Raw genomic sequence first — 288,358 nt, 5'->3', positions numbered from 1 at the left:
GCACCAGCGACATTCCAGCGTGTTATGGATACAGTTCTCGCCGGGTTGAAGTGGCAAACCTGCCTGATGTACCTCGACGATGTTGTCGCCTTCGCAAGAACATTCGAAGAACATGTTGAACGGCTAAAGCAAGTCCTCGAGGCTATCAGAACTGCAGGGCTGACGTTGAAGCCTCAGAACTGTCGATTTGGCTATCTCGTGAGCAGCGACGGCGTACGCCCCGACCCCGAGAAGACGGCGGCCATCGCAAATTACCCTGTTCCTTCTAACTTGAAAGACGTTCGAAGATTTCTTGGCCTTTGCGCCTACTACCGACGGTTCATTCCGAACTTTTCAAGAATTGCGTCACCCCTGAATGCCCTCACGAAGGACGGATCCACGTTTATCTGGAGTGAAGCCCAGCAACAGGCGTTTGATGAATTGAAGACGCGTCTACAAACCACACCCGTGCTTGCCCATTTCGATCCAAACGCCGAAACAGAAATACACACCGACGCAAGCAACGATGGTCTAGGAGCCGTGCTCGTTCAACTTCACGACGGCGTCGAACGTGTCATCGCTTACGCAAGCAGAACGCTAACCAAGGCAGAGAAGAACTATTCGACGACCGAAAAAGAGTGCCTTGCACTCATATGGGCCATCACAAAGTTGCGTCCCTACCTGTACGGACGGCCGTTCAAGGTGGTAACAGACCACCATTCTCTGTGCTGGCTGGCTGGTTTAAGAGACCCCTCAGGACGCCTAGCGAAATGGAGCCTCCGATTACAGGAGTACGACGTAACCGTCACTAACAAGTTAGGAAGAACACACAACGACGCCGACTGCCTGTCCCGAGCACCACTCCAGCGACAGGACAACAGCCTCGAGGACGACGACGCCTTCCTCGTTCTAATGAGCGCGACTACCACGTCTACCAAGCAGTACAACGACCCCGAATTGAAGACACTCGTCGACTATCTGCAGGGCCGCGCCGACAATGTTCCTCATATCTTCAGAAGATCACTCCCAAGTTTTTCCCTACGTAATGGTGTCCTCTACAAAGAAAACCACGCACATCAAGGTGCTACGTGGCTTCTCGTTGTGCCTGGGGACATGCGCATCGAGGTTCTTGAATCCTGCCTCGACGAACCGTCATCAGGTCATTTGGGATACAGCCGGAGACTGGCCCGTATGAGGGAAAAGTACTACTAGCCAAAACTGGCCAAGACCGTACACCACTACGTAAGGACGTGCCGGGAATGCCAACGACGAAAAACGCCGCCGGTAGGACCTTCTGGGTACCTTCAGCCAATCGCACCGCCGTCGGCACCGTTCGAGCAGATTGGGATGGATCTACTCGGGCCCTTCCCACGTTCGTTTTCCGGAAATCGCTGGATAATCGTCGCCACTGACTACCTGACACGCTGTGCTGAGACTAACACACTTCCACAGGGCACAGCAACAGAAGTGGCGAAGTTCTTCATCGAGAACATCGTACTACGGCACGGAGCTCCGACCGCCTTAATCACCGATAGGGGAACGGCATTTACAAACAGGCTAACACAAGAAATCCTTCGACTCAGCCACACCGGTCACCGGAGGATAACGGCGTACCATCCGCAGACGAACGGGTTCACCGAACGCCTAAACAAAACCCTTGCCGACATGATTAGGATGTACGTTGACGTCGAGCACGAGACATGGGACGAAATACTGCCTTACGTCACGTTCGCCTATAACACGGCTGTCCAGAAAACAACGGGATCTACACCGTTCCGCCTTGCACACGGCCATGACGCATCGACTATGCTGGACGCGATGCTGCCCCACGAACCCAGTGATGTGGAAAACGACGCTCCTGACTTCACACAGCGAGCAGAAGAAGCCCGCGGGCTGGCCAGACTACCCATTGGTCAACAACAACGCGTCGATGAAAGAAGATACAATTTGCGCCGACGAGACGTACGCTTCAGTCCAGGCGACTTGGTATGGGTTTCGACGCCGATTCGACGACGAGGCCTGAGCGAGAAGCTACTGAAGCGGTACTTCGGTCCCTACAAAGTACTTCGACGCATTGGAGACCTGGATTACGAAGAGGTACCTGAGGGCAGCGTTCCCTCTCGACGACCCCCGAGGACTGAAATAGTGCACGTCGTTCGACTCAAGCCGTACTACAGCAGGTAGCGCTGCAGACTGGCTGGAAGGAGACAACATGACAAAAAAAAAAGAAGGAGAAGAAACGGTATCGAGACGATGCCTACGGAGGGGGCAATGCCACGAATCATCATCGCGAAACTTCCAGGGCAGGCACGAAACGGTACATCTCATCCCGGCGCATGCTGAAGAAGAAGCAAGAAGCTTCCAGACACATCGCCAGCTCTCTGGCAAACGCACGTGCTGTTTCTAGACTTTTCGGGGCGACGCTTAAATGCTTGTGCGCTCCAAGCTGGAGCATTCATTCTTTGGACTCAGTTATGTTCAGAGAGCTATCACTCTTGTGTTTTGCTACCAAGTAATCTAATAAACCGTTCGCTGTTTATTCGACGACTCGACGACCCATTTCGCTTCGTGACAATATGTACCGTAATTCCCCCAAAATAATTCCCGTGTACACGGGACCCCTTTTCCAACGAGGGGGCGGTGTGTTGAGCAACATATCGAAGTTTACCATTCCCATGTGGCAGCAAATAAAACCGATCGCCAAGAGAACGTTGAAGCGCTTGGCGCGGAATTTGGCCGATGGCGAAGGAATATCGCGCGCAGTAAAAAAGACGGCCATAGCAACGGGGAGAGACGTGCTGGATTCCGTGGAGGGCTCTGGAAACAACAACAACAACAATGGAAAAAAACGTCGCAAAAGGCAGCAAAAGGCGCCGACACACGACGCACCTACAGATGGGTAGTTTCATTTTAAATCGAACAACGTGTGAAAGTCGTATTTTTAATTCGCCCAGAAAAAAATATATGTTAGAGGACAGCTCAACCGACGCATATCGCGCCACGTGCGACGCTCGTGCGTGGAGTAGTTTCCGCGTAGGAGAGGAGGAAAGTCTGAGGCTGCTCGAGCGCGCTTTCTTCTAGCCCGACTTTGACGGGATCTAGCACCGCTGCTTTTATGTCTAGGAACTGGAGGGTTTTTGTGATTATAGGCTGCACCATAGGCACTGTCGACAGCAACCCACAGAACTCAGAGAGTCAAATTTTCTGCTAAAAAATGCCAAACTTGGCGTAAACGTTCAAAAAGGTCAAATTTTGTTACCAATTTGCTTCATGACGGAATCTCTGAGAACATTGAGCTTAGTGCCATTCGATAGGACATTGAAAGAGCTTTGGTGCTGTATAGAGCTCATTTTTCTCAGCCCAGTGGTTTCTGTGTTATTAGCTTGAGAATCACACATGGTACGAGGAAATTGCCAATGTTGCATCTCAATTTTTTTCAAAAATGCCATCTTCGATTTCCTTGCTTATTTTTGAAAAGGTGGCGTCATGTCTCTACTTTAGACGCCAAGTGAGACAATATTTTATTTTTGCCTGAGAGACGCGCAGCGATTTTTTTTTGTGAGGCAGGGTGCACGAGGCTGCGGCCTTGCGCGCCCCACCCGCATGAGCACACGACCTTCAACCTCTTCTTTGCTACAGGTGTCCCGCTGACGGAGAAATCAATGACCACACTGCGTGAGCTTGTTGTAGTGTCCCCAGAGCATCACCTTACGTTTACCCAATGGTCTCCCAGTTCCGTCAGGCTCATTCAAACCGTGGGAGAGTACATGAGTTGCCTGTGCGCTCTTGACGAGAAGCCCCGGTTCGACGAACATACCGACAAAGCAGTGAGAAGAAACGAAGCGCTTCGTAAAGGTCTTTATCCACTGGTAACATCTTAGCTTTTGTTTCAGGTTGCCGCCAGTCCCCCAGGAAGTGTGAAAGTCACATCCTTTTCATTGGTAAAAGAACGAAAAACGGAAGTTTCGAAAAACGAAAATGTGCCCATTGCGAGACCCCTGCGGGTGATGGCTGCCACCATTGGATTAGCATCATGCGATAGCTTTAGACATGTCCTGTCACGTGATATAAAGTGAGTGGGTTCAAGCGGATATATGCCAAAAGGACTACTGAAACCCACACCGAGGGTTTAAGGTACCTACGGCTACCGGAAACGAGGGATTTTAGTTGTGTGTTGTTCTGTCGGAAATTTTGATTCCCACGCGACACTGACACATCTCGTGGAGGGCGAACGTGTCGTACTTGAGAGCAGCAACATACTGTCATCACAGCGGCCTTACGGGGTTTGTACCACTCGTCGTGGTTCCGAAGTAATGCTACGGAGCATAAAACTAATTAAAAAGAGCATGCACACCTTCGGAACTATCACTTATTGCGCCCAAGCTAAGAGGTGGCTGCAACCACGCGGCCACAAATTTATATTCTCAGGTGTTGGAACTTTCTGACCCCTGTGGCCGTAGTTCTGCCTTCTTAATATTAACTCACACGACAGCCTCATAGCGTGCGTATGTGCATTGCCTCAAGCACATGTGCGGGAGAATAGTGAATATGCGCACGTGCGTGCGACTTCCATGAAAGTGCGTAATAGCAGGTTCAAGTCGCCCAAGTCAAGTATTGCCCTGCGTCTCTAAAGAAAAAAATAAACATACGTACCATGAGTGCAAAATAAGTACATAATGCAACATCTCGGCATTAAATTACAAAGCAAAGACTACGAAGCAAAACGCGCTCGTAAACATACAAAGAGCGCCTTTGTGTGGAAACATCGCTAAACGGAAAGGTAGCCCTACGTCTCAATCAAAAAGAGAAAAGGTACTTTACCAGCAGCGCAAAGTACCGGCATAATTCTGCCCCTGTGAAATAAATCGTGAAAAATATCCCGGCTTTTTAGAAATAAGATTAAGATCGAACATGCAAAATTTTCGCGTGCCACTCGTCGTTTTGCGATACTAGGCGGAGTGTGTTACCATTGGATAAAGATCTCTACGAAGCGCTTCGTTTCTTCTCACTGCTTTGTCGGTATGTTCGTCGAACTGGGGCTTCTCGTCAAGGGCGCACAGGCAACTCATGTACTCTCCTACGGTTTGAATGAGCCTGACGGAACTGGGAGACCACTGGGTAAACGTGAAGTGATGCTCTGGGGACACTACAACAAGGTCACGCAGTGTGGTCATTGATTTTTCCGTGAGCGGGACACCTGTAGCAAAGAAGAGGTTGAAGGTCGCGTGCTCGTGGGTGGGGCGCGCAAGGCCGGAGCCTCATGCACCCTGCCTGACAAAAAAAATCGCTGCGCGTCTCTCAGGCAAAAATAAAAGATTGTCTCACTTGGCGTCTAAAGTAGAGACATGACGCCACCTTTTCAAAAATAATCAAGGAAATCGAAGATGGCATTTTTGAGAAAATTGAGATGCAACATTGGCAATTTTCGCCTACCATATGTGATTCTCAAGCTAATAGCACAGAAACAACTGGGCTGAGAAAATTCACTCTATACAGCACGAAACATCTTTCAACGTCCTATCGAATGGCACTAAGCTCGATGTTCACAGACGTTCCGTCATGAAGAAAACTGGTAACAAAGTTTAGCCTTTCTGAACGTTTACGCCAAGTTTGGCATTTTTTAACAGAAAATCTGTCGCTCTCAGTTCTGTGGGTGGCTGTCGACAGTATCTATGGTGCAGCCTATAATCACAAAAAACCTCCAGTTCCTAGACATAAAACCACCGGTGCTAGATCCCGTCAAAGTCGGTCCAGAAGAAAGCGCACCCGGGCAGCCTCAGACTTTCCTCCTCTCCTACGCGGAAACTACTCCATGCACGAGCGTCGCACGTGGCGCGATTTGCGTCGTTTGAGCTGTCCTCTAACATATATTTTTTCTGGGTGAATTAAAGAATACGACTTTCACACGTTGTTCGATTTAAAATGAAACTACCCAGGTTTCTTTAGTACGCCGCTGCGCGCTCCGTCCATCATGACGTCAACGAAAGGAAAAATAAGGACGCAACGGACACCGCATTGTCTTACGAGTGACGTGATAATATTCGAACCCCCTTCCATTCAATACGGCGTGGAAGATACCCCGTACCAACTCTTTTATCCGGTCAACGGGGTAAATAATTCCGTGATCGAATTTTCTATTGAAAATTTGCAAAGGGCACACCTGAATCTCTACGGCAGTTTCGTGTCTTTGACCGCGCGCATTGTTCGCGACGACGGGGAAGAAATGGACGAGAAGGATGTCGTTTTCCCAATAAACCATCTGTTGAGCGGCATGTTTAAGACGGTCACCGTTTATGCGAACAACAAGCTCGTCAGTTCCAACGAGTTGTACGCCTACAGGAGTATTTTGGACGTCGGCTTCATTCCAAGCCCCTGGCTCAAGAAACTGTGCACGCGGGTGGACTCTTTGTCGAGGACGACGAACATTTAAAGACGACTACGACGTCTCGTCTCGCGGTCCGAAACAACATTACGAAGCGATGAAGGGTGGAAAATACTTTAACCTGGTCGGACAGATCAATACCGACCTGTTTCAACAGCCGCGCCTTATGGTACCTGCCGTCGAAATTCGAGGCGTTTCCCTGTTAAGCAACGACGAATTTAAACTCATATCGGTCCCCAACGACAAGAAAGCGTACAATTACGACGTGGACATTCAAGAAATGACGTTACACTTGAAAAGGCGACGCTAGCACCTTCCCTGTTTTGGAACACGAGCGGCGGCTTCAGACCACGCCGGCCATATACGTGTTACGCGGATTGGAAACCAAAGTGCGGAGTTTGAGTGCCGGGAGCTTGGACGCTCACTTTGAAAACGTTTACCCCGAAAGGGTACCTTCCAAATTATGCGTCGCCCTGCTCGCCACGTCCGACTTTCTCGGCGACATCCAGTTGAGCCCCTACAAATTCCGCCATTACGACCTGTCTCATTCGATGCTCTCCGTGGACGGCGAGCAAGTGCGAGCCGAGTTACACTTTAAGAACGACCTCATCAAAATTCCCTACTTTAACTTCTTGCAGGAACTGGGTGAAAAACATTTCAAGTACAGCTACGATCGATTTAAAACGAACGGGTTCCTTCTCTACTTCAACTTGGACGTGGACAAGTGTTCTTCTCCTTCGCATTTGAACGAGTAGCGAAAAGGAAACGTTCGCCTGCAATTACGCTTCTCTAAAGCCCTTCCACACGCAGTCACTGTCCTCTTGATTTCCGAGTGTCCCAAGCTCATGTGCGTTGACAAGGACTGTACGGTCACCTTCCCATAGAAAAAATGTACGAGAGCGACATCTTGTAACTCGTGTCCCTGAACCCACTCGCTTCCTCCATGCTGAGAGGCATTTGCGCTTTGGACGAAGCCTACGTATTACGCAAGCCCGGCTATTTAATCATCAATACGGAAAGCGCGGCCAGCACTGGGTGCTCTACCTGAAAAACTACAACGGGTCTACTGTGTTTTTCGACAGCTACGGACTTCCCCCCCATCAGAGCAAACCTTCGAAGGACTTTACCTGCAGTGGACGAGTATAACGACCAGTGTATTCAATCGCCTTTTTCGCCTTACTGCGGGCTTTTTTGTATCTACGTAGCCACGCGCATGTCGAAACGCTACAACTTGAAAAATTGTGTATCCATGATTTCCTGTAACCTCGAACAGAATGACGAAACAGTAAAACGTCTCCTCGTGAAAGAACTCGTTTCGTAAAGTAGTCTATCTTCCAAGTAGTCTTCCAACGTGCTGACCCGACACTCGTCGTCGCCGGTCACCGTGACGTCGAGGGATGTGTGGATAACCAGTAGCGACGAACGATAGGTCGGTTGAAATCCGGGTTGATGAGACACGGGTCGACTGTCTCTCCTCGTCAATAATTTTCCAACAGCTCGAGCTTGTAATCTATGAAACGCTTCATTTTCTTTGCAATCTTCCCACTGACGGTCAACAGACGTAAGGGTATCGTCTTGACAATCGAGCGAGAGTCTACCTCGCAGCTATCGCCATGAATATAATCGCGTAATCGCAGCAAGTCCCGATACATTCGCGTTTGCACAAAGGTTGCAAACCGCTGCTCGGGCGTCATGACTGAGACGGAATGAGAGTATATATACACAACCTTTTTTATTGATCGTGAGAGGTTACACATGAATCAGGCTCCAGCTTTGGTTTCGTAGCCAGGAAGACAGCCCAAATACGGACGAAGGCTCGAGTCTAACCAATGGCTGCGGTTTCTCGACCAGAGTTCACCGCAACGACAGATGGTCAGCTGATCGCCGATCCGCAAAAAGAAGGTCTTCGGAGGAGGCTTGAAGGTTAGGACCAGGGGTAGATCTCCCGTCACTAGCCATTCGTAATCTGCACGAAAGGAGCGTGAGAAACACGTGTTTTTTTTACCTTAAACAGACGTACAATCTTCTTCAGTCACAGAGTGACACTGATGGTCCACCTTCTCCATCTTCCTTCAATATTCGAAGCCCTTCGCAACGTACGTCTAACGGTACCGTCCGACAGCCAAGAAACGGGCGTATCAATCCAATGCTTTTGCTCTGAAAAAAATGTGACCGGCTATAGAACGTATTAAAAATAACGAGGAAGCGTACCTTTGGACCACAATCCACCGCAGTTGGTGCAGAAGAAGCGGGCGCTACCAATCTCCCAAAATATGTGAGGCGGGAAAAAACAGACTTCACGCGCAGCAAAAGTGCTGTATACTGGAAACGATACTCTTTACTTAGGAGGATCTACCAAGCTGAGCATGATGGCACGAGAATGACGATCAAACGTTCGCTTCAATATTTATAGTAAAGCTTTTCCTCTCACTCTCTATGACGTCATTGAACGTGTTTGGACATGTTAAGATGTGTTTAAACATGTTTGGACGTGTTCAGACACGGGCGGCGAACCGCCGAAGTCGCCCCTGGACACACTAGTTCCTCTCTCTCCCTCTCTATGACGTCATTGAACGTGTTTGAACATGTTTGGACGTGTTTGGACGCGTGTAGACACGAGCCCTGCGATAAGAAAAACGTCACGCAGCACGAATTAGACTAGTGATTTGTGTATCGCGTCCAGATTTTCCATCGCGTACAACGTCGACGATTTGCGACTCTATCTACCGAGCATAGCTCCAGTAATCATGCGCGTCCTCGAAGCTTATTCCATGCTGTTCAAATTTTGTCTGAGCTCGAAAGCGCTCATGGTTAAGGACGGAGCCGACGGGTTATGAGAGTCGTTCATAACCGCCTAGAAATCGAAGGCGCGATAAATGCTGGTCAAAAACTATGCGAGATAAGGGTCTGGTTTCACCTCGAACGACGTCCAATGTGTCGACTTAAAACTAACGCGCTTAAAACCGAAGCGGATTGGGTGCACGATCGAGCTTCCCGAGCTGCTAAAAAGAAAAACAAAGACTCTCACAAACTTCCACCGAATCACGAAAACGAGTGTTTCAAGTATAGTGTGCTGGCACTCTTGCATCCGTTGAGGAGCAAACCAAACCTTTGTGGAAGTCTGAGGAAACGGGGCCACACTAGACTCCGACAGAAAGGGAAAAAACAGTCTTTACTACGTGGTGCCACTTCGACACTGCCCGAAAAGAAGTGCCAGCTCGAGAGGGAAGAAGCAATCCTCGAGGACCGTGACCATCGTCAGATGGCGGTGGCGCTACACCTTCATGTCAGCAATGTCACATGCTGTCAGGTCAGGTCAGTCAACTCCTTGCTCCTAGTCACATACGTACGCATACCCCACCTCCGAATCCGTGGGGTGACGCATAAAATCGACGGAGCTAAAATCCTCGACCCATTCCAAATCACTGACAGGGAGTTGCTTTATCATACTAAATCCGTAAAGATTGGTGCAATCTATGTATGATATGTACACCTCCTCTTTATCAGGATCATAGCCACTACACAGGGTTATTGGCACGTAAATGACGCCTGCTCGCCTGACGGAGCCCGCCTCTAACGGCCGATTCCATGCTTCTGTACATTTCCTCATCGGTAATCAATTCCAATTTTGCATTCGTGTAATTTAATGCGCATTGTCACGAATAGGATGCCAGAGAAACGCAATGAAGCAATTCCAATCCGCGTGCGCTGTAGCACAGGCGTCGGAAGTGCTGCATTATGTCTGCATGTAATAGGGCATCCGTTTCCAGGTACAATGTGTTATAATCCCGTAAACTCGAGCACCCAAAATGTTCAAATACATGCACAGCGTACTGGTAGTCCTCATCGCTTACATCTTCCCCAGTTAGATCATTTCGAAAAGCGGATTTTTCTGGGAGACTCAACTCGTCGTACACTGCAAAAGAACTAAGGTAACTGTAAGGGAACATACCTTTACGAAGCAAAATTTTGTAGTCGTCTCCAAATACCTGCTTCAAGCATTGGAACGCCTCTGCACCCCCCATGGAATTCACGGTTTCCACAAGCTCCCCAAGTGATGAATTTAGGTACTGCATGGTATCTCTGAAGAGGAAGGTACCAATTTCGAACGAACGAATTTTTTCCATGGAGCTGGCCACAATGAAGGGAGGTCGCTTCCACCCGAGAACGTGAAATTCCCGTAACAGTCCAGCCAAATCATAAGACAAATTGTGGACCATGATCGGCAATTTTTCTCTGGTAGTGCACGCGACGTTACAGGGGTTGCACAGTGTCGCGATATAATTTGTCTCACCCGCAGTACAATGCTTCGAATGATCATGATGCCGGACACGAGGTAGGTCTTTCGCGAATTCCCGTTTACAGTATGCACAGTGGGTGGCAGCTCTGTGCTCGGCTTGTTGTTCATCGCTCAGCACCATTGCAGCGGGGCAGGCATTCAAGGCAATCATTTCATCACGCATTTCCATGAGCGCCTTCATACACTGCTTCGCCGCATCTTCCCCATTGTGTGTTCTAATGCGCATCACCTTTGAGTCATGGGTACGCACGAGCACAGGACAGAAGCTAGAGGTAATGTGACGTTGCATGCCAACACCACTGGGTGCGAGTACGCTCCCAGCGTCCAACGCAACGACGTAGTTGTACTGCTGCATGTACTGTATTTTAGTAAACTCTACAAATTTTTTTCCTGGCTCGCAAAATTCCAACAGGATTTCGTTCACGTCCGTGCAAAGGCGTCGATGTTTCGCCATGCTCTCTTCCTTCACGAAAGAGCGTGTGCAGCGTTCGCATATGAAATGTTGTCAACAAGCGTTCGAGGGACTTAATTAAAAAAAAATGCTTATCTACTTCCAACAAGTGAATTTTCTTTTCCCATTCTAGTTTCGGGGGTCGCGACACATGTACTCCCTGATCGACGTACGCGTACACGTACACGGAAATCTTGTTTTGGTTTTCGAATTCTTCAAGATCAGAGAAGGATACACGGAAGTGACTAGGCCACCAGTACTCCGTTGCATACTTTTCATATTTTTTCCATCGGTTCCTTTCCTGCGGGTGCAAGAGGGCGAGCGTATTGTATTTAAAGCACTCGCCCTCCTTGCGCTCTGGTAAAGGGACATTCGTCAACACGTTTCTGCGTTTAGCCAAATATGTGGGAAGTACCCCATTGCACCCGAATTTTTTAGTTTTCACAGCTGAAATACACATTTCAACTTTTTGGACGTCAGTGGATACAAACCCACTACCCACGCGCTGGTAATTTTCAATGCGCCCGGTGGACTCCTGAATCGCATCCATCAAAGTATTTGCGATTGCTCCATCGCTGTGGACTTCGCGAGCAAGCGCCATAAAATGAGCTATGTGTGCGGTTAGATCCCTCGATTTTCTTTCATCATTAGAACGTCAGAACAAATGCAAAACCTAAAGGGTATTCTTTGTGCTCGCAAAATAGCAATTATATTGTGGAGGTGGTTCATCAAATATTGTCGCAAGTCCTCTACTCCCTGATCGTGAACAGATGCCAATAGCACAAACGCTTTGACGATACCTCGAAATGCGCTATCAGTTTGAAAGAAAGGCAGGAAGGAAATGTCCACATAGGGATGTGATCACTCGACGTGAGCATGCAGTGTGCCAGGTGAAATGTCTGGAGAAGATGGTGAATTCTCTTCCAATGGCTCATCATCCCTGATATCATGAGGATCAAAAAAGCAGAACACGCATCTAGGCACTGAAAAAAAGAAACACTAAGAAAACGTGCACCACAGAGCGTTGATGAAAAATACTTACTTTTGAAGCAAGCTCCGCACACTCCCGAAGCGATGCGAAGACTGCTGCCTCTTCACACATCCTCCCCACTTATATAGCGGCGACCTCGCTGCATGTCCAACATGCACGGGTGCGAGGAGTCGTCATAGCCTAAAAATAACTTGCTCTGCATGTTCAAGGTCGCAGCTTGCCCTTGGCTTCACGTAATGCTCGGTCTGCCTACACCATTGCCGCACCTGAGCGCAAAGTTTGCGCTCTCATCACATGTCATTCCCATACGCAAGTTGCTTCCATGAGCATGCACACAACCATCCCTTTTTGTTCACAGTGGCTGTGGAATTTCAATAATATTACTTAAATGAAACAAATTGCAGTGAAATGCAGATTCATCTCAGACAGGAATTTCTACCCTCAGCGTTAAACGCTCAGATACCAGCATTTCTGCTCGAATAGCAAAATAGCTATGACTTCAAAAATTAAACACATGGTAACAAACTACCATCAACTAACAAAACACCCATTTCTGCTATCAGATCATTCGTGCATAATGCTACATGCACAGCCGCATCGTCCCTGTGTGAAGAGACCACAGGACAAGGGTACACAAATTCACTTAAGCGATGAGGGAAAGGGCTTAAGACCTCAGGAATAATCACAGAGTCACCACACATCGCTACGGGGCTAACACAAGAAAACAACAAGATACTAGCGGCGGGTAAAATTGTAACACTCCTAAACAAGCCCCAACATGCCATGATGACGTCACAAATCAGGAAAAAAGCACACGCGCGCGCACGCAGCAGCTCCGGAATGCACAAGGGGAGGTGCTTTATTGGAATCTCTACTCCTGGCTCAGACACCAGCATTTGTGCTCAAATATCCGTAACTGCAAGATTAAGCACTGCTTACTTCATCAATATATCGAGCACCCAACAAAATCTAACAAACGAACAAAAACAAAACAAACCCACTTTCCGTGATAGAACACGATTCAGCTTTACAAAGTGATTTTCTTCTGCTTTAGCAGTGAAAGAAGAAAAGAGCCATGAAAAATTACACGTACTTTTGCTTGAATAGCTATAACTGCAAAAAAAAAAGAAAGCAAAAAACGAAGCACGTGCTAACAAACGGAGAAAAAGGCACTCATTTCTGCTATCAGAAAATTATTACCATAATGCTACATACACAGTCGCGTTGTCCCTGTGAAAAGAAAGCACAGGACAAGGGTACACAAATCGAATTGGGAAAATCACTTCTACTGGCGCAGCATAATACGATATACACTGATTTTTTTACGGGTGAAAATTGCAATAAGAAGCCACTGCTACGCAAGTGCAACAACCCTTATTTTTAGACCAACATTTCATGCAATACCACATAAATTTATCACTCGAGTCACACGAAAAGGGATACGCAATGTACTTACTGGTTAAGTGGGGTCACAGTTGCACACACACACACAACACAGACACAACGCGCGACAGTGAAAAATAAGAAATTACACGTACTTCTGCTCGAATAGCACAGTGTCAAGCATGACAAAACACATTTTCTACCACCAGAAAATTATTAAACAGAATAATACAATATTCGCAAAAATTAAGCTTGTGTGGCAAACACACAACCTGAGGAACACACCCATTCACATCTGCTTTCTCAATTTATTATACAGGCGTGAGCGATTCGATAAGAATAAAGCACGCTGCTTGGAGAAAGCATATATCATGTGTAGTTCAGTCTACTCTATTGAAAATGCGATAAACCCTATGTTTCAAACAAAAAAAATCACAGTCGGCATAATATACGGCAATATCACTGAAGTCAAACACATTGAACTTACTTGTCAAGTGGGGTCCCAGCTGCACAAACGCGCACGCACACTCGCACATTTTTAGTGCCTCACAACGAGCAAAAACCCAAAGTCTATTTACAGCCACATAAATTCATATTATTCCTCACGTCAATAATTATCCAACCATCGTCAAAACGGGGAACACGCATTTGCGAATGCGAAACAATAGGCCTTCCCGCGGATGTAATACGATATCGCCAGTCGACCGTGCCAAAGCAAAAACGAAACACAGCATCTCAGGAATGCATGTTGCCTATACATCCACGAACAGCGTGCAGCAATTATAATACAGAATGGGATTCATTTCTTTGTACTTTTGTTTGCTTGCATATAAATATTTCACAAGAAATATTACAGAGTAAAAGGAGAACAGCATTTGCTACACATTGTAGCTCTTATCGTTTTTAAACAATCCAGTTTTCATAACCACACTATCATTCACTAAATAGGGGAGTCACTAATAATTCAAATAAGATAAAATATCATTCAATCATCATTGATTGCAAACTTCACGCAAGGATAAGAAACTGCTGCGCGTCGTATTTTTCTTATAAGAAACACCAAATCTCGCCGTGTTAAACACCAACAGCAACGAAGACTAGGCACTTTTGTGTTTATTTTTGTCGTTTCCAGCAGCTCATTACTTTGTGCGAGTCATCAAAAATTAAAAATGTCTGATCTGCTGCTGTTAAAGTGATAAAACATTGTGCCCGCACGGGGAAACGATAACGGAGCGCGCGTCATTGCGTCAGCGTGTCCTAACTGCGTGAACGGGCCCGATGCGGATCACGTGGGGCGCGTTTCGAGGGCTCTGTTTTATCACTTTAACAGCAGCAGATCAGAAATTTTCAATTTTTGACGACTCGCACAAAGTAATAGCTGCTGTAAACGACAAAAATAAATACAAAATTGCCTCGTCTGCGTTGCTGTTGGTGTTTAACACGGCGAGATTTGGTGTTTCTTATAAGAAAAATACGACGCGCAGCAGTTGCTTATCCTTGCGTGAAGTTTGCAATCAATGATGATGGAATGATATTTTATCTCATTTGAATCATTAGTGACTCCCCTATTTAGTGAATGATAGTGTGGTTACGAAAACTGGTTTGTTTAAAAACGATAAGAGCTACAAGGTGTAGCGAATGTTGTTCTCCTTTTGCACTCTGTAATATTTCTTGGGAAATATTTATATGCAAGCAAACAAAAGTACAAAGAAATGAATCCCATTCTGTATTATAATTGCTGCACGCTGTTCTTGGATGTATAGGCAACATGCATTCCTGAGATGCTGTGTTTCTTTTTTGCTTTGGCACGGTCGACTGGCGATACCGTATTACATCCGGCGGGAAGGCCTATTGTTTCGCATTCGCAAATGCGTGTTTCCCGTTTTGACGATGGTTGGATAATTATTGACGTGAGGAATAATATGAATTTATGTGGCTGTGAATAGACTTTGGGTTTTTGCTCGTTGTGAGGCACTAAAAATGTCACTATGGCACTATGGGTGTGCGTGCGCGTTTGTGCAGCGAGGACCCCACTTGACAAGTAAGTTCATTGTGTTTGACTTCAGTGATATTGCCGATATTGCGGTATATTATGCAGACTGATTTTTTTAAGATAAGGTTTATCGCATTTTCAATAGAGTAGACTGAGCTACACATGATATATGCTTTCTCCAAGCAGCGTGCTGTATTCTTATCGAATCGCTTACGCCTGTATAACAAATTCAGAAAGCAGATATGAATGGGTGTGTTCCTCAGGTTGTGTGATCGCCACACAAGGTTAATTTTTGCGAATATTGTATTATTCTGTTTAATAACTTTCTGGTGGTAGAAAATGTGTTTTGTCATGGTTGACACTTTGCTATGCGAGCAGAAGTACTTGTAATTTCTTATTTTTCACTGTCGCTCGTTGTGTCTGTGTGTGTGTGCAACTGTGACCCCACTTAACCAGTAAGTACATTGTGTATGCCTTTTCATGTGACTCGAGTGATAAATTTATGTGGTACTGCATGAAATGTTGGTTTAAAAATAAGGGTTGTTGCACTTGCATAGCAGTGGCTTCTTATTGCAATTTTCACCCGTAAAAAAAGTCAGCGTATATCGTATTATGCTGCGCGAGTAGAAGTGATTTTCCCAATTCCATTTGTGTACCATTGTCCTGTGCTTTCTTTTCACAGGGACAACGCGACTGTGTATGTAGCATTATGCAATATTTATCTGATAGCAGAAATGAGTGCCTTTTTCTCCGTTTATTAGCATGAGCTTTGTTTTTTTTTCTTTTTTTTTCAGTTATAGCTATTCAAGCAAAAGTACGTGTAGTTTTGCATGGCTCTTTTCTTCTTTCACTGCTCAAGCAGAAGAAAATCACTTGGTAAAGCTGAATAGTGTTCCATCATGGAAAGTGGGTTTGTTTTGTTTTTGTTTGTTTGTTTGTTAGATTTTGCTGGGTGCTCGATATATTGATGAAGTAAGCAGTGCTTAATCTTGCAGTTATGGATATTTGAGCACAAATGTTGCTGTCTGAGCCAGGAGTAGGGATTCCAATAAAGCACCTCTCCTTGTGCATTCCAGAGCTGCTGTGCACGCGCGCGTGCGCTCTTTTCCTGGTTTGTGACATCATCATGGCATGTTGGGGCTTGTTTAGGAGTGTTACAATTTTACCAGCCGCTAGTATCTTGTTGTGATCTTGTGTTAGCCGCGTAGCGATGTGTGGTGACTCTGCGATTATTCCTGAGGTCTTAAGCCTTGTCCCTCATCGCTTAAGTGAATTTGTGTACCCTTGTCCTGTGGTTTCTTTACGCAGGGACGATGCGGCTGTGCATGTAGCATTGTGCAATAATTATCTGATAGCAGAAATGGGTGTTTTCTTAGTTGGTGGTAGTTTGTTAGCATGTGTTTAATTTTTGAAGTCATAGCTATTTTGCTATTCGAGCAGAAATGCTGGTATCTGAGGGTTTAACGCTGAGGGTAGAAATTCCTGTCTGAGATGAATCTGCATTTCACTGCAATTTGTTTCATTTAAGTAATAATATTGAAATTCCACAGCCACTTTGAACAAAAAGGGATGGTTGTGTGCATGCTCATGGAAGCAACTTGCATATCGGAATGACATGTGATGAGAGGGCGAACTTTGCGCTCAGGTGCGGCAATGGTGTAGGCGGTAAATTGGTACCTTCCTCTTCACAGATACCATGCAGTACCTAAATCCGTCACTTGGGGAGCTTGTGGAAACCGTGAAATCCATGGGGGGTGCAGAGGCGTTCCAATGCTTGTAGCAGGTATTTGGAGACGACTACAAAATTTTGCTTCTTAAAGGTGTGTTCCCTTACAGTTACCTTAGTTCTTCTGCAGTGTACAACGAGTTGAGTCTCCCAGAAAAATCCGCTTTTCGAAATGATCTAACTGGGGAAGATGAAAGCGATGAGGACTACCAGTACGTTGTGCATGTATTTGAACATTTTGGGTGCTCGAGTTTACGGGATTATAACACATTGCACATGAAAACGGATGCCCTATTACATGCAGACATAATACAGCACTTCCGACGCCTGTGTTACAGCGCACGCGGATTAGAAATTGCTTAATTGCGTTTCTCTGGCATCCTATTCGTGGCAATGCGCATTAAATTTTACGAATGCAAAATTGGAATTGATTACCGATGAGGAAATGTACAGAAGTTAGAGGCGGGTTCTGTCAGGCGAGCAGGCGTTATTTACGTGCCAATAACCCTCTGTGTAGTGGCTATGATCCTGATAAAGAGGAGGTGTACCATATCATACATAGATTGCAACAATCTTTACGGATTTAGTATGATAAAGCACCTCCCTGTCGGTGATTTCCAATGGGTCGAGGATTTTAGCTCTGTGGATTTTATGAGTCACCCCACGGATTCGGAGGAGGGGTATGTGTACGTATATGACTTGTGGTATCCAAAATCTATCCACGCTCTAAGAAGGTACTTCCCCCTGGCTCCCGAGAAGGCAGTTGTCCCAAAGGAATGGCTCTCGCCATTCCAGCGAGGGCTTCTCGAAGAATTAATATATCAGCCTGCTAACAGCAAAAAGCTGTTGCTCACGTGCAAGGACAAGGTCGAGTACGTCGTTCATTACGCGTGGCTCGCACTCTATTGTAGATTGGGCATGAGGGTGACGAAAATTCACCGAGTTCTAAAATTTCGTCAAGCACCATTCCTGCATCCCTACATCAAGGACAATGTTGCGAGACGCGTTGCCTCGTGTACGACTTGAGAAAAACTTCTACAAACTCTCAAATAATGCAGTCGTTGGGAGAACACTTTTAAATAAATTTAACAGTGTGATATTCGAGTAGCCTTCGATAAGGAGATGTGGATGGAAATTTTGTCCCCGGATTGTGTCATGTACGAAATGCGCAAAAGAAAAGTGCGATGCGATTTCCCGCTCCAGATTGGGTTTACGATTTTAGAACTCAGTAAATTAATCATGTACTCATTCTACTATGAAACCTTGCTGAGCAAGCTCACTTGTCCGGTGATTACCTGCTACTTTGACATGGATTCCTTGATCCTCGGCCTATTCTGCAAGGACTACGAAGATCAGTTACGAGCGATCGCCGACAACTGCTTAGATCAGTCTTCCTTTGATCGGGATCATCCACTGTACGGTGAAAAGAATCGTGGAAGACTTGGGGCATTCAAAAGCGAAACTGGTAGTGTACCTATTGAGGAAGTCGTATGTTTGAAAGCTAAAATGCATTTCATCAAATTAGCTGGAGGAAAGCAAATTGCAAGAGCTAAAGGGGTCAAAAAGAATATTGTATGCAAGCACCTCCTCCATGAGACATACTACGATACCTTGTTCAATCACACGAGCGTATCGAACGAACAAGTATCAATCGTTGGAAAGAAGCAGTGTATGTACACCATCAGAAATGTCAAAAGAAGTCTGACGGCATACGACGACAAGAGATACCTGTGCAATGGCGTCGACTCCTATCCTTATGGAAGCTACGAATATGGTAAGTTTAAGTGGGTGATATAAATAGTGAAGCTCATAATGTTCTTTCATCTCTTTAGAAGATGTGGATGAAGAGAATTCATGCTTCTGTCACATGCTGTTCTCTCCTGCGGTTTGCCTCTGGATCATGGACAGAGAAGGACGAGTACCTGGATGATCCACATGGTTCTTATGCAAAAAACGCCAAGGATGCGAGCGGATATGTACAGTGTGCATGGATGTGTCCCCAGGGAGAACTACATTATCTCCGAGACTGCCATGATGTACTCAATAAACATTGAAAACTATTTACCATGATTTTGTGTCCCAACCATTGCCGAGAGTCGCTCAGGCTAAAAAAGAAGGCCTCCCGGATCAATAAGCAATTTTGGGGAACGGTGAGCTGGCCTAGAAATGAATGGGATTGATCAATGAGTGGTTGTCTATTATGCAGCTGGAATTATGAAGCAATATGCAGTTGAAAGCGTGTGACCGAGTAACCTGTGAGTAGGAATGACCAATGAGTCTATCAAACATGTATGAGAGGCAGCCAATAGGATCCTGAGCCAATCACTAGTTTTTAGAAATGAATGGGAGTGACCACCCCCGGACCAATAGACAGGTGAGCAATTTGGAAACTTATGAGCAGACTTAGAATTGAATAGAACAGATCATTTTGGTGTCTATGAGCGAGCGAGCAGATGTGGCAATGAAGGGTAGCCAATCACATAGATATTGGATGGATCACCATGAAGGGGTGGAGCTGTGACCAACCAACTAGAGGACTTAGAAGTGGCTTGACCTGGATTAGCAATGGGTGGTGGATTAGAAATTCCTAGAACTGGATTAGAAAAAGAGCTATTTGGAAGCCTATGAGTCGACTTATAATTGAATATAATATATAATTTTGGTGTCTATGAGCGAGAGAGCAGATGTGGCAATGAAGGGTAGCCAATCACATAGATATTGGATGGATCACCATGAAGGGGTGGAGCCTGAATTAGACCTGGCTTGATCTGGGTTAAAAATGGGTGGTCGATTAGAAATTCCTAGAACAGGATTAGAAAAACGTGGCTGTTGTGCGTAACGGCGCTATACTACTAATAAATTACTGAACATTTGCATGATGAAAGAGAAAATAAAGAAAAGAAAAGAAAAAGAGGACGTAATACAAAGAAGTTAGTACACCAATGAACAACCAGAACATACTTAATACAATTTGCAAGTAATCTAAAAGAGAAAAGCAAAAACAAACAAAAAATCAGTTTAGCGGACGTATAATGTTCAAAAATGACTCGTGGTCGTGGGTGGTGACTATATGTCCTGGTAGATCATTCCAAATGACTATGGTGGAACAAAAGAATGACTTAGGGAATGCGTTTGTGTTACAGTGAAGACGCATGATTTTATTAGTATTGCCTAGACGGGGGAATATGATATCGGCACGAACGATTGGGGATTGATCTGTGGGAATGATATGGAAGAATCGATGAAAGAGCGACAACTTTGAAATGGTACGACGATGTGCTAAGGTCGAGAGGTTAAGCTCAGCTTTCAGTGCAGATCCTGATGTTGTGGTGCAGTAATTGTTGAATATGAATCATGTTGCCCTGTTTTGGATGCGTTCAAGATTATCAATGAGGGATGTTTGGGCGGGATCCCATATTGCGGAGGCGTATTCCAGTTTTGGGCGAGTGAGAGTGAGACATGCTAAATGTTTTAAGTGAAGAGGTGCCTGCTTCAATGTTCGACAGATAAAGCCAAGTGAACGATTAGTGTTCGAGATTATGTAGTCAATGTGTGTATTCCATGTCATATGTGTGTATTCCATATTGCTGAAAGATACAAAAACGCCAAGATATTTGTAAGAATCTGCTCGTGGCAGAATGAAGTTATCGATTGTATATGAAAATGGGGGAAGGTTGCAGAGTCGTTGACGTGTGAAGGAGACAATATTACATTTGTTGATGTTCAAGGACATTTGCCATACTGTGCACCATTCTTGTATTAGCGTTAAGTCTTTTTGTAATGTTGAGTGGTCCAGAGGAGAAGCGATTTTACGATAAATGACGCAATCGTCTGCAAAGAGTCGGACGGTTGATGTTAGGCCACTAGGTAAATCATTTATATAGATGAGGAACAGCAGAGGCCCGAGAACAGAGCCCTGTGGTATGCCGGATGTTACTGGCATTTCGGGAGAGTGGAAATTGTTACACGAAACAAATCGTTTTGTAAGAAATGATTCTATCCACCGGAGAACATGATAATCCAGATTTAGAATGGAGAGCTTATAGAGAAGTTTGTTATGGGGGACCATGTCGAATGCTCTTCGGAAATCTAAGAATGCAGCGTCCGTTCCAGAGTTAGTGTCTGCATGAGAAAGAATATCATCAACAAAACAAGCTAGCTGCGTTTCACAAGAGAAGTTTTTCCTGAATCCATGTTTGAAAGGGTAAAAGAAATTTTTTTTTTCATGAAATTTAATGATGTTAGAGTATATAATGTGCTCAAAAATTTTACATGATATGCAGGTAATGGAAATAGGACGGTAGTTTTGTGCAAGCTGGCTGTTTTCTAGTCGTTCGGCAGGGTGGAGAGATGAAGAGATTGCCTGAATATGCAACACAGAATTTCACTTGATATTAGTCTAGTGTTGTATAATATCTTGGAGTTTGGTCCATCTGGTCCAGCAGATGATGACAGTTTTATGTTTTCTATTATTTTACCCGGAAGAATCGGTGGTGACAGAATGTTCCAAAATTTCTTTTGAGTTGTTTTGCAACAATTTGGGAAGGTCATGGCTGTAGAATTTTTGTTTGGCACTTTTGACAGAACGGCTATATTCACGGGTACAATCACGAAACGCAGTCCATGCGTTATCGTCATTAGTTAATTTTGCTCGTCTATAGAGGCGTTTTCCTATTGAGAAGCGTCTTAAGATGCTTTGAGAACCATGGGTTGCAGTGAAATGATTTTATTTTTATTTTTGAGATGTGGGTACCAACTAGTTGCATGATACAATCATGGAACAGACGCCAATTATCATCAACTGTACATAATGCGTAGTTTAGGAAGTAGTTTTCATATAAAGACATCAGGCCCTCATTAATTGCCTGGAAGTTAGCTCGATTGTATGCATAAATGGTCTTGATGGTACAAGCACGTGAGAGAGGTCGAGTTGTGGTTATATCAAAGGTGATGTTTTTATGATCGCTAAGACCATCAGTAATGTGTACAGATGAAAAATGATCCGGGTGTGACGTCAGAACAAGATCGAGGATGGATTTCGTCGTTGATGTTCTTCGTGTTGGTTGTGAAATTACTTCTGTCAGGTTGAACATTAATGACAAATCAATAAATTGCGCTTCCTGTGAGAACTGTGAAGCAGTGCAGCTAGTGGTATTCCAGTTAATAGACGGGTAATTAAAACCGCCCATCAAGAAGATACGATTTGTGCGGTATTGCGAGTTAAGCTCAACCAAATCCTGGTGTAAACTGTCGTGGAAACTAGTGTCATTTAGGTCAGGGGGTCGGTAACAAATTCCAAATATGGTAGACAGGAAGACACGAGATAGCGTTATCCACACTATTTCAAAAGTGTTTTGAGTGTTAGCAAGAACCGGGCACAAGTAATCCCTCGCCGCAATGAGGACACCTCCTCCTTTTCTGTGGGGTCTGTCTTTGCGGAAAATAGTGTAGCCGAGGAAATGTGTCGAAAGGTCTCCGTTCAATGTGGCATCAGTTAACCATGTCTCGGTTACAGCGAAAATATCAGATGAACTGGCGTGAACAAAAGCACTCAAGTCATCAATTTTTGATAGAATACTTCGGATGTTAGTATACATGACTGATACATGTGAGGATGCCGTAGACTTTGGTGAATTTACAAGTGGACAGTTTGGTTCTAGCTATCGCGCACATTCTTTCACACAGTCGGTACTGGCATCAAAATAATACGACTTGGGCCCAATGAACAGCTTGCCGAGTGCTAGCTTAAAGCTCATGTTTTGCCCCTTTGCAAAGTCAATGAGTCGCCGACATGCTGTACGCGTGGCCGACGAGAACTCATTGGCGACACTAAGGCCAGATCCTTTTAGTTTTTGTCCCGTCGATGTAACGCTTTCCTTTAGTTTGAAGGAGCGAAACTTTGTTATAATTGGTCGTTGTCTATCAACAGTAAATTTTCCAATGCAGTGGACTCGATCAAAAACATCCGAGGTACACTGAATGCCTAACTTGCTCACACATATGTCAACTATTTTAGATTCGCTTTCTGTCCAAGATTCAGTAGCAGAGTCTGTTATACCATAGAACACAGCGTTATCTCTGCGGGATCTGTCCTCGAGGTCGTTTAGCCGACTACTTACGGACGATACATGTGCAGTGGTTTGAGAGTTATGTGCACGGAGCTCTTCCACGTCGGACTGAAGTCTTTCAAGAAGACCAAATTGCGTGTCCTTAATCGGAAATATTTCGTCTTCGACAAGGCTTAATTTGTGTGAAAGAACAGATATAGCGTTGTCTGTAGATTGTTGATTTTCCTGTAGTGCTTTTACTTCTGACATCAATGTTGTTACATTCCCATCTAATTTGGTTAGGATATCAAGAGCACGGCTAAGTTGTTCCTCCTGTGATTTTGTCATGGGGCCTGGGTTTTGCTCTACATCGCCGGATAACAGAAGCAGTAGAAATAGGTTGTGGATATTGCGTACAGAACTCAGAAAATCTACAATGTGTGGGAAGGGCAGCAGCAGAAGACACACATCATCAGAACGGTAACAAGAAGTGCCTTTGGCACCCACCTGTAAGATAGCAACAAAGCGATGAAGCAACATTCTTCGGCTGCCTGTCCTGAGGTGGCTGTTTTGTAGTTGTCACTGTTGACGTTGTCAACACGTGGCTTGGAAGGTGTTGACGAGTAGTTGAAGGAATGCCGGGACGACTTTGCAAGAAACCAGCATTGCCTCCAGGGGAGACAGGACACTCGCGGGGAAATCCAAGGCAAATAGGCGCGGAACTGGTCGTGGCAGATGTTTCGTAGACGGTACTGCTTGAAGATAACAGCAGCTGTAAGATAGCAACAAAGCGGTAAGGCAACATTCTTCGGCTGCTGCCGCCGTTCCCACTGGCGAAGAAGTCCTGAGGTGGCTGTTTTGTAGTTGTCACTGTTGACGTTGTCAACACGTGGCTTGGAAGGTGTTGACGAATTAGCAGAGTAGTTGAAGGAATGCCTGGACGTCTTTGCGAGAAACCAGCATTGTCTCCAGGGGAGACAGGGCACTCGCGGGGAAATCCAAGGCAAATAGGCGCGGAACTGGTCGTGGCAGATGTTTCGTAGACGGTACTGCTTGAAGATAATAGCAGCTGTAAGATAGCAACAAAGCGGTAAGGCAACGTTCTTCGGCTGCTGCCGCCGTTCCCACTCCGTTCTGTTGTTGTAGCGTTGTCTCTGAAATGTTCGAATGTAAGGACCTAGGAGATTACACGCATTTCTACGTCACGCTCGGCATATGTCAGCTGTGCGACATCGTGCTGTATTTCAGAGCAAGATTGCACTAGAGACGGATGTGATAGATATCTTACGCACCGTGTCCCTCGCCAGTTACGCGTGGAGTAGCGCTCTGAAGCTCACAAATGTCAAACTCGAGCTCATAAGCGACCAAACGATGTACGAGACGATCGAGAAGGGAATCAGGGGAGGCATTTGTAACAGCTTCAACAGGTACTGTCGGGCTAATCACGAGGGGTGCGACGATTACGACCCCAAGCAAGAAAAGACTTTTATCCAGTATCTCGACGTCAACAGTTTGTACCCGTACGCGATGACTTTCAATCTCCCGACAGGTGCTTTTGAATGGGTCGATCCTTCGAGGTTGAGCGAGATCGATTTTCTCAACATTCCTCACGATTCGGAAGTGGGTTACGTCTACGTAGTAAACTTGTCATATCCCGAAGAACTGCACGCGCTCACCGGGGATTCGCCCCTGGAACCCGAACACAGGTGCGTGGACGAGAACGAACTGTCCTCCTACCAGCAGCACTTCAAAGATGCGTTGGCGCTGAACACCCCTCCCACAAGAAGCTCTTGCTGACGTGTTGACAAAGAACGCTACGTCGTTCATTATGCATTGCTCACACTGTACGTGAGGTTGGGCATGAAAATAAAACGTGTTCACAGCATCATCTCGTTCCGCCAAGACAACTTTTTGCGAACCTTCGTGCAGAGGAACGTCGCGTTGACAAATGCCGCGTCCATGAAATTCGAGCGACTTCTGATCAAAACCATGTCGAACAGTACGTTCGGTAAGACGATACAAAATGTGAGACGCATGAAAAAGTATGCCCTAGCCTACGACAAAGAAACCTTGCTCCAAAAAGCTAGCCCCATCGGCTGCCAGCATTTTCTCATTCTGAGTGACAAGTGCATCTTATATGAGATGAAACAGCGTCGCATCAAACGCACGCACCTCCTTTACGCACCTCCTGCACGCACCTCCTTTACGTGGGCTTTGCCATTCTAGAAATATCCAAAGTCCGAATATACAGCTTCATGTACGAGTCTCTCTTTTCTCGCTTGACGTGTCCAGTGCAATTGATCTATAGCGATACGGACAGCATAATTTTTTCTCTCACGCGTGAAAGCCTTGAAGAGCAGATGATGAAAATTGAGACTGAGCTAGATCTGTCCTCCTATCCACTGGACCACCCGCTTTCCAACGACGAGCATGCGAACCAGATGGGATACTTCAAAGACTAGACGGGAGGTGGTGTTATTCAAGAAGTCGTAGCCATCCGAACGAAAATGTACAGCATTCTCTTGGCTGGGTCACACAAACAGATTGCGAGAGCGAAAGGAGTTAAGAAAGACGTGGTGAGGAAACATTTATTGCACAAAGTGTACCGAGATTCTCTGTTCAATGAAAAGACAGTCTCTCAGAAGCAGTGCACCATCACCCGGAGATCACCCGGCCTCACAGCCGTGATGTCAGCTCCTGAGTCTAACCTGGCCGTGACGGCCTTACTTCCAATCGTAAGCTCGATTGCCTTCGACTCCACCCGACAATGCTCAGCAGCCCCATGCCACTCCTTCATGTCCAAGCACGATACTCTAGCAACCAATGTCGGGGTTTTCTCTTTCGTTTCCGCGCCCGTTTCGTAGGGCTTGCTCCGCTTCGGCTGTGGGCAATCCCTCACCATATGGTTCAATGCACCACAGTTATAACACCTAGGAGGTTTCCTGACTGACGATTTATCTGACACATTTTGTGAACTTGTTTCGCGCTCTCTAGTACCCTTTGCCGCTACCGTGCTTTCTCGCTTCAGTACTCTACGACTTTAGTAGCTCTCCTCGTACTTTTCAGCGAGTTCCGCGATCTGTTTAGGCCGTAGCCATTCTCCGGTCTCATTTTGAATTACGTAACTCCGCATATCTTCGGTCATTACCAATTTGATTCTTTCCGCAACAATCAGCGCCTTCAAATCCCCCATCGTCTCTATTTGCTGACTGTTCACGTAGTACTCAACTAGGGTCTCCAGTGTCGTCGAGAAATGATTCCATGATTCTGCCTCCGTTTTTCTAGCTGTGTTAAATCGCCTTTTGTACTCGTTCGCTGTGAGTTTCAGCTCTTTCAAGGTGATTTTCTTGAGCTCATCGTAAGGCAGTATCTCCCCATCAAACTAGGTGGCTACGAAGGTCCTGACCTTCTCATTCAGAAATGGTAAAATAACTGTGCCTTGAGCTGCCGCTGGAATTTTGAGTGAGGCAAATAGCGCATCAACGTTTCTAAACCATGCGGGCACCATGGCATGCAACTCTGGCATAGGCGCTAACGCTGCTCGGAGTTCCTTAGCATATTCCCCATCTTACTCCGCGCCCCGCCAGCCAGCACGTCACCTACGCTACCCGCCTGCGCTCGCTCAAGTTTTAACTTTTCTAATTCAATCTGTAGTTGTAACGCTTGTAGTTCCATTTCTTTTTCCCTCAATCTAATTTTTACTTCTTCCTGCCCAGTTTGGGTCCCATTTCCATCTATCACGACTTCTACAGGATCTGCGTCAGAAGGGCTCTTTTTCTCCATTGACCTAGTTGTTACCGACATGGTGAACCTCGAAGAAAACAGGACAAAGTCCTGCCTGTCTTCGCAGTCTTCTATGATGCGTCTGTGTTTCGTTGCTATCGCTTCTCTGCGGGTCTTTCCGTTGTTCTGACCGTAGTCCTCGGAGCCTCCCGCTTAGGTGCCGCTCCAACTTAGCCGAAGCTCCCGAAGCCTCCCACGTAGGTGCCGCTTCGCTCTGCTGGCCGTAGCCCTCGTAAGACCTCCCTCGTAGGTACCGCCTTACAGAAACATTTTTGTCGAAGCCTCCCAGTGCCGCTTCGATGACACTCCGTACTGCTCAGCCGTAGCCACCACAACTTCTCACGTAGATCTAGCTTTGCTCATCTTCTCCCACTGTTGTACTGTCGATCTCAGTCGCTCAAGTGTGTGTTGCTGACGATGGTGGGTGCTGCAATCCTGTTGACTGCGCCAGTAAAGTTTCCCCAATAGTTCAGGAAAATAGATTACAGCAGTCGATGTTTAATAAGCACACACTTTATGCAAAGAAGTCTACATGTACAACTTAGAGAAGCCACGTGAGCGTTCGGCCAACTCTCCTTGATGGCACCTGAGCTCCTTCTGCCCCGTTCTTTCCTTCCTCTTGCTTACATCATCATTTTCTAGGTGTTGCTTACATCCCGTCGGCTCCTTTGAGAACGCACCGCTCCTAACAGTCGGTACCTGACACCACGAGCGGCTTCATCCATTCTCACTATCATATAAACACAACGTCCACATTCCAATCCGCATCCGTTTCCAATTCTAACACGTTCCAATTCTAACAACCTCTATCTGTGCATTTGTCATGAAAGAAAGTACGGATGTGCATTCTTCTGCGTAGGATCTGTAAATCGTTGAGTACTTCGAAACCGTTTATGGTAGACTACGTGGGAGCGAAATTGAGGGCGCTGAACAGAATATTCAACTTCGACTGGGTCAATTCCGCGTCACAAAGATTGAAGACGACGTTTGTGCCGCTGGATCGTGGTGGGTTGACTGGCACGAGCGGCTTCAAGAAGTATTTGGGATCAGTGAGTGTCAATATTTGCAGTAACTTTTTGAATGTAAAGGATTCTATTTCTGAAAAATCAAGGGGAGTAAGTAGAGATGAGATCTGGCGAGGTTGGTTGTCAAGGTCCTTTGTTAGATAAGAATATTCATACTGCGCAATGCTAGTTAGTTAATGTCACGTGCGGTATGTGGGAGAAACGTCTAATTTCATGCGGGAACGGTTTTACGGACACAGAGGCGACATTGTTCATCAGCGATCGACCCCAGTTTCCTTGCCTTTTAGTCTTCCTGAGTAGGACTTCAATACACACTCAAAGATCGTCATCTTAGAATCGGGCTTACCTGACAACAACAAACGCAAAAACCGAGAGTCATTTTTAATTGCTAAATTCCAGTTCTTGACTCCCTATGGTCTGAATGTTTTTTCTGGCCCACTTTATCACCTTGTTTCCCCGAAGGTCCCAAAACATTGCCCGTCTGCTAAACTAAAAACCTCTTGACATGTTTTTCACCCACTGCGGGAGACCCCGTGTGTATCGGTGACTTGACCACTTGACGTGATCTCCTTTAGCATTGTATGATGTATCCCCATTTTTTCTTCGAACCCCAGGGCCCTCTATTTTTAAACTCTGTTACATATGCCTTGTGTTTTCAAGAGACATGTTGCAATTCCTTCAGTTCTAATTTTCTTTGCTTACTATTTCTTTATTGATATTTTTGCCCATTTTAAGGATGTGCCACGTTTACCAAGCTCATAATAACCGACGGCCTCTTTTGAGCTTCATTACGGTAGGATGCAGGCTAAACACGAGTGGTGCCATTGTTTATATTTTCTCAAACCCCAGCAGTGTAATATTAATGCGTTAGCATTAGGAGTGTCAAAATGGAAAAAGCTGTATGTATGTGTATGTGTGTGAGATGGTGAAGCCTCACCGAGGCAGTGGACATGTAAAGTGGACATGTAAAGGGGATATAAGAGCTGTGGGGTTTGTAAACATTGACTTATCTCGCGGCGGGTGCAGCCGGTTATCGTCCGTTGATATCGTACATGTGTAGTAGTAGGGGGCGCTGAAGACTGTCATCGATACCCTTAAAAAGACGGGCGTGTTTGTATTGTGGCACTTCCCGGGGGATCCTCAAGCTGGTCACGGATTGTTGGCATCGCAGGGTATGCAAGTATGGTAATAAATTGTTGTTTCTCTGCTATTTGAATGGTTGTTTCGTACTACCTCCGGCGAGGCGAACGAATGCGGAAGGCCCCGGGAGTGGGAGCCCTGTGGCCAGTTGGGCAGGGGCGGTAGTTTTCCCACAATGGCGCCTAACGTGGGGCACGAGTCCGTTCGGTGGAGGGTTCCCGTATGTAATGTGCCACGTATGTTGGCAGTTTGGGCCGGCAAGTTGTTTTCGGCGTTGCTAATCGTTGTATGTTTGTTCTCCGTGACCAGCTCCTCGCTCCCGGTCAGTTGTAGGCTGCTACGTGGCTGCGACTCTGGAGCAAGACTGAGGCACTCGCAGTTCCCCGGCCCTGCTCTAGTAGGTCGCCTGACTTGGTCGCAGTAGTACCCGCAGGGCTCGCGCGGCAGTCCGACGTATCGATGGCGTCTCATTCACGACTCCGCACAGGTTAGCGTCCGCAGTGCACGCGCTACCGCTACCTGACGCCGCGTCAGCTGCGCTGGCTGCACGCTCGGAGAGGCCGTTCGCGGGCATCGGCTGCAGCCGAGTTACACGTCATTCCATGACTCCCAGCACAGTTCAAGAACGAATTTCTCCTGCCGGATTACGAACGCCGTTTCCGAAAGGAGCTGCATAAGCGTACTCAGCTTTGCGACGAGAGCCATGTAGAATTCGTTCGGGCTTCACTTCGGCCGTTCAGTAGGGTTGTTTCCTCTGCGACTGAAGCGCGGAAGGTCGCATCGACTATCCGTCAGTGCTACTCACGCGTTCGCCCAATTTTCGAGCCCGTCACTTCACCAGCCGGGAAGGATGGCGTAGGAGGTTCGTGCTATACAAGGCGACCTCTTAGCTGAACTCGAATACCACCCCCGCCTACGCCGGATCAGGCGTTACAACCGCGTTGCACGTGTTCGACTGGGATTAATTTCGGTTGAGCGGCAACGTGCAGACGGACTCGCGACCGATACAGTGCTGCCTACAGTATGCGACCTTACAGGCCGTGTAGGTGACCGCCGAAACGTCGGTCACTAGGACCTAGCGCTCCTGACTCGTCCTGGCACCAAGTTCGCTGTCATTCACACGACCGCGGCTTCATAGTGATTAGAGGGTCCAACAACCCCTCTTCACCGGGAGATTCCTTCTGGTCACTTTCCTGTATTAGCTTTCCTTTTCCATTTTAGGCGTCCCAGCAACCTCGGAATCCAGCAAGTTCTCGTCGCAGGAGGCCCCTACCCCCACGTGCCGACACCATCCGTAGGAGCCCTCCGGAGGCGAGCTCCGCCCAGTCTTCCGCAGGTTCTCTCGGACCGCGTCAGCGTCATTCAAGAGCAACGTGGACGATCATTCACAATGGTCACCCAGTCTCCTGGGCCTCCCGGTCTAGGTGGGCATCCCAGCCACGGCCCCTTAGGGGCGTGGATTCCTCCTCAGTCCCGCTCCCCTTTCGCGGCGCGACGCTCGACGACAGACACTCGGTAGACCCGGTAGTGCCGTATTCAGAAGAGGAGCGTCGAGTCGAGGTTGCGGAGTACCTGAGATCCATCGGTCAGCGCACCTACGCGGGGGCCTCCACCGCGCCAGGACAGAGGCCGCCCGGGCTTCGAGGGTTCGAGATGCCGATGTGGTAGCAGCCCTTGCGATCATCTAAAGACACAGACCGGAAATGTTACGGGACATGGAGCAGCAACCTGCAGAGCCGCCAAGAGGAAATGACGTCCTAATCGACATTCCCGACGACGACATGGACGACCTTCTCTGAAAATATGAGAACTGAACTGGTTCGTGTGTGATCGCGCCTTGGGATCTCTTGTTTTTCAGTGCCGTGACGGCACGTCGAGTTTTTTGGTCGGGGGAGTGTGGGGTTTGTAAACATTGACCCCAGCAGTGTAATATTAATGCGTTAGCACTAGGAGTGTCAAAATGGAAAAAGCTGTATGTATGTGTATGTGTGTGAGATGGTGAAGCCTCACCGAGGCAGGGGTATAAGTGGACATGTAAAAGGGATATAAGAGGTGTGGGATTTGTAAACATTGACTTATCTCGCGGCGGGTGCAGCCCGTTATCGTCCGTTGATATCGTACACGTGTAGTAGTAGGGGGCGCTGAAGACTGTCATCGATACCCTTAAAAAGACGGGCGTGTTTGTATTGTGGCACTTCCCGGGGGATCCTCGAGCTGGTCACGGATCGTTCGCATCGCAGGGTATGCAAGTATGGTAATAAATTGTTGTTTGTCTGCTATTTGAATGGTTGTTTCGTACTACCTCCGGCGAGGCGAACGGATGCGGAAGGCCCTGGGAGTGGGAGCCCTGTGCCCAGTTGGGCAGGGGCGGTAGTTTTCCCAATAAGGTTAAATGTAAATGGAGATAAATGATTTGAAATTGAAGTAGTCGTATGTAATTAACAGTAAGAGGTAAGAGTAATTGACGGTAATTAAAGGCAATTAAAGCAAGAAAGTTGGGTTTAAAGGTAACGAATGTCAGATATTCGTAATTAAGAAAAAGGTTACATGAAATGAAAGACTACCGAAGGTGACGGCAGGTTACCTGAGGTAATTAAAGCAAATACACGTAATTAAAGGGAACAAAATGAAATTCATGACTACCTCATACGAGCTGCTGTTGCCTTCGGTAAGTACAGGGCAATTGAAAGTAATTCTGGATAATTATATGTTCATTAAATGCCATTACATATGGTGATTGTAAGTGTCGACCGCAAGCCGAGTATAGAGCGCAGGTGGACAACCGGAAGTCAGACTAGACAAGAAGTGGTGAACCGGAAGTTAAGTATAGACAGGAAGTGGACAACCGCAAGTTGGGTTTATACAGGAAGTGGATACCCGGAAGTGAAATATGGTCCGGAAAAGGCGCTCTACAGGAAAATGCTAAGGCAGCATTTCTCTGGCATTTACCGCTAAATCGCCACAATTTTTGGTTCTTTCAGCGGTCTTCCTTGCCGTGTTCGTCCACCGTGATCTCTCAACGCTTTTTGTCTCCAGTAACACTCCTGCTGCACATCGCCTTCGTTTGGATTTTTCTTCGCTGCCTCAGTTCTCTCTAATAAGAATTTGTATTTGCTTCTCACCACCTCTTGGTCTCCTTTATCTGATTTGCTGAAGGACGGACTCTGTACAAAAGTTTGTTTTCTAGTGACATAAATTATTTATATGTTTCAATCTCTTATTGTATTCACATGCGAGTGCTAGACTTTTTCCACTGTAGCTATAAGCGTGGGAAGATAGTGAGGAGACAGCCTCAACGGGGTGAGGTTACACGCGTCATAGGCTGGGAAACTCTAGCGACATCTGTCTTGAAACTCTGTCCAAAACCTCAGGGAAAACATCGGACAGAACAGCTGATGAGAGAACTCGCACACATCGCCTCCCAGTTATTCAGCGCGACCAAAGAGCGGATGCTTTATCTAGTCGAAGACATAGTTGGTCAAGTTTGCCCTTGCTAGATCTCGTGCCGCCTTACGTTGAACTTCGCGATGTGTGAAACTTCGAAGGCCAGTAACATCGTGCAGTTACTGAATTTTTGAACAACGAAGGAGTAGTACAAGCTGTACTCCTGAACGACGAAAAACTTAACGAGGAACGTATGCGATTGTTGTCTACGTACAGTGCATAATATATGTGAAGCTATTTTTCAGGTTGCTGAATAACTGGCTATAAGCGAGTCTGCAGAACTCTTCCTGCACAAACTCTTTCTCTATAGTTGTTATCCCAGTGTTAAGCTTATTGAACGCCTATTTATACAAAGCGGGTACTCACGCCCTCTGTGTTCTTCGTCCGTACCTGCAATGCAGTTTCGAGTTAAAACAAAATTGGTCGCACGTCGAGTTAAAACAAATCGGGAGAGTACCTCTCAAATCGTAACTGGGCCATTCGATGCCAGATCCAAAGCCATCACCGATTTTTGGAATCGGTGCAGGTATAAGACCCACGTGCAACAATAGTAGACTGGAGGTCGCGACTCAAAGGAGACCTACAATACATTACGTTTAATTTTTTAGGGGTCTAAGTAAGTACGGTAAAGACAGGAAGGTATACCTCACGTTTTTCACGTTTCTTCACCCGTGCGTGATGTGGCTAAATAACCCAACTCATTTTATGTAGTAGAATAGTGTACTATCGCAGTCTGTGTCAGCTATGCAAAGCGCGTTTTACCCTCGCCCTCTAATGGTGCGTTTCTCGTCCGTTTGTGAGATTTTAACTGCTTTCGGTGACAACTCAGGAGCGATGTATACACTGCCGCTTATTGAACGCGGTTGCAGCTCCGCGTTAGCGGAGCTCAAAAATGTAAAATTTTCCCAATTTTCGACCGGCATTTTCGGGATGTGGCGGTCCATGTCCAAACAACTGCAAAGTGCTTTTCGATAAAGAAGACGTTCCACTACACAATAGAAAAAAAAGATGGAAGTACTTTTTGAAACGCGCGAAATTTGTTTTTTGTTTTTTTTTCTGGACCACTCTTGGCACTCTGCAGATACTGTTGAAATCCGCTTTCAAACCACGTTCTGCAGTGCCAGACAAGAACAACAACATTAAATGATGAGAAGTGATGATGACATGGAATGAAGTGGTGGCATTGGATTGAGGAGACCGCTCTCCTCAATCCTACTACAGGTACGAATCCCAGGCCACCGTTCATCCAGTTGTTACGTATTCGCGTTTTGCGCGACCTGTAGGTAGCGCATCTTAACTCCAACATGGTGGACGTATCCAGGTTGCCACTTAGTTTCGATTTTGAGATTTCTGAACTGCAATATTGATTCTCGATGCGTTGGAGGCGAACGATTATTAAACGCTGCTCATATACTTCTGGCAGGCGTAACCGAGTTAATGGCTACAAACCAAGGCGTAACCGAGTAATGGCTACTCAAGTTTGAAAAATATTGTTATATTTTGCCTAGACCAGCTTTTGCTTCTCTTCCTGACGTGAGTTCCACAGAAGTGTGCTTCAGAAAAAAAAAGAAAAGAAAAAGAACGTTCGTCAGATATGTAGGCAGTGCCGCTGCAAGAGCTCTGCCATACACACATAAGCATTGCTGATGTAACAGGTTTGCTGATTTTCCGTCGCTCAATCCATCTCTTCCGAGGATGCGTCAAAGTAGGCGGTATTCCATGTGTGGAAAGAAGAAAACGTGGAAAGACAAACTGCTGTCCCCTCGGCGCGCATAGTCGCATTGTGGCACAGAACAAAAGTCGTTTTGTTTTGTTTGCTGGTCGTTGTCTGCACTGCTTCCTTCATCCATGATTTCAACAACAAAATACAGGTTCAGCTCAGCGACCCATGCGAAAAGCAGCAAGTTCTCCGCAAGTGAACGCGAGGTCGGCCGTGTGTACCTGGATCGGCCAGTCCCGAGTTTCACCGCTGTGCGGCGTCGATTTGGCGAAAAACGCGAATAGGCGACCTGCACACCTACGTCATCGATTGAGTCTCGCCGCCGCGGAAGCATGCTGGCGGCCAGTGCCAGCTTTATCGGCATATCAGACGTGCGTTTTTCCCGCTTCTTGTCCATCACAGCAAAATATAACCTCGAACCGGCCTTCTCATGACGTCACATGTTTGTAAACAGGGTCGTCTATGTCCCCTACTTCACGAACACAACCCCGGCCCAGGGGCGAAAACAGGATTTTTCTGAGGAGCGGGTCCAGCCATGGACGGCATCCAAAATTGGCGACCAGGGTCAATTAACCACTATGTGATGACAGAAGTTAGGAGGGGTCACGACGTCCGCACCCCCCTCTAGACCCGGTACTGCCCCAGCCTAGGGGTCAGATCGTATGTGGTGACCTCTGGCTCTATGCAGCATACCAATACGGCGGTACCCGCTTTCCAAAGAGCATTCTTGGGAGACTTTTTCTTTAAGTATCCACACTGATCAAAGGTGCTCTACTTCACTGACTACTATGCTGCTCAATACAAGTACAAGAAGAGTTTTTGTGTGCTGTGCCACCACAAGCAAGATTTGGGCGTCAACTCCAGCTGAAGCTTCCACGCAACATCACATGTGAAAGGATCATGCGACTGTGTAGGCGGGACGGTTAAATAGGTTGCTTGAAAAGCAAGCCTGCAGAGAATTGTTGGCGGCCAAATTCTGACACCAAAAGATCTCTACAAGTGGGCCAGAGACAATCTCAAAGTTGAAGCACTATGGGTGTCAAAAAAGGATGTGGCGCAAGAAAAGAACCTTCTTGCTGATACATACCAGTGCTATATTGCCGTGCCATTCTGAAGAAGACTACACCATTTTCAACCCATATCTACCAAAGCAATAAAAGTGAAGCGAACATCAATAGAAGAGACAAGGCGCTGACAAGCTGGTGCATGATCAAGGAAGGGAACCCGAGACAGGGATGAAGAGACGACACAACAAATTCTCAAACACAGCAAAAAACAAGCGAACATCATTCTCTTAGGTGACGCATGTGTTCGGCGTACATAAGATTATTTAAGCCGAATGTGCTGTAAAGCTAGAGTTTGTGTTAGTATTGTTGTCGTGTGTGCTGTCGGAAAGGGATAAGTGTACGATAATTTATATTACTTGAAATGAAAACACACACACACACAAAACACCGGTAAATGAACAAACGACAAGGAAGCGAGAGAAAGATATCAAAGGAAAAAAAAAACAAGTAGGTGTTGGAAGACAGACACCAATTGCTGCTTTGTGACTGCTGGACGTGGTTAGAAAGCGAACTCCAACGTTTCTGCAGAATGCCAAGAGTGGTCCAGAAAAAAATAAAAAGTAAAAAACATTCTCGCGCGCTTTAAAAAGTACTTTTTCCTTTCTTTCTTTTTTTTTTTGCTATTGTCTAATGGAATGTATTCTTTATCGAAGAGCACCTTGCAAGCGCCTTCCAGTTGCTTGGACATGGACAGCCCTATCCCGAAAGTTGCTGTCGAATATTGGGAAAGTTGCAAATTTTACAGTTTCGAGCTCCGCCTACGCGCGGTGTACTATGCTCACGCACATGCAACTTTTTGAGGACATACCTGGAGCCCCACTCAATAAGAGGCAGTAAATACATCGCCCCTGAGTTGCCACCGAAAGCACTTGAAAACTCACAAACAGAAGGCAAATGGCGCCGTTTAGGCGCGCCATTAGAGGGCGAGTGAGAAAGCTGCATTGGATACCGTACACAGTATGTGATAGTGCACCTTTCCACTACATAAAAATCAAATGCGGTATCTTGCCATATCACGCGCGGGTGAACAAATGTGAAAAAGGTGAGGCATACTTTTCAGTCTTTAGCGTACTTATTTAGGCCTCTAGAAAACTAAAGGCAATCTATGTTGAGTTGCGTCCTCCAGAACTACTGTTCTACGTCACACACAACCATCAACGCCCCAAGGACATCCCAGTTTGGTCTTAATCTCCACATCCATGATGGATGTCCACTGGACGAACCCTGGCTGTCCTAAAATATTCATAAATATCCTACATTCATCCAGTGCTGACGTTGCGAGCTGGACGTCCCCTGGATGTCCTATAGATGTATATTATTGGACATGTCGTGAAACAGCCAATGAGGCTAACAGCTTGAATAACAACGAAGGTGTGGTGCACTGGTCGCAAGTAATATTAACCACATGCGTAAAATTACGTAACGCAACATTTTGATGCGGTATCTTAGCAGCTGTATTTGTATTGGCATCCTGCGAGTAATATTACACCAGTTCCAGTTGCTCAATAGCTCCATAAAATAACCTGCATACAACTGCGACAGTACCAGCCGTAATGTGCGCTAGACTCCCTGGGATCAAAAAGCAAGAAACGTTGCCCGCCGTTCACTGCTGAGCGTCGACTGGTACAGTAAAAAAGAAAGAAAGCGCCATGAAAGCGCCAGAAAGCGCCACGAGCATCGACAATAGCGCACGTCATCATCATCATCCGCTCGCCACTGTGACTAGCTGCGACCGTTCCGACCGTTCACATTCTGTTGTGCAGTTTTAAGTTTCAAGCTGAGCCTGTGAAATGTGCATGAAGTTGCAGTGACGCCGAGAGTTAAGGGTAAAAGATGTATACATGAAGGATCATCGGGCTGCAGGAAAAACTCTATGCGATTTCGGCTAACTCCCTGAGTACGCAACGCAATCAGCACGAGTGTTGTGCGTCTCGATCCCAGGATAAAGATGATATATCTTAATAAACATGTTGATTGAAAGTGATGAGAACTGTGAGTCTTCAGCAGTTCCTCCAATCACCCTTCGCAGAGGAGGTTGAGTAAACTTCAACGTCAGGGAGCGCTGAGCAGTTTGAAACAAGAAGTACTCAACGTGATTTCCAAGACAGAAGAGAACCGGGCCCGGTTGTACATGGTTTGTTCACGAGCGATGTAAATGAAGTACCACAGATTTTCACTCCTCTGAGAGCGTAATGCGTATAAAGCATACTGCTATTAGTGCCCTCATCTCAAATGACATCGTTCACGCCCGTGAGATGTTAAACAAGGGAGGAGTACGCCTTTTTAGTACCACTTATAAATTTCATAATTGCTACAAAAAAGGCAGCGCTTTTTCAACAAATCAGGCGCGAGAACCCTGCCATTCGGGACTGTGGTTGACTAGGAGCGGGCTATAACGTAAAGTTCGTTTTCAATAAAAAAATTAATCGTCAAAAGCTCCACAAGTTTCCCTAGAAAGAAATAAGACTACCTAGAGGTACCAAACACAAAATGAAACTTAACAGTTTCAACTCTGTGTTCCTTTCTACAGTGTTTTTTGTGAAATTTTTTATTTGGTGCATTGTTACATATGTGACATGTTCTGAACTTGTGAACTTCTGTGACTTTTACAGGGTGTGGTTCTTTTAGTTTAACTTACGCCTGCTGTTGGCTGTGTTCGACAGTTTCCGACTAAAGTTAACGGAACACGCGAGCTGGATACTTTTTCTCTTGTGCGCCACCCAAGTGGTCTTCGGAAGCGGTAGAGTTCTTTCATGACAGAGGCGTGGATGAGTGTTGCTCAGAACTCGCTACGGTAGTTTCGGTATTGCTTCTGTTGAACGTGCCCACGAAGTCCGTTGGATTTCACTGCATTGCTGTCCAATACCACGTGACTGAAATACTGTGTATGTAAGCTGTCATCTGATCACACCTGATATTCAATATAATTACAGCTATGTCCGTAATGATTAATTTGTTTAGAAGATATGTAATGCTTCTTCGCTTTTTAATACGCGCAACACAGTATCGTGTTTCCACAATCATTTATTCTTGTGTCCCCAATGATAGCGGAGAGCCACCAGTCTTCACAATCTTTCAATGACGTGGTGTTGCAGAACACTGCAGCGGTTTCGAACTCATTTCGCAGGCACTATCGTGAGAAGCAATGCGAAACTACCGCAGTATGTAGCTTGCAGCACGCTCATCTACCCCTCTGAAACAATGACCTCGCTCAAACTCACCCGCTTCCACCTGCCGCTCGGGTGTCTTAGCGAAGAAAAAATGCGTAGCTCGCTTATTCCATACACTTCTGTCGGGAACTGTACCATTTTAGGAAAATTTTAATGATGTTGGTTAGTGCATACTTGGTTGCTCGCATTCGATCAGCAACGGCCAAGACAGGTATGCAAGGTGTGCATCGGACACTCTTTCACATGAGCTGTCGGCAGTATGTAACTGTGATTACCTTATTTCTTTGAGTCTGGGGCATACAACTCCCTCCCCAGTCACAAGAAAGTAACTGAAAGTATTGTTTTGCTAAAACCAGAAAGAATGACTGAGAAATTGTGTCGATATGAATAGTTACTATACGGTATGTGTACAGAGGATGTTGCACGAGAGAATGACAATCAGTTACTGTAAAAAATCTATGTGAGATAAAAATTGGAAACATTCTGCACGACACTAGTGAATGTTTTTGCTCCCCAAACAGTGGTTTTCTATGAGTGCCTCGTTAATTAATTTAATTAGCACAACTGAACTCAAAAATTTGCTTAGGAAAGGTAATATTTTGTGTTAATTAGAAGGCCCATGGCTACAACACAACATTGCTATCACAAATACAGGATATTTCACAATGTTTCCACAAAAATTTGGGACCCAAAAACCGCTAGAAAAACCTTTCCGTTGCAAATATTGAGTTCAATTAAGATAATTAGCCCAATTAATGAGGTACACTCATGCAAACCGCCTGTTTGGGTGGCAAAAAGCTTCATAAGTGTCGTTGTAGGAGGTTTCCCGTTTTCATCTCAAGTAGATTTTTTAAAAATAATTAAGGATGACTCCCTCGTGCAACACCCTATATACAGGGTGTTCAAAATTAAGCTTTCACGAGCGCTACACACACACAGCGATGACAGGAAACCGGATGATAACTTGTGTGATACGCTACTTGTGTAAGAAACAGGTGCTGCTAATTATGTAGCACGTGTTTCTTACTCAAGGAACAGAAAAACAGCAGCCAGTTTTCTTTTGTTTGCCTATTTATAAAGTGCTAGTGAAAGCTTAATTTTCAACACCCTGTATATTAAACTAACGAAGCTTCAGTGTTGCTTTTTGTATTGAACGAACGAACGAAAACTGAAATCAAGATTTTTCGGACTTACAAAGGCCGTCTTGACCCTCAACACAGAACATCGGTAAATACACTTGTTGCTTGGAAGAACTGGTTGAGGTGTACGTACCGACGATGTTGATCTGCGACCCACCAGTGCCTTCCATACCGGACTGGGCTACCGCAGATTGGTCGTACGTTGACATCTCAGAGACTGATGGATCTGGGAGGTTTCAAAGATTCTCAACATGATTCTGAACAAAGGCTCGCAAGACATCCAGTAACGTCGAAAGAAAAGCGCACCGAAATGGCCATACAGAAAGTCGGGTCGCTCCGAACTGATTCGACGGATTGTGCCACTTTCCGGTGATCCCGTGTTCGTTACGTTGCCTGTTCTACCTCCTATACTTTCACGATACTACTACAGGGCTACCTGATACGACCCAGAAATTGCTCTAATAGTACACAACCACATGGGCATTGATGTGGCACTAGAGTTCGCATACCGGGATGTCAACATAATTCCATAACCCGAAATCCTGGGCTTTCGCAAGGCAAAATCGCGGGATTTCGGGATAGTAAATTTCGGCTTTTTCGACAACAAATATCTGGTGGCAGGAGTGAAATGGGAAGAACAGTATCCTAGCGACCTTTGTTCCGAGCGACCGTTCGCCGAAAAATATAAATTGCAGTCCGAAACCGAACCAACCTTGTCGCTTCCACAACCCATGACAAGACGTCAGCTGCTGAGTCATGGGAACCACGCAAGACATAGCGGAGAACAGCCCTAAAGTGCATTCAAACTCCCGCGAACTTCCAATCAAGGAGGCTACACAAAACATTGCAGAATCCCCTCTCCCGCACGAATGCGTGTATTTGAATGCAAAAAAGAGGAAATGGAGACAGCTTTTTCAGAAAGCCATAGACTCGCTGGTTCCAGGCCACAGCAGAACACCCAAGCAGCGCGCCATTATTGATCCAATATGGGCTGCCAATATAGGGAGTGCCACCAGGTTCGCTATTGGACCAATATGGGCTGCCCATATTGGCAAGCCGATTTTGCCCATATTGCGCCAATATTTTTGTGATAATGCGAATGGGGAGTTCGTACAATAACAAAGCCAATTGTAGGATGGGACAAACGATAGCTTGCCCATATCACAATTCAAAAATAGTACTACTCTCGCCCTAGAAAGGAAGACCAGGATCAACTAGTGCTTATCAGGCAGTCCCACGGAACTGTCAATGCCAAACATTCCTCAGGAGCCTTCATTGGGATTGCACTGATGCACCACAAATTTCCAACCGCTCCGAGAGTACAAAGGAGCGAAACACTGCTGTGACGGTGACGAACATACACCTCAGCAACTCACACTGCCTGCAGTAAATTTAAAGCGCCTGACTTTACAGAGGAGCCATCCCTTCATATCAAATATTGTGTTTTTTACTTGACCTGCCGCAATTCCGTTATCATTAGAGGAAGCAGCGACATTTTAGCCCGTATGAAACGTCCGATCTGACTGTCGCGCATGCGCATTAGTTGTAGGACGTGTGATTTCGCTCAAACGACCACGCTCGCTATCAGTCGGTTCGACCGGTTGGCATTGGCATCGCGAAACATGGCGGCTGCTTCTAGAAAGTGGAAAGTTGAGTTGTCGAGTTCTAGTGAATGTTACAATGGGATTGTCACGTATGTTGCCTGTTTCAAATAATGTGTATCTACTGCGGGAAGTTGTTGGATGTAACGACGTATTGAATTGGGCATTTCACACGCTTCACCTTGCCGTCCAATCCTACCGTGCTGCTTGGGCATTTATGCAACACGGGTGCGTACTATTTTCTGTCAATATGGGGTGTACACGGGCAATATGGGGCCCATATTGCCAGGATTTTCCCCAAATTGGCAAAACGGGTCCCCATACTGGACAGGTATCGCCAATGACTAGCCAATATGCACTCTTAAGAAAAGGGTGTACTTTAACTCCTTTTTTGCCACATATATAACACCCTTTTGGAGAGTACAATTACGCTCAAAAGGGTGTCTCCTCACTCCCTCAAGGGAGTAGCATAACACGTTTCTCCCTACTGGAGAGTAATATTACTCCCCGGCAGGAAGAAGGTGTTATGCTACTCCCTTGAGGGAGTGAGGAGACACCCTTTTGAGCGTAATTGTACTCTCCAAAAGGGTGTTATATATGTGGCAAGGAAAGGAGTTAAAGTACACCCTTTTTTTAAGAGTGTGGGCCAAATATTGTATGCTACTTGGGCAGTCACTGTGCATGAATGAAAGCGGAGAAGAGCAAAACGCACCTTTTCCTGTCTTCACACGAGTGACATTCCCCAGAATACGCTAGCAGATGATGCGGAAAGCGTCATGGATTTTAGCGACCGCATGCGTACAATTTCTGAACGTCAGGCGTCTAACGTCTCATGCGCTACTAGTGAGTTTAGTACATCGTACGCTATCACCTTGGCGTGCGTAATGGATAGCGTTAATGGTTCTGCGCATGGCCATAAGAGAAAGAGAGCTTCGCGCAGTGCGCAGAACAACCAACGCTATCTGTTACGTACGCTATCGCCTTTGGGTACGATGTACTAAAACTCTCCATTAACTGCAGGAAAGATCGTGGGGCGCAGCCACACGATATTCCGTAGCAGACGACATGAAGAAGCGCATTTCATTGCAAACTCGACATTCCGGCGGGGTGTGAATGTTCAATATAATGCGCAGGTTTTGCCCCATGTGCAGTCTCTTCTCAGTTGCCTTTTCTTTTCTTTTCTCTCCATAATGTTCCGTGGGGATAACAGAAGACGCCACTATATCGCCATTTGTGATAGCATAGTTTTGCAAGTGGATACAGTCCTATACGGCATCCCGGTGATAGTTGAGAAAGAATCACGATCTCGTCCCGGGATCCACAATTTGAAATCTCGAAATCCCGGGATTGCAAAAACGACTCCAGGTTCCGAAACCTATATGGGACCCCTTATAATTTAGCGAAGTAAAACAGCGATGCACTGCAGCCAAACCAATAACTGTAATTGAAAAAATGGCTAGGAAGCAAGCGAGCTGGTGAAGATGATGCATAATGTAAAACCCCCGAGACTAGGGAACAAGAAGGGACAGACGCAACTCGAAGTCTCAAAAGTGTTGAGTCTTCGTGTTGTGTCTGGCCCTTCGTGTTCCCTAGTCGCGGGGTTTTACATTATGCAATAATTGTACTTTGAGTTGCTCCGAAAAGCTATCGTCACCAAGGTTAGGAAAATCGTGGACTGGCCTACATGAAGCAACGTTCGTTCATTAAACGTTAGCGGACACCTTGTACAGTGCATAAATGTTCTGCTCACCGTACGCCATTGCTTGTTGGGTTCAACAGAAGGCTGACAGAACCTCGAATATGGCACTCAGAGCAGCGTGTGGTGCGCGCGCTATTGAGCGTCTTTTATCTTGCATTGGATTGCATCTTCAGAAGGAGGAAGAAATTGAACTCGTGACTCTCTAGCTTCGTTGTGATCACGGGTATCAGAAAAAGCTTTACAGTGGGCAGGCCGGGAATAATTCGGATGAATCTAGTAGCGTAGATCTATCTTGTACGGGCCCAAACTATGTTGCAATCCGCACGCTCCAAATGCGTACAATACTAAAGCGATGCCGAGGGCTACGCCTTGGCAGCAACATATCAGCATGACTTACAGGACACGGAATCGACCGGATATTTTCCGTATATCCTGTAACCAGCATTTGCTTTCACGAGCACTGAACGCTATTTGAACGTCACGATGTCCAACGACTGTTGTTCACACTTGCGTTCGAAAGGATTCCTCATATCACTGAATGGTATATTTGGGGCGAAACAATGCCAAACGTTACCGTATCGGTCTCATACACACCTTTCCGTGCGAGACAGTCCTGTATCACCTGGTGTCGCCGCGTATCACCGTTTGGTGGTGACAGAATTCGGTAAAGTGATGTTATCACCAGGCTCAATGCCAATGCAAACACTTTTTGCAATGGTAGTTCTGAAGCCCAGCTTGTCAGTGCTTACCCTTCAGTATGAAGTGTTGAAGTGCAATGGATGGCATAATTTCCCTTTACTTCTGCAGAGCCGACCAGCTGTGGAGTGGAAAGTATATTTATTTTTTCGATCTACTAGCCGATGTATCTCTCGCTAACCTATGTCAAGGACAATTCTATGTTATTGCTAAAAACACTGCTTACGGATACGAAACTTAGTGGATATTTATTGTTCCGCTTTTGTCTGTGCATGTCCAGTCGGGTACTTGAGTACTTCATGAGAAAGTACATAAAGTACTTCAAGTACAGTACACGTAGTCAGAAGTGTACTTAAAGTAGTGTTTCAGTGCTTAGTACATCAACACAGTAAACTTTTCACTTTTTTGTGTTGCATTTATACTCGAATAAAGAGTATTTTCTAAAACACTGTTCAATTAGGTGTACTCATAAAGCACTCTTGCAATGGGCGTTTGAAAACAGATACACACTTAAAAGTGGAGTTTTCTATTGGAAACACCTTTTAGGACGGAGTTGTTTTCTTGTAAATGCTTTCTCTCCAAATGGCTAATGTAATAAAAGCTACCGCGGCAGCATGCCGAGACATGCAGTTCGACGTACTTGCATCTCTGGCAAACACCCGCCTGAAGACGGCAGACTTCCAGCCGTAGTTCCATCGTACAGCCTAAACCGGAGCGCAATGCGTCACACGCACGCCTTGTTAGCTTGGTAACAGCGTGAGTGCCGAAGTAGCCTATATTCGGATCATGTACCGAGATACAATTTGTTGGGGCACGTTCGTTAAATGTAGTGGGGCGGAAATCGTTTATACCGGTGACGGGAATGCGTTTTTGCAATTAACACATACACCTCCAACAGGTCAAAGATACCACATATGTTTTTAGCATCATTGCATGTCAAGTACTGTGCTTTTACCTCAGGTTATTGCCTCTAATGTGATTACTTGGGAGCTGTGAAACCAGCATAATTTTTCTTCCACGGATTAACACTTCATTTTTAACACCATATTCCCAGTTCAGATGGGGTGTAAAAAGGAGTATTGCACGTAAACATCTTTTTCGACACCTCATTTTGTAGCGTTGATGATAGACATTGGATAAAATGTGGTGTATGTGGATATTTCGTAATGCTTCTCTTCCATATTTTGCTTCAGTCAGCGGGATAGAAAGTGGCGTTTCTTATAAGAATATACTTGTTTCGAACGAATAAAGGTGTAAAATGATTTACTGTGAAGTACGCCCCATCACTACCTCCAGGATACAAGGACGACCTGTTCATCCTTCAAAGCACACCTTGTTGCCTCTCACTTGCAATATTATCACCTTGCTGTCCGATTCCTCCGCAGCCTAGTGTTAAGATAAACATCTTTCTTTTCCAACGCTCGGAGGTGACCCGGATTCCAATATTGACATCGGATGTGCTGTCTGGTTGCTGTTCCTGCGTATTCCACAGGCGGTGTCGGGCAAATGTCGGCACAGTTCTCTGTGAAGCCTGCCCAGGACGCACAATTCAACCAGCAACATCTTGCCGTACCGGTAGGCATAATAACACGACATAATAACTAATAATTACATAATAACAACTTCGAAAAGATGATATGCGCTGATCAACCCTCGTTTTTCAGACCTCTGATGTCATATTGCCAACACGGGAAGCCAGATATGGTTACGTGCGTTCGTTACATAGGGCAAATGATGGCATTACGTTCACGAGTGGATTCCAAATATTTCGATTTGTCGAAGGCGTTCGATTCAGTCAGTCACCCACTGCTGCTACTTAAACCATCGTATTCTAGTGTTTATTATTCACTGTGTTCATGGTTCTCTTCTTACCTTCGTCGTGAACTAAATTTTGTACGTATTATAGGTTATTATTCTAGTTGTGGCTTCAAAAGTACTTCAAGGATCAAATCTAGGTTCTCTACTTTCCAATTCTTTTGTGATTGACTTGCCCGATTCTGCTAAATATTAACATGTTCAACATTATGCAGATAATTTGAAACTGTTCAGAGGTATTTCGTGCATAAGTGGGTGTGACCTGCTTCAAGATGACATTTTGTCGATTACGAACTGGTGTTCTAACAACGCACTGACTCTAAATACTAGTAAAACGCTCACCATATATTCTAAATGCTTTTACGAATAATTTTAATTGGATCATACGTATGCTCTTCATGCGTCAGCAATTCAGCGTGTAGACTCTTACGTGATCTTGGCGTTCACCTTTTCCCTTGTCTTTTATCCATCATATACACAAAATAACACACAAAACCACGAGAATGCTTGGTCTCGTTGCTCGTATTACTAAAACATTCTCGAACGCTTTATGCTTTCTCCGCCTTTATCGCTCTCCCGTTACCCTCATTTAGTTTGTCTGTACTGTACGGAGCACCGTAGAAATTACAAGACAGCCGATTAAGAAGGTACAGCAACATTACATGAAGTCGTTTTATTATAGACATAATTACATTGCCTCATATTATCACGTCGTATTTTCCCCGACCTTGTGTTGTTGTACGATCGAGTTCACAGTCGTATGGGCTGTCCTGATTTGCTATCACCCCTTCCTTTCAACGTCCCGTCAAACGTACTACGGTATTCTTCTACTTTGTACATTTCCAAGTTCCGTAATTGCAGTTCATTAACCCCACTTTGATTCATTTTAATCTCGTCAATCGCCAGCATTATATCGGCATATTTGTTAGCTACAGCTCATTTCCTCGTGCTGTCAATTCGATTGCATGCGATTGGATATTTCTAGTATAAAGTTTATCATTCTGTATCTATTTTGGTGTGCACCAGAATAAGAGGCGAGCGGCCGCAAATTGAGCTTCGATACCGCTGTTCTAGAACTAGAATCGTCTCACAAGTTCAAGGCTACTTCCCCATATTTGACCTTCCTCCCACAAGAAATTTGGTTCGTGGCGTATGAAATTCGAATCACCCTTTTATCTTTTAGATGCTCACAAACAGACTAATGGTCTTCCTTACGTGTTCATAAGGTCAAAATTTATTGAAAAGTCAATTTTAGCGAGACAGAAATAAACAGGATTCTATAGGGTTTACTGCCTCCTTGCACTGTCTATTATCTAAAAAGCGAGTTTCATACCAAGGAAACGTAAATGTGATTCGTACACAGAATAAGGTTGTTCATAATTCGGGTTACACATATTAACGAGAAATGTTTTGTTCAGATAATCAAGGGGCTAATAAGGGGCAGCTAATCAGCAAGGGGCAGCTATTAGCTAAGGGCATTGAGCTCACCTTGACGTACTTGACGTACATCCTAAAGATGTTCTGGTGGACAATACATGAATTATCGCACAACAATCATGCACGCTTCTCTATCCTAGAGTCACTAAACGAGCTTGGCTTCGGAATATCGACACAGAGGGACGACACATGACAGATGACAGCACCGTTATCATGTGAACTACGCCAGCCATAGCAGAGAAGAGCCCACAAGTAACATTAGAGCTCCCACAAAATCAGAAGTCTTTCACTTCAGAAGGCGACACAAAATATTGTAGAATCTCTCTAACGTACCAAAATCTCTCTTTTTGCTGTTTTGGATCCTCACGAATAATTATATTTGAAAGTGAAAAGAGAAGATGGAGACAGCCTTTTCAGAAAAGTAGACTCGGTTGCTCCAGAAAGAACACACCAGTTATTCTGGATGAATATGAGTAGTGTAAATGAAATAATGAGACTGCTAATGCACTGTTCCCAGCGTTTCTTCCACTGCTGGTACGCTTCGTGGAACGCACTTTCTGATGTCTTGCGTAGATACCTCATCGTATTCCCTTGAATTTCTTGTATCGTCTGAAAGTGATATCCTTTCAATGTTGTCTTGAGTTTGGGGAAGAGGAAAAAGTATGCTGGTATAAAACTGATATCAAAGGTGCCCTAAGCTGATTTTGTGATATGGATATGTGAAATTATAATCCTCTTTCCCTTGTTGCACCCTGAGAAGTCGCGTTTGACAAAACTGTTTCTAATACGACTCACTCGCCAACGTGTGAGATCCGTAAAAGGTTCTCCTGATGTAACTTTGGTCAGAAAGAAAAAGAAGCAGGGAACTCCTGATGAATGAATCCAATAAATCAAAAGTGTTCTAATGAACGTACACAGTAAAATATGATCATTTTCCTTTGTATTTGATAAGATCTTTTTTCTTGCAGGGGACAGTTTCTGCTTGCTAAAGTTGCAGCCAAGGGCAACCGACATGTACAATGTCAGGTTACAAATCGTTTTCAGTCCCTAAATATAGGTATCGCGTGTGTAACCTCTAAGATATTTCGAAATCTACGTTATATAGAGAGGTTACACGTAGCTAAAAGTCACAATGGGATCACTCTGGTTTACACTTCGCAAAAAAAACTTCGAGAATAAACTCCTCAAAATAAATCACGAAAAAATCCACGGTGTAAAGATAAAGCCGTAAAAATCAACTTTTGCGATACAAACACTTCAGATTCAAACTTTCAAAATAAATCGTCTCTGATTGGTCGACAGGCACGGCAGCCTCAGAGCAGCGAAGGCTTTTGGCTCCCGCGTCTCAAAATAGTTCCCCGCAGGGTGAGGCTTTTTGCGGTGGGCTGGGAACGAGAGTACCGAGTCTGGACGAATCGTTTACTGTATTCTCCGCCGGCTATCAGGATTCTGTTGACACTGCAGTTAATGATTTGCTCCGCTGCTCGCCTGTCAAATTTGAGTATGTCGAACTCTGAATTCGTGTGGTGTCACCGAATGAGTTCCCGGTGTTGGTCCCAGCCGTCCTAGCTATGGTGGACACCTGCTATATTATGAACATTGTCGCGAACATCGCCATTCTCCTGCAGCTGCCTTGGTTGTGAAGTCGTAGAGTTGAAAAGTGACGATCGACGAAAAAGCCTTATTCCGATACCGTGTGGATGTGTTGTGTTTTGTTGCCTTTTGTTGCATTTGTTTGCCTTCCTTTCTCTCCTATGATCTTCGCATTCAGAAATCCCCAAGTACGTTTATTAGCAGTCACTCTTTATGCCAAGCACCCACGCCAAGAAGAGGTCTAAAATTTACGGTACCAGCTACTTCACTGTATGGTACCCTTGCACCCATTTTTACAGCTTATAAATATTGTGCTGAAATATGAAATCGCTGTAAAACTTGCATCCTGTACGACATTACATTAAATGTGCTGCTTGCAGTTCTGCAGCGTTGTTTCTTCCTCACGTTCAAGTGAAAAGGCAAAAAGAACGCTCCGGGACTTACTCTCACACAGCCATTATTTCGGGGCCATGTCCTCGCACTAAATGGTCACGAGCATACTTTGGAAAACTATAGCGGCACATAGGGAAACCGACATTGCATTTGCACCGACCTTCTATTTCTAATAATTAAACGAGACCTAATTAGTACATCGCTTCGGATGTAGACATGTTGTCATCCTTATAACTGCAAAAATATTATTTCTCTAAGAATAAAATATCAGTCCATGGACATGCTATATGCACTGCACCTACTAGAAATTAACCAGTGCTTGCTGAAAATATACTGGTATTTGTGTCTTATGTGATGTATGGCCCACATTTTCTTTTTGACCAGCTATGCCAGTGCTCAGCTATGCCAGCTCCTACACCAGACTACCTAATTCCTCCTCTTTGTCCACTATGTGGTCACATATATGTTACGCTACAAGGAAGCTACCTGATACCACAGTACCAAAGAGGTGAATTTACATGAAGACAATCACATAGCAGAGTGAATAACAACCACCATTCTTGACTTAGTTTGCTTGGTAGATGACAACTGAAGGTGGCAAATTTCTTTCCTCAGATTTTTTTTTATTGGTTTGTTCCAGCTAAAAACAGAAGCCATACACTGAGCAGCAGGGCATAATAAAACCCTCCATCAGCATCAATTTGCCTCTTTGGCTTTGGCAAGCGTGACTTTGCCTCCACAAGCATAACTTTGACATAATTGCTTTGTGCCGTGATATAGGGTACTATGACTGTGTTCGCAGTACGATTTAAGACGTTGGCACCTATAGGGCTAGATTGTAGCCCCTTATTGCGTGCAAATATTAGTACTGTTATGAAGCAGCGACTGCAATTAATCTGTAGAACTGGGCAGAACGGTTGAATGCAGAATTTGTTCAAAGTGTGCTATAGCGTCATACAGATGGGATATGAATGAGCTGACGAAATATTTTTCTTGCGTAAGAGCAAATACACCTGTAGGTTCTCAAATTATTATTTTTTTTTGCTTCCTAGATGGCCTCAACTCACGAACAAGCTGCAGCACATTATGGTGACAATTTTTTTAAATTTTTCTTAAAGAAAAATAAACCTCTAGATTTTCAATATGTTGCAGGAGAGGACTAGTTATACAAATAAGGGAAGATTTCTTTTAGACGACCTATATGTGAATATACTATCTGAAAAAAAGTAATTTTTTGCAAGTGCTTGTTATTCTCAAACACATGGTTAAACAATGAATATAGATCAGCTTGATATTTTTATGTGAAGCTAATCACAAGCAATCAGTTACAAGCATAAATAATCTGGGGCTCCTTCAAGAATGCTAATGTGTCAGAAATGTATTGTAAACTTGACTCCAAATGTGTTCCTTTCTCGAGTTCTCACCACGTCACCAGATTTATTCTCGTTCTACATACCCTTTGGGATGGCAGAGCCGTGGTTCCCCTCTAACACCAGGCAAGGAAAGCGCACAAATGATGCATATGTAGATGTCAGAAGGAAGCTCGTAAGGGACAACTTCATATTTCGGCACAGTTTAATGTGCCCCCATTGTTCAAGAAAACAAAATGATGAGTTACATTCGATATATGCATCATCTAAAAAATGCACACATTTTTTTTCAGTGATATTTAACAGAGTCAAGCTACATCTCTGGCTGGTTTTGGCTGGAATAGCCCAGGTTGACAGTTACACAAGCTGATGTATGTCAGCACTGAAAATATAAAGGAAAAAAGGCAATTTAAAATGCCTCACTCAATTTACTACTTTTCATAGCTTACACCTTGACAGGTGTTTTTTATCCTAAAATGGTTTCATTGCCAAAATCAACGAGAATGACCGTCATCACATTAACAAGTTTCAACTGTATACCAAGTAATAACAAACATGTGCTTACTTTTTCTGCAATCAAGATGTAAATTACATCGTTGAGTTGCAGGCTTCAGTGAAAAATCACTGCTTGTGATGTCACTGCTGAGTGAGTACGGCACTGCTAGTGACGCAACATGTGATTCCAGTGTCTTTCACCCCACCCCACGTTATTTCATGAGCAGTTGGCATCAGAATCAATCAGCTTGCATGATGCACTTATGAAGGGTAATTTCATGTGTGCCAATAAACATACTGCAGTGCTAATTTACAATGTAGTTTGTGGCTGTGGAGCACACTCATATTCAGTATGCCATGTGAACTAGGGGAGCATTTTCTGGCATAAACATTAGATGAGTGAAGACCCCAAAAAAATGTAACCACTGTTTACGTGCATTTGACGACCCGCATTTTTATTGCTGAGAGGCTCTCTTCGTAGCAAGAGGGAAAGGGTGCTGGCAATGTGACGCATGTTCATAAGATGTAGAACCAGAGACACAGAAAAAAATTGACAGCATATCATGATCTCAATCATGTCATTGGGTCCGTGTTTCTGTCTCCTGTTCTGCATTTGTTAATCTTTTTGTGTAGTTGCTGGATTTTAGCCCAACAGCAGGGGTCAGCAAATAGAGCACATCCAGAACATGCAAGGCATACATTTCCTCATTCTCCGCATTCCTCATTCAAGTAATGTTGAAGAAGTAACCATGCGAAGAAACAATACAACAGTGAAGCTGGCTTCAGTACACTACAACATGTAACAATATACAGTATGCCTCAGTGTTTCCCAAACCGTGTGTCAGGACCCCCATTGAGGCCACGATAGCCCAAACGGGGCCCAAGAGAAAGCAGATGAAGTGTGGGCAATATGCCACAAAACCAAGGAAACTATCTCTCTACGACTGCATTATATTGAAGTTGGAAGGAGTTGCCTCAGGACAGAAGCCGCCGATATTTCGAACAGAGACTGTTCTTCTTCTGGGCACCGTCCTCATCATTGGCATGGTATTTAAAGGGTTAGGTGTGACGTGTTTAAAGGTTCATGCGAATTGTGGGTCAACAGCCCGGAGGGAAGAAAGGTTCCATACGGGGTTTTACTGCCGGAGTGAATGGCTGCTTTGTTAGAGTGTGGAGGGGATTATGTGAACGTAGTGATCTAGGCTACAGACCGGTTACAGAAAAATGGAAGGTTATATTGAAGTTGTTTTACAAAAATGCAAGTTCAGTTCAGCACACAATCAGTCGGGAAACAAGCTAACTCGCAGCAATGCTTTGAATCAAGTGTCCCGCAGTATTCCTCACTGTATCATGACGAGACCGTGGACCTACATCAGACGCTACTTGCACGCACTAGTATAACATTCATATTTCTTTATTTATTTCGAGAACCCCAAGGGTCCGGAGGACATTACATGGGGGTGGGAACTGGAGCGTAAGATACATTTACAGCAACTTGATAGAAACAAACAAGCAAGCAGAAAACACAATTAGCAGTAAGTAAACAGGAAAATAAAGAAACGACGACAGTACAATCTCATATGAAAACAAGTATTAAAGCGTGAAACAGGGAGTTCGTTTACATAAGTACAGATAATTAACAAATATGATAAGGGGGAGGTGAAAAATTTCATAGCAACTGACATACAAGCGTGGTGGTCTTGTGGGTGGAGAGAACGGGAGAGGGTGTTACAAAATAGTGTATGGTAGATAATAGTTGCGAGAGGTGATGGGAGGTTGTTCCATTCGATGGCAGTTGAACAAAAGAATGATCTGGATAATGCATTGGTATTACAATGAAAGCATGTGACCTTATTAGTGTGGTGGATGCGACGAAAAATGACACTCAGGCAGGTGATGGGCGATTGGTGCGGTGGCAAGATGAAAAAGAACCAATGGAAGAGGGCTAACTTGGCAAGACGGCGACGATGTTCGAGTGAGTCGAGATTAAGGTTTGATTTTAACGCGGTTACAAGGGATCGAATTTTTAGTCGTTGGAAATGAAACGGGCAGCCCGATTCTGGATGGCTTCTAGGGCGTCGCAGAGATACTTTTGGGGAGGGTCCCAAATAGGTGATGCATATTCCAGCTTGCTTCGTACAAGAGCCGTGAAGGTTAGGAGCTTAAGATGGAGCCCGCTAACCTGAGGGTGCGTCTAACAAAGCCTAGGGAGCGGTTTAAAATAGGTTGGAGGAAAGGTGGATTCCAAGATATTTGTAAGAATCTGCTCGGGTTAATGTGATATCACTTAGAGTGTAGGGGAAGGGAGGAAGGCAGGAGACCCGTCTTCGAGAAAACGACAAAATGCGGCACTGTGCAATGTTCAGAGGCATTTGCCACTCATTGCACCAACGCCGGATTAGTTAAAGGTCGCTTTGTAAGGTTAGTTGGTCAGAAGGAGAGAGGATTTGCCTGTACACTACACAGTCGTCAGCAAAGAGACAAATCGTGGAAGATATGCCTGAAGAAGGTCATTTATATAGATAAGGAAAAGGAGAGGGCCGAGGACTGAACCCTGAGGGACACCAGAAAGCACAGGTACATCTGGGGATCAGTGTTGCGGATTTGAATCCACGGATTTAATTTAAATCCGGATTTAAATCCACAGGAGGGCTGGCGGATTTGATTTGCGCAAAAAATATGGGCAGGATTTGGATTTGGATTCAATCGCATTTTCCACGAATGATTTGGATTTGGATTCAATCTCATATTCCAGGCATGATTGGGATTTGGATTCAATCGCATTTTCCGCGAATGATTTGGATTTGGATTCAATCGCCCCTTTTTCAGCGGATTTGCGCGTGGATTTCGCCAACCTCCCTCACAAGATGCATGGATTTGAAATTGAGCGAAGCGCCGTTTCACATTCTACGCGAATTAATGTGACCCTGTCTGAAATCTGCACACGCACTAGCGGCGTTCTCTACCCAGAGCGACGGGAGTAGCCGTTTTGTTTCAATCACTTCCCCTCACCGCACCGAGGGAACACCAGGTGCAGTTCTTTGAACGCAGTTAACGTTATTCTGTCGATTGGACGGCACCTTTCTCGTGGACCTCTAGCTGAGTACGACCGGCTTCAAGCTTGCCAAATCATGTCGCGAAATTCTTGGTCTTCGCCACCATATTGAACGCATATAGGTACACGCATTCACGTGAAAACAAAGTAAAAACGAACAATAAATATATCACATCCTATCATTTCGTGATTTCGGGAAGGCAAGCCTTTCCTACTCCCACGGACAATCATGGCAAAATGTGCCACTCTTCCTCGCATGCCTTTTTTTCCCCATGATTACAACAGTCTGTACTGCGCGAGGAAAAGTTTTACAAAGCCCCGAAACGTCAGCATTAAAATAGACCCATGGGCTACATGTTTAGTATAAGTATTCGTAACATGTCCCGCGATTTATTAACGATCCATTTAATTGTGACCCCCAGGGTACAGTAACCAACTACCTGTGGTCTTTTGAGTACTGATGGTAGAAATCGACGCAGGCGTGTGTTTTTGGGCGTAGCTGAGCCTAGGCCCGCGACAGGAATTCCTTCACTCAGGCGTGTTCGCCCAGTGCTAAATGACGAGGAGGTTCCTGACCCAAAATCCGCTTTTGGGAAGGTGTACCATACCTATTAACTCCACACTGTTCATGCCCCGTGAAGCCCGAGTCAACACCAACACGATACGTGATGATGGAGATGGGGATTGTGCACCGCCCCTCCCAGAGTGAGCCAGTCATCTACGATTCAATACACTTTTATCAGTATCACTTTTTCTATTTTGGTGTAACGCTAAAATTTAAGGACACTTAACGAATTACGTGTTGGCAATGCAACAGAAAGTGCGGCTGATTTTCGATAAAGTTTTACTATTTTCTTTCTGGATGCCTTCAAGTCAACTCCCATCATTCATTCATTACATATATTTTCGTTCAGCTTCCCTTTGCGCCCCTCTTCCACTGGCATTGCGCAATTCCGCGCGGAGGAGTGGCCAGCTGTCGGCTACGCGCCGGCGAGGAGAGCCGTCTGAGCTAACGGGGAATTAAATGACGGAGGACGAGTTTTTTTCGTGAGGAGGAATCTAATGCTCTCACACTGGAGGCCGACGAGCTCTGGGCTCGGGCAATGCTCGGGACTGCCTAGCTCTGGGGGAAGTACTCATGCCCTCCAAAACGCGGCCGGTGTTAGCTTCCAGTTAATCGTACGGCGGCTGGTCGCGCGTGAAATACAACATCCACATTCAACGATCCCAGCGATCCGAAATGGCTGCGCGTCATTAACCCTAAGAGGGAGCACGCTCGGCATGCCCGTTGCCCGCACGGGGCCTGCGAACGCTAGAGGTGACACAGTGGGGTCGCCTCTGTCCACTCTTGGGTAGTTCCATTTTAAATCGACAAGGGTGGGACATTGACAATTTTTAATTTCCATGAAAAAAATATATGTTAGATAGCATCTCGATTAATGACAAATGCAACAATTTCGAGCTCCATCAGATGAACCGTTTCCGATATGGAGAGGCGGAAGGTTGCGTCGGCGAATGTTGGTTCGAATTTTCTCCAAACTTTGACCTCATAGCAACGCGCTTCTTGTTTTACCACATCCTTCAAATTTGGCTGATAAAAACTATGGGTTCAAGACAGCACGTGGAAAAAGTTCCGTGACTCCTACTTTAAAGGGGCGCTACGAAAAAAATCCCACTTCCGGCAAAACAGCACTTCCGGCAACAAATGTACGATTTCCAACTTTTATTGTTCATGAGCGGGTACACGCATTGCCTTGAAGTAGATTCATTAGAACCGGTAACTCATTCTCTATCGAATGGTATAGATATCATTTATATTGCTCCTGTGGTAGAGCGAGCAGACGGCTGTAAGTAGAAGCAACACGCCAAATTGCTCCCCCCCAATCGCCCTCCCCAAAACGTCAGTTTATACATTAAATGTCCCTCTCCCCCCTCCCCCACTACGCGCTCCGACAAATAAACTGCCCCCTCCCCAAACTGAGCGTCTGGATCCGCCCCTGACACAGGCTGATACGTGGTGACCTGGTGGTGACGTGGTCTGGAGCACGCCGAGCAGGCGTAACCGAAAATGTCTTTCCAAACTCAAAAATTTGTCCTAAAATACGAATAAAATTTCGGCCAGAGGATTGATAGGTTGGCCCTTTATATCCTCGTCAATTAGACAAAATTTATTGCTCTTTGTGCCACGCCACGTTGTTATTTAAGTGCTGTTAGTGAATGCGTGCAGTATTAGTAATTTGTAGACACGGTTATAGGTCTAGTAACGCTACTGCACGAATTTTGGCTCCCGGATTTGTCAAAAGATTCGATAAATCCGGATTTAAAAGCGGATTTGATTTAGGTCCGGAAAAACAAATCCGGATTTGAAAGGATTTGATTTAACGTGTCAAAATTAAATCCGGACTTGATTTGGATTTGATTTACTACCTTCAGAAAAAATGCGGATTTGATTTCAATCCGATTTGAGCGGCAAAATCCGCAACACTGCTGGGGATAGGTGGTTGTTGCAAGTAACAAATAACGTACGATTAGTCAGAAATTGAGCTATCCAATGGACGACATACGGGTCGAGGTTAAGCAGATAGAGTTTGTATAGAAGCTTAGAGTGCGGCACCATATCGAAGGCCTTGCGAAAGTCTAAGAAAGCGGCGTCAGTCTGATGATTATTGTCCGCGTGGAGAAAGATGTCGTGAACAAAACTGACTACTTGAGTTTCACATGAAAAGAGGTTTCGAAACCCGTGCTGCAAGTGATAGAAGAAGCATTTTTCTTCAAGGTACTTAACTACGTTGGAGTATGCGTTCGAGAATTTTACATACTATAGATGTGAGTGAAATGGGGCGGTAGTTATTAACGATGTGGCAGCTGCCTGATTTGTGAATAGGGACAATCTTCGCCATCTTCCAGTCCTGCGGTATGGCAGAATCTTGGAGTGACTGAGTAAATATGCAACATAGAATCTTGCTGGAAATAGATCTCGTGTTGTATTGAACCTTCGGGTTAATAGAGTCCGGACCAGCACTCGACGACAGCTTAAGTGACTCAATGATTTTACAAATACCATGAGTGCTGATATGAATGGGGACCATAGGTGACAAGGCGATTACTGATAATGGAGTTTGGGTGTACCCGTTAGCGCTGTTGAAAACGGATGAAAACAAGGAAGCGAAAGCGTTGGCGCAGTCGCGGTCGGCGGGTGTCAGTTAGACTGATATGGTGGGATTTTGGTGGAGATAAGATTTTCCAATATTGTTTTGGTTTATTCGTCAAGAGAGACGGGAGGTCGATGGTAAAGAACTTATGTTTCACTTCCTTGATCGAGCACCTGTATTCCCGTTCACAGTAGCGAAATTTAGCCCATAATACGTTGTCACCAAGACGCTTTGCTTTCCTGAATAAGCGCTTTTTCTTGGTTAGCAAGATTTTAAGACTTTTCGTGAACCAAGGATTGTGATCATAAGATTTCACTCTTATCTTTGGAACATTGTACTCGGTAAGGTAGTTTATGTTGTCACGAAAGAGGGACCAGTTATCCTCAATGGAGTGAGGCAAGGTGCCATGAAATGAATTTTCATACAGAGCTTCAAGACCCTCTGTCCTGGCTTTGTCGCAGCGATGTCTTTCCCAGAGCCCCAAGCCTCCACGTCATATCACGTTCCTTTTCCGAACATACCTCATACCTTTATTCACGATGACAATGTGTCTTACATTAAAACGTTTTTCCAAAGAAGAAGAAAAACCCCGTTCTTGTGCTGCCCTCTGAGAGTTCTGCAACATACTCCCCCCCGAAAAAGCACAATGAGACCCTTACACCATTTCGAGAGGATACAGAAGCTGCACCGGTCGTCGCAGTACTGTTTTGTCTGGCAGCTTCACTGCGCAGGCCCGCACCACCTTGTCCCGCCCCCAAACACAGTAGCAACTCTTCCCATCTTCCACATGTGTCGAGGAACCTTTTCTTCGCTGATCAACACCACATCGCCCTCCTTCACTGGCAAAGACTTATGTACACTCCAACTATGAGCTGAACGAAGTTGTAGCAAGTACTCTTTCAGCCACCTCTTCCAGAAGCTGTCAATAGCTCTTTCGTGCTTTATCCAGTTAGCTTTAACTTGTGCACTCGTTGATCGCGGCGTTGGTATAGGAGCCATTGGCAAACACGTGAGTCTCTTTCCCGTCAGGAAATGTGCGGGAGTTAGAGGGGAAAGGTCTTCTGGGCAGTCACCAAGATAGGTAAGTGGCCTTGAATTTACAACTGCTTCAACTTGCTGTAAGATTGTAGTCAGTTCTTCAAACCCATATCTGTTACGGCCCAGTGTCTTCCGGAGGGTCCCTTTCACTGTTTTTACCAAACGTTCCCAGAACCCTCCCCACCATGGAGCATATGTCATGATAAACTTCCATGTTATCATTTTCTCCGTACAATAGTCGTGAAAACGCTGTCTTTGCAAAGTGTCGCAGAAAATACTTATGTCTTTCGACGCCTTCTTGAAGGTTAGTGCATTGTCAGTGTATATCACTTTAGGTATGCCTCGCCGAGCAATGAACCTGGAGAAGGCTAGCAGGAAGCATTCTGTGGACATTTTAGATACGAGCTCTAAATGAATGGCTCGAGTTGTCGCACATGTGATGAGCAAAATGTAGGACTTTTCGTCGCGTACTGCTCCTTTGAAGAAAACAGGACCGGCAAAATCAATCCCGACGACTTCAAATGGCGTACCGGCTTCTACTCGATCCTGTGGTAATGGAGCCATTCTTGCTGTCGCTGCTTTGGCGCGGTACCTGGTACAACCCCTGCAGTGAAAGATTACTTTTTTCACAATCTGTCGTCCTTTTGGAATCCAAAATCGCTCCCGAAGTTCAGTTAGGGTATCTTGCACTCCTCCGTGCAGAACCCTCAGGTGCACTGATTCCACAGTCAGTACCGTAAATCGATGGTCGGGTGGAAGCAGAATCGGGTGCTTTACTGTTCCTGAAATTTCCAAGAAATGAAGACGTCCGGAGATCCGCATGATTCCTTCGTTGTCAAGAAAAGGTGCTAGCTTCACTACTCTAACGCCTTTCCCAGACTCAGGGTTTGCTTCTCGAGTCCATACCTTTCCTCTTGAGCTCGTTTCATCCAATAGTTCTCTGCCCAACTAATGTCTTCTGTTGAGAGTGCCCCAAAGACCCGTGGGTTACCTGGTCGGCTATTGTCGACGAACCGTTTGATCCACGCTGTCACTCTGAGAGCTCTACGCAAACTGCTGAATCGGTCGAGGTCCAGTACAGCGGGAACTCCTATATTGACAGAACTTTGCAACGTAGTGGCGTCATTGTGCACATCCTCTTGATCAGTAAGGTCCTTTATTTCCGGAAGCACCGTTTGAGCAGGCCATTCGTCTTCGTCCCGTTCGAGCCACTTTGGTCCGTTCCACCATGTGTCACACTTCTCAAGCGTTTCAAGTGACTCCCCCCTGGTCAATAGGTCAGCTGGGTTTTCTTTCCCAGGACAAAATCGCCAAGCTGATACGTCGCTTTTTTCCTGGATCTCAATAACTCTATTTCTTACAAATTGTTTCCAACGTAACGGAGAACCTCGTACCCAACAAAGGGTGATTGACGAATCTGTCCAGTATACGCAGGTCACTTCTTTCAGTCGCGTCAAAGCTTCAGTTATTTTCTTTGATAGCCTCACTCCCAACAGGGCGCCCATAAGCTCTAGTCGTGGTAAAGTTAGGGCCTTCAAAGGCGCCACCCGAGCCTTTGCAAACACAAACCCGACCTTCGCTGTTCTTCCATTTGCAATGGCTCTTAAATACAAACAGGCTCCGTATGCATAAGGACTAGCGTCGCTGAAGATGTGAAGCTCATACTTGAAGTTGTAATTTCCGTCTGGAACGAGACACCTATTTAGTGCGATGTTGTCCAACTTTGGCAGCTCCGACCACCAGGTATGCCACAGCTCTTGTATATTTCCGGTCAAAGGCGTGTCCCAATCAAGCTTCTCCTCCCACAAACGTTGAAACAGCATTTTGATTCGAATGCTGAACGGAGAGAGCATGCCCAGAGGGTCAAACAGCTTCGCTGCTGCGCTCAGAATTCCGCGTTTACTGTTAATGAGCGCTACGCCATCCTCTAGCATGCGTTTGCCTGATACCTTGAGAGTATCACCGTACGTGTCCCACAGTATACCGAGAACTTTCCGATCCTCCCTGCAACTCAGGGTCCTCTCTTGTCTACTGTTGGTGTCTTGCTCACCAAACTGTTTTCGTACCTCTTCTGCGTTTGAAATCCATTTTCGTAAATTCATGCCAGCTTCCTGAAGGATAGATGAAGCGTCGTTGTATATCGTTATTGCTCCATCCACCGTTGATGAACCCGTCAATAGGTCGTCCACGTAGAAACTATTGACAATGTGCCGTGCCGTCCGTTGGAAATGCCCTTTGACGTTGTCTAGGTGATGTCTCAGTGTGGCCGCCAAAAGAAAGGGGCTCGCTGTCGTTCCGAAGGGTACACGTTTCATTCTCCATACTTCCACCGGATTCTGAGAAATATCTTCCGTAGGACCATCTTGACACCACAGAAATCTCAAAGCGTCCCTGTCCCTTTCTTGGACCTCAACCTGAAGAAAGGCTTTCTCAATGTCTGCTGCCAGACCGATACGGTACATTCGGAAACGTATCAAGACCGGCAGAAGATCCGTATTCAGACTGGGTCCTTTTTCCAGGCAATCATTCAGTGAAGCTACGGTAGGTGCATGCGAGGATCCATCGAAGACAACACGAAGCTTTGTGGTTTCTGATTCCTGTTTGACCACAGCTTGATGCGGCATGTAATAGACTTGCTGAGGTTGTTTGCCGTTCTCTGACTCGACGAGTACCTTCTCCGCATGTCCGTCACTTGCGTACTTCCTCATCGCAGCGTCGTACTCTGCCATCAAACCATTTTTCTTTAGCTTTTTTAGGAGTCCGTTGAGCCGACTCTCGGCTACTTCCAAATTATCGTTAAGGACGAAATCGTTCTTCCAAGGTAGAGTGACGGCATATCTTCCGCCAACCTTCTGTACGGTTTCCTTAAATTGACAAAGAACTTTGTCGTCGCCTTCATCATTACTATTTCCGTCCGTAATACCCAGATGCTCAATTTCCCAGAACATCTGTAATGACGCCTCGTGAGTGGCATCAGTGCGAAGCACACAAACTAGAGTGCTGTCTTTGTTCTCGAGTGAAGATCTAACTGATACCGGTCCTTGAAAAGTCCAACCCAGAGCAGTGTTGATGGCAACAAGATTATTCTGGGCATTGCTTTGCCGCACCTGCCTCGTCATGATCTTCCACATTTGATCAGAGCCTAAAAGCACGCCAATTCCATCTTCTGTCCGTACCCCTGAGAAGCGACACTCATCGGCTAGTTTCTCTTCACTTAGAAGAAAAGTACGCACGTCCTCGTTATCCAATGGGCATGTCACAAGATCTTCACAAATGAATGGTACCTCGATTGCTTCAAAGACATGTACTTCCCCTCCGTATTGACTGCGTAAGCACAGTTTGACCAAACGCCGACGCTGCTTCTCCCTTCTGGAAGTCCTGTTCCCGAAAGTATTTATCGTGACGTCTATTTCTCCGGCAGAAGGAAGATTCAGTTCTCTGGCAATATCTTGGCGCACGAAGGTTCGTTGACTACGTTGACCTGAGATATAGACTGCGACCTTCAGCTACGGCCCATGCCCTGAACGTTTGAAGTAAGACGACAGTACCTGTCTTCGCCACATCTTCGCCAGTCCCACTCGTGTGCATGCTAGTACTGACGACTTCTTTCACTTTTGTCTGTTCACTTGGTTTCCACAAAGGATCGCACATCGTCCTTACGTGCCTTCCTCCGCATGCAGAGCAGGTTATTTTCTTCCTACATATTCTTGCATGATGTCCATGTTTCGTACAACGGAAGCATCGCTTTTGAGCTGCAAGAGTAGTTTTCTTCTCTGCCAGCGGGATGTCTGCGTCGCACAGCTCCGTTATGTGTCGCGAGGTGTTGCAAAATATGCAATCGTTGGTCATTTCCCGAGCAGTGGTGTGGAGAACTGACGCTGCCGGTCGTGTCTTGAATCCACCATTGTTTGAATTCTGTCCCAGGCAGAAATCTGGAATGGGACCATTTCAAAATGGTTTAACGAACTGGTCCCACTCTGGTAATGGTCCCACTCTGGTCCCACCCTAGTAATGGTCCCACTCTGGTCCCACTTGCCAAGTGGTCCCATGGGGGACCAGTTCGTTAAACCACTTCAGAATGGGACCACTCTGGAGTGGGACCACTTCAAAGTGGTTTATTGGACAGGTCCCACTTTGAGTGTGTCCCACTTAGTGACTGGGACCAGTTGAAACTGGAACCAGCTTCACGATGGTCCCACTTGAACTGGAACCAGTGGAATTGATCCTGTGGTCCGGGATCCGGCCACTTAGCAGCTGGGGCCACTGAATGCATGACTGAAAATAATGCGTAGAAATGCAGATATTGCTCAAGTAAATACCGTTTATTCTGCTAAAAGCATACACTGAGAAGAAAGAAATAATCAATGCATCTCTACATGTTCATACTACGTAGTATAAGTCTGATCACTCACTGTGTCTTGACAAAGCATATGCCTGACTGTGCGGTGCACTCACGGAATACAGGGAGCTTTCGTTCGTTGGCCACCTCACATCTTGTATTTTCTTAGAGAAGATGACACATGACACTCCTGTTTTCCATGCAGGTCGCGACACCCCCTTCCTCTTCACCGTACGTTCGGAATCTTCTTATCCTGTTTCTCTTCAAGTTCCTCCTAAGTTTCTAAAGTGAAACATCTATTTAATAGTAATCAAAACATCACGGTAATCACTCATACCTGCAAACATTCGCGACGTGCAGTCCGATTGGCGTTTCACAGTGCGTTTTGCCCCTACGCCGTTTACGTCTTCTTGGCGTCAAAACTCTTCCGGGAAATCGACAATGTGTTGCATAGGAACATCGCATTGTCTTACAAAGCCCACTAAAACACACGTAAATACTGCACAGGAGATACACCATCCTTGCGACGGCAACTGAAGACCAAACCAACTTGTTGCGACGCGTTCAAGCACCAACTGCCATGCCGCCGCCATGCCACCTGCCACTCTCGCCTCTCTCGCCCTCTCCTCTCCCTCTCGGCTCTCGCCGTTTGAAGTTTGAATTTGTAGCCGCCGTAGCGTCTTCACATTGCATCAGCCTCTGCAGTTACCTTTTCTTTTTTTCGTTGTCTTTCTTCTAGTTATTCAGCTTAATTTTTGTTGTTGTTGAGATGTATTTTTTACCTTGCTCCGGTACTTTATATGTTATGATATGCACCTTCAGATGAGAATATGTGCTCGAATTGGAGTTACAAGGATACAGCATATATTTGATCGCAGACGCACGCACCTGGATAAACAGCAATAAAAAGAGATCATTCATGTGATAAAATAGATCAGAGTAATAGATCTAACAAAACCAGAAGGATATATGGCAAGTGTGGACAAGATGAAATCTCAAAGGGGAAAGCTGGGAAGCTGCCCAACTTGGAGTCTCAAGTGACCATTCTGGGAACAAAATGGTACCTGTGAGGCTCCAGCTGGAAGTGCTGGAACCATCTGAGCCCAAAATGGAACCCGCTTAAAGCCAGAGTGGGAACCACACACCACTTTGCACCCTTCTGGGCCCAGAATGGAACCCACTTAAAGCCAGAGTGGGAACCACACACCACTTTGGCACCCATCTGGGCCCAGAATGGAACCCGCTTAAAGCCAGAGTGGGAACACTGCACCACTTTGGGACCCATCTGGGCCCAGAATGGAACCCGGTTAAAGCCAGAATGGGACCACTAACGCCACTTGGGGACCCATCTGGGACCAGAATGGAACCCGCTTAAAGCCAGAGTGGGACCATTAATACCACTTGGGGACCCATCTGGGACCATTCAACTGCAAATGGAACCACTTGGGGACCATTCGGGAACCAGTCCTGATTTCTGCCTGGGGTCGATCACCTTGCCTCTGATGTCCTCTCATCTCGTTGTCGTCATAGGCACATCCATTGAACTTGAGGTGCTCAAAGCTTTCGATTTCAATTAGGAGAAACTTTAGAATTCGATCTAACTCCGTAGTTCCAACACTCTCTCTTCCAGCGGTACTCACTCCGGCATTGGTCTCGTCTCCATTGCCTTCCAAATTTGCTGTGCCAAGCTGCTGGCCTCTCTTCTCAGTACGATAATATTCCATGGCCATTTCAGTAGGCAACGCTGAAAGGATAGTATCTGTCAGCATTGTTGCAAATGAGCTGCTTTCCACACCCAGTGCTTTGAGACCTCGCACGTTTGCTTGAACTTGATCATATAGCTTCCTAAGCCCTCGAAAATCTTTGTGAGTTTTAATTGGAGGCAATGTCCTCAGTTTGGTCAGGTACTGCCTTTCAATGCGACGCTTGTCTCCAAATCTTTCCATCAAGATTTCAATGGCATCGTTGTAGCACACCTCCGAAGCTTGTAGACCTGATATGGCGGCTGCAGCTGCTCCATCCAACAGTGACCTTAAGTAGAAGAACTTCTCTGGTTGTGAAAGGTTATTATTGTTATGTACGGTTCCTTTGAATTGTTCCCAAAAGGGAAGCCACTCCGATAGGTCACCTCGGAAACGCATCAGTTGAAGTTTTGGCAGACGGGTCCCAGCGTGATTGCCATGAAGCGACGGCGTGTGAGCGGCAGACTGAGTCCCAAGTAGTGCCACATTCGTTGGAGCGGCCACCTGAGTGGCAGGCGTCGACACTGAGGTGAGCTCTTGCAAGGCGACACGTAGGTTAGACATTTCCTTTATAGAGTTTTCTTCGTATTCCAGAGCCATTTCATATTCCACCTCTAATTCATCGTCCTTGAGATGACCTTCAAACTCGGAATTGATCTCTTTCAGCTCTTCAAGATTCACGCGTAGACGTTCCAACAAGCTTTCGACGGTCTTCCGATCATTAGGAGTGCTGCTCAGTGCAGTCTTGGCTTCTCCCACAAGCCTCGTAGCTTGTCTCCTTCGCGACGTCCTCTTCACCTTGAGACGTTCCATAGTCGATCGTAGGGCTCTGTTTATCCAACAACCAGTAGATCACTACAGACAAAGACTCCGTTCGTGAAGCGTTCCCGGGTTTCGGCACCAATTTTTTATGTCCTGGCTTTGTCGCAGCGATGTCTTTCCCAGAGCCCCAAGCCTCCACGTCATATCACGTTCCTTTTCCGAACATACCTCATACCTTTATTCACGATGACAATGTGTCTTACATTAAAACGTTTTTCCAAAGAAGAAGAAAAACCCCGTTCTTGTGCTGCCCTCTGAGAGTTCTGCAACACCCTCGTTGATGGCTTGGAAGTTAGCTCGAGCATAGTCGTATATGGTTTTATCGTTGAATTTATGAACATTTGGACTACTTGAAGAGATATCTTAGAAAATGGTCACTGAGACCATCAGTGACATGCAAAGAAGTGATGTGCTCAGGATGGGAGGTTAAAACCAAGTCAAGGGTTGACTGCGTGGCATGAGTTATTCGGGTAGGATGTGGAACGGCATGCGATAGATTAAATGTAAGGCATAGATCCACAAACAGTGTATCTTGTGAACTCCGGGAAAGATTGCCGTGGAGCAAGACCCAATTTATTGACCGTATATGTATCAGCGTATATTGAAGGTGTATATTACTGTATATGTATCAGGGCAGATTTCAAGCTTCCTGAGCGCGCACAGACGGTGATCTCAGTTGTCTCGCGACGTAACAGACGGAGAAAGACACCGGCTGACACACACAGACATCCCGAAGGCTATGCCCATCTTTGTTGATGCACCCACGAACACACGGAGAGACTGCCGAAGTTCTCCCACTCGTATTAAGTACCTGTAGCTTGAACTACAAACAGTTTAGTGCACACTCCACGAAACGAGAACAGCTGATTGCTGCTTTCATGGGCGCGGCCATGCGAGCCGAGAAGGACCGTTCAACAGAGGAGCAATTTTAGGTAAGTTCGAACGTGGCGCCAGTCGTCGGTACAACAATTTCCAGAGTGAACCGAGTTCCATCAGCTCAGATAACGCTTTTTTCATTCTTTTTCTTTCTAGTAATATTTATCATTTTGATTCATTTCCAATTCTAATTCCAATTCCAGCTCAACCGCTCAGCGCGCTGACACTAGTGCAACGTAGAGTAAATAAATCTTTCGCTTCCTCGCTTCCCTAAGGAGAAGAGTACTTGAAGTATATTCCTGTTGTGTGATTCCTTTTTTCCCTCTCTACGTTCCAGAAACATTTCTGGTTTCTGAGCCAAGACAATATAGTTGCGAGCTCAGTTGACTTACAGAAGTATCCCATACAGATCCCGTACCGTGAAGACCACCACCAAACGTGGTTGCCACGGTTTCGGTTTTTACCATTTGCATGTCAAAATTCAGGGATTGATATTTTAATACACGTACGCGTTTCAAAATTTTTAAACGTGGATTTTAACTAGGACAGTCTCTCATATCTGTATCTGGCTTTTGTTCAAGACGTCCTTATTAGAGTTAATTAATGAATTTAATTGATTAGTCATCCTTATTAGTCATTACAGTTTCTCTTGGAAAAGATACGCGCCCGTAGAACTCAACTGTGAAAATGACGTGCTCTCGTGACTTTTTTTATAAAAGTTTGTCCCCCCCAAGCTGAAACACACACACACACACACAAAATAAACGGGGTGCCACAAACGCATACTTTGTGGTCGTAGCCATATTTTAATGGAGATTTTTTTAAAATAAAACAACTAGGACTATGTGTACATTAGTTTCGCACGTACGCGTACGCGAGTGGAGGAAAACCTTATCTGCAAGGTATTTTGGGATTCTAATTTGCATAATTCACTAAGATGTATTTGTGTGTGTATGTGTGTGTGTGTGTGTGTGTGTGTGTGTGTGAGGCTCTTTTTCTTTCTTCGAGAAACAGAAAGAGCAGAATTGCTGGCAATCGGTTTAGATATGAGATGAATCCTTCATCTATATGCTTCAAATTATTATCCCCAGAGGTGACATTTGTTTTTAGTGCACCGTTTCAGATTTTCCATTATCGAGATACTTCGCTCGCACTAACTCGGAAGTCGGCAAGGGGGAGCGAGCCCTAACCTAAACAAACCCAACCTAGCCTAACCTGAAGGTATGGTATTCATCTAGCCACCATACTGAAGGAGAGCACTGCTGGACATGGAGTTAAAGATTGAGAAGTACGGCATTTTCAAAGAGGTCCTCGAAGGGAAAATTCGAGGGTGGGGGGTGGGGGGCAGAGCCAGCACTGTGAAAACTCGAGGAGCGGTGGACTGTTCCCCCTGCCCCCACATTCCGATTTATACCGAAACTAAACAGGAGCAGCTTTCCAAGCTAGGGCTCCGGAACGAACCGACAGCAGTAAAAAATAATAAAAGAAAAAGAAAAACAAGAAAGAAAAAAAGAGGAAAGAAGCACAAAAAAGATATATTCGCTTGAACCGCAACGGGTAAAAAAACATTGCAAACTCGTTTTTCTTGTGCCAGTCATCGGCATTTTTAGCAGCTTTTCTGAACCGTGATGTGGATTACAGGCCCAAATAATCACAAATGAGCAGGCACGCATCCTCGCTGCTTAATTTTTAGTCACTTTATATCGTTTGAAGTGCAAATTGTTGCGCGTACCACTAGCGCCACATTCGCGTTCAAATTGCTCCTCTGTTGAACTGTCCTTGTCGGCTCGCATGGCCGCGCCCATGAAATCGGCAATCAGCTGTTCTCGTTTTCTGGAGTGTACACCAAACTGTTCACAGTTCAAGGTATAGATACTTAATCCGAGTGGGAAAGCCTCGGCGGTCTTCCTGTGGATTCGTGGGTGCATCAACGAAGATGGGCATAGTTTTCGGGATGGCTGTGTGTTCGACAGCTGATATCTGTGCGCTGAACTAACTTCTATTTTTTAAAAACAACTTCAATATATTGCAGTTGTAGCTTGATAGTTTCCTTGGTTTTCTCGCATATTGCGTTCATTTCATCTGCTTTTTCTTTTCGCCAACTGGTGTAACCCCTGCTTTGACTATTGCGGCCTCCCTATGGTTTATGTGTCAGTTTTGGAAACACTGATATTGTTACATGTGACACATTGTAGTGTACTGCAGCCAGCTTCACTGTTTGACTCATAATTTGCACGGTTACTTCTTTAATATTATTTGGATTACTTTCATCTGATACTGTACCATTAAATAGGATAGAAATTCATTATGGTTCAGAATTATTTTTCCTTTGCAATGTTCCCACACTGATCTTGATGACAAGTTGTCTCTCATTAAATTCCTTTTGGGTTGTATTTCACACTGCTTACAGCATAATGTGAGAATGAGAAAATGTATGCTTCACATGTTCTCAGCATCCTCTACAGCAACTGCTCCTGGGCTTAAAATCCAGAAACTACACACGAAAAAAAAAACAAAAAAAAACGTAGAACAGACGACACATCAAAAAGGACACGACAAAATGATTGGGACTGTGTTATGCTATACTTTTTTTTTGTGTGTGTGTCTCTGGATCTGCATTTTTGTGAACATGTGCCATGTTGCCGGCACCCTTGCCCTCTTGTCACAAAAACACCCTTAGACATAAAAATGCAGACAAAAAAGTAGAGAACTCCAACTTAACATAACAAGAGAGAACAAAGATGGGGACACAGGAAGCTTCTAGAGTCTCGGAACATTCGCAGTGACCCCTCGGTTTTTAAGAAAAACCGTGGCCCTTCCCCGAACAATACTCCCATCTCCTTAAATAATGACCGGTTGTGCAATCGCTCATTCACTTTGGCACTGATGATGTCTGTCGCATGACTGATGAAACGTCTGAGTAAACCTTGTTATTTTGTTATGTTAAGTTAGAGTTCTCTACTTTTTTGTCTAGTTATGTCGTCTCCCGGCTTTTGCAGTACTTTTGCATAAAGATGCAGATTGTGAGAGGCCCATAAACACTGCTTACATTGCTAACCTGTCTATCACAAGACATGTGAAAGGATTGCCAAATTAAAATTCAGTAATACAAAAATGATTCTGAAATACATAATTCCAATAGAAGGGAGAGTAAACATTGGAATAACAGGTAAAGGTAAAGCACTGAAGTGTTGGCATTCTTCTGATGTGTATGATATACTGCTCTATTTAACCCATGACATATATGTTGTCAAACATTAACTTCTTGCATTCAACATCAAGATGCTGTACCTATTCCATCTAAGCGACTCGTCTTTACACGGACACGTGGCACACCATTTTGGCACAAAGATTTGATATCTCTGCTTGTTGGACATATCAAGCAAATACTGTGCCAAAATTGTGTTACCTACATGACATACTGCTTTGCTGAGATATGTTACGGAAGAAATACTCCTGAAGCGATTAAAGGAAGTGCATACGAGTACATATGCTTTGCAAAGTTGTTCCAAAGTTCCAAGTGTTGAATTGGCAAAGCGTTAGTCATCTCATAACAAAGTGATGAAAGAAACTAGTGAGAAATGCGGAGCCGCAAGCACTGTTGCATGGCCATGTTCACAATGGGCAATGACGCTTTTCACTTTGTGTACCGCGGACTGACTATGCTCAATTAGTGGTTTGCAGTATCTATGATTGATGTAGGCCATGGCAACTACCGATGCACTTTGCAGAGTGTGCAATGATGTCTTTTGTGAACGAGACAAACCTCAATATATTTCCACGTAATTTTGATCCTACAATTAATTGAGTTGAGGGTTTCAGGTAATTAAGTGTGCACCTCTCTTCTGATATTTAGTGGGAATCACACATTAGTTACACATCCTCTAAGCCTCTTAAAAAAAAAATGTCTTCTTGAAGTGGACACGGGAACTACCTTTCGCAGACAGTACACTGCTGGCATACAAAACCCTTGTACAAAGTGCCTTAGAAACGGTACAAATGACATCACACTGTCCATCATAAAAACAAATGACATCATACTGTTCAACAGAGCCACCAATTTGGTACAGTTGAGCTACGCTCAAAGCTAGGGGGGACGAGTTCGCATCAAAAAGGCACGGTCTTGAGGGGATTATGGTGGTCTTTGACAGAGCACGCAACTTTCGGTCCTACTTTTCTTTCAAGAGGAGGCAGTGAACAAGTGTCCATTCGTGGAACCCAGCCCTCCCCTTCCGATTTGTTTCGGTATCAGTCTGTCTACCAATGTCATGATGACATTTCTAGTCTGTTGAGTTTCTTACATGCTGTCCAGGACATATATGTGGGTAGGTAGGTATGCCAAGAATTTTTTTATTACTACCCTTTTTTTATAGTTTGAATCCCTCGAAAAACCATTGCACAGCACCAGAACACAAAGGCTACATAATGACCCAGTTTCACCAACCTTTTCAGCATCTGAACTAGGATGAACGGTCATTAAACTATCTGCTTCACCACATCACCGATGGAAAAAAGAAGTGTCTGTTAAGTGTCTGTTCGAGGATTGGCAACCCTTGATATTGGTTCAGTTAACCAGAGTTGGTGAAACCGGGCCAATGGAAGTCACCGAAACATTCATCACATCACAAACCAAAGTTTGTAAAAAGAATTGAGTGCTAGCATGAAGTTTTGGCAATTCTGAGTAGCATTTTAACTGCTGCCTATGTAGCTGATGCATAATTACAAGTAATTCAGAAAAAGTAGTACAAAATTTGAGGGTACTCTACTCTATCTTCCTCTGCATGGTATTGAAAACTGTGATGATTCCAAGTGCTCATCGTCTTGGCCCAGATTCTGTAGCAGATTTATCAGCCATTTGTGTTCCTATTTGTGGTACTGTGGCAAACTAGTCACTCCACCCACATACCAGCATTCCTAGGTTACACATACCATGTGGTTGATATACGAAGAGTGGAGTCAAGTCCTGTAGATCGCATAAACAAAATACAGAAACCGATACTGAAGATTTTTGTTTAAGTTTAATTTGTACAAGGTTTCGCATGGAGGTCCACGCTTCCTTAGGTTCTACCTGAGGAAGTGTCGGTTTCTGTATTTTATCTGTATCATGTAGTTATAAGAGTGGTTTAAACCACCTCACAGAAGTTGCAGATGCTGTTCATCAACTTTATTTTGAGATGGACAGAGAGTTTCATTGCCTGGGGCGGTACTCTATCCCATAGCTGCTTGTGGTGTGAGGAAGGAAATAATGTCCCATGGAGTCCCAAATTGCCAAAAGAGCTTCGAGAGCAGGCATTCGTGGGCTCGATTTAGCTATAGGCCAAGAAATTTTAGAGAGAGGGGCAGGAGTTCAGATTATTGAGATCTCAAAATGGCAGTTTGGAAAGCTCAGTAGTGTGGGCAATGACAAAGAATATACTCTGGATCTTCTACAGCACCTGAGAGAGCCAACTTGCCTCATGTGGTAATGACACTGAGCTGTAAATGCCCCATGGAGTCACAGTGCACCACATTGGCGAGAAGTGTTTTGTGGCATCCAGAAACCAAGCTCTGGGCCAACATTCCTCAGTATAGACGGGACGAAAACGTCAGTTGTCCATTGACAGGAACACTATTTAAACAATCCATTGATATGTTGGTGAACGAGATCTGCTTTCTACATGACCAGTAACATCCCTTTGCTATCTTTCACTGTGATTTAATTAAACACATCCCTCATGTGACGGCGTTCCCGGCACATTTTTACCTTGCTAAACCACTTTTCGCGGCGCTTATCAAACATAACATTAGCGGTTCTTCGTAGGCCGAGGCCGAGGAAAGCAAGAGACGTTTCCATGATGTTTACCGTGATGTACGTGATTACCGTCGTGACAAATGGTCGACACAGCAGTTTTGCGGTACGTTTTATATGTTGCCTATCGTGGACATTTTTCGCTACCAGATTGCCTGTCCAAAACAGCTACGACTGCATCAATGTCACTTCACCAATCAATTCCTCCATAAGTTACACGCGCGTGTTAGCACACCAAGTCGTTACACGTCTGAAAAATACCTGACGAAATCGGCAGAAGAAACATATGCTTTATTAGAGCTTGCAGTGATTATCCTTTTCATGCAGCAAATCACGCAACACCATACAGCTCCGTCGTTACTCCATTTTCTCTAATAGCCTCGTCCCCAATAGTAGCCGAACGGCCGAACCTCTGAAGCGTTGTTTTCCTAGTATTCATACGCGTAGTTATTTACGCCTCTAACTTAATTAAATTAATGAATAATTGAGGGATACATGCTGAATACCACACAGAATTGCATAAAGACTCGTTATTCTGGAGTGTGACCTTCTTAAACACTGATTTTCTCACGTAAAACCATGCTTAACACTGGACTGCATAGACCCATTGTGATTTATTTTGACAGTTTGAATTTGAAAGGATTGGAATTTGAAGGGTGGATTTCTTAGCGTGGATTTCAAAAGTTTTATTATTAAGAGTGGGTAACAGGGTACACCCGTTACAATAAAGGGTACTGAGTTTAGGGGGTGGGGTAGCCTCATGTCGAGGTTAAACGGGTTGGTGTGAATTCGCCATTGCCCATAAATTCGCTGTTGTCTACACTAAGCAGCTCAGATACAAAGACACCTAAGGTCAGTTATGAAGGCAATGGCATTTACGTTCCGCGGTTCAAAACGCAGCACGCTGAAATACCCGAACAGGAAAAAAGTGGCTCTGTTAATACCGGTCGCTGAAAAACAGGGGCGAAGTCACAATTCTCCCCCTCATCCTCTACCGGCACATGACGGCATGCTTTCGTACACTATGGGATCCCAGTCATTGCATCAGCCCAGTGCCAGTGGAAGCAGAGCTAGCTCTGAGTGGGGCCGACTACATGGGAGCAGTTTCATCACTGATACAACCACCATGCTTCCACATACGTGCAAACGTGCTAGCCGTACAAGCAGGAGCGCGGCGTCAAGAAAGTTGGTGCCATAAAGAACCATATGGTAAACCATTTAGGTTGTTTATGAGCATTTAAAAAAATAAAAAATAAAATAATCGAATTTATACGCCACCAATCAAATGTCTTGTGGGAGGAAGGACGAATATAGGCAAATGGCCTCGAACTAGTGAGATGATTCCAGTTCTGGAACATCAGTATCAAAACAACTTGCGGTCGTCCGTCTCCAATTCTAGTAGATTATTACAGGTTGCGCCCCTGGGTAATAAAATACAGCAAAACACTCATTACCCCAGTCGCTAACCCTTCATTTTGGCGAATTTTCACGAACTTTAAGCGCATGCGAACATGTCTAGCAATATTTGAGACATCGAAGACTATACAAGCGGAAACTTTGTCTTCACAGTTGGTTTGCAGATTACTGGTAGGGAGTTCAGCCGATACTGCTGTTAGAGCGTAAACATGAGCAATTCCGGTTTTATCAAATGCGTTACAACCAATCTCGGGCTATTCGCGAAGTAAGTCAGTTAAGCTCAATTAAGCCAACAACGTTAGCATCAGAAAGTCACCAAATTTATTCGGCACGAATGTGCGCCCTGTGGTCGTTTCGCGAAAAATTTAGGTCGTGAGAGTGTTTTACAATGTGTCGGTAGCTGAGAATTACCTCAAAGCCAGCTCAGCAAAATTAAACCACTAGCCAAAATTTTGATTCCGTTTATTGTGAACATACCAGACAAATCCGTGCGAGTTCCTTCGTGTAAACGGTAATTCCGTTTATCGATACTTCCATTTAGTGAGATGCCACTGTGTACGGCTCCGCACTGCAGATAAGCACATGCAGTCCAAGTAGTCATGTAACGATAGTGAATGGCAAAAGTCATCCCCCCTGTGTTAAATAGCGGGAGATCTCTGAAAGTAACAAAGAAGTGGTCTTCCAGTTACAGTTACACGAGTCATGATGTAGTTTGGTTAAAGGAGAACTTACCAAAACCTAAATTTAATTCAATTACAGTTACCGACCGTTACTCCTGAAATATAATTGAATAACTCTTTAACTACTCAGTACGGTGTCTGCTGAAAGAGGGACTCCCTCACGACAAAGGTTATGATCAGCCTCCCGGCTGGCGGACGAAGAATGCGATAGCTATATGGATATCGATATCTATAAGAAACACGTAGGGCTGGCGGCGATTGGAACAACACAGCGAGAATTGTGGCTTGAGTGCTGAAGGGACCGCATTAGACAGTTTGCTGCAATAGCGGTGCTCTCTGCTTTCTAGGGGCGGATTTTCTAACTCGGTCACTCGCCAGGATCCGAACCAGTGCGGTCTATAACCTTTCGTCAGGCAGGAATAGGTCTACGAAATGTCTCTCGCAAAAACTGAGCAGATTGTGTGCGAATGAATTAATCATCAACGGGGCGCGCCGGTCCTGTGAAGCAGCATATTTCTGAAACTGGCATTGGGCTTCGCGTAAGCGGGCGACTTTTCTCAACACTCTTTGTTGGATCCCGGTCATGTTTTGGAAGCAGTCAAGACTTTGCTAAAGAATATTCGTTCCCATCGCGGTGAAATCGACACCATAATATGTTTTATAATTGGCTATAGGGCAGCAGATCTCATCAGACGGCGGAAACGACATTTACCTCGAGAATCCTTATATTTTACTCAAAATACAAGGTAGAACGAATGACTCCAAGCAGATGATGCCGTAGGTTGACGTCATGGTTTCCTTCATCACACGAAGGAACCGCCTCGGTATACGGCTGTTGCACCAAAGTTTGCACAGCGCCATTTCGGCCCCCGAGGCCACGCATTTTCTATCAGGAGGTACTGCATGGTGTTCAAGCGTTATGGCGCCAAGGAAAGCTAGAAAACTTGCAGGACACAGAGAGAAGACGGAGAAGAGAGAAAACAAATCGCGAGCAACTCGAGACCACGTATGTGAAATTGACGTCGTTGGCTGCTAAGCTGCAGCGCGTTGCATATTTTGGGGCGCTGACGTTGCTGGTCACTCATGCCACCTTTCCAGCAGAAACAGGTCCATGACCTCTGCTTTCTCCTCTACGGGTTTAACTTCCTCTTTGCTATTATAATTACTCGCGCAAGATGAATAAAAAGACACCATTAGGTATCGATGGCGCGGTTCGTGTTATGTTGTTCACTTATTTTCCTTTTGAATCATCGCGAAATCTCCATTTAAAGTTACAACTTCATATAGGAGCGTCTTCCACAACATATTTAAAAATAATGCCGGTTATGCCAGAATTTGCTCAACCAGCTAGATAAGACACAGATAATGCAAACAACAAAATGCGTATGCGAAAAACAGAACACTCGCACGAGAGCAAGAAAGCACAGTTAACATTGAGTATACATTTATCGCTGTGCACCACTACACTAAGCATTCACCAGTAACGTAGTGCATTAATGCGACGCCAAATAATGTCATCAAAAAGAGAGGTTAATATCAACATCCTTGTCGGGAGTGACGACCGTCCACACGGATATTGTATGGTTGCAATGAGCACTATAACCTGTGCAAACGACTAGCTATAACAAAAAGCGATAAACCGGAGCGCAGTAGAGGGGCCACGGCATTCGAAAAAGACGGAATTGCAGACAAAAATTTACAACAACAACGTACACAATATTGCAGAAAGCAATTGTCACTGAGAACTGAAAGACGGCGTGCTCGTAGGGGCCCACATTCTGAAAAACGGAGAGCAGAAGCAAAAAAAGAAAAAGAGGAAGAAAAACTTCAGACGACACGGACAAGCGTGAGCTTGGAGTGTCATCTCATGTTTTTGTGCTCTCCTAATTTTGGAAATAAATGATCATTTCTGTAGAAGTTACGGATCAAAGCTAATTAAATTACATTCAATCATATAGTATTGTGGCTTACTCACTCATTCTGAACAACAACAGCGACTAATAGAGAAACAAAGAACAAGGAAAGCAACACGAAAGAAACGAATAAATATACGCTTACATGCAATCTTACCTAGCGTAAATTTCGACAATACGGCTGAGGCTGTATCTGTCAAGGTGTATTTGTTTCATGGTACGCGTCAACGTGTCCGCTGTAAGCGTAAAGGGCGGAGTTTTATGCGTAAATGGCGCGGGGAACATGATTTACTTTTACATTCTGAGGCATAAGATTTCGCATTGACGGGTAAACTGAGGCTTTGCGTCGCAATATTTTCCATTATGGCTATATTGACGCATATTGTTCTTTATTTATTATGCGGGCCCTGCTTTCTCAGAGCGCGTGCACGTACGTGGTGTCGCGTGGAAGCTGCCGTGCGTTTTCTGGGATAGCCGACACCCTCGTGCCTCCTGGCGTCTTATGGACTCAATCATGCATCGTCCAATACGAATGTAAGTCGCCATGTTTTGGGCTCGGTGTTTTGAGTTCACTCAATTTTTCCGACTTATTTCATGTCAAGCGTCTACAAGCTATCAGTCGTGTACAAGCCATCTACAAGCAGATCAGTTTCGTACAGGTGGCTCTTGCCTCTTTCTTTCTTTTTCTGTTTTTCGATATGCGTTTCCCGCCGTTGAAGCGTCTGTGCTAGTGATTCAGTTTCCAAAATTTTCTCCATAATTGCCGTTCAAATTATTATAGCAGATTATAGCTCAGCACGATGTGTTGAAGCAAATACATCCCCAGGAACAGGAGACACTCCTCGTAGCAATGCCCCACTGTACAATGCCTCGCATGCGCACTCACCTGCCTTAGATCTTTAGGATCTATCCGGTTCAGCAATGTACTGTACAGTTCATTGCTGAAGAAAGTGCACAGGGTTCAGCTCTATCACGCGTATACATCCGGTACAGCCTACTTGTTAAAATCATTTGTAAGTTGTGGGATTGACACCATCAACATACTTGACACCATCAAGCCATTCCTATCGGAAATAACCTTATTGGTTTCCAATTTGAACTGGCATATCGTATTATGAAAATTGCATTCCAATACGATTAACTGTAATTGGAACCAATATACCGCATATCGTTTGCTTCAAATAAGGCCTTCCAATATGCCAATTGCATATCGTTCGATATCCAATACGACTCTTCAATATGTCACATATCGTATATTGGTTTCTGAAACTGGAAAGCAATGCTGTCCGAACCAATGCAGTATTGGAAACACAAAGCTACTGCTAGCTCCATCAGTACGTGTTTGTGTAATCGTAACGATGTATGCACTGGAACAATGACTAAGTGACACAGGCCAAAGTGTGTGACAGATGCATAAGGTATATATTTCTACTTTGTTTTCCTCATCATATCTCCCAGCATCTGTCCAATATATTTGTTGGCCAGTTGGCCCCTCTGATTTGCTCCCTGTTCGCTGGGGTGCAGCCTCATGTACCTGCGGTAGGCCCCTAATGAAGAGAAAGAAGAAAAATATTATCACATAAAGAAATAAATATCCTAAACAGTGCAAGTAACAATGGAGCGTCATTTGTGCAGACTGTCTCCTGACTACGAAGGTTATTGATGACAAGGATATTCAATGTAGTAAGGATTTCTGTGGGGACACCACAATTGGAAGCACAGCTCTGTATAGTTGAGCAGCCCATGGCACGATAGTGCACATGGCGAAATATTGCATTTGCACAAGTGCCATATATCACAGCTGAATTTATTTTTCTAGTCCTTTTTAAAATGTGTGTTTCGGGAGTTTGAAAGCTACATGCGCAAATCGTCCAAGATAGGTGGACAGCAAGTTGCATGAGAAGCACTAGTCACACATAGAGGAAAGGGTTTGAGAGTATTGTACATCACATGCAGCATTCAATATCTTCTCACATACACGTTTGTGCTCACATCTGCCAAGGCAGTGTAGGCGAAGAAGTGAAGGCGAGGAGGTGAATAGGCAATCAATCAGGCAGCCAGCATTGCTGCAAAAGCTGAACACTTCCCAGTGCACCGCCACTGCACATTGCAGTGTGTTTGAATTAAGCATGGATTTCTGTGGACTAAAGAGGCTCCAGTGTACGATAATATATAACTGCAAAGCTATAAAATGAACGAAACATGAAGGCATACTCTTCACTGCCGCCAGCTTCTTTGGGGTCAAAGCACGGTTTGCCTCTGCGTCTTTCTTCCTTCGGCAGGCAGCCCCAGTCACACTTCGGCACATCAGCTCTTCCAGAGACCATATTGTCCTTGCCATATCCTTGCAGAATTTGGAGTCTCATTTAACCTTCATTAGCCATTGGTACCGCTCGTTCTTGATTTTGATCCCGTTGCCAAGTACGACCTGTAAAAGAGAACACCCTATACTTTAAATGTTTCAACTGTAATTTCAGGTGTCCAAACAGGTCTTGCATCATCATTTCATTTGGCTACCTCTTGTTCACCCTGCAATCACTACTGGCAAGCATCACTTTACAGGCTGAGTCCAGACGATGTTAACATAAAGGGGCAACTTGCATCACGATTCAACATGGAGCCACGCCATCTGACAACCTCAAGCTATTGAGCTAAAAAGAAGAGTGTGTATTGGCCAATTCAATCCATTGAAAGGGGGTGAGTCCCTCAAATGAATATCAGCTCATGCAAACCATTTAGATTTTTCTTTTTTTACTGTAAAAATTAACCAAGTTTTGACATGTAGCCTTGCATCTATAATACAACAGTATTGTTCAATCTGTTCAATGTGTGTGCTAGACGGTAGACATAGGAACACCAAAGAACACAATGGTCACATGTGCTGTCAAACAGACTTAGCAGTGAAGCTATGAGGATGACTGTATGGTTCCACTATGTTCACCCAGATAAAGCAAAAGGAAAGAGGTGGAAACTAGTGCACCTATGGAATTGACTGTAGCAGTATTACACAATTGCTGTTGTCCTGGACTATTTCCGTGATAATGCATGCATAGACAATGCTTGCCCGGCCTACCTCATTATCAATCACATCAAAAACGACATCTGAGTTATACTTAACAATATTCTGTTCGCATTGCCATTTGTGGCAGAGGAGCGATGCCAGTGGGAGTGCTGCATGTGCCACTGAGCTGGCCACAATCGTTGTTGTGCTCCTCTTCACTCGTCGATGCTGGAAGCACCATTTGGCTCAGGGAGCACCAAACACTGCTCGGCGCAAGAACAGACGAAGAGGCCTGAGTGACCTCAGCGGTGGTCGATGAGTGACCCACGTCGTCACTGTACTGCAGCGGAGGACAAACCACAGCGTCATCCAAACTGAACACAGGATGGTCGTCCTGGGAAAACATACACAGACAGAGTTAAATGAAAGTGTGAAAAACTACTTAAAAAAAGCAGTGTAATGCCTATGGGGCGATTTCGAACCTCCACTTAAATTACATTCACCAGCAAGAAATGCACAGCTGTAGAAGTCTTTCTGAAGAACACAATAGAGAGAGAGAGAGAGAGAGACCTGAAGAAATATACTCTGAGTGTCACACACTTTGACTATCCCTTTTTCTGTAGGAGGTCTCTGGGAATGAACTAGAATGGAAAACAACAAACAACTTTATTTTTGGCTTTGGAGAGTGGGGAGGTTCATCGCCACAGGCAATACTCTACCCCATTGCTGGTGGGAATGTGGGGAATAAAATAACGAGCCCCTTCACAATAACGATCGAAGTCCGATGGTGTCCAGAAATGTCAGAAGAGCTTTAAGCGCAGAGCGTTGCTGGGCTGGATTAGGCCAGGGACCAAGCAATTTCGATAGGGACAATGGGCGAGAGTCCAGCTGACGAAGAGACTCGGAGAGCGTGGTTCGGGAAGGTTGGTAGTGGGGGCAATGAAGAAGAATATGCTCCAGATCCTCAAGAACACTACAGTGGCAGCAGGTGGGAGAGTCAACTTACCTCAAACGGTAACGCCACTGAGCTGTAAGGGCCACATCGAGGCGCATTCGGTGGATTAATGCAGCATCTTGACGACAGATGTTTCGTGGCATGCGGAAAGCGAGCCCGGGATCAACTCTGCTCAACATAGAGGGGGGAAGAATGTCGCTTGTCCATTGGCGGGAAGCCAGGGGTGTCACTAGGCGTCGCAGAATTGAACGGCGGTCTCCTCTCAGCAGAACAATACTGGTCCGTTTCCGATACGAGAGTGCTCCTTCTGCGGCGCTGTCGGCCTGCTCGCTCCCCACGACACCACAATGGGCTGGAACCCACTGGAGAACTAGCCTGTGGCCTGCTGCGTAGATAGTGTGGTAAGCCATTAACACATCTGTGACGAGGGGTGCGGATGGGCCTCGTATGCCGGAATTTTCAATTGGTTGAAGTGCAGATTTGGAGTCTGTGAAGACTGCCCATTCCCGCGGTGTAAAATCAGCGATGTGTTGTAGAAAGAAAAGGATGCCATAGAGTTCCGCAGCTGTGGAGGAGGTTGGATGTCAAAGGCGTCTTCCGTGCACTACGCCTTCGGATGGTATGACGAATGCTGAGGCGGACTTGTTGTTTCGGGATACGCCATCGGTATATGCCGCCGTAAACGTAGAAAACTTCTCGTCTGCCAGAGCATGAAAATGGGCTCGGAGGACTAGAATGGACAAAGGCATGCTGACTACAGAAAAGAGGATGTCAGTGGTGATACGGAGCTGCCTATATGGTTTCTTCAATAACCCTCCCTCCCTTACCTTTGCAACAGTGTGTTTTGTGTGATGGGCTATCGAATGATATTGCTTTTCTTGGGGTGGCAGCATGCAAGACGGTCACAATAAAATGTGAGGAAAATATATTACCACAAGTGCCGCTTCCGTTGTCCCTGCAGTTAGCTGGAGAAAGGTGTTCGCTGTTGTTGTGGTTGGCTGTTGCTGACTGCAGGTCATTTTATGGCAGCTGCAGCTGGCTATATTAAAAAAAATATTTTCTTACATATTGACAGGCTGTTTCAGATCGCTAGATCAAGTAGCAAGGGAGCAACCTACAATATGCCCTAATCAGCTCCTTCTGTACACTACGGCACAGCTGCCTTTCTTCTAGGAGCTCTGTCTCAAGAAGATGCACCTTCTCCTTTAGTCTACGCACTTTGTCTTCTAGGTCAGAGACGTTCGTGCTCCTCTCTCTCAGGATCCCCTTGAGTTACTGTCGACGTGCCTCCGCGTTGGCCTTCTTTTTACTCTTCGAAGATATGTTTCCTGTTTGCTTTTTGGAGACCTACGAAAACAAGGGCATTTCATACACTGTTTGAAGGTGGCGATAAATTAAGCAAAAGACAAGATGGTATAGTTGCAGGCAAGCTGGTGGATCATATCCATGATATGTAAAGCCTGAGCTAGGGCAAACGAAGAAGGACGAACATCTAGGAATTGTGTAAGCCAGGCTGCCGTTGCTATGTGGACCTTGCGGTAGCCCGTTTCTCACGCAGGTTGTATGTAATTCGGACTGGCCATAGCACCAACCAAGGTCCACCAAAAGGAGAGTCCCATCGTTTCGAAGCCCATCCGACTTAGGGATGACTAAAATGGTCAAGGGAGCTTTTATACTAGTAGGTGGTCGTGATGAGGTCAGATGACACAGGCCGTGGACGTACGCGCTGGGCAGCAACCCAATGGACATTTCCTGGGCTTCATTGTATTTCAGGATTTCAGCATTCCCGAAGACAATGACGTGGTCACGGCATTGGCAGTATTCCGCCAGTGCACTTTTCCGGCAGGTTCAATGTTTCCCCCCACATATGATGCATCACAGGTGGCACACGGAATCTTGTACACCACACCTTGTGCTCTCTCCTTGAGTGGTCGGTTTGGCCGAGGAATGCAATGACCCATAACGTCACAAGCTTGTGGAAAACATTGACTCCTTCTGTTCCCAAAATTCGGGCCTCACTGATGCTTCTCACATATGGGATGGTGACTGCGCCTTCTCTAGGTCGCAACACCGGTTCCTCAGTCCTCCCTTCGGACGACCAGCCTCCACATAAAGCTAACCGAATTAAGTCACCATCCCATATGTGAGAAGCATCAGTGAAGCCCGAACTTTGGGAACAGAAGGAATCAATGTTTCCCACAAGCCTGTGACCACTATCGGTAATTGCGTTCCTCGGCCAAAATATCGACCACCCAAGGAGAGAGCACAAGGTGTGGTGCGCAAGATTCTGTGTGCCACCTATGATGCGTCATATGCGGAGGGAAACAAATAACCACCTGGAGAGATTAGGACAACATAGAAACGACGTCCGAAAAGCAGACTTCGAAAGAAGTGTGCTGGCGGAACACTATTAACGCCATGACCATGTCATCGACATCGGGACCGCAGAAATCCTGGAATGTGAATCGAACCCCATGAATAGACTGTTTTTTTTTTTTTTAATCCTGGCACAACCAATTAACCCCAGGAAATGTCCATCGGGTTGTTGCCCAGCGGATACGTTCACGACCTGCGTCATCTCACCTCAAAACGACAGTCTGCTTGTATAAAAGCAGTCTCCCTTGACCATTTTAGTCGCCTCTGAAGAAGCCGAATAGGTCTCGAAACGTCGGGACCCTACTTTTGGTGGACTTGGTTGGTGCTATTTCTAATCCGAATTACTATGACCCAACCAGACAGATTGGTGTCAACATCTTTACGTTTAAGCTTGCAATTAGAGCTTTTTTGGTTTCGGACTCAGTTTTGCTGGTCTGTCTGTCTGTCTACTTAAGTGTGTTTGTGTGTGTAATAAACATTCTGCTGGTTTGAGCTTCGTCGTTCGTCAAGTCTTTCGTCGTTTGCAAAAGTTCAGGCTTTACCAATCTGAAAAAAAAGGGGGTCGTTGGTGCCAGCTATTGGCTATGCTTCCGAACAATTAACGAATTGACGGAAGTGATCGGAAAATACAGGAAGCAGAAGTCACACATGCCGATGTCTGACATTTGAACGTGTTATTTCTGCACATCAAACCGATTGTTGTGAAGACTACACGCATATATACTTACGGTCTCCGAAGAGGGCACGTACGGTCCTTCAATGATAGCAGGGACACATTCACCACTCTGTATAAGACATGCAATGAGGTCCTCTTTTGTTTCTGAAAAAAAAAAAAAAAAAAAAGGGCAAGCACATATCTGTTTGAGCGGTACCTTTACGAGAACTCACCGGTCTATATTCCGGATCACACCCATATACAGTAACTTCCAGTAACATAAAACTATTATTCGTACGTTAACCATTCGCAAGTTGCACGTGGAGTTCCATGGAGTTCACAACAAGGTAATCCATGCGAAAACAAATAGATAAATAGAAACTTTTAGGTCATATGGTGATTGAAAGGTTATTTCCTTACCTCCAAGTTTCAGCACCTGTGCCGGGGTAGTATTCTCCTACAGCCTCGTTATGTCCCTGCCAAAATGTCCGCTTCAACGATGCGTCAAAGACCTCGACGTACTTCGGTTTGAAGTTTTGAATCAGGTTAACTGGCAGTACAGCTTCAACCTTGTCCGTGTACTGAACGTGCGCGAACATTTTCGTACGAAAATCAAAACTGAATGCAAGTGTGGGTGTTAACGAGATGACGAACAACCACCTGACAGGCAAGTACAGGAGTGACCGTGACCGCGCTGCCGTATCCATTGTCGCACAAACAAACAGCCCCCGGCTACGGTAGCGTCTGTGGCTTGGGCTTAAAGATGAGAAGTTGCGGTTCGAAAATCCTGGTGTCGTCTGCTGTTGCATCCGTATGTATGGGGTTACCTCCCGCGCTGCCTTGATCCAATAGGTTTTTAATGGTGGGGCGTTCAGGATTTCCTTGCATTAATTCAGCTGAGGAGGCCATGAAGTTTTCGGGACACACTGATACCCGTGACACACGGGCACATTTGGGGCCTTTTATCTCAACTCCTTTAGTAGAAGTTCGACGCTGGAGAGAGAACGCAAAATACTCCTGTGCCAATGTTTTCTATTCCACTTGTAGAATTTACTGTTTATCATCCTCGTGTCTTTTCTTTTCACGATTGCAGAGACAGATAGACAAAGCTCCTAATAGCAGACGACACTGGGGATTTTCGAATCAGAGAGTCGCACCTGAAAACGACCTGATTGGAAAGTGGTTTATAACACCGCGTTTCTAACGTATGACGGAGTTCTGCTGAAGATACAGACGCTGTTTTAACAGTACGAAAACAAATATGTTACGTACAACTTACGTGCAACAAGTTAAGGAATGGGAATCGCTACCGGTATCAACGCTTTATTGTTGCTGTCATTAGTTACGATTTCTCCATGCTCTTTCTTCGTGCTTTGAACGTTACATTTGTTTGTTGCTACTGGTTCACTTGAGTTATATACCGGCTGTAACGAAAGGCTGATCTAAAAGTCACACATGACACAGAAGTGAATCACCCGCACGGAAACCTGTTAGCTCCAACAAAACGACGAAAACTTTACCTACATAACAGCCAGCCTTTTGTGGTACCAGCTACAACGAAGTATCGTCGTTCTCAACAACAGCGAACTACTGAGGACGTTAACAACTGTGCTGGACCCTCAACTATATCTGTCATTTCTGTTCAAGAAGCAGCACCGGAAAGTTCACAGTGTTCAGCTGGCGGGCAAACGTCCTTCTAAGACGACGCTGACAGCATTCGAAGTCAACCAGAAGACAACGGAAATCAGCCGGTCGGTGAAGACGGGAGCGCGGAACAGTTCCCTGCGACATCTTACGATGAAGCACAGTTGTTGTCGGACAGCTTTGCGGAATTCGGAGCTTCAACTCTTCCAAACTCTGTGACCACGAAAGTAGAAGCCATCGCAATGATCATGGCGTTCGTTGTGTCTCACAACTTGCCCTGGACTGGCCTAGCTGATCTTTTGGAGTTGATAAATTCATTATTTGGCTACACAGTCGATGTACTGCCACGCAGCAAGTATCTCTTTCGAAAAATGTGGACATCAAAGGTTGAAGAGTTGTCAACTCCTCATTATTACTGTGAAGGATGCGTATCACCCCTGGCAGTGGAAGGCGACCATCCAGATAAATTGAAATGCACATCATGTTCAAAAGTATACCGTCTATCCGATGTCAGAAGCAAAAACTGTTTCTTCACTATTTGGTCGTTTAGACAACAAGTGAAGAACATCATCGAACAGACCAAAGACGTCCTTTTCAAGAATCTCCAGAAACTTCAAGATACTGAAGCCGATTCCGAGACCATCACTGATATTACAGATGGCACGTTGCGCTAGAGATCAAAACATGCAGGGGTACTCCGTTGGAGTGATTTGACATTTACTTTCAACACTGATGGAAGCTACGTGTTCAGCTCATCTCATTCGTCTGTGTGGCCCATACAATTTATCATTAATGAGCTCCCAGGGTCATTCCACAAGACCCGTCCCAAAATCGTGGCCCGACCCCACGGACTTTGACAATTTTTTCTTCACTACTTCGTATCGTTGAATTATGGATGTCAGAAAAAATATTTCAGCCGAATTCCACGCGGCTTTCACGCGAGGCGGCGCCAAAGTCTGCGGGAGGGCCAAAAAGTAGGGTGCGTTTAATGGCTTCTCCGCAGGGAACGGCTCAAGCTATTTGAGATTTGTCACTTTCAGACTGATCAGGAAGCTCTGCCCCTTAGTTCTAATTGAAAAAAATCGGATGACAACGTGTATTTAAGGCGCGCCACAGGCTATAACTGTTGCGTTTTTGTCGCATGTTTGGCATTTTTTCCCCGTTCACTGGAAGCACGCACAAGTATGAAATTTGGTGTCCTGATAGACATGGACATGGTTAATGCGTAGAAAAAATTTCATTCCTTCAGTTAAAGGTGAAGGCTGCGAAATATGGCGGGCAATATGCAAATTTTCGAAAATTGTCAATATTCGAAGGAATAAAAGATAAAGTTGCCATCGTGATACCGACATGCCGTCTATGCTAAAATGAAGCTCAGCCTGTCCACTTCAAAATATAAAAAAAACTCTCAGGGTACTTTTTTATTTTTTTGTAATAATTTTTCAAATATCTGTCCCAGATGCAAGCGGGCGCACGCTCCGCGCGCCCGCCCTCTTCAACTTGTAAGACTTGAAACGCTACCGGTGTTTGTTTATTTGTCCGAGACGCGCTGATTTTGATTTTGTCTGAGCATGTGGGTAGAAATTCTTAACGCGACACGGAAATTGCCTCCCCGCAATAAAGCAGCAAAAGGGTAATGCAATCAGGTACGCTTTTGCGCTGCCTCTCTTTCTCTCTCTCAGAATAAGCACGCAAACTGTGACAGATTCAAAGTGATCTTGATATAATATGGGGCACAGAACACACACAGTGTTATGTCACACACAAAGTACACAGAAAACATTGACATTTGCATATACACAGTTAATGGTCAACCAGCACGCAGTCTTTCCTGACGTACTAAGGTGCGCTCGCTTGTACTTGGCCTAGTGAAGTGTGAAGTTTTTCTTCGGTGGATGCTGATATCACACGTACCTTCACTGTGTTAGTTGAGACGGCGTCAAAGTAATGAAGTTCTCGTTTTCCAGGAATGACTCGCGCCATTTCATAGCGATCCTGCAACGCAGCCTGCTCCGCCGATAGATCTCCAAAGGACACCCATATGGGCAGTATGTTCTGAAGGCTTTCTTCGGCCCAAAGAAATAAGTCCCGTGGATTTAATATCTGACGATCAAAAGGCCTCTTCAGACTCGCCTTTGCCGCCAGCCGCTTAACAGTTCCACCAATCCCATCGCATGCACCTTTCCCGTGGGACGTACCAAAAAGTTCCATGTTGCCCATATTCCAAAATCCTCTTCATGAAAGCAAAGGTTCACAAAGTTATTTTTGTTCTTATATTGAGAAGGCAGCTTCATCCGAGAAATAGTGCAACTTTTTGATGTGTGCGTGAGCGGGTAGGAAATGCTGGAGGAACTTCTTTTGGTACAAGTGTACAGAAGCGTTGTCGTGAGTCCGGGATTCGGAAATAATGACGTAAGACAAATGCTGCAGGGTTGGGTCAGATTGACAGCGAAAATACACCACTATGGGATGCACAGTTGCCTGGGAAGTATTCCAGCAGAACGACTGTGGTGAATTTTGTGCCAGAAAGGAGTAGTTTTCTGAATTATCCAGTTGAACAATCGCTTCATTGACGGGAAGGTCAGCCTTGAGCTGTCGCAAGTAAGCCGACTGCGACGAGCTGACGAAGTGATGTCTCTTTAGTGAATTTTGTTCAAGAATCAGCTTCTCGGAAAACTCTTCTATGGGAAGAAGTACTGTTTGAAGTGATGCTCTATCGCCAGGTACCCACTGCTGAAATGTGATGGTGTCCTGAAACTCATCAGCATGGCCGAGCTTATCAGTGAGTTTTGCGCGTAGAGGTTCCAACCCAGGGCACTGGGTGCATCGTCCAAGCATGCACTCTTCCTTGTCGATGGCACAGGCCATTAGCCGCAAAAGGTCTTTGTAGTTTTCTTGGATTCCCGCAGCATGAAGCATCATCTTCAGGTTTTGATGATAAGCTGATGATAAGCATTCAGTCTGTGTGTGCTCTAGAGCACACACAGACTGAATGCGTTCGTGGGTCTCCAGCAAGCACGCACCAGGGAGGCCTCAAGGATGCAAATGTAGAAAATCCAGCTTCTAGACTTAGGCTGCTTCACTTCCATATGAGAAAGGCTTCCTTCAAGCCCGTAAGCATGAGCCTCTTCTGATGACCCTTGAGAACATCCTTTTGTCCTGGCATGCAGTAGGATATGAAGTCACCTTGGTAAAACTTCTCAATTGTTTCCTTTGTCACAAGAGACAACGGAGCCCTTCCTCTCGCTGAAGATGGCTCGTTCAGGATGCCCATCGTGTTTTTAATTTCTCGTGCTCGGCGAACAAGACGTTCCGAAGCTCCAAAAAACCGCATTGTTTGTTCTTAAAACTTCAGACTGGGCCTGTTGGTAAGGCATGGCGGAATAAAAGAGCTAAAAACACAAGAACGACGGACACATTGTTTGTTGCCTCGACCACGACGATGGGGCCAACGTTAGGATCATCACCTTTTTTGATTAGCTCTGTTCAGCCGAATATTTCTTCCTCAGCTCCTGAAGCAGGGCTTCATAATCTTCCGCTGTTATAGGACATGACTCTCCTGAAGTGGATGCCATCGGTATGTCCAACGAAGTTTCGAGGGCTTTCCTGGCTTTGCACTCTATCCTACGGAGCTTCTCCTGTGCATACTTCTGTCTCTTGGGTAGAGCGCTTTTCCGTCTCAACGGAGTTTCACCAAGAAGTTCCAGTGACTCGTTGAACGACTGCAGTGTGTCCTGATCTGCGATCGCCAGTTCACGACCTGGGCTGGACAGTGGCTCCGTCTCACTAGAAGTTTCAGACTGGTGCTTCATGCACAGCATATAACATTTGGGGCACAGTCTGTCCCCAGGAACTAGCCCAAGCCTTGCTGTGTTCTTTGCTAGAGTTGAGGATATTATTTTAGTTCCTGCGCACTCTCTTCCTGTGCTGTCCAAGGGGGTCGACGCAACACTTGGATGCCATCTTTAAGGTTTACCTTCGCACGAAGAGCACATGGTGGTTCTTGCAAACGGCAGTGATTGAGGAAGAGGCACGCTTTCCTCCGGCAGAAACAAGGTACTGGTGCTCTTCACTTAGTTCAGTGAACTTTCTTGGAGGGGAACTGCACTCATCGCTGCATCCATTGGACCAAATGAACAAATTGGACTGTCACTCACATTCACTGACGTAGATGGATGCTCCATGGCCACTTTCACAACACACTGCGCCGGACGAGGCACATGCACATAGAAATTTCGACGAGTTGAAGTCAATGTCGTTTATGTCAGCCGAGTTACTGAGGCTGACTCCATGGACGAAGACAGTGGCAACTGACATGCAGCGACGCTTGTTTCCTTTCACATATAATGACCCTACCGCAGTGTCTAACCTATAGCGACAGGCCTCCTGTGGCGGCGTCAAGCGGAAACCTGGCAGTGAGTAATCAACTGAGTGTAGACTGATGTAACCATGATAATTTTTACTACTCCCTGGATTGTATCGTAACACCCACAGAGACATCCGCCGGAGACGTCACCAGCAAAGCGCCTAATTGTGGGATTGTGGGAATTAAGAGTGGGAACTGTGGCAGCAGCTGGAGTATGTTGTCTCACGGTTGCGTTGCTATCTTGCAGTTGCTGCTTTGTTCGCAAGCCAGCGTTATCAACGATGTTCCTTGGATCTACAGGTCTTCACAATCTTGCTCCGATTCCACGTGCGAGTGCCCTGTCTCTTTCGGAGACAGTTCCGGTTTCTCGCCCTATGTTCCCGACGAGTCAGCCATCAATCTTCTAGCGTCTGCATATCATGTGACATGTGACGTCTCACCGACATCAGCGACACCCCCTTTTAAAAGCCTTCTCCAGAACTTTTTCGCCAGTGGGAACTGTGGCAGCAGCTGGAGTATGTTGTCTCACGGTTGTGTTGCTATCTTGCAGTTGCTGCTTTGTTCGCAAGCCAACGTTATCAACGATGTTCCTTGGATCTACAGGTCTTCACAATCTTGCTCCGATTCCACGTGCGAGTGCCCTGTCTCTTTCGGAGACAGTTCCGGTTTCTCGCCCTATGTTCCCGACGAGTCAGCCATCAATCTTCTAGCGTCTGCATATCATGTGACATGTGACGTCTCACCGACATCAGCGACACCCCCTTTTAAAAGCCTTCTCCAGAACTTTTTCGCCAGTGGGAACTGTGGCAGCAGCTGGAGTATGTTGTCTCACGGTTGTGTTGCTATCTTGCAGTTGCTGCTTTGTTCGCAAGCCAGCGTTATCAACGATGTTCCTTGGATCTACAGGTCTTCACAATCTTGCTCCGATTCCACGTGCGAGTGCCCTGTCTCTTTCGGAGACAGTTCCGGTTTCTCGCCCTATGTTCCCGACGAGTCAGCCATCAATCTTCTAGCGTCTGCATATCATGTGACATGTGACGTCTCACCGACATCAGCGACACCCCCTTTTAAAAGCCTTCTCCAGAACTTTTTCGCCAGTGGGAACTGTGGCAGCAGCTGGAGTATGTTGTCTCACGGTTGTGTTGCTATCTTGCAGGTAAGCACCAATCTCGGCCCGTATTGTTACCGTAGCAATGATGTTTGTCTGCTGCTGCTGCCCTTCCCACACAGTGTCTTTGATAACGGATGCGTTCAGTGTATTCTCCATCTCTTTGACCTACTATTTCTAAGCGGTGACGTAGAGCTAAACCCCGGGCCCATGACGAAAGCGCAAGAGGATCAGCTGACGCGAGTCTTAGACATAGTAACTTCGCTTGACACCAAGGTCACCACGCTCGTATTGGACGTTAAGGCACTCCAAGCCAACCAACTCAAAACTGATGCTGCCGTGGCCTCGTTATCGAACAAAATGAGTATTGTAGAAAACGATCTGACCTCCATCAAAGGTGCCCAGTCTAGCTTACAGGAGAGTATCCAGTCGGAAATCTCTAATGTTCAATCCCTTTGCCATGCCTCCTCCGACCAAATCACTTCTTTCAATCATCGCCTAAACGACCTTGAGAACAGATCGCGGAGATCTAACCTTGTTATACATGGTATTATAGATTCTCCTACCGAGACATGGAGTGAGAGCGAGTCCAAAGTCATTGACCTCTGTCTCAACAAACTAGGTATACAATGTTCGCCTGCTGATTTTGAAAGAGTGCATAGAATAGGCAAATACATGAGTGGAAAAACTAGGCCGATTGTTGCGAAGTTTTCTTCCTACAAGTTAAAGGAGAGCGTCCTATCGTCAGGTTTCAAGCTTAAAGGTTGTGACCAAAGCATATCAGGGGACTTTTGCGCTGCCACCCGTTTAGCCCGCCGCCGCCTTGTCGAATTTGGGAAATCACTTAACGAAGCCTTTAAGTTACGCCATGATAAACTGATAGTGGGACGCCAATCCTTCTACTTCGACACTGCAACGAATTCCGTAAAGGAATCTATACCATAGCTAATGCCTGTACGTAACAGCAAGCCCGTCACAACTGTATCATCTGCCTCATGTCTATCTGTAATGTTCACTAACATTCGCAGCTTACTACCCAAGCTGGATCAGGTTGAATCCATTATTCGTTCCAGCTCTTCCGATATTCTTGCCCTTACCGAAACTTGGCTATCTGACTCAGTCTCCAATGAAGAACTATCAAAGTTTCTTCCTGGCTTCACCATTTTTAGGAAAGATCGTCGGGATAGAAGGGGTGGAGGCGTTCTTCTTGCCACCAAATGTTATTTGTATCCTTCACTTCTACCCACACCTAACAATTTCGAAATCATTTGGGTTAAATTGTTACACGTCTTTCCCCCTTGCGTTCTCGGCGTTTGTTATCGACCACCTGACATGAATGACCCATCATTTCTTTCAAATCTCCGCGACGACTTATCTCTCATAACGCAGGAGCATACTTCATGTCGTATCTTCCTCGTGGGGGACTTCAACTATCCTACGATTAAATGGGATCTTCAGCAGTGTATTCCTTCCGGGCGTTCTCAAGAGGCTCAATTTGTCGACTTATGCTCCACATTTAACTTGTCCCAGGTTATCACAAACCCTACCAGGGTATGTTCTGTCTCCCAGGCAACACTCGACTTGGTCTTGACTTCCCATCCCGAGCACGTTGCTTCCTTGCATGTCACCAATGGTCTCAGTGACCACAAGAACATATTCTTCGATATATCCTCAAGACGTTCGAATATCCGCAAATTCGTTGCTAAAACCATTTACGACTACAGTCGTGCAAACTTCCAAGCAATTAACGAGGGTCTCGTTACTCTGTATGATAATTTCTTCCACGACGCTTCACCACGCTCCGTCGAAGAAAACTGGTGCCTCTTTCGCGACAACATAAATCACCTTACTGAGCGTTACATTCCAAAAATAAAGATAAAATCCTACGACCACAATCCCTGGTTTACGAAAAATCTCAAAACACTGTTAAACAAGAAAAAGAGATTTTTCAGGATCGCAAAGCGCCGTGGCGATGATGTATCATGGGCCAAATTTCATGAATGTGCACGTGCGTACATGCGCGCGACAAAACAAGCGAAACATAAGTTCTTCAACCTTGACCTCCCTTCACTCCTGGTGAACAAACCTAAACAATTTTGGAAAGTTCTGTCCCCGCCTAAATCTCACTCCTTTAGCCTAACCTACCCCAACGGGGAGGTCATCCCAGACAATCTATGTGCCAACGAGTTTGCTTCATTTTTTTCGTCTGTCTTTAACACGGACGACGGTTGCTCACAAGTTTTATTACCAGTGATCCCTTCTTCCATGAACCTTTCTTGTCCCATGATGCCCATCGATATCAGCCCCCACGGAATTTGTAAGATCATTGAGTCACTCAAGCTGTCCTCAAGTTCTGGTCCTGACTCAATTAACTCTAAAGTACTATACAACACGAAAGTGATTTCAAGCGAACTGCTATGTTGCATATTTAGACAGTCACTTCAAGAATCCGTGTTGCCGCGGGACTGGAAGACAGCGATTGTCGTCCCCATTCTCAAATCCGGTAACAGTCAGTACGTTAATAACTACCGCCCCATTTCTCTAACTTGTATCGCATGCAAAATTCTTGAACACATAATCTTCTCAAACTTAGTCAAATTCCTCGAGGAAAAAGTGTTTTTCTACCCGCTGCAGCATGGTTTCCGTAAATACTATTCTTGTGAAACTCAACTAGCTTGTTTCGTTCATGACATATTTTTAAACGCTGACAACAACCATCAGACCGACGCCGTCTTCTTAGATTTCCGCAAAGCCTTTGATATGGTGCCTCACCCGAAGCTTATGTACAAAATCTCTCTCCTGAATCTCGACCCGCTTGTCGTCCGTTGGCTAACTCAATTTCTTTATAAGCGCTCGTTCGCAGTCTCATGTAATAACCGCATATCTCCATCTGTCCCTGTCCTTTCGGGAGTTCCTCAGGGTTCAGTTCTTGGTCCCCTCCTATTCCTCATATATATTAATGACCTTCCTTCAGGCATATCTTCCACTATCAGACTATTCGCCGATGATTGCGTTGTATACAGGCAGATCAACTCTCCTACTGACCAACAATCCTTACAAACCGACCTTGCCCTAATTCAGTGCTGGTGTGATGAGTGGCAAATGCCCCTGAATATATCTAAGTGCTGCATCGTGACATTTTCTCGCCGACGTGTTTCTTATCTCCCTCCCTTCTGCTACACAATTAGCGATTTAGTATTAACCAGAGCAGATTCCTACAAATATCTTGGCGTTCATCTCTCTTCCAACTTAACTTGGAATGAACACATTAATCACATCGTGGCCAATGCTTCTCGCTCCTTGGGCTTTGTCAGACGCACCCTAAGATCGGCACCTGTCCATCTCAAGCTTCTAACTTTCACCACTCTGGTACGAAGCAAGCTTGAATACGCATCCGCAATATGGGACCCTCCTCAAAACTATCTCTGTGATGCAATCGAAGCCATTCAAAATCGAGCTGCCCGCTTCATTGTCAACGATTACTCTTTCACTACCTCTGTTTCCGCGTTAAAACTAAGTCTCAACCTCGAGCCGCTCGAACATCGTCGTCGCTTCGCCAAGTTAACCCTCTACCATAGATTTTTTTTCACCTTGCCTGCTCGACAATCACCCATCACACGCTCGAGTGTCATTTTTCCTCGCTTTGATCACACTAACAAGGTTACTCGGTTCCTCTGTATTACTAACGCGTTCTCCAAATCGTTTTTTTTGCACAACTACCATTGAGTGGAACAACCTCCCATCATCAATCGCTACCATTGACGACCATACAGTTTTCCGTAGCTCCCTCTCTCACTTTCTTCATCTTCAATACTAGTGTTCGTTCTGTTGTATTGCTGAGTTTATCGCTTTGTATACTTACTTGTATTGTTCTTATCCTGTTATTCCAAGATGTTGTTGTTATTTTGTTTCCTTATTTCTGTTTTCTGTTTATTTCTGTTATTACTGTTTCCATTCTCAATGTTCCATGATGTGTTCCAATATAATGTTCCCACCCCCCATGTAATGTCCTCCGGACCCTTGGGGTTTTTTGAAATAAATAAATAATTGAATTACCCCTTCCCGGCTTTATTACAGGAAGACAATTTCCGAGTCCCGTTAAGAATTTCTACCCACACGCTCAGACAATCTCAAAATCTGCGCGTCTCGGACCAAAAAAGAAAAAAAAGCGCTGGTAGCGTTTGAAGCTGAAGAGGGTGGGCGCGCGGAGTGTGCGCCCGCTTGCATCTGGGACAGAGATTTGAAAAATTGTTACAAAAAAATTAAAAAAGTACCCTGGAGATTTTTTGATATTTTGAAGTGGACAGGCTGAGCTTCATTTTAGCGTTGACGGCATGTCTGTATCACGATGGCAACTTCACCTTTTATACCTTTTTTCACTTAGAACTAAGGGGCAGTGCTTCCTGATCAGTCTGGAAGTGACAAATCTGAAATAGTTTGAGCTGTTCCCTGCGGAGAAGCCATTCAACGCACCCTACTTTTTGGCCCTCCCGCAGACTTTGACGCCGCCTCGCGTGAAAGCCGCGTGGAATTCGTCTGAAATATTTTTCTGGCATTCATAATACAGTGATACGAAGTAGTGAAAAAAATTGGCAAAGTCTATGGGGGTCGGGCCACGATTTTGGGACGGTTCTTGTGGAATGACCCCCCAGCAAGCTGTCACTTTGCACACAACACACTAGCTGGGCTATGGTTTAGACCTACTCATCCAAACATGGCTTTGTTCTTGAAGAAGTTTGTGGATGATGTGAAGAATGTGGGCGAAGTGACTTGGGAAGTTAACTCAATGACAATCTCTTCCCGACTGTACGCGTTATGCTGCTGCGTCGGCGCTCTTGCGCGCGCTGCAGTGCGTAACCATGTCCTCTTCAATGGAAACTTTGGGTGCCTGTGGTGCCTGATGAAGCCAGAGTATGTGTCAGGTAAGTGCCACTGCAGTTAATTTCTACAATTTTTGTTATAGCGAAGAATGTTTTCCGCTGCCGCGCATCTGCTCTAATTGTATTGGTGGCACTAGATTTGCTGTTGTTCTTTAACTTTACATAGTTGACGATACAGTGCTTGTTGTTTGTGTATCTTTTCATGTACTTATGACGTATCGTCATTATAAGGAAGCATGAGGTATCTTGGCACAGCTCCATATGTTGAGCGTTCTGAGGCCGGTGTGGTACGGGATATGCAGCTGGCCCTGCAGTTCGATGACCCAGTCAATGGCATAAAGGGACCATCACCAGTGATGAACCTGCCTCACTTCAACTTGGTGTGGGGATTTACCGTAGAGTACATGCATGCGGTCCTTCTTGGTGTGGCACGACAGTTCGCTGACCTTATGTTTAACTCTGTCAACCATGGCCAAGCATTCTATATAGGTAGGTAATGAGGGACTGCGCCTGGTGTTTGTCTCACGAATTAGTTTGCATCCCGAACTAGTCTACACAGCGCTGATCCTCACAAAGCTGGAATATGGTTGCAGCATTTGACGTCCCATGAGAATAACCTTCCTAGCATCCCGGAGGCATGCCAAAACCATATGGCCCGCTAACTCTCCTATCGAGTATTACATCTACTAAACTGTTGTCTGGTCTTTGTTATCCTTATTTATGCTGGGTGTTCATGAGTCTTTATGTATTCCACAAATTGTTTTGAATAATTCTCCAATAGACGAGTTCAGAAAATCCCAGTGCTCTTTGTGCATGCATTCCATCTTGGGCACTTGCTGAGTTGGGGAACGAAGAATAATGCTTCACATTTCGCTTTCACCGACCTTGACTCGTCGTGGGCAATGGACCGATAGGGAAGAAATCGGAACAGTTAGGAGGCCACCCATTTCTTTCGGATTAGTAAACTCCCACAGTTCAAAGCGACCCTAAGCACTCTGGGATTTTCTGAACTCGTCCATACTAGATGTAATTCTGCCAGCTCAGTACATCATCCACAGGCACAATTGTTCTTAGAAAATTCGCGCAATTTTTTTCCAATCCTGCCCATTTTTTTCTAATATTTTCCTTGCATCGTTAAGGAATAGGATGCATTACCACATTTGCTAGTGAATATCACAGATTTCATTGCTTTTTTGCAAGAGCTTGTCATCTTTTGGAGCATATATTAATCGACCATTAATACAGCATAATCATTTCTTATCATGTTTTCTGTTGTTTTTCTTTTTTTTTCACGTGTTATTTTATGGATATCTTTGGTGCTAATTGCATCTTGTACCATTTATAGAATGACAGCTTATATGTAACCCCCCCCCATGTCATGTAATGCTCGTCGAGGCACTTCAGATAGCCCACAAATGATTAAATAATCACTGCAATGCAGGGAGCCCAACAGATGTTGTCAAGGTGAACAAGAGATTACTGTCAATTTGCCCGCCACACTGTTTCACCCACCTTCCAAGACAAATCAAAGAGCGTGCTTACTGGAAGGCTAGCGAGTCGCGCCATTAGCTGCTCTACTACAGTCTTCCATGTACACTCGACATCATCCCTCAACGCCAATGGAAACACTGGTGTCTTCTTGTAGAGGCTATCCACCTCCTCTTGCAGGAACAATTACATCCAACCATACTTGCACGGGCCAGTAAGTATTGATTTATTATAACCTAGGATGAGTAAACTCTCAGGCATGTAGAAGGTGACCCTGGCCACAATGAAGAGCATTGCAAAAATTTACTCAGCTTTGTTATGAGGTGAAAACATTGGCATTTCATGCATGATGCTTTGCGCAAGCCGCTAGCAAGTGCAAGTAATGGAAGTGAAAGCTTGTAAACAGGCTTCGGTTGAAAACATGACAGTGCTAAGCTAAGGCTTAGATGGATTTACCATTTTTAACTGTTCATCTCCAAAGTAAGAAACCTGTGTGGGATTCAAATAATCTCAGGGGAACAGATAAGTTCATACTTAGATTTGGAACAAGATATCACAGGAGAGAGTGCACATCACTGTCCCATTGCTTAGCATATATATTTTAGTAAACATTTAGACATTTTAGTAAACCCGGCCACTCAATTAACGACATAGCCATTTTCGTTCTGCAATCGGGTTTTCCATCCCAACGCCTTAGAGAACAAAGAGAATCCTTCCTTATCTACAACTTTAAAAGCCAGATTAACGAGGACCCCGGCGTCCTCTCAACAGTTCGTAACCTAAATTCCTAATTCTCTCAGAATACATACACTCTTTTGTATACATACTGTAAAACCTTTACTGCTCCGACTTGCACAACAATTAAAAACAGCACCACAGTAGACGTTTCGCCGCCTATCCAGGCAGCATCCTCAGTACAAATGGGCAAACCAAGGGGCACATCACTCACTTATCAAAGAGGGCGGCGTACACATCCGGCAGAGGGCCACGGTTTTTGTTGCACGCTGACTCCGCATGTCTGATAAACCACGATTCCAACAACTTTCGCGGGCCCCATCTTATCTCCCGTGCCAAGGTTTCCGCGTTATCAAAATCAAATACATGTTCATTGGCCCAACAGTGATCAACCAACTCGGTTTTCAATCGCGTGGCATTCGTAGCATTGGCCACATCACTTTTATGCTCTCTCAAACGTGTTATTCGTTTCCTGCCTGTCCCACCGATGTAGATCCTATCACAACCCCCGCATTGGATTTTGTACACAACACCGCTTTGTTCATGCGGTGCGGTGCGATCTTTAGGTTTTCCAAAAGTGGCGGCCAAAGTACATATCGGTTTGAAAACCGTTCTTACACCTAGTGGGCGTAAAGCCCTACGAATCGCATACGACACACTTTGAACAAAAGGGATGCACACCACAGATTTGACGTTGTCGGTCCTAGTTACCCTATCTTTGACACGTCGTCTTGTGTTGCTAAGGAAAGTACCTGGATAGCCCCGTTTCCGCAGAGAGGTAGCTATGTTAGTTAACTCCTGTAACCGTACATACTCATTAGACGACAGCGCGTCACATCGGGACAAAAGGGTATGCGCCACAGCTTGTTTGTGTTCAAATGGGTGGTGTGAATAAAAAGATAACAGACCCCCACTGTCGCAGGGTTTGCGGTAAACAGAAGTCCCCAGGAAGCCCTCTCGGTCCCGTCTCACCAACACATCCAGAAAAGGGAGTGAGCCGTCACTTTCCGTTTCACAAGTAAACTGAACAGCGGGGTGTACACTGTTCAGAGCCTGGTGGAACGCATACAAGCTACTCCTTTCCAGCACAACAAACATATCGTCAACATACCTACAATACATCTTCACCGGAAAGAGAAACGACATCACCTCACTCTCCACATGCTCCATTACTATGTTGGCGACAGTTACCGACACTGGGCTTCCCATAGGGCAGCCCTCAACCTGATGGTACACAACACCAGCAAAGGTAAAAAACGTCTGCTTTAGACAAAATCTAAGTAAAACCATGATATCATTGACCAGTAATGACGTGCGATTTTCTAGCGTACAATCTTCTTTCAAACGTTTCTCAATGATGCTTAAAGCCAACACAACGGGAACGTTCGTAAACAACGAAACCACATCAAAGGAAACCATTAACTCGTCGTCCCTCAACTGAAGTGCACGGACACGGGAAACAAAGTCCCTAGAGTTCTTAACTGCAAACACATTATCAGCCACAAGAGGCTTTAACGTTCTACCAAAAATCTAGACAACCCATATGTCGGCGAACCCACAAAGGACACAATCGGTCGAAGAGGGCAATCCTCCTTGTGAATCTTGGGCAATCCGTATATTTTTGGTACAGCCCCATCTGAAGAAAATAGGCGACGGTAAAGAGTCTCATCAATCTTGCCCTCTCTTCTAAGTCTTCGCAAATGATCAACAAGCTGCCGCTCAGACTTCGCAGTAGGATCGGCAGCCATCTTCTCAAAGTGGACAGGGTCATCCAACAACTGTAGCATCTTCCTGTCATACACCTCGCGATCCAGGAGAACAGTGCCCTTCCCCTTGTCAGCTGGGAGGATCACAACCGAAGCATCAGGCTTCAAATCCTTTAAGGCCGCACATTCCCCACGGGTTAAGTTCCGACGCGGGGGCTGAGCGTCCGCCAAAACGCTGACTACTCAACTACGGGCCAGACTAACATTGGCCGTGTCCTTCAGGTGCCGGAGACATTCTTCAACCTCCACGACAATATCACGCTTCGGGACTCTACCTGGTGCCACAGCAAAATTCAAACCTTTCGACAAAAGGCTCACGTGGTCTTCCGACAATTGCTTGGATGACAAGTTGTGCACGTTGGAAGTCCCACCGAAGCATGTAGAAGAACCCGGAAGCAACCGTGCAAGCTTCTGGCTGTGGGCCTCGGTATATTTGTCCTTCTCTGTAACCTCTGCCTGCTTTCTCGTCACCAGGACATCATGGAAGTCGTCTAGGTGCAATGTAGCACGGAGAACGCGCTCCGATGCTGTCATGCGACATCTTGCTACTTGAACCTGCTGTCTGTTATCCTGGATGCGGGCTCTCAGGCAATTCCGGCTGAAACGTCGCGCAAGTTCACGGCCATACGCAGTGTCCACAAGGGGCTTGCAATGTAGGCTTCGAGGAACCACGTTGTTGTTGAGGCATTCATGGTTAAAACGCACGTGGCACTGGTTCCGTACTATCTTTGTAGACTGACCGATTTACTCCCTTAGTTGGTCAACAACCGTACCTCCGTAATTGAAGCGGATACGTGAGAAAATACTCCAAAAGCCGGGTGATGAATACATACTGTAAAACCTTTACTGCTCCGACTTGCACAACAATTAAAAACAACACCACAGTAGACGTTTCGCCGCCTATCCAGGCAGCATCCTCAGTACAAATGGGCAAACCAAGGGGCACATCACTCACTTATCAAAGAGGGCGGCGTACACATCCGGCAGAGGGCCACGGTTTTTGTTGCACGCTGACTCCGCATGTCTGATAAACCACGATTCCAACAACTTTCGCGGGCCCCATCTTATCTCCCGTGCCAAGGTTTCCGCGTTATCAAAATCAAATACATCACTCACTCCCTTTTCTGGATGTGTTGGTGAGACGGGACCGAGAGGGCTTCCTGGGGACTTCTGTTTACCGCAAACCCTGCGACAGTGGGGGTCTGTTATCTTTTTATTCACACCACCCATTTGAACACAAACAAGCTGTGGCGCATACCCTTTTGTCCCGATGTGACGCGCTGTCGTCTAATGAGTATGTACGGTTACAGGAGTTAACTAACATAGCTACCTCTCTGCGGAAACGGGGCTATCCAGGTACTTTCCTTAGCAACACAAGACGACGTGTCAAAGATAGGGTAACTAGGACCGACAACGTCAAATCTGTGGTGTGCATCCCTTTTGTTCAAAGTGTGTCGTATGCGATTCGTAGGTCTTTACGCCCACTAGGTGTAAGAACGGTTTTCAAACCGATATGTACTTTGGCCGCCACTTTTGGAAAACCTAAAGATCGCACCGCACCGCATGAACAAAGCGGTGTTGTGTACAAAATCCAATGCGGGGGTTGTGATAGGATCTACATCGGTGGGACAGGCAGGAAACGAATAACACGTTTGAGAGAGCATAAAAGTGATGTGGCCAATGCTACGAATGCCACGCGATTGAAAACCGAGTTGGTTGATCACTGTTGGGCCACTGAACATGTATTTGATTTTGATAACGCGGAAACCTTGGCACGGGAGATAAGATGGGGCCCGCGAAAGTTGTTGGAATCGTGGTTTATCAGACATGCGGAGTCAGCGTGCAACAAAAACCGTGGCCCTCTGCCGGATGTGTACGCCGCCCTCTTTGATAAGTGAGTGATGTGCCCCTTGGTTTGCCCATTTGTACTGAGGATGCTGCCTGGATAGGCGGCGAAACGTCTACTGTGGTGTTGTTTTTAATTGTTGTGCAAGTCGGAGCAGTAAAGGTTTTACAGTATGTCTTCATCACCCGGCTTTTGGAGTATTTTCTCACTCTTTTGTATCTCTTTCAGACTCCCCGGTTGGTCACCCCAGGAAATCATTGCCCTCCGGCGTAGAACATGGCTGCCTGTGATTCATTGTACCCTTTTACCTTTGTTTGACAAAGCACGTGTGCTGCCCTCTCCCGTTGTACATATTCCCCTTTCATACTTTGCAATTGTCTTGCGTCACCATAATATCCCATTCCTGTTGAAGACAGCGCTGCTGTCGAAACGTCGAATACTCCCTCTTAGTTTTTAATAAAGTTCCCCTTTTATTCCTTGTCCTGTAGAAGCACCGTCTCCACTTTGGATCTTTATTGAATACCTATATATATATATATATATATATATATATCTTGAAAAGTTGGAGGTGGATCGGACGGCTACGTAATTGTAGTTGAAATAAATGGCAGACAGAAGACGAAAGTAGGGGAAGTAACAAAAAAGGGGGTTTATTACAACTTAAAAATTATAAAAGTTAGGGAGGATGTCTACGTTACGGCGGAAGCTCCGCCTTCTTCGGGACAAAAGAGCTAAATGTGGCCACGAGGCTGATAAGGGGCTTGAGAATGACGTGGTCGGTTGGGGGAAAATTCCCGCCCGTGGCGGGAATTTTCCCCCCGGTATTTGCGGTATTTGCGGTATTTCATATGCCCCCCGGTATTTGCGAAAATACCGGATGAAGAAATCAGCGGCTGTATGAGCGCACGTTAGGTATATTTATAGGAACTATATTTAGAGACCGGCTGATGATGAGTTATATATTTTATCAGGGAGATTTACCAAATGGTGTGCAAGACATTACCATTTCACTCAGGTGTAATGTACCAAATTGCTAGCGTACAGCTGTGGACAAACATGACATTTAGAGCGTTTATGACATAGAACAACAGACGGCAGTCGTTCACAAAGTCATGGTGCTGGCGTGTTAATTCTGCTGGGGACTCTACACTGCGTTATACGTACCATCTGCATTTCTTTTCAGATCTTACGAGTAATTAAAATTTGTTCAGACAAGAACGAACAACTTGTTTTCTCAAACATTGCGGAATTTGGGAAGAAGGATCTTTACTAATGTGCTTACTAATGTCTGCAGTGGACGATGGTGTAAGATACACTTGCATTAGCACAGGTACGCAAAACAGGACATGTAAGGATGGGAGCCACCAATTTTCTCCGGTCTCGGCCTGCGAGATTTAGTCGCCTGCAAATATGTGGGCTGGAGCCGCCCTGAGTGCATCTTGACAGCTCAACTGGACATGATCTACATACAGAAAACAAAAGGCTGTATCTTGTTTATTAATTGCAACGATGTTATGTATTGTGAAGTGAATCGATTAATGGCTGTCAACAGCACATAAATCTGATCTCTAAATAAATTTGATAGTATTGTATGCCACCGACATATGACCACATACTTTTCATCTACTCATAAAGCCACACTGATCCGCCTCTCTCGGTACCCGAATTCAATCGCCCGGACAGCGAATTTTTGTTGAAACGAATTCAGTGTACGAAACGAACGCGTTTAGTTTCTTGTTCCAGCACTTCTCTTCTTCCTCCAGGGCGCTGTACATCTTGGACATACCGACATAAGGCCTAATGCCTGTTCGTCGAAGCCTCAAGGCTAGAAAGCTGGGTTGCGTAGCTGCCACTCCGAAGTTGGAATAATTTCGGAATCCTTCCTTCTTTTATAGAGCCCGGAAAGAAATGGGAATGGAATTGCAACAAAGAAATTCTCACTGAAGTGGAAATAGAATCATTCCGCCTTTTCATCCGAATACAATTAGAATGAAATTGCCTGGGTGACCCTGTGGTAGTCTTGGGTTCAACGCTGTACCGTTCTGCCCTTTGAACCTAGGATTACCGCGTGTTGCTGTCCAGCATCGCCAGGACAGCATCTATTGTCAGCGCAACATCAAGAGATGTTGAACGAGTATTTTCCGCAGCATCCCCGATTATGACAGCGAAGCGAATTCAGTTGACAAATACTTCCTTCCAGCACCTAGCGTTTGTGAACAGGAACATATAACACTGCATGGTGGCCGTGATCAGCAAAACAGCTGGTATGCTTATTCAATATTTCGTAATAAATATTCACGGAAGTTTACTTAGTCCAATTTCAGGTACGCTGGTGTCGTGATGCTAGGAACCCCTCTACACGTTTCCTTTGTGAATTTTCGTTCCGATATAGGGCACCTGCCCCTCCTGCTGTGAAGTATCGGACTGTTTCATTCATATTGTCTCGTTTATTGTTAGCGAAATTGAATGAATGGTAATTGACCATAGCTCTCCACGACGACAAATTGAAAGGAATAAATTTATCACATACTTTCATTAATCGCAATGGAATTACAATGGAATGGGCCCCCGAATTTCGCAAGCCTGCCACAAATACTTTCACATGGTTTGGACGGCCGGCCCTCTTGTTTCGACTTTTTTGCCACGTAGAAATCGGAGATCCATTGCGTTTCTCGGGAGCCACAACGTTCGTCGGGGACCATGCCAACGCCAGCAAAAGCAAAGAACGGAGGGCGTTGACACGTTTCCGTAGAAAACAAGTAGAATAACACTGGGTCTGGAACATTGCTTCCTAGACCACAGAACCGAAAGAAGAACCAACGCAAGCTGCCCAAGTAAAACGCCAATATTGGTCCAATATTGGACCCATATGGGCTGGCAACATTGGACCAATATGGGGAGTGCAACCAGGCTCCATATTGGACCAATATGGGCTGGCCATATTGGCAAGCCCATTTTGTGCCCATATTGCCGATATTGCTATGATAACGCACATGGGGAGTCCGTGTAATAATACAGATTCATCCGGTTTAATATCCACCACTGATATTACTTCTGTCTTCTTTTTTTGCTTTTTCGAGCCACCATTGCATACAATTACAAAAGAAAAACTGTATTTTGAGATGGAGAGTGGGGAGGTTCATCGCCAGAGGCGATACTCTGCCCTATTGCTGGTGGGGATGTGGGGAATAAAATAAGGAGCCCCTTCACAATAACGATCGAAGTCCGATGGTGTCCAGAAATGTCAAAAGAGCTTTGAGCGCAGATCGTTGCTGGGCTGGATTGGGCCAGGGACCAAGCAATTTCGGTAGGGAGAAGGGGCGGTAGTCCAGCTGACTAAGGGACTCGGAGAGTGCGGTTCGGGAAGGTTGGTAGTGAGGGCAATGTAGAAGAATGTGCTCCAGATCCCCAGACTGTATCGCCCTAAAAACGAAGGACGAGTGCTTCGCCTCTCTTGCTGAAGGACAAAAGCGGTCTCACGGTACTGACAATGCCAAACATCCCTCAGAAGCCTGCATTGGGATCGCAATAGTCTACGCACCACATATTTCCAATCGCTCCGAGAGTACAAAGGAGCGAAACACTTTCGTGACGGTGACGCACATACGCCAGAGCAACTCACACTGCTTGCAGCAACTTGAAAGCACTTAACTTTACAGAAGAGCCATCCCTTCCTATCAAACATCGTGTTTTTTACCTGACCTGCCGCAATTCCGTTATCATTACAGGAACCAACGACGTTTTGGCCCGTATGAAACGTCCGATCCGACTGTCCCGCCTGCGCATTAGTTGTAGGACAAGTGATTTCGCTCAAACTACCACGCTCGCTCTCTGTCGGCTCGACCGATTGGCATTGGCACCGCGAAGCAAGATGGCGGCTGCTTCCAGAACTGGGAATGTCGAGTTGTCGAGTTCTAGTGAACGTTACAATGAGATTGCCGCACATGTCGACTGTTTCCAACAATGCGTATTATCTGCATGAAGTTGTTGGCTCTAATGCCCCTGCTGGAAAAAGTAGACCCGATCTCATTAAGCGCCCGCATCAATTTCAATGAGTTTCAATGAGAATTTATGCATCCAATTCATTTAATGTGAATATAGCAGGTATTTCTCATTGAAGTAATGAGAAGTGTTGCGGGAAAGCTGACTTTATGTTTGAGCGCTTGAACAGATGTTGTGGTGAAGGAGTCTTCCAGGGAACCGGGAGCTAATTTGTCCAATGAGAACCAATGACTTTCAATGAGAACTGAGACACTCAATTCATTTAATGTGAATAACGCAGGTATTTCTCATTGAAGTAATGAGAAGTAATGCGGGAAAGCTGACTTTATGTTTGAGCGCTCAAACGGATGTTGTGGAGAAGGAGTCTTCCAGGGAACCAGGATCTAGAAAGAACTGATGTTCTGAGGCTGGAACAACACAGAAGGGACAAATACATACAACGCCTCAATTTGCCTAAGAAATTAACGATGAAAGATGAAAGTCACTGAAAAGTTTAGCTAGCTGTAGGATTCGAACCCACATCTTCTGGATTGCCGGTCCAGGGCTCTACCAATTGAGCTAAGCTAACACGCCTTCTCAGCGACTTCCAGGGTGCGTCATCTGAAGGGACAAACCAGTCATTCTCTCTCACTCATCCTCCTTTTACTCTTACATTTTTGCTCACTCATACACACATTCATACGACGGGATCGACGCAGGCGGCAACTGTTGAACATGAAAGAACTGATGTTCTGAGGCTGGAACAACACAGAAGGGACAAATACATACAACGCCTCAATTTGCCTAAGAAATTAACGATGAAAGATGAGCTAACCTTTTCAGTGACTTTCATCTTTCAACGTTAACCAGGATCTAATTTGTTTAATGAGAACCAATGACTTTCAATGAGAACTGGGACACCCAATTCATTTAATGTGAATAACGCAGGTATTTCTCCTTGAAGTAATGAGAAGTGTTGAGGGAAAGATAGCTTCATGTTTTAGCGTTCTAACAGGTGTTGTGATGAAGAAGATTAATAGGAAATCAAGAACCAAATCAAGTAATTAGTTCACCGGGTGCCAATAAGAAGCAATGATTTCCAATTGAAGCAACCTGAACCGACGTGTTGTGAAATGAAGATCCCCTTCACAGAAGAAGAACGAATCGGGCAATTGGTTTAGCATCGAACCATCATGGTCACTGTGTCAATTGAATTAATGTGAGTGAACATGCTGTGCGGATAGGACTGCTCCATGCAGAGATGAAAGGACGAAGATCATGAAAGACACATTCGAGGGATAGAGCAAGTTAATGTACACTGAATACAGAAGTCAATCATTCTAATTGAAAATGTCTTCTATTCGAAACGTGTTTGAATTCCTACACACTTCAATTGGCACAAACTACGCAACTGACGAGTTTTAAATTGCTTACATTTAAACCCATATATTTTCTTGCACTGCACGAGCGTGAAAGAGAATATTCTTCTCCTCAGGAGCATGCATATAGAAATACGCAGGAGTGCCTTAAGTGAAGTACGCTCTCTACCCATGCATAGTTTTGCACATTGTGTTTGCAAGTGGGGAACTAACTTGTGTAAACAATATATAGCAAAACACATACAAATAATGTACGCTTGTATGTGACAGCTGTAAGTATATACTTCGAACAAGAAAATCTCAAAAACACGGTACATGACATCGCGTAAGAAAGATTGATGGTTATAGCTTACGTTATCTCAGAAAAAAAAAAGAACTGCTAGAAAAGACATCAATGGTTATCTCAAGATTGTCGCACTACTAATGCAATTAAAAACTTGAATGATACATGCAATGAAAGAAATTTTACCAAGAAAGGGAAAACAGTTTTTTACAACGGTAGTCATCACTCATATTCAATCTTGTCTGGCAACTTGGTCACCACAAACTGCTCATTTAGTGCCATGCGCATACGTCTACATGCCAACACTACAGGTGAATGTATTCTTACTCACTGCGAAACATAGCATATTGTTACATGTGTTCCGAGCACTGTTGTATTCCAAAAGTGTCAGTGAACTTAGCGTTTGCTGACCCTCTTGACGAAAGCTAATGCGAATAATCTCGGCATATGACCCGCCGTCCAGACAAACTATCTTATTGTTTGTCCTCTGACACTTAATGTGATATGTAGTGGCATTGTACACGACCCCTTTGGCGATCATTCGCTCGTAAGCGGTGGATGATGAAGGCGATACTGCCCTTGCATTTTTAAATATGTTAACGTTCTCGAGCCCTACACCTTTCCCAAGTGCCCGTGCAGACGAAAAACTTTCAAATCATGTTGCAGCAAATGGTTCTGAAACAGTTGCGCAGCATAATTAAAGCGGCCACTGAAATAGGGCACCGATAGGTCCAAAACTGAAAACACTTTTTTTGCAATGTGAGTCAAACAATGAAAACTGAAGGACACTGAAGACTTGCAATAGAGGAGCTCTATTTCGCACGCAAGCATAAGAACGACCCTAGAAAAAAAAAAAAAAAGAAAGACTGCCGAGGCAGTTTCAATGCTGGGTCAGTGCAGGTTGAATTTACATTGTGAAACCATCCAACTGCCATTCGAAAACAAGGATAGTTCAATGCTGGATTCGAGCTGGAAATGGGATGCATCCTTGTGGGATCGTTGTGGGATGTTCCAGCGACTACGCCAGGTAGTGTTAGATTCCTGGCTGTGAAGATAAGCTCGGCTTATATAAAGCGCAAAAAAAAAGAGGAGAAAGAAAATAACTGTCGAAATTAATTGCACAACGTGTACATATTAAATTATGCTCAAATACAATAAAACATATTGATGAAATAATAAAATAAACGGAATAAGAATAATAATTCTAATAATAGATAAATAAATAAGATAATAAAATAAATAAAGACCGAAACGTGCGCAAAGTTATGCACACAACTCCGCGTTCCTGAGTAGGTTGCAAAAAACTGATTGTGCAGTGCGACAGCTTCACCCTGCGACGCTTGAGCTTTGTCAGTCTGTCAAAACGAAACTACAGCCATAGTGCTCTCGTCGTCGTATGCAACCTAGCGCCATCGGCATCAATTCAGATTATGTTTTGAACTTGGAAACGTCTGTTCGCGTGTAGGATCTATGCAGTCTGGTAAATTAGATGGCGCTTCCTGCCCTTCAGCTCCGCCGACCGTATAAAAATCTGAACGTCTTTGCATTTGTGTAGTGAGGTCCTCCGTCACGCATTTTGTTCCTGAACCCGTGCACGAGCTCTGTTAGCACAAAGGTAAGCGGCGTGTTTCGGACGCTTGATCCTCAACTCCCAAGCGAACCAAGAGGTGTTCTAGTGAACCGATATTTATCCATAGTTCTCTGAATTGCCTTCATCACGTGCCATCATCCCGCTTGCACTAGACGGACTTACTTTGTCGGACAATTAGATGAGAAGGTGCTACTGGATAAGTGACGTTCGTGATTTCTCATATGCATGTATCAGATTTTGCCTGCTTCAAATTGTGTCACACATTATCTCCTTATAGTGTTGTCACTGGATATTTGTAGTATATCTGTTTTCATACCTGTTAGTATGGATCAACTTTGGATCAGAAATTAATGAAGCAGAGTGGCGTTTTCATTGTTTTAGCTTCCTTTTTCATGCACCTCTCTTTCTTTTAAACGAGTTCGCATAGATTGTGTCTTCATTTGCAGCCAAACTGCCTCACATTCTTACAATAAATCTTCCAATTTATTGCTCGTTGTCACTTCATAATTTTCTCGGCATATTTCAGCCTTTTCGGCTTCCTCGTGCAACAGTTTATCTTGAATCAGTTGCTTCAACGAGATCTGATGTAAGTAAGGATACCCTATATACATGGGTGAACTTAGAAAATTAACCAACCTTTCCATTCTGAGGGCTTCCAAGAGCTATATTCTCTGAAGCCCTTTGGTGGTTTCGATAAAGAGCTTCGTGGCGTCATTATTCTTCTGCTAATGATGATTATTGTTTGTTTTTATTCGCTACATTTCTATTAAAAACTAGTAGAGCAAAATAGATGCCATTTTTCGGTTGTTATATGGCCAGGCGAACATTCGCTCGAAGAAAATCGTGCAACTATAAGATCACGAATTACCTAAAGTTCATTAGCTTTTTAATTAGGGGACTTCTCGCAAAGGCGAAATAATAGAACGGGATCAATTCGGCGTCGAAAGTAATTTCATGATGAAAAAAAAACACACAAACGCGCACGTGCGTTGAAATATCTGTCGCGGAATTTCACTATGCAAATGAGCCGGAACATGGACTAAACACGTTTCTGGCGCAGAAAGAGCGACATGCAACCCAAGTGGGAGGGCCACGTAATTTGGAGCGATGAAACTGATTGATGTAGGAGCTAATGGTCAGATAGACCGCTTTTCTACCCGGATAAGGCGAATGTCGCATCGTTTCTGCGTTTGCAAACTGCGTATTTCTTGTTTCGGCTCATTTGCATAGCGAAATTTAGCGATGAACATTTCAACACAGGTGCGCATTTAACACATATTTCCACATGGAATGTCTTTCAACGAGGAACATATTCCTTTAAGTTTCCGAAGTTATGCGAAATCCCATAATTAAAGAGTTAATTAATCATTATTTGGTAATTATTGATCTTGTAGTTAGACTTTCTTCCGGAGAATGTTCACCTGTCCATATTACTCAACTGCAAAAACGGCGTCTATTTTGCTTTGCTAGTTTCTAACTACAATTTATGTGACGAATAAAAGTAAACACCTGCAGAATGCTTCTTTGGCTTCACACAGCCACGTACCTGTGGCAGTCCGTACAACGCCCAAGAACACTGTGTGCAAATTCAAAATATGACATGTTTATTAGTGCAGCAGGTCCTTTATATCCGCAGACATTAGAGGTTGTCTTTTAATAACTGCTGAATCTCTCTCACTGCTGCTTCACCAGTCCATTCTCTTGGGGTGTTAATGGTGATAGGGTCCATGGCTGAGGCATAGTACTCTCCTTCATGGTAGCACCAACTACATCCACAGTCCCCATGAAACCCGACATTGTTTTGCATGGGGGGCAAAGATACGGAGTCGACACAGTGGCATAGTCCAATAAATCTGCATTGAACAATGCTTCCTGACTTCCATGACTTTGATGACTTCAGTGTCACATCACTGAAAATATCCTTTGCATCGTCTACAGAAACGAGGAAGGTGTTCATGTCCAGCTTTCCTTTACCACCATCTGCCTCACAGTTTGCGGCAGCTCATTTGTCATCACGTGAATGAATTGACCAAGCGTATTTTTGCTGATTTAACTTGTGCTACTTGTGCCCCATCGGTATTAAATGCATAAGAGAAGTTGTCAATTGATGACAGGACCTAACCGGGCTGGCATACTGGTATGGGATACTATGCTCCGTCCAAGATACCTTCAAATTTGTTTCTCTTAATTCTGTACAGTGACTTCCGGCAACCTCTTCTCTAGTGTTCGGTTTACACTGCATTGTTGCGGTTTATGAGGTGGCCCCTGGAAAAGAAGCAGGAGTGAAGGAGGCTGCGCCTTCAGCTACTGCTAAATGTTAATTACATCTTTTAGATTTCCTATTTCCCACTATTTGATGCACGATAGTATTACTAGCCAAACATTGCGCATCTGTGAAGGCACAGTGCGACTGAGAATATTACACCCAAGCTGAAATATGTGCTGTGATAGAATATGTAGTGCATTGATCCAGTAAATTATCCAAATCCCATTGAGTCTAATTCATTTTTGCGGGAATTCATTTATACTCATTGGAAAGCTCTACACATCTAATGTGACTATACCACAACAAAGCTACTGGCGAATCGAAATGGAGAACCATTCCAATGAGAAATATCCTGCTGGGGCTCATTGGTTCAATGAGACATGACGGGGACATCCAATGAGTTTGAAGCCACCACTTCTCATTACATATCATATAACACTTTCTGTGACTTCTCATTATATCTCATTAACACATACTGTGATTTCTCATTAAGACTCATTGAATATGGCACCATTTTCAATGTAATATTTGTCCCAAATCATCTATTGGGAATGAGAATTTTAGCCGTTACTGAATGAGATTTGTGTACATGATATCCAATAGGTTCAATGAGATTTTCATGGGATTTTGAATGAGACGGTTTCCAGCAGGGCGACGTACTAAATTGTGCATTTCACACGCTTCAGCGTCCAACCTTCCGTGCTGCTTGGGCATTTGTGCAACACGGATATGTACCACTTTGTTTTTTTAGTCAATATGCGGTGTACACGAGGTACGACAGTAAATGACGTGTAAATTCTTACTATACATTATATAATAGTTCGCAAAGCAATTTGTATAATACTTTATTGATTTATTCTCTTTGTGTTCTTTTTCATTTAAAATGGCTTATACGTCGCCGGATATCTGTCTAGACTCTCATTATCTTCACATCTTCTGAAGAACACCACCAGGCTGAACAGCAGCAAGAGGTCCCATCCCTCCTACTGGCGCTGGACACTGCTGCGCCGCACCACCGTAAAGAGGGTAAGGTTGATTATACTGGGCTCCTGCCGGCCACATGCCCACATTCTGTGGCGCTACCCCAGCATTTGCTGGTTGAACAGGGGCTGCACCCGTGCCGGCATCTGGAGGTTGCGTAGGTGCACCGCTAGCCGGGGAAGGCGCCATTTTGTCAAGATAGGTGGTGAACTTCCAAATGAAGAACATCTGCGAGCAACGTTGCCGTTAGAAAATGTTGAAGAGTACTGGTAGCGAAATTGGTGAACACGTTTTCAAATCCAGATCGCTCGCTTTCACTCGCACAAGTCGATTCTCAAGCCACATAAAGAATAGCTACATACTGAAACTAGTTGGCGCTGAACGAGTACGGGGCACGCGATTCGTTAACACTCTCGGTATCACAACTATGCTGCAAATATCAGCGAGCGTTTGCTGTAAGTTCGATCTCGACCGGGTCTACCATCGGGTTCACAGGACTCTGAAGGCTGGACGGTTACCTGCGATAAATAATCGTATGTTGTATGACTTCTTTTAAATTAGCCCTTTTCGATTTAGGAACGTTGCGTTCCTGAAGCGAAAAGGACGGATTTAAAAGAAGTTTTGTTCCAAACATTCCAAAGTTGAAGTTGCACCAAATGTTCAAGTCTATTTACAAACCAATCGCTCCCTCCCAATGCAGTGTTCTGTGGCAAAGTGATGCGTTAATTACAGAGCTCATCCGTACACCTGGAACCGTTTTTTTATCACCTTATCCGACATATATTGCAAAATATGCACTGTGATCAAACTACCGCAATTCGCTAAATATCCTGAAATTCACGACTGTCCTTGTTATAAAACAAGGACTCTCAACAAATGCGCTAATGTTGCTGAAGATCAACAAGAGCATCACTGCCCACAAAGTATCGATCAATAATTCAAGGCGTCGTTGCCTTGGTGTCAACAGAAAAAAAAAACGGCGTGCATCCTTCTGTTGGTTTTAGTCTAATGCTCGAAGGAAAGCAAATCACAATTTGCGGTTCTCGTCTTCTAGCTCTCAAAAGCAGAGCGACACGGCTAGGGGAATGTAGTGTCCAATACTCGCTATATATGGTTTGGAGATACCAATGGGAGTCCACCCAGTATTTTGGCTCATCTTGAGAAGAAGAGACGAGGGAAATCACAAACGGATGAATGCCGTCTTGTTTTCGAAATTGTTGTCGATGTGATGGCATCTTTTCCTTAAAAGCGGTTTGTTGAAAGCGTGCCCTCCATAAGGGAAAGACGATTTAGCTCCGTTGTACTTACTGTGTACAGCACCTTAGTTACGGTGACAAGGACTATATTGGCGATGTGTTCTCGTACCTGAAAAGAAGCGTACGCATAATATAAAGACCAAAATAACGAGTATTAGCCGAGGCAGACTAGAAACATCAACGAGACAGAAACGCTTATTTGGTTGTTTGCTTTCGGTGTACAAACCTGCTCAGCGTTTTGTATCCCGAACGATATCTACGTAGTCCTTGAGCCTTGGCAGCCAAAAAAGTGTCCTTCATTTATGTAGTAAATCACCACCGTCAAGTGGTACTGGAAGTTGCTGTCATTCCTCGTCGTGCACATGTAACACGAAGCTAACTTGACAGATACGGAACGTCTGAATCTTTTTATGGTTCGGTACAAGAGCCCGGGATTGATCACGGATTGTCGCCCGAGATAGAGAGGCATCCAGGACACTTTTCTTTGGGTTGCGAGTATTTATCAGTGATGACTTTTAATATCAGGAGCATAGGCAAGCCTGAGACGACAGCAAATTCATGGTTCTTACATGGATTCGGCTGTCACAGATTAGGCTACGACATATTCTCTCTAATCCTTATGGGGTCCTCATTGTTGTAGCAATCTAGGACATGATGAGATGAAGAATCTGCGGTGACACAGTCGCGGGCGTCACTAGCCCCGAGGTGCGCTACACATCAAGCTCTCGAGTTCGGTCGAGTTCTGGTATCAACCTTGAGCACTTGCGTACGTACCAGTTACTGGTCTTGTCAAGACTGCTAACACGACGTTCGATCCACCAGGATCGTGCCTTACGGCGGAAGCGCATCTCCCGAAACTCCCCCCGTCGCTCATGATTCCTACCCCTACCCCTACCCCTCGCCTGCGTCCTACAAAAGTTCTCCAGCCAGCTTCAACGCGTCCAGTAAGTGTGCAATGGTGCATAGCGTCGACTGTTCTACAAGCAGCCTCGTCTAGATAACGCACTCACATTATACATGATAGCTTCGACCATCAATAAATATTCCACGATGCGTGATACCCGGAAATTTCCCTGCAGAGAGTGATGGAAACACTAATGCAAACATTAACAACTGAAAATAATAGGTGATATGCTCTCAGCGAGATATTTACAAAGTCTCACATAATCTTAAGAAGGTATATGTGACATGTAGAACATATGGTATTACACTACATGAGTCCATACCGACGATGATGGAATATTCCGGACAGATATTCGTCGCGTCACTGTACGACGGTGCTGGAAGAACTGAGGAGCGGATGCTTCAGGTGCGTGTCCATCCTCATCGTTGTCCACGGTCCGCCACATCCCCCGGCCCCTCCGACGTGGACCGACGAGAAAGCATAAGTCGGCCACGACTTCACTGAAAGAGTATCGCGAGGGCGACCGTGGATGACGAGCACAGTTGAACAGGTTCACAGCACGGCACACATCGGCGAAGCCTCACAGTTGGTGAGCACAGGGAACGATGATCCGTTAGCCTGAGAAGAGCAGGGAAGAGACTGAGGCGTTGTCGATGTCGCGGTCCTGTGGTGCCGCGGCGGGCACGGGAGCAGAAGTTCTCATAATCACACGGGAGGTGAAAGTGAGGCCAGGCCCCCACAGCTCCCCCTCTTCGCGGCTCTAAAAAAATGTTTGCTCGTCATAAACACGTGGTATTACTCCGTCAGGCATCATAGTTGATACCCATTGGCCGAAGGACACTGCGCGCTCCGCTATTGGTTGGCAAAGTTTCAAAGGAGCATTCTTTCGCGGGCTGCCTGTCTGGCGGGCAGTTAGGAGAAGAGAAGGGAGGGAAGTGGCAGCGGCGTCTCGCGTCTCGACGATGTCAGTTGACACCACGGTATGATGGCATTGTTGAAAGAGAAGTCCCAGATATGTTCGTGTGTCAAAGTGACTCAGCGCGTGTTGTGATGTTTCCCGACACAAGTATCCTACGAACGAACAGTCTCTCGAGTTCAGAACTGGAATGCAGTGGTGAGCTGACGCCTGAGGAACACTTGTGAGCGCCGTCGCATTTTCAAATGCAGCCACAACGGAGACAGGATTCGGTGTCCGTGCGACAAGCATTGCCCGCTTCGTTGAGACCTTCGCACTGCAACCAACGAAAGGTGAAAGGCTCACCGTGAAATCGCATCCACTCGTGTGAGCGTCGCTCACTTCTGGGAGTAGAGTGTGTGTGTTTTTCGAGCTCGAACTTGGTCAACGAACGCAACGATTTGGACTCTGTAGGCACGGTGAATTTTTGTGTCAGACTATTGAATCACTACGATGTTTCAAATAAATGTGTATTTTGTCAAAAATTTGCCTAGTTGTTCTCGAATACGGAATAACAAGCGTCGGGCATGAAAACCAGTAAAAGTTAAAGCCGATGGTAGCCTGTACCGGGCCGAAAGGCGAGCCAAACTGAGAGACTCCTGATTGGCCGAAAGGTAGGCATCATAGTTCATTTTCATTGGTTGCATGTCCAGTGTTGCCTGAATTATCTCAAACTATGGGCTCTATGGGGAGCTGTGGGAGCCTGGTGAGGCTACGGCTGTGCGTGCCCTGGTGAGATGCAGAGACGCCGGCAGAAACGTGATGTCGCCTCGACTGCCGCTACCGCCAGGTGAGCGCGGGGCTCGAGTGTCGCTCTCAGCGGTAAAATGGGCCGGGGTGTGGTGAACACGGGGCAGGAGTGAATGTTGATGAAGCTGTGAGGTGCTTGTTTGCCGGTTGGTCGTGCTTTGCAGCAGAGCTTCAGTATGCAGCAGTTCACTTGCCAGGCTCAGGAAGCCATTCGGGAAGGAGCACAGGATGTTGAAGCGATGCACGGATGACAGTCATAGCAGTGGTTCTGAACCGGTGACGATGCGTATACGCAAAGAGCATCAGGTTCGATCAGTTGCCGTGTCACAGAACTATCGCGGCAGCGTGCCGGCTGTGTTGTATTTGCCGGAATGTTGCCAAATTTGCAATTGTAAAAGGGCCGAATATGGTGGTGTTTGTTCTGATCACCAAATGTACAGGAGGTGGTGCCCCTCTACATGAGTCATGACCGGATATAACGAAATCCTTCTGCGGGCAGATGTCCGTGGCCTCATGCTAGCACGATGCTGGTACACCTGATGAGCAGCTTCTCCATGTCGAGCCTAGTCTTTGTCCACGGTCCAACACAGATATACTTTCGGTTACTTCATCCCCTCTATAAGTTGTCGATGCCCTACTCATGTATTAGCTGCAGTAACATAAACAAAAAGTTTAGGGAGTAGCATACGACCTCCTCCAAAGACACGCACTCTCGGCACCTGTTCCTATTCATCAGATGAGACACTCGTAATAGAGAATAGCACGAAGAAGAAGCTCTTGGAGACGGTGGTGGTGGTGATGGTGAAAGAGCTTGCCGCTGTCGGCCAGATGTGTTGTCGGCATTGTCAGGTATGTGGGCAACTTCACGACTGAGGGCCTTGGGAATGTGCGTCCTGAGCCGACTTCTAAGGCAACTGTGGCGACATATGTCTGTCAGCGTCAGAGGAAAAACCAGGAAAAATCCCAGACACCATAGCCGGCACCGGGATTCGAATCCGGGTACCTCCCAGTCTTGATGTGACATGGCCAGCACGCAAACCACTGAGCCACGGGAGCTGGGGGACAAAGAGGAAGCACGGCATACGCACGTGTCGGGCCCCACAGCAAGGGGATGAAACTCGCGAGTTTACTTGCTGGCTAAAGTGAGGCGCTGCGAGCTTTTCGCGTCATCCAACGTCATACGTCAGAATTTTTACGTCGAAGCGCGAGTTCTCAACCATCACTAACCTATTTACCCGTATTCACCAACCGACTTAAACCATCGGTTTAGTGACGTCGGGTTTAAATCGGTCACGTGATCTCTCCTGCTCTGAAGCGCTTTCCAAAGGGTTGACCACAACGCATGCGCATTATTCACATTGTCACGAGATGGTTGAGGGAAGAGAGGGAAAGTAGCAGACGACAGGAACGATTCCAAATGAATGAGGAGGCTTTCGTTTTTTTTTTTCTTGTTTTAGTTTTGTTTGTTTTGCGCTCTACGAGAAGTTAGCGAGAGAAAATCTAGATGGCGCTGTACCAGGTGACGGGGAGCTGGGCTGTTACCCGTGTTGGTTAAGTTTGGGGTTAGGGCGTAGGTTTCTATGTTTGTGTTTTGTAATGGAAAGCTCTGAGACGTATGGTCGCAACAAAGGTGTTTCATGGCGGCGTTTACCATGTTGAGGAGGTAGCAGAACGTATTCTGGCGATTCTGGCGTACGTGATCGTTGTACTTTGGTTAATGTTCGGTAGTCGGTTGTGGCTGCGTATATAACTGCAGTGGTCATCGTTTGTTGTGCGGCCTGTGCCGTCACCTGCAATAATGAAGGTGGTACATCTCTCGATCGTTGGGGCATTCCAGCATCGTGTCTTATACATGTTCGAGCCAGGTACCGTGTCAGTGTCCGCAACTTGTGTGCAAGCGCTTCATCACGGTAGGCAATACAAACAAAAAGGAAATTGGTGCAAGAGCTGCCGTGATTCTGCATCAGACTTTCACATGCATCAATTACTGTTGTGGTGTTATGGTTTGATGTTCTTTGCAGTGTGTCACACTCTTGCAACGCCTAACAGCACCTCTTCGCTTGCTGTGTTTCTAAGGCCGCACGCCTCAATGCAGAAGTACAAAAGTTGCAGAAGCCCAGCAATGTGTCTTACATGTTTACAAGCGTAGTGCAGTGTTCACAATGACTTGTGTGCAACGGCTTTGTCACGATGTGTGAAATAGACAAGACAAGAAACAACTTGTTTCAAGACCCTGTCACACGCATACGGTGGTTTATGGTGGTGAATGTGGTGTTTGTGTGTTGCCGTATGCCATTCTTAATGTGAAGGAAGGCGGTAACCTTGGAAAGTGAGTGCGTGCACTGTGATACGTTGAGACAGCACCCTTGTGCCTTTGTGTGTGAGTGTTTGGTACAAGAGTTCCTGTTGTTATTGTCCCCCTTGGTAGTGTAATAGTGTGTACAGCACATACCTGCATGTCTACACACAATGTACCTGACTTCTTGTAGAAATCATCATGCACTGAATGGGTTGCTCTGTTTAACTCATGAAGAATCATTTTTTTCACGATGATTGTCTCTTGCAAAGAGTGAACTAGTTCACATTAGGGTGTAGTGAGTACAAAACTCACTGCACCCTAATCTGTATACTCCTCACATATCACACTAGATACTCTCTACGATATGTCAACATTGCTAAAATAAAAGGCTGCGCTAATGCCCTTGCAATAAATCAGAATCCAGAATGAAACGAATCAGATTAAATAATTTATTCAGACATGATTAACTTAAATACAAATTAGGTTCTCCTTAACTACAGGCACCAAATATCTTGTAAGGCAAGCCTTACATATACTTTCATCAGTAATACTATGCTAGTCGTTCCGACGGATTTCATATTTACGCCTATGTGGTGTTATGACCTGTTACAGTAGGTTGCCAAGTACAGGACTTACACATAGGCATGTAAAATATGGGAAAGATTTATCACAGTACGTTAGAGAGCAATGTCAGTGTAATATTCTGTGGCGAATAGGAGCTCTAAGGTGTCTTCGTTTAAGTTTTCTTCTGGGGTACCTTTCTATGAAAATCAAATCTTCAGCTGGAGCACAATAACGCTCAACAAGCAAGACCTAACATACACGAGGTCCGTGTGACCTCGTGCATGTTAGGCCTGAGCTTTGGTGCAACAACACTCAACAACCAGTTCATGTATCTGGATGATGAGTGTTGTGCCCAAGCTCATGCTTTCTTCGTCATGGATCAAGTCTACCAGCCTGCCTACTGGATTTGCTATTTTATCTGTAACCATACCTTTCTTCTTATGTGCGATTTTCATTGTATCATGTGGTCATGGTTATATTTGCTTCTGATATTCTGACTCATTCTCCTGCATACGAAAATTGTTAGGCCTGCATTATATGTAAACAAGTGAACAGAAAATATAAGTGATAAGATGATAAAAAGAACGACTTTCTCAAATCTTTTCTTCAGGGAGACTTAAATGTTTAATGAGTGACTGATTTAGAAGAAAAATAAAATTGAGATTTTGGCAGAACTACTTCAACTAACATTCTATTGTTCAGTGAGTTTTTTATTACCAAAGGTGGGGTAGCTTTTATCTGGTGTAGTTGAAGGAGGCAGTCTTTTTTTTCTGATATTTTGGCCTCTGTTATGTGTAATATTACTCTGGAACATTGTGACATTACCCTCTTTTTTTCCTCTTTCTCAAAGCATGGACTTTTTTTGTATTTGTATGCATTGCAAAAAATATGCACAGCTTAAAACATTATCAGATGACACGCACAGATGTTAGAGTTGTTCCGCACTCTTGTCAGGATATATTATTACACAGAATAATATTATGACACTGTACATATGGTGGCTGGCGTGCAATGTCCCTCGATCGTAATTTTTGCTACTTCAATGGTGTTCATTCAGTGTTACAGCTAGCACACGTATACAGTTATTGACTTAAACCAGCCGCCCTGATGCACACAAGTAGACCCCCGCAAGCCGCTAGCTTTTGGTAGCATTTACAACGAGTCATGCACAGAAATGACCATAAACGTTTCACCAGCTTTGGGAACCCATATGTACTGTCTCCACATTATGCACACAGAATGACTATTTTGCAGAGAACGAAGCATAAGTACATCTATCTATACACCATACAGGTAAATGAGTAAATGACAGGATCAGTAAAGTACAAGGTGAATGAGTGTGCGAGAAAGCAGCAGCATCCCCCATATGACAGCGTCCTCTCAAACAATGTGCCAGGAATGAGACACTTTCCCATTACATGCAAGCGGGTGCATTTGCAAGCTGGCATTGTGAACAACTTGGCTTCCATTGTCATTGCACAACCAAATGCTAAACCATCGTAATTATCATTACTTTCAACAGTTTGAATAGCCTTGCCTTTAATATTCCTGCTGCAAACAGCACATCATGCATTACAATTCTGTAAAATCACTTCGTCAGGCATGGTGTTTCACCTATTGACATAATTAAGAACAGCAGTGAAAGTACATGTCATTTAGTAAAGAGCATATGACAAAAATAGTGGAACATAGGCTTACAAAAAGTTTCCTTTGGATAGGGGTAGTACTTCTCTGTAAAAAAATATTTCTGATGTAATCTTGCAAGCACTATTGCCCATATCAGGTGGCACAAAAGTGGTACACAAGGTCACATTCTTATAGCCTTATATTTGATGACTACCTAGTATAGTTAGCCAGGGGCATGGGCATACCGAGAGGGGGGCAAAGGGGTCGTTGCCCTCCCAGAACTCCAAGGTCGCTTGTGCAAATAATGCACTCTTTAGTCATAGGTCATGATGATTATTATCAGGTGTCATGATAGGAACCTCTGAACACCCACACAGTGCACAATGTCTGGCTCCAAAACAAGATGTGGTGGGGGTGGGCATTTGCACACTAGGTATCAGTGTTTATATGTGGATATACACTATTCATGACCAGAATTGAGGGACACGACACAGAAAGCCGGCTTCGCGGGATAGCAGACAACCATGCAAGAAAGAGGACTTGACAGATTTGCACGAGGATATGGGAGGAGGAAAAATTCGGGGAGGGACGACGAGGAGAGTTAAGAAAGGGAACTTTTAACGTCATCTGCACGGCAATAACACTTTGGGCACGCGGGGCACGCACGAGAGCTCGTGCTCAAGTTAAAAAAAAATGCAACGCGTAGCTCAGAATTGAAACATGCACCAAGCCTTTTCTGTTGGTTGAATGTCGTTGCGAAATCAAAAAACGCGCAATAGAAGCTCGTGAAGCAAAATGATTGGTCCGCGTGAGAAAGGCACAATCTTAATAATTGGTGGCGCCGACTATGATCATGAGCTACGCCACGGTAGATAGATTGGTCTATTTGTGAACAATTTCATGATGCAAAGGCAGCTATGACCTTAGTGTAACCTTTAGTGGAAATTAATATATACATGAACGATGTACTCGAGAATATTTTCTATTGCAATTAAAAAAGAGTAGACAGGGACGTCCAGAGATCGCTATTGGAGGCCTGCTGTTCGTCAGTCAGTACCAATGTAGCTACATTTACAGGATCACTTATTTTTAGTACGTACCCGACGTAACCACTCGCGGCAGTAAGCAATGAACCAGCTGCTGGGAGTCCTTTTTCAATGTGGTCGCAGTTATGTCGCTGTCTTCATCTATCTTTGAATGAAGCGGTAGCATACGTTTCTCGGCGCTTATCATCACTCTTATACGGTGTTTTATGAAGGCCTGCGGTTGAATTATTCGTAAACAAGTGGCGATAGCTACATATCTAAAAGGTTTCTTTTTACTGAGCATAGCAATTAGCATGCGCTCATTAATTAAATAAAAAGTCCGTTTTTACTGGACGCTTCCAGAACCTCTATTTTATTAAAAAAACTCTATGAAGAAAACCGCCTCGACACTTGGTGATTTTCTCCAGTAATTAATTGATTGAATTAATTCAATCAACTAATTGATTGATTAAGATAACCGGTACTATATTTGAGTCCCAAATTCTTGTATGGATCTTACTTTCATCTCGAAGACCCCAATACATCTATGGTAGAGGCTAGCGCTCCAATAGTCACAACGAAATAAAAGACGACGGTAGTTTCGTTTTCCGAAACACACGGACTCGGGCCGCGCATGAGAGCATGGGCAAGTGCATTTGTTCTATGGCTACGTCGGTGGCATCAATTTTAGTGCAGTCTTGTTGACCACACTCGCTTAAAGCCTTCGCCTTCTCCGCTGAGTCTTGACCAAGTCTGCCCTCACACAAATTTCGAGCCGTCACTCAGGACTCGACGGTAGGATGATTCTGCCAGTAATCCTGAACAACAGACCTCCGAGCTGGATTGCACAACTCATCGATTCTATAACCTGCTCTCCACGACTTGAATTGACGCCGAGCTGCGGTCCGGAGGAGGTTCCGTCATATCACATGCCACACCTCCGGAGACAGCATCCCACGTTAAAGTGTTTTTTCGACATCACATACCATGAAAGGCGTGTTCTTAAAACGTGCTTCGGATCAGCGCCGTCTGTACGAATGTCCAGCGACAGAGCAATCTACACAACTGCTCTACGGCATGCGCTAGCTGCTGGGCTGTCGCCGACACCCAGGAGCTGCAACTACGCAAGTTAAGCTTGTTAACGAAAGAGTCATATTGGCGAATGTTCAGCCGCTCTGCTTCTACAGGGACAGGCATGAACTAATCCATACTTCCAGGTGTGGACGACACTGTGTGCAACACTCAGTATACTGTGCTATCTTATCGAAACTACTAAAGTATGTCGCGCCTACGGTAGTGATCTGCAGATAGGTAAAGCCAATTTTATGAGCAAGTGTACCTCAATTCAAAGATTGTGTGTATTTTTCAAACGAAAGCATGTCCTCTCAGCTCAGCAAAAACATGCATTGTTGCGCTTTCGGGTTCTTCATATTTAGAACTGTCACACTTTTTGTTTCTAGCCGTGTTCACAATGTATTTATATTGAACCAGAACATAATTGAAGAAGTTGAACCCGCATTAGGCTCAAAAGAATATTTCGTATATTTACCTATACAGTGCCCCATCCGATAATGGAGTGCCTTGTCATCGAATGTTGCCCATATACTCTTTCTTACTGTGCTTTTGTTAAGCTGTGCGACCTTGTACAAATACCCTGATGTAGCGCTTATAAAGTACTTCAGGTATAATGAATAAAATAAAAGATACTATATGATATGTCTGTAAAAAAAAGTACCACACGAAGGATTGAACCCAAGAACGCAAATCCGCAACGCGCTCACTATACCACGAGACCAGCAACGCAACAATACAACGCGAACAATTTGGTTAGAAATACTCTGAAAGCCATCGTAGGCCTATCGTGTACTTTTTTCGTCGTGGGAAAAAAATTAGGACCTCCTGCAACTGCGCATAAAGTTGCAGAGCGCACAACACAGGCCAGTCTTTCATGTCCAATGTGGACACTTTTTGGGGAAGCCCTGGTTTTGACGTAATTAAAAGATTAAGACACGCCAATGTATTCTGCCATGAAGCCAACACGGCGAAAATAAGTGTCTCAGGAAAAAAAGTGTGACGGTCTCGAGCTACCAATCTACTTGTGGACAATCGAGGAACCTTCTGCCGTCACGCCTAGATGTGGACACTTTTTTCAAACCCTCAGTAGTAATGGATATTTTATGGAAAGCAGACGGAATGTATAGCTTCAACGGAGGGCATCGAGTTCGCAGGTTAAGCCAACTTTAAGAGTAGGTGTCCCGCAATTCTGGGAATGTATTAGCAAATTGCACACATATAGCGGATGTAAATATTAGTTGAATACAACAATAAAGAATGTGGAGTACAAATGTTAATACACTTTGTTATTCTAACTATTTCTGATTGTAAGTGTGTCTTACCATTGTACACATGCCTCAGTATTAGATGCTTGCTCTACAGGCGAAAACAAAACTTGGTATAGCCATCACTGGCTGCTGTGGTGTACTTGAGGTTAAAATTAGGTGAGCTTCACTTTTCACGTTGCAGCCTCAGCGGTAGTATGCAACAAAGCATACATACACTGATGTTTAATGTTAAAGCAGGCCAGTAAATGACATTGACACTATCACCGTGATGCACTAATATATATAATGTCAACGTAACTTCTACATCCTCACTGAACACATGAGCGTAGAAATAAATTATGTGGCCATTTGGCAGCTGTCGATTATGTAAAAGACAGACAGGTGACGTTAACATGGGTATATCTCTGTCCTGCTATTGCAGAGCAGTCTACATCAACACTGAACACATGAGCGTAGAAATAAATTATGTGACCACTTGGCAGCTGTCGATTATGTAAAAGACAGACAGGTGACGTTAACATGGGTATACCTCTGTCCTGCTATTGCAGCAGTCTACATCCACACTGAACACATGAGCGTAGAAATAAATTATGTGACCACTTGGCAGCTGTCGATTATGTAAAAGACAGACAGGTGACGTTAACATGGGTATACCTCTGTCCTGCTATTGCAGAGCAGTCTACATCAACACTGAACACATGAGCGTAGAAATAAATTATGTGACCACTTGGCAGCTGTCGATTATGTAAAAGACAGACAGGTGACGTTAACATGGGTATACCTCTGTCCTGCTATTGCAGAGCAGTCTACATCAACACTGAACACATGAGCGTAGAAATAAATTATGTGACCACTTGGCAGCTGTCGATTATGTAAAAGACAGACAGGTGACGTTAACATGGGTATACCTCTGTCCTGCTATTGCAGCAGTCTACATCCACACTGAACACATGAGCGTAGAAATAAATTATGTGACCACTTGGCAGCTGTCGATTATGTAAAAGACAGACAGGTGACGTTAACATGGGTATACCTCTGTCCTGCTATTGCAGAGCAGTCTACATCAACACTGAACACATGAGCGTAGAAATAAATTATGTGACCACTTGGCAGCTGTCGATTATGTAAAAGACAGACAGGTGACGTTAACATGGGTATACCTCTGTCCTGCTATTGCAGAGCAGTCTACATCAACACTGAACACATGAGCGTAGAAATAAATTATGTGACCACTTGGCAGCCGTCGATTATGTAAAAGACAGACAGGTGGCGTTAACATGGGTATATCTCTGTCCTGCTATTGCAGAGCAGTCTACATCAACACTGAACACATGAGCGTAGAAATAAATTATGTGACCACTTGGCAGCTGTCGATTATGTAAAAGACAGACAAGTAATGTTAACATGGGTATATCTCTGTCCTGCTATTGCAGAGCAGTCTACATCAACACTGAACACATGAGCGTAGAAATAAATTATGTGACCACTTGGCAGCTGTCGATTATGTAAAAGACAGACAAGTAATGTTAACATGGGTATACCTCTGTCCTGCTATTGCAGAGCAGTCTACATCAACACTGAACACATGAGCGTAGAAATAAATTATGTGACCACTTGGCAGCCGTCGATTATGTAAAAGACAGACAGGTGGCGTTAACATGGGTATACCTCTGTCCTGCTATTGCAGAGCAGTCTACATCAACACTGAACACATGAGCGTAGAAATAAATTATGTGACCACTTGGCAGCCGTCGATTATGTAAAAGACAGACAGGTGGCGTTAACATGGGTATATCTCTGTCCTGCTATTGCAGAGCAGTCTACATCAACACTGAACACATGAGCGTAGAAATAAATTATGTGACCACTTGGCAGCTGTCGATTATGTAAAAGACAGACAAGTAATGTTAACATGGGTATATCTCTGTCCTGCTATTGCAGCAGTCTACATCCACACTGAACACATGAGCGTAGAAATAAATTATGTGACCACTTGGCAGCTGTCGATTATGTAAAAGACAGACAAGTAATGTTAACATGGGTATATCTCTGTCCTGCTATTGCAGCAGTCTACATCCACACTGAACACATGAGCGTAGAAATAAATTATGTGACCACTTGGCAGCTGTCGATTATGTAAAAAACAGACAGGTGACGTTAACATGGGTATATCTCTGTCCTGCTATTGCAGCAGTCTACATCCACACTGAACACATGAGCGTAGAAATAAATTATGTGGCCATTTGGCAGCTGTCAATTATGTAAAAGACAGACAAGTAATGTTAACATGGGTATATCTCTGTCCTGCTATTGCAGCAGTCTACATCCACACTGAACACATGAGCGTAGAAATAAATTATGTGACCACTTGGCAGCTGTCGATTATGTAAAAGACAGACAGGTGACGTTAACATGGGTATACCTCTGTCCTGCTATTGCAGAGCAGTCTACATCAACACTGAACACATGAGCGTAGAAATAAATTATGTGGCCATTTGGCAGCTGTCGATTATGTAAAAGACAGACAGGTGACGTTAACATGGGTATATCTCTGTCCTGCTATTGCAGCAGTCTACATCCACACTGAACACATGAGCGTAGAAATAAATTATGTGACCACTTGGCAGCTGTCGATTATGTAAAAGACAGACAGGTGACGTTAACATGGGTATATCTCTCTCCTGCTATTGCAGAGCAGTCTACATCAACACTGAACACATGAGCGTAGAAATAAATTATGTGGCCATTTGGCAGCTGTCAATTATGTAAAAGACAGACAAGTAATGTTAACATGGGTATATCTCTGTCCTGCTATTGCAGCAGTCTACATCCACACTGAACACATGAGCGTAGAAATAAATTATGTGACCACTTGGCAGCTGTCGATTATGTAAAAGACAGACAGGTGACGTTAACATGGGTATACCTCTGTCCTGCTATTGCAGAGCAGTCTACATCAACACTGAACACATGAGCGTAGAAATAAATTATGTGGCCATTTGGCAGCTGTCAATTATGTAAAAAACAGATAGGTGACGTTAACATGGGTATATCTCTGTCCTGCTATTGCAGCAGTCTACATCCACACTGAACACATGAGCGTAGAAATAAATTATGTGACCACTTGGCAGCCGTCGATTATGTAAAAGACAGACAGGTGGCGTTAACATGGGTATATCTCTGTCCTGCTATTGCAGCAGTCTACATCAACACTGAACACATGAGCGTAGAAATAAATTATGTGACCACTTGGCAGCTGTCGATTATGTAAAAGACAGACAAGTAATGTTAACATGGGTATATCTCTGTCCTGCTATTGCAGCAGTCTACATCCACACTGAACACATGAGCGTAGAAATAAATTATGTGACCACTTGGCAGCTGTCGATTATGTAAAAGACAGACAAGTAATGTTAACATGGGTATATCTCTGTCCTGCTATTGCAGCAGTCTACATCCACACTGAACACATGAGCGTAGAAATAAATTATGTGACCACTTGGCAGCTGTCGATTATGTAAAAAACAGACAGGTGACGTTAACATGGGTATATCTCTGTCCTGCTATTGCAGCAGTCTACATCCACACTGAACACATGAGCGTAGAAATAAATTATGTGGCCATTTGGCAGCTGTCAATTATGTAAAAGACAGACAAGTAATGTTAACATGGGTATATCTCTGTCCTGCTATTGCAGCAGTCTACATCCACACTGAACACATGAGCGTAGAAATAAATTATGTGACCACTTGGCAGCTGTCGATTATGTAAAAGACAGACAGGTGACGTTAACATGGGTATACCTCTGTCCTGCTATTGCAGAGCAGTCTACATCAACACTGAACACATGAGCGTAGAAATAAATTATGTGGCCATTTGGCAGCTGTCGATTATGTAAAAGACAGACAGGTGACGTTAACATGGGTATATCTCTGTCCTGCTATTGCAGCAGTCTACATCCACACTGAACACATGAGCGTAGAAATAAATTATGTGACCACTTGGCAGCTGTCGATTATGTAAAAGACAGACAGGTGACGTTAACATGGGTATATCTCTGTCCTGCTATTGCAGAGCAGTCTACATCAACACTGAACACATGAGCGTAGAAATAAATTATGTGGCCATTTGGCAGCTGTCAATTATGTAAAAGACAGACAAGTAATGTTAACATGGGTATATCTCTGTCCTGCTATTGCAGCAGTCTACATCCACACTGAACACATGAGCGTAGAAATAAATTATGTGACCACTTGGCAGCTGTCGATTATGTAAAAGACAGACAGGTGACGTTAACATGGGTATACCTCTGTCCTGCTATTGCAGAGCAGTCTACATCAACACTGAACACATGAGCGTAGAAATAAATTATGTGGCCATTTGGCAGCTGTCAATTATGTAAAAAACAGATAGGTGACGTTAACATGGGTATATCTCTGTCCTGCTATTGCAGCAGTCTACATCCACACTGAACACATGAGCGTAGAAATAAATTATGTGGCCATTTGGCAGCTGTCAATTATGTAAAAGACAGACAAGTAATGTTAACATGGGTATATCTCTGTCCTGCTATTGCAGCAGTCTACATCCACACTGAACACATGAGCGTAGAAATAAATTATGTGACCACTTGGCAGCTGTCGATTATGTAAAAGACAGACATGTGACGTTAACATGGGTATATCTCTGTCCTGCTATTGCAGAGCAGTCTACATCAACACTGAACACATGAGCGTAGAAATAAATTATGTGGCCATTTGGCAGCTGTCGATTATGTAAAAGACAGACATGTGACGTTAACATGGGTATATCTCTGTCCTGCTATTGCAGCAGTCTACATCCACACTGAACACATGAGCGTAGAAATAAATTATGTGACCACTTGGCAGCTGTCGATTATGTAAAAGACAGACAAGTAATGTTAACATGGGTATATCTCTGTCCTGCTATTGCAGCAGTCTACATCCACACTGAACACATGAGCGTAGAAATAAATTATGTGACCACTTGGCAGCTGTCGATTATGTAAAAGACAGACAGGTGACGTTAACATGGGTATACCTCTGTCCTGCTATTGCAGAGCAGTCTACATCAACACTGAACAGATGAGCGTAGAAATAAATTATGTGGCCATTTGGCAGCTGTCGATTATGTAAAAAACAGACAGGTGACGTTAACATGGGTATATCTCTGTCCTGCTATTGCAGCAGTCTACATCCACACTGAACACATGAGCGTAGAAATAAATTATGTGGCCATTTGGCAGCTGTCAATTATGTAAAAGACAGACAAGTAATGTTAACATGGGTATATCTCTGTCCTGCTATTGCAGCAGTCTACATCCACACTGAACACATGAGCGTAGAAATAAATTATGTGACCACTTGGCAGCTGTCGATTATGTAAAAGACAGACAGGTGACGTTAACATGGGTATACCTCTGTCCTGCTATTGCAGAGCAGTCTACATCAACACTGAACACATGAGCGTAGAAATAAATTATGTGGCCATTTGGCAGCTGTCGATTATGTAAAAGACAGACAGGTGACGTTAACATGGGTATACCTCTGTCCTGCTATTGCAGAGCAGTCTACATCAACACTGAACACATGAGCGTAGAAATAAATTATGTGACCACTTGGCAGCTGTCGATTATGTAAAAGACAGACAGGTGACGTTAACATGGGTATACCTCTGTCCTGCTATTGCAGAGCAGTCTACATCAACACTGAACACATGAGCGTAGAAATAAATTATGTGACCACTTGGCAGCTGTCGATTATGTAAAAGACAGACAGGTGACGTTAACATGGGTATACCTCTGTCCTGCTATTGCAGAGCAGTCTACATCAACACTGAACACATGAGCGTAGAAATAAATTATGTGACCACTTGGCAGCTGTCGATTATGTAAAAGACAGACAAGTAATGTTAACATGGGTATATCTCTGTCCTGCTATTGCAGAGCAGTCTACATCCACACTGAACACATGAGCGTAGAAATAAATTATGTGACCACTTGGCAGCTGTCGATTATGTAAAAGAGAGACAAGTAATGTTAACATGGGTATATCTCTGTCCTGCTATTGCAGCAGTCTACATCCACACTGAACACATGAGCGTAGAAATAAATTATGTGACCACTTGGCAGCTGTCGATTATGTAAAATACAGACAGGTGACGTTAACATGGGTATACCTCTGTCCTGCTATTGCAGAGCAGTCTACATCAACACTGAACACATGAGCGTAGAAATAAATTATGTGGCCATTTGGCAGCTGTCAATTATGTAAAAAACAGACAGGTGACGTTAACATGGGTATATCTCTGTCCTGCTATTGCAGCAGTCTACATCAACACTGAACACATGAGCGTAGAAATAAATTATGTGGCCATTTGGCAGCTGTCGATTATGTGCAAAAAATAATAAAGCACTATGCTTATATGTATACACACACATTCACTGTATCTAACTAAGTTTGAATGACGGTGTTGTCAGTTGTACGATAATAGACAAACATCTTGCAATACAACAAAGAATAAAGCATGAGGTACGGACACTTACATTTGTACACAGATGCATTATCCACACTGAACACGAGTCTAGAAATAAGTTACATGGCCATGTGGCAGATGTCAACAATGTGTAAAAAAGAATAGGGCACCAAGCATATATGCACACATATTCACTGTCTAAATAAGTATGAATGCACATTGTTGTCTGTGGTAAGAAAATACAAAGACAGTTTACGGTACAACAAAAATAAATCAGACTTAGATGCACAATGCCATGTTTGTAAGTCAGCACAGCGGCTAGCCTTTGACAAGTACCATAAAAATTCCTAAGTGCAGTCGTCGTGGGATACTAGTCTGGCCTTCTCTTTCCAATATCTAGCCTTTTCTTTGGCCACTTCCAGCTCGTACGTGTGTAACAGTTCAAGGTGGCGGGCGATTTTTCTTTCATTCTCCAACTGGTTTTGTAGGATTTCCATTTGTAGGGTATGTTGTTCATAATCATACCGCTGCTGGCGTTCCAGTTTTTGTTTGTATGCAGTCCCTGGAGTTGTGGCTGACCCTACATTGTCTCTGCCACGTCTTCTCCTCCTCCTAGCAATATGATCAGTGGTCAAATGAAATTTTGTGTAGTTGCCACACTATACACTGTGTTTGTGTTTCATTCAATGTATGATATCTATTGTGCTGATTTGCTCATATACATATGAATGTGCTCCTCTGGTTCATGTGTGATGTTAGCCAGAGTACCAGCATAACACTGTAATTCTACTTCATAATGGCAAACCTGAGAGGGACAAAATTTGGATGGAGTAGTTATTCCACCAGTCTGCTGTGCCTATGCAATTTTATATGTGCACTCTGCAGTATTGTGCAGTATTGTTTGTTGTTGAGTTTTGTCATTAATAATTTTTAGGTGAAACTTTTGTCACATTCAGCAAATGGCTCTTGAGAAACAACTGGGCTGGGGTAGGAGTGCAGACAAGAGCTGGGTGGGACGACTGCTAAATCATGTACCATATGCCTCACATATGCATGACATGAGAAATTCAGTTTTGTATGTTAACCTTCCTTCAGTTATTCCCCTGACAACATGCTTATGAGGCATTTTTTACTGCATTAGCTCACAGAAACGGGCACGGCATCATCCAGCGCAGTTGATGTACACACCTCAGCCTCATAATAATCTAAGCTTGACTGACTGAGAACTTGACAGCCACTGAGAACCACTTTACCATGATGCCTACCTGCACTGCTGTGTTCCACGTTGTGATGGTGTCAGGGTACTGTCAATGGCCAATGGTGTAGGGGGCTGGGTCTCGGTGTTGGTATTCGATACAGACAGGGTGGGGCTGCTGAATGGAATGGATGTTTATGTTGACGAAACATGTCATGCATAGTGTCCCTGGCAGAAATTCGATCTGAATCCTAAGTAGGTCCACTTGAAGACCAAAATTGTTCCATTTTAATTTTCAAGTGGGTCCAGTAAGGATTCCAGCTAAAATTTTTGCCTGGGGTGGTAAAGTAAATTTGGAAACCTGGGAGCTCCTTGGTTTCCCACTACTACTTCTGAGGTCTGGCTGCACGAAACGGATAATATTATTAGCAAATAAATGTTGCACTTGCATATTATCTTACGGTTCAGGATCTGCCGCAGCGACTGCGTCGTCGTCGAACTCGTTTTTGTCCTTCGAGAATTCCTGCGGTAGAGCCTCCCAAATGGCTTTGTCGATCGCCGACAACTGAAATTCGGGGCCTCCGCCAGTACCGCGGTGTTCTCTCTGGCACTTTCGGACGTTTTCTTTCGCGGCCAGTTTCACGCGCTTCCACTGTCCTTTTATTGCATCTTGTGATCGCGGCCCGAACGCAGTCATTGCATTGAAACGCTCCGTTATGGCGTGCCATGCTTCCTTTTTTTTGCTTACAGTCCGTCCGTCCGCAGATTTGTCTTCTACGACGGTAACATACTCTAAAACAAGTTCTGCGACGTAGAGCTTTTCGGAAAAGTCCCAATTCTCTGATCTTACCCGCTTCGCTGCCATTTCGCGCTCACGTGTTCGTCTGCTATAATGTATCGTCTACTATGTAACGATCGGGTCACGTAACAAATTATGAAACTGAAAGGCAAAGTATTGAAACGCAACATATGTGAGAGTGTATCCAAAGGTATGTGTTCCTATGAAAACTACGGATTTCACTCCAAAAACTTGTATAATGTTGCGCTCACGCAACGCGCGACGCTGTCGTCTGCTAAAAGTGAGGATTCATTCGAGACAATGAACGAACTTCGGGAACTCGACGAAGTTCAACAACTCCAGGATTTCGAGTCAAACCCTATGACAAGGTCCATAAGGGACCGCTTAGACCCCTTTAGAACATGGAGTGATAGGGGTTTTAGGCGCCGGTACCGTTTCTCGAAGGATACTGTACGATTCATCATTGAGGTGGTGCGTCCGGATTTGCAAGCGAGTGAGTTCAACAATGCGATACCACCAGACTTGCAAGTGCTGAGTGCATTGCGATTTTTCGCCAAAGGCTCCTATCAAGACGACGCCTCCGATATTCACGGCTTTAGTCAGCCTACGCAATCGCGGTTAGTGCGTAGAATTTCAGTAGCCCTGGCCAGCAGGCGAGCTCAGTTTATCAAGTTTCCCGTGCTCCCAGCTGAGCAAGAAGACGCAAAGACCCAGTTCCTGAGGAAGTTTGGCTTCCCGTTCACCGTTGGCGTGATAGATTGCACGCATATTCGCATTAAAAGCCCCGGTGGACAAGCTGCACAAATGTACATAAACAGAAAGGGGTACTACTCCCTGAACGTGCAGGTACGTTACTAAAATGAGTACAATAGAGCGCAGAGATGAGTGTTACCTTAAAATCTCCCCTGCCTGTAATCTTTTCCCTAGAACACACACCACGTATGTTGAAGCTGTACATTGTAAATTACTGTTCCAAGAAAATTTGTGAACATTTTGTAGTCACAGGGCGGCGTGGTCATGCCCAGAAAATGTCAGATTTCAAGTAGAATGTTGCAGAGAAATCGACATGTAATTACTCATTATTGGCTGTTATATATCCATTTTACAATGAGCCGACCTTTGGTGATGGCAAATATGGTAAAAAAATTTTTACTTGAAGAGACAAAGTCCACAAGATGATGTCAATATACTGAACCGTCTCTCCTTGGTGTACGTAACTAGTTCTGTTCATCACTTTCAGCTAGTGTGTGATGCAAAAGAGGTTATCACAAACGTCGTTGCGCGGTGGCGAGGAAGCGCTCACGACTCATCGATATGGCAGGAGTCTGAGCTCCACAGGACATTTTCCTCTGGTGTAAGGCACTTCTTTATTGCTATCTCAGGGAGGTATTTTAGGAAGTGACTGAATGTAAATGTTCTGGCTGTCAACAGGCAATACATGGAGTTCTTCTTGGGGACAACGGTTATGCAACAACAGAGTACCTGCTGACGCCACTCCTGAGACCTCGAACTGAACGAGAAGAGCGATTCAACGCCGCACACCGCAAAGCTAGGCAGCTCATTGAACGTGTCATCGGGCAACTGAAGAACAAGTTCCGTTGCCTCATAAGAAAAATTGAAGTCAGGCTGGAAACAGCAAAGGCTGTCATAGTCGCTGTGTGTGTTCTCCACAACATTGCAAAAACACACTATGGTTGGTCACGCAAAACATGCATTCACAAGACAGTTTCATCTAAGAGGCACACTTTTTCAGATGACGAAGACGATACCTCGAGCAGCGATGATGACAGCAGCGACGATGACAGCAGCGGTGAAATCTACTCCCTCGCTGACACATCTGACACTGAAGAATACCAAATTCCTCCCCAAGGAAGCGGATCATCATTCCGTTCCAATTTCATCGCAACCTATTTTACCCACTGAGCACGGTGTGGCAGTGTTTATTCATCTAGAGACGTGCAGTCTGACTGCTAAAGCAGAATCATTAGCATGACATCTGTCGCATGACAGTATAATTTATATGTGTACAAATGTAAGTGTCCGTACCTCATGCTTTATTCTTTCTTGTATTGCAAAATGTTTGTCCATTATCCTACAACTGACAACAGCATCATTCACACTTGGATCGATACAGTGAATGTGTGCGTATACATGTAAGCCTAGTGCTTTAATCTCTTTTGCACATAATCGACAGCTGCCAAGTGGCCACATGATTTATTTCTACGCTCATGTGTTCAGTGTTGATGTCGACTGCTGCAATAGCAGGACAGAGATATACCCATGTTAACGTCACCTGTCTGTCTTTTACATAATCGACAGCTGCCAAGTGGCCACATGATTTATTTCTACGCTCATGTGTTCAGTTTTGTTTTCGACTGATGCTGCAATAGCAGGACAGAGATATACCCATGTTAACGTCACTTGTCTGTCTTTTACATAATCGACAGCTGCCAAGTGGCCACATGATTCATTTCTACGCTCATGTGTTCAGTGTCGATGTAGACTGCTGCAATAGCAGGACAGAGATATACCCATGTTAACGTCACCTGTCTGTCTTTTACATAATCTACAGCTGCCAAGTGGCCACATGATTTATTTCTACGCTCATGTGTTCAGTGTTGATGTAGACTGCTACAATAGCAGGACAGAGATATACCCATGTTAACGTCACTTGTCTGTCTTTTACATAATCGACAGCTGCCAAGTGGCCACATGATTCATTTCTACGCTCATGTGTTCAGTGTTGATGTAGACTGCTGCAATAGCAGGACAGAGATATACCCATGTTAACGTCACCTGTCTGTCTTTTACATAATCGACAGCTGCCAAGTGGCCACATGATTCATTTCTACGCTCATGTGTTCAGTGTTGATGTAGACTGCTGCAATAGCAGGACAGAGATATACCCATGTTAACGTCACCTGTCTGTCTTTTACATAATCGACAGCTGCCAAGTGGCCACATGATTTATTTCTACGCTCATGTGTTCAGTGTTGATGTAGACTGCTGCAATAGCAGGACAGAGATATACCCATGTTAACGTCACCTGTCTGTCTTTTACATAATCGACAGCTGCCAAGTGGCCACATGATTTATTTCTACGCTCATGTGTTCAGTGTTGATGTAGACTGCTGCAATAGCAGGACAGAGATATACCCATGTTAACGTCACCTGTCTGTCTTTTACATAATCGACAGCTGCCAAGTGGTCACATGATTTATTTCTACGCTCATGTGTTCAGTGTTGATGTAGACTGCTGCAATAGCAGGACAGAGATATACCCATGTTAACGTCACCTGTCTGTCTTTTACATAATCGACAGCTGCCAAGTGGCCACATGATTTATTTCTACGCTCATGTGTTCAGTGTTGATGTAGACTGCTGCAATAGCAGGACAGAGATATACCCATGTTAACGTCACCTGTCTGTCTTTTACATAATCGACAGCTGCCAAGTGGCCACATGATTTATTTCTACGCTCATGTGTTCAGTGTTGATGTAGACTGCTGCAATAGCAGGACAGAGATATACCCATGTTAACGTCACCTGTCTGTCTTTTACATAATCGACAGCTGCCAAGTGGCCACATGATTTATTTCTACGCTCATGTGTTCAGTGTTGATGTAGACTGCTGCAATAGCAGGACAGAGATATACCCATGTTAACGTCACCTGTCTGTCTTTTACATAATCGACAGCTGCCAAGTGGCCACATGATTTATTTCTACGCTCATGTGTTCAGTGTTGATGTAGACTGCTGCAATAGCAGGACAGAGATATACCCATGTTAACGTCACCTGTCTGTCTTTTACATAATCGACAGCTGCCAAGTGGTCACATGATTTATTTCTACGCTCATGTGTTCAGTGTTGATGTAGACTGCTGCAATAGCAGGACAGAGATATACCCATGTTAACGTCACCTGTCTGTCTTTTACATAATCGACAGCTGCCAAGTGGCCACATGATTTATTTCTACGCTCATGTGTTCAGTGTTGATGTAGACTGCTGCAATAGCAGGACAGAGATATACCCATGTTAACGTCACCTGTCTGTCTTTTACATAATCGACAGCTGCCAAGTGGCCACATGATTTATTTCTACGCTCATGTGTTCAGTGTTGATGTAGACTGCTGCAATAGCAGGACAGAGATATACCCATGTTAACGTCACCTGTCTGTCTTTTACATAATCGACAGCTGCCAAGTGGCCACATGATTTATTTCTACGCTCATGTGTTCAGTGTTGATGTAGACTGCTGCAATAGCAGGACAGAGATATACCCATGTTAACGTCACCTGTCTGTCTTTTACATAATCGACAGCTGCCAAGTGGCCACATGATTTATTTCTACGCTCATGTGTTCAGTGTTGATGTAGACTGCTGCAATAGCAGGACAGAGATATACCCATGTTAACGTCACCTGTCTGTCTTTTACATAATCGACAGCTGCCAAGTGGCCACATGATTTATTTCTACGCTCATGTGTTCAGTGTTGATGTAGACTGCTGCAATAGCAGGACAGAGATATACCCATGTTAACGTCACCTGTCTGTCTTTTACATAATCGACAGCTGCCAAGTGGCCACATGATTTATTTCTACGCTCATGTGTTCAGTGTTGATGTAGACTGCTGCAATAGCAGGACAGAGATATACCCATGTTAACGTCACCTGTCTGTCTTTTACATAATCGACAGCTGCCAAGTGGCCACATGATTTATTTCTACGCTCATGTGTTCAGTGTTGATGTAGACTGCTGCAATAGCAGGACAGAGATATACCCATGTTAACGTCACCTGTCTGTCTTTTACATAATCGACAGCTGCCAAGTGGCCACATGATTTATTTCTACGCTCATGTGTTCAGTGTTGATGTAGACTGCTGCAATAGCAGGACAGAGATATACCCATGTTAACGTCACCTGTCTGTCTTTTACATAATCGACAGCTGCCAAGTGGCCACATGATTATTTCTACGCTCATGTGTTCAGTGTTGATGTAGACTGCTGCAATAGCAGGACAGAGATATACCCATGTTAACGTCACCTGTCTGTCTTTTACATAATCGACAGCTGCCAAGTGGCCACATGATTTATTTCTACGCTCATGTGTTCAGTGTTGATGTAGACTGCTGCAATAGCAGGACAGAGATATACCCATGTTAACGTCACCTGTCTGTCTTTTACATAATCGACAGCTGCCAAGTGGCCACATGATTCATTTCTACGCTCATGTGTTCAGTGTTGATGTAGACTGCTGCAATAGCAGGACAGAGATATACCCATGTTAACGTCACCTGTCTGTCTTTTACATAATCGACAGCTGCCAAGTGGCCACATGATTTATTTCTACGCTCATGTGTTCAGTGTTGATGTAGACTGCTGCAATAGCAGGACAGAGATATACCCATGTTAACGTCACCTGTCTGTCTTTTACATAATCGACAGCTGCCAAGTGGCCACATGATTTATTTCTACGCTCATGTGTTCAGTGTTGATGTAGACTGCTGCAATAGCAGGACAGAGATATACCCATGTTAACGTCACCTGTCTGTCTTTTACATAATCGACAGCTGCCAAGTGGCCACATGATTATTTCTACGCTCATGTGTTCAGTGTTGATGTAGACTGCTGCAATAGCAGGACAGAGATATACCCATGTTAACGTCACCTGTCTGTCTTTTACATAATCGACAGCTGCCAAGTGGCCACATGATTTATTTCTACGCTCATGTGTTCAGTGTTGATGTAGACTGCTGCAATAGCAGGACAGAGATATACCCATGTTAACGTCACCTGTCTGTCTTTTACATAATCGACAGCTGCCAAGTGGCCACATGATTTATTTCTACGCTCATGTGTTCAGTGTTGATGTAGACTGCTGCAATAGCAGGACAGAGATATACCCATGTTAACGTCACCTGTCTGTCTTTTACATAATCGACAGCTGCCAAGTGGCCACATGATTTATTTCTACGCTCATGTGTTCAGTGTTGATGTAGACTGCTGCAATAGCAGGACAGAGATATACCCATGTTAACGTCACCTGTCTGTCTTTTACATAATCGACAGCTGCCAAGTGGCCACATGATTTATTTCTACGCTCATGTGTTCAGTGTTGATGTAGACTGCTGCAATAGCAGGACAGAGATATACCCATGTTAACGTCACCTGTCTGTCTTTTACATAATCGACAGCTGCCAAGTGGCCACATGATTTATTTCTACGCTCATGTGTTCAGTGTTGATGTAGACTGCTGCAATAGCAGGACAGAGATATACCCATGTTAACGTCACCTGTCTGTCTTTTACATAATCGACAGCTGCCAAGTGGCCACATGATTTATTTCTACGCTCATGTGTTCAGTGTTGATGTAGACTGCTGCAATAGCAGGACAGAGATATACCCATGTTAACGTCACCTGTCTGTCTTTTACATAATCGACAGCTGCCAAGTGGCCACATGATTTATTTCTACGCTCATGTGTTCAGTGTTGATGTAGACTGCTGCAATAGCAGGACAGAGATATACCCATGTTAACGTCACTGTCTGTCTTTTACATAATCGACAGCTGCCAAGTGGCCACATGATTTATTTCTACGCTCATGTGTTCAGTGTTGATGTAGACTGCTGCAATAGCAGGACAGAGATATACCCATGTTAACGTCACCTGTCTGTCTTTTACATAATCGACAGCTGCCAAGTGGCCACATGATTTATTTCTACGCTCATGTGTTCAGTGTTGATGTAGACTGCTGCAATAGCAGGACAGAGATATACCCATGTTAACGTCACCTGTCTGTCTTTTACATAATCGACAGCTGCCAAGTGGCCACATGATTTATTTCTACGCTCATGTGTTCAGTGTTGATGTAGACTGCTGCAATAGCAGGACAGAGATATACCCATGTTAACGTCACCTGTCTGTCTTTTACATAATCGACAGCTGCCAAGTGGCCACATGATTTATTTCTACGCTCATGTGTTCAGTGTTGATGTAGACTGCTGCAATAGCAGGACAGAGATATACCCATGTTAACGTCACCTGTCTGTCTTTTACATAATCGACAGCTGCCAAGTGGCCACATGATTTATTTCTACGCTCATGTGTTCAGTGTTGATGTAGACTGCTGCAATAGCAGGACAGAGATATACCCATGTTAACGTCACCTGTCTGTCTTTTACATAATCGACAGCTGCCAAGTGGCCACATGATTTATTTCTACGCTCATGTGTTCAGTGTTGATGTAGACTGCTGCAATAGCAGGACAGAGATATACCCATGTTAACGTCACCTGTCTGTCTTTTACATAATCGACAGCTGCCAAGTGGCCACATGATTTATTTCTACGCTCATGTGTTCAGTGTTGATGTAGACTGCTGCAATAGCAGGACAGAGATATACCCATGTTAACGTCACCTGTCTGTCTTTTACATAATCGACAGCTGCCAAGTGGCCACATGATTTATTTCTACGCTCATGTGTTCAGTGTTGATGTAGACTGCTGCAATAGCAGGACAGAGATATACCCATGTTAACGTCACCTGTCTGTCTTTTACATAATCGACAGCTGCCAAGTGGCCACATGATTTATTTCTACGCTCATGTGTTCAGTGTTGATGTAGACTGCTGCAATAGCAGGACAGAGATATACCCATGTTAACGTCACCTGTCTGTCTTTTACATAATCGACAGCTGCCAAGTGGCCACATGATTTATTTCTACGCTCATGTGTTCAGTGTTGATGTAGACTGCTGCAATAGCAGGACAGAGATATACCCATGTTAACGTCACCTGTCTGTCTTTTACATAATCGACAGCTGCCAAGTGGCCACATGATTTATTTCTACGCTCATGTGTTCAGTGTTGATGTAGACTGCTGCAATAGCAGGACAGAGATATACCCATGTTAACGTCACCTGTCTGTCTTTTACATAATCGACAGCTGCCAAGTGGCCACATGATTTATTTCTACGCTCATGTGTTCAGTGTTGATGTAGACTGCTGCAATAGCAGGACAGAGATATACCCATGTTAACGTCACCTGTCTGTCTTTTACATAATCGACAGCTGCCAAGTGGCCACATGATTATTTCTACGCTCATGTGTTCAGTGTTGATGTAGACTGCTGCAATAGCAGGACAGAGATATACCCATGTTAACGTCACCTGTCTGTCTTTTACATAATCGACAGCTGCCAAGTGGCCACATGATTTATTTCTACGCTCATGTGTTCAGTGTTGATGTAGACTGCTGCAATAGCAGGACAGAGATATACCCATGTTAACGTCACCTGTCTGTCTTTTACATAATCGACAGCTGCCAAGTGGCCACATGATTTATTTCTACGCTCATGTGTTCAGTGTTGATGTAGACTGCTGCAATAGCAGGACAGAGATATACCCATGTTAACGTCACCTGTCTGTCTTTTACATAATCGACAGCTGCCAAGTGGCCACATGATTTATTTCTACGCTCATGTGTTCAGTGTTGATGTAGACTGCTGCAATAGCAGGACAGAGATATACCCATGTTAACGTCACCTGTCTGTCTTTTACATAATCGACAGCTGCCAAGTGGCCACATGATTATTTCTACGCTCATGTGTTCAGTGTTGATGTAGACTGCTGCAATAGCAGGACAGAGATATACCCATGTTAACGTCACCTGTCTGTCTTTTACATAATCGACAGCTGCCAAGTGGCCACATGATTTATTTCTACGCTCATGTGTTCAGTGTTGATGTAGACTGCTGCAATAGCAGGACAGAGATATACCCATGTTAACGTCACCTGTCTGTCTTTTACATAATCGACAGCTGCCAAGTGGCCACATGATTATTTCTACGCTCATGTGTTCAGTGTTGATGTAGACTGCTGCAATAGCAGGACAGAGATATACCCATGTTAACGTCACTGTCTGTCTTTTACATAATCGACAGCTGCCAAGTGGCACATGATTCATTTCTACGCTCATGTGTTCAGTGTTGATGTAGACTGCTGCAATAGCAGGACAGAGATATACCCATGTTAACGTCACCTGTCTGTCTTTTACATAATCGACAGCTGCCAAGTGGCCACATGATTATTTCTACGCTCATGTGTTCAGTGTTGATGTAGACTGCTGCAATAGCAGGACAGAGATATACCCATGTTAACGTCACCTTGTCTGTCTTTTACATAATCGACAGCTGCCAAGTGGCCACATGATTTATTTCTACGCTCATGTGTTCAGTGTTGATGTAGACTGCTGCAATAGCAGGACAGAGATATACCCATGTTAACGTCACCTGTCTGTCTTTTACATAATCGACAGCTGCCAAGTGGCCACATGATTCATTTCTACGCTCATGTGTTCAGTGTTGATGTAGACTGCTGCAATAGCAGGACAGAGATATACCCATGTTAACGTCACCTGTCTGTCTTTTACATAATCGACAGCTGCCAAGTGGCCACATGATTTATTTCTACGCTCATGTGTTCAGTGTTGATGTAGACTGCTGCAATAGCAGGACAGAGATATACCCATGTTAACGTCACCTGTCTGTCTTTTACATAATCGACAGCTGCCAAGTGGCCACATGATTTATTTCTACGCTCATGTGTTCAGTGTTGATGTAGACTGCTGCAATAGCAGGACAGAGATATACCCATGTTAACGTCACCTGTCTGTCTTTTACATAATCGACAGCTGCCAAGTGGCCACAAGATCTATTTCTACGCTCATGTGTTCAGTGTTGATGTAGACTGCTGCAATAGCAGGACAGAGATATACCCATGTTAACGTCACCTGTCTGTCTTTTACATAATCGACAGCTGCCAAGTGGCCACATGATTTATTTCTACGCTCATGTGTTCAGTGTTGATGTAGACTGCTGCAATAGCAGGACAGAGATATACCCATGTTAACGTCACCTGTCTGTCTTTTACATAATCGACAGCTGCCAAGTGGCCACAAGATCCATTTCTACGCTCATGTGTTCAGTGTTGATGTAGACTGCTGCAATAGCAGGACAGAGATATACCCATGTTAACGTCACCTGTCTGTCTTTTACATAATCGACAGCTGCCAAGTGGCCACATGATTTATTTCTACGCTCATGTGTTCAGTGTTGATGTAGACTGCTGCAATAGCAGGACAGAGATATACCCATGTTAACGTCACCTGTCTGTCTTTTACATAATCGACAGCTGCCAAGTGGCCACATGATTTATTTCTACGCTCATGTGTTCAGTGTTGATGTAGACTGCTGCAATAGCAGGACAGAGATATACCCATGTTAACGTCACCTGTCTGTCTTTTACATAATCGACAGCTGCCAAGTGGCCACATGATTTATTTCTACGCTCATGTGTTCAGTGTTGATGTAGACTGCTGCAATAGCAGGACAGAGATATACCCATGTTAACGTCACCTGTCTGTCTTTTACATAATCGACAGCTGCCAAGTGGCCACATGATTTATTTCTACGCTCATGTGTTCAGTGTTGATGTAGACTGCTGCAATAGCAGGACAGAGATATACCCATGTTAACGTCACCTGTCTGTCTTTTACATAATCGACAGCTGCCAAGTGGCCACAAGATTCCATTTCTACGCTCATGTGTTCAGTGTTGATGTAGACTGCTGCAATAGCAGGACAGAGATATACCCATGTTAACGTCACCTGTCTGTCTTTTACATAATCGACAGCTGCCAAGTGGCCACATGATTTATTTCTACGCTCATGTGTTCAGTGTTGATGTAGACTGCTGCAATAGCAGGACAGAGATATACCCATGTTAACGTCACCTGTCTGTCTTTTACATAATCGACAGCTGCCAAGTGGCCACATGATTTATTTCTACGCTCATGTGTTCAGTGTTGATGTAGACTGCTGCAATAGCAGGACAGAGATATACCCATGTTAACGTCACCTGTCTGTCTTTTACATAATCGACAGCTGCCAAGTGGCCACAAGATTCATTTCTACGCTCATGTGTTCAGTGTTGATGTAGACTGCTGCAATAGCAGGACAGAGATATACCCATGTTAACGTCACCTGTCTGTCTTTTACATAATCGACAGCTGCCAAGTGGCCACATGATTTATTTCTACGCTCATGTGTTCAGTGTTGATGTAGACTGCTGCAATAGCAGGACAGAGATATACCCATGTTAACGTCACCTGTCTGTCTTTTACATAATCGACAGCTGCCAAGTGGCCACATGATTTATTTCTACGCTCATGTGTTCAGTGTTGATGTAGACTGCTGCAATAGCAGGACAGAGATATACCCATGTTAACGTCACCTGTCTGTCTTTTACATAATCGACAGCTGCCAAGTGGCCACAAGATCCATTTTCTACGCTCATGTGTTCAGTGTTGATGTAGACTGCTGCAATAGCAGGACAGAGATATACCCATGTTAACGTCACCTGTCTGTCTTTTACATAATCGACAGCTGCCAAGTGGCCACATGATTTATTTCTACGCTCATGTGTTCAGTGTTGATGTAGACTGCTGCAATAGCAGGACAGAGATATACCCATGTTAACGTCACCTGTCTGTCTTTTACATAATCGACAGCTGCCAAGTGGCCACAAGATCCATTTCTACGCTCATGTGTTCAGTGTTGATGTAGACTGCTGCAATAGCAGGACAGAGATATACCCATGTTAACGTCACCTGTCTGTCTTTTACATAATCGACAGCTGCCAAGTGGCCACAAGATTCATTTCTACGCTCATGTGTTCAGTGTTGATGTAGACTGCTGCAATAGCAGGACAGAGATATACCCATGTTAACGTCACCTGTCTGTCTTTTACATAATCGACAGCTGCCAAGTGGCCACATGATTTATTTCTACGCTCATGTGTTCAGTGTTGATGTAGACTGCTGCAATAGCAGGACAGAGATATACCCATGTTAACGTCACCTGTCTGTCTTTTACATAATCGACAGCTGCCAAGTGGCCACAAGATCCATTTCTACGCTCATGTGTTCAGTGTTGATGTAGACTGCTGCAATAGCAGGACAGAGATATACCCATGTTAACGTCACCTGTCTGTCTTTTACATAATCGACAGCTGCCAAGTGGCCACATGATTTATTTCTACGCTCATGTGTTCAGTGTTGATGTAGACTGCTGCAATAGCAGGACAGAGATATACCCATGTTAACGTCACCTGTCTGTCTTTTACATATCGACAGCTGCCAAGTGGCCACATGATTCATTTCTACGCTCATGTGTTCAGTGTTGATGTAGACTGCTGCAATAGCAGGACAGAGATATACCCATGTTAACGTCACCTGTCTGTCTTTTACATAATCGACAGCTGCCAAGTGGCCACATGATTCATTTCTACGCTCATGTGTTCAGTGTTGATGTAGACTGCTGCAATAGCAGGACAGAGATATACCCATGTTAACGTCACCTGTCTGTCTTTTACATAATCGACAGCTGCCAAGTGGCCACATGATTTATTTCTACGCTCATGTGTTCAGTGTTGATGTAGACTGCTGCAATAGCAGGACAGAGATATACCCATGTTAACGTCACCTGTCTGTCTTTTACATAATCGACAGCTGCCAAGTGGCCACAAGATCCATTTCTACGCTCATGTGTTCAGTGTTGATGTAGACTGCTGCAATAGCAGGACAGAGATATACCCATGTTAACGTCACCTGTCTGTCTTTTACATAATCGACAGCTGCCAAGTGGCCACAAGATTCATTTCTACGCTCATGTGTTCAGTGTTGATGTAGACTGCTGCAATAGCAGGACAGAGATATACCCATGTTAACGTCACCTGTCTGTCTTTTACATAATCGACAGCTGCCAAGTGGCCACATGATTTATTTCTACGCTCATGTGTTCAGTGTTGATGTAGACTGCTGCAATAGCAGGACAGAGATATACCCATGTTAACGTCACCTGTCTGTCTTTTACATAATCGACAGCTGCCAAGTGGCCACAAGATCCTATTTCTACGCTCATGTGTTCAGTGTTGATGTAGACTGCTGCAATAGCAGGACAGAGATATACCCATGTTAACGTCACCTGTCTGTCTTTTACATAATCGACAGCTGCCAAGTGGCCACATGATTCATTTCTACGCTCATGTGTTCAGTGTTGATGTAGACTGCTGCAATAGCAGGACAGAGATATACCCATGTTAACGTCACCTGTCTGTCTTTTACATAATCGACAGCTGCCAAGTGGCCACATGATTTATTTCTACGCTCATGTGTTCAGTGTTGATGTAGACTGCTGCAATAGCAGGACAGAGATATACCCATGTTAACGTCACCTGTCTGTCTTTTACATAATCGACAGCTGCCAAGTGGCCACAAGATCCATTTCTACGCTCATGTGTTCAGTGTTGATGTAGACTGCTGCAATAGCAGGACAGAGATATACCCATGTTAACGTCACCTGTCTGTCTTTTACATAATCGACAGCTGCCAAGTGGCCACATGATTTATTTCTACGCTCATGTGTTCAGTGTTGATGTAGACTGCTGCAATAGCAGGACAGAGATATACCCATGTTAACGTCACCTGTCTGTCTTTTACATAATCGACAGCTGCCAAGTGGCCACAAGATCCATTTCTACGCTCATGTGTTCAGTGTTGATGTAGACTGCTGCAATAGCAGGACAGAGATATACCCATGTTAACGTCACCTGTCTGTCTTTTACATAATCGACAGCTGCCAAGTGGCCACAAGATCCATTTCTACGCTCATGTGTTCAGTGTTGATGTAGACTGCTGCAATAGCAGGACAGAGATATACCCATGTTAACGTCACCTGTCTGTCTTTTACATAATCGACAGCTGCCAAGTGGCCACATGATTTATTTCTACGCTCATGTGTTCAGTGTTGATGTAGACTGCTGCAATAGCAGGACAGAGATATACCCATGTTAACGTCACCTGTCTGTCTTTTACATAATCGACAGCTGCCAAGTGGCCACAAGATCCATTTCTACGCTCATGTGTTCAGTGTTGATGTAGACTGCTGCAATAGCAGGACAGAGATATACCCATGTTAACGTCACCTGTCTGTCTTTTACATAATCGACAGCTGCCAAGTGGCCACATGATTTATTTCTACGCTCATGTGTTCAGTGTTGATGTAGACTGCTGCAATAGCAGGACAGAGATATACCCATGTTAACGTCACCTGTCTGTCTTTTACATAATCGACAGCTGCCAAGTGGCCACATGATTATTTCTACGCTCATGTGTTCAGTGTTGATGTAGACTGCTGCAATAGCAGGACAGAGATATACCCATGTTAACGTCACCTGTCTGTCTTTTACATAATCGACAGCTGCCAAGTGGCCACAAGATCCATTTCTACGCTCATGTGTTCAGTGTTGATGTAGACTGCTGCAATAGCAGGACAGAGATATACCCATGTTAACGTCACCTGTCTGTCTTTTACATAATCGACAGCTGCCAGGTGGCCACAAGATCATTTCTACGCTCATGTGTTCAGTGTTGATGTAGACTGCTGCAATAGCAGGACAGAGATATACCCATGTTAACGTCACCTGTCTGTCTTTTACATAATCGACAGCTGCCAGGTGGCCACAAGATTCATTTCTACGCTCATGTGTTCAGTGTTGATGTAGACTGCTGCAATAGCAGGACAGAGATATACCCACGTTAACGTCACCTGTCTGTCTTTTACATAATCGACAGCTGCCAAGTGGCCACATGATTTATTTCTACGCTCATGTGTTCAGTGTTGATGTAGACTGCTGCAATAGCAGGACAGAGATATACCCATGTTAACGTCACCTGTCTGTCTTTTACATAATCGACAGCTGCCAAGTGGCCACAAGATCATTTCTACGCTCATGTGTTCAGTGTTGATGTAGACTGCTGCAATAGCAGGACAGAGATATACCCATGTTAACGTCACCTGTCTGTCTTTTACATAATCGACAGCTGCCAAGTGGCCACATGATTTATTTCTACGCTCATGTGTTCAGTGTTGATGTAGACTGCTGCAATAGCAGGACAGAGATATACCCATGTTAACGTCACCTGTCTGTCTTTTACATAATCGACAGCTGCCAAGTGGCCACATGATTTATTTCTACGCTCATGTGTTCAGTGTTGATGTAGACTGCTGCAATAGCAGGACAGAGATATACCCATGTTAACGTCACCTGTCTGTCTTTTACATAATCGACAGCTGCCAAGTGGCCACAAGATCCATTTCTACGCTCATGTGTTCAGTGTTGATGTAGACTGCTGCAATAGCAGGACAGAGATATACCCATGTTAACGTCACCTGTCTGTCTTTTACATAATCGACAGCTGCCAAGTGGCCACAAGATTATTTCTACGCTCATGTGTTCAGTGTTGATGTAGACTGCTGCAATAGCAGGACAGAGATATACCCATGTTAACGTCACCTGTCTGTCTTTTACATAATCGACAGCTGCCAAGTGGCCACATGATCATTTCTACGCTCATGTGTTCAGTGTTGATGTAGACTGCTGCAATAGCAGGACAGAGATATACCCACGTTAACGTCACCTGTCTGTCTTTTACATAATCGACAGCTGCCAAGTGGCCACATGATTTATTTCTACGCTCATGTGTTCAGTGTTGATGTAGACTGCTGCAATAGCAGGACAGAGATATACCCATGTTAACGTCACCTGTCTGTCTTTTACATAATCGACAGCTGCCAAGTGGCCACATGATTTATTTCTACGCTCATGTGTTCAGTGTTGATGTAGACTGCTGCAATAGCAGGACAGAGATATACCCATGTTAACGTCACCTGTCTGTCTTTTACATAATCGACAGCTGCCAAGTGGCCACAAGATCATTTCTACGCTCATGTGTTCAGTGTTGATGTAGACTGCTGCAATAGCAGGACAGAGATATACCCATGTTAACGTCACCTGTCTGTCTTTTACATAATCGACAGCTGCCAAGTGGCCACAAGATCCATTTCTACGCTCATGTGTTCAGTGTTGATGTAGACTGCTGCAATAGCAGGACAGAGATATACCCATGTTAACGTCACCTGTCTGTCTTTTACATAATCGACAGCTGCCAGGTGGCCACAAGATCCATTTCTACGCTCATGTGTTCAGTGTTGATGTAGACTGCTGCAATAGCAGGACAGAGATATACCCACGTTAACGTCACCTGTCTGTCTTTTACATAATCGACAGCTGCCAAGTGGCCACATGATTTATTTCTACGCTCATGTGTTCAGTGTTGATGTAGACTGCTGCAATAGCAGGACAGAGATATACCCATGTTAACGTCACCTGTCTGTCTTTTACATAATCGACAGCTGCCAAGTGGCCACATGATTTATTTCTACGCTCATGTGTTCAGTGTTGATGTAGACTGCTGCAATAGCAGGACAGAGATATACCCATGTTAACGTCACCTGTCTGTCTTTTACATAATCGACAGCTGCCAAGTGGCCACAAGATCCATTTCTACGCTCATGTGTTCAGTGTTGATGTAGACTGCTGCAATAGCAGGACAGAGATATACCCATGTTAACGTCACCTGTCTGTCTTTTACATAATCGACAGCTGCCAAGTGGCCACATGATTTATTTCTACGCTCATGTGTTCAGTGTTGATGTAGACTGCTGCAATAGCAGGACAGAGATATACCCATGTTAACGTCACCTGTCTGTCTTTTACATAATCGACAGCTGCCAAGTGGCCACAAGATCCATTTCTACGCTCATGTGTTCAGTGTTGATGTAGACTGCTGCAATAGCAGGACAGAGATATACCCATGTTAACGTCACCTGTCTGTCTTTTACATAATCCACAGCTGCCAGGTGGCCACAAGATCCATTTCTACGCTCATGTGTTCAGTGTTGATGTAGACTGCTGCAATAGCAGGACAGAGATATACCCATGTTAACGTCACCTGTCTGTCTTTTACATAATCGACAGCTGCCAAGTGGCCACATGATTATTTCTACGCTCATGTGTTCAGTGTTGATGTAGACTGCTGCAATAGCAGGACAGAGATATACCCATGTTAACGTCACCTGTCTGTCTTTTACATAATCGACAGCTGCCAAGTGGCCACATGATCTATTTCTACGCTCATGTGTTCAGTGTTGATGTAGACTGCTGCAATAGCAGGACAGAGATATACCCATGTTAACGTCACCTGTCTGTCTTTTACATAATCGACAGCTGCCAAGTGGCCACATGATTTATTTCTACGCTCATGTGTTCAGTGTTGATGTAGACTGCTGCAATAGCAGGACAGAGATATACCCATGTTAACGTCACCTGTCTGTCTTTTACATAATCGACAGCTGCCAAGTGGCCACAAGATCCATTTCTACGCTCATGTGTTCAGTGTTGATGTAGACTGCTGCAATAGCAGGACAGAGATATACCCATGTTAACGTCACCTGTCTGTCTTTTACATAATCGACAGCTGCCAAGTGGCCACAAGATCCATTTCTACGCTCATGTGTTCAGTGTTGATGTAGACTGCTGCAATAGCAGGACAGAGATATACCCATGTTAACGTCACCTGTCTGTCTTTTACATAATCGACAGCTGCCAAGTGGCCACATGATTTATTTCTACGCTCATGTGTTCAGTGTTGATGTAGACTGCTGCAATAGCAGGACAGAGATATACCCATGTTAACGTCACCTGTCTGTCTTTTACATAATCGACAGCTGCCAAGTGGCCACATGATTTATTTCTACGCTCATGTGTTCAGTGTTGATGTAGACTGCTGCAATAGCAGGACAGAGATATACCCATGTTAACGTCACCTGTCTGTCTTTTACATAATCGACAGCTGCCAAGTGGCCACATGATTTATTTCTACGCTCATGTGTTCAGTGTTGATGTAGACTGCTGCAATAGCAGGACAGAGATATACCCATGTTAACGTCACCTGTCTGTCTTTTACATAATCGACAGCTGCCAAGTGGCCACATGATTTATTTCTACGCTCATGTGTTCAGTGTTGATGTAGACTGCTGCAATAGCAGGACAGAGATATACCCATGTTAACGTCACCTGTCTGTCTTTTACATAATCGACAGCTGCCAAGTGGCCACATGATTTATTTCTACGCTCATGTGTTCAGTGTTGATGTAGACTGCTGCAATAGCAGGACAGAGATATACCCATGTTAACGTCACCTGTCTGTCTTTTACATAATCGACAGCTGCCAAGTGGCCACATGATCTATTTCTACGCTCATGTGTTCAGTGTTGATGTAGACTGCTGCAATAGCAGGACAGAGATATACCCATGTTAACGTCACCTGTCTGTCTTTTACATAATCGACAGCTGCCAAGTGGCCACATGATTTATTTCTACGCTCATGTGTTCAGTGTTGATGTAGACTGCTGCAATAGCAGGACAGAGATATACCCATGTTAACGTCACCTGTCTGTCTTTTACATAATCGACAGCTGCCAAGTGGCCACATGATCCATTTCTACGCTCATGTGTTCAGTGTTGATGTAGACTGCTGCAATAGCAGGACAGAGATATACCCATGTTAACGTCACCTGTCTGTCTTTTACATAATCGACAGCTGCCAAGTGGCCACATGATTTATTTCTACGCTCATGTGTTCAGTGTTGATGTAGACTGCTGCAATAGCAGGACAGAGATATACCCATGTTAACGTCACCTGTCTGTCTTTTACATAATCGACAGCTGCCAAGTGGCCACATGATTTATTTCTACGCTCATGTGTTCAGTGTTGATGTAGACTGCTGCAATAGCAGGACAGAGATATACCCATGTTAACGTCACCTGTCTGTCTTTTACATAATCGACAGCTGCCAAGTGGCCACATGATTTATTTCTACGCTCATGTGTTCAGTGTTGATGTAGACTGCTGCAATAGCAGGACAGAGATATACCCATGTTAACGTCACCTGTCTGTCTTTTACATAATCGACAGCTGCCAAGTGGCCACATGATTTATTTCTACGCTCATGTGTTCAGTGTTGATGTAGACTGCTGCAATAGCAGGACAGAGATATACCCATGTTAACGTCACCTGTCTGTCTTTTACATAATCGACAGCTGCCAAGTGGCCACATGATTTATTTCTACGCTCATGTGTTCAGTGTTGATGTAGACTGCTGCAATAGCAGGACAGAGATATACCCATGTTAACGTCACCTGTCTGTCTTTTACATAATCGACAGCTGCCAAGTGGCCACATGATCCATTTCTACGCTCATGTGTTCAGTGTTGATGTAGACTGCTGCAATAGCAGGACAGAGATATACCCATGTTAACGTCACCTGTCTGTCTTTTACATAATCGACAGCTGCCAAGTGGCCACATGATTTATTTCTACGCTCATGTGTTCAGTGTTGATGTAGACTGCTGCAATAGCAGGACAGAGATATACCCATGTTAACGTCACCTGTCTGTCTTTTACATAATCGACAGCTGCCAAGTGGCCACATGATTTATTTCTACGCTCATGTGTTCAGTGTTGATGTAGACTGCTGCAATAGCAGGACAGAGATATACCCATGTTAACGTCACCTGTCTGTCTTTTACATAATCGACAGCTGCCAAGTGGCCACATGATTTATTTCTACGCTCATGTGTTCAGTGTTGATGTAGACTGCTGCAATAGCAGGACAGAGATATACCCATGTTAACGTCACCTGTCTGTCTTTTACATAATCGACAGCTGCCAAGTGGCCACATGATCCATTTCTACGCTAATGTGTTCAGTGTTGATGTAGACTGCTGCAATAGCAGGACAGAGATATACCCATGTTAACGTCACCTGTCTGTCTTTTACATAATCGACAGCTGCCAAGTGGCCACATGATCCATTTCTACGCTCATGTGTTCAGTGTTGATGTAGACTGCTGCAATAGCAGGACAGAGATATACCCATGTTAACGTCACCTGTCTGTCTTTTACATAATCGACAGCTGCCAAGTGGCCACATGATTTATTTCTACGCTCATGTGTTCAGTGTTGATGTAGACTGCTGCAATAGCAGGACAGAGATATACCCATGTTAACGTCACCTGTCTGTCTTTTACATAATCGACAGCTGCCAAGTGGCCACATGATTTATTTCTACGCTCATGTGTTCAGTGTTGATGTAGACTGCTGCAATAGCAGGACAGAGATATACCCATGTTAACGTCACCTGTCTGTCTTTTACATAATCGACAGCTGCCAAGTGGCCACATGATTTATTTCTACGCTCATGTGTTCAGTGTTGATGTAGACTGCTGCAATAGCAGGACAGAGATATACCCATGTTAACGTCACCTGTCTGTCTTTTACATAATCGACAGCTGCCAAGTGGCCACATGATTTATTTCTACGCTCATGTGTTCAGTGTTGATGTAGACTGCTGCAATAGCAGGACAGAGATATACCCATGTTAACGTCACCTGTCTGTCTTTTACATAATCGACAGCTGCCAAGTGGCCACATGATCCATTTCTACGCTCATGTGTTCAGTGTTGATGTAGACTGCTGCAATAGCAGGACAGAGATATACCCATGTTAACGTCACCTGTCTGTCTTTTACATAATCGACAGCTGCCAAGTGGCCACATGATTTATTTCTACGCTCATGTGTTCAGTGTTGATGTAGACTGCTGCAATAGCAGGACAGAGATATACCCATGTTAACGCCACCTGTCTGTCTTTTACATAATCGACAGCTGCCAAGTGGCCACATGATCCATTTCTACGCTCATGTGTTCAGTGTTGATGTAGACTGCTGCAATAGCAGGACAGAGATATACCCATGTTAACGTCACCTGTCTGTCTTTTACATAATCGACAGCTGCCAAGTGGCCACATGATCCATTTCTACGCTCATGTGTTCAGTGTTGATGTAGACTGCTGCAATAGCAGGACAGAGATATACCCATGTTAACGTCACCTGTCTGTCTTTTACATAATCGACAGCTGCCAAGTGGCCACAAGATCCATTTCTACGCTCATGTGTTCAGTGTTGATGTAGACTGCTGCAATAGCAGGACAGAGATATACCCATGTTAACGTCACCTGTCTGTCTTTTACATAATCGACAGCTGTCAAGTGGCCACATGATTTATTTCTACGCTCATGTGTTCAGTGTTGATGTAGACTGCTGCAATAGCAGGACAGAGATATACCCATGTTAACGTCACCTGTCTGTCTTTTACATAATCGACAGCTGCCAAGTGGCCACATGATTTATTTCTACGCTCATGTGTTCAGTGTTGATGTAGACTGCTGCAATAGCAGGACAGAGATATACCCATGTTAACGTCACCTGTCTGTCTTTTACATAATCGACAGCTGCCAAGTGGCCACATGATTTATTTCTACGCTCATGTGTTCAGTGTTGATGTAGACTGCTGCAATAGCAGGACAGAGATATACCCATGTTAACGTCACCTGTCTGTCTTTTACATAATCGACAGCTGCCAAGTGGCCACATGATTTATTTCTACGCTCATGTGTTCAGTGTTGATGTAGACTGCTGCAATAGCAGGACAGAGATATACCCATGTTAACGTCACCTGTCTGTCTTTTACATAATCGACAGCTGCCAAGTGGCCACATGATCCATTTCTATGCTCATGTGTTCAGTGTTGATGTAGACTGCTGCAATAGCAGGACAGAGATATACCCATGTTAACGTCACCTGTCTGTCTTTTACATAATCGACAGCTGCCAAGTGGCCACATGATCCATTTCTACGCTCATGTGTTCAGTGTTGATGTAGACTGCTGCAATAGCAGGACAGAGATATACCCATGTTAACGTCACCTGTCTGTCTTTTACATAATCGACAGCTGCCAAGTGGCCACATGATTTATTTCTACGCTCATGTGTTCAGTGTTGATGTAGACTGCTGCAATAGCAGGACAGAGATATACCCATGTTAACGTCACCTGTCTGTCTTTTACATAATCGACAGCTGCCAAGTGGCCACATGATTTATTTCTACGCTCATGTGTTCAGTGTTGATGTAGACTGCTGCAATAGCAGGACAGAGATATACCCATGTTAACGTCACCTGTCTGTCTTTTACATAATCGACAGCTGCCAAGTGGCCACATGATCCATTTCTATGCTCATGTGTTCAGTGTTGATGTAGACTGCTGCAATAGCAGGACAGAGATATACCCATGTTAACGTCACCTGTCTGTCTTTTACATAATCGACAGCTGCCAAGTGGCCACATGATCCATTTCTACGCTCATGTGTTCAGTGTTGATGTAGACTGCTGCAATAGCAGGACAGAGATATACCCATGTTAACGTCACCTGTCTGTCTTTTACATAATCGACAGCTGCCAAGTGGCCACATGATCCATTTCTACGCTCATGTGTTCAGTGTTGATGTAGACTGCTGCAATAGCAGGACAGAGATATACCCATGTTAACGTCACCTGTCTGTCTTTTACATAATCGACAGCTGCCAAGTGGCCACATGATCCATTTCTACGCTCATGTGTTCAGTGTTGATGTAGACTGCTGCAATAGCAGGACAGAGATATACCCATGTTAACGTCACCTGTCTGTCTTTTACATAATCGACAGCTGCCAAGTGGCCACATGATTTATTTCTACGCTCATGTGTTCAGTGTTGATGTAGACTGCTGCAATAGCAGGACAGAGATATACCCATGTTAACGTCACCTGTCTGTCTTTTACATAATCGACAGCTGCCAAGTGGCCACATGATTTATTTCTACGCTCATGTGTTCAGTGTTGATGTAGACTGCTGCAATAGCAGGACAGAGATATACCCATGTTAACGTCACCTGTCTGTCTTTTACATAATCGACAGCTGCCAAGTGGCCACATGATTTATTTCTACGCTCATGTGTTCAGTGTTGATGTAGACTGCTGCAATAGCAGGACAGAGATATACCCATGTTAACGTCACCTGTCTGTCTTTTACATAATCGACAGCTGCCAAGTGGCCACATGATCCATTTCTACGCTCATGTGTTCAGTGTTGATGTAGACTGCTGCAATAGCAGGACAGAGATATACCCATGTTAACGTCACCTGTCTGTCTTTTACATAATCGACAGCTGCCAAGTGGCCACATGATCAATTTCTACGCTCATGTGTTCAGTGTTGATGTAGACTGCTGCAATAGCAGGACATAGATATACCCATGTTAACGTCACCTGTCTGTCTTTTACATAATCGACAGCTGCCAAGTGGCCACATGATCCATTTCTACGCTCATGTGTTTAGTGTTGATGTAGACTGCTGCAATAGCAGGACAGAGATATACCCATGTTAACGTCACCTGTCTGTCTTTTACATAATCGACAGCTGCCAAGTGGCCACATGATTTATTTCTACGCTCATGTGTTCAGTGTTGATGTAGACTGCTGCAATAGCAGGACAGAGATATACCCATGTTAACGTCACCTGTCTGTCTTTTACATAATCGACAGCTGCCAAGTGGCCACATGATTTATTTCTACGCTCATGTGTTCAGTGTTGATGTAGACTGCTGCAATAGCAGGACAGAGATATACCCATGTTAACGTCACCTGTCTGTCTTTTACATAATCGACAGCTGCCAAGTGGCCACATGATTTATTTCTACGCTCATGTGTTCAGTGTTGATGTAGACTGCTGCAATAGCAGGACAGAGATATACCCATGTTAACGTCACCTGTCTGTCTTTTACATAATCGACAGCTGCCAAGTGGCCACATGATCCATTTCTACGCTAATGTGTTCAGTGTTGATGTAGACTGCTGCAATAGCAGGACAGAGATATACCCATGTTAACGTCACCTGTCTGTCTTTTACATAATCGACAGCTGCCAAGTGGCCACATGATCCATTTCTACGCTCATGTGTTCAGTGTTGATGTAGACTGCTGCAATAGCAGGACAGAGATATACCCATGTTAACGTCACCTGTCTGTCTTTTACATAATCGACAGCTGCCAAGTGGCCACATGATTTATTTCTACGCTCATGTGTTCAGTGTTGATGTAGACTGCTGCAATAGCAGGACAGAGATATACCCATGTTAACGTCACCTGTCTGTCTTTTACATAATCGACAGCTGCCAAGTGGCCACATGATTTATTTCTACGCTCATGTGTTCAGTGTTGATGTAGACTGCTGCAATAGCAGGACAGAGATATACCCATGTTAACGTCACCTGTCTGTCTTTTACATAATCGACAGCTGCCAAGTGGCCACATGATTTATTTCTACGCTCATGTGTTCAGTGTTGATGTAGACTGCTGCAATAGCAGGACAGAGATATACCCATGTTAACGTCACCTGTCTGTCTTTTACATAATCGACAGCTGCCAAGTGGCCACATGATTTATTTCTACGCTCATGTGTTCAGTGTTGATGTAGACTGCTGCAATAGCAGGACAGAGATATACCCATGTTAACGTCACCTGTCTGTCTTTTACATAATCGACAGCTGCCAAGTGGCCACATGATTTATTTCTACGCTCATGTGTTCAGTGTTGATGTAGACTGCTGCAATAGCAGGACAGAGATATACCCATGTTAACGTCACCTGTCTGTCTTTTACATAATCGACAGCTGCCAAGTGGCCACATGATTTATTTCTACGCTCATGTGTTCAGTGTTGATGTAGACTGCTGCAATAGCAGGACAGAGATATACCCATGTTAACGTCACCTGTCTGTCTTTTACATAATCGACAGCTGCCAAGTGGCCACATGATCCATTTCTACGCTCATGTGTTCAGTGTTGATGTAGACTGCTGCAATAGCAGGACAGAGATATACCCATGTTAACGTCACCTGTCTGTCTTTTACATAATCGACAGCTGCCAAGTGGCCACATGATCCATTTCTACGCTCATGTGTTCAGTGTTGATGTAGACTGCTGCAATAGCAGGACAGAGATATACCCATGTTAACGTCACCTGTCTGTCTTTTACATAATCGACAGCTGCCAAGTGGCCACATGATCCATTTCTACGCTCATGTGTTCAGTGTTGATGTAGACTGCTGCAATAGCAGGACAGAGATATACCCATGTTAACGTCACCTGTCTGTCTTTTACATAATCGACAGCTGCCAAGTGGCCACATGATTTATTTCTACGCTCATGTGTTCAGTGTTGATGTAGACTGCTGCAATAGCAGGACAGAGATATACCCATGTTAACGTCACCTGTCTGTCTTTTACATAATCGACAGCTGCCAAGTGGCCACATGATCCATTTCTACGCTCATGTGTTCAGTGTTGATGTAGACTGCTGCAATAGCAGGACAGAGATATACCCATGTTAACGTCACCTGTCTGTCTTTTACATAATCGACAGCTGCCAAGTGGCCACATGATTTATTTCTACGCTCATGTGTTCAGTGTTGATGTAGACTGCTGCAATAGCAGGACAGAGATATACCCATGTTAACGTCACCTGTCTGTCTTTTACATAATCGACAGCTGCCAAGTGGCCACATGATTTATTTCTACGCTCATGTGTTCAGTGTTGATGTAGACTGCTGCAATAGCAGGACAGAGATATACCCATGTTAACGTCACCTGTCTGCCTTTTACATAATCGACAGCTGCCAAGTGGCCACATGATTTATTTCTACGCTCATGTGTTCAGTGTTGATGTAGACTGCTGCAATAGCAGGACAGAGATATACCCATGTTAACGCCACCTGTCTGTCTTTTACATAATCGACAGCTGCCAAGTGGCCACATGATCCATTTCTACGCTCATGTGTTCAGTGTTGATGTAGACTGCTGCAATAGCAGGACAGAGATATACCCATGTTAACGTCACCTGTCTGTCTTTTACATAATCGACAGCTGCCAAGTGGCCACATGATCCATTTCTACGCTCATGTGTTCAGTGTTGATGTAGACTGCTGCAATAGCAGGACAGAGATATACCCATGTTAACGTCACCTGTCTGTCTTTTACATAATCGACAGCTGCCAAGTGGCCACAAGATCCATTTCTACGCTCATGTGTTCAGTGTTGATGTAGACTGCTGCAATAGCAGGACAGAGATATACCCATGTTAACGTCACCTGTCTGTCTTTTACATAATCGACAGCTGCCAAGTGGCCGCATGATTTATTTCTATCTCGATATCTCTCTATATTGAATATCTCGCCCGTCACACCTTCTTCCCGTAAATACCAATGATAGGCAAAGACACAAGTAATCAAGGTCGACGACTTTGAACAGAGCAGGGCCCAGCTGTCTACTTGAATATGTTATAATATCATGGTAGTAAAACACACCTGTAGACATAGATCATTGGTATTTTCGACCTCTTCTAGTGGGGTGTGCTAAAAGCAGTAAAAAGACATATTTCAACCTTGTTAGGCGCTTGCATATATGCTTCCAGAAAAACAGGGACCTCCTGTACTTCAGTTGTGGTATTGCCAATAATATTGGAACATGTAACCTGCTCAGATTTCAGTGTTCCGTGTGACTGCAACAGCATGCATTATCTCCATGCCTCAATACTATACACTATCTCCGTCACGGAAGAAGAGGCAGCAACAACTTTATTTTATGATTATAAATGAGGAGCCGAAGAGGCAAATGCGCTTTATGATCGGTTTCATTGTACCGTTCACGCAACTCTGGAAACTATACTGACTGCCAAGAGAACACACCGTGCTGGTTGATATCAATTAATCATTTATAACTGGTTCGTAGGGATAAACTATGATCATAAGCGACGCAGGTTGGTATCCTCCAGTGTTGTACCCGCTACCCGAAAAAGGTAGCGCAATACCGATACGCGCTACCTGAGCAAAAAGTAACGAAATCCCGATATCGTTACACGTACCTAAAAGTAGCGGAATACCGCTACCGTTACCCGTAAAAAGTAACGCGATACTTCATGCGCTACTTTTTAGGAAAGAAACAAACACTATCGTTGATGACGTACTTCAAACGTCTTAAAATAATAGATAATAAAATAAAATAATAGCTCAAAATAATAAATAATAATAAAATAATATCCCAAAATAATAAATCGACGTCCAGTGGAGGTTACACTTAGGTCGCCTGAAGGCTAAAATTTGGAAAACCGTTTTTTACAGTTTACTAAAGCCTACTCGGTATCCTGCATATCTTTTTCTCTTCCTCTAAAGCAAATAAAGCACAAAGCAAGTCTACCGATAAAAGGCTCAACAGCTTTGTCACAAAAAGAACTCGGATTGCCCGGAACGAGAAGTTGGTAAACATACCATGGTGTGCTTTTTTCAAATTGGACGTTGACTTCCTTGACGCACAGATAAAGCTTTCCCACCGAGGCGCATAGTAGACATCTGAACACCACACTACTGTTTTGTACTCTAGCAGGCCATGGTCCCTCCATTGCAGTGGACAAGAAATGGCAACTGTCAAGCACCTAAGCGTACGTGGTGCAATGTAATGTGGAATGTCATGACTCATAGCTAGCGAGGACGGCTCCAGAATGGAGTGACGTCAGTTTGCAGACAACTCCGACAATGCACCAAATCTTCAAGAACGTTCATCCCAAATAGGGAACACGTGGAGGACACATCCTCTTTGTAAGATAACGGCCTCTGTGCCCTCCTTTCGGCTATTTGCTCGCTCTTCCCAGAATGAGTTGTGTTATCGGGCAGCTTGATCGAAGGCAGGCAGAGTGGAGGTTTGATGATAGGTGGAAGTCGTGTTGTCGCGAACCCCAGCTCCGAAAGTAGCCGTAGCGCTCAGAGATTGCGCTACCGCAAATTTGTAGCGGAAGTACTTCTTTCGTTACCAGTTTAAAAAAGTAGCGCGATCTCTACTCCGCTACCGAAAAAAGTAACAGATACGGTAGCGCCGCTACTAGTAACGGCGCTACGTACAACACTGGTATCCTCCCATATTGCATGAGAGCCCATTTCTCCGCTTTTCCGAGTTCCTCCGCTAGCAACGACAATTTAACGTGTTATTGCTCTTGCTGTGCAATGACGGGTGCACTTGCCGTGTGTATTACAGAAAGCGACATTCATAATAAGCGCTGTCACTACCTACTCCGTATTCCAAGGTGCACTATGATGTCCCGCCACCAAAAATATCTCCCTGCCTTGGATTGGTATACGGATTTTATCCAACGGTACATGTCGATGTCATTCCCTTCAACAATGTTTTCTGCACGTTTGAGTTCATAATAACGAGCGCCGCATTTTTCGTGTCCTTCGCCACACGTTATTTCCGTTTACTGTACTCACGATGCAATTACAACGCTAATTTTGCTTCCTTTTACCAGTTCGACTTCAAATCGGTGCAACAACACCGAAAGCAACTACTCTACTAGGTTTGTCTTATGCTTTTTCACAACATACGCTCACAGCTGCAACCTAAATAAACCGACGTTAACTACCCCCTCCCCTAGTTCAAATTCGTCCCATTCAAATGCATGGGACTTAAACCAGCGGTTTTAGGTCGGTCTAAGTTGCATGAGCCGGTCATCGAAATGGAATATTCGAGGCAAACACTGATCGCATTGTGAAACAATCCACCTACTGAGAGTTCCTAATAGCTATATCAATCAAAACTTACCCAGGATTTGATGAAAAATTCTCCGTGAACCGGAGATTAGGCCTACCGTCCATCGTCGCTTCTGGCAGACTCTAGTAAAATGCGCATGCGCCGTACATGGAGGTCGCCATGGGCTTCACGACAGCGGCCTTCGGCGCACTGGGCGGTGTACCAGGATTGGCGAGCGAAGGTCACACGTGATCGATTTAAACCCGACGTCACTAAACCTAAGGTTTAAGTCGGTTGGTGAATACGGGTAATTGACTCCTGAGACCGCTCCCCCGGTATGCGAACGCTCATTGGTTGGTTTGAAATTATGAACTTTCCTTGGCGCGCTCAAGCCTGCGACACCGTGTCGGCGGTGCCGGAGCAACTCTCAACTCGCCGCAAAGTTTCGAAATGTGTTGGTTGCAGCAGGGACGCAAGCAAAGCATCTATGCAGGTACCGCTTTGGATGGTTTTTAGTGTCCTTCCCTAACATGTTGTCGATACCGACTCTGAAAAACTCAGTGCCTCATGGATACTTCTGCAAGCCAATTCAGTGATAGATAAGTGGAAGGCAGCTCTGCTTCGCTTGCTTGGTGCTACCTGCGACAACGATTCAAGAAGAACGAATACTGTGTTTTTTCGCTACCCACTCGATGGCATGTAAGTCAGTTCCTATTCCATTCTGGCGCTTAGCATAGCATAACGCCACACCTGTGGCATATACGCAGCATTTTGGCAGGTAGAATTTTTGGTTTTCGCGTTTCTGATCTCTATATCTCTTGTACAGGTATAAGCACTCAACCCATATCTGGTTCAGAATAGCATCTGCATGGATACAGTAGAATGGATAAGCCACTCAAAGTGGTTGAAGAATCATCTTTCGGCATAGCAGCTGTACAAGTTCCTTTGTGACGGGTCAACAAGGCGCCTACACAAGCAGCAAAGGGATATGGACATGTTCTCTGTGATGGCGGATCTCTGAATGTGTGTTCCTGTGCAGCCAATATACTGTTGTTCTACTGTGAAATCTTCCACGTGAGACATCAGCTATCAGTGAATGCAAAGTTGCTTCGGCATATCATTTGAACTTCAGAAACAACGCTCATGTCTAGTTCGTGTTTAGCACATATACAGCAGACTGCATATGTGTTATTTGAAAGTATCTATCCCGACAAATAAAGCGCCTTGTGTAACAGAAACAGCCAACGCTTCAGCGTTTTTTGTTTCACTCGACGCGAACGAAAATCTACCACCACCCAGAACCGCCCGAGCGGGGGAGAGGGAGAGAACAGATGAGAGAGGGAAAGCATCGCCAACGTCACGCGTCACCCAGGGAGACAAAAAAAGCACAGCAAAAAAGCCACTCAACCGTCGTACAACGATTGGCCCAAGGCTAGAGGTCACGTGAGTTTTTCCCGACAATAGAAATATACTACACGTTCATCCCCCTGCCTACAGCCAGTAGATGTACAGTATTTAATACAATCAAGGCACATGGCAACAGTAACACATATAACACGGATTCGCCTGATAAAGACAGCAATCACAGGAATCAGCAAGAATAGCATCAACCGACGCGGATGCAAACACCAGACCTGCCTATAAGAGCCTATTTATTGGTGATACGTCAACGCCGCACTGTGGTGACCTCCGCACCCTTTTTCGTCTTTGGACCGCGGCATGCTCACAAACAAATGAAACGGAAAGAACGGCCCGTATGACTGCCGTCAGGCAACATGTCTGTCAATCGCCGAAGACCACTTTGAACCATTGGCTCATGCAATTGATGACGGCTCATGTCTGTAGCTACAGCTGCTGAAAACACAGCCTTGATTGGCGGAACTCTGAAGTTTGACGTCAGGTCGCTCAGGCAGTCACGTTTTGTCTGTATGCAATGGCGGTATAAGCGACGCATGAGCGATGAAGAAAGAAACAAAGGAGAAAAGCACAGAGACCAACGGACGTCAGAGGAGTTGATCGAATCAGCCACCTGCGACTGCCCAAATTTTATTAGGCAGTGAGAATAAACCGCACAACGAAAAAAAAAAGTACGGTGGCTCTTCATGGATCACTTGTCTTACGAAAATGTTTTCAGCCGCGTTAAATGTCACGTGAACGATCCTTTAACAGCTGAAAAGCATTACATAAGAATTAGGGCCCATAACCAAGAACAGAAACTACCGCTACAATTAAAAAAGCTACAGAATTTACAAGTACACTAAGTAGAAAACATTTATCAAATACACCACAGAGCAGTAAGTCAGGTCACCCAGCACCAAATGATGGGTCACCGCATGTCAAGAATGATCATGAAATCATCATTAAACTTGGTACTGCATGCGTAAAACGATTTCCGATAGGGAGTAGAGGAATATTCATCATTGCACAAGTGACTAAAAAGTTCGGAGATGCGTGCAACGAAAGACTCTAGGTACACTGTAAAATAAGTACCATAAAATTTACGTATATTTTAATGGCCGCTGTGCTGCCGGACTTTTCCCGTTAAAATTACAGCCACTTCGGGGGAAGTACTGCCGTTAACTTTACGGTAATTTTGATGTAGCCAGAATACTGGTTTTTCTCCATTAAAACTACGGTGTCTTACAAAAAATGAAGCCGTGAAATTTACAGGGATTTTAATGGCAGCTATGTTGCCGGCTCTTTCCCGTAATTCTCAAGGCCACCTGAGAGAGTCGGCATTTGGTTGAAGTGTGGAGTGCATTGATTCCCACAAATATGGGAACAGCATCGTAGGATGTGTAATTGTGTGTGTCTTCCTTTAATGGAAGTGCAAGTCATGCATTAATGTGTCACACAAGTCATAGAGTACAAGATAGAGCATTTATTCTACAGAAAAAGAAAGGGTGGAAAAATCTGTGAAGTTTGTTGAAAATGCAGCGATCAAAACAACATCTTAGAGTTGCAAAGTACATTAAGTGTATCTGGTTACGAAGTAGAACGTTCCTTTACACTTCTGCTGTTTCCGAAACAATCCCCAGAACTTGTTTGTAGGTTGTAGCTCTGTTCTTCAGCTTGCTGCCCCTGCAGGGCTGATACACGGTATACTCCTGTAAGAAAGAAATGCAGGATGTAGTAGGACAGCTGCTACCATTGGAATGCAGCTCCACATGCACACACCTCTGCACATTACACATTCAGTATGGTGGCACTTCTACAGACATATTTATCGTGCTGGCTGAGTAGTGTATTAGCCGCTGCTTATGCGCGATTTTTTTTTTCTCACGGGCGCTCTGCGGCTTATCCACCGGTGCGGCTGATATGATAACTATCTTTCCCTTGTAGTTTGCCGATACACTGGCTTTAACGGAAGGGACGACAGTATCTCTGGAACTGCACCGCCCTGACGATGCACAAACAGTGCGTAACACGGGCGCCTCCACATACGGGTAGATTGATCTTCCTGGTGCCTTCCCTGAAGCAGCTTTAACGAAAGGGGTGACATGCATTCATGTCTTCTGGAAGACCACTGAACCATCGACCCACGAAAAACACGCGACAAGGGCACCGGTCTTGGTAGAACACTACAACTGACCTCCTTTGTTAGCATGAGGACCCCAGATTATGAACCATAAGGTTTATGGCCTTCTCTGCGGTGTCCTTTGTCTCACAAATCAATCGCGTCGTATTGCCCGCGGCTTATCTGCGAGTGCGGCTTATACCCGTGAAATTACGGTACTTCCCAATACAAGCAAAGAAATATCTGAAGGTCTTATACTCGTCATAAAGACCTTAAATCACTGATAGTTGGATAGTACATATATTTGTTTAAACCGTGTTAGATATTGATGATTCTGTGTGGAGTGACTGCGTGAAGAAAAAATGATGTTAGAGTGTCATTACAGATGTGGTCTAGAATTGTTGTAAAAAAGAATATGTTTGCTTGCAGGATAACCACGATTCAGTCATATAACCACAAATGTCACTGAGATTATTCGAGGAAATACATGTCAAGCAATTCAACAGGTAGATCACAAATATGTGTTAAAAGAAAGAATCAGCACCGCCGTCGGTGAAGCAAGTATACCCTTTCACTTTTGATCTCTGCTGCCATGGGTGATGTATGCAGGAATGAGATGGTCGGTTTATAGCAAATGACTGCACTAATCTCACCGTGCACCAGAGAATTGCATGCCTGTGTTGTTGTTGTTGTTTTTTTTTCATAAAATATGTGCCACATAAATTCGGTGCTCCCTAATGCCCTTCATAGTGCCACACGCACGTCCCGCTCGTGTACTATTCATCACCGAAAAAAACGGAGAGAAAGCACACCATTTCCATGTTGAACCTAACACGAATATATTTGTTCCGTGCACAAATCATGATTGGAACCACCTCCTCATTTGCTCGCATCCATTTTGCCTACTAATCATTTTAAAACAGTACACCGCAAATACGTCGCACCAGTATAACATTTAGTGGCTAAAGGGGACTTTCTTCACTACTCAGTTTTTAGACTATAGTCATAACAAAGAAACAACTCTGTAATGCTTCTTGCACTCTGGATAAATAAGTAGTATGGAGAGCAGAGCTCAGCAGCGCGGTGCGCCAGCCTTAGAGAGGGTACCATATTTTTTTACTGCTAGGGAGAAACAGAAGCTGTCACATGAAGATAGATCAAAGAGTGAGATAAAACGGTAGGAGCAACCTGTTTTTTTACACATGGTAACAAGTCCTTCCTGCGCGAGACTGCACTTCAGGTTACAAAATTGTGAACATGGTACAGGAACATACAGGGTGTCCACGCTAAGTGTGAACAGATTTTTTTAAAAATATATATAACACTTTTTCCAAGATGAAATCAATTGCAATATAGCATATGCTAAAGGGCACTCCCTAGCAGGGCATTAGCAAAGTCCAAAGGCAATGTCTTAATTAACTTTCATTAATTAACTTTTTAATTATAAAAGCTACAACGTTGTCCCAATGAGAACATCTGTTCCTTTCGGTCACCTGATATCGTAGCCGTTTTCAGAACAAAAATCCGTTCGATAGATCGCCCGCAAAAAAATCGTGAAGGAACGCCATTTTTTCTTTATTTTGTTCATTGCGCTTCTTAGAAGACGCGTCTTTCTTTCACCCCCAATGTGAGAGGGAGAAAGAGCACACTATCGCCTCTCGCGTCCTGGAAAAAGATTAAAAGGAAATAGAAAATGCAACCCAAGATAAGGCCAGTTCCGATAGAGTCACCCGATACATTTGTTTTTGTTTTGTTTCCGCAAGTTAAAGCTCATCTTCGACGCATGAGGCGGCACTGTGCTCCTTCCCCCTCTCCCGTTGGAAATGAAGGAAATACGCGTCTTCTAAGAAGCGCAATGAACAAAATAAAGAAACAAATGGCGTTCCTTCACGAATTTTTTGCGGGCGATCTATCGAACGGATTTTTGTTCTGAAAACGGCTACGATATCAGGTGACCGAAAGGAACAGATGTTCTCATTGGGACAACTTTGTAGCTTTTATAATTCAAAAGTTAATTAATGAAAGTTAATTAAGACATAGTCTTTGGACTTTGCTAATGCCCTGCTAGGGAGTGCCCTTCAGCATATGCTATATTGCAATTGATTTCATCTTGGAAAAAGTGTTATATATATATTTAAAAAATCTGTTCACACTTAGCGTGGACGCCCTGTATATACAGTTGATGGTGGAGTTTTGGTATTAGAGGGTAACAGGGTGATGGAAAGGATGCAAATACAGGTAAAAATGAAAAGAACATAAATACAAACGAAGGGGTATCAGAAGCGCAACATAATGCGAGTCCAAAGGCTTACACAGGAAACGAGAACGCATGTAGGGGACGTTCCAGGAATTAAGGAAAAAAGGGGGTTACGGCGACGGAATGAGGGCACAGGTGCGGAGTACAAAGGTGACCAGTGGACCGTGAGAACGTGAAGAAAGAGGTGGGTCTCGGGAGAGAGTCAAACAAAGAGAACACGGAAAGAAAAATGGAGAGTTGTTCTACAGTTTGCGTGTGTGCGTGTTTATCATTATTTTATTTTATGCAGGAGATGATATCTACGGGTTAATTAATTGTAGTGGGCCTGCGTGGATGTTCAAACCCTGCTTCTTCAGAGACTAGAATTTTGCGATTAAAAAGGATTGGCGATTTTTGCGCTTCATGTCACTGTTATAACCTGATTCAAGGATAACGATTTTGATGTCTGTACCCAAAGCGTGTCCAGTGAGGTTAAAATGTGTAGAAATGGGTGTAGTATGGTTATTAACAATATCGGACTTATGACCGTAAAACCTTTCCCTCATGGTGTTCGAGGTTTCTCCGATATACTGAATACAGCATTTAGTGCACATAATAAGGTAACATATGTTAAAAGAGTTGCAGTGCAACCCTGTCGGATTTCGAAAGTAAAGGAATTTGAGGTGCTCGAGATAAATGTACATGGGCTAATGAAATGACATGTTTGGCAGCGTTTGTTACCACAAGGGGAACAAATAGGATCTGGTCAGGATAGACGAGATGAAACTAGTAAGTTACGAATGTTACGTGATCGGCATAACCTGATATTGGGGGGAGCAGGAAATATTATTTTAAGTCTTTCGTTGCTGTGAAGTATGTTGAGATGGCGGGTGAAGATGGGGATCCTGCGCCACTCAGTGCTTTGTTATAGGCGGTAACGAAGGATAAGGGATTTTGTTGCTGCCGCGGTTCATGTGAAAGTAATTTATCCTGATCTAGAGATTTGCACTTGGAGAGAGCATTGTTTAAAAGGTTTTGAGGGTAATTTCGTTTTCTAAAATCGTTCGACATTTCTTCAGCGTATGCCTCAAAATCTTCTGGATTATAGCATATCCAGGTAATCTCTAGAGATTAGAGACTAGAGAATGTCTCTAGAGCTCTCTAGAGATTTGCACCGTCCGGTGCAAATCTCTAGATCAGGATAAATTACTTTCACATGAACCGCGGCAGCAACAAAATCCCTTATCCTTCGTTACCGCCTATAACAAAGCACTGAGTGGCGCAAAATCCCCATCTTCACCCGCCATACTTCACAGCGACGAAAGGCTTAAAATAATCTTTCCTGCTCCCCCCAATATCAGATTCCGCCTATCACGTAACATTCGTAACTTACTAGTTTCATCCCGTCTATCCTGACCAAATCCTGGTTGTTCCCTCTGTGCTAATAAACGCCGCAAAACATGTCATTTCATTAGCCCATGTACATTTAACTCGAGCACCTCAAATTCTTTTACTTTCGAAATCCGACAGGGGTTGCACTGCAACTCTTTTAACACATGTTACCTTATTATGTACACTAAATGCTCTATTCAGTATATCGGAGAAACCGCAAACACCACGAGGGAAATGTTTTACGGCCATAAGTCCGACATTGTTAATAACCATACTACACCCGTTTCTACACATTTTAACCTCTCTGGACACGCTTTGGGTACAGACCTCAAAATCGTTATCCTTGAATCGGGTTATAACAGTCACATGAAGCGCTAAAATCGCCAATCCTTTTTAATCGCAAAATTCCAGTCTCAGAAGCCGCACGGTTTGAACATCCACGCAGGCCCACTAGAATTATTTAACCCGTAAATATCATTTCTGGCATAAAATAAAATAAAATAATGATAAACACGCACATACGCAAACTGTAGAACAACTCTTCATTTTCCTTTCTATATTCTCTTCGTTTGACTGTCCTCTGAGACCCCCCCCCCCCCACCTCTGTCTTCACGTTCTCACGGTCCACTGGTCACCTTTGTACTCCGCACCTGTGTCCTCACTCCGTCGCCGTAGCCCCCTTTTTATCCTTAATTCCTGGAACGTCACCTACACGCGTTCTCGTTTCCTGTGTAAGCCTTCGGACTCGCGTTATGTTGCGCTTCTGATACCCCTTCGTTTGTATTTGTGTTCTTTTCATTTTTACCTGTATTTGCATCCTTTCCATCACCCTGTTACCCTCTCATTCCAAAACTCCCCCGTCAACTGTATATATGTTCCTGTACCACGTTCATATTTTTGTAACAGGAAGAAGTGGAGTCTCGTGCACAAAAGACTTGTTACCATGGGTAAATAAATAAGTTGCTCTACCGTTTAATATCACTCTTTGATCTACTCATCACCGGCAACTTGACATCGCCTATTCTTCTGCCTTCGTATATTAAGATAGGCAGCTTGATGTACTAGCCAGCGACCAGTAGCCTTGCTCAACGAGTTTGTTTCCGATAAAAAAAAAGGAGAGGGACACCGAACATTATCCCCCATGCTATGCACTCATTGCCGCAAATTCTAAGTGGGTAAAAAGGAGCGATTTCAATCTCAAAGGAATGCTAATGTTTAAGGGTGGACAAGCGGCATGCCAACCCAACAAAATACCCTAATTTCATGTGAAGTTACAAGGGGACACCAGCTCCTTAGGTTCTGCCTTTCTAAACATATAGGTATGACATTTAAGTTATGAACACTACAGTCACTACAGAACGGCGGTACATACGGCTAAAGTAAATAAGCCGGAATAATGCCAGTCTTACGTTGAAATGTGCTGCTGCAGAGTGAAGGAGTGAAACGATAAAGTGATGCAAGACTAATTGGTAATGAAATTTAAATACTCACTCAGAGTCACGAGAAACCATGCGAAAGAGGTGCCCGCTCCTGGGTCCTTTCAGCATGTGATCCAAGGGTGTCTTGGATGCTTTTCAACGCGACTTGGCCAGGAACAGATGGTGTCCCCAGAAGTGACCATCTCTGCTGGAACAGATTGGAACCAAACAAATTAGGCATGGGTCAAGAACACATAAGACATGTTCAACGACCACGACATCATACAAGTAAAACCACATCGACAAGTACATATTCATGTCAAGCACATGATTTGTCCTATAATCATGTTCTTAGATATTTTCACCTAGAATACAAACTTTACAGCAAAACAGTTTAGCATTCAGTATCTTGAAGCACTGAAGTGGGACCAAGAAGTAAATCTAACACACCAGCAGGATAAATTAGCTCCAGGTTACATCGGTGGGCATATGCGCACGGAGCTTGCAGAGTTTCTTCTAGCCGGCAGCTGCTTCAAGAAACGGTACCTGGAAATAATACACGGGATCATTTTCCTTTTCGCGTGCAATAAGGCGAAAGTACGCGTCATGTGGGAATACAGTACGTTTATTTTTGCTCCGCCAGCGGGGTTTGAACTTCGAATCTGCTCCGTGAGTCGCCTCCGTTGTGCCTAGTTAGGAAGACGCTATCGTGCGTGCAATAATGAACCATCCGCTGCGGATACACCTTTGGGCAATGCGAAATATGATCACAGCGCAATGTGAGGTGAGTGTTGAGAAACAATAACGCTTTATACATACCTGAAACCCACTGCATCTGGGGCGCGTTGCTGGCGAGCTCAGGGTGTCGGCATTCGGCAGTGTTTCTATGACAACGTGCCTATGACGTGACCTATTTCGACACTTGCACTCGAAATGCTGTTGCTGGCCATGTCGTTGCCGTCATGCCGACGCGAGGAAGTTGGCACGGAATGACGATAGCTTAGTGACGGTAAATCTCTCGTCATTCACACAAGCATCGGCATCAACATGGCGGATATCTACTTGTTCCTCTCTGATGCTGGCGTATGCGAAGATGAAAGGGCACGCGTCTTTCGCAGACACCGTGACGCCTTTACAGCGCTAGACGAGGAGCAGTTCATTGCCAAGTTCCGCCTCTGCAAGGACGCAGCCAGAGAGGTTTGCGACGCTGTCGCAGGGGATCTGCAAAGACGTATGTACTCTCATGTTCACTTTAGAATTGGAAGCAACGTATGATCTCTCATCGTACGTCCCGTTTACGAGATATAGCATTGTTTGAAACAGGGTTTTCTGCAGGGCTTCTTAATACCGTTCGTATCGCGTCTGCATCGTACAGTGTGAGTCGTACATCGTGTGTACATCGGCTGTGCACGCTTAGAACCCATGCTCTGAACATCCCCTTAGTTCAATGTTTGTAAACAGCGTAACTGGATATTATAATCTCACAACGAAAGACCTCAACTTTGGTAGCGTAAACGAAGGAACAAACCGGCTCGAATAACTATTTATTTATGTGTACGAGTTGAAACCAGTGATGTAATACAAGCGTATGTGATCATACTTTAATAGTAAAATGTAACGACCAGTCTTCAATTGTATTGTACTGTTTCACTAACTTCATTGGCTGAGCTCTGTTATGGGGAGAAGGAATGGGAAAAGAAAATGAAGTGCCTGTCGATCAGCTGCTGTTTCACGGTTTCAGGGAAGCTCTCTGTAGCCCCCATACTTACCTCTCGGATTCATTTATAAACAGAGTTCCTTTGAGTGAACGTTTCACTCTGCTTCACGCCTCTTGGATTTCCTATCTTGTTTTGCAGAGGTCGGTTTGCCCGATTGCATCAGACTTTTGCAGTGGGCGAGCTTGTTTTCTCAGTTATGGTCTCAGTACGGTTAATAACTTTGTGTTGCACACAGCTATAGTACACAGGCCTAAAGTACATACACCTATAGGCTATACCCCTATGTGTGTGCACTTATGGAAATATTATGTCCATTTACAGCACAGCAATGGCGCAGCACCACTCTACCAGTTGCGCAAAGGGTGCTTATGGCACTTAGATTTTACGCAACTGGTGCGTTTCTTGGCAACATCGCAGAGGAGGAAGACTTCCTTACGAGCAAGCGACCAGTGTCGGAGTCCATTCATGATGTCAGCACTGCCATCATCCGTAACCTTGCCCCGCGATACCTGAAGTTTCCCATGTCACCCGAGGAAAAGTTGAGGGTAAAACGAGGCTTTTACGAGATTGCAGGTCTGCCTGGCTGCCTTGGTACGTCAACGTGACTTTACAGCATAATGTTGTATTCTAAAACATGCAAAACTTATGCTTACCGACCGCATTCTAACATTTCAGGCGCAATTGATGGGACAGCGATTTCAATAATGGCTCCAAGCAGGACAGACCAACGTTTTGTGGATGGTAACTATTACTGTCACAAGGGATATCATGCCATCAACGTGCCTGGGGTAAGGTAGATTTTATATACGATAGCTTAGCATACATATTCCTCTTTTATATCCATAAAATTTTAACAGGTGTCGGACGCTGCTCGCCGCATCCTTTACCTAAATGCATGCTACCCAGGGAGCTGCCACGATTCAGCTATATGGAGTTTGTGTGACCTCCGTCGCCAGGCTCCTCAACTGTTTGCAGATGGCGAATGGCTTTTAGGCAAGTATACATTCCACTCCTCCGAGAGAAGAAACAGTAAAGCAAAATATTTCCACATTTGTTTGCGTGGAAAGCAGTTATCTGCGCAAGACTGTGTACTGAAAAAAAGAAAAACACCTTCAGCAGAAAGCTGCTCACTATGCTGCTAGTAAACTAGTGCTTGCTTCAGAAGCGCAAGTGCTAGTGGTTAGATTGTACTAGCCACGTAATCAGGTTTCATTCATCGGGAGTAGCAAGCCCATAGGTCTGGGCTTTCCCATCATGCCATCACCTTTCCCCGTCATCGAACAAAGAAATCTGTGTCCCACCCTGATGTAACGTGATCTTCAAGTGGAGTACGACAAGTGATTGTGTCGGGAGTGTACAAATATGACTATAATCACATATAATGCATGTCTATAATCACTGTTCTACCTACCCTTCCGACATGTAACGTTTTAGAAAATGTTTATCTGTGGTTAATAATTGATACAAGCAACTTATGTATTTACAATAACATAGTTATATGTCATTCAACATTGCCATTCAATGGTGTTGCACCGTAGCCGTGCAACACCATTGTACAACTATGGTGTTTTCTGGGCAGCATGTGTACAGAAGTCAGTGCTAGAAATTTTCACTCACTCATGCTCACTACGTTCTCAGTTCATTTGCACATCTGCTCACAAAAAAGAGGGCCGATAAAATAAAGGGGAGCATGAGTAACAGATTATTCATTAGAAGGCCTTTCAGAAAATTAGGGGCGATGTATGCAAAATGCTGTGCGCCTGGCTCGAAATTTCACTGTCACTGACAATCACTGACAAAAAAATGACCTAATTCAAACGAAATTGGGGATTCAATTTATGAGAGTTTGCTATGCCGAAAGAGAAAATAGAATTGCATTTTAAGAGACATTACGAGAAGTGATGTTAATGTTTATTGAAATTTAGATGTATCCAAAATGCTGTACACAGGTGAAATGTATGCCTTGGATGCCCTCGCACATATGACAAATCTAGGATGATAACTAAAATATGGTGTGCACACAATGTGTTTGTCACGAAGCAAGAAATATTGAAAGTACACTATATACATATATACACTATATACACGTGTTGCCATGCAGCTGTATGATCACATAGGACGTGTCTTCAGTTTTCTGCTCTTTATTTTCCCTCAGGTGACCTCGGCTATCCTCTTGATCCCTGGCTCATGACCCCAGTTCGCAGCCCTGCAACGAGTAGCGAGGAAGCATACAATGAAGCCCATCGTAAAACAAGGGTCCGAGTTGAGCAAACATTTGGTGTTCTGAAAATGAGGCTCAGATGCCTGCAGCGATACAGGACACTACACTTCTCACCGGATCGGGCCTCCAACATAATAACAGCATGTGGAATTCTGCACAACATGTGCCACAAATACAACACTCCTGAGCCAGCATATGAGGAAGAACCAGAGAACTATGAGGATAACAGTGCAGGAGCGTTGTATATAGACATCGACGAAGCCGATGATTTATCTGTTGTAACCAGGGGACTGTCTAGAAGGAGCCAGATAATAAGGCAATATTTCTGATGCTTTACAATTTCTTCCATTTTCAGTGCTGTTAAAATATTCAGTATTGTAAATATGCTGGTGATTTCACCTTTGTAAGTAGCTTCTGGAGTAACTAGGCCTGCAAGTACCGTAATTTCACACGTATTAGCCGCGGCTTATGCGCGATTTTTTTCTCTCACGGACGCTCCGCGGCTTATCCACCAGTGCGGCTTATCTGATGACTATTTTTTCCTGGCATCTTCCCCATACGTCGGTTTTAATGAAAGGGCCGACAGTGTCTCTGGACTACTTCTGCCCCGACGATGCACGAACAGGGATGGGTCCACATTCGAGTAGATTGATCTTCCTGGTGTATTCCTCCAAGCAGCTTTAACGAAAGTGGTGACAGTGATTCACGTCTACTGGAAGACCACTGACCCATCAATCCATGAAAAACGCCAAACAACGGCACAATCCGATATTTGTAAAACTCTAGAGCTGACCTCCTTTGTTGAACACTATGCCGACTCGGAGTATGGACCACAGGGTTTATGGCCTTCTTTATGGTTTCATTTGTCGCACAAATGAGTCGTCTCGTATTGCCCGCGCCTTATCTGCCAGTGCAGCTTATCCGCCAGAAAAATTTCAAAACGTTCCTAAGAACACGTCCTGCGGCTTATCTGCGGTGCGGCTTATACGCGTGAAATTACGGTATATGTAATATTTTATGTTTGTAATGCAACAAAATCGAGAGAGAGAGAGAGATACATGATGACAATGATATCGAGTTATCCACGTTGTGTGAGGTTTCTGAATAACAGCATGGTGGCATTGCAGTCATATCCAGCGAGATAATGTTCTCACTTAAAGTGTGTCAGTTTGTTCTGCAAGTTCACATTTAATGCTCCTGAATGGTTTTCTGCCTTGTTTAAACATATATCAAGTATCCATAACATGCGTGTTCCTTTCTGCGTTGCTTTATTTTTGCTTGCACGTTTTACTTTGCACTAAGGTTATAAAGATTTTAAAATGTTAGCTTCAGTCCTCTCTTCTCTGGTTATGAGTGGTTCCTTCGTATTCATTTCAGTGTCGAAAATCAGCACTTGCACAGGCCGTGCTGATAGCTATTTTGTAGCAACGATGTTTCACTCACCCAAGGTGAGCACACAACATACTAGAATACCTGCCGGACTATGGCACATTTTGTTGCCTGATTCTCTCCAGCTTCAGCCTGTAGTACTCGCTGATGGGTGTCATTGCCTATATGAGAAAGCAAAAAAAAACGAATTTGCAATTAAGATGTAATGGAGGAATAATTCAACGGTGATCTCATTTTTGGTACGTGTAGCAACATAAGAAGGCCCCTTTTCGCCATGGGGGCCACCCCCACTGTCCACATAGCATTTAATTGCTGTCACTAAAGCACCACACAATTATCATGTTTATGAGGAGAAAACTAACAGCTCGCACTGGGTGAAACTGAACTTTGAAGCAGCTTACATTAACTACTAACCTTACAGTGAAAATGTATGTATAAGACTATTGCGAAGCAAGTACAAGAGAAAAAAAATATGAAGAACGCTGGAGTGGCAATATAAACCAGGTCATTCATTATGGTCAACATTCTACAGCGCATAACATGTACACTTTCGCATCACTTAGTTTGAGACTGTGTGCGAGAGTGCGTATGTGTATTTCTTCACGTTGTGCATGCTCAAGTGTAAGTTCTAATTCTTGGTAACAGTTATTGTATATTTGTATGTAGTACCTCAGTGCTGTGCACGTGGAATCTATTAAATTTCCACTTTTCATTGGTGCTATGTCATTGCTTGTGCTTCTGCTGTTGTGTTACATGGATGCCTTAACTGGCCACATGTCATGACACGAGTGTCTTTGTTACATTACCTCGGTGAGTCGGTCAATGCGGTCAACAAGAGTTCTCTGAGCCGCTAAAATCTGCTGTGCAATGTTGATCGGCACCCTCCGCCTTCTGCGACGTTGAACCCGTGTTCCTGGCTGGCTGTTCTGGCGAGGTTGCACCATGCCACTGCTCCCCGCTGGTTCTGGAGCCTGTACAAAACAGCGTTACTACCTCTGCCTTCGTCTGTTGCAACACATGCCCACCATTGTAGGGGCTTCTGCTGATGCAGACTCTTCTTGCCGTACAGGGTCTTCTATTTCTGCAGGCTCTTCTGCTGGTGCTTGGGCACTCTGCTAGTAGCAAATGATATACTGGGTGTTTGCTCTAACGTATCCAGAAATTATATTTAAAGCGAGCGATAAAAAAAAGCAAGTGGTACTTTTCTGCTACTTGAATAAGAAACAGGTATTGCTTCACTAGTAGCAGCTGTTTCTTAGTTAAGTAGCTGAAAAGTAGCGCTCGTTTCTCTTTTATCGCTCGCTTTAAATGCAATTTCTGGACACGTTAGAGCAAACACCCTGTATACTAGCTCTATGTGTCTGGGTTGCACAGTAATATATAGCTTATATATTTTGGGTTCTTACAACGACGACGACATCCGTCAGTGTAACAGTCCCTTGTGGGGCAACATTGTGGCTGCCCGCAATACCGCCTAGGGTATCCCACCCCACAAGGGCCATGACCCTAGCATCTAGCCCCTGCAGGTTCGCAGCGACGTCCACCACGCGCGTTCCTCCTTCTTCTCCAGGCTCCGTCGTTGCGTTTACTGCCGTACCTGCCCCTCCACCAGTGCCCCCGATGTTGCATATGTTACCGCGCACATTTTTACGTACGCGGTACCTCCAGCTCTTCCAAATGAGCTGCCATCCGGTGGCGTCCTTTTGGATGCCGCCTATCGCGTTAAGAGAGGCAGCAATTGCGTCCCATTTCGCTTTGCGCTGCTGCTTTGTCTCCCCAACCATGAAACTTCTGTTGTTGCAGAGTTCGGGGGACTGCTCCATGTAAGACAATAGCAGCAGCTTCTGAGCCTCCGACATCGACATGGTGACTGCAACGAAAATATTGTGCACATGCGTGCTGAAAATGGTTTGTGACAATGTGTAAAACGGAGTTCAGTGATTTGTCTCACCTGAAATGTTTCCGTAAGACAGAAAGATCCTTCTGACAAAAAGCGCCGAAGTAATAATCAAGCGTTGCCGCGCGCACGAAACTTAGCAGACGACTTAGCAGAAACTTAGCAGACGACACTGCTGCCATTTGTGATTGGTTCGTCTGCATTGGTGGTGCAGAACCGTTGTATTTAGATCGTACAGTCATGTACTTTTATTTTCAGATCGATTTTAAAGCAATATAAATTACAAGCATTGTTCATTTTATGCTTTATAAGCGCAAATATTATTCGCTCGGGACTATCCGGTGTCGAGACTATCGCCATGATACAAAGCGGAGAGGAGGTATGAAATGCCGATGTGTCAATATCGCGTTGCTGGCCATCTTTCGTGTTTCGTCACTTGAGCAAGGAGAAAATCACGACCACGAATGCCGATGACGAGTCACGATGTCACTATTTCGCCAGCAACGCGCCCCTGGACACATGGAACTTGCATCGACTTCCCCGTCGCCATTTTCAAGCGTCGTCTGCCAATTTGAAAATGACATCGGCGATGACGATGTGTGCGCCCTTCGCGATCGTTGGCTCTGCAAATGCCGCCGACGCGGCTACACTGCTGCCAGTAACATTGCGCGCCTCAGCCATGTTCTGTTTCTTTTTGACGCGGATTTTTCTGTCCGCTTATGTAATCTCTGTGTATATTAGAAACCCGTCATCATGTTCCCAGCGTAAGTAGCCTTTGTAGTGAAAGAGCTGGCAGTGTAGGCTGGGCTCGAGTATCGTTGCGTTTCTGTCGCTAGTACACGCCACACAAGTTTACTTTGTCATGTTAAATATCCCGAACAGTAAACGCTCCCGTCTGTTCGTGCTCCCGTGTTTTTTGTGTGCTTTTGTCTTCAGAGCACACGGTACGCTAAACAATGATGTCCACTCTTTGTACGACATGTAGAGGTGTGTACGCACCGCAGCAGATATGAAAGTTATTGAAGTATGGACGTGGCTTCTAATGAAATACAATGCATAGCAACACTGTGCCACCATATGCATATACACATGTACATGTACAGCAGTCCCCCATTTATTGAAATTCACTGTTCCCAGCAAGCGTAGCACAATGGCAGATATTGGAAGGCAAAGTGAAAGTATGGCGGACTACCGTAAAATCTACAGCCATTTGACCGTAATCACGATTACGGGCACACTAGTATTATTTACGGTGACAACTGTCATAATTACGGCATATTTCATTGGTGCCGTATTAATTACACTACTTGGACCGTATTACCAATTACGGTAGCATACCTGATCGTTTTACGGCAAAAAATGGATTTTGACCGTAAATGTTACTGCGATTTTCTACAGTGCAACTGCTTTTGCAAGCATCGACCCTATCTTTCTAACCCGTTTACAAATAAAGTTGAAACTAACATCTGAAATTGCGTACTTTCATCTCCTACTTGTCGCTGCGTGTACGACATTATACATTTTTATTTGCACAACATATTTTATGTAACCACCCTGCCTCCTCCTGATGCGCTGACGCAATGTGTCACTAAAGTGGCAATCGATTTTCTATTATCTTCGATTCCCCTCAGTCAGATCAAACAACAGCTGTTCAAACTGTAACAGGACAACACCATGACGTGTGTTTTATCACGATGTCTTTTTCGCGTCGTGCACCCTACAATACAACTGGCGGAAAAGTAAATTGGTGAACTCACAGTTCGTAACTCCGGGTCCCATTCAGGCATGTCAAACCTCTGTTGCTGGAAAACGTCATGTGTTAGTGCAAATTTTACATCAGAAAATGAAATCACACAGCCAAGCACGACCCTGCAGCTTCTAAAGCGAAGTTGAACACAATTTAACGACAATAAAAGAGACAGTAAACAGCTCTACAAGGCGCATTTGTTTGCTGAAGTGGTCTACGCTGCCGTCGATGAACGTTATCAAAAAATTGTTGGTTCAAAAAGATTGCATAGCGTCCCGAAACGGATACAATGCAGTCTTCCATGCTCTCCTGCGATACCGTGCCGGCAGCAGCCACACGCTATTGTGACGTCGCAATACACCAAGCAGTTCAATTCAGGGACCCTTATGCATCGAAGGGGTTTCCACAATACGTCTGAAGTTAGTCCCGATACACGTAAAATGTAATGTTTTACACTAAACGGGATAATAGGGGTGCACAAAACCCACACCGTGAATGCCGAAGCTGACACGGCTCTGACGTCACGGCAGGCATCTCCGCCAACGAGAAAGCATGTGAGAGGCCATGTGCTTACGCCTTCCATTGGGAATGGCAGTAGCTCTGTTGCCACAGCTTGATGAGTACAACACGTAGCGTTTTTTCCCTCGATAAGCAGCTATGCGATGCAATGTTTACATGATACAATGAACCACATCTATCAAAGTGTCACATCCTCTTTAGCATAGCGGAAGGAAACACAGGAGCGGCCGTTTCCAACAGATTTCCGTGGGACCCTCTGGCGGTCCCTCGTGTCAAAATCGCCATTACTTCCTGTCCACCACGTGATGTTCTCTCAAGTGTCGGTTTACCAACGCTTCGTTGTTTGCGCTGTTTTGCGTGCTATTATGCGTTTTCAATGTCATTTAATCTTAAAATGTGAGCTCCATTGCGGAAACAACGTTTTGTTAACGTGTTCTTACCACAGTAACGGCTGTCGTTTAACAGAAAGCAGCTCTGTCACGGGAATAACGTAATTCGTAAGTACGTACTTGACCGGCTGTTTCCAAACCCTGTCTGTGAGAGAGTCATCTTGAATCGTCCGGTTGCAGGCTGGCGCTGTGCTACAACTGCAGACTCATTTGATTTCATCCACACGAATGAATAACACGCTCTGAATAATCACTCCTTCCATGAATTACACAGAAAACGTGGCCACGTCGTCACACAAACGTCGCTGCCACGAATGATGTTTCTAGTCCCTCAGACCGTGACCGGAATTGTGATAGAAGAGTTAACCAAGACTCAACCTCCGAACACACACAAATAAAACTGCACGTGCTCCGTTCATCACAATGCAGATATTTGAACTGCAAGACAATCACGACTCCCGTCGTCGTCTTTGGGAGCTGGCATAGGCATGCTCTTGGGGTCACGTGAGCGGTCACATGGTAGACAGGAGCATCCCAGAATGCAATGCGAAGGCTGCACGACCGTCCCAATGGCAAAAAGTTGGAGGGGTCGCTCCTGTGTTTCCTTCCTCCACGCTCTTTCGCGTTTGACAGCATCGGAAAGCGGGACATCTTCGAAATATCTGACGTGAGGAACAGGTAATCAAGCCATCTGGTGTGACAAATGACAACTATTGCGGTGCATTTTATGCTGGGCAGACGTCAAGTGTGTTGGGGTCGGATTGAAGGGGTTGCGACGCGACCCGTCAGATTATCCCAGTCAAATGTAAAAAACGATTATTCGCACCGATGTGAGCCCGCATTCCAAGTTTGACGGCGAATAGGTTAAAGGAAGGGCAGAAAATTGGAACCGCGAATGCCGAAACTCAACCAGCTCTGACATCACAGCACGCGTCGTCGTCAGTGAGGTAACGCAAGGGTAGCCACGTGCTTACGGCTACCAATGAATGACGATGATTCGAGCTTTTTTTTTGCGCATTGACCACAAAGCTATCAATGGGAGCTCTGAGGCTTCGACGTCTGTGCTTTACTCGAGCGTGTTTTTGATGGTTTCTATATCGCTAACTACGACACGCAGAAGAATAGTATTACCCCGCGAGACACCAAATGGAATGTGCATTTCCAGCGTCTGACATTCGCACTGAATGACCTTAGAAGACTATGCTCTAAGAGCTGGCCTCAGATTTTCGCTCTCCCTCGCGCGCCCCGCCCACCCGGAGCGCGCCAATAAGAGGACGCGTGGGCGGCGTCGGCTGAGTGCCATCTGGGGGCAAAGGTTCGAACGGAGATGGAGACGTGCTCTTGGCGATGCTACATCCACTCGGTCGTTCCATCCACCACGGCCCTGAGCAGCCCCAGAGATGGCGCTGCTCGATGTGTGAACCCAGAGCCGTTTATCTGTGTGAACCTAGGGACGCGCGTTCCTTGGGACCGCGAAAATGGTCGGCGATGAGTACTGTGTCATTATCCCATTTCTGTTTACTTTTTTTTTCTGTTCTCGTGGAATGAATTGACGGATTTTGACGGCTCCCAGCTGTGTTCGCTTGTTTCTGCTTTTCATAAACGTTTTATGATCGGCGTCCTTGAGCGATGCCCGCGTTTGGTTGTTTGTTTGTTTTTGCTTTTAATGAACGTTTTATGATGGCTTGATTCATTGCCTGTTGTTGGGCGCGGGCTATGAACATATCCGTAGCGCGTTTTCGGCGTTTGTTTGTTTTTGCTTTTAATGAACGTTTTATGATGGCTTGATTCATTGCCTGTTGTTGGGCGCGGGCTATGAACATATCCGTAGCGCGTTTTCGGCGTCCTTGAGCGATGACCGCGTTTGTTTGTTTTTGCTTTTAATGAACGTTTTATGATGGCTTGGTTCATTGCCTGTTGTTGCGCGCGGACTATGAACATATCCGTGGCGCGTTTTCGGCGTCCTTGAGCGATGACCGCGCTTGTTTGTTTTTGCTTTTAATGAACGTTTTATGATGGCTTGATTCATTGCCTGTTGTTGCGCGCGGACTATGAACATATCCGTGGCGCGTTTTCGGCGTCCTTGAGCGATGACCGCGCTTGTTTGTTTTTGCTTTTAATGAACGTTTTATGATGGCTTGATTCATTGCCTGTTGCGCGCGGACTATGAACATATCTGTGGCGCGGTTTCGGCGTCCTTGAGCGATGACCGCGCTTGTTTGTTTTTGCTTTTAATGAACGTTTTATGATGGCTTGATTCATTGCCTGTTGTTGCGCGCGGACTATGAACATATCCGTGGCGCGTTTTCGGCGTCCTTGAGCGATGACCGCGCTTGTTTGTTTTTGCTTTTAATGAACGTTTTATGATGGCTTGATTCATTGCCTGTTGCGCGCGGACTATGAACATATCTGTGGCGCGGTTTCGGCGTCCTTGAGCGATGACCGCGTTTGTTTGTTTATTTATTTGTTTTTGCTTTTAATGAACGTTTTATGATGGCTTGATTCATTGCCTGTTGTTGCGCGTCGACTATGAACATATCCGTGGGACGTTTTCGGCGTCCTTGAGCGATGACCGCGTTTGTTTGTTTATTTATTTGTTTTTGCTTTTAATGAACGTTTTATGATGGCTTGATTCATTGCCTGTTGTTGCGCGTGGACTATGAACATATCCGTGGCGCGTTTTCGGCGTCCTTGAGCGGTGGCCGCGTTTGTTTGTTTGTTTTTGCTTTTAGTGAACGTTTTATGATGGCTTGATTCATTGCCTGTTGTTCCGCGCGGACTATGAACAAATCCGTGGGGCGTTTTTGCCGTCCTTGAGCGATGACCGCGTTTGTCTGTTTGTTTGTGTGTTTGTTTTTGCTTTTAATGAACGTTTTATGATGGCTTGATTTATTGCCTGTTGTTCCGCGCAGACTATTAACATATCCGTGGCGCGTTTTCGGCGTCCTTGAGCGATGACCGCGTTTATTTGTTTGTTTTTGCTTTCAATGAACGTTTCATGTTGGCTTGATTCATTGCCTGTTGTTAGGCGCGGACTTTGAATGGCGCGCCAGCATAGTCAGTTTATAAAACAACTTTTAATTGTGTTGCACCCACTGTGGCAAAATAAAAAAAAAGTTATAATTCTTGGAGACCTGAGTATACTCTGTTATAAACAAAACTCTCCTGTAGCTAGTTACATGGAGATACATATGACTTAATGCGTTAATCAAATGATGGAAACTTCTACAAGATACACTGACAATAATCCACCTACCATTACTGATCATGCTGTGGCTAATTTAGAAGAAATTAATGGTATCTGTGATGTCGTTGCTGCAAGGACTACAGATCATGAGGTGTTTTTCTTTTTTTTTTTCTGGGAAAGCAACTCGCCATCATGATATAACTACTAAGGAGAAAGGTGTTATTGATTATGAAGCACTGCGGAGAATATTGGAAACCGTAGATTGCTGTTTCGTAGATTCAATTGCAGTTGAAACCAAGTTCAAAACTTTTATCTCTAAAATTGCCTCTGCAATCCAAGAAGCGACGCAAATGTGCAGTATTAGCAAAAGATGCAGAATCAAAAAACCGTGGATAACAGTTGCCTTGATGAAAACCATCAAGCACAAAATAATTTGTATAAGAAATTGCGTCTGAAAGCGCATAACACTGGTATAAAAATCGTTATTCAGCATGTTCCGCAATTCTTGTTCGAGTTATTCGACAGGCGAAAATTTACTATTTTCAAAACCGCATGCGGCAGGCGATAACAAGAGGATATGGACTACAAATAACGATGCTTTAAGTAGAACCGTACAAACAAACGACATATCGGCCTTATGCGATTCTTCTGGGAATCTGGGAAGTGCTCAAAGAACACTTTTTTAATTCCGTCGCCGATTATAAAGATGATGATTGTATTAATGAACTACCTCAACCTGAACGTAATCTATACAGACTTTTTTTTTGTGCTGTTACTCCAACTGAAATTATGGGCGTAATCCAGCAAATAAATAACACAAAATTGGTGGGACTTAATAACATACCGATTACAACACCCAAAACGTTACAAGCATTTACTTTCTCAACCTTCAACTAATTTAATCAATTCCGTTTTTCTTGTCTGGATCTTGTCCTGACCAATTAAAAATCACCAAAGTAGTGCCGGTTTATAAAAAGGGTGATAGGTTATCAGTTAGAAATTATTGTCCGATATCTCTTTTGTCAGCTCTCAGTAAGGTTCTTGAGAAAAATATTCTAACTAGGGTACAGCCATCCATGTTGAATAAAAATTTACTCTCCCCGTCGCAGTACGGTTTCATGAAAAATAACTACACGGAACTAACATTGGTAGATATAGTTAAGAAGTTGAAACGAAATCTAGATAACAAAATCATTGCATTAGGTATTTTCTTAGACCTAATGAAGGCGTTTGATGTCATCAATCGTAATAATATTAAGGAAACTGCAACACTGTGGCGTACGCGGTCTACCTCTTAGCATCTTAAAAACGTATTAAATGAATAGGAAGCAGTACGTGAAAGTCGATAACGTGCATTCCCATCAGCGAAGCATATCCTGTGGTGTACCGCAAGAATCCATACTCAGACCCTTTCGTTTCCTTTCACACGTAAATGATATGCCAGAAACTTAATCCACTATCATGCTTTACGCAGACGATACAAACATTTTTCAAGAGGGCTCGTCCGTGGTTGCAATATTTCGAAAGGACAATCTTGTTCTTGAAAATTTCTCCACCTGGCTTGTGGCAAACAAATCAAAACCTAACTTATCCAAATCATGTTTCATGATATTCCACCCTAGGCAGCAAAGCATCACACACCACATTCTGGAGATCACTTTCTCTGGCAGTAAACTTAATTTGGTAGATTTTGTTAAATTTTTGATGTCAACTAGACTCCTCCCTGACCTGGTTACCACATGTTATTGATGTGAGAATGAAAATCTCAGAGTCTATTCGCAATATCTCGCTTAAAATGCATTATCCCCCTCAGTGTGCTGTTGTCTATCCATTACGCACTAATTCAGACATCTTTATTCTGCAACAAGAACTGATGTTCTGAGGCTGGAACAACATACAAGGGACTATTACAGTTTACTATTAATATTACAGGGACAGATGCTGACGCGGACTTGCTGTTTCGAGATGCGCCATCGGTGTAAGCGGCGGTAGAGGTGGAAAACTTCGCGTCGCTTAGAAGGCGTGTTAGCTTAGTTCAATTGGTAGAGCCCTGGACCGGCAATCCAAAAGATGTGGGTTCGAATCCTACAGCTGGCTAACCTTTTCAGTGACTTTCATCTTTCATCTTTATTCTGGTTTCGAAGAATATGGCATGACATATAAATTGAATTTGGAATCTTTACTGTACCTGCAAAGATCAGACTAGGGATCTCACTGTCTGAATCTGTTCTCTTTGCTTTTCGTGTTCGAGGTATTAAAGGCAACAACAACAACTTTATTTCAGGATAATCGGTGGGGAGTTTCATCGCCGGGGGCGATACTCTACCCCATTGCTGGAGGTGAAGCAGGGAATGAAGGAATGGGCCCCGCTACAATGAGGATCGAAGTCCTGTGGCGTCCAAAAAGGCGAAGAGAGTCTTACAGAATGTTGGTGAGCTGGATGCCGCCAGGAGCCAAGCAATTTGGTGAGGGAGAGGGGACGGGAGTCGAGCTCTTGGGGCAAGCGGCAGCGCCACTGTGCTGTGAAGGCCACGTCGAGGCGCATTCGATAAACTAATGCGGCGCCTTCACGAGAGATATGTGCTGGCATGCGGAAAGCGAGCACTGGGTCAACTTTGCTCAGCATGGCGGGGGGTAATATGTCGGCGGTCTGTTGGTGGGTTGCCAGAAGAGTCACAAGGCTTCGAAGTATGGACCGCCGATGGACAGCAGTGCAATACGCGACCGTGTCCGATACGAGAGAGCTGCTTCGCCGGCGCTGTCCGCCAGTTCATTGCCTTCGACACCGCAATGGGCATTGGAGAGCGAGCCTATGTCCAGCTTTGTAGACAAGTTTGTAAGCGGTTAACACATCCATAACCAACGGGGCGGAGGAGCCTCGGATGCCAGAATTTTCAATTTCATTTTAATTTCAATTTAATTGCTTGCAGCGCAGATGCTGAGTCAGTAAAGACCACCCAATTCCGGGTTGGGAATGTGCTGCAAAAAAAAAAAAAAAAAAGAAGTAAGAGTTCCGCAGCTGTGGATGATGTACAATGCCAAAGGCGACGTCCTTGAACTACGCCTTCGTCGGGGATGACAAATGCTGACGCGGACTTGCTCTTTCGAGATGCGCCATCGGTGTAAGCGACGGTAGAGGTGGAAAACTTCGCGTCGACAAGAGCATAAAAATGGGCTCGAAGTACTTGAGGGAGAACCTGAGCTCTGCAGACCTGGAGGTCAGGAAGACGTGGGAAGGTGTGTGGCACAGGCAGACCCCAGGGGGCGTTCTGCGGTGTGACAGTCCTAGGTGTGAAGCCGGTGAGAGCGTGGCGTCCTCTGCGCCACGCTTTGGAAATCACATTCTGGATGGTATCGAATTTTCCTGAGGAGTGGGTGACGGGGAACGTTCGCACGCAAACGTAGGAAGTGTCGAGCCGTTTCCCGCTCACGGAGGATCTCTACCGGTAGTTGTCCAGCTTCAGCTAGGACTTGCCCTGTTTCAGCCATTCTTCGAGCGCCAAGGCAGCGACGAAGGCTTCGGGCGAACAGGAACCAAAGGGTATTGAACGATGTTGTAGAAACCCTATGCAAGACTGGAAGGCTGTAAAGCGCAGTCGCCCTCACCAGAGCCGCATGAACGGCTAAGAGGGAGCGTTGATCACAGCCCCAGCCGAAGCCAGAAAGATGTTGAATGGCAGGAAGCCGTCGCTGCACTTTGGTTTCAAGGTGCTTAATGTGGCGAGCCCAGCGCAGGTGGGAGCTTAGGACCACAACAAGGAAGCGACGGGAACGCACAGGCTCGAGCTTCCGTGCACCAACCCAAAAAGGGAAATTACTCATAGCCTTGTGGGTGGAAGGAAGCTCGACGCACATTTCGGGCGAAAGGTCCATTCCAAGTCGCGTAAGGTAGAAATGAACGTTGTTTAAGGCTTGATACAAACGGCGCTGAATGGCTGGGCGTGATTTGCCTACAGTCCAAAGGGCAACGTCATTGGCATGCACGGAGAATGCGACCTTGCGTGGAAATATAAATTTTAGTCGTGCCATGACCACATTAAAAAGTGTAGGACTGAGAATGCTTCCTTGCGGTACGCCTTGATGAACAGGGTGCTTGGGGCTTTGGCCGTAGGATGTGCGGACAGCGACAGTTCGGTCCGTAAGGAAATCGTGAAGCCAGCTGAAAAGTCGACCAGATACTCCGAAAGACCGCAACCCGTGGAGGACACAGATGTGCGAGACGGTATCATAGGCGCGCTTAATGTCCAGAAAGGCCGATACAACGATCTGCCGATGAGCACGAGCATGTTGGACGGTAGAGACCAGATCAAGAACTGGATCTACAGAGCTTCGGTGGCGGCGAAATCCAGCCATTTCTTGAGGGAACGCACCTTGTGTTTCGAGCCATTAGTCGAGGCGATGCAAAACCATTCTCTCCATCAGTTTGCCCACACAGCTTGTCAGGCTCACGGGGCGAAAGGAGGATAGGGCATTTGGGGGTTTGCCTAGGATTGGAACAACTAAAGCCTCCTTCCAAGTAGATGGTACGGATTCCTGTCCCCAAGGTGTATTATAAACATGAAGGAGGGATAGGAGTGACGGCTCGTCAAGGTTTCGCAGTGCGGCGTAAGTGATTTTATTTGCTCCTGGGGACGATCGCACGTTCACAAGTTTCAACGCAGTCTGCAGCTCAATGAGAGTAAAGTCGCGGTCCATAACCGCCGGTGGACGGGGCCAGTCTTGGTGGATTCCGGTCTGCGGGCTCTGGACGAAAGTGTGGTGTACTGCAGACGTTGAGGCAGCCGCTGGCGTCGTTAGGACGACGGAGAAATCTGTCGCGAGCGTGGTTTCGTCTACACCCTTAACGATAGCCAATGCGGCGAGAAGATTATTTTGTGGGGGCGCATCCTTCAGAGCTCGAATTGTCCTCCAGATCTTTATGGCGGGGTCAAATGGTGGAAGGTGGTGACAAAACTTATGCCAGGGCTTCCGGTCCTCTTTCTTAAGTTCTCGTGCTACTTTAGCTTTCATCTGGCGGTACGCGACGATGTCAGGAAGTTGTCCAGTTCGGCGAGCCGTTCTCTCGGCTCGGCGACGTAGACGTAGCTCGAGGACGTTCTGCTCTGAGGTGGTTAATTGCGGGAAATGACCGACGTGACCGGTGACCCGTTTAGACATGACTTCCGCGTCCTGCATGGCGGAACGAATGCCTTGCGAGAGAGCCTCTGAGGACATGCCGGTGTGCACAGATGTTCGGAGGCCAGCACGAAAGAGTGCCCAATTCGTGAAACGGATCAGTCCAGTAGTGAGTGACAGAGGCAGCCTTTCGTGCGAAATATAGATGGGAAAGTGGTCACTACCTCGGTTGTTGTTTCGCTAGCGCACGACATGTAGCGAATTATGTCTGCTGAGCACCAGGAAAGGTCCAGGACATCTAGTGACGTTGGTGATCGCATATAAATTGGCTGTCGGTTGTTGAGTAGGCACATGTGAGCAGTCTCCATTAGTTCTAACAATCTCCTTCCCCGACAGTCCGTTCTACGAGTTCTCTGAGATTTAAAATCTGGGAGCTTGTTACGTAGGCTGCGAGGATTCCACTGCATCGCTGTATTAAGGGCATACATACCTTTGACATATATAAATGTCGTTTGTTAAAGGAGCATAGAAATGATCGGAATAAAATATGACGGGAGAAGTAGAAATTACGATTCTGAGCCCTGCGATACATATTCGCGCAAAAAGCTTCAGCGTAGCGCGCAATCCTGGAGCGCGAGAAAGCTTTGAATCTCGCGGCAGAAATGCCCGCTCACTCGGCTGCCAGCCGCTGACGTCATATGGCCGCGCCGTCTTTTTCTTTTTTTTTGCGATTTCTCCGGCGCCGGCAAGCCGACCGTGCAGGAAGCTTTGTTGTTCATCGGACGTCGTGGAAAGGACAGGTGATGAACTGAACACTCTTTAGGCGACATGTCTGCTCTGCTTGACGAAACGTTTTATGGAGTTGGAATCTAAGCTCCGCCAGCTTCGATTTCGCCACACGAATGTACCGGAGGCTGGTAAGTGATGCTGCTAAGTGTGAACGAACATTCGGATTGAAATACAGTGCTTCTTCTTCGTTACAAATGCATAGCCATGAAGACGCGGCGCAGTGACCAGTGTTTTCAATTGAAGAGGTCGTCGACCATCATGACTTCTCCGTGTTGTGGTCAACACTTTGGGCTCTGAACCCCATGGACACTCGCATCTCTGAGGCGAAAAAGCGGACCGATGAATGCATAGCTGTGTAACATTGCGCTTTCCATATCTTACTGATACCAGGAGCGCAACGTCTCCACAAGCACAACAACATGGACACCAAATTAAAGTCAAAAGAATTCATATCTGCTAGCGATCTGTGGGAAACCCCAAAACACATAGCCAAATAAGCATTTTCTTTTTTAAATGGTCATACGCAGCATACAACAATGGCACATGAAATAAATCTCCAACTGACAGGAATGTAATTAGTCGTATCATATATATGCTGCACACACAGGCACAATACTGTTTACTAATTAACGACACCTCATCACAATCGGAACAGAAACCACAACCGCGTACGAACCACCTCAACCCGGGCCGTCACGGTAACACAGAGGCATAGCCACAACTTTTACACTGCCCGCAGTCTTGTTTTATGCAAAACGTACGAAACAAATCGTGTAAGAACGCAAGTGAATGTCAAACGCAAATAAATAGCAACAACCCCCCCCCCCCCCCCCCCCCCCGTCTCAGTCCGTAAGTCGCCACGATTCCGGAGCTAGCAGACGATTCTGGCGGGGAGCGGACGCTTCCGGCAGCCAATTAAGTGGTCGGCCGCCTGACGTCACCACACGCCAGACTCGGCTTGGTGGAAAGTGTCGCCGCGGAGCGCATTCTTGCGAACTAATTTTCTCAGAAAATTCGCGCTTTTTGAAGAAAATATTTTGCATGACAGTTTATGAAGGTAGTGTGTTCATATCAAGCGGTGAAAAAATATATGTTCCAAATGATTTCCATGCTCCTTCAATGCATAAACACATTCACAATATGTTTAATACTATGGAGGGAAAAACTGGAATATTCTTCCACCAGAAATACGCAAAATTACCAAGCTTCTGCATTTTAAAAAGTCTGATTTCTCAAATGTTGTAGGCGGATTGCTACTTTTCGTTTTACTTTGTGTGTGTATGTGTGTACGTGCTATTTGTTACATCTCACTTTCAATTGCACAGCTAAATATGACTATTTTCATTGTGTATCGGTTTGTAGTTTCGTACATGTATCCGCTTGCAGGCTAGTATCAAGTAACTGACAGGGACCGCATCACAGTCGCGTGATGCGGTGTTCAAAGTGTTTTACATGGGCTACCAGACAGTTTGTATGAGGCACATTCATCCGGCAAATGATAAATAATGAAAATTCGTTAACTAAGCACGAAATTACGGCTTAGATTTTTAATCAATAATACCAAAACCAGGAAAGAATATCCAGCAAAGTGTGCGGGCACTACAACTGTCTACATCAAACAGCCACGTGCTACAGCATGTTCAACATCGTGGCTGCTCAGTCGTTCATCTTTTATATGCGGAGTACCTACACTGGCAGTACAACGTGGCATGGTGAGGGCGACCTGTAAACAGTTACAGCCTGTTACAAAGAAAGTCGCTGTAATTATTGAAACAAAATAGAATCACCTCCTGCTTGATGAAATTGCAATTGGCAAATTCCTTCTTTTTATCAACAGTGCCTCTCAAAGAAATTTCACTTCAATAGTTACTACAAATTTACGAGCCTCGATTTATGAATCTCAATTAACGGTAATATTTTGCTGGAATATTGATCATGCAAAAATTGTGTGTTAACTGTATTCGATACAATAATCATTCATAAATCATTGATGATTATAATCCATTCTGTTAATATAGTGGCTCATCTGTGTCCAACCATGTCGACTGAAATGTCAAACTGAAAGACGGTACCCTCCACATTTTTCTTCCCTTATCTAGGAAGCCTACTTAACGAAGAAAAACAAAACAGATGCAAGGATTGTTTGTTCAGACGTAGACTGTGAAACAGCATCCACGTCTGTTTCGACATGCTCCTTGGTACCAGCAGCTACATGTCTGTCGACTACGCCGTAAAAGAGCTTAATTTTACTGTGTTGTGCTCAGATGAAATTGCGACCTGGATTAATAAACATATTTTCTTTCTTGCAAGTTTTGTGTTGCTCTCTCATTCATCCACACGTTTCCCTTTACTTCGTGCAGCCGTATACCTATACAACCTGAACCACAGCAGGTTACGATGTCGGTCATACTCGTACGCCTACAGAGCTGTGCGCCAAATACCGTCAGCATGCGCAATTAATTATTTTTCCTTTAAACTCGTGTGTGCAAGATGCAAACCATTTAATGCATCTGTTAGTAGTTCAATTGCATGATGCAGCTAGTACGCTGCGTACTTCACGTCGCTATACTTGAAACGAATTCACAAAAAAGGAATGCTGGCCACTGTTGACGATAAAACTGCTAAATGACACGCAAAAGCAAAGACACAGCACCGGGAACACTGCTCCAACAACCGTGACGGTGTAAACAAGGATTGAAGCCACGGATGCCACAAATCACCAATTTGTACAATTTGAACAAAACTCTGCAGCTCATTTGTAGATCAGGAACTTCAAAATACGCTTCCTCAATTCAGAAACCAACGATTTCGCATAATCTTCGCCTTCGAACTGCTTATTATTAACATTTGGCGCATTCGGCTTGGCTTGGACCAGTTGCCAGTTGGATGGCTTGGAGTGAACCGCTAATGCATTTGAATTTAAACAATAATCCAACCTTGTGCACAGTGTGCCCAGAGACGTTATACCTTGCGCCAAGTATGGGGGAGAAATTTCTGCTAATAGCTGTGGGACGTGTGATGGTTGCCGCCCGCGTTTGAGGGGCTGAGTAGAGAGAAATGCATGGGAAGATGGCGACTTACGCCCACATGGACGATACCAACAGTTTAGAAATGACAACGCAGCAACGTCGACTTGCGGTGATATGAGTGTTGTATTTCACTTCAGATTCCACATGCAAAAGTTACATACAGCACGGCTTCGTTATTTTCCCAAATAGATAGGGAAATTGAACGGTGTATCCGATTTTGATTCCACATTGACGTAAGCCCGATCTTATGAATCTTGGTGGGCATCCTAAGTATGCGCTGTCTGCTTTGAGACGAAACGTAATCAGACGGTTTTATGTGGAATAAGTTGTTTGAGAAATCAGAAACCCAAGGCGATTGACAACGGCGGCACTGTAATGGGTGAAAAATTCAATGGCATGAAATTATCTGGCTGCAAATTTCACTGAAATATTTTGCAGCTTCACCTGGGTTGCCGTTTATGCATGAAGCTAAACTAGAACTGTAAATATAATAATGACGTAAAGAGGAACCCCTCTAAGAACTACTCCTTGATAGGATCTGATATCGAGGTCGAGTACACCGCAGCTTTTATGTCTATTTACCGGCATTGTATTCAAGCAAATACTTACTATTGTTCCTTGGAACTCGATATATGTAATGGAATCGTGTGCTCCTCCTCTAACCATCGCAAGTTCTGTCAATATGTTTCTAGAGGAAGCCATGACGGAAAGTAACTGTACTCAGGCTGGAACATACAAGTTGTCTGGGGCATGAACAGTTTAAATATATAATAGTCCTCGAAAGAGCCCTAGGCACCTTGAGGTATGTCCTATGTTGTCCCGTTTTTTGTTCGAACATGAGAACACTTGCTTTTCATCATATTCATCAGATGTCACGCCTTGTACTCGTGCCATGTCTGTGTGCGTCTGAGAGGAAGAGAGCCGCATGAGAGAGTGCGAGAGTGAATGCATGGCCAGAAAATCTGGACAGGCGCTCCTAAAGAGAGGGCTTCCCCTAACATCACATGCGCAATCAGGGAAACATTACACACAGGCAGGTGGGGAGGAAAGGAGGAAAAATTCGCAAGGGTAAGACGGAACTATCACAGAAAACCGCGCGTCCCGTCTGATGATAACCAGCGTTGAAGGACAGACTTGGCGCTTATCTTGAAAGCTTATTTCTGCGTTGCTTTCAAACGACAGGGTATTTGGGTATTACTCGCACAGACGTTACTCCTTCTTACCTTTCTGGCTTCACACGATGGAAAGTATTAGGGGGAGGTACTTTGTATCTGTCCGCAAGAACAATGAACAAACATGTAAACGTCAGTGGTTGTAAATGCCTAATTAATTACCTAATACCTAATTTCTGGTAATTCACGGCTTTGCGTCGGCAGACAACTGTGATCATGATCGAAGCCACAGTGATCGGTTATGGGTGAATTTTTTCCACCTGAGGGTTCGTTAACACGCGACAAAATCTCCACACACCGGAGACCGCACATTTAAACATCCCTTGCAGACGCCGGTCCCCCTGAGGCCTCGTTCTGTGCCACCCTTTGCTGACGCTCTCATCTTCGCACGACAGATCATATAGGGCTCGGCATCTAACACGTTCTTCTGATTTTCGTTTAAAACGTTTCCGTTTAAACGTTTCATACGGCGTTTAGAGTAACGTATCGTCCGGAAAACCTTTCCTTATGAAACGTCCTTAGACTTTTTCTTTAAAGACGTCTTTATTCTTTAGAGGAAGAAAGGAAATAACCGAAACTTTGCTTTTCACTTCTTTATAATAATAAAAGTTTCCTGGGAAAACGTTTATATACGTATACGTGCCGCTGTATGTTTATGCAAACCAAAACACTTTAAACGTACTGAAGAGTGCGAGGTACCGGGCTGGTTGGTCTGGGAGTTCAACCGCTTAGTTCTGTCAGAGGTTGAAAAGGAAGGATTGGGAGTAAAGAAAATATTTAGGTATGTCGATGATTTTTTGATAGGGACCACGGGGAATGTGAATGGCGCTCTTTTTTACAAGTGTTTAATAAGCTGGGGAAGGGTTTGATGTTCACTTTGGAGGAGTAGGTGTGTCATTCAGTTTCTAGATATTGAAATTGAGTGTCATGAGAATGCTGGGAATACAAACAAAGGTGCTGGAAACCGCTAATGCCTTTTGAATCCTCCATTTCAAAATCTGTAAGAAATGCGGTCGCACAAAATGTTCTTGGGGCTGCATTAAAAAAGTCGTGTGTGCATAAGGTGTTGAACAGCTGTTTGGGCCAATTGATGAGATTAGAGCAAGCGGGATACCCGGAGGATGTTGTTCAAGATGTGGTTGGCAGGAGTTAACTAAGTTCGGGAAAAATGGTTCAAGTGACGAAAATCAAAGCAGTCGTAATTTCGGAGTGGTGCAGTATGTTCACAATGCCTCGCATCGGTTAAAGAAATTGTCTAGAAAATTTTGTGTTGATGTGGTTTTTAAGAAAGGTTGGAACTTATGCATGCAACTTTGGAGCATTATGAAAAATGTAAATAAGAAAGTAAGAACTGGATGTCAAGTCAACCATGTAAATACTTATGTTGTGTGGGAGCTCTTTATTGTATACCTCTAAAATGTGGGAGGGTCTATATCGGCCAGACATCAAGGTGTGTTAACATTACATTAATGGAGCGCGTCAGCCGGCAAAAGTGTCTGGACCTTCCACTGGGAAGGCATTTGGGTTAACTGCGGTTGCTGTGGGGGGAAGTGGAACAAAACTGCGGTGTTACATAGATTAAAAAAGGTTGGAGCGTTAATGTATTTAGAAGCACTTGAGATTACGAAAGCAGGAAAAAGGTGTGTCAGTTCCACGTCTGTAACACTAACCGATAAGGTTTAAATTTTATCGATGTTAATTAAGCGGTGCAGCCGAACAAGTTTTTACTGGTTTCTGACGGGTTCGTTTGAACCATGCCTGTGTTTAGTGTCATTGTGTGCCTTGTCGTCTAAGTAAACTGTGCTAGTTGCTAGTTAGTAGTGAGTTTTAGTATACCGTTGATAAGGTTATCGTGCTTATCGGAACCAATCGCAGTGGTGCGTGACTCATAATCTTGTCCACTGATTGGTTCCGGTTGATACGATTCAACGCTAGCCACGTTATCAACGGTCTGCTAAAACTCCCTAGTACCTTGTCGCCCGTCCCAATTTTTCATCCCCTGCACTGGATTACTGCTTCTGCAATGTTTAAACGTATCCTGGGAAAACGTTTAAATACGTATACGTGCGGTCGAACGTATATCTAACGATTTTTTTTATTGCGCGTTAGCGCCGCGAAGCAACTGTGTCTATGAGCGGCGTACAGACGTGGACAGACAGAGAGAGGACAGCAGGAAGGAGTGGGGGACAGAGGGATCAGTATGCGTCCTGGGCCGACTTCAAGGGGAACTGTGTCGACATTCGTCTGGAAAGTCTTCGGCAACCCCAGGGAAAACCTCAGACAGCACAGCCGGTAGTAGGATTCGAGCCCACCACCTCCCAGTCTACAGCACGACCTTGGTTACCACCAACTAGCGGACGCCTTAGACCACTCGGCCATGCCGCTGGTGTATATCTAACAGAAAACGTTTAATCTGGGAAACGTGTTACAAAACGCGTTTCTTAAGAAAACGTTTAAACGTTTCGACGTGTAAACGTTTAATAGCGAGCTCTAATCATAACCAAACGCAATGCTTTCGTACGTTTATTTCAGTGTGTATGACCACATTATTCAATGCACTCCGCTGCGCACTTCATCAATTCCCACGCAAAACTGACAAGGTGCGTGTTCGCAGCATGGAGAGCTGGTTTCTGAAAGTTAAGCTTACAGAAAAAATTTGAGTATGATGAATTGCGATAATCTTTTCCAGACGCTGTTATCAGCGCTCGGGCTCTGCGAAAGGCACGGCTCAATCGGAAAGACAAAAGGTGATAGCGACGCCGCTTATCTGTCTCTTTTTGTTTGGAGACAGCTAGAAAGCGTTTTGTGCTGTTGCATTTTTGATCACGTGAGCGAGCAAAAGTGCGACGAGCTTGCCAGGCGGGTCAATTTATAAAAAAGATATGAAATCCTTTATGCAGGCTATTGTACACGAGCAAGAGGAGAAGCAAGACTTACGCGAAACTGATATTACTAAGTTACACCTTTAAATTATTGGCCACTTACTTATAAGTAACGTGATTATTCATTCAGTAATTAACAAATAGTTTGTAAGGATTTGGACGGAATAGTGGGTACTCAATTGATTAATTACCTAATTCAGAGGTCAATTGATGAATAGTTAGTAATGAATTGAATGACAACTACGTTTACTAATTTAAATGGCTAGTCCATTAATTTATTCGTTAATTATGAACTAATTCATTATTCACGTAAGCATCACTTACCGAATTAAAGTGACTAATAGTACTTTAATTACCTGATCGGTTAATTAAGCACTTCTTTATGAACTCATTGATTATCCACATAAGTATCACTTACGGGATTAAAGTGAATAATTAGTGAACAGAAAGTGACATCAAATAAATAGTTAACCAATTCCCAGTTAATTCACTTGGAGCAGGCACGGTCACGAATGTCGCTTAGCGCAAGTCATCTCTTGAGACTAACTACGGCATTTGTCAATACATGCGCCCATCAACAGAGAATTAAACAAAACACACACACAAAAAAAGGAAAACAAAACCACGACCAATACTGCAAGCTCAGCAGTCGACATCAGCAACCGTTGAAGGCGGCTTGCACGCTATGCCTTCCCTCTTTGCGGTCAAGCCAAACATACCTTCTCGTGTACATCTGCCATTTGAGACCTTTTTGGTCCAGGGAACCGCAGGCGGTAGGACTACCGCAAAGGTAACAATAAATTTTAATTCCCCATTTACCCCTGAACCTATATCCCGGGGGAAAATGTGCTATCTTCATCACAGCCCGAGATATTAATTCATAAAGTTGTCTCGTTGGTGCACTTTTCCTATACCTCCCAAGTATTAGCCGTCCAAAATGCTGAAACTCTAGGGAACGGATGCAATTTGGTACCCAACGATGTTTTCTGTTCAAATGGGCTCAGAAGGGCTCCCTGATACTATATGCCGGGGGAAAATTGGATGTGTTAAGTAGAACGGCAGATACAGCAGTTTTTCTTACTTTCCCATTGTATTTTTGGCTAGTTTCGCGCGGCGGCCACAAGATGCGCAAAGCGTCGCTGTCCAGAATTTCTGGGGATGACTGTCCCAACAGTCAATTAAGGCACTCAGACCAGTCTTCGGAAAGCGGATCCAAACGCTGTCGAATTGTTCAAGGCGCCCGACCGGTAATCGAGACAGTCGTGGTCAAAATCCCGCAGCTGTTTAGCTTTTCTGACGACGACAGTTTTAAACTCACGAAGCCAGTTCCCTTGAGAATGTGGTTAAGTGAACGGTTCAACCAGCAGAAAGGAAAGAGGAAGGGCCTCACAGATGAGCGGGAAGCACAATGCGCACATCGTCAGAGCGCTAGTACGTCTAAGGATTACTTTGCAATTCAGACCTTAGAGGACAGACTGTGACATCTTAACGGTAGAAGCAACTTACTCTGTGATCAACGGTTTTCTTCTCTTCCAAGTGTCGGAACTTCATTAAGTTGTACTTGAAATGTAAGACCTGAAAAAGCAAAGGACCACTCCTCTTTTCCGTATTCATCTGACGAGATTTTGCCCAACTCCAAATAAACTGCAGAATATTACGGCGTTCGTGGCATAATTTCCGTGAGCACAATTTGACAATAAGGTCATATTTACGTGCATAATAATGTGCACACATACAAGAACGAAGAGCGAAGGCTTGGGCAGAAATTACATATAGGCTATTAAAATACGCTCCCTTCGTCTCCCCTGTCTTCATGTCTGTACGGCGCCCATAGCCCCAGTTGATTCGCTAACACGCATTAAAAAGCAACATTATAAAGTCAATATTATGACAAGTTTCGTAGAGAGAAAACGGAAATGGCCACATTCGTTAGGACAGAGTGTGTACGTGGTGTCACAGAGTTGAAAGGCGTACACTATGAAAGGACTTGCAGGTTATACTGTGCACGGGGCAGATAAAAAGTATTTTGGAGATGTTGCGCAGTGCAAAAAAATCGCAGTTTGATTGTTTCTTACAGTTTGTCTCTTCTTGTTACTAAAACGCTCCAAACCTCCGATGCTTCTCCAATGCTACTGCCTGACATATTGCAGGCGCAACACATTTTAGGTGACAAGATCACAGAATGCGACCGCCTAAGTATGCCATTGGAAATTTCACTGCGTAACTTCATCTCAAAATTTAAGTTTAACAACACACAGAGAGCGTACAGGCATACTAGTAGATATTTCTAAGAGAAAAGCTAGAGAGTGGAGCTAGACATACAAAACATTTAGCTCTACTAATACACTTACCGCTACTACGTACGCCACCATATAAATCACTGTGTAGGCGATCCACATTTTCAGAAGCTTGATATAGCGCTCGAGCATTTCTCTTTTGTACTGCAAGGCCATAGAGTGTGATTCAGAATTAAGAGGATATATGATACGTGTGACTAGTAACTTGAACGTTCAAAGAACATCAGAAATGCGTTATTAGTGATTCGAAGGAAGTGAAATGACTCGAGGAAATGAAAACATTCACTGCACATCATAAACATCTGATTTCCAGAGAAGTTAACTTTCAAGTTAACTCCATCCACAAATATGCACACGTGTGCGATTTGGTAAAAAGGGTGCATGAAGTCTCGGTGTCACGGAGTTTTTCTTGGGTTTTCCTCAGACACTTTCAGACATATGTCGGCACAGTTCGCTAAGAAGTCGGGCCATGACGCACATTCCCGCAGGGCGTCAGTCGTGACGTTGACCACTTCTGTGAGGCCGACAACGGCCAGATTGCAGGGTTGCTGCATTAGCCAGGTTGTTCTCAAAACCACTGTGCTTGAGTGATGTCAGCACACGCACATACTACTTCAAACGGCATCTGCTTGGGCACCAGGTACTCAACCAGGAAAATTACTAAGAGTCATATTCGACTGCGGTGGCCAAGGCACTTTTATTACTAAGAGTTCGGCTGAAGCTCTAGCATACAAAGGAGCCCTTATCAAAAAGATCTCCATTGTGTCGTTTGGGTTTCACCCAGCATGCCCAGTTTTACGAAGCGGTAGAGATCCTCATACGATCTCTAGCGGGACACACATACCAGACCATCGTAGCACTCGTCGTTGAACGGATATAACACAAACTCTACACACAAAGTACCAACGGGGGAGCTGCAAGAAGAAATGAGCGAACATGGGCTAAGGATAGCGGATTCGTGCAGAGAAGATAATAACGAATCGATCGCAGTTCTTATCGGGGCAGACCATTACTGGGAATTTGTAACTGCAAGGGCCAGAAAATTACAACATGGAGTCCACGCCATTGAAACCACGTTGGGATGGACACTACAAGGACCCTATGCATCTACCAGCACATTGACGCCAACAAGCTGCAACAATGTCGCAGTTTTACATGTCAGTTCACTCGAACAAATGGAGTTCCACCAAATCGTGGACCGCTTGCCTCGTCGCATGAAGTTAATACCAAATATTTGAACGATAATTTGGACTCTGGTCCAAGCCTAAACCCGGACATTCTGACTGTTTTACTTAAATTCCGCTTGCATCCAATGCGGCTTTGGTAACCGATGTAAAAAAAAAAAATGTTTCTCCAGATAATGATCCGTGAAGAAGATCGCTACGCCTTGAGATTTCGTTGGTAAATAGAAGGAGAGGAGAGAGAATGAATAGAGTGACATTCGGAACGGCTCCAAATATATTTCTCCTTGCAGCAATGATACACCATCATCACCATGCCGGGAGACTGTGAGCATACTCGACCATCCATGTACGTGGATGATGTGATACTAGGAGCACAAAATGTCGAGGAAGCAAAGGAGATATACATGGAGACCAAACAAATCTTCAGAAAGGCTCCAATGAAGATACAGGTCCCATATCATGCCAAGGTCCTTGGCGTGATATGGGATCAAGAGGCCGACACTCACTCCTTGCCACTCAAAGACGCACAGGGCAGTAACACGACAAAGGAGGTTACGAAATGGCATGTTTTGCACGCGATCGTGGAAATTTATCTATACTCGGGGATTCATCCTACCTTACATGGTGTCCGGAAAGATACGCTTACAGGATACGTGGAAGGAGGAACTGGACTGGGACACAGTGTTACCGCAATACCTGCATGACAGATGGCGAGCAGGATGTTGTGAAATGCCACGCTTAAAAACTGTACAAATTCCACCCGACTACGGCACTCACCTCCAAGATAACGAAGAAGCCGAGCTACATTTTTTTCTCCGATCCCAGCCCTACTGCCTATGGCACGGCCGCATATTTATATCTTGGCTGCAAATGATCCCAACAACGTGTACAACTGATGATAGTCAAATCAAGAGTTGCTCCGATAAAGTTGGCGACTCTGGCTCGGTTAGAGATAATGGGAACATTGATGTCTTCCAGGGGTTCTACTCACTTCAACAGTAACTTCAAGTTAAGGGCTGTACACCGCTTTTGGACCGAATCGACCATCACTCTCGAGTGGATACGAGGAGATTCAACGCACTGGATAATGTTCGTGCGTGGACTGGAAGAAATACAAAAGAACGTGAGTACTGAACCCTGGCATTACGTATCTGTAACACCGGACGACATGATAATGGGACATCATTCAACATCACAACCGTCAACTCACTTGGCGCTATCTTCAGCTGGTCTTCTAAGGAACTCCGCCCAATCCATAGATCTGCTAAAAGCCAGGTGGAGGAGGCAGAAAGCATACCTCGAACAGATTTGGAACAGGTGGCACAAAGAATACCTGGCCGTACTGCGCTCCGCATACCATTCGAAGGGCTTGAGAGCCACCGACATGATACTGGTAGACGACGTTCTAGTTAAGGACTCGAACCGTACTAGGCTACAGTGGCAGATACGAATCGTCGAGAAAGACTTCCCAAATACACATGGGAGGTTCGAGTCTCCTTGCTGCGCACTTCCAACCAGAACATTATCCGAAGGCCAGTGCAACATTTATACAAAATGGAGGCGTCAGAAGAACAGCAACCATATAGTTATGGAGTGACTTTTTAGCGTTAAATGCCTTTCTCAGAATCGGGGTTAAAAATCGGGCGCTATTTTTAAATCTGTAATCCGGGGAGAAATCGGGCGATAATAGCGCCTTCGGGTGTTATCGGGTGTTTTTGTTTCTTCTCTTGCCTATTAGGTCCTTTCCTAATCTCTCTTTTTGTTTTTTGTTGTTGTTTTGCGGGATCGTGACCTTCCAGTGGTAATCCCCGAAGGCACAGAGAGTGTTGACACATGGGGATATTGCTGGGAACGTAAGTGACCCATTCTTACATGTGTTGCACGTGGCGATCTTTGTTCGTCTTCAGTGGAAATGTCACTTGAGGATTTCATAGTGACTGGAATTCGGGGAGAAATCGGGGTTAACCCGAATTGGTCGGAGGTCAGTTCGGAGGGGGAGGGGGGGGTAACCGGGCGGAATCGGGTTTAACCCGAAAAAGTCACTCCCTACATATAGTCAATCATCGCCGCCGTTGTGACTGTATCTGTGAGCGTATCTTCGACTGTAGTTCCTACGTTGTCTTGCAGCGAAGTGGCCGTATCAGTATACATCGTGCGCTCTGAGCGTCTGCATCTTTTAGTGGCCATCACTGCAGACTGGCATTAATTTTCGATAGTCTAGTTTTATTGTAGCACGGAGGCCCATATTGGCACAATAAGAGCATATACAATGGTGCTAGCTCATAGAGTATTTGGACACTGAGCCTTCTACTAGGGGTGTTCAAGTCAAACCTGGACTTTTAATTTTTTCGCAAAAGTAAAATGAACTTACAGGCGACAAAGTAGTTGTATTTTCCAATTGTTTTATTTTCCAGCTGCACTAGTGCACTTGTCCCAGCGTTTCCCGAGGGCTTGGATGCCAGCAGCGTAGAAATCCTTACCGGCGCGTAGCAGCCATGATCGGACCGCGTTATTGACCTCCTCCTCGTAGCTGATATGGCGGCCCCCAAGGAACGCCTTCAGTGGCTCGAAGAGATGGAAATCGCTGGAGGCGATGTCTGGACTATAAGGGGGATGTGGCAGCAACTCCCAGCCAAGTTTCTGTAAGGTGCGTATCGTGAGATGAGCGGCACGCGGGCGTGCATTGTCCTGTAGGAGGAGGACTCCTTTGGTGATGAGGCCCGGCCGCTTTTGCTTCAGCACCTTATGCACATCCCTGAGAACCTGGCAGTAATATGCACTATTGATTGTGGCACCACTGGGCAGAAAATCAACATCAACAACGCCAGCCTTGTCCCAGAAAACCGTGGCCATGACCTTACCCGTAGACGGGGTGCGTCGGGAGCTGGCGAGCACGGATGCTTCCACTGTTTTGACGCGCGTTTAAACTCAGGAGTGAAATGGTGCACCCACGTTTTATCGCACGTGATGATCTGATCAAGGAACGGCTGTCCTTCAGTGTCGAAACGGTACCTTAGCACTTGGGAAATTTCCAGTCTTCTTTGCCGGTCAAACACGGAGAGCTGCGTCGGGGCCCATCGGACACTACCTTTCCGAAACAGGTGTTCATGAATGATAGTGTTCAACGTTGCCACAGAAAGGTCCGTCTTTCGAGCCAGTTCGAGACATGTTATCCGTCGATCCTTGAGGATCTTGCGCTCAACAAGTTGGATGTTCTCAGGAACTCTGACACTGGGCTCTGTGCCTCCCCGGCTGGGATCGTCCTGCACTGGTAGAACCTGCTCCAGCACTCGGAACCATTTGCACAACTCAAATGCTTTGCTGCGGCTAAGTGTATAGTGGCCACAACGAGCCTGAAGCCTTCTGTGAATTTCACATGACCTTACGCCTTCATTCACGAGAAGCTTCATGACAATTTGCACAAACTTTGGACCACCACGTGGTGAACGCGGAGGCCTGTCGGGTGTGAATATGCCGAAAAGGAAGTAGCGCGAGCCATTTGTACACTCAGGAGACAGAAGGTCCCGGTTTGACTTGAACACCAATCGTAGCAGCCGTCCGCTGTATACAGGACGTTTGCTCTAACGTGTCCAGAAATGTTATTTAAAGCGAGCGATAAAAGAGATACGAGCGCTACTTTTCAGCAACTTAACTAAGAAACAGGTGCTACGTGTGAAGCAGTACCTGTTTCTTAAAGGTCAGATATGCCGATTTTGAAGTGCCGCAGAACTGAGCGATACTCGCGCTGTGTGTTCATTACCGAACACTGAATATGTGTGCGAAATATCTTGCTCCAACTGTTCGTAGTTTTTTAGAAAACAGTTTTTTTAGTTCCCACGCCCGGTCGTCAGACCGTCGGCAAACCCTGCGCACGGGCGCACCGACGTCACTGCTCTCGGTTTATCTGTCTTTGGCTTGGCATGGACTCTTGGCTTGGCTGCTTGGCTTCTTTCGTTTCCTCCTCTGTGGATCGTACATAAGCGAACAGCTGTTATGTTGTTGCTAAGCCGGAAACAAAGCATGTGAATGTTTTTTTTTTGGCACAGCGTCGTTGGGAAAGTGCACTTCCTTGTTCTGACCTTGCCTTTTATGGGCTGGAGCGATATGAATCGTAAATATGCCACGGCGAAGTTGTCGAAGATGCGAGAGTGCTACGCTGTTAGAACAATTCATCGGTGCATTCAAGTGTTACCTATTATAAGCTGCCAAAAGACCAAGCAGTGCGAAGCTCTTGGCTGACAGTGGTGCCTGCTAATTTCCACTGCAAGGATTTCGTCCACGAATGTTATCATAGGTTACGCGCGACTCCAGAGGCAATTTGGAATCTCGGCACGAAATCGTCTGATGAAAATCTGAGGTGCCCGACGCATAACATTTTGAACGTGCCACGGAGGATCAAGGCAAAAAACGAGAGCAAAAAATGGTAAGTCGAGGTTCAGATATAAAAAATAGCAAGCGTAATGAATCGATTGTGCAGCTGTCCTACTGCGCTTACTCTGATATAACCACGATTAACAACACAATAGTACTATTGATAATCTAACTTCTGAATTATCACAGGTGCACGCTGAAGGCGGAAATGAAGCATGATCTGGCTTGCATCTGGTCATGAAGAAATTGCTGACACGTTAGTTGCAGTCCACCTCCACCAACAGGTATGACAATGTGATGTTATAATTTGAGTATTCATCTATGTTCAACTTTTCATGTGCACTCGCATGCAGACATTTTGACACCACTTTTAAATCTGCCCTCAAAGTTACAACCTGTGCTTCCAGGGTGGAAAACAAAGATCGCCATTCCGATTAGCTGCTATCTCCCAGTTCAAGCACTTTTGTGTCTGGACACTGGTTCCTGTGGATGGGGTGTTACAAGCTTTACTGTCTGATATAGAAGGTACGTTACATTAGTTCAGTTAATTTGTCTTTTGCACATTTTTGTTACTGTTAGTTGGATTACTGTTGGACATACAATCCTTTGACACACCGAAGCTGATGTCGCCTCTGATAACATTTTAGAATTTTCAGTGTCATGAACGTCCATTGAGGAAGGTGCCTTTACTATCTGTGAATCTTCAACTGAAGAATAGCCCAGAATTCATGTTAACATTGTCTACTCTTATTAATTCACTGTCTGTTTTCTGAGAGCTAAGAAAAATGGAAGCTATTTATTTGTCACAACTTCACACTGGATACTGGTGTGGTACTGGCTTGACATGTAAGCTAAAATACCTGGATTCTACAATAATTATGTTCAACTTGGTGCATTACCGTGGGCAATGCCACATTCACTACATTTTTAGTGGGTCCGGTGCACAAATACTGTGTGCATACTGAATACATACATACTGTTCGATAGGCAAAAATACCTGAGCAGTGCTGTGTAGTCTTTTTACCCAAAGTCCATACTCTTACTGCAAAGTCACAGTACGTAGAACAGCAATGTGCAGGTATGCTGCGATAGAGATTCACAACAGAAAGAAGACTGTTGAGAGCATCTAAATTTTAATGAGACGAGACTTTCGTGCACAAGGCTGCTCTTGTCAATGTCTGACATGAAGTTACAAAATCCCAGAATACATAAAACATGTTGTAATGTAGAGAGCGAGGGGTGGTACAGACATAAAGATAATTATATAATCGTATATAATAAAATAAAAAGGGGGTACGACTGCCCCCTCAACTCAACTCGACAACTCAATAACTCTACTTATTCTCTACCTTACAACATGTCATATATTCTGGAATTTTGTAACTTGATGTTAGACATCAAGAAGTACAGCCTTCTGTGCAAAAGTATTCTTTCTGTTGTGCATAATCATTATGCAGTAAATGCGAGTATCCATTTCTTGTCATTAAATGCTTTTCCTTTCTTTCTTTCTTTTTTTCTGCAGTGATGAGCATCCATAAGGACACATGCCAGAAAGGGAGTCTCTTTGGGATGACAAACCCTCATCACCTCATGAGGATACAATGGTTGACGAATGGTTCTCAAGCACATCGAAACTTCCAACAAATAATTCATGAAAAAGCCAGTCAGTGCTAGCACCAGGAATTGAACGTGGGCCATCCTGCTAGCAGTCAGAGATGTTCAGTGGTGTAGCCACGAGGGGGCTAGGGGGTCTCGAGCCCCCCCTACCTGCCACGGACCGACCCACACAAATCGTGCAAATCCGAGAACATAATATATGGGGGGGGGGACCAGTGTGACTATCGCGAAAGTTCTTGCAGTTCATGGCGTCTATCTAAGAAGCATTCTTGAATGGTTTTCAAAGTATGAGCTTTTCAAAATACTTCCAATCTCGTGACACCACTTCATTGGTCATGACAGCCTATACATGTAATCGTACTGTGAACGTCTAAATCAACTATTTTCGTTCCCTTTTTTAATCCTCAGTTTGAAGTGTGCACAAGTATGTGTGTGTTGTCGACACAGGATCAGCGGGGGGGGGGAGTTTTCGTATCGAGCCCCCCCCCCCACCTTTGAGGTCGGGCTACGCCACTGGCGATGTTACATTTCAGGCGCTCATTGACTTTTGGTGAATTACTTGTTGACTTTGTCCCAAGGTGGAGCTCGCTACAGCTCATTTGCTATCTGTTAATGTTGTGGCGTGTGTTGCGTTTTTTTCTTTGTGTGTTCCAGACTCAGAACGGTTAATTTGGATCAGGTCAGGTACGTTTCATTTAGACATGGCAAACATAAAGTGGTGTTTCTCAACACAACTTAGCAGTGGTCTTCATGCATTACTGATACAGGCGTGAATAGAAACCTAGCCAGAGCAGCTGATACACGGAGAGAACATAGCCCGTGTGTGTTTGTCTTTTCCACCGCAGCCCTTGGGTTTCCTCCCTGATGGCTACACATGTCAGGGATAGGTTTCAGAACCGGTAGTTCCCGCCAAGTGTGAATTGCTTTTCAGGGGATCATCACGCTGGCAGATGAAACATATGGTTTAAATTATTTGCAGGACAGGAATTGCGCAGCTTCACACAAATACTACTACTATGACGTAAGAGTGGTTTAAAATCTATATTTTTTGTGTTCCTGACATTATCGCACAAGATGTAGTATCCACTATGATCTTTATGTGGGGGGTATGTACAGTGCAATCAACAGATGCTATTTACAAATCTGTGTTTTCTACTGTGTTGAAATGGGGTAGTTTGTATCTGAGAGCCATAGTGAAACACAGGCCCTCGAGAAACATGGCAACACATTGCAGGGACTCTGGATGCTGCCTAAATTTCCAGAACACACAGCTCAAGGCAGCGGTTAAATAACAAGTGGTTAGAGAAATCAAAGATAGTTGCATCCGTAAGCAGTCCACTGTTGGATTTGCTTCTGTCAGAGATACGTTATCTCAAAGGGAACGCACGGACACACTCAGAATGATACTAGGGCTGCCTGTGAAATAGAATGAGGAGAGGGGAAGATATATAACCTTTTTCTTGTCTGTTATTCTATTGGTTAAATTGTCATTTTCTTAGCAGCGTATGTGTGTATATTCCAGAGTCTGCTAATAAATATATCAGTTTAGAGCTAGCAGTCGCATTGTAGATGTCTCATCCTGTCCTTGGTTGCTTGTGATTCACTATGGCCATGCTTGCTAATGCAAAAACAGAAAACAAAAAAAGACAATAGAAAAACACGGAAAGAGCGACCTAAAAAGCTGCCTGTTCTAGTGCTCACATGGAGGCAATGCAATGAGGTAACATGTTCCATTCATGAATTGTGCATAGTAGTACATATCACAACGGCAACCGATTAATCAGATTTTTCTTAAGTACTTTGTTTTTTTTTTAGCTTTGTTTGCACAGTCTATTATTGGAGCTTTATGTGATTCCCCTCTTCAGATACTTTAAGATTGCTGATGCTGTGCAGTTTGTTAATTTTGAAACTGTACTGTGCTGAGGTACAAAAACAGAATTGTCATATCTGCATTTGAGCACATTGGAATAATTTGTGAGTACTTTACTTGTTGACATTAATATTTGCACCAGGTCACAACATTGTTGATTTATGGAAAATGTAAATAAATATATTTATTTGCTTGCCAAACAATGCACAAATGTCTTCTTTTCTAGTGAGATACTCCCTGTTCACCAGACATAAATGTGGAAAAGTTAAAGGGGCACAATGATGGTAGAGTCTAGCGTTGCTTTTTGCCACTTCACATATATGCACTGTTATTCGTGTGCACATGTAGGAATAGGAAGGTAGAGGATGCGCATAAAACATTTTGTATGCAGCCACACATATGGTTCAGAAGATTAATTAGATGATGTCCAAGCATATATAATTGTGCTTCATGTGCAATGGGTATGCTAACGGATTGCTTCCATGAAGCCTTTTTATTTATTTTTGATAAATTCTTTCTATAAATGTTATTTTTGATTTTATATAAATTTCATATTACATATTGTATACTTATATTTTTATAAATTTTATACTAAAAACTCAAGTTACACGGCCCCTGTAAGAGTGCCCTTTGCAAATGGTTTGATAACGTGTCTCGAACTGTAAAGGTAAGAGGCAATCGAGAATGCTGCAGACAAGGTTGCAACTTACATATTGCTTATCACGTCCTACATACAAAGTGCTTTGTACAACAATTCCTGAGCACGGAATTAATCCCGAGGCTGGCCAGTGATGTCACCCACGACGACAAGTCACATAACTGCCTTTAATACTTTTACACCCCATGGGCTGAGTTGTGAATTGAAAGAGCACTCTACAGAAGGATACGGTGCACCTGATTTCTAGGATCTATGCTATGCCGTAACTCTTCAGACACCACATTTCTAAGTGGCAATATGTGCTCTGGTACTTCTTTTGCGTCTGCATAGTGTGCAACCACATGGCTACTGGAGGTTCCGTGTGCATGTTTTTGTGCGACGGTGTTCATTACAAACAATATCCAGATGTTAGACATAAAATGCAGTAGCTTGTAGCGTACCACACAACGCAGCGTGACATGGGAGTGCGTGATTCAAAGAAAGCTTCTGGAAAATACACAGAATCTCACAAAAAGTTTAAAATGTGATTTGCATTTCGTTTTACGTCTTTCGTCGTTACATACCATCGTCGACGCTGTTGCACATTGATAAATCGTACGTAAAACTTGTCCCATAGCAGTATGCGGTTTCTCAAATACATAGCAAAATTTTCCTGCAGTAATAAAACGCTGTCGGCACTTTCTTGCTGACACGGCTGTCGAAACGTCAGCCTCTACAATGGGCAAGTGCTGTAAAGGGGCTAACGCAGACGCGACTTGATACAAATTGTACGTGCTCACAAAACACAAACGACGAATTCCAGTCACAACATCGCACAGAGGTTGGTTCGCGAATGAGTTCGCAGCTGCTGCACTGTTTACTTATCGCGGAACGGTGGAACCCGGCTGTCCGCCATCTTCAAGCACAGATACGTGAAGCCGCGAGAAGCCGTAGCTGAAATCCACTGACAAGTACGAAGGCGCGTACACGTCACAATGCCCGTTCGGGCGCATTTACGTCATAAAAATGGCTGCGCCCATGTGTGTTTCGGAATGAATTACCTATTTTTTTGACATGGTACTGTACCGAACTGAGAGAATGAAGGTGTATTTTGGGGAGAGCTGGATGTGGGCTTTCAGAATATCACAACCGTTTCGACTATTTGGGATATCGGCATAGCTGACCTTTAATCAAGTAGCAGAAAAGTGCCACTTGCGTTTCTTTTATCGCTCGCTTATATTTCTGGACAAGTTAGAGCAAACACCCTGTACAAGCTCGTAATGAAAACAAACCTGTGTGTTTTTGACCACCTGTGGGTTCCTTCCCTGTGTCACCTGTGTTCGCTTGGCCACCTTCAGGTGGAGGGAGAACTGAATTCACGGAAGCAGAGGTATGTAGCCGTGTGGCTAAGTATTTTCCAAGTAGGCTTAGGAAATATTCGAAATGTTCTAAAGGCGTCCTCGTGTCATTGCCTGAACACAGTACCTTGTTAAATTACTCAAATCTCGAGAGATTGGGGTGGAGGATCACTCGTAAGTCACGGATGCTTTGCCTGTTGTGGGAGCGACTATCACATAGGGGAACATATGTATGATACCGATACGTACGGTAACGTTTCGCATCCCTAAAGTGCCTACATGGCCAAATTTCCCTTCTGGAAACAGTTTACATAATAAATATACGAGTTACACAAAGACATGATGGAGTCCGCAGTTGCTTGGCGACGTAAAACCGCGAATTAGTAATACATCAGGGAGTTTCCTTTCTAGCTGAGCACTTCCCTGCACTACAAGTGCCCAAAACGGTGCTTATCGGATAAATCAGAATTTCTTGAAATTTTAATTATGTGTTTTCGATTTTTTTGCCAAATCGGAAAACCTGCAGCCGTACTTACGCATATACGAGGGTGGATCAAATATAAACGAGACTTTGTTGTAGAGCGCGTTCTGTCAATTGGTGCGCGCTGCCGCTTGTGCACGTGCTAGGTATGTGGGTCAGTAACACACGATAAGCTGGCCGGTCTCGTTACATTTCTTCAGTAATTCTTCATACGATGTCGGAAAAAGAGGTACACCCGTCAATAACGCAACATATTATTATAAAGTTTCTTTCTCGTGAGGGCGTAAAACCAACCAACATTCTGCACAGATTGAGGGTACAGTTTGGGGAACAAACACTGTCAAGGCGACTTGCATGCGTCTTGCATAAGAGATTTGTGGAGGGTCGTGACAAGGGTGAAAACAAAGGCCACGATCGTCGCCCACAAACGAGTATTAAGGAGCAGAACATTGAAGCCATTCATGATCTTCCGGAGAGCGACCAACGTTAGAAGATTTCCGAACTTTGCTGTAAGGCAGACGTAAGTTATGGAAACACTCAATTCCTAATCACAAAGGACCTAGGTCTCGGTAAAGTGTCTGTCCAATGGGTCACACGCCTTTTGACAGCAGAATAGAAGTTAGTACGTTTGCACGTGTGTGGGCGGTTATCAGCGCGCATCATCAGGGACGCTTTCAAAATTCATCGTTACCTGCAGGCTAATTCCAGCGAATTTCGACCAAGCAAGGAACCTGACCATCTGCACTTTTTTGAAAAAATATATTCTTCAGGGGATGGGAAATGACGAAAAATGCGCCTAACCTTCAGCCGTTTTCGAGGGAGAGGGGCAGAAAAAAACTGGTCGAAATGTGACCTAGTCGTTTAAGGCTACTTTGCGGGCTTCTCAATTGAGAACTATGCGGTTCTACGAGCCATATTTTTTTAACCTGCTCAGTACTACACGGTAAACATACTTTCTTTTTTCTACCCATTTGTAACTGAAACTTTTTTCGTAAAAAAAAATGGCAAAGTCGCAAGAAAACGCGAAAACCGCCGTTTTTTCGGGCCATTCTGTACTGACGCCGTGTATCGGAGAACAATGAAACCTACACCATTCGTTTCGTCATTGCATGTCCTATCTGTTGGTACATTTTCATCGTTCTAGAGGTAATCTGCTCGAAGCAGATTGTAATAATCCCACAGGCGGTATCCCGATTTAGCTGTGTTTCGACCGGCGCTAGCAAAAAATGGCCATCAAAAAGTTGCCGCGATTTTTTTATATGTTGCGCAGAAACCCTTTCCTAACACGCAGAAAAAAAAATTAGATTCGTATTTGATTGTCGGTGACAGTGACAGTGTGCACGCGCGCTGCGCGCGGCCCCTAGGTGGTACTCTCCCGCAGCTGGTCGGCGTTACGGTCGCCAAGGGTGAAATCATTTCGTGTAATCGTTCCAGTGGAACCAAGTAAAAAACGCGGTTATGGCTCATATCCGTGTCGCTGACACCATGGATACATATCATCAGAGTTCGTGTTTCCTCAAGACCGTGGGGAACCTTATGCCTAAAGCTTTCTCACGGGCCAAACTTTTGGACCAATTGGTGATGAATCCATCATTGGCGGCTTCCAAGAGCCACTGCTTTTGTTTTCAAAGGCACCAAGCTAAAGTTGGCCTTGACGGAGGATATTGGCAGATATCGTTCGTCGCCAAAATTGTTCAAGACCGGATCAAGCGGTTGACCTGTGTGAATGACGGCGTCTAAATTGGCACCACCGAAGTTTTTGCCATGGCTGTTTCAGACTCGCCTTGTAGTCCTGACGTTTCCGCATGAGACATGAGTTCTGCCTAGAGCAGCAAACGAGTCTACTGTGCAGACTATTTGCACAAGCACAAGACGAAAAAAAAAAAGCCGTACTAAGGACTTCCAGTGCGTGACTCGGGTTGGTGTTTATTTATTTATTTATTTATTTATTATTGTACCTCAAGGGCCCAGGGGCATTACATGAGGGGTGGACAAAAAAGTGGCGAGTTCAGTAAGTGGTACAAAATCAATCTATAACAACACTCGCGAGCTACAATTATAGCACAAACTTAAAAATTATTCAATGTTAAGGTTACACATACTGTTATATAACATGTTGGAAAGCAATGGGGGGAAAGAGCGACTGAAAAGAGAAACATTCCAAAAAGATATTCACTGAAAATATGTACACAGTTCGTCCCGGAAAGCACTCGGATTAACAATGTCTACAATGCGCTGTGGAAGACCATTCCAATCTGATATTGCAGATGGAACAACAGAATGAAGAAAATTATTTGTGCGGCAAGTAACTTGTTTTATTTTTTTGGAGTGGTCGATGCGGTTAGAAACGTAGTCCGGGTTAAGAAACAACCCGTGAGAAAGTGTGGGATGATGGTACATCTTGTGTATTAAGCACAGCCTAGCAATTCTACGCCTATTGCTGAGAAGTGGCATGTTGAAACTAGCTTTCAATGAGGACACACTCGTGGACCGTGAATATGAGGAAGAGATGAAGCGCACTGCCCTGTTCTGGATGGCTTCAATGGAGGATGTTAGCTTAAGCTGATGTCGGCTCCAAATGGCGGAAGCATATTCAACATTGGGTCTTACGAAAGTTTCGTAAGCCCGGAGGCGAACGTGAGGAGGACAGAGGCGCAGATTCCGTTTGATGTAGCGTAAGGCTCGGTTGGCATCCGCTGTTATTGAATTCACGTGAGTGGCCCAGTGCAGATCTTTTGTAATTGTGACACCAATATATTTGTATGATACACTGTGGCTGAGAGTTTCGTCACCGATACGGTATTTGTAGGCCAGGACTTCACGCCTCCTGGAGAACTGAGCTATTTTACTCTTGGAGCTATTGAGTTGCATCTGTACCCTAAACCGGGTAACGCATATGTAACGGTTAAGTACCGCTTGGCCAAGCGGTACATTTAAAAAAAAAATGTACCTCTTAAATTTAAGAGGTACACGCGCCCTCACATGCGGTACATGTAACGGATATCGCGCAGCGATTTAGGCCTACCCGTCGGGGTGGTTCCCCTCTTCTACGATATATTAACAGCCTCAGGAAGCTACGCTGTACGATAAATATCACAAACAAATACCTTTGTAGGACAGGACAACCAGAGACCAGAAGAGAAGAGTGTTTATTCTGGCAGGGTGCTGCCGGTGGACTGACGGCCAGAGAGCCGAGAAGCGCGGGCCGAAAAAGGAAAGGGGGCGCGCGATAGATGGCACGGCTGGATGTCGTCGTTGTCGTCACCACATGGCTCCCCCCCTTAGACCGGTGGGAGCTGGGATGTGCCGGACGGCAACGAGGTTAGGTGACCAGCGGACACAGGAGGGCTTGCAGTTCATGGAAGGCTCATGCTGTCCATAATCTTGTCTGCTAGCTGCGCCAATTCGTCGAGAGGGATACTGTCTGAGCTGGACAAGATCATGCGAACGTTCGATGGAAGACGCTGGAGGAAGAGCTCGCGCACGATGGAAGCATCGACCGATGACGCACTGTTCCCCAAAAGTTGCTGCATCCGGCGCAAGAGTTGGGACGGCTTGCGGTCGCCCAGTTCTTCTGAGGTGATCAGTCGTTGCAAGCGCCGTTGCTCAGAAGCCGTTGTGTGCCGGACGAGCTCTTCTTTCAGCCTGTCAAAAGGTCGTGATGCGGGTGGGGTCATAATGATATCGCGAACTTCAGCCGCTTCGGCTGGGGAAAGCGCTGAGACAACGTAGTGGAATTTCGTCAGTTGGCAGCTGACCCCACGGGTGGCAAACTGGGACTCGATATGGGCGAACCGTAGAGCAGGATCGGACGGCCAGTACGGGGGAAGCTTGACGGCAACTGCGCCCAGGCGTGGAGGTGCGGGATCGCCAGAGCCGGGAGCGTCCATGGTGAATGCGGCAGCGACAAGGATAGGCGTTCCAGTCCGGGTCACCAACTGTAGGACAGGACAGCCAGAGACCAGAAGAGAAGAGTGTTTATTCTGGCAGGGTGCTGCCGGTGGACTGACGGCCAGAGAGCCGAGAAGCGCGGGCCGAAAAAGGAAAGGGGGCGCGCGATAGATGGCACGGCTGGATGTCGTCGTTGTCGTCACCACACCTTTATTCGAAAATTACATCCATTTCAGGGGTGATGTTTGTCCATTGCGAGCGTGCATTGTCATGATGCAAAAACGCCGAACACATGGGGCACAACGTACATGGATGAACGCTGACCACTGCATCTCTCCTTCACCATTGCAGCTGCTCCGTGGTCACGCTTCTTCATCTCTTCCACACCTTTGGATTGCTGTTCTTCCCCAACTTCCGTTTCTTCCGCAGAACGCAACACCAACCACAGAATGATGATTGACTCACCCATTTACGACATCGCCTAGACGTAACCTAGGAGAAAATACAATGTAAAAAAATCCAACAACCGAAATAGCTTGCCTGAAAAACATGCCCACTTGCTTGTGTAATCCAGGTATAAAGTGCAATTTAGGCTTCTCTAATTCACGCATCAACGTTCGTGCATGAAGCGCAAAGTTCGTTGTCTCCATCCCTCAGTCGTTGTGTACAGCCTGTCGGTGATCAGGACCACTGGGAATCAGAGCGAAGATGAACGAAAATGCGTCGAGCGGAAGAATCATTACTTCATAGGTATAATACGCACCTTAAAGGACTCCAATCTTGAAAGCGTCGAACGAGTGTCTTCAAAGACTGAGCAGACTCGTCTTCGCTCCCCGACGTTTCAAAAGACACTGATTTGCCAGCGGTTGCAAACGCATTCTTCCCAAACGTGCGATCCCTCACGGTCACGGGTTCTAGTTACTGCACTTATTTGATGGAATGATAGTGCTGATCCATTACGGCACTGCTGCATAAGGGAATTTATTGACTGGTATTCGGAATCACACGAAATATTTTTGCAGCGCATGGAGATCGTGAGAAGGCGTTCGTACTCATGCGCCGGAAACACGCGGTACACATGAGGTACAGCTGCTATAGGCCGCGCTTAAAGGGACTCTGACCAGAAGTTCGACAAATCTTTCGTTTGCATCTATTACGAAGGTATAATATGCCTCCAAGCCACACGCGAAATATTTTGGCTGTGCGCGGCGGCAAAGTTTGCCAAACGGCGAGCTGAAAGCCGGCTTCGCTTTTCCTCCTCAACTCGCGCAATCGGGGCCAAAATCTAGCCTCTTTGTAGTGGACATCCTCCAATTTCCGTGTGCGTGACGAAAGCACGAGGTCCACGTTTCATTGGGCGCCCGGACCGGAAGTTCTGTTGTTAGTGAGTTTGTGAGAGCGCCGGCATCCGTCCGGATCTTCAATATGGACGTCGAAGGAAGAAATGCGGAGACTTCGAGCCCCGAACTTCTTTCTGACATTTCTGCGATTGAGAAGAAAATTCTGCGTGCTGAACACCTCGGTAGGCTTTCGAAACGTCGCCGATGCCGCGAATGCGAGACGAAGTTAGAGCTCTACGAACATCGGTCACAGATGGAGCAAACAGCATGAGTCGCCTGTCTTCAGGTAAGCGATGAGCTTAACTCACACTGTGATCGAACACGTAAACGTTCTCTGAAATTTCGTGTTCTCATATCTAATGCGCACTTGCTGTTCATGGTGCCGGTGTGGCTGGTGTGTCATAATGCCGAAGGAGATCGAATGCTTGTGCTGCCAGGTGCTCGAAAACACTGCCAAATGACTGCAGTATGAGTGCATTACAACCCACGAAGATTTCCAACTTCTATGCTTCAATATGACTGTCCTGAAGGTCGCATATTGAACTCCGTGGGCAGCGCGAACCTATGAGCGAGTATATTCACAAGTAAGTCACATGTGTCCTTGTCGAACGATGTTAAAATTTGGGCGCTCAAAACTGGTTTGGTCCTGCATTAAAGTCGCTAAAAACTCCAGTACAGCGCGCAGCACGTAAAAAGACTGTACAGTACACAACTCTGAACTGGAGAAAACCAATAGTTTGTAATTGTCAGAGTGCTGTGTCCTGAGTCACGTTTTTATGTATTGCCCTGTGCATAAGGTTTTAGCGTAGGTTTTTAGCGATATTGAGTGTTCTTGATTGTCGGTTCAGTGAAAAGTAAAACAATGTTGGTTTCGAAAAGACCACAGCATGTGTAGTAATGTACAGGGTGTGGGCAGGTAAACTGCAGTTGCTCTCAGGTACATGTAGAAATGACACTGCACACACACTGTACTGTAACCGGTTACCTATTTGCCTAATCTATGTTTTATGTACATCTGTGTAGACGATGCAGACACACTGCGTATCACCAGCTTGCAAGGTGAGTATGGCACAAGCTTGGGAAAAACAAGAGCATTGTCATCCCAGCCTGTGCAGTGAAGTGGGTCTGGCAAGCCTTCCCACAGAAAATGCCACAGGCTTTGAGTACCCAAGATCCTATCTGGAGGTACCTCTTCGCACAGCTCGTCTATCGCGTTTAAAATAATTCAGCATCTGTATTTGGGATGATTTATAGCTCACAACACTAACACACTAGTCCTTTTTAATGAGTCTTGCGGAACGATAGATGAGCACTCCTTTCGTGACATTGTGTACCATTGCTACAGTGAACAATTTCTTGAGCAATACTGATGAATGAATGAAAAACAGAGTCTGTCTTCCAAATATGTATGTTCCTTGTAACTTCCGTATTTGTTAAGTGACCCATGTTGATGTCCCCCCTCATGTAATGCCTGTGAGGGCCTTTGGGATATATTCGTAAATAAATAAATATCAAAACCGGAAAAAGGTGTAACACCTATCCTCTCTTTATGTGAATGATAGATAAACATTCTCAGAGGATCCATGACTTGAAAACCCCAGACGAGATAGGAAGGGAGTTGCCTCAGGACAGAAGCCGCCGATATTTCGAACAGAGACTGTTCTTCTTCTGGGCACCGTCCTCATCATTGGCATGGTATTTAAAGGGTTAGGTGTGACGTGTTTAAAGGTTCATGCGAATTGTGGGTCAACAGCCCGGAGGGAAGAAAGGCGAGAAACGAGATAGGGACGATAACAGACAAACACAAACACTGTGTTTGTGTTTGTCTGTTATCGTCCCTACCTCATCTCGGGTTTTCAAGTCATGGATCGTCACCACCAGCTCACTTGCTCCCTAACTTTCCTTTCGTTATCATTCTCAGAAGATTTGTACATAGCCACACTTTGCCTCATTTTGCCTAAAGCCTAGTTCCACCTCTTGCATCATCTCCACATCTTCAATCCCCAAAGCAGTACCAGGCTAAAGTAATCAGCTACTACATAAAAAGAAGGAGGGGGAGGAAAACAAAAGCTGGCGCATCTAAAATTCGAAAAAACCCTGGTGCTTTCACGGGGCTACTCATGGCTCAGTCCTGGATCAGATCCCGATGGAAAACAGCTTTTCTGAACCTCAGTGATAGATTCCCTTGATTGCACTGACTGTGAGGCACAACTCATTGGCTTGGTGGCAAGTGGGCTTGCGTCTGATAATATAATTTGGAATAAAGGGAGCAAGGAACATTTCTCTACGGTCTTAAGAAGGATATCAACATTACCTGTCAAGGTACAGCATTTCATGTTGCTTTCAGTAAGTACAACACTCCTCATAGCAGTCACCATTCGTGTTGGGAAAGCATGCTGAAGTTAGCTCAGGCAGTGCATCTAGAACTGTGAATCAGGTTCATAGAGAGCACCTGGTGAGAGGGACAGCAACAGTGTCCAGTAAAGACTCTCCAGGAATTTTGCGCAGGTTTGGGGGTCACACCTTTTAATAGTGTTGATGGAAAGCAGGGTGTGTGAAACACTGACGTCTGGTAGATGAATTATTGTTATTTATAACCAGGTACCCATGTTCTAGTAATCTAGAAAAAGCCTTGGCTCTCTTGGAGGAAATTGCTAATGAATCTGTGTCTTTTGTGGAAACAGGTTGTAACCGCCTTTCTATCCATCCTTCTTAGTTGCCCTAGCAAAAGCAAATATGTAATGCCGTACACCATATCTGATGCTAGCACACTAATTGCGTTGAGTGTTCTCAGGCTTCTGAAATGGAGCTACCTCGTACATACGCTGTGCCATGTCGGCAAGAACATAAATCAGACTGCCTTTACTTTTTAAATTGGCCCTTCAGTGCTTCATGTGACTGGAAGAATGGCACCCCCAAAATGATAGGCAATGAAAATGATTTCTGCAATGTATTGAGCTTTGTAAAACAACAACTATATTTGAAAATATATTCCAAAAGCCGGGTGACGACCTCATAATGTAGCGTCACGCCTGATAAAGCACGATTCTAAGAACTTTCTAGGGCCCCATCGCTAGTCATGTGCAAAGGTTACTGCACCATCAAAATATATGTCCTTTAGGACAGCAACGGTAGATTAATTCGGTCTTGGTTAGTTAAGCTTAAGCACTAGTAGCCCTGGCAACGTCTCTTGTGTGCTCTTTTAGTCTTGTCCCGAGTCTTTTGTCTATCTCGCCAATGTAGGTTGCATCACATTCTATGCACTCAACTTGATATGCACAGTCAAAATGCCTGATGGGCAGAGTGCCCTCCAAATAGCATATGAAATACGTTGGATGAAAGGAATGCGCACCACCGATTTGACTCCTTTGATGTTGTGTTTGATTGTTCTCTGTTGTAGGGATGATGCCACCTGGATAGGCAATGAAACGTTTACTCTGTTCTTAATTGTTGTGTTAAGCCGGTGTTCTCAGTAAAGGATTTTACATTATGATCTTTGTTTGAATGATGATTAGTGGCGAGCTTCATACCCTGGGCCACTACTCTAACAATTGCTTATGGTAGTGTGGCGAAATGGAATAACGAGCCTTGTTAACAATGTACTTGGAAATATATTTATTTATCTCTCATAGGTTGAAGAACCCAGTGTGGTGTTACATAACGGAGGGGCGTGTAATCATACAAGACCGATCACCAAAAGGCCTTGCTTTTGACTAGATTAAAATGTGAAGCGATTGTAACATAACAAATGCTGCATGGTGGTGATATGATAGGTTCTCCTCACGAGTTGTCGCAACGGTTAGTTGAGAAACTGCATATCCAGTTAGCAGGATCAAATTTTAATTAGGCTACTTTGGCCAACACACGAGCATACAGCACAGTGTCAAAAGCCCTTACAAAATAAAAAATACTACATCTACGTGTACCCAGAAATTAAGACAGTTCAAAATGCTGTGAACGAATTCCACTACGTTAGTTTTGCCTGAATACCCTTTTCTAAAGCCATGCTGGAATTTAAAAAAAGAAATCGACAGACTCAACTTGGTTGACAACGTGGTAGTACATGATGTGCTCCATTAGTTTACAGGGAACCCTAAAAAGTGGAGCTGGTTAATAGATAGAAGGAGCATAGTTGTCACCTCTTCTGAAGACAGGAATCAGCTTGAGACATATGTCCTCGACTCACACACATACTAAGCACCTTTCACACAGATTAACGTATCTTCGTTCCAGCTCTTTCACTTTCAGATGTTCATCTCTGTTGAGTGGTCTGTCAGCAGTGGGATGACAGCAAAAAATATATCTCGCCATATCATTATAGCCACCTGGCACTTCAGTTGAATAATGGTCGTTGAAGATGATGATGATTCAATTTAATGGCACATAAGCAACTCGGGCTATAGTGCGCCAAAACCATGGTAAAACTGACTTGTTAAATATCAGACGATTATAGTAAAATAATATACTTTGTTGGTTGGTAAATTGAGATATAGACAAAAACATGATATGATAAAAATAAGCAATTGAAGAAGAGGCAATTGTTGGCTTTGTGTGACTGATGTCGAGTTTGCCACACTACGTGCTGAATAATAATGACGCTGATATGCTCTAGCATATAAAGTACAATCATGCACACGCTCAATATGTGGTGGATATGTGAAACCAATATACACATACTTACATTTCAAACTTTCTTGAAAAAGGCAGTCCATGTCTGTCGGATTTGCAAGACTCTATACAAAGCCAGTAAGCACAGTGTGCAAAGACTGTTTCATCTTTCGAAAGCGGAGGTGCAGCTACCACGACGCTTCCCCATCTCAATGCTTCGGAGCGGCATAGCCCAGTAAGAAGCCATCAGAAGGATCTCGTCAAGATAACTTGGTTGAAAAAGTGGAGGGTTCTGTAGGATACGTAAGAAAGCATACGCGTTACACAACAGCTACGACAATGATCGACTGCACTTGCATGGTTTTCAGTACGTAGACTTCGAACTGAAAAATAAATCTGCTAACCTTGTTGAAACTACTTTTCCGTCAGGACCACACGAGAGCACACTTGGTTTCTTTAGTTGAAGGTATCATCAGGTCCCCATGCTCCTTTGAGATGCAGCAGACAGAATTTCGCTGAGACGAGTGACTGCCGTTGCGGTTCGTCGCTTCGCAGCAGATCAAGAACAGTACAACGCAACGATAGGTGAACCGTTCAGAATATGGCGACCAACTCCAACACCAACCCAATGACCCGAACAAAGAGGATGAACCGGGAGTCACACAAGTTCGCAGTTCGCAAGCTCGGCATACGGCATCCATTACAGCTGACCGGATACGGAAGCATATATGGAACGCGTGTACAGATTGAAAAGAAAATCGTAGAAACTGTTGCAGGTGATAAATGTAGGGTATATTTTTCTTTTTGAGGCTCTGTAATAAAAACATATTAACATAGAAATGCCATTTCATGAAGAAAATTGACAGGTATTGCGTGACCACGTGACGCGTTTGAGCCAATTGTGGGTGTAGCGAGTGGCCCCCGTGTTGACGTCATCTTGATGGTGGGCCGGGGTGGATATTTTATATAAACGTATGTTTTCTCGGTTTGACGCTAGGCGTGCTGCACTCGGATGAAGTCGAATGTTTAAAATTCGAGTTTAGAGAAGCCGCGGGGTTTTAATGCATGAATTTTCGCATGGAGAGTCCTTCTTGGGTGCTTTATCGACTCCAAGTACAAAAGAGCTCCCACAGTTTCTGGTCAGAGTCCCTTTAAAAGGTACCTAGCCGATACGGTTGGGTCTCGGAGCCCTTGTACCGCTTGAAATTCGCAGTGGTCGCGCACTGTACCTGCTGGTTGAGGACTGTACCAGCTGGTTGAGGACTGTACCTCATGTGTACCGCTTGGCCCAGGTGCGGGTCTTCTTTCATGCGGTACATATCGGGTGCCGGATTTAGAGTGTGTCATAGGGAGCAGGAGCACAACCTTCCAATGTTACAAAGGTCCCGTTGCAGCTCAACTTGATGTTGCAAATCCAACACTGTTCTGTAGACGACGCAATCGCCCGCGAAAAGGCGCATGGTTGAGAGGGATGATAGGGAGAGATCGTTGATGTAGAGCAGGAGGAGAAGGGGACCAAAGACTGTACCCTGTGGTGCACCATATGTTACGTTCGTTAGCGGAGATGAAGAAGAATCGTTAACTAAGCAGAACTGGGCACGAGAAGTAAGAAAGAGGCGAATCCAGTTAATTAGTACAGGATGAATTCCGTAGCAGGACAATTTGTACAGTAACCGAGAATGGGGTACGCGGTCAAACGCTTTGGAGAAGTCTAGAAAAATGACATCGGTTTGAGTGTTAGCATTCATTGCTGTATGTATACCGTTAGTAAACTCTGCAAGTTGGGTCTCACACGAGTTGGGTCTCACACCCTTTCCTGAATCCGTGTTGATGAGGAGACAGCATATTCTGGGATTCAAGGAAAGACATAACATTGGGAAATATTATATGCTCCAGTATTTTAGAAGGCACAGACGTTATTGATATTGGGCGATAGCTTTCGACCAAGTGGCGTGGACCTGATTTAGGAATCGGGATAATTTTTTCCACTCTCCAGTCAGCAGGTACATGCCCAACGCTCAAGGACTGTGTAAAGATTTGCGCCAGTACGACTGAAACGGGCTGCTTGATATTTTTTAAAACGTTGCTGTTGATATTGTCTATGCCAGCTGATGATGACATTTTCATATTATCTATAATCTTAATTATGCCACTGACGGATATCGAGACCATAGACATTTCTGCTATGTGAGAAAACGGTAAGGATGGGATCGAACTCAGGTCCTCATGTGTAAAGACGGAGGAAAAATAATCACTGAAAGCACAAAGGCTACCATAGTCGTCCAGGGGCATACCATTGCTTCCGGAAATTGCAAGGTCGTCATTTGACGAACTCGGAGAGATGACTCGCCAGAACTTCCTTGGATTTGATGTGAGTATGGAAGGGATGTCTTCAGAGTAGAACTTACGTTTGCTTATTTCTAACTCCATCTTGAATTCTCGACCTGTTTCATAATACCGTCGCCAAGCCTCGTCATGGTTTGTGGATTTGTGTCGTTTGTATAAGCGCTTTCTTTTGTTTGAGAACGTCCTTAACTTCCTATGGAACCAAGGACAGCGACTGTCGGTGCGGAGAGTAGTCAATGGTATGTCCTTGTCTATCAGTTCATTAACCTTATTTTTAAATAGTTGCCAGTTCTCCTCCACTGATCGGCAACAAAAATTTGTAGAAAATGTTTTGTCAAATGAGACTAGTAGTTCTTCGCGCATGGCGTTGTAATTGCCCTTACTGTAGTTGCATACCAATTTTTGTGCACGTGATTTCCCCTGAACTAGCAGTAACAACCCCAGGTGGATGACTTTATGGTCGCTTAGTCCGTCTAAGTGCGTCGTGAACTGTACCATGGCGGGATCACAGACGAACACGAGGTCAATCAGACTAGAGGAGCTTGAGACAACTCTCGTTGGTTCAGTGATCACTCGAGTGAGGTTAAATAGGAGACTTTTCTCAATGAATTCCGCAGAAATGTCGTGATTAGATGATAGCGATGGCATTCCATCCTTCCAATTTATTAGCAGAAAGTTGAATTCCCCCGCGAGAACGAGATCAGCATTCGGACACAGTTGTTGCAAACTATACAGACAATCATGTAATTCATCATTAAATGTACTTCCACTGTTCGGGGGGCGATAGCACGCACCAGTGACAACTCTACGATGTTCTAGTTGTATGCAAACCCATACCGCATCTATGACACTTGGAATAGCTATCGGCATAGATAAGATATCCTTCTTTACTGCAACTATTACACCACCGCCAGTTCGATCTTGACGATCGCTCCTGTAGACAGTAAACTCGTCACAAAGAGGAAATGCCTCATTATCCGGGATCCCCGAATGCAGCCACGTTTCCGTAAGAACCACAAAATCAGAGACGGTGGTCCGAATGACTCTCTCAAGATCACCACATTTAGACAAAACACTTCTGATATTGGTGTAGATTCCAGACAGTTTACGAGAGGAGGAGCGGGGAGTCGAGGGTTGTGGTTGCTACCGTGAAAGCGTTTTTATGGAACATCATACATAGTCGTAAACATAAACAGTATTATTCATAGTTAGCTTATCAAAGCGGAGTTTGAACGGGGAACCCTTGCTTTTCCCGAACTTTCTTTCACTTTCTTTCCTGCCAAGCGCACGGCGGCTGTGAAGTCCTCTCCTACTGAGTAAGGTGTGCTTTTCAGTTTGGGTCCACTGAGAAGCAGTTGTTGTTTTACTTGAACTGTCTGTTAGGCGAGTAGCGGCCAAGACGGTGTGCACGTTCTATTACGGTGCTGTCCAAAGGGACTCACAATCTGTCTTGACAAAACGACAATATTTTGTCTTCCGATTGTTTCCACGACTCGGCCTCCTCATCTGGTATTCCGTAAAATAAGATGTTATTTCTGCGTAATCGGCTTTCCGCATCTTCGCATCTCTCTTGTAAGTGTATGACCTGTTGTTTCAGGTCTTGTACAGCCACGGCCGTTGATTTCAGAGACGAAACATCCGCATCAATGAAATTCACTTTGGAAGTGAGCGCGAACAAAGATGCTGCGAACTCTATTTGTTTTTCCTGGATTGCTTTAACTTCCGCCAGTAGATCGCTCTGACCAGCATTTAGCTTCTGCAGCAGGTTCATCATAACATCAAGACACTCATCAATACTGCGTGTTATTGAAGGACCAGGGTTTAGCTCAATGTCGCCTCCAACCAACAAGATCCGAAGCATATTGTATACATGAAGAACGCATGACAAGATATGTAGCCGTAGGCGCGGCAACACCAAAAGACAGATGTCATTGCTGTGACAGGTGAAAGTGTCGAAACTGACTGAAACTGAGTGAAATTGACCTGTACCATAAAGACGAAATTAGTCCGTTGCATTGTGGTGCCGTCGCGCCCACTGAAGAGTTCAGGTGATGAACGATCCTTTAAGTGTGTTGCATGAATCTCGACTCCAGTTGCAGATGGAGGACAGTAGTCGGAGATCGAGGGTAGGTATTCAGGTTCATGGCCTCCGTTGCTCGTAGTGATATCACTGAGCAGGTGATATGGCTGAGTGCACGTGTCAACAGGGGAGCAGAAGGACGGCTCAGCAATCAGCAGAAGGCACTGTATCATAAAGACGAAATTAGTCCGTTGCATTATAGTGCCATCGCGCCCACGAGGCGTTCACGACCTGCAAGCTGTACTTGGTGTCGAAGGTGCAGGTGATATCCAGGAATCAGATATGATGTGCCAAAACTGCTTTGTGAACTTCCAGAGGTTATGTGAACCACAACAACCCTCAACGTCCACGTCATCCAACACCAGCACGAAAGATTATCCGTTTTCAACGGAAGACGAAGCGATTGATGAAATCAATAGATTAATAACGTCGCAAGGCATCGGCGTGACACCATTGAGGAAGCGCGAGAAGACCTCCACATCGTACGTGAAAAGAAAGAAATCAGAAATTTCGGAAGCTCTAGGTGTCAAGGCACGTCGACAGATTGAAGCAGCGTTCGACGTTTCCCTTTCCTGTACATCGAATAGCTACTGCCAGCTGTGCCCAGTGTTGTTGGGAAATATTAGGATGGCCTTCCTAGCAAGTAAGTCACTGCAACAGCGATGCTAAATTCTTACGCTTCTTCCTGCATCGATGTCAGAGCGCGACGTCCAAGCAATCGTTCCTGAGGCAGCCCGGTACATCATTAAGAAGTCCCAGAAGTTGGTTGCGGTAAAAGATGTGGGCATTGCCTGACACGTACGAGCGCAGTGCTCTGAAGGAAGATGATCTGGCGACAGCAACGAGCTTTTATACGGTGGATGAGCTGGACTGCACAGTTCAGAGCCCAACATAAAGAGATGTCGTACACGTTAAAGGATGAGGCCAGAAACTCACAAAAGCTACAGGGTACATGACTTGTTCAATCCGCCAAGCCTACAGAAAATTTAGGAACAAGTATCCAGACATAAGGCTTAGCTTCAACAAATTTTACTCCATTCGCCTCAAGTGGGTTAGTATTAGCCCATGCATGGAGGAATGCGTAGGCACGTACTGTGCAGACTTCGGGCTTACCACGACAGCTGCCATAACAGCGCCATAACCGCGTTTGTAACTTCATTTCTCTGAATCGCGTCCGCCCTTGGCGACCGTAACGCCGATCAGCTGCGGGCGAGTACCGCCTAGGGGCAGTGCGCGTGCATACTGTGACTTTAAAAAATCGTAACGTCACCGACAATCAAATACGAATCTCAATTTTTTTCTGTGTGTTAGGAAAGGGGTTCTGCGCAACACAAAAAAATCGCGGTAACTTTTTGATGGCCATTTTCTGCCAGCGTCTGCCGACATGCAGCGAAATTGCGATACCGCCTGTGGAATTATTACTATCTGATTCTAGCATATTAACTCTAGAACAATGAAAAATGGTATTAACAGATAGGAGATAGGGCATGCAACGACGAAACGAATGGCGTAGGTTTCATTATTATCCGCTAAACGGTGTCAGTACAGGAAGGCTGCGAAAAACTGTGTTTTTCGTGTTTTCTTGCGGCTTTGCCATTTTTTTACGAAAAAAGTTTGTTACAAATTGGTAGGAAAAAGCAAGTGTGTTGTCCATGTAGTAGTGAGCAGGTGAAAAAAATTGTGGCTCTTAGAACCGCATAGTTCTCAATTGAGAAGCCCGCAAAATAGCCCGAAGCGACTGGGTCACATTTCGACCAATTTCTTTCTCCCCCTCTCCCTCAAAAATGGTTGAAGTTTGGGACTTAAATAAAGGCGCATTTTTCATAATTTCCCGTCCCCGGAGGAATACATTTTTTCAAAAGAAATGGAGATGGTCAGGTTCCTTGCTTGGTCGAAGTTCGCTGGAACTGGCCTGCAATGAAACTTGGGTACACCATTACGCGCTTGAGTCCAAACCAGCAAGCATGGAGTGGGTAAAGAAAGATGAAGCAGCCCCGTCAAAGCCAAGACTGATGGCGTATTCCATTGGTAGAGCAGATTTTGCCCCGCGCTGGGTGGGGTTTGAGTGCATGCTCCTGGCGCGGTCACAGGGGTTTGCTTCGTCAATGGAATGGTAACAATCGTTCGAGGTACGATGCACGCGCTGCGCATAGCACGTGAGCCCGTGCTTTGCTGGGTTAGCTTTGGTCTTGTTGGTCAAAAACTATTGCTCCCTCGAGCAAACGTTTTGCCCTTGCTTCGCCAATGAAACATTCAGCGTCTGACACGATTCTGTCAATGGAACAGTTTTTCTCCCTTCCCGGGGCAAAAAATTTGACCCGGCTCTGCCAATGGAATGCGCCATCAGATGTCAACTGGCAAGGTGCTTGCAACTGTTTTTTTTTTTTTTTTGCAACTGGAGATGAGCGCGGCATTTTGCATATTGCACCATCAACGCTTCATATTACTGGGAAATTTTAAGTGCGCTTAAAGTTTTCTTATCGCAGCCAAAGGCGTGTCTAAGCAGCAATGACAATGCCAGACCCGACACTGCAGCCGTCATAGATGCAAATTTAAGGGAAATGGGCCACTGGGAAATGGGACGCCACTGCAACACTCTCCCTATAGCCCTAACTTACTGACTTGTGTTTGGGCCACTCAAAGAAGCTCTGCGACGCCGACGATTGAACGACGTCGCAGTGGAGGAGTTTCTGCACAACTGACTGATGACGCAACCCACTTCTTTTTATGAAGAGGGGATCAAAAAGGTACTGACACGCTGAGAAAATACATTGCTACGTCGGAAGATTATGTAGAAAAATAATACAAGCTTGGTTTATTTCTTACCACACATAAACAATATAAAATGGCAGTCTCGTTTATATTTGATCCACCCTCGTACATTAGGCTAAGATTGTATACAGGGTGTCGCAGCTAAATGCGAACATGTATTTTGTTTCATATATATATCACTTTTTCCGAGATCAAATGAATTGCATTACAGCATACGCTGAAAGGCGCTCCTAGGGCATTAGCGAACTCCTAAGACTATGTCTTAATTCACTTTTCATAATTAACTGTTTAATTATAAAAGCTACGAAGTTGTCCCAAACAGAACATCTGGTCCCTTTTGTCACATGATACCCGAGCCGTTCAAAAAGCCGAGCAGACAAAAATACGTTCGATAGATTGTCCGCAACAAAAAAAATCGTGAAGGAACACCGATTTTATTTCATTCTTTTCTACATTGCGCATCTTCGGAGACGCGTCTTTCCTTCACCCGAAATGTGAAGGAGCACAGTGCCGCCAAGCAAAACAAAAACAAATGTATTGGGTGACTCTATCGGAACTGCCCTTATCTTGGTTTGCATTTTCTGTTTTCTTTTCATCTTTTTCCAAGACGCAAAGGCGATAGTGTGCTCTTTCACCCTCTTATATTGGCGGTGAAGGAAATACGCGTCTTCGAAGTTGCGGAGTTAACAAAATAAAAAAAAAAGTGTTATTGCATGATTTTTTTGCGAACGATGTATCGAACGGATTTTTGTTCTGAAAACAGCTCCGGTCTCAGGCGACCAAAGGGAGCAGGTGTTCTCATTGGGACAACTCCGTAGGTTTTATAACTAAAAAAATTATTATTGAAAGTGAATTAAAACACTGCCATTGGAGTTTGTTAGTGCCCTCCGAAGGAGTGTCCTTTAGCCTATGCTATAATGCAATTGATTTCATCTCGGAAAAAGTGAGACATATATTTTAAGGAAATATGTTCTCATTTCGCTGGGACACCCTGTATGTTATGTCTCAGTGTGATAATGCGTCTTTGTCGTGAAATGTTTGGTACGATTGTTCAGGAAAAAGTCGCTTGCTAAACCTAGCAGACAGGAAGAAATAAGAGCAAAATATGGGCAGAGCTTGACCATTCTTTGACCTTTTATCGCCCGGCGATGGGGCCCCGCCATGACGTCAGACATTGCACCACTCATCCCAAATCACTCGTATAAAACCAGAGTCATGACGACACAAGTCGGCCGGGCGTACTTCAGTGCGGTAGCTAGCTCGAAAATCGCGTCGTTGATTACCGTCGTGTGATGTGCGGCTTCAAACGAGGCGCTTTGCAGTAGACCTCTCGCAATGGCGAAACGCTCTCCATAAACATGTCTACAATAAAATAAACATGCCAAACATCCGGTGGTCCCCTGTTATTCACTCTGGTAGACTTACCATCATCATGGCTGCGGCCAGGTAAAGTTGCATCACAACTTGCACGATTTCGCTGAATATCCAGAAGCATGCTGCGGGCACGGTATATTTCTCTGTAATGTAGACAAAACTGAATATATGGCACACTACAAGGATGCTTCTGAGCTCCAGTAACACATACAAATAGGACTACATCAATGCTCGTGGCAGAAAAATGCGAATGAATACACCCAGGGTGCTACTGCACTGTGTAATCCCAATGGGTGCAGCCGCGTTTGATATGGCTGCACTATCAGTGCGCGCGAAGCTGCATCCGCTACTTTTTCTCCGTAGGAAACTAGCACGTCTTCTTGACTCCCGCTGCTTTCCAATACAGGGAACACCTGGGATGTAGGGAAACGCAGGGAGACGACCCTTTTCTTTTTCTTTTTTTCTTTTTTGAGCGCAGCTCTTAGTTGCCTTTCCCGTATCCTGAGGCGTCGGCGTTGTAACTTGTAGAGCGAACGAGGGGCAATGCCACGGATAAAAGTACGGGAGATGATGAGGAGGATAGCACCGGGGAAGCGTACAGTGAGAGAGAAAAGCGAGCGAAAGCGGAATGCGAAGACGAAAGGCAGGCTTGGGGAGAAACCAAGGGCCCGAAACTCGCCAGTTCCTTTGCGGGATAAAGTGAAGCGCTTCACGCGTTTCACGTCATCGGACGTCAGAAAACATCATAAATTGAACGTCATGGAGACATCCGGTGGCTAGTGATTACTGATTGGTTCCCATGAGGATGAATTCGTTTTCTGAGCGATGATTGACCGTTTTCAAATTTGTTCGCGAGCGCTCGAACAGGCGACAGCGCGGCGGCTGTGCCGGTTGGAACCGGCGTTCACGGAGTCGCCGGCGTCCGTTTTGTTCGGCTCGTGTTGTGTAGCGGTTGTGTTGGACTAGGAGTTCTGATTTTTCATGTTTAAAAAGGAAAGCTATATCATGTAAGTGTACTCGAACAGTCACAGCTGCTAGGGAAGATGCCTGCGCAACATTTCTGCTCTGTTTCTTGGTGTAAAAACTATTCGAGCGTCCGAACGCCTTGTGCCCGATACCTGGTCAACGACTGCCGACAGGTAAGTCATTTGTCGTTGCATGTGGCCTTCATTCATTGTTGCCTTCGTTCATTGTTGCCTTGCTGCCCGCATTTACTTCGTGTATTGTGAATAAGTTGCTTAACAGTTACCGTAAATCGTGACCGGAAGACGCGGTGACCGAGACAGACAGCGTAGCTTTGCAGATACGATGGTAGATTATATTTCTTTTCGTGAAACAATATCATCTAAGTGTTATGATTAAATAACCGCTCACGTCGTACTGTATAAAGGTATGACGCTACTGTAAGTGATTGTCGGTGATTTCGCTCGACAAGTTTCGTCCGACGCGTTGACTTAGTAGCTGTTCTGTATCTAGCGCCAAAGCCAAGTTTGTCAGGCGATTCGGCCTGAATATATCATTGTGAAGTAGCGCAATAAAATGTATTTTTGTGCTAAGGTCGCTCATCACACCCCATGTCTGCGAGCTTCTCACAACCCTACCACCGTTCTTATTTTTCGCGTTCAATAGCACCTTTATTCTTTGTATTTACATTGCAACTTTCACATGCATAGCTGTTGATAGCTGATACCAATTTTTTTCATCTTGTAGCCACTGAGCTCCAGTCCCCAGTGGCAGTCCTTGCAGGAGGCGGTCCGACATTATCAGGCTTCTTCAAGCAAATTCTGGAGCATAATTAATGTCATGTTGTGTACGCCTTGCTTGCATAACCGTATGTCGCACAATAAAATACTTCATGTGACAAAAACAACCAAGGCTCCGTCGTATTCCTGTAACTCCCACTGCATTCCGACAAACGCGATACAAAAAACCAGTGAATGGGAAAAAAAAAGGAACAACAAAAGGGGGGAAGACGGAAGCAGAGCAGAGAGGACGAAAGTAGTGAGAGAGAAACGGATGACATGTCATTTACGTCATTCGCGACATAATCAAAAAAGAAAAAAATAGGGTGGCTAGTCCTCAGTCATTGGTCCAGCTCCGGAAGTCACGTGAGTTTTCAGCTACAACAGATTTCTACTACAGCTTCGCGCCCCTGGAGAAACCAAAGTGCATCTGCTTACAGTTGAGCAAGCATCGCTCTAAACTTGCAATTGGAACCGCAAAGCCATACGTACGAAAAAAAGTGAACTCTTATGCCATGAGACATCCGTGAACGTTGGCAATGTTGGCGCTGAGTCGCACTGTAGACATAACCGAGCTGTACCTCTCCAGCGTAGGCAACGACTTCGCAGCGACTTCACGAACTGGGATAGGAATGTTACCTGAAGGACGTATATGTGTGTAGAACAAAAATAGCGGTGTATAACCCAACGTCAACAGCTGCGCCAAAATCTCGCATTACCGACTGTAGTACTGTCCAGTGAATTTCTCCCTCTGAATATTCACTTCCCATTGATGTGAATTAATTTCAAGTTAAATTACTGTCTGATTTCAACTCCTGCAATTTTTCTTCTATAATTTCGATAATTCGATATTTAATTCGATATTCGATAATTTTCCTCCTGTTGCCAGAATGTGACCGGCTTTTTCGCCGACTGCCTTCTTTAGCTCAAGTGCGCGGGCTATTGTCGTTTCAGGTTGTCGTGTGTGTATACTGCATCTCGTCTGGCCGAAGTAATACAAACCTGTCGTTAAGTAGTATTTAGGCCAACGAGATGCCTAAAAGTGCAATGTAGGGTCACATTTTGTGGTACCGCGTCACGTGGTAGCCACTTTATCATAGCGAATTGAGCTGATCGTTTTCGTGAATCGTCGTGTACAGCTATGGCTTCAGCCTAGAAACGAACGAAAAGAGAATGGGAGGACCAATGAAACGCGATGCACATGGGATTGAAGCGGCCGCGTGACTTCCACACTCGAACCAGTGCAACTTTTTCATCGTGAAAACGACCTGCTGAATTCGCTATAAAATTCGTCGCGATGATAAAACAGTGGTATTGTGGGCGGCTTTTTTGCGGTATCCCGCTCTTCACTCTTCGTACGGAGTACGACACGGAGACGATGATCCTTATCGTGATCAAGTATCAGTATTTTGTAAGGAGAGGCCATCATCAGGAAGCATGTTGTCCCAGAAACAGCGACTTCGTATGAGAATGTACCTCGAACGGATTACCGAACAGCGTTGTGGTCTTCCTTAGAGATCTCTATGGCCTTGGTAGGGTAATGTTGACCAAAATGAAATTAATTTACAGCTTAGCCCGCTAACCCTTCCGTTGGTGTGGCAAGTTCATAATGACGAGTACAAACAACAAGAAGGCATATACAGGGCGTTCCACCTAAGGTGAAAAAAAATTCCAACTGGGCTCGTACTCGTCGGAAGATTGTGAAACTTTCGGTAATTACCTTCTGGAATGTTTTGACGCCTTTGAGGAAGGCTTTTGACAATTTTTATTGCGGGAAATTTATTTTTGTCAATTGAATTTTGAAAATTGCCAACGGAACCTCACTTTTTTATCGAAATATTACGTCCACCGTGGATAGCCGTAGATCCAGTAAAAACTATGCTACGTATCGCAACACAAATGTGTGTGTCTAATGTGTTATCCGGCGTTCCCCAAGGCTCTGTCCTTGGTCCTCTTCTGTTTCTGATCTATATTAACGATCTTCCTTCTACCTTAACCTCTAACGTAAGACTATTTGCAGACGACGCGTAATATATCGTAGAATTTCTGCGGGGGACGACCATGTGGCATTGCAGAACGACCTTAACAAAATAAGCGCCTGGTGTACTACATGGCAAATGTCATTGAACATATGCAAATGCAAAGTAGTGAAATTCTCCCGTAACCGTGACATCATCACTTTTGCTTACACGTTACATAACATTCCACCATCGCAGGTGCTTACCTACAAGTATCTTGGAATTTATTTCGCGTACGACCTCTCATGGACGTGTCATGTAAACGCGGTCCACATCCACATCATTTCCACTGCCAATCAAGCTATTAGATGCTTACGTCGCAATTTTAAACAAGCTCCATCCGACCTAAAACGGCTTCATACCTAGCGATTGTTCGTCCAAAGTTAGAGTACTGTTAGGGTCCAGACCCATGGTCATGGGCAGTGAAGAGAACGATCTGGGCGCGTGAGCAATGTTGCTTGAGCGCTGATCGGGTGAACACGCTATGTTCTAGTCAGGTACATTTTCTGTAATAAACTCCAAGTTGTGATACTGGCGACGAGAAACTTACGCAGCCGATTGAAGCATGAATTCAGCAAGGCTTGGAGAGTTTGTACCTGGCTCCAACTGGACTTCATGGCGGGAGAGGTTGGAATTTTTATTCGAAGCCAACGAGATACAAGACCCAGCAAAGAAAAGAGCATTGCTCTTCACCTTCTGCGGAGAAGAAACATACAATAAGGTCAGGGATCTTCTTCAACCTTTGACGCCATCACAAGTGCCGTTCCACAAGATAATGGAACGTCTCAGCCGCCATTTTGAAACTGGACCGTCGGAGCTACTCGGACGCTGGCGATTTCATAAAAGAGATCAGCTTGCTCAAGAAACTATTACGGAGTACGCTGACGCGCTCAGAGCGCTCGCAAAGGACTGCAACTTCGGTAACATTCCTCTGGCATCACCGGCAACAACGGCGACGTCTGCCCGATCGACGCCAGACACGTCAACACAGCCAGGCGCAGCTCAAGAAGAAGCCACGACTGCACAAGTTCAGATGCTTCCCCTCGTTGCATCGTCTCAGCTAACGACACTTCCTCTACAAGTTATGCTTCGAGACAGGTTCATATGTGGACTGCGGGACGTTCACCTCCAGCAAAGGCTGCTGTCAGAAAGGAACATCACGTTTCAGAGGGCTTTCGACTTAGCAAAAGCTATGGAGTCTACTATGGTACAGCAATCAACGATGCGAAGCAGCCAAGAGATTTGCCATACGGGTGCTACTCAAAGGAAGAGTAAAAGGCAAGCTGAACAGCACACAAGAAAGTGCTACCGCTGCGACGGAGAACACACGGCACAAGTCGGTGAACACCGCAATTCGGTTTGTTCTTTCTGCAAGAAGGTCGGTCACATTGAAAAGGCCTGCATCACGAAGAAGAAACAGGCTGCTACAGCAAGAAAGGGACCCCACACCACAAGGGCTCCGTCCTCGAGAACACAACAGGCCAACTGCATTGCCCCAGACGAATTGGACTCGTGGGGGGATCTTTTTTCGGTAAATTCGCTGAAGCAGGAGAACTCCAGCTACACCATTGAAGTAACAGTAGACGGACGTCCTTGTCTCTTTGAAGTGGACTCTGGTGCCTCATATTCCATAATGAGCGAGGGCACGTTCAACGAACTTTGGAAGCGTGACCAGCGAAAACTGGAAGACTCAACCTTGATTCTCAGAACTTGGAATGGATCACCACTAGAAATTCGTGGCAAAGTGAAGGTCCATGTTCAATTACAAGCTAAACGGGCCCTGCTGGAACTGTATGTCATTGCAGGTCGGGGAACGAGTCTCCTCGGGAGAGACTGGTTTGGACCCCTCGGAATCTCACTCAACGGCATTCACGCTCTCACAGGAAACGTATGCCAACGTCTTATTGACCAGTTTCCCACAGTCTTCGACGGCGAACTGACCGGACACGTAGGAGAGGCGGTACACATCGACGTACAGCCAGCAGTGACTCCCAAGTTTCTGAAGAGTCGCACAGTGCCATTGGCATTGAGAGCATCGGTAGAAGAAGAGCCGGATAGGCTCCAGCAGCAAGGAATACTGAAACCCGTGTCATCATCAGCTTGGGCTACACCACTGGTGACAGTAAGAAAACGGGATGGTAAGCTTCGTCTCTGCGGCGACTACCGCAGCACTGTAAACGCTGTAGTCGCTAAGGCAACCTACCCTCTTCCAACCGTCGATGATATGCTCGCTCTCGTCCAAGGTGGGAAAATATTCTCAAAGATTGACCTGCAACAAGCATACCAACAGTTAAGGGTTGATCGCGCCACACCGGAACTGCTCACGGTCAATACACCTAAGGGACTGTTCAGAGTGACCCGTTTACCATTTGGTGTGTCCATAGCCCCACTAATATTTCAGAGATACATGGACACTTTGCTGTCTGGGCTGACCGGGGTGGGGGCTCACTTGGACGACATCGTCATTTTGGGCGCAACTCTGGAAGAGCACGACAGCCGTCTTCGCGAAGTACTCCAACGGCTAAGCAAAGCTGGACTCAAGGCTCGTCTCGACAAGTGTCTCTTCCGCGTTACTGAACTGGAGTATTTAGGCTACCGCATAAATGCTGCTGGGGTAACCCCAACAAAAGAGAAGGTTAAGGCCATCACCGATGCCCCAGTACCACGCAACAAAAAGGAACTACAGTCTTTCTTGGGGCTACTGAGCTTCTACGACCGTTTCATCAAGGACCGAGCTTCGGTGGCTGAACCACTCTATCGCCTCCTAGACAAAGACGTGCCGTGGAAATGGGAACATCAGCAACAAGAGTCTTTGGACGAGCTCAAGCGACTGCTTGTAGCTGCCCCAACCCTGGCACACTTCGATCCCTCTTTACCGCTTTACCTGTCATGCGACGCCTCACCCTACGGAGCCGGGGCAGTATTGGCTCACAGGACGAAAGACGGAAGCGAAGTTCCAGTGGCGTTTGCTTCACGCACGCTAACAGGGGCCGGAAGGAATTACGCCAAACTTGATAAAGAGGGTTTAGCGATCGTATACGGAGTGAAGCATTTTCATTACTTCATCGCTGGCCGTCAAGTGACAATTATCGCGGACCACAAACCGCTACTTGGAATCATGAGCCCAAACAAACTGATTGCAGCAACGCTATCACCACGCATGCTACGTTGGTGCCTGTTATTGAGTGCGTATGATTATACACTACTATATCGGCCAGGTGGTCAGCATCAAAATGCCGATGCTTTGAGTCGTCTTCCGCTCCCCAGTGTGCACGACCAGAAGACGTCCACAGGTGACGTGTTGATGCTCGAAGCTATTGACTGTGACCCTCTCAACGCCGAGCACATTGCTAGACTTACTCAGCAGGACACTGTGCTATCACTGCTACTGCAGGGAGTCCAAACTGGATATTTTTCGCAGTGGAAAGACGATGCTTTCCAGCCATACAAGCGACACAGCAGTGAATTGTCAATTTGCCGCAGTTGCGTTATTTGGGGATCTAGGGTCGTCATACCAAGGCAGGCCCACAAGTTGGCTCTCAGAATGCTGCACGCGAACCACCCGGGAGCCTCAGCAATGAAAAGTACGGCTAGAAGCCATTTGTAGTGGCCCGAACTGGATCGCGACATTGAGCTGACAGCGAAGACGTGTCACAAATGCGAAACGTACGCGAGGTCTGCTTCTGTTGTCATAGATTCCCACTTCAAGCACGCCCAGTTACCTTGGCACACACTGCACATAGATTTCGCGGGTCCACTGGACGGGTACTACTACCTGGTAGTAGTAGATGCGTTCACGAAGTGGCTGGAGGTGAGAAGAATGAAAAGCACAACTTCCGCCAGCATCGTGGGCGAGTTGCGCAAATTGTTCGCAATGTTTGGCGTACCTCGGGTTGTTGTTTCCGACAACGCACCGAACTTTGTATCTGCCGAGATGGCCCAGTTCTACCATCGAAACGGAGTCAAGCATCGAACAAGTGCACCTTTTCATCCAGCCACCAACGGTCAAGCCGAACGGATGGTTGGCGAAACAAAACGAGCTTTGAAGAAGCTGACAGGCAGCCTAGACTGCCGTCTTGCCCGCTTCCTTCTTAAACATCACACGACTGTGTCGGCGACGACACACAAGACACCGGCGGAGCTCCTGTTTGGCCGTCGTCTCACGACTCCACTGGATCTCCTTCATCCAGAAGAGGAGAACGCCACCTCACAGCACAGTGATGTAGCCTCGCCCGAATCTCGTTACAAGGTTGGACAAGACGTATACATCCGAACATTCGACAGGGATCGTCGGTGGACATCGGCCATCATTCAACAACGCACGGGCCGGTGCTCTTTTGCGGTTAGCACCAGCGATGGAAGGGTTCATCGACGCCATGTGGAGCATATCAAAGCTCGATTCGACACGCCGGGAGAGCAAGGTGCACCCGAGCCTGATGGCATAACTTCTGCTAGTCTTCTCCTGTTTCCACACGAAGGGGACGATCACAGCGCCGAACAACAGTCGCAGTCCGCTGAACAAAACTCCAATAGCAGGACCCAGCCCCCCGATCCTGCCCTAGCATCTAACCGACAAGAGCAAGCACAAATGGTGGACGATGACAACGTACAACGTCAGGATTCCTGCCCTAGTTCTTCCACCCAAGCAACTGGAAACCACGGACGTCCCCGACGTCAACGGAGAGCACCTCAACAATTTGAAGACTTTGTGCTATCATAAGCGACTCTCCATTTATGCATGTGACTTTATAACTAGGTCGGGGGAAGTGTTAGGGTCCAGACCCATGGTCATGGGCAGTGAAGGAACGATCTGGGCGCGTGATCAATGTTGGTTGAGCGCTGATCGGGTGAACACGCTATGTTCTAGTCAGGTACATTTTCTGTAATAAACTCCAAGTTGTGATGGTGGTGGTGGTGGTGAAAGGGCTTGCCGTTGTCGGCCTCACGTATGTGGGCAACGTCACGACTGACGCCCTGGGGAAATGTGCGTCCTGGGCCGACTTCTAGGGGAACTGTGCCGACATATGTCTGAAAGCGTCTGAGGAAAACCCAGGAAAAACCCCAGACAGCACAGCCGGCACCGGGATTCGAACCCGGGTACCTCCCAGTCTCGACGTGACATGGCTAGCACGCTAACCACTGAGCCACGGGAGCTGGTCCCAAGTTGTACTTATCACATCCAAGTTGTGATGAGTACGCTTCGTCCATCTGGGATCAGCACCAACAATATCTCACTAATTCCATTGAAGCCGTTCAGAACCGTGCATCCAGATTCATACTCTCTAACTATGATTATCACGCATCTACATCAAGCATCAAATCTGAACTTAATATTTCTAGCCTTTCAGACAGACGTGCGGTAGCGCGATTGTGCTTGTTGTACAAGTTATTTTTTCTTTGTCCATCACAGCCTGAATTCCTGACGTCTGCAGTACACTTCTCATCACGACTAGACCATTGCTTCAAACTAAATCGCCCTCTCTGTTGAACATTACTATATGATACATCCTTTGCTCCCCGCACCATAAGAGAGTGGAACTCGCTTCCCCTATCCATTGTCTCACAAAATTCCGTGACACACTTCAAGCAGGCATTGATTCCCTATCTTTCATCAGCACATCGTCAACAAACTAATTTACAATATAATGCTCGCTAATCTGTGCATCAGCAATATCTTTTTTTTTCTTCGTGTTGTGTTATCTTGTCGGGCTGTTGTGTGTCGAATTTACAAAATACATGTGTAAATAGTGGCACTATTTACACATGTATTTTGTAAATTCCCACTCCGTTCTGTAATGCCCTCAAGTGAGGGCCTTGCACGTACAAAATACAGAACAAAACAAGACAAATAGTAAAGAAAAAAATGAAAATTACGCTTTAGCCCCGCCTGCTTGATTTTCGCAAAGCGCCCGCAATATGGGCGTCTAGAGGAGAAAGTGTCCCCGCCTTCATTTGTTTTGCCTTCCTCGTGATAAGGCGGTTGTCACCTGCATCGAGGTCAAAGCGGAGGAAAGGCAAAACAAGACGCGGGAAGACTTCCTCCTCTGCCCGCCATCTTCGGTGTGCTCTTCTTTGCCACAGTCAAGCAGGCGGGGCTAAAGAGTAATTTTTCCTAATTTTTCGAGTATTTCTGTTGTGGTACTATGCATAATTTTAGCTGTGTCTCTAGTTAGCCGTGGATTACTTCATATTTCAGTAAACAAAAGTGAGGTTCGCTTGGTTCAAAGGTTCAAAGTTCAATTGAAACAATTAATTTCCCTCAAAAACTGTCGAAAGCGTTCCCATATGGCGGCAAAAATTTCCAGAAGGTAATAGCCGAAAGTCCCACAATCCTACGGCGGATATTTCGCCAGTTTGAATTTTTTATCACTTTATGTGAAGCACCCTGTATGCATAGACGAGCAATCATACCAACAACATTATTGAAAAAGAGGTACACATATAGAGGAAACCAAACCTTTTCTCAGCCTCAATAGGTGATCACGTTATGTAAACCTTAAGACGTGCAAGCTGATTCCGCAGTGATGCGTATTGATAAGTGAATATGGTCTCCTTCAGTTTCGTCTTTAAACGTGGACAGCCTTCAATGGCCATTGGAAGCATTCGTCACACAACCAGAACCGTGTATGACGTTCAATGGGGTCATGCCTATACATGATGACATGTCGAACACCAACCCAGTTGAGATGAGGGTGATTTCACGCCGAATCAGACAGGGTGGTCCAGTCGACCTCTCAATTTTTTTCCTTTCATACATGTATTAAAGCCTTGTCCCTAGGAGACATATTGGCGCTGAAAGTGGTTGAAAATAATTGGTTATTTTTCAATGAATTATTCAGATGTGGGCATTTCGACCATTGCGCTTCCTACGAAGTTTGACGCCACGTCTCGTCAGAAGAGTTTGATATATTCAGCTGATTTTTTTTCTTATTGTCAGAGGCGGATAGCATTGCAGGGTATGTTCGGAAGATTCTAAGGTTTGGCTTCGAGGAGATAAAATATCGCAAAGTTGCCTCATTTGTACATTATGGGACGTTTTGAGATCCTGAGTAGTCATCTCCCAATTGCGATACCCGAAAAGTAATCCATCATTGTGTTCGTCTCGAAACGACCTTTCTTCTCATAGCAAGTACATCATATTGTGATTTGGGCCAACGCACACAACAGCCTTGTTGTGAGGGGTGTCTGCCGAAAATACGTACATTTGACAGCGCGCATCCCACATATTATCACTCGTGATCGTTAATTTTACTCAAAAACGTTCATCATAACGGCTCAAGACAGCACATTGAAACATTTGCTTGAGAGATGGTCGAAGTTACGTTCGTAACGCAACGTCGTTCGCAACGTAACTTGGACCATCTCAGAAGCAAAATTTTTTGATGGTGGTGATGATGATTCGGGTTTTTTTCTGGCGCCTTGACAACTAGGGTCATAATGCGCCATTCCAATTATAAGAATGAACTAGCTAAAAGAAAACAACATGTTTACTTAAAAGATCTCATGAATGAATGAAACCATCATTCTAAAAGTACAACAGGTTAAGAACTCCGACGTCTTTCATAAAATTAAATACTGCACTAAAAGGAACGATAGCGTCGTCACGCAACAAGAGCGCTGGGTGAAAACTAGAAGTAGTACTTGTAAAACTCTCTGAAATGATGTTTGCTGTAACTGTTATGCGATCGACATGAGGTGAAAATGTGTAGCTAGTACAGAGATTCACCACAATGAGTGCATTCCTCTCCTCGAAGCAGAAACCCACGGGTAAAAAAAAAATGTATGAACGATTTTTAGGTATGATCGCAGGACACATTGCAGGCGGTCATTGAGTTACTGGGTGCGGCATTGCTCTCTGCAGTTTATTTTCTGTCTCCCGTTACCAAAATTATTGCCATTTTAGGTTGACCACCTTGTTCAAGGTTGACCTCAGATCCTGATATCCATTTCAAAAGGAGTCATAAAAGCAAAAAGGACTGCTGCAGCAGCAGCCTGATCACCACTATCATCACCCCATATACGCGTGTGGCTTGGCATCAAACAGAATTTCAAACGCTCACCCCTCTTCAGTACCGTACTAGTGAAATATCGTGCTCGTTGTACCAGGTGGTTTTTCTGTTTATGTACGTTGCACATTTCCTGGAGAGTGGAAAGAGAGTATGTGTATATTGTAGATGAGTTTATATAAGTTGGCAATATGAAATTTAGAGCTAGGTTGACTGGACAAACCTCCTGCTGTATATATTGATGCCACCTTCTTTAACCGATGAGATCGTGTACATGTTCCTGAGACCACCGCACATACTACTGCGGTACTGGACTTTGAGCCGTCTGTATATATTTCGATGTGTTCTGGAAACCTTTGGTTGATATCTACAAATTCCTGCTGCAACACACGCGTAGGGGTTTCATGCCTGACATACTCTAATAATGAGCAATTGTACTGTGGTGGCGACTGCCGCGGAAGAATCCCCTTAGCTGCTTCCACAAGCAAACGGTTACAAGGGGTGAAATCATGGTGTTCAACATCCCTTGCAAGTCGCATGCTAAACGGGGGTACGACACTTGGTCTATTGATAAAAAGGCATTCAAAAGATGTGCATTTGATCGAAGAAAGTGTAGGGTGCTAACGATAAGTTTTGGCTTTGAGGGCGTACATTGCCCCAACATAAAATCGATGCGTTTCTAGAGACCATTCATTAGCTTTTACATGAAGACTTTCAACCAGAGATGTTCTGGAAGCACCGAATACCAACCATATTCCTTGATGACGTATCCAGTTTAGAATTTTCAATACCGACTGACGAGCTGAACCGAAGACGATGCTGCCATAGTCAAGTTTTGAGCGGATTGTCCATGTCTATACCCTGTGCAGCGTTTTCCTATCCGCACCCCAAGAGCTGTTGGCCAGTATTTTTAGTAGATTCGGAGATTTTGTACACTCGACTTTCAAGCTTTTTACGTGAGGCAGAAATATGAGCTTTTTGTCACGAATTATCCCAAGAAATTTGTGTTCGGACTGAACTGGAAGATTATAGCTACCGACTTTGAGGCAGGGTGGTGGAAACACTCGCCTAACTCTCGAGAATGGGACACAGACTGTCTTCTCTGGTGAAAATGTAAATCCGTTCTCGGAAGACCATTTCACTAGTTTGTTTATTGCTAGCTTTATTTGTCGCTCGCATATTCTTACGTTTGTGGACCTACAAGATAACTGAATATCGTCCACATACAAACAGTACTTTATAGGCGGTGGGATGGAAGTAGCCACAGGATTGATATTTACCAGAAATAGTGTGACACTCAAAGTAGACCTCTGTGCCATGCAGTTCCCTTGCACAAATGGACATGACAGGGTTGTTCCAAGTTGAACTCTCAATGTTGTTCCTTTAAGGTAGTTTGCAATTCATCTAGGAAGACAACCTGGTATGCCAAACGAGTGGAGATCTAGCAGTATACCATGCCACCAGCAGTACCATAAGCCTTCTCTAGATTAAAAAAACAGACACACAGAAAGACGCTGGCGTCTCCGCACAAATGCCTCACGGATGGTTGCCTCTAGACGGATCAGAAGATCCATCGTCGAACGCTCCTACCGAAGACCACACAGCATCTGAGCTAGACATTGATTCCCTTCCACGAAGTGGACCAGCTTCTTATTAGCCATTCGCTCGAACGTCTTGCCGAGGCAGCTCGTAAGAGTGATGGGTTTGTAACTGCTTGGATTTGAAGCATCCTTTCCAGGTTTCAGGAATGGAATAACAGAAGCCGTTTTCCAAATGGATGGGAGTGTATACCCCCTATCCAGACCTGATTAAAAAAAATAGCAATATTTTTTGACTCCTCAGACATGTGACTTAGCATAGAATATGTCACCCGATCTGGGCCTGTGGCAGTTGCTTTTACGGACGACAACACTCTCAACAGTTCCATGAAAGTAAAGGGCTGGTTACACGCAATCCCATCACCACTACCAAGAGGAACTTTTTGTTTCTCAGACGTCTTTTTAACTTTGAGTTACTGTTTACTCTACTGGAAAGAGCTTGAAATGCTTTCCCAAGGCATTAGCCTCTTCTTCCAGGCTTTCACATACTTGACCATTAACTTTTAATAGAGAGACAGAGTGACCAATATGTTACCCTCTGATTTTTGAAGTTGATCCCAAACAATTTTTGTTGGTGTGTTGGAAGACAAGGAAAATATAAAGCTGCGCCAGGCGGGCCGCTTTGCTTGCTTGCATGCCCACCTGACCTTCGCTCTTACCTTTTTAAAGAGCAAAATATTTTGTGATGTGGGGTACCGTCGAAACCTACTACACGCACGACTTCGAAATGTGCGGGTTTCCTTGCATTCACTGTTCCACCAGGGCTCTGGTCACTCTGGTCACTCACTGCAGCTTACCAGATGTTTGTGGCATGGATTTTTCTGCTGTCTCAAGGATTACGTTGGTGACAAGGTCGTTAGTTCTGTCAAGTCACATTTTTTTCTGAAAATTGCTTCCAATCGGCTTCTTCGAGTTTCCACTTGGGAGGACGTGTCGTTAGGGCAGTGGTGACACGGTTATAAGTTAACACCACATAGGGAAGTGGTCTATCCCCAGTGGGTTTTCGTCTACGTTCCATTCCATATCTTGCAGCAGTGATGGACTGCAAAAAGAAAGATCTAAGGCTGAGAATGATTGAGTAGATGGATGCATAAACAGGGTGTCCCAGAAAACGTGTCATTGAATTATAACAAAAAAACTACGCCACCTAGAATCATGCGGTCAATGGCATTTGTTCGTATTGGGTTTTTGCCACCTCCTGATGTGAATGTCATGTATCGTAAGTTTAATTATGTAGATATTTGCGAACTGAACTCTGAAATTTGCCAAGTAAAGGTCACTTTTTTACCCCACCAATATGAAGAGCGTGCCAAATGCACTCAAATTCATGATAACTGACAGTGATATTCATGAGCTATCCTATCGCAAAAATTTCCGAATATCATGCTTTTCGGAGCACCGGACCATAACGCGCGATGATTTTTTGAGCGCAATTGCTCTCAGCCCGACGAAAGGAGGTTCCAAAGCCAGCCCACAGAGTGATAGAAGAACAAGTAACAGTTCCTAAAATTTGGAGAGGGAAAGCATTATCCCACCGAAATTCCGACGCGAGAACTGATGAAACCCATGCCTGTGTTATCTCTTTCTGCGATGCCAGGGTGGGCTGGGCTTCCAACCTCCTTTCGTCGGACTAACAAACCTTGCGCCGAAAAATGCATCGTGCGCTATAATGTGGGAGCTCCGTAGAGCATGATGTTCGGCTATTTTTTCCGATGGGATAACTCCTGAATACACCTGTCAATTATCATTAATTTGAGTAAATTGGACACGCTCTTCATATTGGTGGGGTAAAAAAGTGACATTTACTTGGCAAATTTCCGACTTAAGCTCGCAAAAATTTACATAATTCAACTTATGATACCCGACATTCACATCAGGAGGTGGCAGAAACCCAGTAAGAACAAATTCCATTGACCGCATGACTCTAGGTGGTGTAGTTTTTTTTATCATAATTCAGTGACACGTTTTCTGGGACACCCTGTATGTGGGTCTTCCGGTGTTCAAGAGGAATATCGAGGACATTAACAGAAGTCTTTCTATCAGTTTTCCTCTTGTATCTGTTCTTGCACTGCCTCAAAGCAGGTTATGGGCACTAAAGTCACCTGCAAGGTGTTGGGTGCATCTTTGTGTGAAGGTTTCTGACGGTGGCGGATAAACTGTGCACAGATTCCAAGTTTGTAGTCAGGTGCATTTGTTTCGTTGGAAAGGAACCTTGTGTTAAAATTGCTACACCTCAAGATGATCGGGATGTATCTGATCGATCTTTTCGAAAAATGTTGTGTGTGCAGTGGATTAGGTGTATGGATGTTTGAATATGCTTATTGAATGCAGAAACATGCTGCACTGCACTTGTCGAAAGGGTTGTTCATATAAGCTAGGTTCGAAATTAGCACACGGCAGTTCCACTGAAGGATCTTCTCGCCCATAATTATGGCAGCACCGAGGAGAAAAAGGATGTGTACAGTAAACTTCTGCCAACCAACGAAAATATACTGCATTATATATTTGTTTACGGTTGTTCAAACAATAACTTATTTCTTTTGGGCTGCTTCGTTACATTTCTCCGAAGAGCCGCCAATTCCTCCGCCAATATGTCGACGAGTGAAAGATTGCTCCCCGAAAGTTTTTTTTTTCTTTTTCTTTGTGGCTTGCGGCTCGCGCTCATGGACGAGCCTTGCGAGCTCATGTCGTCCTCACAGCCCATTAGTGATGACGAAGGTGGTGCCTCTGAAGACGGAGCCACGGAAGAGGATTGAGACGGAAGTGGCGTCGGTGTTAGTTACGCTACGGGAGTTTCGGGGATTGGAAGTGATTTTTCACCTCATTGTACTTGAGTTGCATTTGTCTGTGTATTTATTAATGGCTCAATCTGTGTTGACTGTGTGACCAGTTTAACTTTTGTTTTTGCAGCTGTGGCGAAAGGTGTCTAAAAAAAGACGGAAACACTTTCTTCCGTACTTCTGGATAACTGATGTTGTGAGTAACTTTGATGTGTAAGACCTATTTTTCAAATTTCCATTTCGCACAGGATCTGGAGTAAGATGGGTGACCGAAAGAGCAGTTTATGCAGCTGTCTGCTGGCCCTTTGACCTCCTTAGTCTCGAGATCAGACGTGTGACACTGTGCGCAACGGGCAGAGCCACGACACGAGGTTGCAGCATGGCCAAACCTGTTACCACGGAAGCAGCGCAAAGGGATTTGGGATGTATGGTCGCACTTCTGGTGATAGATCCAACTTTCAACTTTTGAGAAAGAGTGGTGCGAGCAAAGGTCGATATGATATTTCGGGTCGTGATATACACATCCTTCTTTCTTATTCTTATTTTACGTGCATCTATGAGGCCCTGGTCTTTCAGGTTGAGAAGAATTTCATCAACAGGCACGTCAATGATTTCGGACACGGCGGTGACGCCTCGTCTAGTTTTAAAGTCGTGTGTGAAGATGATGTTATTCTTTTGCCTAACATTTCGTGTGTGTCCAAGACGGTGTCACAGTCTGTTTTGGAGGTGCACTTGATCAACAAGTCACCTAATGGCATGCGCTTAATTTCTGGTACATGCTCAATGAATAACGGCATGCTTAGAGGGAGATGCCACCGCCTTCTCAATGAAGAACGGTGACATCTTACCCAAGCGTACTACTCTTTCTTTGTCATTTTCAGTCGCTGCAAGCACTGTGTATTTTGCAGTAAACCTTGTTGAATCTGAATTGTGGACTTTGCTCCGGAGACGCTTGGCATTCCCGATCAGAGAGTTTGAGAAATTTTTAACTAACAATCTCGGTCTAACTAAGTCATTCACGTTTCTAGTCCATTCGCGTGAGAAGGTCCCGGAGTTTTAAGGAAAACCAATCGGTACGGGCTTGACCAAGACCCCGACTACCACCCTTCAAGGCTTCTACCCTTCACCTTAAATCCCCTTGGCACGGTACGGTTAACACCCTGCGACTGGGGGCTGGGATCTGTGGTGGAGCCGCTCACAAAACACCAGCATACGCCAATGCCCCCTGAGGGCAAAATTTATTATTATTTTTTTATGTGCTGTTTTGAGTCGTCATGAAAACCCTTTGTGAGTAAAATGAGTGATCACGAGCATAGCTGGGCGAACTCACTCATGAGGGCCCTCATGAGTGCCCTTCACCCTCACCTCACGCCTTTGAGGTGAGGGTGAGTGAGGGCAAGCCCGCGATCAGGCCATCCGTGAGTGCACTCATGAGGTCTTACCATCAAGAAGTCCCCTGTGAGTGCACTCATGAGGTTTTGCCCCTCATGAGACCTCCTGTGAGTGCACTAATGAGGTTTTGCCCCTCTTGCGACCTCCTGTGAGTGCACTCGTGAGGTCTGAGGCGCGCCAGGTCTGTGTGAGTGAAGTCACTGGTGAGGCCTGAGGGGTGTGAGGTCAGTATGAGTGCATTCAGAAATGAGGTTAAATGAGGCTTACGAGACGTGGGCACTGTTCCAGCGATCCAGCTACCGGCAGGGTGCACTTTAAAGGGCTGGTGTGCACGTATTTATCAATTTCGTCTACGTCGCGCTGGAACACAGTCAAGCCTCCTGAACTGACGGATTAGTTGGTGATATGGTTCCAGCGACCCAACTACACGCAGTATGCACTTTAAAGGGGATGGTGTGCCAGTTTTTAGCAATTTCGTCCACGTCACGCTGGGAACACAGCCACGTGTCCTGAGTTGACTGATGACTTGGTGATATAGTTCCAGCGACCCAACTCCAGGCATGGTGCACTTCAAAGAGCTCGTGTGCACGTTTTTAGCAATTTCGTCTATGTCGCGCTGGGAACACAGCAAAGCGTCCTGATCTGACTGATGACTTGGTGATATGGGTCCAGTGACCCAACTACAGGCAGGGTGCACGTTAAAGGGCAGGTGTGCACGTTTTTACCAATTTCGTCAACGTCGCGCTGGGAACACAGCCAAGTGTCCTGGGCTTTGCTGTGCTTGGCTTCCCAGCGCGACATAGACGAAATTGCTACCCTTTAAAGTGCACGCTCTCTGTAGTTGCGTCGCTGGAACCATACCACGAAGTAATCAGTCAGCTCAGGACGATTTGCTGTCTTCCCAGCGCGACGTAGACGAAGTTGCTAAAAGCGGGCACACCAGCGCCTTCAAAGTGCACCCTGGCGCTAGTTGGGTCGCTGGAACCATATCACCAATTAATCAGTCAGCTCAGGACGCTTCGCTGTATTCCCAGCGCGACATAGAGTAAATTCGTAAAAACGTGCACACCAGCCTTTTAAAGTGCACCCTGCCTGTAGTTGGGTCGCTGGAACCATGTCACCAAGTAATCAGTCAGCTCAGAACGCTTTGCTCTGTTCCCAGCGCGACACAGACCAAATTTGTAAAAACGTGCACACCAGCCCTTTAAAGTGCACCCTGCCTGTAGTTGGGTCGCTGGAACCATATCGCCAAGTAATCAGTCAGCTCGGGACGCTTTTCTGTGTTCCCAATGTGACATAGACGAAATTGCTAAATACGTGCACACCAGCCCTTTAAAGTGTACACAGCCGGTGGTTGTGTCGCTGGAACCATATCATCAGTGCCTTCATAATTTAATTTGCGCACGTCTGCTATGCGTCATTTGACCTCATTTCTGAATGCTCTCATACGGAGCCTACACACCTCAGGCCTCATCAGTGACTTCATTCACAGAGACCTGGCGCCCTTCAGACCTCATGAGTGCACTGACAGGAGACCTTATGAGGGTAAGACCTTCAGGACTTGCGTTTGTGAGTGCCGTGAGGGTGAGGGCAAGTGAGGGCATGTGCCCGTGAGGGCCGTGAGGGTGAGGGCGAGTGAGGGCATGTGCCCATGAGGGCCGTGAAGTTGAGGGCGAGTGAGGGCCTGTGCTCGTGAGGGCGGTGAGGGTGAGGGCGATTGAAGGCATGTGACTGTGAGGGCCGTGAGGGAGAGTGAGGGCATGTGCCCGTCAAGGCCGTGAGGGTGACGGCGAGTGAGGGCATGTGCCCATGAGGGCGGTGAGGGTGTGGGCGAGTGAGGGCATGTGCCCGTGAGGGCCGTGAGGGTGAGGACGAGTGAGGTTTCACCAAAATGCCCAGCTATGGTCACGAGTGGGAATATATGGGAAGCAAGCTGTCGAATTTATGCATTTTCCGTAGACACCCCTCACAAAAAGACAGTTGAGTGCGCTGCCCCAAATCAGAATATGATTTTCTTGCTATGAGTAGAAAGGGCATTTTGAGACGAACGCAATGACGTGGATTACTTTCGGGTATCACAATTGGGAGACGACTAGTGCGGTTCTCAAAACGTTTCATATTTTATAAACGAGGCAACTATGCGATATTTTATCTCCTCAAGGGCAAATCTTAGGATCTCCGGAACTTCGAATGCAATGCTACACACCCTTGACGGTATGTAAAAAAATCTGCTGAATATGACCAATAGGTATGCAGATACGTGGGCCAATCTTCACAGGAAGCGCAATGGTGGAAATGCTTATATCTGAATGATGGTTTATTAAGGAATAACCACAAATTATTTTCAACTACTTTCAGCACCAGTATGTCTCCTAGGGCTTTATTATATGTTTGAACCAAAAAAAAAAAAAAAAAGGGGGAGAGATCGACCAGACCACCCTGCCTGATTCGGCGTGACATCACCCAGGAGCAATGAAAGTGCAAACAGGCGGCATATTTGGTGTATGACCATTCCACCAGCCAATGACGATAACTACCAATAGAGTGACTGCTAACATTAGAGCTTATTACGCGGGCATAATTCAACGGAAACCAATCACATGACGAACAAGGAAAGAAAGAAAAGAAAGGTAATAGCAAAAGGGCAAAAATCATATCGCAACCGTTCCACTTGTTTCTTCCCGATCCCAAATACAGGTGCTGGCTTGGATGCAGCTTCATAGACGCCGCACGAACGCAACGGCCAGGGTAACATTGTTCTACTAAAAACGCATCCCAAACTTCTTTTGGGACTTGCTTCCCGAAACCACCTTGAACTGACGTATCGGCAAACGCAGGCAGGCAGCCCCACACCCGGCACTGCAACGGCACATTGCCGTACGGGGTGCTGCTTTTTATCGAGTAAGACTGTTCCCGCAAACTCGTATTTATGCCTTGTACGATATTGATCGCCTCTGGCGATGAATCTCCCCACTCTCCATCTCAAAATAAAGTTGTTCTATGATATTGTAGATGATGCTCTCATGACATGCTGCCAACATTTGTTTGTGCTTCGTTTGGCAGCATGTATCCTCTTTCTCTTTATTTTTACTTCCGTGTTAGCGCAGCAGCAGTGGCTATGAGCGGCGTACAGACGTGGACAGATGGAGAGAGGGCAGGAGGGGGGAGTGGGGTTAGAATGCGTCCTGGGCCGACTTCAGGGGAACCGTGCCAACATTTGTCTGGACCTGGCCCGACTTTAGGGTAGTTGTGCCAACATTTGTCTGGAAAGTCTTCGAAAAGTCTGAAAAGTCTTCTTCCAGGGAAAACCTCAGACAGCACAGCCGATGAGAGGATCCGAACCTGTGTCATCTTCCAGTCTCGGCGTGGAAAGCAATCATCCTAACCACTATGGCACGGGAGCTGGTGCATGTATCCTTCACGTCTTGGTTAACCCTCTGGCATAACTCTACCTGTTTTATAGAATCCGACAGAAATGAACGAAATCTTGTTCTGACGGGGGCCACCCAAGCCCATGTTAGTTACGAGAGTAAACCGTCAAGCGGATGACAAAGACCGCCAAATCAAGCTCAAAAAATGGTCTTGCATGCTGTGAGAGGGTAGTCAACAAGATCTCCTTAACATGCGGGAAGATGTACATCGGTCAAGATGGATGGGGCGTCAGTACGAGGCCGCAGGAAGAATCTTATTTGATGAGAAGCAGCACTCCGTCGGGCAATTTGCCGCTACCTTCTCGAGGTCGCTGCTGCCACCCTGTGTTCGCCGACACGTCATATGCAGGAGGTATCAAGGACCTCAGAGGACCTCATTTGTGAGTCCCAAGAGAAATTTGTGAGGCCTTAGTGATAGAACAATCTAACCCTGGGAATTGCGTTAGAGCGGCGCCCATGAAGCTGCTTCCACGCGGACACTTGCATTGGGATTGGGATGATAACAGATGTGAAGGTTGCGAGCTGAAATTTTGTTTTTGTTTTCTCGCTTTTTCTGTCGCCTTTATGTTTTGTTTCCTTGCTCTTCTTGTGATTGGCTTGTGATGCGCTGCATTGCGCCATTGAAGAGAGAGTGGAACAGATTAGTTATGCACGCTACATATCCTGCTTGGATCTTACTCGTGGGTATTGGTAGGTCCCACTAAGCGACACAGCGAACAGATATGCTGCCTTCATCTGTCCCTTAGGTACGTTTCGTCCCCTAATCTTCTGCTTAAAGAATGCTCTGTTCTACTTTTCAAGACTAATGGACAAAGTTTTAAGAGGAACGGAAAATTCTGCTTTGCCTTATTTGGACGACATACCTATTTTTTCGAATTCTTAGGAGGATCATTTAACACATCTAAGAGCTGTGTTTACTCGTCTGCGTTCAGCAGGACTTACAGTTAAAGCTGAGAAATGTCAGCTAGGCTGTGCTGAGTTATAGTACCTGGGTCACATTATAGGGCAAGGTAAAAGACGGCCCATGGACGTCAAAATAGCCGCAGTGAAGGAGTTCAAAAGACCTCAAACAAAATATTGGGGCTTGATGGTTACTAGCTGCATTACATCGAGAATTACTCTTGTATCGCCACTCCTCTTACTGATGCTTTGCGAACAGGGGAGCCGAATGAGATCACATGGAACGAAGAAGTGAAAAGGCTTCTCAGGAACTCGAAATGGCACTATAGTTAGTAAGCCAATACTAAGAGCTCGAGACTGTGACAAACGTTTTTTGTCCAGTGTGACGCTAGCGACCGTGGATTGGATTCGGGGCAATTTTGTGCCAAAAGGAAGAAAGCGGACAAGGACATCCCATTCTCTACGCTAGACGTAAGCTAACGATTCGCGAGCAATCGTACGGTGCTTCTGATAAGGAGTGCGCTTGCCTAGCGTGGGCTGCTCGGAAGTTCAGCTGCTGTCTCTGCGGAACTCCTTTTGCTCTTGAAACTGATCATTGTCCACTGCAGTGGCTAGAAAGCAAAAGGGCGACTTCTTAGATGGAGTTTAATTCTCCAAGATTTCAATTTTGCCGTGAAATACAAGAAAGGAAAGCATCACGGTAATGCCGATTGCTTGAGCCGCTACTCCTGTAGCTAGGGGTTAGAGCACAGGTTTCTTTATGGGTCTCTGTTTCAGTTCGGGATTAGTTGAGAAACCGTGAGTTTGGGTTGACTTTTGGTGGATAACGGACCTGTTCTTCCGTTATGTATGATTTTAGTAGGTGTTCTTTGGTGTTATTGCAGCATTCCTTGGTGTGTATCAGGGAAATTTTGCCGTTTGTTCGGTCGGTGTTTGAAGGGCTGGATTTTGTTTGCTCGTTGCGCCCTGAACTTTGTACTGAAGTATTCGCAGAACTAAACGACCACTCAACCATTTCGTGGAGCAAGTCGTGCAACATCGTGCTTCGTGCATCATTATCAGGATCGATTGTGCTGGGTCGAACGGCTGAGGAGGTGTAACGACCCTGTCCTCAGCTTCATCAATATGTGCATCTCTCATGTGCATCGTGCATCGCAAGTCTCATGGGTATCGTAAGTGTGCCACGAGGAAGGTAGAAAACCTGGGGCGATAAAAGGAACCGGCGTCGGCAAGCCGGGTCTTTCTGCTCCGGCTTTCGATGTTGCTGCCTCAGGGCTTTGATCAAGCGTCTCACTTTTGTAGAGGTTGTCGTCGTGCTTGCCCTGAAGGGTCACTACAAGTGGTGGCAGCGCCAGTTGCCAGTCAGCATCCACATTGTTCGTCTTCTTGTCCTTATCTCTTGCTGCTTACTCGACCAATGGTATCTTCAAATAGCGGGCGCTGTCGACAATCGAAAACATACTATATTCCCCCCTCCGCCACATCGAATTACACATTTTGGTTGGAAGTGGACTGGATACTGATATTTTTTATCAACAACCTTCCAACATGCTGGACATACCTTCAGATTCACATGCTCAACCATAATTGTCTCCGCTTGATCTTTACCCACGTGATGGATACGCCAGGAGTTCTACATTTTGTACTGTACGATGTTCCCAATAGTTTGCATTCTCGTGACAGGTCGATTCTTGCCGAAGAGCAAACGAACGGTAGAGCTCTGTCTTACCTGCTTCTATGAGCCAATCAAGAGGGATCTGAAGTATCATCCAAACATGGTATGCCTGAGAAAGAACAGAATCATTGGTTACTAACCAGCCAGTTATAACGAACGCAAAACTGGACGGAAACTGGGTGTACTATACTATTATCTGTCTGTTTATACAGACAACGAGAGGAGCTGTTGTAGCAGCGCAGAATCGAAGTTGAATGCCGCAATTATTTCGGGAAGATTAAGATGATGGATACTTCTTGTCAACACGGCAGGGAAGTAACAATCTCACATGGATCTACGCCTTCGGTCCGAAGTTGTGCTGGAGTCGCATAGCGTGTTTTCAACGTAAAAATAGGTGTATTTTAAGTGTTTAAAGTGCACTAGGATAGACCTGCAGGGTCTTGGCAAGTGCAGGGTGATAAGGAATCCCGCTGAAAAAAACTTAGGGATGGGCTCAGTTATGCACGAGCCTCAGGGGTTTATGTGAAAACGACATTATCTCAGATTCGCTTGCCCGGCTCTGGCTCCTCCACGATCCTGAGCCACCCTCTGGGTGCCCTCCATGGTCTTTGTACACGGAACACTGGAGTGGTGTATATAGTCATCTGAGCGACACGGTTGCTGCAAACAGGAGCAGATAGACTTACAAACAGGTGACCGGGTACTCGACGCAGTAAGTCTGTACACTCCCGAAATAGGTCGCTTTGGTGTTCCGTAAACTTTTGTCGGGTTTTGTACGCAACTTTCGCACTCAAACAAGTCGAAGGTGCCTCACTGGTAGAGGGTAAGGGCTCGGTGTGCATGCCAGCAGTCAAGTTTGCCCCCACCGCTAATCCTCTTCGGCGCTCCCGTAGGCCTCTATATCGCTAGCTGGTGGACTTTAGGGTATATGTAATCAGGTCTTCTGATTACAGTTTTATTCGATTCTAATTATAATTTCATTTCATCCTGGGAAAATTGACAACTTGATTGAAACTTTATAAAAAATTGGTTACAGTTGTAGAACCTGATATGGCTTAAGAACCTCTCAAAGGGTTGCCAACGGCACCTCGATCGGCATCCTAGCTTCACGCGTTCGCGAGATGGTATACCCGCAAAGTACACGTACGCGTACATTGTACGCGTTTCTCTTGCACGCGCCCTCCTCATCCAGAGATTGCGTTAGCCGCTACAATGGCCTTGCTAGTTATCTTGATGTTGCTGGTTGGTTTTTATCGGTCTACTACTCATCGGGTTATCCCGTCAGATTAGGAATAATTTCGTTGGATCACACATTTTTACTAGGCGACTAAACCGAACTTAGAGACGTTTTCATGTCAAAAGGACATACGGGGCATAAAGGACAAAATGTATCCTGTGCCCTGGGATCTTGCACGCTTGGAAAAAATGTCATCAGCGTAAAACCAAATTGCCATAAGGGCTGTAGACATTTGTCAGAAAGTGCAGTGTTGTGTACTTGCCGTACTGTACATGATGAATTGTGCATGGCTGTGATGATAATGTTAACTCATAATGTGAGAAGAATTTAATTGAAGTCGCTACGGTCGTCTCTAACTAAAGGAAACGACTACATGCGTATGATCCTCATGGTGCAGAAGACTGCTGGGTAAAATACTGCCTGTACATCTGCTTACGATATCTGAAATGCTGTTTGGTATCTTTGTTATCGGACACGTAATACTGAGAGCGTTGTAACGGAACATTTCGTGCAGCAAAATATTGCGACTTTGAAGTGCGCGCCAAACGGAACCGATATATTCAAGAAGTGTCAAGAAATACAAACTTCACGCCAGAGGCTATAAAGTTCTGCTTTGCTCCATCTTAGCGTAACTAGAATTTCGGACCGGAAGTGCCAAATCTCAGCATGCGTGGAGCACGCTCTCAACTTGAAAGCTATTATCACGCAATAAGAGCAGTATTGCGCTCGGAGAGAAGAGTAGATGACATTAAAAAAACAAAAAATGCGGCAAAACCATGCAGTTTCGGAGGAAAACCAGACCAAATATGCACGGGCCGATTCCGCGCTACCGTGGCGCAGGCACAAGCCCGGTTCGCTTTGACCCATGTGATCTCGTAGCCCAGATGTGCAACTGGGCGGTCCACTACCGCGCGGCTAACAATTAAGCGCGGCTGACAAACTCTTGGGACGTGCACCGGCCGCCTGCCTGCGAGGTATGCACTGCTTCCAGTTTTGCAATGTATTTATACCTCCGTTAGGGTACCTCTGCTTAGAGTGTATGGAGTACTGCTATTAAGGTACAGAACCGGAACGCAGGTCGTTCGTCTTACAAAAATGCTCCGGAGAAAACCGTCCCTCAAATTACTGGCGGAAATACTTGACAATGAGTCTGGCAGCAATGAGTGGCAGACGTTTTAGTTGCTTATGCTTGCTGTATTGGGTAGCTTCGCCCTTCATGCCGCATTCGCCGTCGAACTTATTTGTAGAATGAAAACTGTTTGCAGCTGGAAGTTGTAGGGCTGATCTGTAATGAGTGTCCCTTGCATGTCTCTCTATATCAATGAAGGGCAGCTGGATCGGATAGAGCATTTTATTGCGAAAAGTGATAACGTCATGCGGACATTCTACACGTTTTCCTGCCCATTTTAGTCGAAGTGCCATCTGAATTAGTCCAGATGCCACCTGAAATAATCAAGGCGCCATTCAGTTTAATGCGGATGCCATCTGAAATAATCCAGGTGCTGTTCAGTTTAATCCGGGTGTCACCTGAATTAATTAATGGTGTTCTTAAGCACTATACCCGTGTGTTTACACGAGGGAGAACCCCGTGGAATATTCTACAGACATCGTGTGGCAGGAAAAGCTCAAAGCTGTTGTCGGGACTGAAGTTCCGCTGCGTCTTATGTTGAGCATTAGCACTGCGCCGAGATATCGCGAGTTGACGATCAGAATTATAGCAGACGATACCATTATTTACAGATTATATTTACAGGCGATTATTTACAGAACGACAGAATAGCAGACGCAGCAGGACATGGTCATGTCCTTTGCTGCGGAATATCTTGTGATTCAGCCGCAGGATATTCCCTGAAGGACATGACGTACATCCTGCAGCTGAGCCACAAGATATTCCGTAGCGGACGACAGGACCAATGGCGTCGTCTGCTATAGGCGTCGTCTTTTCATGCTCTTCTAACCCTGGGGGATATCATGCAGACCAGTCACAAGATATTCCGTAGCAGACGGCAGGACCAATTGCCGTCTCCTATGCGAGTCATGTCTTTTCGTGCTCTTCTAAGCGCGCGGGGTATCTTGCAGCTCAGTCAGAAGATATTCTGTAGCAGACGACAGCACCAATGGTGTCGTTTGCTACACTCCCGCTTCAACTCCCAATATGTCGGCGTCGTGGGAATGCTCAACACAAGACGCGGCAGAACTTCAGTGCCATCAGCATTAATATTTTTTTTTTCCCTTCCTCTATAATATTCTGTGGGGATGTCGATCGTGTGAATACACGACTGCAGTGCTTAAAAACGCCACGCATTAATTCAGATGACAGCCCTATTAAAGCGAATAGTACATGGATTATTTTAGATGGCACCTGGATTAGACTGAACGGCGCCTGGATTATTTCGAATGGCACCTGGATTAAATTAGATGGCACTTGGACTAAAATGGGCGGGAAAACCTGTAGAGGCTAGTGCGGTGACGCATGTACTGAATTGTATGTACTGACGCATGTACCGAATGAACTGAACGCTCTGTATCTAGCATGGGCGGGGGTATTGAACTTGGGGAAAGTGCGTGTGACCTGCTTTGAGTTGGCGGCTTGGTACACCAAGGGAGGGGAAGCGGGAAGGTTGAAAAAGAAAGGGGGAAGATGGTGGCAGTACACTAGAGGGAAGGGTATGCACTCCCTCTTGCTCTGTGAACCGGGTAGTCCAACAGGGGTAGCTTCCCGCAGTAGCCTTCATGGTGATGCTCCGTGCCACACGGTAACCATCTCCTCGCCGATGTGCCTATCACGCATGGTCCACTGCTGAGATGTGTAGTCTGCCTGCTTGGATTTCAGGCATTGAAGGAGCTCGGTACGAAACTTGCATGACCGTAAAGGCCAACAGCGACAAGTAAACTGCTGTTATAGCGTTCCCAAAACAGGAGGACTGCATTTCGTTGACACCTACCGCAGAATTAACGGCGTAGACCAGTATGATCTCCTTTGAGTCACACATTCCAACAATAGTATAGGCCTGTGTGAAGTTTTCTGAAAAATAATGAAAACCGTCAACATGCCTTTTTCTAATGCGCCAGTCGGAACGGAAGACTTATCAGCGTTATCATATACCTTTGCTTCTCGTTGAATCTTAGCAGGCGCAGTCGGGGACGACGACGAAGTGTAAGGAGAGTAGAGAGTAACAAATGCTGATGATATCTTGTGGTCAGCTGTGTCAGTGCTGAAAGGATGTAGTGGGCGCTACCCTATAAAAGCTTACTCGCGCTGGCATGCCATGCCCGCCAACTACTCAATGCAGTGACACATGTTATCTACATATAAAACTGATAACAAGATCCGATCATGGTATATTTTGAAGTCATCGAAGCACCGCAGCTCAGAAGCACCATTTTTATACGTCATTTGCCAACGCCGCGTAGATACAGAAAGTGTGCTTTATGAGTCACCTCCCTACTTCACCATATTACCGTATGAAGTCGTGATGTACATGAGAAATTGGTGTTCTGAGGGTCGAGTTCTACAGCTGGCTAACCTTTTCAGTGACTTCTATCTTTCACCGTGATGTAGTCAGCCTCAACCAATCTCCAATGACAATGAGACAAGACAATCCAACTCCCCATGTGTCTGAAGGCAGTTTGTCTGCGTACGTACGGTCGTCTAAAGCACGTCGCGATCGGCAGTCCCCTCGCAGAATGAGTTAATACAACTTTGACAGCGATACAAAGAAGAAAAAATACACAAGGAACAATATTCATCCGCTCCTGCGCTCCTTAACGGGGAGGTATGTAACATACGTGCAAGCGTAAACTGCGACTTCTGGCTAGAAAACGAATCTGGCCAATACGAGGAGTCTGAGAAAGAGCATAGGTCTGTCAATCAAATTAAGCGTTTTTCATTGGCTGTTGTGTCCTATCGGGGCCGCCATGATACCAGAATGCTCTCGAAAATGGCGGCGTAGCTTGTATCGGCCAAGCGAGAATTTTGTGACAAAATTTATACACAAATTAATTTTATTCCCTATGCGTACATTATGTCGCAAGTGTTACGCCGGTCACGTTTAAATTCCGCTCTACTTCCGCTGTTTACTTGAAAAAAATATTTCGTAGCCTCTTACGTATACGTCTGCACGTTCCTAATCGAGCGGTAACTGACACAGATCGCGTGGGTTCAAATCTTTCAGACTCCTCAGGGGTTTTTATCGTGAGCATTAAAAATCGTTCGGATTAACTGATGAGAGGAAAACTTGAAAGTGCGAGATCACTGTCATGAACGCGTAGCCGCCGTTGACTAACGAATACTGACCTTGTATCGTTAATAAACGGCTAAACAAGGAAACAGCACAGGAAGAGCACTCTCGAAATATAACGTTTTGAACAATACGTCGGTGTAGCTCTGTGTTGCAACCCCCCCGGACGTACCCACAGAGGCGAAATTGCTGAAGTCTACTTTATAAATGGATGCGCAAAAACCTACACACATTGGCGAGTATTGGCGAAAGTATCACCAGTAACAACAAATTCTGATCTCTTTTCATGACTCATGCACCCGCAGATACAGTGCCCTTAGCAGTATAAATGGTAGAACCCGTGCATAAGAACGCATCATCACACGATGTACTTTGTGCAAGAAGTGACAGGGAACAGAGAAAGCGAAATCATTCTTTTCTTACCAGTTCTTAACCAATAAAAAAAAAGAAAACTGTCCTGTGTCAGTGGCAAGCAAGTTTTGCGGTACGGGCATCCAGTCTCCTTCCAGCCATGCTGTAAAGGTTGAACTTGCGATCCGACGAAGATGCATGTTTCATCTCCGTCACGTTTGTACGCTAGGTTATCGCCATAGTGTCCGTCGTCCCAACACCGAGCGACTGAGGCATTAGCTTAGACCTGGCGGCCCAATGTATGGCGTTCTCAGAAGCCGACGACCTAGAAAATGGGTCGGCCGAAGCTTTTGTATAGCAGTTGTCATTCTTGCCGTCGGTTGTATCCGTAAGTGTTTCTTGTACAAGAGCTCAATTTTGGGAGGAAGTGACCCTGACAGGTTGGAGAAAGCTTACAGCAGAGATGATGAAAGTAAGAGTGTATTCAGATTGGTTTGCGTTGTGTTATACCCTAAGACCGAGATTGATTCCGAGAAGGCTAGCCTTCAGACAGTGTTGCATGTGGATGTTTTAGCACGTGTGGTGTACTTCCGAGAACTGTCAATTTCGCTACAGCGCTTTTAAAAGCTGCGTCTGACCGATTGAGGTCGACTTGGCTGCCGGACTCCATAGCGGGCGGACCGGCCAGGCTGTCTCATCGAGTTGTAAGTTCGTTCCTGTAAATATTGTCGTTGTATTAATGAACAAGTTATTGTTGAGTATCCGGACGTCTTTTTCCTGGCAAGGCTTTTCCCTTACCGAGCAAGCAGAGGGAAACGAGGAAAGCAACCACCACAACTTTACTGGCGCGGTCGACAGAACCCCTGCTTTGCGCAGATGACCATCGGCCAGCAGCAACATGGGACAACTTCGAGGCAAGTCAGTCGGAGCATGCCGGCTGCAGCCGTTGGAGCGGCTGTGACCAGAAAGCAATGCTAGCCAAGCTCGGAAGCAGCTCCACGACGGACAGCGGTAGCTAACTGCAACGGACTGGCGTGAAGGTGTCTGTGCCAGCGACGAGTAGCAAGCACAACCGGGAGACCCAAGCAGCGGTGACGCGACGTTGTAGCGGCAGCATCACCAGGGTCAACTGTGTTCTTGGATTGTTGGACATAACCTCAACGCATCCTCCGGAAGCAAGATACTCCAGGAAGGTGTTTCTTTACTTACATCCCGTCTGCACTATGATCGAGGCTAGTAATGAGCGTACAGACAGGGAGATGAGGAGTAGCGAGGAGCTAGAAGTAGATGCGGCGCTTATGGACGCCATTGAGTATGAGCGCCGCATTCTTAGTTTCAGCGCGAGTCGCCAAGAAGTGGAATGTTTCGGATATGTAACTTCAGCTGGCGCAACTTAGGGCCTAAAATTCTCCGCTGTCTCAGCGTAACGTGCGACGGGAACAGGTTAGCGTGTGTTCAAACGAAAAGTTTGTGGGTATCAGGAACAAGCTGAGCAGATTGAGAGTGTTCCTGCCAAAAATGCCAGAAGATGAATCATCGGTAGGCCAATTGCTAGGAGACGTAGAAAGGACGTTTGACAAGAAAGGCGTTCCTGCCCAGTGGAAGACGGGATTTCTGTACCCGCTCTTACATAAACAGGCCGATCAGCTGTTTGCCGCTCTCTCACCACACGAGGGAAGCGACTGTCAGGCATTGACGCAAGCTATAGTGAAGCGGTCGGTGAACACTGATCTGGTTGTCGTTAGACAAGCCGAAAGGCGGGACAGTAGTCAAAAAGAACTAGAGGTAGTAGCAAAGAACAGGCCATTCCAGAAGTACACTGATAGCAATGACTGTTCCGGTTCATGTAAGAGCATGCCAGAAGCAGAAACGAGGGCGGAATGCCCTTGGAAATCTGATGATCACCAGGCTTTTGTAGAGGCCAATGATCGGCATCTAAATATCACTGTAAATGAGCCGTTTAAAGACGTCGACGTTGCGAAGGCGTCCAGCGTAAACGGTGCTCAGAGAGTAAATGTCGTCCAACGGGACATAATCACGGCACAGAAACCGCGGCGGCACAAAAGGCGGAACACGGCAAAGGACTGCTCGAGGTTAACTTGGAAGGCGCTGAAGTGTCCCTGATCAGTGGGAGGTATCACAACGTGCCGCCCACAGGCCCTGAGTTTGCGAGAAGTCAGACACTACTTGACTTCCAATCACGGCCAGCTGCTGGGCGTTGCACAAGCGCATGTTCGGCCCCGCGTGCCAAAGGTGCACGTGAAGTAGCTCCCTCGCGAGATTCTTGTGAAAGGAGTGTCACAGTCGATAGATGTATATTACAAAGAACAGTATTCGACACATTAGATTAGAAACCAAGCATGTCGCCCGTGGTATTGTTGATCGTAGTGCACTCCGGGTGAGGCAATGAGGTACCTAGAGTGCAAGTGCAGTCGGACTTTCCTCGTGAACTGTACCTTCAGTTACGTTGTTCTGTACTGTGTACGCCCATGCTTACGTTGACTTATGTATTCTCACTTGAGTTACCTTGCGGTGTATACAGTGAATAATGGCAGTTGTTTTGTTTGTTTGAGCATTCCGTCAGTATCTTTTGGCCGGTTACTAGAAGTGTATTCTTTTAAGGTCAGTCACATTACAGTAAATATGGTTTCATTTGTCAGATTGTGGAATACTCCTACCAGTTTCCAGGGTTGTGTGTGACTAGGAATTTCGAGTTTCCGTTTTAGACAATTTCGGTATTGCGTAGGTTTCCTCTCATCGCAAATCGTTTCGACTCTGACAGTACAAAATGCCCTGTTAGATTCTTGTGGAGGAAGCTGTAAAGGTTGAACTTGCGATCCGACGAAGATGCATGTTTCATCTCCGTCACGTTTGTACGCTAGGTTATCGCCATAGTGTCCGTCGTCCCAACACCGAGCGACTGAGGCATTAGCTTAGACCTGGCGGCCCAATGTATGGCGTTCTCAGAAGCCGACGACCTAGAAAATGGGTCGGCCGAAGCTTTTGTATAGCAGTTGTCATTCTTGCCGTCGGTTGTATCCGTAAGTGTTTCTTGTAGAAGAGCTGGATTTTGGGGGAAGTGACCCTGACAGGTTGGAGAAAGCTTACAGCAGAGACAGCGAAAGTAAGAGTGCATTTAAATTAGTTGCTTTGTGTTATATGTCCTAAGACGGAGATTGATTCCGAGAATGCGAGCCTTGAGACAGTGTTCCATGTGGATGTTTTAGCACGTGTAGTGTATTTCCGAGAACTGACAATTTCGCTACATCGCTATTAAAAGCCGCGTGTGAACGATTGAGGTCGACCTGGCTGTCGGACTCCGTAACGGGCGGACCGGCCAGGCTGTCTCGTTGAGTTGTAAGTTTGTTCCTGTAAATATTGCCGTTTTGTAAATAAACAATTTATTGTTGAATATGACGGACGCCTTTTCCTGGATTACCGAGCAAGCAGAGGAAAACAAGGAAAACAACCTCCACAACTTTACTCATGCTTGTGGTGAATCATGTCCTCTCATTACCATTTTTAGAACAAGAGTACAAACATCCCTTTCCTCTGATTACACTCCTAACTTGGTACCCCAAGCTTTTAGCTCTATATAGACGTAGCTTTCAAAATATAGAATATGTTAAACGCCCGATACCATTATGTAGAGGTTAAAAACGACTTCTAACCTGACACTGTAGAAGTCATGAAAGTTACTTCTGACTTCAACCCAGATCCAATGGTCTTCCGTGGTAAAAGTATCCTTTATAAGGATGCTGTAACTTGTAAACGAATTCAGCGTTTATTTGCAAAGTAACCACTATAAAAGGTACTGCTCAAAAGTTACTTTATTCTTGTTCTTGGCGCGCATTCAATGCGACAGTTTCGCATCACAGTGCATTGCGTTATTGTGTCCCCGCCTCTCTATGAACTGCGGATTGTGTTCAGAATTATGAAGGAAGCACAAGATTGATGTATAGTGGAACTTTACCAGCGTATTTGTACAGTATGTTCACTACAAAGTGTCCATAGTTACGTTTTTGCTGGACAGTCTAGAAACACTAATCGCTGCGTCCGTCTCTCTGTTAAACGTGGTTCAACACAGTTGTGTCACGCACGTGCGTTCCGTCATTTCTTATGGCTATTACACTGCTGAGGGGAGATCGTCGTTCCATTCTTGGACGCCACGTGACACTCATGACTTCCCAATAATTCAAAACTAACATTATCCTCCCCATCTATGCTGAGAAGGGTTGACCCAACGCTCGCTTTCCGCAAGCCACGAAACACCTCTCGTAAAGACGTTGCACTAATTCGGATGCGACACGATGTCGCTATTACAGCTTATTGGCGCTACCGCTTCAGACAAGTTGACTCTCCCAGATACTGTCACTGCAGTCCTCTAGAGGATCTGGAGCACATTCTTCTTTATTGCCCACACTACCAACCTTTCTGAACCGCACTCCCCGGGTCTCTAAGTCAGCTGGACCCTATCCCCTCCTCTCTATATAAATCGCTTGTCCCTGGTGAAATCCAGCCCAGCAACGCTCTGCCCTGAAAGCTCTCTTGATATTTTTGAACGCAATAGTACATATATCCTTATTGTGAAGGGGTGCATCATTTCATTCCTCACATCATTCATAGGGACGGAGTAGAGTATCGCCCCTGGCGATGAAACTCCCCATTCCTCATCTTAAAAAAATGTTGTTGTTTGTCCCTTCTTTGCTTCATTCATTGTCATCCTTGCGTGTCACTTCTTCGTGTGCCTCTGATTTACTATAGTCGCGTCGCTGACGTATCATTCTAGGCTATGAGAAAGGTGTAAGAACATTTTCGGCGTACTGAGAGGGAGTTGCAACAACGTGAGGACTGTAGTATACCTCGTTGAAACTAAACGTCGTTCATCAAAGCTGAAATGCTTGTACTGTGACGGGCTCGTGCTCCTGCCTTCGCTGGGAGCCAGGTTTGCCAGTTAAATAATAAATATTTTCCAGCTGAAATTACCTCTTTCTTTCGTTTGAAGTGTTTGTGAATCTGACCCTGCGGTGATCAGTAGCTTTTCAGCCCTCGATGCATCTAGATGAATTACGTATCCTATAGCTGTATGTTGCAAGAGACAGTTTGCGTTCTGCAGTGATGACAGCTGATTTGCAGCACCATTTGGTGTGCAGCGTCTGTGAACGAACACACGTCTGTGAAGCAGCGTTGCATGTCCAAACTAACTTTTAAGTCTGTCTGTCCGGTAGCAGATAGTACCCACTATTTATAGGTGATATGTGTACCGTTTATATAGTTTATTGGCCATAGGTTACAGGTTAACTTCTAAAATAGACGGTACTTTTCAATATTAAATGCTGTATTCGAGACATCTACAAACAAAGCGCGGCTATTTCTCATAGTAAAGTCTTTGCTTGGCATGGGGTTTTCTGTTTTACATCACAGTTGGCCCTAGGAACTTTAACTATTCTAATAACCCTGCTCTGCCATTCAATTTCAAAAGAAGATATTGCATTGAATGTCCGTATTGTATCGTCTGGCAACAATGACCGTAGCATACTCCAGCTAAATCTACATCCATCCGTGCGCTGCGGGATCGTTACAAAAGTACAGCCGATAACTTCTGAAATAGACAGTACTTTACTAGACGGTACTAGATTTACAGTGTACCTGTGCATTCCACAATGCTGCATAACCGGCTTTCAGTATGCCTGTAGAAACCCTTACGAGAAGTCGTGGAATCCAGTGTGCGAAACCCTGACCAAGGGTAATCCGATACGCTCCTCCGATCCGATACGCTCTTCGCGTTGCTAAGCAGTAATCCTCTGCTGGCAAACTGATGAATTAAAGCGCATAAGCTTGTTCACTCACCTTCCATATACGGCTGATGACACGCTGTTCACATCGTCTTCTTTGCCGTCCATGTCTGCCACACAGACAAATGCGTGTTGTTCCTCATTTTGCGTTCATTGAAGTATCTGATGTTCGGACATGAGGTACTCTCTGGACTTTAGGACTTCAGAAGGGCGTATGCAATTAAATTTCTGGTGAGAAGAATACCAAAAATGCAACTCGGTCCTGGTCTCGCGATCGCTTCCATTTTATGTCAATACTTTGGAGCCTTTACCAAAACTTTTTTTTTGGTAAACGACTTCTCAAACATTGCAAAATGACGCCGCGTTCAACAGGACACAACACCTTTATTTTATGTTTTTGAGCAAGACACTGTTGTGCACTATCGATAATGGATTATATAAGAGAAGAGCGTGTCTGGTCAACCACAGCTTTATCGGCGGCTCTATGGCCACCTTAACGACCGAGCACTGATGGGACAGCACCCACGTGCCGGCTGTCCTGTCTCTCCAGTCTTCGTAAGACACTCTGACAGGACATCCAGAGAATTATCGGCAAAATTCACGGTTGAAGATGGCCCAAGACGATTTCTAAACCCCCGTATCTCAATTCTTCCCGCTCTCATATAGCTACATGCGTCCACGTCTCTGCACGTCCCATGGGTAGGGTGCTTTCGCAATGCCATCCGGAATAAATTGCTTCCGCATTTTTTTTTTTTAAATTAGCCAACATGCGCTACATATCTTGGCACTTCACTAATACCTCTGCACAGATTCAGGGTAACAGTACGCTGTTAAACAATGTTTAATTAAGCAACATACTTCTCTGGAAATATATGGTCACAATATTTATCTTCGGCGAGCTTATGCCGTTACCTGCGAGCACAGCGGTCAGTTTTCAGTCGCAAGATATTGAATTGCCTGATTTGAACTCCGAAATTGTATTAGTCAAATTTATGTTCCTTTTTTTCGCGAGAAACAGAGAGCACATGTGTACTCACGCTCCTGAAACAAAGTACAACTGTACACTCCAGGCACCAATGGTAATTGCTCAGAACAGACGCGATTCTGGGAACACACGACGGCAAACGGCAGCAGGAACATTGGACAGAGAACCTACATAGCATTTACGGCTATGCTCGATCATGCCACGGACGACATAAAGGGGCACGGAATGGAATGCTCGTCATTGGCTGACGCTCATTCGTGCGAGCCATATGCAAACCCGACGTGAGCATACGCATCTGGACTACGCGTATTTATCCTCCGGAAGCTTCCATATACGCGATGCTCCAGGGAAACGGGAACCCAAACAACAGGATCTCCAGGAGCCACTCACAGGTGTCAAGATCAGCAGCTCGGGATAAAAGCTCGGGTCAAGTGCGCATGCGCATACCGACCTCCTTTCTCAACCTCCTTTCCCTTCTCTCGTCGGGTTTTTTGTCTCCCTTTTCTCGTCCCCCTCCCCCCAGTCTCAGCTTTGTCTGTTTGTTTTTCGTGCTTGTTGTACAGGAGCGTATGAGTTGTTGCAAAGCAGAGAAAGGAAGAGCGATGGCGGTTGATAAAGCAAGTTTATTTGCCCTCGCGAACTGCTCAGAAAAAAATACAGTAAATATCTTTTCACGTCTTGTAACAGGCTTCACTGGAGCTTTAGGTGTTTCGACACCGAAGAGCAGTTCAAAAGCCAATCGCTGTTCGCACACACAGTATGTACAGGTGTACAGTTTTAGAAAACAGCTGGGCCATGCGTGTCGTTGTTGCCGATGGCTGCGGGCTTCGGTTACAATGAAATAAAAACAATTTATTGATGACGCGGAGCTCTGAACGAAAATCACTGTTATGAATAGTCAATCGATGTTGATTTCATATTTGAACACCAAAGCACACTTGTCATAAACGTTCGTCGTTCTCATTGAATGAACGGCTGTGACATGCATGAGGGGCAAATATAGCATAACCACACATAATTTAATTAGCGGCGTATCCGAAATGCACAAGTTACTGCAAAGTACTGCACTATGAAACGTCTGTAACATACAGAGTCACTGGTTCATGTTGTACGTTATACACTTCACACGATATACCTGCGTTACTTCCTTCGGTAACAAGATGTAACCAGACTCGTCTTACCGTTGACCTGCGGGACATCGGAAGAAGTGCGGCTTCCTCACGATTTCTGCGTCTTTGGAGGTGCAGGGATTCCCTGTCATGTTCGTCTTTCCGCTGTTGTGATGACCAGTTGGATGCGCCATTCCGTTTTCACGCTAGCGGTTCGCCACAATCCAAATCTGAAGCACTCAGAACCGTCGAAACTACCCGATAGCGTCTGCGAGCACAACGGTTGTAGTTCGCGAGGACACATGTGGCCGGACAGAGATGATGTCTCCTCCGTCGTTTTTCTTTCTGATCCGTTCGACCGAGCGTTCGAATCCTCGCGCCTCAATCAAATGACTCTCGTCGAACCAGCGCGAAGGAAGACTGACGCAAGCCCTCGGAGACCAACGAGCATCCAAATATTTATACATATATCACGCAGCCAATTGGAGACACTTTGATCAGCTGCGCCAGTGGCGACGATATTTTGGAAGCGGTGCGTTTCGCTTTAGATCCGGCGGCTGGCGTATTGCAGCCAAAACAGGGAAGCCGGAACAAGAGAGGAAAGGAGGAGTGCGGATGTATGTGTCCCGAGGCAATTTTTCAACCGCGTGTGATATTAGATACCTTTAAATAATTGTAAGCACGCTCAGGTTCCGACCCTGTATAGCTGTCAGCCGATCAGAGCACGGTCTGCTGACTCGGACGCTGACACATTTTACGGGTGAAGGACTCCGTATGGGAGAAAGAGAGCCGCTTTCCAAATCGATCTTGTGAAATCAACATGACAACCATGAGAGACTCGTTCGCTGTTTCGAGAACCTCACAAATTACATGTCAGCGCTTAACGGCAGAGAGTTCTTCATTTTTGAAGTCTCCGATGCAAGAAAAATACTGCAATGCGGAGCTATAGCGCATCGTACGCTATTGAATTTGTGTAAGTAACAGACAGGGTGCGCTTCTGCGCAATTCCCGAGGCTCCCTTTATGTTTCGAGCGTGCGCAGAACCGCCAGCGATACCCCTTACGTAGCAACGGCGTAAGCAGACGATTAACTAAAACTCACTGGACTCGAGCAAAGACTGGGACCGAGGAAGCTCCTGGAATCATGGCACATACGCGCTGATCCCTTGCATTGTAACAAAAACCCTGGCCCCCTTCCCTAACAACACAGTCATCTCCTTAAGCAGCGACTGGTTGTCGGCTCTCCCGCTCAGTCTTGCACTGATGATGCCCGTCGTATGACAGGTGAAACGTCTGCTTCAAGTTTGTTTGTTGTTACGTTAAGTCGGAGTCCTCACTTTCTTTCGCTAAAACTCACTGCTATGACACAGCCGCTGAACAGAACAGCTACAAGGATGGAACGTCACGGTGACTTCGTGAACGTCACCCTGAACGTCACCCTGTCATCACTGATATAGATGCCGTCCCACCGGTGGAGTCGGAATCGTACCCTTAAGGAGACGTCCATGACACTGAAACTCTGCAGGGTGTTTCCTGTCTCATTCGCATTAGGTATACATTCTTAATCTTAAAACGCTCTTTTAGGTGTAGTTTGCGCACACCATAACTTACTCCTTTACAGGTGTATAGTAACACTCCTTTCCAGACCTACACCCTCCGAAAAATGGTGTAATTATACTTCTTTTTTGTGTACACCCTAGGCACCATAACTTATTCCTTTCAGGGAGTAAGTGTACACCCAACGCCAACTGTATGCCCTACTCAAAAAGGTGTTTTCTGTGACACATAGAAAACACACAGTGCACATGGACCTATTAGGCACATCATTTACAATGTTGAAAGACTTGTACATGCAAAGGCAGCGTACAACCTGTCGCAGTTGTTTTCGCCTTGTTCCTAGGGCACGGGGATGTGACAGCACCATGCAGAAATACAATATATAAAGGAAAGCAACCATTTCTTAAATATAACTAATAGCTGTAATAGCCATTATACAGCTCTGATGCAATGACTGACAAGGTATCACAGAAAACAGTATTCTATTCTGCACACAAGGTTTGAAATACCGTACATCAAATTATATGGAGTGAATATATAGCGAGCTTAAAAATATGACTACTAAAGAAGTTACAAAGTAAGAAGCATCTCAAAAACTGTTTAATAAAATTAACTTCACTAGGTACACCTTAAGAACGTACTTGAAGCTTTCTGTGTTCCAGCCTCAGTACATAAATTTCCATAGTGTTCTGCATGTGTCTTTTTATTAAACAGTTTCTGAGATAAAGTAACTTATGTTGATGCGACGTTTGATAGACCAACAGTTGTCTAACCTCCCTTTTTCCAACGTGCTCTAAATGGTCAGTCACGCTTTCACGTGTGACGCGGTGCCTACTTGAAGCACAGACTTCGGCTGCCTTAGCGCAAAGAATTGATGCCGGGGAAACCCACGTAAAAATTTTGGTTATACCACGCAATGTGTAACAAAAAAAGAAAACTAAACAAACTCTCATCTTCATGTATTTCCTAAGCGCTACTCCGATGTAAACGCGGCGCTCAGCTGATGGCTGTTTCTAGCAGCTGCCTAGGGGCACTGGCAAGCATGAGTTTCCACGTCGTTAGCGTCCCTGGACAGAGGCTGCACACAGCCATCGGCAGGACGCTGTGTTTACATCGGTATAGCTCATAAGAAATGCAAAAAAGTTTGCGTGGTCGTAATCATTTTGTTACGCAGTGCCTGGTAACTACGACTTTTTTGTATGTTTCTCTGGCGCAAATTATTCACTGTGTCGGAGAAGTCTGTCAGGTCTGAAGTCTGTCTGTCAAGAAGGTATAACATGGAAATGCGACCGAGTTTTCAAAGCATCCACCATGTAGCTCTCTGTGCAGCTCGCTGAGACTGCACAGACACATAACAGTGGAAGTGAAGGAAATAAACATGACTTATCTCCCTCCCCGATGTAAGAGGAGTATTCCCTGGCTGAGAACACTAACAAAGCAGTAGTGCCTTTGTTCACAAGGTGGATCACTGACGCTTTGGGCTTTGTGACGGTCATTTTGTACCACTGGTGCTCAATATACATGCCAACACATTTTGAACTTTCGTACAGTACGTGGCCTGGAACAGCCAATAAGCTGCAAATATTACAGCTACAACTTGTTCAGCACTGAGGACTCTTAGAGCTTCTTGGTTCTCGACCATCAGATGCAGGTGCTGCTGCGCCTGCTCAAGTGAGGTACCGGAGTACCAAACACGGGGTGTTGGCGACAGATTATCAGCCTGAAGAACAAAACATCACAAATGTAGTTTTGCTGTATGTATCGTAGAAGCATAGAGGACATGGAGCTACAAGTGACAAGCAGCGCATAGGAGCCGAAGTACAGTGAGCTCTGTAGTGTACACAACTCCGAATTGGCTAGACATACAGTACGTGCAAGTTGGTGCAAAGGCTGCTCTCTGTTGACAACTAAAAAGATAATTCAATGGCAGGTGAAGAAGTCAATGCTGATGACAAGACAACACTTTTGCCTCTGCAATGCCCAGAAGGACTCAGCAGCGTGCGTAAGTAATTCACACTGATTGTCTTTTTTTTATGCATTTCCTTAACTGCACAGTTCTTATGAATAATTCCACTTTAAATAGACCAAGTTCAGGGAATGGCCATTTTTTTTACTTCAGCAGAACAAAAATATGTTGGACAGGTTCTGGAACAACGACAAACACGATTACTTGCCTACAAGTCTCGTGCAATGAACCAGTCGTGAGATGGATGGTCGTTGCTTATAAATCTACCCACATTTTTTTCAAGACTTTCAAAGTACACACGTGAAAACAATACACACAGGTATTGGTGCTCCTGACTTTAAAATGATGCTGAAAGAAAAAAGCCAACGTGAGCACTTTTAACAGAAATTGCTTGAATTTCGCTCCTCAGCTGTATGTTAGATTTGTATGATCTATTATATTTTTCTAATCTAGAACGCAAGTTCTATCGCGTAATATGTAGATCATGTCCATGACATGTTTAGAACTGGAATGAGGAGTGAGATATTGAGGCATATGGTGAAAATTGCTTATGTTTGGTTACCCTGGTTTGATTACGTGTTGTACCTCATGTTTGGTTACGTCACGTTTGGTTGCATTAGCTCTCAGCTGCTGCAATACCTCTTGGAACGATTCGTGGCTGTTGTTAGCCCAACCTGTTATGTTTGTACCGATCCCCTTACGAAAATGTCAGATCTGGTTTTTATCTGGCCTGATCAAAATTCTGGTTCTGGTTCTGGTTCTGAACAGGAATTGGGTCATTTCCAGATCTGGAATCATTATCAGGCGAGATCTGTATTGTGTGGGCCTGCAAACACTTCCAGATCTGATAATTTTATTTGGTCAGATCTCTTTGGATCTGACCAGAATAACATTTCCAGATCTGTTTAGATCTGACCTGAGTAACATTTCCAGACCTGTTTTGTATCCGACCTGAATAATGTTCAATGATCTGGGAACTTCATCATGCAAGATGTGTTTCCTTCGACATCTGGCAAAAAAAATAAAGAAAATAAATAAAACTCACTGTCGAAATCATGTTGTTGTCATGAATTTCCTCACGACAGAAATGTACTTTCAGGATTATACACGCTGGGATAGTATTCATTCCAATCTTGGTTCACCCTAATTGCATAGCTGCTAGTAGTGTTTTAGTGACTGTGTGTGCTGTATGAAAGATATATACATTTATACACGCAAATATTATGAAAATAATTATTTTATTAAAATGACTAGAAGTGCTTACATGTAGGTAGGTTTTTCATCAGTTCAGCGAACTTAGTGTCTATTGCAGTAATACAACGGTTACCTATAGAACAACGATTGTTTACACATGATGACACAGGATTCAAGGTTGCTCATGTTATACCAGTTACAAGGGAAGGTTCACAGTTGGAAATTATCCCTGTGACATATCGCCTAAAGAAATGTATAAGGGTTCTCGACTATGTCTGCTCGTCGCTAAATTTCACGGAAGTAAATTTGTAGCAATTGACTTACACAGGTCTAAAATACCGTTGCAAATGAAAGAACGAAGAGGAGTTTCCATACGAGCCTTGTCATTCTCAGCTGTGTGTAGTTTGTCGTTACTTGTGCTAGATTACTACTTACTAGTGCTTTTGCTAGTGTACGAATAAACGTTATGACTTTACAGTGTTGTGTGTCCTATTACTAGCAGTTGGAGCGAGGGGTTGGGCTGCTACATTTTGGAAATATTGCAAATTCTCCTTTAGAGTCAAACTGTCTTTAAGAAAATTATTCGGTTAAATCATGGTTACATTCATTCGTGAAAGATCCCACAACAAGCTTTAATTACAGTCGACTGGACAGTTGACTACACTACGGATTTTACATTTTAATGTATTTTAAGGTTTTCGCATTGAAAACACGTTCTGCATGACGCTTTCCGTAACTCGAGTCTCGTACTGACTCACCCTGACCGAGGTCCGGGACGTGTAGGCTAAAGCATGACAATGTCGGATTTCCCATGATCTTGTAGCGGGCCGTGGAGAACGACGAAGATGGCCACACGCCTGGAGCACCTGCCTGAGTTCCACCGGCGCGGCCATGGAGATAGGCCACCGTCATCGCCTCTCCATGGCATATCATCATCGCCGGTCGGAGCTCATGTAGAGGAACTCCACCTCCTCTACATTTGGTGACCCGAACGAAGAACACCATGTTCGGCGCAATTAGGTCCTTCACCATCCCAAATTTCTGACCGCACCATCGAGGTGCACTACCGCGGCACGCTATACCTGGAAGCCACCATCATTACTCGGATCATCACGATCACATCCCGACACGCCGACCTCTTCTATCCACGCTACCGATCAGCTACAGATCCAACCGACCCGCAACTACCCGACCGCTCACTGACCATCGTATCCGCCCACCGGTTCACGGCTTCCAGGGACCGACCTGCGCTGTCCATAGGTTCCGGCACACTGACGACCCACCGCTTCATTTCCACATTTCGACTCGCACCCGCTGCCGGCCGCGACAACGGAGCAACGTGCTCCCCTGCCGGTTTCGGCAGTCGCTGCAGCCGACGCGACGGCACGCTTCAGCCGGCGTCTCGGCAGTCAACACAGATAACGCAGCCTCACTTCCTGGGACCATACGAGCTCTCGCTCCCGTGCCGGTTGCGGCACCCCAGACGACTCCAGTGCCCGTCCACGGCTTCAAAGACTTCGCCCCTCATCAACCTCTTCCTGCCACGTGCGCTGTGGCGTGCCATTGACATGTCCAGCAGTGCGCGTCACCCACGGTCGCTCTTGCTTCTCCCTCCTCTTTCGACGTGATTCTTCGATCTTTCTTGTCGCCGCTCCGCGTCTGAGGGGGGAGCACTGTAGCGGGCCGTGGACAACGACGAAGATGGTCACGCGCCTGGAGCACCTGCCTCAGTTCCACCGGCGCGGCCATAGAGATAGGCCACCGTCATCGCCCCTCCGTGGCATACCATCATCGCCGGTCGGGGCTCAAGTAGAGGAACTCCACCTCCTCTACAATCTGATCCGGGTATGGCCTGACTTGGCTTGAATCCGGCATTTCGTACATCCGGCAGGTGTCGGCTAAAGCCGGATAGAGTCGGATTTCCTACGATCTGAACCTAACCCGGCCTGACTTGTCTTGTACCCGGACATTTCGTTGGTCCGGCGCGTGTCGGTTAAAGTCGGATATAGTAGGATTTGTCATAAACTCATCCAGATCAGACCTGATCTGGCCTGCATCCGGGATGGTGTCTGGCTCATCCGGAATTTGCGTACGGGGATGCAAGAACATGCTACACTATCTTACTTGGAAGGTCGCAGCTTTTTTTTTTTTTAGCTTATGTCTCGTTGCGTTGGATCGCACTTGCTTTTCTGCATATGGTATATGCAGAAAAGCAAGTGCGATCCCCCCCCCCCCCCCATTGACTGATACTGATTTGTGATCTTTCTTACAGCGTAAACGAAAGCACCACTGTTAGTGGGGAAGTTATAGAGGCGAACGTCTAGTCTTCGATTCTGTTACTCATAATTATTTACCTCTTATCTGCATTTTTTTTTTCAGTCCAGAAAGACACACAACAAAGAAACAGGAGCCAAGTTTCGAAATGCCACCCGATGGCACTGAGCGCAGATGTGCGGTAAAGAAGTGGTCTGTTTGTTCAAAATGTGTTCAGAATGCTAGCACAGCGGTGGACCAGATTTTGAAACGAGTGCTCTGATGTGGTACTTCTACTTAACAAATGAAACCAGACTGGAGGAATATATTCATGGATAATAGAATCTGAAAACCCTTGTTTCTCAATACTCCATAACAGCAAAGCCCAGCGGCGCAAAAACACATCTATGCGTTTTTGCCGCACTTGTGCATTATTGGTATACTCATGCTGATAACAATGCTTCCAACAGCCGCCCCTACCGGAATGCTACAGGAACATGACGAAGGTATCAAGCTGATCTCGGATCTGTACTGTTTTGTTCTGCGTTTGTCTTATGAGGACGCCCGCATAGGCGTCGAAACGTTTCAAGTAAATTTTGTTGCCTGGCGTGTCAAGCCGGTGTTTCATCTTTTTCGTAATGACCTCTCCTGGCTTTTGCTCTACCTTCTGCCCAGGTTTGCCGTTATAGATTTCACACAAACGTCTCCTGTGTCTATGCAATTTTATCTGTAACCCTTTTTACCTCTAGCACTTCTCTGTTGACAATGTTGATCGAGTCCTAGCCGTTGAATCACTAAATCAGTCGATTCACGAATTGATTGGGAAACAAAACTTAAGCTGAATATCTTTTGACTCTTAGCATTACATAATGAGTCTCATTCAAGAGCACCGCACATTTTTGTTTTAAAGCTCGGCTCAATTTACGTGAAACGTCATTTCTTAGCAATACGTTCTTACTGTAGCAGGCTTATACTTAGTGTGCAGCTGTTCCAAGTGCAGAATACCAAGTGGGCAGCCATTCCAAAGCATAAAGCAGAGCTTGACAAAAAGTGCCGCACTGTTACAAGTAAAACAGTGCAACATTTTTTTTCCAACAGCACAAACATAACAGGTTGGGCTCATAAGCCAAAACATTCCATTGAGTATTTATTTATTTGGTTAGCTGCATTGCCATAGATGTTATCATTGAAAATAAACTGGATGTGATCTATGTATTATACAATAGAACACATCGCGTGACTAAAAATATCATTTTTAAACAAATCCAACCAACTGCTGAGGAGTAACTGATGGCCAAAGCAAGTTTTGCTAAAATGCTTTTTTTTGCAGTTTTTTATTATCTCTTTAAAGCACAAGCACCAATACTTCGTTGATGTATGCAGCTGTATACATAGATTTCTATTAAGTGGGTTGTGCTGGCACCTTTATAAGCAACTATGGCCGAGTTTCACCAATGCCTGATAAACTGAGAGCAAATAGACTTAAGTTTTGATTATTACTCACTTGAGATACACGTATGATTCTCCATGTCAGTTTATTTCCACAGCAGATCGCATTAACTGGCACTGGTGAAGTTAACAAGGTAAACTCATGGTAAAGGAATCTTTATCGTGGTTTAAATATTAACCAGTATTGCTGAAAACAGGCTGAAAGTAAACAAAAACTTCATCCCAAGAGAGAGGGGCAAGGGCTTCCCATTCATCTCACGTATGGTTCATCGGGTGAGGCTCGAAACAATAACGTTTGTTCGACACCCTATGCAACATACAGGGTGTATATTTTTAGCCTTTACATTTTTTTAAATAAAATAAGGTATGAGAGTAGAGTAGATGTTTTTGCAGTTGAGTTCTAGGGCCAGGCAGACGTTCTCTCGACAAAAGTGTGCAACTACAATATAACGAATCATTAATTCATTAATCAACTTTTTCATTAGAGGATTTCGGGCAAAAGCAAGGTGGCAGATTGAGATGGCACTTGCAAGCCACTTCACGGTTAACAAATCCTAAAATGTGTGCGTCCATCTACAAACCTTGATATGCAAATGTGCTGAAACCGAAACCACAGCGACGGGAACACGGAGAGTACAGTGCTCATATCACGTCAGAGGACGACATGCTCTCAAGCGATGGAGATGATTGGGGTAGGTGCCGCTCAGCTGGCCAGGTAAACCGCTTTCCTGCCATATAAGCCTCCGTTGGCGAGGGCGATGCACTCCTGAGGCACGCAGTTTCGCCTCATTCGGATATCAAAGTTCGGGGATGGATATTTTAACGCGCGTGTGTGTTTGAGGGTTATTAAACGTGGAATGGCGTTTAACGAGGATAGTTCCTGAATCTGCTATCTCGCTTCTACCTGAAGTTCCCTAATTACAAAGGGAATTAATGGATTTCAGGTAATTACTATGTGGTAGTTACATACTCTATTCCAGTGGTTGTCAACCTGGCTGTAGAACTCAACTGCAAAAACGACGACTGCAAAAACGACATCTGTGCCGCTTTCATAGCGTCTTTACGAAAATTCTGTAAAGGCTAAAAATGAGAACACGCTGTATATGGTTTTCCGTGGAAATCAAAAATGGTCATTCTCCAACGCTGCTGGACTGTAATCCTTCTATAACCAGGAAAAAACAGTGACCTAAGCTGCTGTATTACAGTGCATTACATATGTGAGGAAACTTACATTTTAATGAACAAAAAGCCGCAAGACACCATCTGGTTCCCGTAAGCAACGGCACATTATGCGGACTGCAGCAACAGCAAGAAGGTCTGTGACGAAAGAAACTTCGCTGTCAAAAATCTACTTGATGTAAACATAGTACAAATGAACAAATTCTGACACATTACCTTCTACAAGTATCCGTACTGCTAAAGGTTTTTTAAAGTGCAATTTTGACCAGGTGCATTCCACGCTACGGGAGTTTCAAGACAGAGTAAACAAACGGACAAACATGAAGAAGTGACACATAAATTCTATCAGTTTATCCTGTTCATTCCTTTTTCACGCTGCAGCTCGAGCTTCTCCATACAGCATACAAGCAATGGAACAAACTAGGTGCAGTTGTCAACTATCACTGTCATTACTTAATCCGTGAGGGGGAATGGAACAAAAAAGCATGATGACACTTTTCAACGTCGGTTTTCTTCATTCCTTTTGCCTTTTAAACATGCCAAAAAACACTGTTTTCGGTGCCTAAACATCTTAAGTGAAGGACCACGAGTGTGTTGACTCAAGTGCTTCCTCCTCACCGCTGCGAATTTTTGGCAAAATGTGGACATTGCAGGAAGCCATACATATGAACTCGAACTGCCTGCCTCTGTCCGTTGTTATCTGGGAAGGAACGCCGAAGCGCGCTATCCAAGTGAACTGGAAAGCGCGCGCGACGGTCTCGGCGGTGCAATCTTGCATAGGAACGACTTCAGGCCAGCGAGTAAACCGGTCAATGCAGGTTAACAGGTACCGGTTGTTGCCTGAGGGTGGTAGCGGGCCGACGATATCGAGATGGATGTGGTCGAAAGGGCAGTTGGGTACTGGAAAAGCCGATAGTGGTGAAACGGTGTGTCCGTGCACCTTGGCTCGTTGGCAAGGAACGCAGGATTTGGTCCAGTTACGAATATCAGTGTTCATCGACGGCCAGACATAGCGCGCAGCGATGAGGCGTTGCGTCGCTTTGATTCCTGGATGCGACAGTTGATGAAATGCCGAGAACATGGCACGTCTCAGACAACCTGGCACACACGGACGTTCTGTGCCTGTGGAAGTGTCGCAGTAGACGGGGGCTGGAATCCCGGGAAAGTCAATTTCCTGGAGCGTGAGTGACGAAGCGCGGGTGGATAGAATACGTTGTAGATCTGGGTCGGAGCGCTGCTGGCGGGAAATATCTGCGAGATCGACAGCAGTTTGCTCGATCGTGGAGATCCGACTAAGAGTGTCAGCAGGTACATTGTCAGCCCCTGTGACGTGCTCGAACTGTGCGTTGAACTATGCCGGATACGCGAGATGCCGAAGTTCTCGGGGCAAGTAGCGACAGCTTCCGGAATTGTAGGCGGAGACGAGAGGCTTGTGATCTGTGAAAATAACGAAGGTTTTGTCCTCGAGGTAGTATCCGAAGTGTTTGACAGCCATGAAGGCGGCGAGAAGCTCTCGACCGAAGGTGCTGTATTTTTCCTCCGTCGGGGAGAACTTCTTTGAATAAAAGGCTATAGGTCGCCAGTGGCCCGATACGTGTTGTTGGAGTACAGCACCCGCAGCACGATTCGAGGCGTCAACCATCAAGGAGGTGGGGGCCCCGGTGATCGGATGGGCTAAGGTTGTCGCTGCCGCCAAGGCCTGCTTCGCTCGCTCAAAGGCTGCAACAGTGTCGATGGACCAAGGCACGCTGTTGGGCTGAGCCGTTTGAAGCAGCTCTTCTAGTGGTCGTAGAATGGACACGCAGCGCGGGACAAGACGCCTATAAAAGTTAATCATGCCCAGAAAACGGCGTAGCTGGGTCACTGATGTGGGCAAGGGGAAATTTTGTATTTTGTCGACCTTGCTCGCAAGGGGAGTGATGCCTTGGGCATCAACACGGTGACCGAGAAACTCCAAGGCGGGAACTCCAAACTCGCACTTATCAGCGTTGATGAGCAAACCATGATCGGCTAACCGCTGGGACAAGGCGCGGAGATGTGTTAAGTGCTCCTCCTGGGAAGCACTGGCCACGAGCAGGTCATCCAGGTACGCAAATACAAAAGGTAGCCCTCGTGTGGTGTTGTCAATAAATCGCTGGAACGATTGTGCCGCATTTCGTAGCACGAAAGGCATTCGGAGGAATTCGAATAGTCCAAATGGCGTGATGATTGCTGTTTTGGCGATGTCCTCTTCCGCCATGGGTATCTGGTGATAAGCCTTCATTTAATCGATTTTGGAGAAGATGGAAGCACCAGACAATCCCGCGGTAAAGTCAGAGATATTGGGAAGCGGGTAACGGTCGGGAGTAGTGGCCAGGTTTAACGCGCGGTAGTCGCCGCACGGCCTCCAGTCACCTGTTTTTTTACGAACCATGTGAAGGGGGCAGGCCCATGTACTCGACGACGGCCGCACGATGCCCACTGCGAACATGTGGTCGAATTCCTGTCTTGCGATGGTTAATTTTTCCGGACTAAGGCGGCGTGCTTTGGCGAAGACTGGTCGGCCCTGAGTAATGATTCGGTGGACGACGGGATGTTTCAGGGGCTGGGTTCAGTCACACGGGGCGGTTAATGATGGAAATTGACCAAGTAGGTTTGCGTAACTGCTGTCTGGAGGCCGCGGAGTTGCGATACCGGCTGAGCGCACGCGCGTGGCAACGCCATTAACCGCCATACGTGTAACATGGTCGAGAAGCCGATGTCGGGCGACGTCTACCAAGATCTTGTTGTGGCTAAGGAAATCGCTGCCCAATATGCAGTGCTTGGTGTCTGCGACCAGGAACACCCAGTGGAAAACCCTTCGTAACCCTAAATCCGAAGACAAGGAACGACGGTAGTAGACAGGAATGCGGGAACCATTTACTGCCGTTAAGTACATGAGCGGGCTGTGCCTTCTGTCTTGCGGTGTGGCGGGCAGCACACTAACCTCCGCTCCGGTGTCCACGAGAAAGTTTTCCTTGCCGCAACGGTTTTTGATGAAGAAAAGGCGACGCGGGTTCGTAGAGTGGGGATCCTGGGTTGCCTCTAGTAATCCCCTTCGGCGTTTCCCTGCCAGTTACAGGGTGATTCGCAGCGGCGAGCTCGACGGCCGAAACGCTTGTGGAACCAGCAAAGCTGGCGACGCCTGGAAGGTGGCGGAGTCGGGGAACGGCTTCTAGCACGGCGTCGGTCCGGGCGACGGGAAGATGGTTGGTCGCGGGAAAGGGAGCGATCCAACAGGTCCGCTAAACGGCGTATCTCACCTCGCAAGGGGGAGAGGTCGGAGTTGTCTTGGGACCGCGCGAGCGACGGCTGGCAGTGCATAGCGTTGCTCGATACGTTGCTTGATACGGATGCCAGGTTGGTGGAAAAGCTGGAATCCGCGTACAGCTCCATGGCTTTGTCCGCACGGGACGCTAGGGCTGCTAGATTCGTGGAGTCTGCGACAGAGAGGGCAAGCTGGACGGTAGGAGGTTACTTCGACAGGAATAGCTCGCGGAGGAGCTTCTCGTCAAATGAGGCATTTCCGAGGACTGCCTGCATGTGCCGGAGGAGTTCAGAAGGCTTGCGGTCCCCCAAAGCCTCGCTTGAAATTATCTCTTGCCGGCGTTGTCGGTCAGAGGGTTGCGATCTGCCGATCACGGCGGCCTTGAGTACGTCGTACGGTTCTAGGGCTGCAGGTGTGCTTAGGGTGTCCGCGATTTGGAGTAGGACGTCCTCAGGCAGCACTGATAAAACATGATGAAACTTGATGATCTGCGATGTAATGTGGCCCAGCGCGAACTGTGACTCGGCTTGCTGGAACCATATCTCTGGCCTCGAACGGAAAAAAAGGGGGCAGTCGAACTGCGAAATGCGCAACTGACGCTGACTGCAGGGGCGGAGCAGAGGTTGGAGGTTGTGCATCAGACGACCCTTGCATCACGTCCGGGTCACCACTGTGGAATGAGTGAGGCGTGTGACCGTTCAGGCTGGAACAAACTCGAGAACTGACTCGATCGTCTTTTTTTCACGCACCGGCCGGGTAGGGGCCTTCGTCTTCTTCGCCACATACCTTTCGATAATTAACTTTTTAATTATACAACCTACGAAGTTGTCCCAATGAGAACGTCTGGTCCCTTTGATCACCTGATACCGGAGCAGTTTTCAGAATAAAAATCCGTTCGATAGATCGTCCGCAAGAAATTCGTGAAGGAGCACCATTTTCTTTATTTTGTTCATTACGCATCTTCGGAGACGCGTCTTTTCTTCACCCCCAATGTGAGAAAGTGAACGAGCACAATGCCGCCTCAACATAACTCCATAAACGTACCAAAAGCAATTGTTACAATCTAGTCCCAGTCACTACAGATCTTATCAGCTGCCCTGGTCGTCACCACTTATTGTACCACAGATGATACCGGCCATTTCTCTTAACTAGGCTAAAGCACTATGTACTGGTCTGAGACAATAAAGCTAATTATTGTCTTTATTATTCCTTTGCTGCAAACTTAGCTTACATCTATTTTAAATTCGTTTATTAAAGCGGCCGTAAGCAGGCCGTAAAACATTTCACAAATAATTATAATGTACCCCAAGCAAGAACACGGTTCATAATACCCGAATAGACATATCGTTCGGCCCTTGCCAGCTCAGTGACACATATAAATGCTTTCAAAGATGAGTAACCAGCGCGGCTCTCTCAACCATGCAGGTGGCCCAAACTCGTTCAGAATAACCGTCAAATGATGGAGGCTGCCATATTGTGACCCCGAGTTGCCGGAGCGGAGTTGATGAATCCCGCTAGCGTTGGCGTAAGAAAGCACGACAATGTAATAGTTCCGTTTTTCCAGGTTTCTCTTGCTCATACCACAGAAACCTCTCTTAGACGACTGAACAAAACAATTACAAACGTAAATTAATAGCGTGCTGTGTATTTACTATTCTACTTAAATAAACATGGTGTACTGGTTGTTCGCCTTTATGCAAGTTTCCGTTTCTGCTTTGTGGTTCTCAGACTATAAGCTGGACCAAGGTAACTTTAATGAGCAGTTCAAGGTGCTGGTTTTTAAAACCGATATAAAATGCTCCGTACCGGCAAACGTCTGCGTTTGCTTTTTGGTTTCCTGTGGCAATGATGTGAACATGTCATGCATGGGGGCCGAGCTCCGAACATGACGTTTCAAATTACCAGGCAATAAACAGGCTTCATTACCACCTGTGAGACGGAGTGCTTCATTTGTTTGTATGGAACTACGTTTTGCACTCCGCGGTTCCGCAATTCGGCGTCATGACGTCTCCAACTGGCGCGAACGACATTAATTGGGCTGTTATCATACGACGCGATTCGAATCCGGGTATCTCCCAGTCACGACGTAACATAGCCAGCATGCTAACCACTGCGCCACGCGAGTTCGTGGCGCGGTGGTCAAACCACAGTACGGCATCCGAGTCTTTTAAACTATTTGACGATGACGATGGTTCTCAAACTGTAGCGCTCGGTATGCATTTGCGCAGGCTTTGTGCTGCGTGCTACTGCACGGGAAACGTAGTGCATGTGTGATATCTAAATTGAACGCATTTCTTTTCCAGTTTGAGGTTGTAACCGTCTAGATTTTGAACAGAATAAGATTCACATTCATCCTGTCCAGTTCCACAAGTGAAATAAAATCCTACGTGGAACCCTTGATCGTAATTGGTGAGGAAAGCGCCAGGTCAAAATAACGTAAGGGTAGAATGCAGGGTGGATCTAAAAAGCGAAAGTGTGCAGTGAATATTTCATCCATATGCAAGCGCCTTTTGGTTTTGAGCGCTAGTAACTGCAAGTAGCTTCCATTGCCTAAGTTGCAATAACATAATCCAGATAAATGAGCACATTGTATACCTGTTTACGGCCCCGCTAACTTTGACTGATCCCAGATTACCCAATTAACTCACATTGACATTGTTTAGGCCTTGTACATTCATAGCAGCCTCTGTATCAATAAAAATCATGCCTCGCTGTTGCACCAAATTTCATACCTCAGTGGAGTGACAAACTCCTCACAATTAAAACCACAAAATCTGAGGACAAATGCAGCCTTCAGCAAGTACAATCGCAGCAATCGTTATTGTAAAGGGGCTCGTTATTTTATTCCCCCCATTCCACCAAGCACTGGGGTAGAGTATCGCCTGTTGCGATGAAACTCCCCCCTCCCAAGGCCGAAAATAAAGTTGTTGTTGTTTCAATCTTTCAAGTCATAAGGTGTAACCAATGTACAGCGCCACGCACTTCTCACCACCACATTTTATAAGTATTTCCAACACGCTTCCTATACAGCACAATACAACCACTGATATCAAGGTGTCGATCAATAACACGATAGTGCACTGAAAAAGAAGAGGAGAAAGACTATACCCCAACAGGGGGCCTCACTCAACGAATTTTTGCTTTTCACTATTTTCAGAGTTTTTATACCCTTTGTTTCTTTTTGTGTGTGTGTGTGTGCGTGAGGGATGAGGGTGTCACAGAGGAGGGCCGCTACCCTGTTATTTTGAATGAGTTTCACTGCGATGTATCTATTACGGCCAGGAACAAGAATTGAGTCACATTTTGGAAGCGTTTGATCCGCATGAGGCTACATACACAGTGTGGTTCACATGCTTTCCCTAACTGAAAAGTGGAGCTGATAGAAAAATATTTTGTTCTTTAAATTTGTTATGTTTGTTATGGCATATTGTTCATGTGCCATTTGTACCAAGACTTAAGGATTTTACTTGTCGGCAAGTCACATAGAACATTATTGTAGTGTCCATTGCTACTCATATACAAGGTGTCCCACAAAATGTGTCATTGAGTTCTAATAATAATAAAAAAACGCCACCACAATCATGTGGCCAACGGCATTTGTTGTTACTACGTTTTCGACACCTTCTCATGTGCATGTCATGTAGCCTAAGTTTATTTAAGTAAATTTTTGCGAAGTAAACTCGGAAATTTGCCAAGTAAAGACCACTTTTTTACACCACCAACATGAAGAGCGTGCCTCAATTTACTCAAATTCATGATAACTGACGGTGATATTCAGGGTCTATCCTATCCGCAAAAATAGCCGAACATCATGCTTGTCCTGGTACTTGAGTGTAACGCGTATGGACTTTTCGAGCGCAATTGATATCAGTCAGACGCAAGGAGGTTGGAAACCCAGGCCACAGAATGATAGTAGAAAAAATGACAGTTCCTGAAATACCTGAAATTGGGAGACGGAAGGTATGGTGCCAGCCAAAGTCCAACACGATAAGCTATGCCTGTGTTATCTCTTTCTATCATGCCGGTGCGGGCTGGGTTTCCAACCACCTTTCATCGTACTGACAATGACTGCGCTGAAAAACTCGTCACGCGCTATCCTCTGGGAGCTCCGTATGATTTTCGACTACTTTTTCCAATACGATAGCTCCTCAATATTCCTGTCAATTATCATTGACTTGAGTAAAGTTGGCATGCTCTTCACGTCGCTGGGGTAGAAAAGTGACCATTGCTTAGCAAATTTCCGAGTTCAGTTAGCAAAAATTTACAGAAGTAAACTGAGGCTACATGAACTGCACATCAGGAAGTGGCAAAAACCTAGCAAGAACAAATGCTGTTGACCGCACGATTCTATGTGGCGTAGTTTTTTTATTAAAATCCAATGACACGTTTTCTGGGACATTCTGTATACGGAGATATACGTATGCAGAAAGAAGCAAGTAATTTGTTTTCCTGAACTGATGAGGTGAGTTTCCCTTCTCCCTTACGGAAGAAATATCAATAGAAAACACACACACACACATACAAATCCGTCTCCAATAGTGTCCGCAAGATGTGGCTATCGCTCCAGTAGCGCGCTCACAGCTTTGTGATAGAACACATGCGATGGATACCTGCATAGAACAATAATTTTTTAGAGAGAGACTGTGCTCCACGTAACCTCCCTCAGCTGGACACCGCCGAGTTCTGACAAAATGTGTTGTATATAGCATATACACAGCACACAGCGGCATGCTCCAAGGCTCACTTACAGTGTAGTAGTGACCATTGACTGATACAGTGCATCAACCATTTAAAATCTCGAGGGATGGTCTCAAGGGGTTGCTACTGGAAACTGCAATGCCTGATGAATGCAGGCCACCAAAGTCTTGGAGTTTGTAACATTTGCCATCGCGGTTGTCTGGGCAACTCCTGCAAGCTTCAGACAAGTACAACTGAAATGTTTTAACGTGAAAAACAACATACCCATCATGCTAGCCCACACACAAGGAGAACACCAAAGAACATGATTCACATCATGTTTCTTTCCGTTTTTTTCTTGTTCCAAAAAAAGCATGCCTAAATTTCAAAATACTGACAGACGGCATGCAGAAAGAAGTGACCTCTTTGTTTGTTCAAAACGTAACGGGAAAGGGAGCAGAGTGGCAGATCAGATACCTCAAGCCGCATTGTCATGCGGTACGTTTAAATTATAAAAGTTTCTTTTTTTCGAAGTCCGGGAAAAAACAAGAGATAACAAGACATAGAACTAGCACCATGGTTTCAACACAACATCCCTTATATTAAATTATCAATTTATATATGTATTGAAGTCCTCGTGAAACATCTGCAAGGACATATTCAAACAATTACTTCAGGGGAGTATTAGTCAAAAGTAGGGATGGGCCAACCGCACACTCTAAATCCTGTGACGGGCACGTGCCGGTTAAAAAAGTTCCCTCAGAAAGTGCAGCCGGTACACAGCCGTAACCGTCTCGAAACAACGGTTATCCAACATGAAGGACAGCGCTCCCCATCGACAAATTTCAGCATGTACAAAGAAGTTACATCGGTATGAAACGGCTTTGTGCCCACTGAATAATATGTGTGCCTCATGAGCTGTGTAGTCATGTGCTTGTTGAATAATGCGTGTGCCGGCTGAATATGTGTGCCTTCGTTGGAGCGTACTTCGTTGCTTCACGCTCTGCCCGTGAGGAGTGACATGGCAGCGCATATTCTTCCGGAGTGTATTCGTCACTGCTTTCTTGCTCGTTGTCTGTGCTCCAACCTCGCTTTTGAGAAGGATGATAACCGTGCTTATGAGTACAGGTTTAATGTTTGGCTAAGGTAAGTCAACCTAGCTGTGATGCATCGAACGGCGCCCGCGTTTTACTTGTGTTTAACCATCGAAGTACATTCTGATGCAGACGGTTGACGCATTGTAAACGGCGGCAGGAGAATATCGGCTACACGGGTGAAGCGACGATATACATTACAAGTGAGGCTAATTGTATTATTTCGTCCAGCGCGACCGTGGGACTGTATCGATTGCAAGGACGTGAGTTACAAAATGCTGTACTATTGCAGCATTCACGTTAGAACAATACGAGCGTGATATTCAGTTCGGTTTCTTTACAGGTTGTTTCCTGCCTCAACGGTCACACATGCGTGTGCTAAATTGCAACTGCTTCTCACATCGAAGCGAGTGTGGTGCCGCTTGCTTGGACAACTGTTCGTCGGCCATTTCGTTTGAGGAACTATCGTGTTCGTCACTAAGGGTGATCTTGATTGAGCTTTGCACTGCCAGCCTTTTCGAAGTGTGTTCGATGTTTGGAGGAATCCCTGGTGCATCGGATGGGTTGTGTTTCCGTGAAACGTGTGCTCCGTATGTGTGTCTTGGGAATATTGAACCGTGTATGCTTTCCATTTGGCGAACGATGATGTACTGGACGCAATTTAGAGGTATGTGCACGCCAACAAAAATTTAGTGTTTCAAGTTCGATGTCCTTGGTGCATTTTCTTCCTTTCTTTTTCTTTGTTCTTTTTTGCGAAGCCTGGAGGTCATTTTTCTGTTAGAGAACTCGGAAGGCACAATGTGTCTCGCGTATTATTGGCTACAAGTAGCCCTTCAATACGTCCGGTACACTGCGGCTCCTGGCGTCAGCAGGGATGTCGTACCAGTTGTTTCAGGGGGCACAGAGCTCCTGCAACTTTCGCAGGCACCGCGGGCCTCTTGAAGTCATCTGGCAGTTTTTTTTAAGCGTGCCAGTTGATGAGACTGCACCTATCCGTCACTGATTTAGAGTGTATCCTCGAATCCTAGGCAGGGATTCGGGAATCGGAATCCCAGTGTCCCAAACGGTGAATTGAATCTTTCGAAGCCACCAACCACGTTTATTTGTTTCTATTTTAAATTGGTGCCTCCGGAGTCTGCCGAAAGTCTGAGAGGCCGGGATCACTCTGGTTTACACTTCGCAAAATAAACTTCGAGAATAAACTCCTCACAATAAATCATGAAAAAATCCACGGTGTAAAGATAAAGCCGTAAAAATCAACTTTTGCGATACAAACGCTTCAGATTCAAACTTTCAAAATAAATCGTCTCTGATTGGTCGACAGCCTCACAGCAGTGAAGGCTTTTTGCTCCCGCGTCTCAAAATAGTTCCCCGCAGGGTGTGGCTCTTTGTGGTGAGCTGGGAACGAGAGTACCGAGCCTCGACGAATCGTGTACTGTATTTTTCGCCGGTTATCAGGAGCTTCGACATTCAGTTTCCGAAGTCCGCAACATAAACATGGAACTCCCCATTTGCCTCTGGCGATGGAACTCCCCATTCATCATCTTAAAATAACGTTGTTATTGTTGTTGCCCAATAAATGCATCAAAGAACTCTACAAGCAGTGCAGAGATGGTGGATCAGTAGTATCTTTCCTAAACTAAGTAGCCTACTTTTCCTACTTTCGTGTGTGTGAAATTCTTCTACAATGTTTTTGAGTGAATTAAGTTTGTCTTTCCCTGGCCGTGCAGCTTTGTACATCAGAGTGCCAATATATACAAACATAGCTTTATTTTCGTAACATTTACCCAAACTTATCAATTTCAACATCACAAATATATGACTAGACGGCACATGCCGCAAGGTAGCAAGCCGCTTAGCACCCACCTTATCCCAGTTACTTATATTTGTTTGATCCCATCTGCCATGTTTTTGTTCAACCATCCGAGAAAAGGTACCAAAAGAAGCACTACAAGGTACTAAGAAAATAATTGCATTTCAGATACAAGTACAAACACATATAGGAGCATCTTGTGTTTTCTTCAAGGTACACATAATACAAGCACTCAGATATTTTCCCTCTGGGAATATATCAAGCAGATAATACACCATCCCATGAACAGCTCCCCCCGGGAAGGCTCTGTTGTGATGGGGATGCATGCACCTGTTTTCCTACACATTTGAAGGTGTATTATGCATGTGCTACATAAAGATAAAGAGGACACTACTTCTGTTGTTTCTGTAATATTGTTCATGAAAATTTGTCGCCCTCACAGGCTCCCCCAACAACATACATCTCGATATTCGAAATGGGTCCAGTGACTTGAGGAAGTGAATGTGAAATCCTACACTGACTGCAAACGCAACCTCATGTGCTCCACTCATTTTCAGCAATGCTCGTTTTATGGTGGACACAGTCGAGCTGTACAGAAGTCTGGTGCATGCCCTAGCGTTCCGGCACCAGGTCAACAAAGTATACATGTTCAGGTGATGGAGCTTACACTGTTTCATTCCTTTTAGTGTCAATGTGCCTCTGTACTTCTCTGTGAATTTTCTCAATTTTATCCTGCTTGTGTTTGTGTGCAGGTCATGCAAGAGTATACCCACAGCAAAGTGTGTCTCAATGAAACCCCTTTTAGCATTTTCCATAAAGCCATGACAGAGGAAGGGCTTCGCTTGGGCCATTCAGTTGAAAGTCTGCTTGTGGTGTACTTTTTGCTTGAGCAAGGGTTTTTCAAATCCTTTAAAAAGTAAAGGACAAATTAAAAGTACATGATCGCTGCGTAAAAGTATGGAATATGGAGGGATATGGAAGTATGGAGGCAAGAATCGAAGTACAGTTGGATAAGTCGAGGGAGGGTGTTTGTGCGGAAAGACGAGTCCAGTTCTGCTATAGAAATTGCGTGTGATGATGATTTGTTGCGAATTGCATGAGTGACAAGACGTCACCGTTCTTTTTCATTGTCTGTTCTTAAATGCATTGTGAATCTATTGTACCCCTTGATAATCTTCGGGAACGGTTGCGTGCCGGGAATAGTGTAAAATGTTTTCATGTGAATACACAGTCCTTAAGAAACAAGCGTGATGGACTTAATATTTTGCTCAACGGTGTTGGTTTCTCATTTGACTGCATTGTGTTATCTGAAACATGTCGTGAACAAGAAGGAGATGAATTTCACTCAGATACTTTTGATGCATTTTATTTGAAGCGGAAGTGTAGATGTGGAGGTGGAGTAGCAATTTTGACGCAGAAATACCTAACTGCCTATCTATTAGCGAGTTTACTATGACTACTGATGACATAGAATTTATCACATTTCATTCCGGAAAACATTTCTTTTCGACATAATATCGACCACCGCACGGGAATATTCCGAATTTATTAGACTATTTGGAGAAATACTTATCTTTTATCAATGAAAATGGTTATCACCTATATCTCGGGGGAGATTTTAATATAAATTTAATGAGCAGTGATACTCCGCAACAAAACCTTAGTAGATTGCTGGAATCTAATTTCTGCGTTAACGTTATATCCCATCCAACTCGCATTAATGTTTCGTCGTCATCGCTTATTAATATATTTGTCACGAATAATGATCAAATGAACATCTCAGCTGGTGTTATGGCCTGTGACGTAGCAGATCACCTACCGTTATTTATGTTCGTGGATCTTTGTGTACCTGTTAGTAGAAATGCAAAGCAAAATGTATATTCTTCTCAACCAATTACTCAAGATGGTCTAAGCAACTTCAGGAGATCCATCAAAGAAATCAACTGGGATTTCTTATATTCTTCTCTTGATGTAAATGTAAAATTATTGTAGAATTATAAAATGATTGATGTAAATGTAGTTTATGATGGCTTTCTCAGCCTGTTAAAGGGAGCATATGAAAGGAGTTTTCCAGCAATAACACAAAAAAAAAAAACGCTGCCGAAGAGCTTGTAAACCATGGATGACAACAGAAATAATTAGTATGATCTCTACGCGTAACAAATTATTTCACACGTTCCTTAAATCTCGAAGGCAGCAGGATTATGATCAGTTTAAAGCATCTAGGAATTTTACAAACAAGCTGACACGCCAAACTAAAGAACGGTATTATAATTCGCTGTTCGACTCCACATGTGATATCCGAACGCTATGGCGTAATCTTAATCGTGTTATGAATCGTTCTGTAGGAAATCACTCAACTGATGAGCTTACAATTAATGGTGAAACACTCACTGGTAAAACATTGGCAGACGTCTTTAATCAACATTTCAGTAATATAGGGACTAGTGCTTTGCACTCACAGCCCCCTGAATCGTGTCAATTCATAACGACAAATCCAGTCTATTTTTTTTTCAACATCTGAACCTGAAGTGATGTCCGTATTAGCCAATATAAAAATTCTAAAAGCTCTGACATTGATGGGCTTCAAATCCTACCTATCAAGTATGTGCTAGATTTAATCACCCCCCATTTGGTTTATATTTACAACTTAGCCTTGTCGTCGGGCTTGTTTCCTTCCTGGCTGAAGAATGCGAAGGTGGTCACAGTTTTTAAAGGAGGTGACAAAAATATCTTATCTAATTATCGGCCGATATCAGTCCTTCCCGTATTATCAAAAGGTCTGCAAAGCATCATATTGAATAGGCTAATATTTTTTTTGATAAACACAACATAATATAGAATTCCCAACACGGTTTTCGTAAAATGCGATCTACAGAAACTGCGCTATTAACCATTAAGGAGCAAATCCTGTTGGATTTTGAGTGTAAGAATATAACATTAGGTATTTTTATTGATCTAAGTAAGGCTTTTGACATGCTGAACCATGACATCCTTTCTTGTAAACTTCAGAATTATGGTATACGTGGAACTCCATTACAGCTCATTACATCATATCTCCAAGGCAGGAAACAAAATGTAGCTATAGGGCAATTTATTTGAGACCCTACGGATATCAAAACTGGCGTCCCCCAGCCTAGTATCTTTGGGCCACTGTTATTTAACGTGTATTTAAATGGCATAGTCCATACTTGTAAATATGTTAAACTGGTTATTTATGCAGATACCACCACTCTGTTGGTCTCTGGCCAAAATGCTGACTCTCTTATAACTATGGCAAACGAGGATCTGTATAATCTTTACCAATGAACGGCAAACAGTTCACATAAGATTAACACAGGTAAAACCAAGGCAATTCTATTTAGGCCGAAAAATAAGCAGATCTCCTTAAGGCTATGGTCTCACTCCCCTCTTAAAAAGAGGCAACTTTAATACCAGACCTGTAGCTCTCATTTTCGTCTGTTGGTGGTGAAACTGGTGCCATTTGGAAGCTATGATTCTTGACTCGGGGGGACCGTCTTCCGATTTTCGGCCAGGCATGCGGTTGCGGCGCCATAAGGCCTGGAACATGCCAATATCTCCGATTATGGGTGGTCTTTGTACGAAACTGGCGCAAAAGGGAGAGCAGATAGCGGCGCACAATCTGTTGCGTTGTGTTATTCTGTGATACGTGGAGGGTGGACCGTCTCGCTCTTATTGACATATGACGCCGATAATCCGGAAGCGCCTTCAGAAAAACATGAAAAAATTTCTTTCTTTGGCTTCCTGTTTCGAGGTGTTCTAATGTCACCACACCAGCCTAGAAGTGGCAGTGGATGGGCAATTATGCGCAAAACAATTGCTGAAAATTTCAGCATGATTGGAAGAGCACAGATCAGGTTATTACGTTCCCAAGCCATTCCAAAACATTCCGACCAAGCCGAAACTATACAGGATTTTCGGCGGCCACATCGTGGCGGAGCATGCAACTACCGTGTGATCAACTCCAGTATTCTGCGAAAGGTGGCGCTTGCGTCACTTGTGTTCGTTACGTCACGTTGGTTGCGTATTGCTACTGCTCTGACTGTGCCGCTGTGCTGCGGGACGCATTCATCCACGCCGCGTTGATAGGTGCTGACTGTCGTGTTCTGATCTGAACTGTTGATACTGCGGTAGG

General features: G+C 45.1%; 3 protein-coding genes, 3 long non-coding RNA genes and 1 other non-coding gene across 11 annotated transcripts; 2 read left to right on the top strand and 5 right to left on the bottom strand.

The window, feature by feature from the left end:
• Nucleotides 1–8,253: 8,253 nt before the first annotated feature.
• On the bottom strand, nucleotides 8,254–8,950 carry LOC135374034 (uncharacterized). The gene is made up of 3 exons (XR_010416727.1): nucleotides 8,573–8,950; nucleotides 8,382–8,518; nucleotides 8,254–8,327 (listed from the first exon to the last, which is right to left on the bottom strand). It is a non-coding gene; the product is annotated as an uncharacterized LOC135374034 (long non-coding RNA).
• A 49,991-nt stretch (nucleotides 8,951–58,941) lies between these two features.
• Nucleotides 58,942–61,203, bottom strand: LOC135374014 (uncharacterized). The gene has a single exon (XM_064607034.1). It carries the CDS (start codon nucleotides 61,201–61,203, stop codon nucleotides 58,942–58,944), a length of 2,262 nt encoding a protein of 753 aa, XP_064463104.1.
• Nucleotides 61,204–63,814: 2,611 nt separating this feature from the next.
• On the bottom strand, nucleotides 63,815–64,978 carry LOC135374013 (uncharacterized). Its single transcript, XM_064607033.1, has one exon. It carries the CDS (start codon nucleotides 64,976–64,978, stop codon nucleotides 63,815–63,817), a length of 1,164 nt encoding a protein of 387 aa, XP_064463103.1.
• A 23,925-nt stretch (nucleotides 64,979–88,903) lies between these two features.
• LOC135374021 (uncharacterized) lies at nucleotides 88,904–89,750 on the top strand. Its single transcript, XR_010416717.1, has 3 exons — nucleotides 88,904–89,172; nucleotides 89,261–89,475; nucleotides 89,564–89,750. It is a non-coding gene; the product is annotated as an uncharacterized LOC135374021 (long non-coding RNA).
• A 15,227-nt stretch (nucleotides 89,751–104,977) lies between these two features.
• On the bottom strand, nucleotides 104,978–105,050 carry Trnaa-ggc (transfer RNA alanine (anticodon GGC)). The gene has a single exon. It is a non-coding gene; the product is annotated as a tRNA-Ala (tRNA).
• Nucleotides 105,051–110,808: 5,758 nt separating this feature from the next.
• On the bottom strand, nucleotides 110,809–261,770 carry LOC135374008 (uncharacterized). Of its 5 annotated transcripts, XM_064607027.1 has the most exons (10): nucleotides 261,697–261,770; nucleotides 254,361–254,469; nucleotides 254,200–254,279; nucleotides 250,072–250,126; nucleotides 226,527–226,618; nucleotides 196,601–196,690; nucleotides 195,756–195,824; nucleotides 177,178–177,222; nucleotides 112,270–112,326; nucleotides 110,809–111,189 (listed from the first exon to the last, which is right to left on the bottom strand). In XM_064607027.1, exons 3-10 carry the CDS (start codon nucleotides 254,245–254,247, stop codon nucleotides 110,908–110,910), a joined length of 738 nt encoding a protein of 245 aa, XP_064463097.1. In that variant the 5' UTR covers nucleotides 254,248–254,279; nucleotides 254,361–254,469; nucleotides 261,697–261,770; the 3' UTR covers nucleotides 110,809–110,907. The 5 variants fall into 5 exon arrangements, with proteins under 5 accessions (XP_064463097.1, XP_064463096.1, XP_064463099.1 ...); XM_064607026.1 differs by lacking the exons at nucleotides 254,200–254,279; nucleotides 254,361–254,469; nucleotides 261,697–261,770 and adding an exon at nucleotides 230,786–230,931 and having other exon boundaries at nucleotides 250,072–250,128; XM_064607029.1 differs by lacking the exons at nucleotides 250,072–250,126; nucleotides 254,200–254,279; nucleotides 254,361–254,469 and having other exon boundaries at nucleotides 261,697–261,709.
• LOC135374033 (uncharacterized) lies at nucleotides 201,434–204,181 on the top strand. The gene is made up of 4 exons (XR_010416726.1): nucleotides 201,434–202,153; nucleotides 202,291–202,385; nucleotides 202,509–202,626; nucleotides 203,624–204,181. It is a non-coding gene; the product is annotated as an uncharacterized LOC135374033 (long non-coding RNA).
• Nucleotides 261,771–288,358: the final 26,588 nt, after the last annotated feature.

Source organism: Ornithodoros turicata, unplaced genomic scaffold (assembly GCF_037126465.1).
Source record: "Ornithodoros turicata isolate Travis unplaced genomic scaffold, ASM3712646v1 Chromosome39, whole genome shotgun sequence".
Lineage (NCBI taxonomy): Eukaryota > Metazoa > Arthropoda > Arachnida > Ixodida > Argasidae > Ornithodoros > Ornithodoros turicata.
This window is presented reverse-complemented; position numbering and strand designations above follow the sequence as displayed.

Coding starts and splice junctions, on each gene's coding strand:
- LOC135374014 (XM_064607034.1), bottom strand. CDS start 61,203: ATGACGAGGCAGGTGCGGCAAAGCAATGCCCAGAATAATCTTGTTGCC.
- LOC135374013 (XM_064607033.1), bottom strand. CDS start 64,978: ATGGAACGTCTCAAGGTGAAGAGGACGTCGCGAAGGAGACAAGCTACG.
- LOC135374008 (XM_064607026.1), bottom strand. CDS start 230,918: ATGCTCTTTTCTTTGCTGGGTCTTGTATCTCGTTGGCTTCGAATAAAA. Junction 226,619..230,785: donor TTCATGCTTCAATCGGCTGC/GTAAGTTTCTCG, acceptor TCTACATTACAG/AGAAATATACCGTGCCCGCA. Junction 112,327..177,177: donor GGGACCCGGAGTTACGAACT/GTGAGTTCACCA, acceptor GCTTCTTTTCAG/GTACGAGAACACATCGCCAA.